Here is a 217264-nt window from a genome sequence, read left to right as displayed (position 1 = left end):
CCACTTACTACTTGCTTTTCACCAGGTGCTGAACTCAGATGATTTCACCTTGTTTGGAGCCCAACTTTTTACAGGCTCAAAAGAAACCCAAACCTCACTAAACAAGGGTAACAAGCAATGCAAAAACTCATTGTTCAGGTTAAGCTCACATGTCACCTTCATGACACAGACACTGACTATAAATATCTATAAAGCCACTTCTATCTGCCATACCTGTCCTTCTGTCATGGTTGCTCTCCTCTCACTCTGTCATTTATCCACAGTCTGCCTCCCTCTGCTCCGTCAGCTGACGTCCTCTGTACACCTACGTGCTGTGTTTTCATCCTGCAAAGCTCAAAACTCAGTACAAACACATTTAAGAAACATTGCACTGAGTAGAAGATGACAGCAATGAGCTAAATGGCTCTCCATCATATTAAAATAAAGCTTCTGTCTTTATTTATGTGAGGACGTCCGTCTTGCACTAACTGAGTGAAGAATTAAGATAAAACATTTCCTTCCAGTTTTGTGCTCGTGCTGTTAGTCTGAGATCTACTCGTAGATCAAAGCGACCTGCTAGTTTGAAATCAGCCTCAGGATCATAAAGAGTTTAACTTCAAATCGATTTGATGCGTGAGTAACTTACATACTTAAAAAAATCTAACTGTCTTTAGTATATTTTTCCTTTAATGGGAGACCCTGACAGAAAAGAAAACAGCAGCTGGGCAGTAACTGGTATAAAATACATTTAAAGGAGGTGGTGCTGAGTGCTTTGACTGGGGTCCCACCACTGACATCACAGGTGGAGGACATGTTGGAAAACTGCCAGCTGCCTCCTCCTCACCTCACCTCTCCTCACCTAGTTTTGGTACCTCTCATCATAGCCCCGTAGTTATCATAGAAACCTTAGTTTCATAGTCTCGTCACTGACTTTTCAGTTGTTTAGTTTTGCCCAGTTTATGTTTAGCTTACTTTCACCCCACATGCATCTTGCCTTGTATTTTTCCCCTCATGTTTCAGCCCAATAAAGGCTCCCTTTTTGTTCACGTTCAAGCCCTGTTCTCCTGTGTCTGCATTTGGATCCTCCACTCAGGCTCCAAAAGGTCTGCCCGCAGAAATAAAGAGAAGGTTGGTTAAAGCAAAGAGAGGCACTGGCAGCATTTAAGACACTAAACAAGAGACACAGGTCAGAGAACATCAGACTGAATAGGTGGAATAAAGTGAAACAGGAAGTTAGCTGTGTGTATTTCTACAGGACTTCATGCTCTTCTGCTTTAATGCTTCTTTTCATTAACGATATAATGAGTGTTATAAGTTCATTGATTTCTTCTTTATCACAAACGTTTGTTACACTGTGATAACTACTGAGCTGCTGTTATTACATTTGGTGTGGTATATCATTATCATCATGTTTGTTATTTTGATTCTGTGCTCAGGATAAAAACATGTTTATAAGTCAACGAAAAGACATTTTTAGTTTTACAAAGAAGAAGTTGATGATTGGATTGAAGATGAAGTAAAAGTCTTGAACTTGAACGTTACTTCTGTGTTCTGATGTTTATTGAAGCTGTCAGCTGTCTGTCAAAGTGGACAAAGGGACGCACAATAAGGACAGAACAGTAAAAAAAGCTCCTTCATGACGAGCAGAGACATTCAAGGAGAGAAATCTTGACTTTAGGGCTTCTCAACATCTCTGCTGCTGCTGACGTTTGGCTCACAGCAGCATCGAGAGATGGGCGACACAGAAATAACACAGCTGTCCGCTCTAGAGACCAGGTGAATGAACTCAACAGCATGTAGCGGATCATCGTGTTTAAGTAGAGGCAGCTCGTGCATTAGCTAATTATGCTACAATCGAGTCAGAGATGATAATGACGCCTGGAAAGGCTCACATAGAGTTCAAACTGAACACCTCCTGGTATGAAGGGGAGGAGGAGCAGCTGTGGATGAAGCCAGAGTCCTTGAAGTTGCATCAGGAGTTTAACCAGAACAGAAAACCAATTTTGAGGAGGGCGCTGAGTGGACGCACCAGTTTGTAGCACAGCAGTGATGCTTCTATCAGAAACATGCTGCTTCTCCTTCATCCTCCTCTCATTGATCTGAATCAGCTGTTTTCACAGAGAAACGCTGCACAAATCCTTCACTCCACTATTTCTGTCAGCAGAGGACTCGCTCTATCATGGCTGCTGCTCCTTTTTCACTCATTTGTGCTTTGAATCAAATCTGTTTTTCCATTATCACCAAGAACAGGCTGCTCATCAATCAGCACATAACCTGGAGATCACCTGCACACCTTTCCACTCCCATCCAGAAATTGTGGCTATCGTCACCTCCTGCATTAAGTAACGTGCAAGAATTGTCACGGTTCTGGGTCCGTTGGACCAAGTATTTTGAGTTTATTATGTTTTGGATTAATTTTGCATTCTGGGGCCCGTTCTTCGTACGTCGCTCACTACATCCAAGATCAAATGACACATCCAAGACCAAACCATCGAGCTAACCGTGAGCTCGCTAATCCGGTTCTCCGAACACACCTGCCGTTGACGATTAGTACAGCTGGACGCAGTAATGTGACATCACTGGGTGTCGTAAAAGGGGCTACGCATCGATAGTAGAAACATTGATCGGCAACCCGCTGATTGGTCGGCGAAAATGTCGAAGGAGCGTGCTCGGTATTTTCCGGCAGCAGAGCAAGAACTCATGAGTGAGGGATTTCAGGAGTTTCAGAGTTTAATTAAAACGCAAGGGAACACTGCAAAGGCTGCAAAAGCAAGGAGAGAGGGCTGGCAGAAAGTTGCTGACAAATCAAACTCGTAGGTAATTTAATAATAATAATAATAATGGATTGGGTTTATATAGCGCTTTCTAAGGCACCCAAAGCGCTTTACGATACCACTATTCATTCACTCCCACATTCACACACTGGTGGAGGCAAGCTACAGTTGTAGCCACAGCTGCCCTGGGGTAGACTGACAGAAGCGAGGCTGCCATATCGCGCCATCGGCCCCTCTGGCCAACACCAGTAGGCGGTAGGATAGATCTATCATATGACACTATATTGTCCAATATCATATGGCATTATATTATATTATATTATGTTATATTATATCCCCTTTCACATTAGAGCCACGACAGGACCCACTAGAACATGGGAACAAGTAAAAGTGAAATATAAGAATATTCTACAGAATGGTAATATTTATCACTTATATTGCTTTTCGTCTCTTGGAAAGAGACCCTGAAATAATCTGTTTGTTTGTTCATAACAGCAACCAAGAAAAGGGCAGAGGAAAAAAAGACAGGTGGTGGTCCTGCACCCCCTCGTCAACAAGTTGGTTAAGTGAATAATACCCTCACGGGAATATCGATATCTCTCTATGAGCACACTGTCGCGCTGAGCTAAAGGATCCTGTCTGTCCCGCAATATACGCTGAATTCTGAGGACTCTCCTTATCAATCTTGCACCTTCCGCAATGGGTTGCTCGCGTATACGGACAGGACATGGCTGCGACAGGCTTCCCAAATCCACCTTCGCTTTTATAGCCGTGGTCTCTCATCTTGATTACACGAAGTAATTTACAATTACTACTCTGAAATATGAATTACATCTGTAATAATCACATACATGTAATAGAATGTTAATAGTACATTTCCCTTTTTTAGGAAATGACCTGTATGTATCTGTGTGACATCAATAAAAGGATCAAGTGCTGCATTATCTTTAGTTACATTGATAATATTTATTTATGGTGAAACAGTGGTGGAATATCGCTGTTGCTTTCGTATAAATGAAGCAGACATACCTGCGTGGCCGCGATCTAATCCTGTTTACATAAAGTAAACCTGCTCCCGAGCAGGTTTACACTTACGGCTCTGTTGCTATGACGGCAAGTCCCGGATGAGCTTCGGGGAACCGAACGATCCAGGATCACGCGAAATCGTCAACAATCTAATCCAGCTAACTTACTTAGCGAGGTACGAAGAACGGGCCCCTGGATTGTTTTCTTGTTCTCTTGTTGTGGTTGTGATGATTATTATTAGAGTTTCATGTTTCTGTTATCCATGTTTTAGGAATTGTGGTTTCATGTATAGTTCAGTTCCATGTGTCATTTTCTGTCTCTCTGTGTTGAGTCCGTGTCTCTGAGTTGTGATTCATGTTTCCTGTTTTATTGTGAAAGTCTTTGTCTTATGTTAGTGTGTGCAGCTTTGTTCCCCCCTTGCAGACTTTATTACAGTCCATAGCCCAGTCAGTAGCGTAGTTAGTGGAGGAATCATTAGCTTTGTCATCTGCTAAGTCAGCCACTCATCTTCACCCTCAGTCAGGGGTCCCTATTGCCTCTGGCCCTGCATCTGCTCCAGCTGGAGGGCCTGAGGAGCCCGTTCAGCCTCCTGTCACGTCTGCTTGAGAAACTCATGAAAGTCTCATGGATGATGTGATGATGTGAACCCAGTTCATATTCTCTGAGCTTTTACAGTGACCTCTGACCTCTGACCTGTATCTACAGCACTGACCTATAACAGTGAGCACCACTTGTTTCTTCAGCAGGATCTTTTCCTCCCTGCTGTAGATGGTGCAGGTGTAGCTGTTTGTGTTCGTGGGGTATTTCAGGGTCAGGCTGAAGTCTCCAGTTTTCAACAGGCCTCATTCATCTTCGTTCGATCTGTGTAAAATTCGTCCTGTTGTTCAGGTTCATCAGGGCCATTCACATACACGTGGACCTTCCTGTCATTGTTGTCCATCCACTCCACTTTAGCATCTTTGGGGAGGTGAAGTGTGCCTTTGCAGGGCAGCTGGACAGACTCCACCCCTGAATCCACCACCACCTGGTAAACTGAGAGGACAACAAAGGACAACATGATGACTCAGCAGCAGCTGTGGTGGTCACATGACCTCCCTGTCCCTCCTTGTCTTCTAGTCTCAGTCAGATTGTGTCTCAGTTTGTTCCTGATGTGTTCCTGACTCGTTCTTTGGTAACTAGTCTGCAGCGTTCTGTAAAGTGCTGCAGACATGTTGGATGAAGAAGCACAGACAGCCTGAGCCTCCACAGTCGGCCATGTCTCACACACATCAGCACAGAAACCATGAAGATCTCATGTGTCTGAACATCTGAAGCTCTCCACCACATGACTGAGCACAACTCAAGGAGGAACATTTACTGAAGCTGCTGCAACATTTACTGTCAGCACATGTTTCCATGTCAGCTGCTGTTTACCACCACAGAAGAAGAACAGCTTGTCCACATGCAGCCTCTGTGTCAGATCAATGCAGTGAAGCACACACACTGTTTAGTAAAGTCATGTTGTGGAGCTGTTTCACTGATCAATGACTGAGTCTGAAGGAGGTTTTCTGACTTCTGGAACAAACCTGAAAGTTTCTCTTCAGCTCTCTGTATCAGCTGTTTGTAACTCTCAACTCTTTCAGCTTCTGACCCTGAACTACAAAAACAGTTCAACATGCCCAGAATATCTTTCTGTTACCTGGATACTTCGACATGGCAATAGAGACAGAAGGTCACATGAATCATCAGAGTTTCCCCTGCAAGGGTGCCGCCGGTGCGTCGAGCCACCTGGGGGGCTCTTCAACTGGTGGGGGAGATTGTCACATCTTGCAGGAGCTTTCCTCTCTTCAGGAACTCTCTCTGCAGGAGGGGGAGATACAGGAGAGGTGGAGGAAGATCTCAGCCTGGGCGTCTATTGTCTTATGTAGTCTGGAAGATGAGTGGATGGTGGGGTGGGTGCAGTTTTCTCTGTGGTGGGGTTGGGTGGACTGTCCCGGGCTGTGTGGGGCCGGGCGGCGCTGCTGCACTGGGCCCCGGTCTGGATGGGCCTGGGCCCCCTTTCCCTGGCGGGTCGCGGAGTATGGGGGTGCCTACTGGGGTCAGCGGGGGAGCTGGCCCCAGAGAGGGGTCACTTGCCCCTCCCTTCCTTCCCTCCCCATCTCCAGCTGCCTCCCTCTTCCCGCTCCACCACAACCACCCACACATGCAGGGCCTTGGAGTAGGGGTATGTCACCAGGGTGCAGAGGAGGCTACCCCCCCCCCCCCCCCCCCCCGTCCCCTTCTGGCTGCCTCTGCCTCAATTTTATCCCACAACTTAGACATTCACATTACTCACACTCTCATTACACATACATATAGGATCTTGGGGGTGGGCACGCTACACGGAATCCAAAGTACCATCAGGGTGTACACCTCACCCCTGGCGTCGTTGCCCGTAGACATGGAGGGCTAGCAGGAGGGACTATGCACTTACCTGCTGCTCTCTGGCAGGTAGCTCCATGCCCTCCTGGGTTTTAAATGCACCTTAGAACACGCATGCATCAACATTACAATGAGCTGGTGGAGGGAGGTTTGGAGTCTTCTCTCACCCCCGTTCTCTGCGGCCCGCTGGAGCGGGGGGCTAGGAGGAGGAGTTGGCCGTCCGACTGCGGTCTGGAGTGTGGGGCCTCCCTGCTGCTACGGAGTCGGGGCGGTCTGCCTCTCCCCACCGCAGGGAAAAGGGTAACACCACCTGGGTCTGGGTGCAGTTCCCCCTCCAGGGGCAAGGGTACCTAGACCCGGTTTGTAGAGTACGCTTGGGGAGTGTGATCGTGTATACAGCGTCTCTTTATGTCTGTCTCCACGTCGGTTGAGTGTGGAGTGAGTGCATATGAGAGCATGAGGGGGGGAATGGATGTTTGTATCTGTGTGTGCCTGTATGTCTGTGTCTATATGTCAGGTTGGGTATCAGGCGCCACCTCTCTGGGGACATCTCAGGCCCTCCAAGGTTTGGAGGCCTATCTCCCCCCACCACTTCCCCTGCCGGTGGCGGACTCCCTCAGACATCGGTGCGTTGGTGGTTCTTTGTGTCTGGGGGTGGGCGTCCAGGTACACACCGGCTCACTCCTTGGCGGCCGCTTGGCGGGGCCTGGAGCCTGGGGCTCGCTCGGGCCACTTCGGAGGTGGGGTGCCCCCGGCCTCTCGGCCTGGGGCTCGGTCACTCAGGCACAGCTGGCTGCCGGCGAAGCTCACGGGCGCGTCACTGCAACTCCCCCTGGCTTCTGCTCCGCGGCTGCTGAGTGAGCCCTCATCTGGGACTCTCCTCAGCTCTTTCTGGGACAGTGGCGCGGCTGCCCCTCTGTTGGTCTTCCTTGGTCTCTTGTGTTCTGGGGGCCTCTGGATGTCTGGAGTTTTGATCTCCTCCATACCTGCTTCATGCCCTGGAGGAAGGGGCTGTGGCCCCCCCACACCCTCTAGCATATCATTACATGAAGGAACCTTTTAAAAAAATAAGCGCGTCCATGCTCACAGGTGTACACACGGGTGATCACACACACAAACTACACCCTTTTTCAGCACATCTTATGTGCTGCACAATAATGTTTAATATTTAGTATTTACTGTCATATTCACATATATCATTGTGATGTTGTTTATTCTATTACTCTTGTTCTCTTCTGCTTGTTTTCCTTTTTCTTTCTCAACAGGTGATCCAGGTGATCGATATATGCATTTTCTTTTTCTTTTTCTTTTTTTCCTGCCCGTTCTGTTGGTTTTTGTTTTTTGCCCTTCTCCCCCGTCCCTCTTCTCAGCTGTTTCTCTTTCCCTCTTTCTTTCTCCCCTTCTTTCCCCCAGTCAAGTCTGTCCCGTATTCAGCAAGTGAAAATAAAATAAACAATAAAAGGTGAATCAAATGGACCATTATGGCAAGGCTGGGATGGTCAGTTTGGTAAAGTAAATCCGTTGGGCATCTTTCTTTGCCTTTAGACAACAATTCTGATGCAAAAGAGCCAAACGGGACAGGCAAAAAAAAAAAAAGTTTCCCCTGCAAGTTCACATGAAAGGGGCGGGGTTTATACATGTTTATACAAGTCCTCAACTTGTTGCACTGACATTCCTGTAACAATGCAACGCACAGTTTGCATGTCATTTAGGGGGTTTTAGTCAAATGTATTTCCCCAGCAGAGAAGTCACTTGGATGAGTGACGAAATGTTTCTCCCACAAAACACAACGTCCAGATGAACAGAATCAACTTTTGGAGATTCACAGCATATGTTACCATGGCGATTTTCCCTGTTAAAAAATGAACCACCTTCATAGCACAGAAAACCCAGGATTAACCCTGAAGCTACCTACATAACCAAAATCTGGAAGGATACCTGCTAAGCGTCAGTGTTATGGGTAATGTAGGAGGGACTCACCTGACATGAAATAAAATAACAGACCTCCAGAAACAACGAGAACCAGAATAATTGGGAGCGCTATGCCCCAGGATGGAAACCGCTCTATGTAGAAAACAATAAAAGAGCCTAATGTTAAAACATAATAATAATGATATCACAAGTATGGCTTACATATACAGAACCTTTGATACTGTCACATCATGAAGGAGACGTGGAAATCACTTTGTTACACAAATCAAAGTCAAATCAATTCTTTTGATGGAATATTGTGTGATCAATAGACTGATCAGTTTCTGTGGTGGGGGCAGCGTCATGGGCATCAGCAAAAGGTTGCTCATACTCATGCTGCCCCGACATGATTGGGAATGTCATAGGCACCGATCGGTTTTCTATCGCCTATTTCCTGGGAGTAAGGGCGCCCTCCGTTTGCGAGGCGCGCCTGCTGCTTGCGGCACGGGGAGGAGAAGAGGGCGGGGCAGTGGCTGGCTGGAGCGGCATCTAATAACCAACTCGCAAAATAAAAACAAACCAACAAACACGAAAACACCAGACATCATGATACAGACTTATAATTTGCACTGATGTTTTCGAAATTCTATACGCGAAAGGTGAGCGCGAGAGCCCTCGGTGCGCCTGCTCGCTGCTGAAGTCAAAGTAAACTTTATTGTCATTTCCGCTACAAACAGTCCAGCATATAGAGAGACGAGACGACGAGGCTCCAGTTACAGCAGTGCAAGTAAACAAACAATATATATAAGAAGAGTAAGAAAATAAATCTACACTTTAGGACTCGGGGTAAAGGATCAATAACAATTTAAAATGTATAATTTACAGTTTGATGATTTAAAGTCTCACAAACAACCCGTCGAAAGGGGAGGAGAGTCCTGCTGCTTCCAAACAGAGCACATTTCATTCATAATGTTGTAAATCCAAGACCATCATGTATTCATGATTTGAATCCTGGGTTGTGTGAAATCAGAGAAATTAGACAAAGTGAATCTGTGAACTAAGGTGTAGGTCTATTAGGTCATGTTGTGGTGATCCTCGAGTTTGGGGATTTGTGTTCATACTGGAGTGCAAAATGAAAACCAAGCTGTACAAGAAAAGTTCAAAGCCATCAGGTGCTCAGTTTAGAAAAAAGAGAAAAGAAGAGGAGGAGAAATGAGCAAAAGATGCAGGTAAGCAGATGTGTCATTGGATCATGGCAGCTCATCCTGAACCAATCAGAATCAGAATACTTTATTAATCCCTAAGGAAATTATGTGAGTTACAGTTGCTCCAAGAAGAAATGGTAAAAATACTAACAGTAACAGACTAAACTCCAAACAATACATTATGTTACAGATTTTACACATTTAAGAAATATCATTAATATATACAGATCACTCAATTATAAATATCAAGGATTAACAGAGTAGAAAAGAGCGTGTGTAAAAAGGGTGTAACTATTGCAGTGTTTACAGTGTGTTAGATGGATGAGTTGTACAGGGAGATGACCACAGGCAGAAAAGATTTCCTGTGTCGTTCTGTGCTGCTTTTTGGTCTCTCACTGAACGTGCTCCTGTGAATAGCTAGTACATCATGGAGTGGGTGGGAGGTGTTATCCATGATTGTCCTCATCTTGGAAAACATCTGCCTCTCAGACACCACCCTAACGGAGTCCAGCTCCATCCCCACAACATTACTGGCCTTGTGATCAGTTTAGGTCTGTTGCTATATGTGGCCTTCAACCTGCTGCTCCTGCATGCAACAGCATAGAGGATAGCACTTTCCTGGCCATCGGCTGGGTGTCCTGCCATCATGGAAGGCCTCCTGAACCGCATGGCCACTGCAGTTTTCTACATGGCATCTCTCCTCACAGCATCTCTCCTCACCTGTTAGCCTCCTGACAGCTCTGTCTTGGACTATGGGGCTGTTGAGCTCCAGGTCAGCCCCCTGAGTTACTGTTGTGCTGTCAACCATTGAGTCAGCCCTGAATTGCTTGCTTTCCCCTAAACTATGTGTGAACTGCTTCTGGGCCTTCAGGGCCTTTGTAGACGCTCTGTTTGGACTCTTGTTCCCTGATTTTGGCTCCTTGGTTTTTGTTTGTTTCTGCGTATTGGGCCCTCCAATCCCTCCTGCCACTCACAGTGCATGACACATAACCTGAGTAAAAAACCCCCACAAATATTCAGAACTATTTATCACCCAAATGATTAAAAAAAACAAACAGACAATTTTAACTAAAAAACAAACACATTTTCCCTGATGAGATACTTTGTTTAGCAGTCCTCTGAGAAGGGGTTAAGTGTGGGAAAGCGTTCAAGAGGTACTTTACAACAGGAAAGTGTGTTTTCTCATTAGCAGAAACGCCCCCCAAAAAACAAAAAACAGATGTCCAACATCTGTACAACGGTCAACCATCCACCCAGGTCCTTGATGGTGTGCCAGCTTATACTATAACTCAGATTATGGATGCCAGGTGCTGGGGTATGGGTTACTAATATTTGGTGGACTTAGAAGGGTAAAGTCCAGAAAAACGTTCTTGGAGGGAGAATTTTGCCATGGATACCCTGAAAATTTGGTAGTTTGCGGAAGGTGTTTACACTGTGAACAGCAAAAAGAGTGAAACGGAGTGAAATTCACTGTTTTTGTCGTGGTCCTGGGTCATGCGACCCAGTGGTTCTGAGTTTCATGTTATTTTGTTATTTCATCGGTATTGCAGTTTCTTTTCAGTTATCTAGTTATTCGGTCATGCCTAGTTTGCAGTTTAGTTCATGGTTTATCAGGTTCCCCTTGTGTCATGTCTACGTCGCCATGTTTCCTGTTTTATTTTGAAAGAGTACAGTATGTTCTTTGTTCATTGTAATCAGTTTTACTTCCCCTGTCCTGTCATTAGGTAGTGTCAGCTGTGCTCCCATGTGTGACCCCTTCTCTTATTTGCATTTAGTCAGTGTGTTTCTGTTCAGTGAGTGTTGGGTCGTCTGTTGTCACCTCCCATGTTATGTTAGTGTGTTTAATGATGGTGTGCAGGACATGTTCAAGTTTTGGGTTTATCCCTTCAGTTTTCCTCATGCTCCTGCTCACCATCATGTCCAGATCGGTATCTATGTCATCACAGTTTTGTTAGAGTCCCAGTAAACATAGTTTAGTTTCGCCCAGTTTAGGTTTAGTGTTAGTTCTTGTCATGTGTTGCTTTGTGTTATTGTGTGTCCCAGTGTTGTATCGGCCACAATAAAATGTTCGGTTTTAGTTCTTTAAAGTTCTGGCATCCTCTGTGTCCTGCTTCTGGGTCCAGTTACAAAACAAATCGGCCCAGCCCCGCCGTGACAGTTTTCTCTTGGAAGAGTTCTGCATTTGGGTCTGATTCCTACCTACACCATGACATTAACACCGGTTTCCATGTCCAGATAGATTTCACATACCGTTAAACTTCACATATTTCCTTGAGATATATATATATATATACACATATAATGATGCAGTGCCACACACATTCATATTTGAGTGTTATTGTTTTCAGAGAGACTGCTTTTTATTTCCTCATTGCTGTGCACTAAGGCCTGTTGTTTTATAACAGATTTGAAGGTAAAACTTGGAGTCAATGCTGTTGAACCTGTTTTCTGGAACAGAGTCTTGAAGAAACCAAAAGCAAACTCGCATTTATGTGTCAACATTTGGAGATAAATGTCTCACTGATTCTGATCCATCCGTGTTGGTTAATTCTGCCAGTTGGATTTTTGTTTACAGGGGGATGAAGATGCTGCTGGTGTTGCTGCTCCTCATCAACAGTAAGATACACACTTTAAATACTGTTTAAATGCCGATTGTGTGTAAAACTTATGGAGCTGTATTACAAACAAGTAACTTGAATAGTGAGGAAAGAAGCTTTGTTTGTAAAAATATGAAAGACTGTAGTCAAAGGTTGTGCTTTTCCATCATTGAGACGCTGAACAACATCTTAAAATAGTTTTACACTAAATCCCTTTGTCTGTACGGTGGTTCAGTCCTCGTCTTACAAACAGGCGTTCATCGCAGTCACCGTACAAGTCTGTAGGTACTGAGAGCCAAGGATGAACATTTCTGACATACCTCTGCAGGAGTGCCAACTACTCACTGTGTGTGTGTGTGCATGTGTATACATGGTGTAGACTTGTTTAAACTGATTCTACTACGGTGGTTATCCTCAGGCGGAAGGAGTGGCTGAGCAGCCTGCAGTTTATTCATATTGACTGTGATGTACAAGAAGGTACAGTGTTGTGTGTAACAGGAACAGGAAAACATCACAGTATAAAAGATGAAGATAAAGGCTGAACTGACAGCTGTTCCACTGCTGTCACATTAAGGACCTGCATCAGAATAATTTTTGTAATGTTGCTTTACTGGAACAGCAGTTATTAAACTTGTCACAAGATGGCGCTCCAACATATTCACAGGCACATTAAGTGGTGAAGGAAACACTTGTATGTACAATAAATGTATCTACAACATCTGTGTCAAACCAGCTTACTATTGTGTTGTCAAGAGTCAACGTTTCAATATTCAAACACATGTCTTGGGTTTCTTAAATTAATTTCTCACCTGAGGTATCTGAGACAAACCCACAGCATGCGGTTAATTTCTATGTCTGTTTATGTGTCTTCAGTTTCCCAGCATGCCCTGGCTGTGGTGGTGGAGGTGAATGAGGGGGAAAGATCTGTCCTGCTGCCCTGTCAGTACTCAGGTATTACACCCGAGGACCCCACAATGATGTGGACTCGCAATGATCTTGATCCCAACTCTGTCCACCTACAGCGAGAAGGAAGAGATGACCTTAGAGGACAAAACCAGCGTTACAGCAGGCGCACATCGATGAGGCGTGATGCTCTGCACACTTTAGACTTCAGCCTTACTCTGAGAAAACCACAACTGACCGACAGCGGCAACTACACCTGCTCCATCAGTTTTGGAAGAGAAGAGCTGACACTGACAGTTATACAGCTACAGGTCAAAGGTCAGCAAGAAATGCCAACACCTGCTCTTTATACAGCTCAGGAGTCAGTACTGTGGACAGATCAGACGTTAAACAGGTTAGATTGATTTGGTTAAAAGTTGCCATTGTTGTGTTTAAATTTGTCTTAAACACAACAATGACATGCAGTTTTCTTAAACTGCATGTTTAGATATTTTTCTGTTACTACCATACATGTACGATGGTGGAGGAGGTTTAGCTATTAGTGTTTAACTGCAGGCACATTCCATATAAGATTGTGGTTTCCTTATTTGATAAGGAATGTTTACTTCCTGCCATTTATAGGCTCACCTGCACTGGTATATGAGAGACCGTTAAAGGGGTTAAACCGTATACAGGAGGGGTGAGATGACTCGGATGCTCGGATGAGCATGCACACACACACACACAGTCCCTTTAACCTTTATGACACACCATATGGGTTTTACAATGGGGTTGTGTGTTGACTGAATAAAGGCTGCAAGAGGACGCTGGTTCTTTGGCGTTGTGTGGGATCAGGTGAGATCCCAGACAACTGATCCGACCGGCTTCCCTTGCAAGTTAAAACCCATCAATCTCTGGTTGTCTTGCTTCGTTCATGGGGATAAGTCTCTGACTCAGTGAGGCCTGTGAGCGCAGACCTAACAAAGAGTGTTTTGGCAATTCTGTTATAAACAAAGACCAACATTTTAGATCTAAGCTCCATGGAAGCCACAACTAAGGTACGATTTTAGCTTGAATAAAGCGATATTGATTCATTAAATCCTGAATTGATTTTTAAATATAAATGTATTTTGCCAGGAACATCTGAATCTCAGGTTAAAGCTCACAAAACTATTTTAACAACCACCAGACAGCTAAAACACCAAATGACAGCAGGTACATTGATTCCACACAAACACCTAAACACAAAGCACAGACCATTTCACTCGACGGCACATACACAGACACGCCATCAGGACTAAAAGGGGAGATCTCACTGATTCTGAAGCTGCAGGTTTTGTCACTCTCTGACCAAAATTTACTGAACCAGCAGCAAAAGTAGATCAAAACTAAGCTTCACATTTGATAAACATCGTCTTTAATTCCCTCTTACTTTTGCCGTTTTACTTCCACCACAATAGAATCACACTTCCTGGATGGCTCTCTCTGTCAGTCACTTAATATGTTGATTCATGGTTTTCTTTCATTTTTGTTCTACTGCAAAATATTATAAGGTAATATAAAAAGCTAGGCTAGAAAAAGGTTTTTCTGTGTTTTATTTTCACTTACTTTGACAAAAAGGCATCTGCTGTGATGCTCACACCTCTGATGAAGTCTCACAAGTGTCAGCTTTTTTTATATCTATATATCTATATCTATATATATAGATATAGATATATATAGATATAAAAATATGGAAATGTACTGATAAATGATCAGAATTATAAGATTTCTCACTGTCTAAGTCAAAATTGAACTGATCGAGACCTTATGAATCAGAATCTAAACGATTATAGAAATCGACACCCATCCCTAGCCACAACAGCAGAATGGACTGATTTTTATATAACGCTTTTCTACTCTCCCGGAGTACTCAAAGCGCTCTATACAACATGCCTCATTCACCCATTCATACAAGCACTTCTAAACTCAAGTGCAAACTAAACTACATTCACACACTTTCATACTCCGATGAATGCATCGGAGGGCAACTCTGGGTTAGTATCTTGCCCAAGGATGTTTGGGATGCAGACTGGGGAAGCCAAGGATCAAACCACCAACCTTCCGATCAGTAGCTGATCTGCTCTACCACCTGAGCCACAGCCACCCCCCCCCCCCCCCGAGGATACATAAATACATAATATTTTATATTTTCTGATGACCGTATTTAGTTGTCAAAACTGTGTAACACTCTTCAGAAATGTTGAGGTTTTTCACCACTTGCTGAAGCCTTTTCTAGTAAATACTGGCTCCCAGTGAAACTCAAGAATTCATTTAGTAAAGACAAGCTAACAAGTGCTGAGTTCTTTGGTACACTGTATTTAACCAGCTTTTGTTAAAACTTGTCTGGAATGTGGGATGCTTCCAAACAGCAGGTTACGGTTACACTGGGTCTGCTTGAGGATGTCCTGCTGTCATCAGCAATGTTAGCTTCCTTGGTGGGTGGAAGTCCCTTTGATTCCGTTGACTATAATATTTTATTTGATGCTTAAGATGCTGGCTGGTATCTCTGGTTCAGCACAGTAGGAGGAAGGTTCCTCCTACTCGTCTAGAAAGACTTTTTGTCTCAGGGTAATACAAACCCTCCTCTGACACTGCTGCTCTAATCTGTGGGGTAGTGCAAGGCTCAATTCTGGGTCCATTATTTTAATTTGATATCCTTTATTTAGCTGATGTCATTAAATGATATCAATTCTATGCTGATGACACCCAACTGTGTCTGTCTTTTAAGCCTCGACAGCTGGATAGACTATCCTCCACAGTCCACTCTGTGTCCCTGATAACTGCTCTCTACTAATAAACTTTTTTTTTTATATTCACACAAGACTCAGACTATGACTACAGCTTCTCCATAAATGCCTTTAAGAATCAGTCAAAGGATTTCTGTCCAGTGTTTGTAATCTTTCTGTATTTGATTCTTGACTTATATGTAAAATCTCTTTGACGTTCCTTTAAAAGAACATTTCTAAATTGTTATAGTCTCCTGTACGTAAATGCATAAAAGTATTCATGCATTTGTGTCATTGTGGTGGATTACTGTAATGTCTAGTTTACAAGCTTAGAAAAAAAAGCTTTATTTATATGTCTAAGTGATACAAAATGCTGCAGCCAGGCTCCCAATGCATTGTAGTAAGCAACCTTGAAGCGCTTTTTATTTATCTGCTTTACAGTTGATTTTATAATTAGATATAAAATTCTCATCCAGTGGAGCCCCGCCTTACGAAGACCCCATTTAACGAAGAATTCAAGTTAAGAAGGCTCTTAATGGCAGTATTTCTGCCCATGGTACGGCAAAATGCCCGCATAACGAAATCCGCTGGCAGAGACCAGAATTCCCACAATGCCTTCCGAATCATGTGATAACCCCTTGGCTTTTGTACTTGCGTTTTGCTGTTCCATATGAAAGACGTATCGTTGTTGCAGTGCGCTATTTCGTGTGCTTCTCATATGCAATTAGCCTACCGTTCATTCATAATGGGGCCGAAAAAACGTTGTGCAAGTGATTCGAGTGAAAAGAAGAAGCGTAAGGTGCTCTCGATGGAAACAAAGAGAGAAATTATTGACAAATATGAGCAAGGTCTGCCTCCACCAAGAACTTTGTCTTCAGCCAGCATCGCCTCACTCAAAAGGCGATGGAAAAAGGTGCTCCGACTTAACGAAAATTTTGACTTACGAAAGACACTCTGGAACGAATTTATTTCGTAAGTCGAGGTTCCACTGTACTTACATATAGACCACTAGATGGGCTAGATCAATTTAGTGCTTTGTATGTACATCTGCCTTGCTCTGTGGACTTTTTCTTTTCAGTAACAATTTCTTTTACAGGCTTTTGTTCCCTTATTCCAACGTTTTTTTGCGATATCCTGCTGTCATATCCTGCTGAAGGCTTAGAGTCCGTCATCCTGCCCTGCAAAACAAAATCTTACCTACCTAAGGACACCACAGTGGAGTGGACTCGCTCTGACCCAGAACTCATGATGGTTCATGTGTATGCAAACGAAGGCGACCAACTTAATGACCAGGACGGCCTTTACAGAGACCGAACAACAGTGAATGAAGACCTGCTGAGAACTGGAGACCTCAGTCTGACCCTGAAAAAACCCACAAAGAGAGACAGTGGAGGATACATCTGCACCATCTACAGGGACAAAGACATCCTGAGACAGAAAGTAGAGCTGCAGGTCAAAGGTCAGAGATGTAGATAAAGGTCAGTGGTGCTGTAGATGTTGTCATAATATTATTATGATGTTTTAATATTATGGTCTATTATTGTTTTCTACACAGAGCCATTCCCATCTTGGGCCATAGCTCTCCCAATTATCCTGGTTGTTCTTGGGGTTTCTGGAGATCTTTTATGAAATAAAAGACCCCCAGAGTTACAAACAGCTGATACAGAGAGCTGAAGAGAAACTTCCAGGTTTGTTCCAGAAGTCAGAAAACCTCCTTCAGACTCAGTCATTGATCAGTGAAACAGCTCCACAACATGACTTTACTAAACAGTGTGTGTGTACACCTGCACCGTCCACAGCAGGGAGGGAAAGATCCTGATGAAGAAACAAGTGCTGCTCTTTGTCAGTGGAGGTGAGTGCTGTAGATACAGGGCAGAGGTCAGAGGTCACTGTAAAAGCTCAGAGATGAACTGTGAGTGTCCACATCATCCATGAGGCTTTCATGAGTTTCTCATAATGTTTGTTTAGCATGTGGCTAGCATACTGCTAAAGCTCAGTCAGTCCCACATATATGTGTACGCTGTTAGCGCTCACGTCTCAGTCACAATCACTACATGCATGTTTTTTTATGAAAACTTTCTGATATTCCACATAAACACACGTGGAAATATCACAAGTCTGAGTCGATGAAACAAGGAGTGGAATTGGAGGTAATGTTACCATCAGTGTTGATGTTGCTGTCTGTATCACTTACACGTGCTTCACTGTCTTCTCAGTCCCCCAGAAGGAGGTGGATGCAGGAAAGGACTTTGTACAGCTGTCCTGTAAAACCACACTTGATTTACCTCATGATGCTGAAGTGGAGAGACGCTAACAGGAAGGTCCACATGTATCAGGATGGCTGTGATCAGCCAGATAGACAGGATCAGGATTACAGAGGCCGAACAGAGATGAATAAAGACCTGCTGAAATCTGGAGACCTCAGTCTGACCCTGAAACACCCCACAGAGAGAGACACACAAGTCTACACCTGCACCGTCTACAGCAAAGAGGGAAACATCGTGTTTAAGAAAGCAGTGGGCAATCTGAGAGTCAAAGGTCAGAGAGGATTTTATTGGTTCACACACTGTGTTCTCTCTGTGTTAGACCTACACTATCTTATACAGGCTGCATGCTTTAGCCTAACGACAGCTGGGATAGACTCAACTATGACCCTGCACTGAAGAAGAAAAATACTGGGGCACCACTATCAGTGATGGAAAATAGAAACGGAAAGTGTTATCTCACAGGATGAACCATTAATTGATTTATAATCAAATCATCCATAATGAGAAATCACGCTCCTGTTAGTGATCCTCCATCTGGATGGATGAGAACAACCTTCTGAACAATCTAGCAGGAGATGGCCCATATCTATGGGACTGATTTGTGCTAATAACGCCCATTGTATGGACTGATAACAGCCGAAGCGGGTGAATAAAGTCACCCAGTAGCTAGCTGTGCCATTACCCAGCATACATCACTCCCTCCATAAATGCAATAAACGATACAAAGGTAATAGCCTATAATTAATTTATCTGCTGTATCTGCTGTTTCTCAGGTAGTTGCTTACATTGTATAATTTATTGTGTTCTGTATACGTCACTACAATGTGATTTTGGAAATATATAAATATACGGACAACAGGCTCTTCCGCGGCAATCTCTTGTCGTCAATAAACAACGTTTAGGGAGCTCTATAGTATTCAATGAGATGACCCTGCACGTCAATTCTCGACGCGAGGGGGGTACCCTGCGTGTCTATAAATGAAGCAGAGGGAGTCTGACCATGCGTCACACGTTTGACGAGTTGGGAGTGAGAACGTGTTGGGTAAGAAAACAGACAGGGAATACTAACAGGCAAAACAAAACAAGTTAAACTGGCAAAGAAAAAGAACCACAACTAATTTGACTCATACAATCTGGAAGTTGTGTTCTCCCTATATTAAAGCTGCTGTACAGAATCTGCAAAACAAACTGGGCTGTCATATGGGCTCAAAATGTGGTCATAAATATTTTGTACTTGTAAAAAAGATTTGTATGTGTAAAAAAGATTTGTGTGTGGACTTAGCCCAAAAAAACCCCTGCAAGATGTATGAATTTTGACCCTATTTTTCTTCCTTTAAGCTGATTGGTCAATGTCATGTCAATCACAAATTAAACAATCCAATCAGAGAACAGATGGGTTTGGCTGTCGGAGGGGCACTTTTTTGAACTGCAGGTCCTTGAAGGGTAATCTCTATATAAATATCCGATAGCAGTTAGGTCCCCTTACTTTCAGCAGCTGTTGAAAGCAGGGGCGGAGCGTGGGGGTGGCTTACTGGGCTTAAGCCCGGGTTGTTTTGTCAGAAGCCCGGGGTCTTTTGGAGTGTAATTTTTCATAGTTAGATGCCTGGCTGACAACTGTATAAAACAAAAAGTACACACAATATTCGAAGCACATAGTGCACACTGTGGGAATTTACGACTGTGCGTGAATCCCCCCTGATATTGGTATGATCCGAGCTCAGGCACTAAGCGACTGAGCGAGGGGGTGGGGCAGCTGCTGCCAGCAGTGAGTGCGCTGTTGGAGAAACGGAGCCAGCCATACTAAGGAGAGCTTAAGTTTGACCAGGTACCAAAGAAAATCATTCATACCGTACAAATAATGTAAATATGACGGTGCATCACGAAAGATTGATATCAAACTGATCACTTGACCAATATTACGTTACTCGCTCTTCAAGTGAATCAACAAATGGCGAAATGAAAAGCCGAACAAATGCTATTTTATTTTAGAGTCTTAGCTTACGTGTGTTTATTTCATATTTTCAGTTCTTACCCTCCCCGACTAAATCGGTTTCAGTTATGTACTGAAATATAAGAATGGACATTAGAGGCTTCTTTCAAAGAAAAAACTCAGGTAAATGTTATTTTATATATCCCACATGCATACTACCCTTTAGGGCCAAGCCCCGGGTGTTTCAAATGTCTGGCTCCGCCTCTGGTTGAAAGGATAAAGTTGTGGTATGTCAGTGGTTAGAAATACCATTATTACTTTAGGATTAGTTTAACACAATGTCAGGGCTGACCTGGGACCATTGCTGTGAGTCACAGTGCGCAGCATAAAAGTCCTTTCACATCGGACGCAGGATGTGCTGCTAATGCTAACTGCTAACTAAAAGCAAAGCAAAGGATCCAGAATTTGTTGCTGGCTGCTGGGCTCTGTGGGTTTTTGCAGCAGCTCTACCTGTACTAGATGCACCTGCTCCTTGTCTTTTCTATCTCTGACTTTATGTCCTCTACAAGAGTTTGTTTTTTTTGCTAGTTCTTCAAATGTTCAATAAAAACATGTATGCTAATTCATAACGAAGAAAGCTTTGTAATGAAGACTGTCATTTCGAAAACACTGCCCCCCCCCCCCCTGCGTCCGCAGCGCTGTTGAAAAGGCTGTGGAAGTCCCTGTATTAAACACATAGACCTGTGACACAAAAATCACCAAACTCGGACGACCACAGACTGTTTTCCTTCGTGGTGATGAAGGAAAACGCTGGGTTGGCATGTAAAAGGGCATTTATTCCCTTCAAAGACCTGCAGTTCAAAAAAAGCACCCCTCCGACAGCCAAACCCATCTGTTCTCTGATTGGATTGTTACATTTGTGATTGACATGACATTCACCAATCAGATGAAAGGAAGAAAAATAGGGTCAAAATTCGTAGTTGTAACTTGCAGGGGTTGTTTGGCTAAGTCCACACACAAATCTTTTTTACACACACACAAATCTTTTTTACGCATACAAATCTTTTTTACACACACACAAATTTTTTTTACACGTACAAATCTTTTTTACAAGTACCAAAACCGATTTACAAGTACAAAATATTTATGACCACATTTTGAGCCCATACTGTCAGCCCTGGCACTGCATTACCATATTGAGCTTCAGTCAGAGGAAGTCACGGTTGCCAAAAATGTTTTGAAGCTCAAGAGTGAGGCTGGTGTCATCCCAGATATGTTAACATTGTACAATCTTCTGGATAATCAGATCTTCTCCACACTGAAAACTGCTATTCAGGTTGCCCTAATAAACCCAGTTAGCAGCTGTAGCTGTGAGAGGTCTTTTAGTGTCTTGAGTCAGCTCCATACCTGGCTGAGAAGGACCATGGGTCAAAGCAGACTCCAGCACCTGGCTGTGATGTCAGTTGAGAAAGAGATGCTTGAGAGAGTTGACCACCCAAAAGTGATTGACAGATTTACCAACCTCAAGGTGCGGCGACATAGGATAAAAGAAAAGAAAAAATCTGCAGGGCCATAGAAGTATCTGCAGTAAACATCTTTTCATACATTGTATACATTGTACCAGAGGCCAAGGTGTCTCAGTTTTTCTAATTTTTTAATAATATTTTGTACATTTCAAGAACTCTTCTATTTTTGGAGTGTATTTTTATGTATCTGTATTGTATTATACAGACACTTTAAAAGCGAATCTCTGTCCAAAAAATGCACTCAGTTTACTTTTTACTCACTATGAGCATCATTCATCATTCTCCTCCAGTAATTAAGGTTAGGATATGTATTGTTTTATTCCAATCCATTCTTCTTTAGCAGCATTTAAATAACCTTTATCAGATTTGATGGTTTTGTTACAGACTTTAAAAAAAGTGTTTTGCTTTTCTTTCACAAATGTGGGGATTCAATTGTGTTAAAATGTACAAAACATGGATGTCATGTTTTGTGACGAGGACCCAGGCACAGAGAGACTTGATGAATTTAAGAATCTTATGATTTAATAAAGAAATTTGCAGACTTGCACAGAGATGGTAAAATTATTATGACTGAAAATGGAGATGAAGACAACAGACGACGAGGAACAGAGGGAACTCGGGACAACTGGAGACATTTAAGGATGCAGGGATTGACAGAGACAGGGAAGAAGTCTCATTGTGGCGAGTAAAGTTTATCTTGCCTGGATGGGCAGCTCTCTGGGTGCTCAGCACCCCCAAAGCTCTGATCCTAGAATCGCCCCTGGCGTCCAGTGCTACATAGACTGCCGGGATTATTACAGTACTTAGCTCTGTAGGCAACACTAGTGCTGTTGTTACACCAACCTTTGTGCACGTAGATGTAGAGTCCCCCTCCTCTGTTCGGTTTCACTTCCCGTAAACAGAAAGTAAACTTTGTGCGTGGGCGTGTTTGGAGCTGCAGGTGTGTCCAGGTGTGGGTTCGTTGGATCAGCAGAGGATTTAACGGGACTTTGTGTCGGTTTGAGTTGTTTTTAAAGGAGGATGAAGACGCTGGTGGTGTTCCTGCTCCTCGTGAACGGTAAGAAAGTCTCTGTTTAACCTGCAGCAGCTCCACAGACAGTCCTCTGTGCTGCACTCAGGTGAAGCTCGCGCCTCTGCCGTGAGTGTTGGAAATACAGATTTAATGATGAGGCTTTAATAGTAAAAGTATGAGGGAAGGTTAGAAACAGACCAGACTAACAGACTGTGGACTTTGTAGCCACAGATTCCCGTATGGCAGAGCTAGTTAGCCATGCTAAAGTAGCCTCGTGTCTGCGCTGCTTCCAGTGTTCTGGAAAAACGTCCTACTTTGTCAAAACATTTTTTTTTTTTTTGCTATATTGCTCAACCGAGGATGTAACATAATCAGATTAATGACGGTGCCTTGTATGTTATACTGTTGTTTGTAAATAAAGTTTAAAAAAAATATATATATATATATAAAAAAATATATACTAAAAAAAAACTTTGTCAAAACATCCTGCCGTAGCGTAAATCTATCGTCACGTCTATCAATTGACGGAAGATTGGACTCCCCCCCCCGATCTCTTGGTTCTGACCTGGAACGAGAAATCACTCCAAGACGAACGCTTATTCAATTAGACAATTTTATTCACCATGTACATGGGAGATGTGTATAGCATAAAAGCCTCCTGCAGATCCGGTGTTGTGCCAAAAAGTGATTGTCTGCCAGAAACTGATTGCCGTCCGCGGGAGCGCGCGCAGCTGCTTAAAGCTGCAGCGCCCGGATTACTTGCGTTGCCAGCTACTTCCGTGCAACTGATATAACGTGGGGGGAAAAACCCAAACACATTTATGCCTTTGTTATTAGGCAAAGGTATGCATTTATGGAGCTTTAACGTTTCTTGTAACCGAATTATGACGCTATCAGAAGGTTGCTTTCAGTGTGTAGCGCAGTCACGAATGACTACACGCATCACGATGGAATAATTAATGCCTACAGGTTTAGTATGTCTACTCTCGTTGTTCATATTTGTTATAAGACTGTCGAATAGTAGTTAAAACAATAAAGACCTATTGTGACAGTATCACCATGACTCTTTCTTGTTTGTGCAGAATAACGACTGAGAACATGGCATTTTAGCGCTACCAAAAAGTGATTGTGGCCTATAACTTGTCACTGAAACAATATTTCTGCTTCAAACTTGTTGGATATATTCCAGAAGGGTTACATGTGATATATTGTATCCCAAAACCTCTCCAAGAACTGCTGAATAACTTGTACAGGAACAATAACACTGATAATATGCCATTTTCAGCCTGCCAAAAAGTGATTGTGGCCTATATCTTGTTAATGAAATACTATTTCTGCTTCAAACTTGCTGCATGTCATTCTGAAGGGTCCTATGTGACACATTATATCCCAAACAGTCCCTTAGAACTGCTGAATAACCATTAAGGGAACGATAAAACTGATAATATGCAATTTCCAACCTGCCAAAAAGTGATTGCCGCCTATATCTTGTCACTGAAACAATATTTCTGCTTCAAAATTGTTGGATATCCTCCAGAAGGGTTACATGTGATATATTATATCCCAAACAGTCTCCAAGAACTGCTGAATAACTTTTCAAATAACATTAATACGATAATATGTCATTTTTGACCTGCCAAAAAGTGATTGTGGACTATAACTTGTCACTGAAACAATATTTCTGCTTCAAACTTGGCGGATGTCATTTAGAAGGGTCATATGTCAAATATTACATCTCAAACAGTCCCTCAGAACTTCTAAATTACCATTAAGGGAACAATAAAACTGACAATATGCCATTTCAGCCTGCCAAAAAGTGATTGTGGCCTATATCTTGTCACTGAAACAATGTTTCTGCTTCAAACTTGGTGGATGTCATTCAGAAGGGTCCTATGTGACATATTATATATCAAACACTCTCCAAGAACTGCTGAAAAACTTTTAAAATAACATTAATACCGATAATATGTCATTTTCAACCTGCCAAAAAGTGATTGTGGCCTATATCTTGTCACTGAAATACTATTTCTGCTTCAAACTTGCTGCATGTCATTCTGAAGGGTCCTATGTGACACATTATATCCCAAACAGTCCCTTAGAACTGCTGAATAACCATTAAGGGAACGATAAAACTGATAATATGCAATTTCCAACCTGCCAAAAAAGTGATTGCCGCCTATATCTTGTCACTGAAACAATATTTCTGCTTCAAAATTGTTGGATATCCTCCAGAAGGGTTACATGTGACACATTATATCTCAAACAGTCTCTAAGGACTGTTGAATAACTATTAAAGGACCATTAATACCCGTAATATGCCATTTTCGACCTGCCAAAAAGTGATTGTGGACTATAACTTGTCACTGAGATACTATTTCTGCTTCAAACTTGGTGGATGTCATTCAGAAGGGTCATATGTCAAATATTACATCTCAAACAGTCCCTCAGAACTGCTAAATTACCATTAAGGGAACAATAAAACTGACAATATGCAATTTTCAACCTGCCAAAAAGTGATTGTGGCCTATATCTTGTCACTGAAACAATGTTTCTGCTTCAAACCTGTTGGGTATCATCCAAAAGGATGATATGTGGCACATCATATCCCAAACAGTCTCTAAGAAATGCTGAATAACTTTTAAAGGAACATTAACATTGATAATATGCCATTTTCAGCCTGCCAAAAAGTGATTGCCACCTATATCTTGTCACTGAAACAATGTTTCTGCTTCAAAATTTTTGGATATTATCCAGAAGGGTTACATGTGACATATTATATCCCAAACACTCTCCAAGAACTGCTGAATAACTTTTAAAGGAACATTAACATTGATAATATGCCATTTTCAGCCTGCCAAAAAGTGATTGCCGCCTATATCTTGTCACTGAAATACTATTTCTGCTTCAAACTTGCTGCATGTCATTCAGATGGGTCATATGTCAAATATTATATCTCAAAGAGTCCCTTAGAACTGCTGAATAACTTGTACAAGAACAATAACACTGATAATATGCAATATTCAAGCTGCCAAAAAGTGATTGTGGACTATAACTTGTCACTGAAACAATATTTCTGCTTCAAACTTGTTGGATATATTCCAGAAGGGTTACATGTGATATATTATATCTCAGCCCCGCAAGACCAAAAAAACCCCATTTGTTTGTGAAGCATGCTGGTCAGAGGGTCGCTGTCAATTTTTCAATGTTTTGGAAATGTTTCTTGTTTTGTATCGTTAGAATAGAATAGAATAGAATTCAACTTTATTGTCATTGCACATGCACAGGTACAGGGCAACGAAATGCAGTCTCCTATAATATTTATTGGTTGTTTATTTGTTTATTAATTCATTAATTTATGTTCGTGTTGCTGTGTGTGTTTCTGTGTTGTTCACAAGTTCAGCTTTGATTGCAATTTTTTTGTAGGATGATTCAATTATTTTGTGTTTCCTAACATGTTAGCATAGTTACTGTATGCAAAGAATTAATATATATGTTGTTCCATGGTTTACTGGTGTTGAGCTTCCGCTATACCCCCTGTTTCTGGTCTATTTGTTAGTTTATTTTAACTGGTGGTTTCTTCTTTAATTGGATGTAATTGTTATTTGTTTTTGGTTTTCATTTCAATTAATAAGTGCTGTATTGGAATGACATTTTTATTACCTGACATTTTGTTTTGTCTTTCCTATTACTTGGTGTTCCTAATGTGTTTAAGCAGATCTCCTCCCACCTGTTTCCATTTGGCCATTATCCTTTTTTTGTATTATTTTTGAATTACAATATTTTTGAAATTTGACGTTTTATGCACAGGTTGAAAATGACATATTATCGGTATTAATGTTCTTTTAAAAGTTATTCAGCAGCTCTTGGAGAGTGTTTGGGATATAATATATCACATGTAACCCTTCTGGAGGATATCCAACAATTTTGAAGCAGAAATATTGTTTCAGTGACAAGATATAGGCGGCAATCACTTTTTGGCAGGTTGGAAATTGCATATTATCAGTTTTATCGTTCCCTTAATGGTTATTCAGCAGTTCTAAGGGACTGTTTGGGATATAATGTGTCACATAGGACCCTTCAGAATGACATGCAGCAAGTTTGAAGCAGAAATAGTATTTCAGTGACAAGATATAGGCCACAATCACTTTTTGGCAGGTTGAAAATGACATATTATCGGTATTAATGTTATTTTAAAAGTTTTTCAGCAGTTCTTGGAGAGTGTTTGAGATGTAATATTTGACATATGACCCTTCTGAATGACATCCACCAAGTTTGAAGCAGAAATATTGTTTCAGTGACAAGTTATAGTCCACAATCACTTTTTGGCAGGCTGAAATGGCATATTATCGTATTAATGTTATTTGAAAAGTTATTCAGCAGTTCTTGGAGACTGTTTGGGATATAATATATCACATGTAACCCTTCTGGAGGATATCCAACAATTTTGAAGCAGAAATATTGTTTCAGTGACAAGATATAGGCGGCAATCACTTTTTGGCAGGTTGGAAATTGCATATTATCAGTTTTATCGTTCCCTTAATGGTTATTCAGCAGTTCTAAGGGACTGTTTGGGATATAATGTGTCACATAGGACCCTTCAGAATGACATGCAGCAAGTTTGAAGCAGAAATAGTATTTCATTAACAAGATATAGGCCACAATCACTTTTTGGCAGGCTGAAAATGGCATATTATCAGTGTTATTGTTCCTGTACAAGTTATTCAGCAGTTCTTGGAGAGGTTTTGGGATACAATATATCACATGTAACCCTTCTGGAATATATCCAACAAGTTTGAAGCAGAAATATTGTTTCAGTGACAAGTTATAGGCCACAATCACTTTTTGGTAGCGCTAAAATGCCATGTTCTCAGTCGTTATTCTGCACAAACAAGAAAGAGTCATGGTGATACTGTCACAATAGGTCTTTATTGTTTTAACTACTATTCGACAGTCTTATAACAAATATGAACAACGAGAGTAGACATACTAAACCTGTAGGCATTAATTATTCCATCGTGATGCGTGTAGTCATTCGTGACTGCGCTACACACTGAAAGCAACCTTCTGATAGCGTCATAATTCGGTTACAAGAAACGTTAAAGCTCCATAAATGCATACCTTTGCCTAATAACAAAGGCATAAATGTGTTTGGGTTTTTCCCCCCACGTTATATCAGTTGCACGGAAGTAGCTGGCAACGCAAGTAATCCGGGCGCTGCAGCTTTAAGCAGCTGCGCGCGCTCCCGCGGACGGCAATCAGTTTCTGGCAGACAATCACTTTTTGGCACAACACCGGCGGGCAGTCCCTGGATCCGTTACACTTATACTTTTTCAGAGTTCGTCATAACCCCCCCCATCATTACTGATGAGGAGGGGGGGGGGTTAACATATGGGGGTTATGTCTGTGAAGGTTCTCAGTCATCCAGGTCATCGTAGTCAAAGGAGCTTGCAACGAAAAGCGTCTGGACTTCTTTAAGTTGCTTGAAGACGTTTCACCTCTCATCCGAGAAGCTTCTTCAGTTCTAAGGTCAAATGGTGGAGAGTCCCAGATATAAACCTAGTGGGAGTTTCCCCCCACAGAGGGACAAAAGGACCCCCTGATGATCCTCTAATCGCCTGAGCCAAGGTGTGAAATTGGGTGTGGGTCCCAATCAGCCAGAGTTTCGGGTGAGCTCATTGTGAAACCTGGCCCCACCTTATCATGCGAATTCCTGAGATCAGATGGCCCAGGATGTGAGTGGGCGTTAAGGCGTCTGGGAAGGGAACTCAAAACTGGATTATAGATGGCAGAGAGTAATCCAGTTTTGAGATCCCTTCCCAGACGCCTTGGGCCATCTGATCTCAGGAATTCGCATGATAAGGTGGGACCAGGTTTCACAATTTTATATATATATATATATATATATATATATATATATATATATATATATATATATATATATATATATATATATATATATATATATATATATATGTATATGTATATACATATACATATACATATACATATATATATATATATATATATATATATATATGTATATATATATATATATATATATATGTATGATGTCATGACAAAAATGATTGACCAACAAAACATTTTTCTCCTTCATTTCTGTCAAACAATGCTGTAACGTGTCTCGCGGTTAGTATCATGGTTGCTAGGCAACCTGAACAGCACAACAAAGCGTATACCGTCCCATTTTACAAGCCTCTCACTTCTGCACTTCTCGTACTTATAGTACGCACCGTACGTAGTACGCGTAGTGCGCGTACTTCAAGCGTGCAGACTCTGAATTGGGACACAGCCACATCCACCCACTGGTGATGGCAGCTACATTGTAGCCACAGCCACCCTGGGGCGCACTGACAGAGGCGAGGCTGCTGGACACTGGCGCCACCGGGCCCTCTGACCACCACCAGTAGGCAACAGGTTAAGTGTCTTGCCCAAGGACACAACGACCGAGACTGTCCAAGCCGGGGCTCAAACTGGCAACCTTCCAATTACAAGGCGAACTCCCAACTCTTGAGCCACGATGGAAGGAAATGATCAGACATGCCCACTCTCTGTAAACCAGACAGCTAAACTGACCAACAGGTCAAGTGAAGACAACACAATAACAGCAAACAAAGTCATGCAACAGTGAATCAAGTTGGAACGCCAAACTGGCAACAAATGACCAACTGGTCAAAAAGAGATGTTCACTATGCCATCTTCATTTTCTATGCTTTGTTTCGGTGAGGGAAGTTCAAGCTTTTCTGGTCCTGGTGCTGAATTTAACTCTTGGTGGGAGGCACAACTTTTGTCAGCCATTTTTGGTGCATAATGAATAATAGAGGGTCAGATATCTTTGCTGGCACTGAGGGTTAACAGTATGACATGGGGGCATCTTCAGGTTTGTGCTGCTGTTCACTGGCTGACTGTGAGTTGGGCATTTGTCACTGTCACTGACATTTACAGGGTTGCTTCTTCTGTACGGCTTAATATGGTCAATGCTGTACTGATTTTTTAAAGTAGCTCCCTCGATGTTTTTTAATCTAACACATTTGCCAGAGATTTTATGAATAGTGTAGGGACCTGAAAAATCTGGATCTAGTCTTTCTATCTTCCTTCCACGTTTCCCCATGTTTGGGAGAAGAAGTTCATCTCCAACATTGTACAGAAGGGTTTTGTACGTCTTCCTTTTGTAATTTTTGTGACTTTGCTATATTTTCCTCTACAGTTTTTTTTTTTAAACTTTGTCTTGTGCGTCTCTTGTGGAAGATACACTGTAACTTGACTCCTCTGGGAGAATGATGGAGGACAGCTAAAATTTTCAAATTTTAATTAACAATTACAATCACAAAGGCAAATAAAGCATGTGAAACATGAACTGAAAAAACTATCAATAATAACTAATTTTTAAAACTAATTATACTACTATAAAGCTTTGAACTCATGTTGCCACAAAGATAGACTCCTATCATATTTTTTATTATTAACACTTGTTATTATAGTCACTTTTTACTCTTGATACACTTGCACAGGTGAACACATTATACTGAAAGGTGTGCTCGCCATTGATAACTTTGCATAAAGATACAAATATAAAGAAATAATAATTAGTCACTTACCTTATCTGTAAAATGTGTCTTGCATTTAGAAACTAAGCAGAAAAGATGCTGCAGCCAGTATCGATATGCACACTTTCTAATTAAGATTATATTTAATTCATGCACAATCAAGGATATGTTGCTTCTCTCCCATACATTAAACGGAATGGTGTGTATTTGGTTGTGGTGTGGACCTTAGACCTCAAAGAAAACAGTGTAGCATCCAGATAGACATTCCGTTGACTAATTTTTTGAGGGCTCTACATGTAGACAATAAAGCCCCCCCCCCCCCCAAAATATTGACAGTGTTTTAAAAGCTATTGAAATGTTACATGGCATCTTCGAAAACGTTAGAGCACTTTCGCAAATATGTGATGTCTTGCTAATCGAGCAGATATTTAAAGTTTACACAGCACCACTCTCGCATGAAAATATCTTAAAAGTTTATTTTGTGACCCAGAAAGAGTAATATTTCAAACTCCGCCCCTCTGTGTTCCTCCGCCACTGCCTCGTTTGAGTTTTGGACGAAATGCATTCTGGGATATTGCATTTTGTCATTTCGAGCTGATTGGAGACCAAAACCGCCAATCAGATTTTTTTTTTTGCATCCAAGTCTGTGATTGGTTGGTTTTGTGGCACAAATATAACGGTGTACAGAAAGAGTTGAACGCACACAGGCAGAAATGTTGAGCGTGCAAGCAACACATTGCGAGCGAGCGCAAATGCACAAACTGAGCGAGAGGGGCTGCTATTGTGTGTGTGTGTGTGTGTGTGGATAATAGCAAACACTGAAATACGTTTTTTGTACGTAGCAATGAATTTTGTTCACTCAAATTTAGCTTTTCTTCGCTCAAAATAAATTTCTCCTTAAAATGCAACACTTTGCAACACAAATTTTTTTTATATGCGCTCAATTTTTTTCTACGTGTGCTCAGAATAGAGGCACAAAAATAACGCATTAGTCCCATGGCTTCTTCTTTTGTTTTTATCACTTTTGTGGGGATCCAGAAATTCTTTTATTGCTGCCATATAACCTGCATTATTATAATTGCATTAATAACATTCTTTACAGTATTATTCCATTTATAATATTTTTACAGTATTAAGAAGAACTACTAAAAAACATAGAATTATAAAATCAGAAAGGCACCTAATGTAGCAGGGTTGAGACGACAAAATAGTTAATTAACACACTTTATTAACAACCGATGATTAAAATGACCAGACTCCCTACCACGATGCTACCCTAAAACAATCATAGCTTGATAAAAAAACAAACCAAAAAAACCCTAAACAAAATAGTGGAGACCGGCCACTTGAGGCGGCAACCTACAGGGAGGAGTACCCAAGGGTGCCACCAATTACTCACCCATGTAATTTACACTAAACTCTAAACTCTAATGCATCAGGGAGGGGACTCCACCTCACATACCCAGCCCCTCAACAAGCGGCCGCACCTCCGTTAAAGCAATAAAACAAAGCATAAAACGTTAAACAAATTAGTAAAAGAGATCTACATAAAACAAATACACCCCAAGTTACTGTTCTCTAGAAAAGCATCACATAACAAATAAAACAGCATAAGACAAGACAGCAGCAGTATAGCACAATCCTGCAACAAAAGAGGGAAACAGTCGTCAAGGTCCACCCTACTACATGCCACATTATGATAAACGCAAGAGTCCCACTTACCACTCTCTAAAGGGCAATACTTATACTGAGTAGCTTCCCTGGAGAGATCTACAGCGCTTAGCTGCCTAATGCTCTCGGCCACCTTGGATGGACAAGACTGCCAAATGCCGCCATCTGGTAGTGAATCGCAGCTTTCTTATAAGCCCAGTAATTGTTAACTGGGAAGGTGTGGATGTTAGTGGTGCGTTCGTGGACATCACGTAAGATCCTACCCCAGAATCTACTTGGACAAACTGCCCGAAATGCATTGAGAGAAACATTTCAGGGATTTTGAGTCATTCTGCACTCCAGATGGGTTAATTGGGTTACAAATTTTAATCAGATTAATCATGATGATGGATTAATCCGTGTTGACGCGTTAATTTAGACAGCACTAATAAAAATAGATCTCTATTTCCTCACTCTAAAAAATGTTTTGTTGGCTCAACTCTTTAAGTTACAAACGTTGCATATTATTAAGTAAATCCAGCAAGTAAATTTTAGGTTTGGCTAACACAACTGCTTTAACAAACCAGCATGATTTACTTTGACCTCCAAACACATAATTAAGTTTAAGCAACCTAACATTAATTTAGATTTTCCTAAAATATCAAGTTGACAAATTACATTAGTAATTAGTAAAAAATGACATTACTCTAACTCATTTTTTACATATATTTTACTCTATCCTATCCTGCAAATGGTGTCAAGTTTCTAAAGTAACTTTTCTAAAATCACACATAGCTATTTCATTTATTCCAACTGATTAAATAGTTTATTGCAAAAATTTTTCCAAGTAATGCAATTCCGTGTCATACAACATAAATCAAAGAGCAGCCCTTTAACTGTACTTCAGTAGAATCCCTCCACAAACGACCTCAGTAAGAAAGAAAATGTAGAATGTTTATTACCTGGACAAGGTCTGTTTAGTGAATCAGAAGCCAAAACATACCAATTCACTCCATTTTCTTTACTCCACAATGGTGTCTTCAAATTCCGATTGACTGAACACACCAGGCAATCAACATTGTGTAGAGTCTTGATAGCTGGGAAACAAGCAGAGCAATGGGGCCTGATGATCAACTTTGAGAACCACTATAAAGATTTGTAAATGTATATTAAATAAAACAGTCAATAAACTATGAAGTCTTCCAAATCACAATAATTTTAAATCATGCCCTTCTAAAATACCTCAGAAAACAAACATTACAACGTAAGGCAATTGGTTTTGCAAATCTGCTTATTATTAAGCATTAACTTTAACCTATCAACTTGGTAAATATCGCAGAATAATAAAAAAAAAAAAAAGACAAAACGTTTTAATGTTCAACAACGCAACAAAGGTAACGTATATAAGCCCCATCATTAAGGAACACGCTTTGGGCACACCAAGGTCTTCCAGGACAGTTGTTCCTTCAATCACAATTTTAGGGTGGAAGAAATGCTGCTGTATGTCTGGTGACTACATTCTTTACCACTTCTTCTGGGAACTGTTCCTCACTATCCTGCCAAGTAGGTTAAAAGGGCACATGTCAGGTTTTTTTTTTTTGTTGTACCATTTAAAAATAAAACAAAAAAGTGAGACTTACCTACCAGCTGAAGAGATCCTCCTCTTTTTTTTTTTTTTTCAGATACACCATCAGGCAACGGATTGCGACCTCTCTCTTTGTTTCCATCGAACTCTGTAGAATAAAAAAGAAAACAGTTTACTAGGCGAAAAGTCTAAAATTGTAAACTTATGGGACTTGCAGTGTGTCCACTGTGCAGTGTGTGCAGTCTGGTCCAGTTTTTAAGAAGGTTGTTTCCAAGTTAACAGTGGTGATCCTTTAGAATTCATTATTCAGCTGTGAAAAAAGAAGAAGAAGGACACAATTAAATAGTAAAAAATGTTAATATAATACACAATGTCACCTGAGCAATGGCGGTACATTAGCTAATATCCAATACACTGCTGTAATTTTTCGCTTTTTTTTCTTGAGGTGCCAAGCGGATTACACACTTCAAACTCATCCACATACAAAATGAGGGAAATGGCTGGACTCTCTCCTGATAACAATTTATTGTACCCTGACAAGTGACAAATTTTAATTATAAGTGGAAAAACTGACAATGTACTCTCTTATTTGTGAAGCACGTTTGCTAGCTAAAAGTAATGGCTAGCTAACCTTTTTTTAAAAAACAAAAACAAAAACAAAAAACAACAACTCTACTCTGCTAAATTATGATTAAAACTATCAAATTTTAGGTCTTTAAAGATGACCTTACCTGAAGCCAAGTGTACAAATATAACTTGTAATTCATCTATTTAGAATTCAGTGCTTTGTTATCTTACCCAACACAGTTTCGGGAAAACACACCTCAACTCCCACAAAGTGAGAAGAATGCTTCTTGTGCCCGTGATGATACAAACATATGCTACGGGGTTGCCCTGTGCTGCATGCATGGTCTCATACAAACCTATGGCTAACCAAAGTAAACACCAGAGTGACAGATGTAAGTAATTACAGAAAAAAATACATTGCCTTTTACTTTTGTAGAGTAACAACTCAAATAACAGGCTAAGTTTCAATGTGCATCATGTAGCTGCCATTGTCAGACTAAGCTTATACAGTAAACTTATATACTGTAGATGCTGACGTACTGCAACTTACAACACGTGCAGTTGTTCAGGTGTTGTGGCAAAAACAAAACCAAAAGAAACCCTTTAACCACTTTTAACCCCTGACTTTGACACGTCTTTTTATGTGATATCTCCTGGTGATTAATAAATTAACAGGATTTACTTTGATGAGTTTCTGTTCAGGCTCAAATCGGTTAAAGGGTCTCAGTGATGAAATACTAATAATAACTCCCCAAAAGTATCGAGTCTGTTTTGAAAATGTAAGGAGTAGAAAGTTCAGATATCTGTTTAAAATTGTAGGGAGTAAAAGTAAAAAGGAGTCACAAAAAAGTACTGAAATCCAGATACCAGAAAATTGTACTTAATTATTTACTGCCCGACTCTGGAGATGAGGAGAGGTTTTTATTAGTCGTTGATGTTAAAGTGTTAGAATTGTCATCAGTTACTATGAATCTATGTAATCAATATACACTAATAATGTAACATTACACAGTATTAACCTGAATGAATTTTGCCTCCTGAGGGTTACAGCTGTGAATGATGTCATCAATGGGCATTTTTTTGTGTTTTTATTTGTGTGTCCTCAGTTTCCCAGCATGCCCTGGGTGTGGTGGTGGAGGTGAATGAGGGGGAAAGATCTGTCCTGCTGCCCTGTCAGTACTTTGGGTTTATACCTGAGAATCCCACAGTGATGTGGACTCGCAGTGATCTCCATCCCAAATCTGTCCATGTGAGACAAGACGAAACAGACGATCTCAGAGGACAAAACCAGCGTTACAGCGGGCGCACATCAATGAGACCTGATGCTCTGGACACTGGAGACTTCAGCCTCACTCTGACAAAACCAACAAAGACTGACAGCAGCATCTACACCTGCTCCATCAGTGATGGGAGAGAAGAACGGAGACTGAGAGATATCCAGCTGCAGGTCAAAGGTCAGCCACAAACACCTTGTGTACAGGTCAAAGATCCTTCACAGATATTGAGCTTTAATCCTAGAAACTGAAGCAAAAATTGATCATTGAGATTTTTCATCCAGTTAGTCCTGATGTAAATATTACGCTCATGTTAGGAACCACTCGAATATGTGTGCGTATCAGTGTGATGTGTAAATCAGAGTGTAGCTAGTAACTGTAGTATCCTTAAGGGTAGGTTTTTTAAATTTAAGATTTAACACATTACATTTATCAAAGATTGTCTACGACAGCTGGTTGCTGACATGAATACCTCAAATATGTTATCCTACACCAGATCAGATGTTAGAAGTTATACACACTACAGAAGAGGACAAATTATTAGCCCGCCTATGAAAGTCAAAGGAGCTTGCAAAGAAAAGTGTCTGGACTTCTTTAAGTTGCTTGAAGACGTTTCACCTCTCATCCGAGAAGCTTCTTCAGTTCTAAGGTCAAATGGTGGAGAGTCCCAGATATAAACCTAGTGGGAGTGACCCCCCACAGAGGGACAAAAGGACCCCTGATGATCCTCTAATCGCCTGAGCCAAGGTGTGAAACTGGGCGTGGGCTCCAATCAGCCAGAGTTTCGGGTGTGTTCATTGTGAAACCTGGCCCCACCTTATCATGCGAATTCCTGAGGTCAGATGGCCCAGGATGTGAGTGGGCAAAAGAGTGACCTTTGACCTTTAGATGCAGATGGACTGCTGAGCAGCTCAGCTCCTCCTAGTGTTATCTACATCCATACTTTTTCGCGTATAGAGGCTGACACACACATAGACAGGATTCTTGGTCTGGACCTTGCGTCTCGGACCTCGCATCTGAGTTACACAGCACACTTCTTCATGGCATGGAACATTATGTGTAGTGTAGCAATACACTAAGACACATAATAAGACACAAATAAAGAAGCGCATGAAGAATAACATGGAATGATCTGTACCTTTTATGCAACTTAATAAAATTACACATTTTGTGCTTTTTAACTAAGTTGCTCTGTGAACACAAAGCTAGGCCTAACACACAATGTTGCGGGGCTGTGTATGTTTAATTAGAAAATTACATTTGGTCGGGGGTCCGGTGGGTTTTTTGGTCGGGAACTGTGCGCTCAGTCGGGGGGAATTCGTGAGATTATATAAAGACGTGATCTGACAGTTGCTCGTAGAAGCCGGATGTTGTATTGACAATGTACTCCTTGAATGCAGCTGTGCGAGCGCTAACCTTTGCGCTGTGTTTCTTGTGCCGGTCCTCTAGTCAAAGCGCAATTAAACAAAACAGCAGTTACAGAGAGCGCTGTGATCGGGTGAATGGCAGATGCTATCACATTACCAGGCATTTTAGACAGTCCGACATCTGTGTTTTACAAAGACAGACTGCGTATCTCACCCACCAACCATTTGTACAGTGTAACACCCGTGAGATCGGGGTACCAAGTTACTATCCGCTTCCTCAGCTGCAGTGACGAAGGGCAATACATGAGCTTTTCACAGTTTTCGCCAAACCTGAACACTTGAACACTGGGGTGTATATTATACCATAGTAACCCGTCTACGTGGCGTGTAATGGAGATATGGAATCACACGATGAGTCAAACAGAAATCCCGGCGGGTTGTTGTTCAAAAGTCCAAGCCGCCACAATGCCTGAAGGTCATGGAGCTGACAAATGTAGAATGTGTATATACAAACGAAGAGGGGCAGATGATCAGACATGCTCGCAAACGACGAGGTCTGTTCAATCGAACAGAAGTTCGTGAACATAGCTCAAGAGTCCGCGGATGTTTGTCGCTATTGTAAAAAAATGATAATGATATGTCATGTGCTCTACTCTATAGCCTTGCCTACTTTACAGTTCTTGGAACCCATCAACACCAGTGTTCACTTGATAGACATATCACCACACAGTAAGGGCACAACAATGTTAGCAGTTTTTTTTTTTCAAAGTGTGTTACATATGTCCTAACACTTTTGTTTTTCTTTTAATTTGCAGTTGACAGGCTGAAAAATGCGATGGAAGAGTACAAGAGTACGATAAAAGAGCTCAGTGGCTGTTCAAAAGCTACTGTCGCCGTTGGAGGGCTTATTGCGACGTTGATTGTGATCGTTCTAGGGTTTATGTATATATGATCGCCACTTGGCTTGTATGTGTTTATGTCAAGTGTGGAAATAAAAGAAAATATATCATTGCTTACATGGCTTTTATTAGTGCCACTTTATTAAAACTTTTATTAAATGTGGAGTTGTAATTATTTTTATACATAAATTTAAAATGCGCTCATAAAGAGTTGGCGCTCAGTCCTCTTAAGGTCCTAAGCTTCGTCTGGCGTGAATGTCCAGACGATATATTGTGTAAGGTGACTTAGAGCGCAAGAAGGCCAATGCAAGCACGCTTACAGACACAAATAAGTTCTAGGTCAGAAGTGAGAGATACATTTAGCTTGTAACTGCATTTGTGCTTGCATAGCAACTGTTGATGCAGGACGTGTTAAAGATAAGCATGAAAAGAACAAGTCAACGAGAAACATCTGGAGGGTGAGACGGTTGAAACAAACAGCCATGTATGGTAAAAAGGTTGCAGATAATGGAAACTTGTCTAACTGTCATTAACTGTAACTGATGCATATTATCTGCTTTGCTGACGCAAGAAGGGGCTAAACCCTGACATATCAAAACCATTTTGAAGCTTTTTAGCGGAGATCTACGCTGATGATGCTCCCCATGCGTGTGTTCAATAAAATCATTGTTTGACTGAACTCATCTGGACCAGTGTCAATGGAAAATTGTACTTCGTAGTCAGTATAATCTTTTAATGATATAAGTTTGCATATGGTAGAATACTGCATGTAATCATTTGTGTTTAGAAGTATATAGCTGGTGGCATATTGAAAGAATGTCTCATCCTAGGAGGTCTGTAACACTCCAGGGTGTTCTGGCATTCACCCCCACATCCTACGAGCATGGGAGAGGTCGTACCTTGTCTTATTGTTTTACGGTAGGATTAACGTAGCTATGTCAGTTTTAGTCTAAGTGCCTTTTTTACATATAGATGAACTGTTGGACTTTCCAGACCAGCAGGTTAAGGGAAGTCATTTATGGGGTCACACTCTGACACACACACACACACACACACACACACACACACACACACCAATGTAAGGAACAAACGCTCACTGGAGTTTATAAATAAAGACCAGGGCAGTCCTCAGTGCGAGTCTCAGTTCTGGAGGCTGCCCTTGCTAGCAAGAAATTCTGTGTTTCTCTTCTCTGATTCTCTACTGAAGAAGTATTTTAGAATATATCTCTTAACAACCAGTTTTTGTTTGTTTTCATCCTCAATATAAAAGAATCAGGACACAAGGCACACCTTACCGTTTTTTGTTGTGTGTGTCTTGCATTGTCTGTACGTATTACTATTTACTCCTGTGCATGTCCCTACCTGTATAACATATAAGCTGTGTCAATAAAAGAAGTCAACCACATGAGATAGAGTGATGAATCTGTTTTATTTGTCAACAACCCAAACCCATAATATATATGGGGGCATGATGAACATTAAAGGTACAAATGATTAGAATGTGAAAAAGGATCACACAGCATTTCACTTAGTGGATTTGATGCCAGCGTAATGTTTCACACAATCGATGGTATCTGGAGTCACATGGGAAATCCATATCCACTGGTTGTCATTCAATAACATGCGGGCAGTGAGTCTATCCTCGGGCTGCAGCTTCAGCAGTTTGAACACAATTCGGCTGACGTGTTCACACCACATCACATTGGGCATTACAGTTATAAGATTACGGTTGCAGTCATGATCATCAACTTCATCTGGATCTAGAACCCGTTTGATGAGTTCATCCGTAGCAATGTCCGGATCGAAAAAGCTTAGCGTCTGACATCAACATAACTCTGACATCACTGATCAATAATCAAAGAACACACAGATCAAACTGATTGATCAGCCATCAGAGGAGTCGGATCAATGGAGCTGCTTCTGTTCCTGATGTCCCCTGTTTGATCCTGGACCTGAACTCTCCCTGCAGAGACAAGACAGTCAGACAAGGACAAACAACAACAATAGACCAAAAACAAGAGTGGAGCTGCAAATAAGGCCGAGAGGAACGCTGCAGAAAACTGTTCATGTGTGAATTCATAACTTCATAGATTTCTTTGAGCACTAAAATCAGAGCTGCTTCTATTTCTAATATGACAGCTGTACATTAGAGCTGCAACACTTTAAATGTGAGCCATAAAAACATGATACTCTACAAGTGCATTCAGCTCTGACACTGTCACATCATGAAGGAGACGTGGAAATCACTTTGTTACACAAATCAAAGTCAAATCAGTTCCATGTACTAATGAGAAGTGAAAGGATTGAAGGGTGGAGCAGGAAAAGCTTGTAGAACTGGGGGATCATATATAGATAGGACCGTGGGGTGTGTTTGGAGGTGTGGGGCCGCTCCTGAAATTCAGATACTTTATCTCCAATAATACTGAGAGCCAGGAGAAAGGACAAGAAACGATTCATTCATCTGAGTCTTAATTGTCACATCTGAGAAGTGACAATTATTTCTGCATGTATGACCTGACACTAATTTGACCCCCTCACACCAGGTCAACGAACCACAGCTGTATACTCTTCTCTACTACATCTAACTAGAAGCAGCTATCTGTCTAATGTACAGCATGATACAGACAAACAAGAACATCTCATGTATTGCACTCATACACTGAAAAAAATATGTTGTTGGATTTACTTAATTCAATGGTGGACATTTGTTGCACACAGATGTTTTGCTTTGGCAGCAACTTAAACAATTGAGTTAAATTAACACAATTTATTCATGTTCAATAAACCTGTGCAATTTGTGTTGATAAAATGTGACTTAAACATGTTTTGATGAAGTAATTTGAGCTCTTGAAATATTTTAATCCTTCACAATTTTCTCACGTTATCCCAACACCATTCAATAACTTTTACCCAATACTACTTGGTCACTTAAATGCTACATGTTATCTTCAAATTACATTTTGCTATTATATTCTAGCATCAAATACACAATTTTCAAATGGAAGCCTTATAACAGATTGTATTGTTCTCTTCCAAGATGGTTGCTGGCATCCACCAGTAACCTTTCAAAACAAAATGTCTAATTTCACTGCATTGACAGTAGGTAAAGAATTAAACTGACATTACTCCTCCACTGAATCTATATAAATCAACAGTTAAATAATGTCAGTTCTTCCGTGTTCTCTGGAATCAATCACAGTAAAGAAATTAGACTGTTTCTTTTGAAAAATGTTGGGAAAGAACAAATCAAAACATTCTATTTAAGGCCTCTGACGTCAAGATTCAGTTAAACAACAATTATAACTAAACAATTTGAGGTAATGTTAGTTTCCATTAACATTAAATTAGGTTACTGAATTGGCAAACACCTTCCTATTAACATTACCCATTTTACCCCAATAACTAAAGAAATTAGCACTTGCAGGTCAAAACCTTTATTCAAGAGACGCAAAAATAACATTGATACAGTGACTGTCAAAAAATACAGCACTGATCATACTGTGACATCTTGGTTCAAAACAGCACACTTAGAAATATTCAACGTTCTTTACTTCAACTGAATGAAACTGAAAATACCATTTCACACGACCCATATGGGATATTTAGACTGTATAACTGTTCACGCTACATCTCTTCACTAGTAAAAGAAAGAAAAAATACAAAGAGAAATTTAAAAATGCTGCCAAAATGCTGTACAGAGCAAAAGGAAAAACAAACAACAACAAAAAACGGCTCGTCCTCATGGCAGTTGCAGAGTTTATAAAAATGAACCCTGCGATCCGTTTCTGGAATTGAGCTTCAAAATGCAGCAGAACAAGTGTGAGATTTAAATGTCCTCTCACCTAGAGCTGGTCACCTCACATGCATAACAGTGAGCTTTCCTTGCAGGAGCAGTTTTGTCTCAGTTGTGAGCTTTTCTTGAGAGCTGAGTTGCATCCAACTCCATTACCACCCTTTGAATCACCTCAAAAGTGTAGCAGAGTTGTGATGGGTAACTCATGTTGAAGGAATAAAAAAGGTCCAAACAGCATGGCTACTGCAAAGGTCACGTTATCCAGATCTTGAAGAACTACTATACCCTCGATGATGATGCCAACATCAGAAAAGTCATTGCCTGGTGCATCCTCTGGAGACAGATGTTCATTGTGGTTTTCTCAATCTGTGCAGTGGCCTCAGTCAAGTCCTGGTTAAACACAAAACATTTCTTTAAGATTCCTTTTTAAACTCATCTCTTTTTAATCTACCAGTTCTAATGTTAGAGTAATTTAAACCAATGCAAGCAACATAGTAAATAGCTATAGCCAAAGAGTTGCCTGCCATGCTGCCATTCATGGTCTAACAGAGTTTCTAAGACAGAGTGAAAAACATAATAATTTCAAATGCTTTACATTAGTTTTTGTTAGAAAGACACCGGCCCATCAGAAATCCAGGTTTTGTCACTCAGAAGATGTTAGAATTTAGACTTTCAGCCCCACAATTTGGTTAGCTGTTGGTCTTTTTTTTTTTTCAAACAAAAGCTAATGTAAATACTGGTGGGATTTTCCTTTGTTCACTAGAATGACAAATTTAAAGTTTTTTCACACTGATGTGACCCCTAATATAGGGGGGTGGGGCCTCAAGGGGGGGCGGCCGAGTTCACTACCAGGCCTCATGTGAACTTCAAATTATTAAAGAGGACTACTGGTCCTAACCAGTCCAATGAGGATCAAGTGGATAACTAAATGCATTTTTAAATGTTGCAAAGCCACAATCTACTCATAAAACACTCACCATGAACTCCTGCGTGGAGAAGCAGAGGTGTGGACTCGAGTCACATGACTTGGACTCGAGTCAGACTCGAGTCATTAATTTTATGACTTTAGACTTGACTTGAAAAAATGTTCTAAGACTTGTGACTTGACTTGGACTTTTACACCAATGACTTGGGACTTGAATTGGACTTGAACCGGTTTACTTGAAAAGACTTGATATTTTACCCCAAATATAAAATGGCCTGGATCGCAGCCATTCAAAGATCAAATATAACGTCCCAGAACACTCCAGCTCACAGGTTAGTCTGCTCCAAGCATTTACACGAAGGTCAGTGTTTTTTAGTAGTTAATACGTCATTTTCATAACATAATTAGTGATAGGTTACAAGCAAGTCTGGCGCTGAACAGAAATTGTCGCGCTATGCTCCTTTATTTATTGTGCATAAATAGTGAATTGTCCTGACACAATATTGCGTTTCGCTTCTGTTATTATGGTACATTGACAAAAACATATACTTTTATTCACAGGATAAAACAGGTTTTTTGTATCACTAATTGCCCAGTACGATTACAGCATACAATATTGTTGTCACTGCTACATTTCTGTGATGGGTACCAGAAATTATTTCCACTACTAATTAATTACCGTTGAGCTCAAAGGTCCTATTAATAAACGGTTAAGGAATGTGTATTTATGACGACGATTTGTGAGACTGGTAAACTTATGATACGTACGATGGTCTTTCGTTCTACACGGTGCATTTCAAGGTCCTGCACCCATCCGTCGGTAAACTGTACCTGGGCTTGTTGCAGTGACCGGAAGTTACTAAACTTCATGAGTGTATGCACTCACTCCAAGAACCGTATGATTATAAATATGCATATAAATATGCTAAGATGAGATAGCTGACTTCATCTAACTAGCAAATGTTGTCCAGGCTACGTTGGTGATACAGTTTTTTTTAATGTGTATGATATTTTTGTCATGCGATTTTAAAGCCGGTCCTACAACCGCATCCAAGAATAACATGCAGCTTATCTCAGAACTGTCGGTGAAAATTATTCTTGGAGCTAGGTTTAATTGAGCTGCATTTTAAAGAGGTGCAATTTCACAATTTGTGTATATTTTCTAAGTTCACTATTTTGTCATGTGTTGAGAAAAACACAGATTTTAAAATTACATGGTCTAATATTTACATTTAGCATATAACTGCAACATTTTTTTTCATTTTTTTTTTTTTAAAGACTCGAAAGGACTTGAAATTCAAAGTTTCAGACTTGTGACTTGACTCGGACTTTTACACCAGTGACTTGAGACTCGACTCTGACTTGCCTGACATTACTTGAGACTTGACTTGAGACTTGAGGATAAAGACTTGAGACTTACTTGAGACTTGCAAAACAATGACTTGGTCCCACCTCTGTGGAGAAGATGTTGCAATTGTCTTTCACACGGATGCGGAGCACTTTGATGAGACTCCCTTTGAGCATTAATGTCATCCTAAAGTATTATAACAAAGAAAACAGAGATTTGTGAACTTTTCAGTAGCACAGAAGAAAATGATCCCAGACAAAAACTTAAACCAGTCAACATGCAACACCAGCATCTACAAAGAAATATCAAAAGTTTCTGTTTGACATCAACTTTATGGATATATAGTTTCCAGAACATTTATTTTTTTAAAAAGATAAATTTTTCTCAGTGGGCCAGTAAATGCATGACGAAAATTATGGCATCCTTTCGGTGGAATCAGTACTCACGGGTAATAGTTGACTGTTTCAATGGATGCAGCATAAAAATCTTTTACTGACCTAATGCAATACATATACACTTTGTAGTTAAAGAATTTTAAAGTTCTTACTGTCATCATGGCAGCTACATCCTTTAGCTTTGTGCCCTGTTCCCCCGATCACTTTGCAAACACTTTCAGCAGACTGTCAGAGAGAAACTCAGCTCCGTCAGAAACCTTGACTGTAAAGGCATGGTTGGGATGCACTGGAATGCTGCATTTCATCTAAAATGACATAAAATTATTTTGAAATAACAGCAGGCACTGTGCTTGGTTAATCAGTAATGTTTTGTTGAATAAAAACTGTGTTTCCAGATCTTATGGGATTAAAAAAATCCAAAGATGTTTGTTTCTGATTTGCAACCCAAGAACCCACAAGTTACAACCTCATTTTAGTTCAAGTGTGCATTAATGTGAGTCCAGTAATCACCTTTCTGACAATACATACAGGTTAAACCTATGGCAGATTTTGGATTTCTCAGTTGTATTAATAGGGTGGTCTATTTGAGTATGCATGCACCTAATAATTATAAAAAACCTATTATAATTAAGTTACAGAAACCTTAAGCGAAAATAGAATATACTTTCTTACCATAACACCTTGAACCCACAATCCATCAGCTGACTCCTGGTGAAATGCAGAATAGAGGTCATCTCTCAATGTGCAGCAAAAAAAAACAAAAACAAAAGGACAGCAGGTGAGGGCAGGAGGGGTAGGGATGTAAGCTAGCATAATGCCACTGATGATATTAGCTAAAGCTGTTCAATGTCCAAAATCTCACTAACACCACGGTGCAGTAAATACACAATGTAACTGAAGAGTCAGTTGACAAATCTATTCACACAGAAAACCAAATTATGTTATGAGTGCCTCGTAATTAGGTTTAATGTGATATTACGGCTCTTGTGCCAAAGACAAATTCAAATGAAAAAGCGCCAATTCTTTGACAACAGATAAAACAGCAAATAAGCTAACGGCTCTTTTTTAGCATGTTACATGGCGACACTCTAGACGTTTAACTACATTTGGCTGAAATATGGTAAATATTAATTCAAAAAATCAAGACATACCAAAAAACGTAGAGTTGGCTGCTCGACTTGACTGAGATGGATGCCTTTTTTGAACCACGATCCAAAGCCCGCGAGATGAAATCACGCGTGGTTTCACGAGATTTAACGTTGCTATCTTATTGACTTACTTCACCTGAACATGATATGAACAATTTAATACACCCTTTCTGAATATCATGTAGTTTTTACACTATATAGTTACATTTAACTTTAAAACATGAGGCAATTGCGTTAAATACATGCAAGATGCTTACATAAATCCAAGAGATGGCCAGTCCCTTTTTTTCAGTGTACGCAGAACACGGGAGACTTAATGCAGTAAGTCAAAGAATATAGTTTAAATGTTTGCAAAGCAGGGAAACACAATTATATACATCACCAGTACATCAGTCACACGCTCACTTACACCACTGGAGCCGGAGATTAAATACATCATTACTTAAAGAACAAGACTTCATTAATTATTTCAAAAAAGGAATGGGCAACATATTTAGATAACAATGGCCCACCAGGAATATCACCGTGTGTTCTATGGGAAGCTGGAAAGGCTAACATAATATCTTATTGTTCACATAAGACAAAGGAGGGAAAAAGGCTTGTATTAGAACTGAACAAGACATTCGATCATTAGACTCTGCCTGTGATGCCTCACCAACAACAAGCTAAACCAACAAACTAAAACTAGAATGAAATAATTCACAAGCGAACAGTTTCTGATGCAAAAGCTGCGTTTGGAGAACCTTGAACATGGTAATAAATCTGGAAAATTTCCCCCCAAAACCACTTAAATCTAAATAAGGAAAAAACGCTTCCACTGGGAAGATTCCTCATGATCAACAATAAATACATAAAGATGTTAAAGATTGTTATGAAGCTTTATACTCATCACAGATTAATCCAACTAATGTACCATTTTCTGGATTCACCTCATTCAGTGTCTGAATTCTGAAACAGCCCCAGGTCCACATGGTTTTCCAGCCATTTTACATTTTGGCCTACACTGGCACCTTCTTTTTTCAAGATGGTAATTCAGATTTACAATAATCACACACTATCTCCAAACATGATCTCTGCCATCATTAGTCTGCTTCTTAAACCAGCCCAAGATCCTACGCTTCCATCCAGCTACTGCCCAACCTCACTCACAAATGTAAGCCTTAAAATACTTTGCACTTGCCCAAAGATTATAAAAAAATCTCTCCATTCATAATCCATCCTGACCGAAGATGTAGAGTTCCTCTGAGATAGACACCTGAGAATAACTTTAAAAACTCTACAAAAACCAAAACACAGTGGTGATCTACAACTACCACATTCTTTACACTACTTCTTATCCAACAAAGTGCTGTGTTTCAGAATGGATTAAACCTATTAGACTGGTCATGGCTGGACCAAGAACAAGCACTCTGTGGAAAAGTACAAATCTGTAATCTGCTTGTTAGGCATCATAACTGCTTTAACCCTCCTGCCATCCTTTAAAAAACTCACACCCATCACCCTAGGGACCATTGTCAGCCACGCCATAAAAAGACCATATATCCATATTTTATTCCACTTTAAATTAGCCAACCTTGTAAAACTACTTCTCCCTGAAATATTCATGTAAAGTTTTAATTATATTTTCGTTGTTTTAACCCTTCAAATCCCAGTGTTATTACATGAGCGCCCTGTGTTATAAGCCCCAAAAACCAAAAAACGAAACTAAATATTTCCACAAAAAACCAGTTGAAGTAATATGTGATTGTCATTATAAGTAGGCCTTTAGATGGACCAAAGATTGGCACCAACATACATTTTGACCTGCCATTATTTTTTTTGCATTTTTTTTGCAATTTAAAAATTAAAACTTCAAGGCCCTGAGTCTTCATTGACATCCAAGAAAAGAAGAAAAAATAAAATCATATGATGATAATTTGGGGTTGAAAAATAGCGTTTATAATGGAAGTCAATGGGCAGAAAATGGTCCCCAGGGTGATGGGTGTGGGGATTTCTGCTGCTCAGCCATTTTAGGCTGATTTAAGGAATTCACACTGGAATATTAACATTGACAGGTAAAAACTATCCTGTGGCAAGTTTGGTTATATTCCACTGAACACAGTGGAAATGGCAGCCATTTAACACATAGCAGTGGCACAAAAAGGTCCCAAGAAGGCAGGAAGGTTAAAAGCCTCAATATAAACACCCGGAGAGAATGATTAAAAGTAACAGTCTTCACGTATCCCATTTAAATTTTGAATAATCCAGTAATGTCAGAAAAATGAGCCTTACACACTCAAACACATGCACGTACTCCACAGACAACTCTGCTGATAACTATATACATGCTATTCAGATAAAACTGAGGTAATTGTACTCGGTCCTAAAACTCTTGGTTTGTAACCAGATACTTAGTCTGGAGGCGTCATGTTGGCCTCCAGTAACTCTGTGAGGAATTTCAGACTCATTTACTTACTTCTAGATTACATCAGTTTGAGGAGAATGTCTGCATAAAAACAACTGGATGAATTTGTTTCACTGATCACTGACCAGATCAGCCGACCACCATCAATGAACTACATGGTCACTGATGGTGGTCGGCTGGAGGCTTGTCTCCCTGTATGCCCTGCAGCTGGCTGTGGGGTTTTCTGTGACTGTGGTCATTTGGCGGCTTCCTGGGGGCTGGAGATCTGCAGGTGTCATTTTGGGGAATCTGTGTGAAGACCTTTGTTGTGATTTGGCGCTATATAAATAAAATTGAATTGAATTGAATTGAATTGTGTCTGCCTCGGTTGGTGGTGGGAGTGGTGGTGTTTTTTTAAGTAACGACCCCAATCCTGATGGCAACAAAGAAGGGAAATAGCTCCAACACGCACAAACATTTGATCACACAGCATGTACTTAACTAGATAAATAATTTATTGCTGCTTAGTGATGGTGGTCACGCTCACAGAGAGCCGATGAAAATCGACCAGAAACCAAATCAATATCTGATTGATAATGGAATCGGAATCACTAAATTCTTATCAATTCCAAATCCCTACTTTAAACTTAGTACACTCATGTGCCCTGCCTGGGACGGGGTCCGCTGGTCGCTTGCAGGCTCTTTCATATTGTTGTCTTCCAGATGCTCTGTGCTTTTATTTTCTACTTTTTCTGTTGCAGCTGTAGCAGTCGGAGATTCATTGCGTTTCTATTTGTTGTCTGTCTTTATTGTGTGATGAAAGATTTTTGAGTTTTGTGTTATGTTTATTTGTAGCTTCATTTAAAGGAAGAAGAGCTTGTGAATTGGAACCACCACAGAGAAAGGGAGTGAAAACATATGTGCAGAGGAATGCTGTGACATACGATACTTCCTCCTGTGTTAACAGACAAGTTAACGGTCTCTCTCCTTATAAGGAATGTTTTGTTTTCTATACATACCAAGCTATCTCCTTTTTCAACAGACAAGCTAAAGGTATCTCCTTTTAAGGAGATATTATCAGTTCCATACATGCCACTCCTACTGCTGTGGAAACTTACTTGAAGTATAAATAAAGAATGTGCTAAGAGCCCTGGGCGGTTTTCCTCTGTGTAACATCTGTTCTGCACACGTAGGCAGTAGCTGAATGGTGCAGAGCCGATCGGACCAGGGACGGGGGATCGTCCATGTATATGTACATGAAAAAGATATCTTGAGTCTGAGTTTCTTTGTCTTCTAACAATTTTCTCCTCACATTATGTTTTCTCCCTCCTGCCTGTGTCAGCTGGGACATTATTGCACATGTACTGTAACAACAGAACAACCAGGAGACAAACTGAATGCAGAGCTTGAGAGTCCACAAAACACAAAACTGGGTCAATGATCCAGGAACCATGACACTACTGTCTTTATATGATCTAATCCAAAGCTTGCTTAGATTTCTCATTATGGATGATTTGATTATAAATCAATTAATGGTTCATCCTGTGAGATAACACTTTCCGTTTCTATTTTCCATCACTGATAGTGGTGCCCCAGTATTTTTCTTCTTCAGTGCAGGGTCATAGTTGAGTCTATCCCAGCTGTCGTTAGGCTAAAGCATGCAGCCTGTATAAGATAGTGTAGGTCTAACACAGAGAGAACACAGTGTGTGAACCAATAAAATCCTCTCTGACCTTTGACTCTCAGATTGCCCACTGCTTTCTTAAACACGATGTTTCCCTCTTTGCTGTAGACGGTGCAGGTGTAGACTTGTGTGTCTCTCTCTCTGGGGTGTTTCAGGGTCAGACTGAGGTCTCCAGATTTCAGCAGGTCTTTATTCATCTCTGTTCGGCCTCTGTAATCCTGATCCTGTCTATCTGGCTGATCACAGCCATCCTGATACATGTGGACCTTCCTGTTAGCGTCTCTCCACTTCAGCATCATGAGGTAAATCAAGTGTGGTTTTACAGGACAGCTGTACAAAGTCCTTCCCTGCATCCACCTCCTTCTGGGGGACTGAGAAGACAGTGAAGCACGTGTAAGTGATACAGACAGCAACATCAACACTGATGGTAACATTACCTCCAATTCCACTCCTTGTTTCATCGACTCAGACTTGTGATATTTCCACGTGTGTTTATGTGGAATATCAGAAAGTTTTCATAAAAAAACATGCATGTAGTGATTGTGACTGAGACGTGAGCGCTAACAGCGTGCACATATATGTGGGACTGACTGAGCTTTAGCAGTATGCTAGCCACATGCTAAACAAACATTATGAGAAACTCATGAAAGTCTCATGGATGATGTGGACACTCACAGTTCATCTCTGAGCTTTTACAGTGACCTCTGACCTCTGCCCTGTATCTACAGCACTCACCTCCACTGACAAAGAGCAGCAGGATCTTTCCCTCCCTGCTGTGGACGGTGCAGGTGTACGTGTGTGTGATTGTGGGGTATTTCAGGGTCAGACTGAGGTCTCCAGGTTCCAGCAGGTTTCTCTTCATCTTTGTTCGGCCTTTATAATCCTTATGCTGTTCTTCAGGCTGGTCAGAGCCGTTCTGATACACATGGACCGTCCTGTAATCGTTGTCCTTCCACTCCACTTTAGCGTCTTCGGGCAGGTTAACTGTGGTTTTGCAGGGCAACTGGACAGACTCCACCCCCGATTTCACCTCCACCTGGTAAACTGAGAGAATAACAAAGGACAACATGATTAGGGCTGGGTATCGTCGCTGATTTTCAGAATTGATTTGATCGACAATTCGATTCATTTTGAATCAGGCAGTCAGAAATATTGTAATTCTGATCACGTATCAGTACATTTCCATTTTGTTTATATCTATAGAAAGCTGACTCTTGCGAGACTTTATGAAAGGTGTAAGCTGTTTAGTAAAGTCATGTTGTGGAGCTGTTTCACTGATCAATGACTGAGTCTGAAGGAGGTTTTCTGACTTCTGGAACAAACCTGGAAGTTTCTCTTCAGCTCTCTGTATCAGCTGTTTGTAACTCTCAACTCTTTCAGCTTCTGACACTAAACTACAAAAACAGTTCAACATGCCCAGAATATCTTTCTGTTACCTGGATTCACTTAGTCCATCATTGCGATTCTGATAGAAGGTCACATGAATCATTTAAGTTAACCCAGAGTTTATCCTGCAAGTTCACATGAAAGGGGCGGGGTTTATACATGTTTATACAAGTCCTCAACTTGTTGCACTGACATTCCTGTAACAATGCAACGCACAGTTTGCATGTCATTTAGGGGGTTTTAGTCAAATGTATTTCCCCAGCAGAGAAGTCACTTGGATGAGTGACGAAACGTTTCTCCCACAAAACACAACGTCCAGATGAACAGAATCAACTTTTGGAGATTCACAGCACATGTTACCATGGCGATTTTCCCTGTTAAAAAATGAACCACCTTCATAGCACAGAAAACCCAGGATTAACCCTGAAGCTACCTACATAACCAAAAATCTGGAAGGATACCTGCTAAGCGTCAGTGTTATGGGTAATGTAGGAGGGACTCACCTGACATGAAATAAAATAACAGACCTCCAGAAACAACGAGAACCAGAATAATTGGGAGCGCTATGCCCCAGGATGGAAACCGCTCTATGTAGAAAACAATAAAAGAGCCTAATGTTAAAACATAATAATAATGATATCACAAGTATGGCTTACATATACAGAACCTTTGATACTGTCACATCATGAAGGAGACGTGGAAATCACTTTGTTACACAAATCAAAGTCAAATCAATTCTTTTGATGGAATATTGTGTGATCAATAGACTGATCAGTTTCTGTGGTGGGGGCAGCGTCATGGGCATCAGCAAAAGGTTGCTCATACTCATGCTGCCCCGACATGATTGGGAATGTCATAGGCACCGATCGGTTTTCTATCGCCTATTTCCTGGGAGTAAGGGCGCCCTCCGTTTGCGAGGCGCGCCTGCTGCTTGCGGCACGGGGAGGAGAAGAGGGCGGGGCAGTGGCTGGCTGGAGCGGCATCTAATAACCAACTCGCAAAATAAAAACAAACCAACAAACACGAAAACACCAGACATCATGATACAGACTTATAATTTGCACTGATGTTTTCGAAATTCTATACGCGAAAGGTGAGCGCGAGAGCCCTCGGTGCGCCTGCTCGCTGCTGAAGTCAAAGTAAACTTTATTGTCATTTCCGCTACAAACAGTCCAGCATATAGAGAGACGAGACGACGAGGCTCCAGTTACAGCAGTGCAAGTAAACAAACAATATATATAAGAAGAGTAAGAAAATAAATCTACACTTTAGGACTCGGGGTAAAGGATCAATAACAATTTAAAATGTATAATTTACAGTTTGATGATTTAAAGTCTCACAAACAACCCGTCGAAAGGGGAGGAGAGTCCAGCTGCTTCCAAACAGAGCACATTTCATTCATAATGTTGTAAATCCAAGACCATCATGTATTCATGATTTGAATCCTGGGTTGTGTGAAATCAGAGAAATTAGACAAAGTGAATCTGTGAACTAAGGTGTAGGTCTATTAGGTCATGTTGTGGTGATCCTCGAGTTGGGGGATTTGTGTTCATACTGGAGTGCAAAATGAAAACCAAGCTGGACAAGAAAAGTTCAAAGCCATCAGGTGCTCAGTTTAGAAAAAAGAGAAAAGAAGAGGAGGAGAAACGAGCAAAAGATACAGGTAAGCAGATGTGTCATTGGATCATGGCAGCTCATCCTGAACCAATCAGAATCAGAATACTTTATTAATCCCTAAGGAAATTATGTGAGTTACAGTTGCTCCAAGAAGAAATGGTAAAAATACTAACAGTAACAGACTAAACTCCAAACAATACATTATGTTACAGATTTTACACATTTAAGAAATATCATTAATATATACAGATCACTCAATTATAAATATCAAGGATTAACAGAGTAGAAAAGAGCGTGTGTAAAAAGGGTGTAACTATTGCAGTGTTTACAGTGTGTTAGATGGATGAGTTGTACAGGGAGATGACCACAGGCAGAAAAGATTTCCTGTGTCGTTCTGTGCTGCTTTTTGGTCTCTCACTGAACGTGCTCCTGTGAATAGCTAGTACATCATGGAGTGGGTGGGAGGTGTTATCCATGATTGTCCTCATCTTGGAAAACATCTGCCTCTCAGACACCACCCTAACGGAGTCCAGCTCCATCCCCACAACATTACTGGCCTTGTGATCAGTTTAGGTCTGTTGCTATATGTGGCCTTCAACCTGCTGCTCCTGCATGCAACAGCATAGAGGATAGCACTTTCCTGGCCATCGGCTGGGTGTCCTGCCATCATGGAAGGCCTCCTGAACCGCATGGCCACTGCAGTTTTCTACATGGCATCTCTCCTCACAGCATCTCTCCTCACCTGTTAGCCTCCTGACAGCTCTGTCTTGGACTATGGGGCTGTTGAGCTCCAGGTCAGCCCCCTGAGTTACTGTTGTGCTGTCAACCATTGAGTCAGCCCTGAATTGCTTGCTTTCCCCTAAACTATGTGTGAACTGCTTCTGGGCCTTCAGGGCCTTTGTAGACGCTCTGTTTGGACTCTTGTTCCCTGATTTTGGCTCCTTGGTTTTTGTTTGTTTCTGCGTATTGGGCCCTCCAATCCCTCCTGCCACTCACAGTGCATGACACATAACCTGAGTAAAAAACCCCCACAAATATTCAGAACTATTTATCACCCAAATGATTAAAAAAAACAAACAGACAATTTTAACTAAAAAACAAACACATTTTCCCTGATGAGATACTTTGTTTAGCAGTCCTCTGAGAAGGGGTTAAGTGTGGGAAAGCGTTCAAGAGGTACTTTACAACAGGAAAGTGTGTTTTCTCATTAGCAGAAACGCCCCCCAAAAAACAAAAAACAGATGTCCAACATCTGTACAACGGTCAACCATCCACCCAGGTCCTTGATGGTGTGCCAGCTTATACTATAACTCAGATTATGGATGCCAGGTGCTGGGGTAGGGGTTACTAATATTTGGTGGACTTAGAAGGGTAAAGTCCAGAAAAACGTTCTTGGAGGGAGAATTTTGCCATGGATACCCTGAAAATTTGGTAGTTTGCGGAAGGTGTTTACACTGTGAACAGCAAAAAGAGTGAAACGGAGTGAAATTCACTGTTTTTGTCGTGGTCCTGGGTCATGCGACCCAGTGGTTCTGAGTTTCATGTTATTTTGTTATTTCATCGGTATTGCAGTTTCTTTTCAGTTATCTAGTTATTCGGTCATGCCTAGTTTGCAGTTTAGTTCATGGTTTATCAGGTTCCCCTTGTGTCATGTCTACGTCGCCATGTTTCCTGTTTTATTTTGAAAGAGTACAGTATGTTCTTTGTTCATTGTAATCAGTTTTACTTCCCCTGTCCTGTCATTAGGTAGTGTCAGCTGTGCTCCCATGTGTGACCCCTTCTCTTATTTGCATTTAGTCAGTGTGTTTCTGTTCAGTGAGTGTTGGGTCGTCTGTTGTCACCTCCCATGTTATGTTAGTGTGTTTAATGATGGTGTGCAGGACATGTTCAAGTTTTGGGTTTATCCCTTCAGTTTTCCTCATGCTCCTGCTCACCATCATGTCCAGATCGGTATCTATGTCATCACAGTTTTGTTAGAGTCCCAGTAAACATAGTTTAGTTTCGCCCAGTTTAGGTTTAGTGTTAGTTCTTGTCATGTGTTGCTTTGTGTTATTGTGTGTCCCAGTGTTGTATCGGCCACAATAAAATGCTCGGTTTTAGTTCTTTAAAGTTCTGGCATCCTCTGTGTCCTGCTTCTGGGTCCAGTTACAAAACAAATCGGCCCAGCCCCGCCGTGACAGTTTTCTCTTGGAAGAGTTCTGCATTTGGGTCTGATTCCTACCTACACCATGACATTAACACCGGTTTCCATGTCCAGATAGATTTCACATACCGTTAAACTTCACATATTTCCTTGAGATATATATATATATATACACATATAATGATGCAGTGCCACACACATTCATATTTGAGTGTTATTGTTTTCAGAGAGACTGCTTTTTATTTCCTCATTGCTGTGCACTAAGGCCTGTTGTTTTATAACAGATTTGAAGGTAAAACTTGGAGTCAATGCTGTTGAACCTGTTTTCTGGAACAGAGTCTTGAAGAAACCAAAAGCAAACTCGCATTTATGTGTCAACATTTGGAGATAAATGTCTCACTGATTCTGATCCATCCGTGTCGGTTAATTCTGCCAGTTGGATTTTTGTTTACAGGGGGATGAAGATGCTGCTGGTGTTGCTGCTCCTCATCAACAGTAAGATACACACTTTAAATACTGTTTAAATGCCGATTGTGTGTAAAACTTATGGAGCTGTATTACAAACAAGTAACTCGAATAGTGAGGAAAGAAGCTTTGTTTGTAAAAATATGAAAGACTGTAGTCAAAGGTTGTGCTTTTCCATCATTGAGACGCTGAACAACATCATAAAATAGTTTTACACTAAATCCCTTTGTTTGTACAGTGGTTCAGTCCTCGTCTTACAAACAGGCGTTCATCGCAGTCACCGTACAAGTCTGTAGGTACTGAGAGCCAAGGATGAACATTTCTGACATACCTCTGCAGGAGTGCCAACTACTCACTGTGTGTGTGTGTGTGCATGTGTATACATGGTGTAGACTTGTTTAAACTGATTCTACTACGGTGGTTATCCTCAGGCGGAGTGGCTGAGCAGCCTGCAGTTTATTCATATTGACTGTGATGTACAAGAAGGTACAGTGTTGTGTGTAACAGTAACAGGAAAACATCACAGTATAAAAGATGAAGATAAAGGCTGAACTGACAGCTGTTCCACTGCTGTCACATTAAGGACCTGCATCAGAATAATTTTTGTAATGTTGCTTTACTGGAACAGCAGTTATTAAACTTGTCACAAGATGGCGCTCCAACATATTCACAGGCACATTAAGTGGTGAAGGAAACACTTGTATGTACAATAAATGTATCTACAACATCTGTGTCAAACCAGCTTACTATTGTGTTGTCAAGAGTCAACGTTTCAATATTCAAACACATGTCTTGAGTTTCTTAAATTAATTTCTCACCTGAGGTATCTGAGACAGCATGCGGTTAATTTCTATGTCTGTTTATGTGTCTTCAGTTTCCCAGCATGCCCTGGCTGTGGTGGTGGAGGTGAATGATCTGTCCTGCTGCCCTGTCAGTACTCAGGTATTACACCCGAGGACCCCACAATGATGTGGACTCGCAATGATCTTGATCCCAACTCTGTCCACCTACAGCGAGAAGGAAGAGATGACCTTAGAGGACAAAACCAGCGTTACAGCAGGCGCACATCGATGAGGCGTGATGCTCTGCACACTTTAGACTTCAGCCTCACTCTGAGAAAACCACAACTGACCGACAGCGGCAACTACACCTGCTCCATCAGTTTTGGAAGAGAAGAGCTGACACTGACAGTTATACAGCTACAGGTCAAAGGTCAGCAAGAAATGCCAACACCTGCTCTTTATACAGCTCAGGAGTCAGTACTGTGGACAGATCAGACGTTAAACAGGTTAGATTGATTTGGTTAAAAGTTGCCATTGTTGTGTTTAAATTTGTCTTAAACACAACAATGACATGCAGTTTTCTTAAACTGCATGTTTAGATATTATTCTGTTTCTACCGTACATGCAAGATGGTGGAGGAGGTTTAGCCATTAGTGTTTAACTGCAGGCACATTCCATATAAGATTGTGGTTTCCTTATTTGATAAGGAATGTTTACTTCCTGCCATTTATAGGCTCACCTGCACTGGTATATGAGAGACCGTTAAAGGGGTTAAACCGTATACAGGAGGGGTGAGATGACTCGGACACACAGTCCCTTTAACCTTTATGACACACCATATGGGTTTTACAATGGGGTTGTGTGTTGACTGAATAAAGGCTGCAAGGGGACGCTGGTTCTTTGGCGTTGTGTGGGATCAGGTGAGATCCCAGACAACTGATCCGACCGGCTTCCCTTGCAAGTTAAAACCCATCAATCTCTGGTTGTCTTGCTTCGTTCATGGGGATAAGTCTCTGAATCAGTGAGGCCTGTGAGCGCAGGCCTAACAAAGAGTGTTTTGGCAATTCTGTTATAAACAAAGACCAACATTTTAGATCTAAGCTCCATGGAAGCCACAACTAAGGTATGATTTTAGCTTGAATAAAGCGATATTGATTCATTAAATCCTGAATTGATTTTTAAATATAAATGTATTTTGCCAGGAACACCTGAATCTCAGGTTAAAGCTCACAAAACTATTTTAACAACCACCAAACAGCTAAAACACCAAATGACAGCAGGTACACTGATTCCACACAAACACCTAAACACAAAGCACAGACCATTTCACTCGACGGCACATACACAGACACGCCATCAGGACTAAAAGGCGAGATCTCACTGATTCTGAAGCTGCAGGTTTTGTCACTCTCTGACCAAAATTTACTGAACCAGCAGGAAAAGTAGATCAAAACTAAGCTTGACATTTGATAAACATCGTCTTTAATTCCCTCTTACTTTTGCCGTTTTACTTCCACCACAATAGAATCACACTTCCTGGATGGCTCTCTGTCAGTCACTTAATATGTTGATTCATGGTTTTCTTTCATTTTTGTTCTACTGCAAAATATTATAAGGTAATATAAAAAGCTAGGCTAGAAAAAGGTTTTTCTGTGTTTTATTTTCACTTACTTTGACAAAAAGGCATCTGCTGTGATGCTCACACCTCTGATGAAGTCTCACAAGTGTCAGCTTTTTTTATATCTATATATCTATATCTATATATATAGATATATATAGATATAGATATAAAAATATGGAAATGTACTGATAAATGATCAGAATTATAAGATTTAACTGTCTAAGTCAAAATTGAACTGATCGAGACCTTATGAATCAGAATCTAAACGATTATAGAAATCGACACCCATCCCTAGCCACAACAGCAGAATGGACTGATTTTTATATAACGCTTTTCTACTCTCCCGGAGTACTCAAAGCGCTCTATACAACATGCCTCATTCACCTATTCAAACCCACTCATACAAGCACTTCTAAACTCAAGTGCAAACTAAACTACATTCACACACATTCATACTCCGATGAATGCATCGGAGGGCAACTCTGGGTTAGTATCTTGCCCAAGGATGTTTGGGATGCAGACTGGGGAAGCCAAGGATCAAACCACCAACCTTCCGATCAGTAGCTGATCTGCTCTACCACCTGAGCCACAGCCACCCCCCCGAGGATACATAAATACATAATATTTTATATTTTCTGATGACCGTATTTAGTTGTCAAAACTGTGTAACACTCTTCAGAAATGTTGAGGTTTTTACCACTTGCTGAAGCCTTTTCTAGTAAATACTGGCTCCCAGTGAAACTCAAGAATTCATTTAGTAAAGACAAGCTAACAAGCAAAGTAAAGTGCTGAGTTCTTCGGTACACTGTATTTAACCAGCTTTTGTTAAAACTTGTCTGGAATGTGGGATGCTTCCAAAGAGCAGGTTACGGTTACACTGGGTCTGCTTGAGGATGTCCTGCTGTCATCAGCAATGTTAGCTTCCTTGGTGGGTGGAAGTCCCTTTGATTCCGTTGACTATAATATTTTATTTGATGCTTAAGATGCTGGCTGGTATCTCTGGTTCAGCACAGTAGGAGGAAGGTTCCTCCTACTCGTCTAGAAAGACTTTTTGTCTCAGGGTAATACAAACCCTCCTCTGACACTGCTACTCTAATCTGTGGGGTAGTGCAAGGCTCAATTCTGGGTCCATTATTTTAATTTGATATCCTTTATTTAGCTGATGTCATTAAATGATATCAATTCTATGCTGATGACACCCAACTGTGTCTGTCTTTTAAGCCTCGACAGCTGGATAGACTATCCTCCACAGTCCACTCTGTGTCCCTGATAACTGCTCTCTACTAATAAACTTTTTTTTTATATTCACACAAGACTCAGACTATGACTACAGCTTCTCCATAAATGCCTTTAAGAATCAGTCAAAGGATTTCTGTCCAGTGTTTGTAATCTTTCTGTATTTGATTCTTGACTTATATGTAAAATCTCTTTGACGTTCCTTTAAAAGAACATTTCTAAATTGTTATAGTCTCCTGTACGTAAATGCATAAAAGTATTCATGCATTTGTGTCATTGTGGTGGATTACTGTAATGTCTAGTTTACAAGCTTAGAAAAAAAGCTTTATTTATATGTCTAAGTGATACAAAATGCTGCAGCCAGGCTCCCAATGCATTGTAGTAAGCAACCTTGAAGCGCTTTTTATTTATCTGCTTTACAGTTGATTTTATAATTAGATATAAAATTCTCATCCAGTGGAGCCCCGCCTTACGAAGACCCCATTTAACGAAGAATTCAATTTACGAAGGCTCTTAACGGCAGTATTTCTGCCCATGGTACGGCAAAATGCCCGCATAACGAAATCCGCTGGCAGAGACCAGAATTCCCACAATGCCTTCCGAATCATGTGATAACCCCTTGGCTTTTGTACTTGCGTTTTGCTGTTCCATATGAAAGACGTATCGTTGTTGCAGTGCGCTATTTCGTGTGCTTCTCATATGCAATTAGCCTACCGTTCATTCATAATGGGGCCGAAAAAACTTTCTGCAAGTGATTCGAGTGAAAAGAAGAAGCGTAAGGTGCTCTCGATGGAAACAAAGAGAGAAATTATTGACAAATATGAGCAAGGTCTGCCTCCACCAAGAACTTTGTCTTCAGCCAGCATCGCCTCACTCAAAAGGCGATGGAAAAAGGTGCTCCGACTTAACGAAAATTTTGACTTACGAAAGACGCTCTGGAACGAATTTATTTCGTAAGTCGAGGTTCCACTGTACTTACATATAGACCACTAGATGGGCTAGATCAATTTAGTGCTTTGTATGTACATCTGCCTTGCTCTGTGGACTTTTTCTTTTCAGTACAACTTTCTTTTACAGGCTTTTGTTCCCTTATTCCAACGTTTTTTTGCGATATCCTGCTGTCATCAAATTCAAAATGAGATTTCTGATCAGTCAAAAAATAAACAAACAGCAAAAAAAGAAAACATAGTTTAAAATACATTACATTTAAATTATAAAAACTTTTATAAGTGTCTAATATAAAGATTTTGTGTGCATTAAACAATGTTTCCATGGCATCAAGGCTTTTTTAATGCTGGAAATGATCAAACGATGATTAAATTGTTAACGTTAAAGATCCAGTTTAGCTTTCAATGGGAAAAAAGAGGCCAAATGATGATGTATTACCACAGAGACATAGATTAGCAACACTAATGCTCATATCCCAGATGACTATTTCATATTGTGATTTATTGTCCTCTCAGACCAGCAGGTGGAGATGAAGGTGACTGAAGGCTTAGAGTCCGTCATCCTGCCCTGCAAAACAAAATCTTACCTACCTGAGGACAGCACAGTGGAGTGGACTCGCTCTGACCCAGAACTCATGATGGTTCATGTGTATGCAAACGAAGGCGACCAACTTAATGACCAGGACGGCCTTTACAGAGACCGAACAACAGTGAATGAAGACCTGCTGAGAACTGGAGACCTCAGTCTGACCCTGAAAAAACCCACAAAGAGAGACAGTGGAGGATACATCTGCACCATCTACAGGGACAAAGACATCCTGAGACAGAAAGTAGAGCTGCAGGTCAAAGGTCAGAGATGTAGATAAAGGTCAGTGGTGCTGTAGATGTTGTCATAATATTATTATGATGTTTTAATATTATGGTCTATTATTGTTTTCTACACAGAGCCATTCCCATCTTGGGCCATAGCTCTCCCAATTATCCTGGTTGTTCTTGGGGTTTCTGGAGATCTTTTATGAAATAAAAGACCCCCAGAGTTACAAACAGCTGATACAGAGAGCTGAAGAGAAACTTCCAGGTTTGTTCCAGAAGTCAGAAAACCTCCTTCAGACTCAGTCATTGATCAGTGAAACAGCTCCACAACATGACTTTACTAAACAGTGTGTGTGTACACCTGCACCGTCCACAGCAGGGAGGGAAAGATCCTGCTGCTCTTTGTCAGTGGAGGTGAGTGCTGTAGATACAGGGCAGAGGTCAGAGGTCACTGTAAAAGCTCAGAGATGAACTGTGAGTGTCCACATCATCCATGAGGCTTTCATGAGTTTCTCATAATGTTTGTTTAGCATGTGGCTAGCATACTGCTAAAGCTCAGTCAGTCCCACATATATGTGCACGCTGTTAGCGCTCACGTCTCAGTCACAATCACTACATGCATGTTTTTTCATGAAAACTTTCTGATATTCCACATAAACACACGTGGAAATATCACAAGTCTGAGTCGATGAAACAAGGAGTGGAATTGGAGGTAATGTTACCATCAGTGTTGTTGTTGCTGTCTGTATCACTTACACGTGCTTCACTGTCTTCTCAGTCCCCCAGAAGGAGGTGGATGCAGGAAAGGACTTTGTACAGCTGTCCTGTAAAACCACACTTGATTTACCTCATGATGCTGAAGTGGAGAGACGCTAACAGGAAGGTCCACGTGTATCAGGATGGCTGTGATCATCCAGATAGACAGGATCAGGATTACAGAGGCCGAACAGAGATGAATAAAGACCTGCTGAAATCTGGAGACCTCAGTCTGACCCTGAAACACCCCACAGAGAGAGACACACAAGTCTACACCTGCACCGTCTACAGCCAAGAGGGAAACATCGTGTTTAAGAAAGCAGTGGGCAATCTGAGAGTCAAAGGTCAGAGAGGATTTTATTGGTTCACACACTGTGTTCTCTCTGTGTTAGACCTACACTATCTTATACAGGCTGCATGCTTTAGCCTAACGACAGCTGGGATAGACTCAACTATGACCCTGCACTGAAGAAGAAAAATACTGGGGCACCACTATCAGTGATGGAAAATAGAAACGGAAAGTGTTATCTCACAGGATGAACCATTAATTGATTTATAATCAAATCATCCATAATGAGAAATCACGCTCCTGTTAGTGATCCTCCATCTGGATGGATGAGAACAACCTTCTGAACAATCTAACAGGAGATGGCCCATATCTATGGGACTGATTTGTGCTAATAACGCCCATTGTATGGACTGATAACAGCCGAAGCGGGTGAATAAAGTCACCCAGTAGCTAGCTGTGCCATTACCCAGCATACATCACTCCCTCCATAAATGCAATAAACGATACAAAGGTAATAGCCTATAATTAATTTATCTGCTGTATCTGCTGTTTCTCAGGTAGTTGCTTACATTATATAATTTATTGTGTTCTGTATACGTCACTACAATGTGATTTTGGAAATATATAAATATACGGACAACAGGCTCTTCCGCGGCAATCTCTTGTCGTCAATAAACAACGTTTAGGGAGCTCTATAGTATTCAATGAGAGGACCCTGCACGTCAATTCTCGACGCGAGGGGGGTACCCTGCGTGTCTATAAATGAAGCAGAGGGAGTCTGACCATGCGTCACACGTTTGACGAGTTGGGAGTGAGAACGTGTTGGGTAAGAAAACAGACAGGGAATACTAACAGGCAAAACAAAACAAGTTAAACTGGCAAAGAAAAAGAACCACAACTAATTTGACTCATACAATCTGGAAGTTGTGTTCTCCCTATATTAAAGCTGCTGTACAGAATCTGCAAAACAAACTGGGCTGTCATATGGGCTCAAAATGTGGTCATAAATATTTTGTACTTGTAAAAAAGATTTGTATGTGTAAAAAAGATTTGTGTGTGGACTTAGCCCAAAAAAACCCCTGCAAGATGTATGAATTTTGACCCTATTTTTCTTCCTTTAAGCTGATTGGTCAATGTCATGTCAATCACAAATTAAACAATCCAATCAGAGAACAGATGGGTTTGGCTGTCGGAGGGGCACTTTTTTGAACTGCAGGTCCTTGAAGGGTAATCTCTATATAAATATCCGATAGCAGTTAGGTCCCCTTACTTTCAGCAGCTGTTGAAAGCAGGGGCGGAGCGTGGGGGTGGCTTACTGGGCTTAAGTCCGGGTTGTTTTGTCAGAAGCCCGGGGTATTTTGGAGTGTAATTTTTTCATAGTTAGATGCCTGGCTGACAACTGTATAAAACAAAAAGTACACACAATATTCGAAGCACATAGTGCACACTGTGGGAATTTACGACTGTGCGTGAATCCCCCCTGATATTGGTATGATCCGAGTTCAGGCACTAAGCGACTGAGCGAGGGGGCGGGGCAGCTGCTGCCAGCAGTGAGTGCGCTGTTGGAGAAACGGAGCCAGCCATACTAAGGAGAGCTTAAGTTTGACCAGGTACCAAAGAAAATCATTCATACCGTACAAATAATGTAAATATGACGGTGCATCATGAAAGATTGATATCAAACTGATCACTTGACCAATATTACGTTACTCGCTCTTCAAGTGAATCAACAAATGGCGAAATGAAAAGCCGAACAAATGCTATTTTATTTTAGAGTCTTAGCTTACGTGTGTTTATTTCATATTTTCAGTTCTTACCCTCCCCGACTAAATCGGTTTCAGTTATGTACTGAAATATAAGAATGGACATTAGAGGCTTCTTTCAAAGAAAAAACTCAGGTAAATGTTATTTTATATATCCCACATGCATACTACCCTTTAGGGCCAAGCCCCGGGTGTTTCAAATGTCTGGCTCCGCCTCTGGTTGAAAGGATAAAGTTGTGGTATGTCAGTGGTTAGAAATACCATTATTACTTTAGGATTAGTTTAACACAAAGTCAGGGCTGACCTGGGACCATTGCTGTGAGTCACAGTGCGCAGCATAAAAGTCCTTTCACATCGGACGCAGGATGTGCTGCTAATGCTAACTGCTAACTAAAAGCAAAGCAAAGGATCCAGAATTTGTTGCTGGCTGCTGGGCTCTGTGGGTTTTTGCAGCAGCTCTACCTGTACTAGATGCACCTGCTCCTTGTCTTTTCTATCTCTGACTTTATGTCCTCTACAAGAGTTTGTTTTTTTTTGCTAGTTCTTCAAATGTTCAATAAAAACATGTATGCTAATTCATAACGAAGAAAGCTTTGTAATGAAGACTGTCATTTCGAAAACACTGCCCCCCCCCCCTGCGTCCGCAGCGCTGTTGAAAAGGCTGTGGAAGTCCCTGTATTAAACACGTAGACCTGTGACACAAAAATCACCAAACTCGGACGACCACAGACTGTTTTCCTTCGTGGTGATGAAGGAAAACGCTGGGTTGGCATGTAAAAGGGCATTTATTCCCTTCAAGGACCTGCAGTTCAAAAAAGCGCCCCTCCGACAGCCAAACCCATCTGTTCTCTGATTGGATTGTTACATTTGTGATTGACATGACATTCACCAATCAGATGAAAGGAAGAAAAATAGGGTCAAAATTCGTAGTTGTAACTTGCAGGGGTTTTTTGGCTAAGTCCACACACAAATCTTTTTTACACACACACAAATTTTTTTTACACGTACAAATCTTTTTTACAAGTACCAAAACCGATTTACAAGTACAAAATATTTATGACCACATTTTGAGCCCATACTGTCAGCCCTGGCACTGCATTACCATATTGAGCTTCAGTCAGAGGAAGTCACGGTTGCCAAAAATGTTTTGAAGCTCAAGAGTGAGGCTGGTGCCATCCCAGATATGTTAACATTGTACAATCTTCTGGATAATCAGATCTTCTCCACACTGAAAACTGCTATTCAGGTTGCCCTAATAAACCCAGTTAGCAGCTGTAGCTGTGAGAGGTCTTTTAGTGTCTTGAGTCAGCTCCATACCTGGCTGAGAAGGACCATGGGTCAAAGCAGACTCCAGCACCTGGCTGTGATGTCAGTTGAGAAAGAGATGCTTGAGAGAGTTGACCACCCAAAAGTGATTGACAGATTTACCAACCTCAAGGTGCGGCGACATAGGATAAAAGAAAAGAAAAAATCTGCAGGGCCATAGAAGTATCTGCAGTAAACATCTTTTCATACATTGTATACATTGTACCAGAGGCCAAGGTGTCTCAGTTTTTCTAATTTTTTAATAATATTTTGTACATTTCAAGAACTCTTCTATTTTTGGAGTGTATTTTTATGTATCTGTATTGTATTATACAGACACTTTAAAAGCGAATCTCTGTCCAAAAAATGCACTCAGTTTACTTTTTACTCACTGTGAGCATCATTCATCATTCTCCTCCAGTAATTAAGGTTAGGATATGTATTGTTTTATTCCAATCCATTCTTCTTTAGCAGCATTTAAATAACCTTTATCAGATTTGATGGTTTTGTTACAGACTTTAAAAAAAGTGTTTTGCTTTTCTTTCACAAATGTGGGGATTCAATTGTGTTAAAATGTACAAAACATGGATGTCATGTTTTGTGACGAGGACCCAGGCACAGAGAGACTTGATGAATTTAAGAATCTTATGATTTAATAAAGAAATTTGCAGACTTGCACAGAGATGGTAAAATTATTATGACTGAAAATGGAGATGAAGACAACAGACGACGAGGAACAGAGGGAACTCGGGACAACTGGAGACATTTAAGGATGCAGGGATTGACAGAGACAGGGAAGAAGTCTCATTGTGGCGAGTAAAGTTTATCTTGCCTGGATGGGCAGCTCTCTGGGTGCTCAGCACCCCCAAAGCTCTGATCCTAGAATCGCCCCTGGCGTCCAGTGCTACATAGACTGCCGGGATTATTACAGTACTTAGCTCTGTAGGCAACACTAGTGCTGTTGTTACACCAACCTTTGTGCACGTAGATGTAGAGTCCCCCTCCTCTGTTCGGTTTCACTTCCCGTAAACAGAAAGTAAACTTTGTGCGTGGGCGTGTTTGGAGCTGCAGGTGTGTCCAGGTGTGGGTTCGTTGGATCAGCAGAGGATTTAACGGGACTTTGTGTCGGTTTGAGTTGTTTTTAAAGGAGGATGAAGACGCTGGTGGTGCTCCTGCTCCTCGTGAACGGTAAGAAAGTCTCTGTTTAACCTGCAGCAGCTCCACAGACAGTCCTCTGTGCTGCACTCAGGTGAAGCTCGCGCCTCTGCCGTGAGTGTTGGAAATACAGATTTAATGATGAGGCTTTAATAGTAAAAGTATGAGGGAAGGTTAGAAACAGACCAGACTAACAGACTGTGGACTTTGTAGCCACAGATTCCCGTATGGCAGAGCTAGTTAGCCATGCTAAAGTAGCCTCGTGTCTGCGCTGCTTCCAGTGTTCTGGAAAAACGTCCTACTTTGTCAAAACATTTTTTTTTTTTTTTGCTATATTGCTCAACCGAGGATGTAACATAATCAGATTAATGACGGTGCCTTGTATGTTATACTGTTGTTTGTAAATAAAGTTTAAAAAAATATATATATATATATAAAAAAATATATATTAAAAAAAAACTTTGTCAAAACATCCTGCCGTAGCGTAAATCTATCGTCACGTCTATCAATTGACGGAAGATTGGACTCCCCCCCCGATCTCTTGGTTCTGACCTGGAACGAGAAATCACTCCAAGACGAACGCTTATTCAATTAGACAATTTTATTCACCATGTACATGGGAGATGTGTATAGCATAAAAGCCTCCTGCAGATCCGGTGTTGTGCCAAAAAGTGATTGTCTGCCAGAAACTGATTGCCGTCCGCGGGAGCGCGCGCAGCTGCTTAAAGCTGCAGCGCCCGGATTACTTGCGTTGCCAGCTACTTCCGTGCAACTGATATAACGTGGGGGGAAAAACCCAAACACATTTATGCCTTTGTTATTAGGCAAAGGTATGCATTTATGGAGCTTTAACGTTTCTTGTAACCGAATTATGACGCTATCAGAAGGTTGCTTTCAGTGTGTAGCGCAGTCACGAATGACTACACGCATCACGATGGAATAATTAATGCCTACAGGTTTAGTATGTCTACTCTCGTTGTTCATATTTGTTATAAGACTGTCGAATAGTAGTTAAAACAATAAAGACCTATTGTGCCAGTATCACCATGACTCTTTCTTGTTTGTGCAGAATAACGACTGAGAACATGGCATTTTAGCGCTACCAAAAAGTGATTGTGGCCTATATCTTGTCACTGAAACAATGTTTCTGCTTCAAACTTGTTGGATATATTCCAGAAGGGTTACATGTGATATATTGTATCCCAAAACCTCTCCAAGAACTGCTGAATAACTTGTACAGGAACAATAACACTGATAATATGCCATTTTCAGCCTGCCAAAAAGTGATTGTGGCCTATATCTTGTTAATGAAATACTATTTCTGCTTCAAACTTGCTGCATGTCATTCTGAAGGGTCCTATGTGACACATTATATCCCAAACAGTCCCTTAGAACTGCTGAATAACCATTAAGGGAACGATAAAACTGATAATATGCAATTTCCAACCTGCCAAAAAGTGATTGCCGCCTATATCTTGTCACTGAAACAATATTTCTGCTTCAAAATTGTTGGATATCCTCCAGAAGGGTTACATGTGATATATTATATCCCAAACAGTCTCCAAGAACTGCTGAATAACTTTTCAAATAACATTAATACGATAATATGTCATTTTTGACCTGCCAAAAAGTGATTGTGGACTATAACTTGTCACTGAAACAATATTTCTGCTTCAAACTTGGCGGATGTCATTTAGAAGGGTCATATGTCAAATATTACATCTCAAACAGTCCCTCAGAACTTCTAAATTACCATTAAGGGAACAATAAAACTGACAATATGCCATTTCAGCCTGCCAAAAAGTGATTGTGGCCTATATCTTGTCACTGAAACAATGTTTCTGCTTCAAACTTGGTGGATGTCATTCAGAAGGGTCCTATGTGACATATTATATATCAAACACTCTCCAAGAACTGCTGAAAAACTTTTAAAATAACATTAATACCGATAATATGTCATTTTCAACCTGCCAAAAAGTGATTGTGGCCTATATCTTGTCACTGAAATACTATTTCTGCTTCAAACTTGCTGCATGTCATTCTGAAGGGTCCTATGTGACACATTATATCCCAAACAGTCCCTTAGAACTGCTGAATAACCATTAAGGGAACGATAAAACTGATAATATGCAATTTCCAACCTGCCAAAAAAGTGATTGCCGCCTATATCTTGTCACTGAAACAATATTTCTGCTTCAAAATTGTTGGATATCCTCCAGAAGGGTTACATGTGACACATTATATCTCAAACAGTCTCTAAGGACTGTTGAATAACTATTAAAGGACCATTAATACCCATAATATGCCATTTTCGACCTGCCAAAAAGTGATTGTGGACTATAACTTGTCACTGAGATACTATTTCTGCTTCAAACTTGGTGGATGTCATTCAGAAGGGTCATATGTCAAATATTACATCTCAAACAGTCCCTCAGAACTGCTAAATTACCATTAAGGGAACAATAAAACTGACAATATGCAATTTTCAACCTGCCAAAAAGTGATTGTGGCCTATATCTTGTCACTGAAACAATGTTTCTGCTTCAAACCTGTTGGGTATCATCCAAAAGGATGATATGTGGCACATCATATCCCAAACAGTCTCTAAGAAATGCTGAATAACTTTTAAAGGAACATTAACATTGATAATATGCCATTTTCAGCCTGCCAAAAAGTGATTGCCACCTATATCTTGTCACTGAAACAATGTTTCTGCTTCAAAATTTTTGGATATTATCCAGAAGGGTTACATGTGACATATTATATCCCAAACACTCTCCAAGAACTGCTGAATAACTTTTAAAGGAACATTAACATTGATAATATGCCATTTTCAGCCTGCCAAAAAGTGATTGCCGCCTATATCTTGTCACTGAAATACTATTTCTGCTTCAAACTTGCTGCATGTCATTCAGATGGGTCATATGTCAAATATTATATCTCAAAGAGTCCCTTAGAACTGCTGAATAACTTGTACAAGAACAATAACACTGATAATATGCAATATTCAAGCTGCCAAAAAGTGATTGTGGACTATAACTTGTCACTGAAACAATATTTCTGCTTCAAACTTGTTGGATATATTCCAGAAGGGTTACATGTGATATATTATATCTCAGCCCCGCAAGACCAAAAAAACCCCATTTGTTTGTGAAGCATGCTGGTCAGAGGGTCGCTGTCAATTTTTCAATGTTTTGGAAATGTTTCTTGTTTTGTATCGTTAGAATAGAATAGAATAGAATTCAACTTTATTGTCATTGCACATGCACAGGTACAGGGCAACAAAATGCAGTCTCCTATAATATTTATTGGTTGTTTATTTGTTTATTAATTCATTAATTTATGTTCGTGTTGCTGTGTGTGTTTCTGTGTTGTTCACAAGTTCAGCTTTGATTGCAATTTTTTTGTAGGATGATTCAATTATTTTGTGTTTCCTAACATGTTAGCATAGTTACTGTATGCAAAGAATTAATATATATGTTGTTCCATGGTTTACTGGTGTTGAGCTTCCGCTATACCCCCTGTTTCTGGTCTATTTGTTAGTTTATTTTAACTGGTGGTTTCTTCTTTAATTGGATGTAATTGTTATTTGTTTTTGGTTTTCATTTCAATTAATAAGTGCTGTATTGGAATGACATTTTTATTACCTGACATTTTGTTTTGTCTTTCCTATTACTTGGTGTTCCTAATGTGTTTAAGCAGATCTCCTCCCACCTGTTTCCATTTGGCCATTATCCTTTTTTTGTATTATTTTTGAATTACAATATTTTTTAAATTTGACGTTTTATGCACAGGTTGAAAATGACATATTATCGGTATTAATGTTCTTTTAAAAGTTATTCAGCAGCTCTTGGAGAGTGTTTGGGATATAATATATCACATGTAACCCTTCTGGAGGATATCCAACAATTTTGAAGCAGAAATATTGTTTCAGTGACAAGATATAGGCGGCAATCACTTTTTGGCAGGTTGGAAATTGCATATTATCAGTTTTATCGTTCCCTTAATGGTTATTCAGCAGTTCTAAGGGACTGTTTGGGATATAATGTGTCACATAGGACCCTTCAGAATGACATGCAGCAAGTTTGAAGCAGAAATAGTATTTCAGTGACAAGATATAGGCCACAATCACTTTTTGGCAGGTTGAAAATGACATATTATCGGTATTAATGTTATTTTAAAAGTTTTTCAGCAGTTCTTGGAGAGTGTTTGAGATGTAATATTTGACATATGACCCTTCTGAATGACATCCACCAAGTTTGAAGCAGAAATATTGTTTCAGTGACAAGTTATAGTCCACAATCACTTTTTGGCAGGCTGAAATGGCATATTATCGTATTAATGTTATTTGAAAAGTTATTCAGCAGTTCTTGGAGACTGTTTGGGATATAATATATCACATGTAACCCTTCTGGAGGATATCCAACAATTTTGAAGCAGAAATATTGTTTCAGTGACAAGATATAGGCGGCAATCACTTTTTGGCAGGTTGGAAATTGCATATTATCAGTTTTATCGTTCCCTTAATGGTTATTCAGCAGTTCTAAGGGACTGTTTGGGATATAATGTGTCACATAGGACCCTTCAGAATGACATGCAGCAAGTTTGAAGCAGAAATAGTATTTCATTAACAAGATATAGGCCACAATCACTTTTTGGCAGGCTGAAAATGGCATATTATCAGTGTTATTGTTCCTGTACAAGTTATTCAGCAGTTCTTGGAGAGGTTTTGGGATACAATATATCACATGTAACCCTTCTGGAATATATCCAACAAGTTTGAAGCAGAAATATTGTTTCAGTGACAAGTTATAGGCCACAATCACTTTTTGGTAGCGCTAAAATGCCATGTTCTCAGTCGTTATTCTGCACAAACAAGAAAGAGTCATGGTGATACTGGCACAATAGGTCTTTATTGTTTTAACTACTATTCGACAGTCTTATAACAAATATGAACAACGAGAGTAGACATACTAAACCTGTAGGCATTAATTATTCCATCGTGATGCGTGTAGTCATTCGTGACTGCGCTACACACTGAAAGCAACCTTCTGATAGCGTCATAATTCGGTTACAAGAAATGTTAAAGCTCCATAAATGCATACCTTTGCCTAATAACAAAGGCATAAATGTGTTTGGGTTTTTCCCCCCACGTTATATCAGTTGCACGGAAGTAGCTGGCAACGCAAGTAATCTGGGCGCTGCAGCTTTAAGCAGCTGCGCGCGCTCCCGCAGACGGCAATCAGTTTCTGGCAGACAATCACTTTTTGGCACAACACCGGCGGGCAGTCCCTGGATCCGTTACACTTATACTTTTTCAGAGTTCGTCATAACCCCCCCCCCCCCCCCCCCCCCCCATCATTACTGATGAGGAGGGGGGGGGGGGTCAACATATGGGGGTTATGTCTGTGAAGGTTCTCAGTCATCCAGGTCATCGTAGTCAAAGGAGCTTGCAACGAAAAGCGTCTGGACTTCTTTAAGTTGCTTGAAGACGTTTCACCTCTCATCCGAGAAGCTTCTTCAGTTCTAAGGTCAAATGGTGGAGAGTCCCAGATATAAACCTAGTGGGAGTTTCCCCCCACAGAGGGACAAAAGGACCCCCTGATGATCCTCTAATCGCCTGAGCCAAGGTGTGAAATTGGGTGTGGGTCCCAATCAGCCAGAGTTTCGGGTGAGCTCATTGTGAAACCTGGCCCCACCTTATCATGCGAATTCCTGAGATCAGATGGCCCAGGATGTGAGTGGGCGTTAAGGCGTCTGGGAAGGGATCTCAAAACTGGATTATAGATGGCAGAGAGTAATCCAGTTTTGAGATCCCTTCCCAGACGCCTTGGGCCATCTGATCTCAGGAATTCGCATGATAAGGTGGGACCAGGTTTCACAATTTTATATATATATATATATATATATATATATATATATATATATATATATATATATATATATATATATATATATATATATATATATATATGTATATATATATGTATATATATATATATATATATATATGTATGTATGTATATGTATGATGTCATGACAAAAATGATTGACCAACAAAACATTTTTCTCCTTCATTTCTGTCAAACAATGCTGTAACGTGTCTCGCGGTTAGTATCATGGTTGCTAGGCAACCTGAACAGCACAACAAAGCGTATACCGTCCCATTTTACAAGCCTCTCACTTCTGCACTTCTCGTACTTATAGTACGCACCGTACGTAGTACGCGTAGTGCGCGTAGTGCGCGTACTTCAAGCGTGCAGACTCTGAATTGGGACACAGCCACATCCACCCACTGGTGATGGCAGCTACATTGTAGCCACAGCCACCCTGGGGCGCACTGACAGAGGCGAGGCTGCCGGACACTGGCGCCACCGGGCCCTCTGACCACCACCAGTAGGCAACAGGTTAAGTGTCTTGCCCAAGGACACAACGACCGAGACTGTCCAAGCCGGGGCTCAAACTGGCAACCTTCCAATTACAAGGCGAACTCCCAACTCTTGAGCCACGATGGAAGGAAATGATCAGACATGCCCACTCTCTGTAAACCAGACAGCTAAACTGACCAACAGGTCAAGTGAAGACAACACAATAACAGCAAACAAAGTCATGCAACAGTGAATCAAGTTGGAACGCCAAACTGGCAACAAATGACCAACTGGTCAAAAAGAGATGTTCACTATGCCATCTTCATTTTCTATGCTTTGTTTCGGTGAGGGAAGTTCAAGCTTTTCTGGTCCTGGTGCTGAATTTAACTCTTGGTGGGAGGCACAACTTTTGTCAGCCATTTTTGGTGCATAATGAATAATAGAGGGTCAGATATCTTTGCTGGCACTGAGGGTTAACAGTATGACATGGGGGCATCTTCAGGTTTGTGCTGCTGTTCACTGGCTGACTGTGAGTTGGGCATTTGTCACTGTCACTGACATTTACAGGGTTGCTTCTTCTGTACGGCTTAATATGGTCAATGCTGTACTGATTTTTTAAAGTAGCTCCCTCGATGTTTTTTAATCTAACACATTTGCCAGAGATTTTATGAATAGTGTAGGGACCTGAAAAATCTGGATCTAGTCTTTCTATCTTCCTTCCACGTTTCCCCATGTTTGGGAGAAGAAGTTCATCTCCAACATTGTACAGAAGGGTTTTGTACGTCTTCCTTTTGTAATTTTTGTGACTTTGCTATATTTTCCTCTACAGTTTTTTTTTTTTTTTAACTTTGTCTTGTGCGTCTCTTGTGGAAGATACACTGTAAGTTGACTCCTCTGGGAGAATGATGGAGGACAGCTAAAATTTTCAAATTTTAATTAACAATTACAATCACAAAGGCAAATAAAGCATGTGAAACATGAACTGAAAAAACTATCAATAATAACTAATTTTTAAAACTAATTATACTACTATAAAGCTTTGAACTCATGTTGCCACAAAGATAGACTCCTATCATATTTTTTTATTATTAACACTTGTTATTATAGTCACTTTTTACTCTTGATACACTTGCACAGGTGAACACATTATACTGAAAGGTGTGCTCGCCATTGATAACTTTGCATAAAGATACAAATATAAAGAAATAATAATTAGTCACTTACCTTATCTGTAAAATGTGTCTTGCATTTAGAAACTAAGCAGAAAAGATGCTGCAGCCAGTATCGATATGCACACTTTCTAATTAAGATTATATTTAATTCATGCACAATCAAGGATATGTTGCTTCTCTCCCATACATTAAACGGAATGGTGTGTATTTGGTTGTGGTGTGGACCTTAGACCTCAAAGAAAACAGTGTAGCATCCAGATAGACATTCCGTTGACTAATTTTTTGAGGGCTCTACATGTAGACAATAAAGCCCCCCCCCCCAAAATATTGACAGTGTTTTAAAAGCTATTGAAATGTTACATGGCATCTTCGAAAACATTAGAGCACTTTCGCAAATATGTGATGTCTTGCTAATCGAGCAGATATTTAAAGTTTACACAGCACCACTCTCGCATGAAAATATCTTAAAAGTTTATTTTGTGACCCAGAAAGAGTAATATTTCAAACTCCGCCCCTCTGTGTTCCTCCGCCACTGCCTCGTTTGAGTTTTGGACGAAATGCATTCTGGGATATTGCATTTTGTCATTTCGAGCTGATTGGAGACCAAAACCGCCAATCAGATTTTTTTTTTTGCATCCAAGTCTGTGATTGGTTGGTTTTGTGGCACAAATATAACGGTGTACAGAAAGAGTTGAACGCACACAGGCAGAAATGTTGAGCGTGCAAGCAACACATTGCGAGCGAGCGCAAATGCACAAACTGAGCGAGAGGGGCTGCTATTGTGTGTGTGTGTGTGTGTGGATAATAGCAAACACTGAAATACGTTTTTTTGTACGTAGCAATGAATTTTGTTCACTCAAATTTAGCTTTTCTTCGCTCAAAATAAATTTCTCCTTAAAATGCAACACTTTGCAACACAAATTTTTTTTATATGCGCTCAATTCTTTTTCTACGTGTGCTCAGAATAGAGGCACAAAAATAACGCATTAGTCCCATGGCTTCTTCTTTTGTTTTTATCACTTTTGTGGGGATCCAGAAATTCTTTTATTGCTGCCATATAACCTGCATTATTATAATTGCATTAATAACATTCTTTACAGTATTATTCCATTTATAATATTTTTACAGTATTAAGAAGAACTACTAAAAAACATAGAATTATAAAATCAGAAAGGCACCTAATGTAGCAGGGTTGAGACGACAAAATAGTTAATTAACACACTTTATTAACAACCGATGATTAAAATGACCAGACTCCCTACCACGATGCTACCCTAAAACAATCATAGCTTGATAAAAAAACAAACCAAAAAAACCCTAAACAAAATAGTGGAGACCGGCCACTTGAGGCGGCAACCTACAGGGAGGAGTACCCAAGGGTGCCACCAATTACTCACCCATGTAATTTACACTAAACTCTAAACTCTAATGCATCAGGGAGGGGACTCCACCTCACATACCCAGCCCCTCAACAAGCGGCCGCACCTCCGTTAAAGCAATAAAACAAAGCATAAAACGTTAAACAAATTAGTAAAAGAGATCTACATAAAACAAATACACCCCAAGTTACTGTTCTCTAGAAAAGCATCACATAACAAATAAAACAGCATATGACAAGACAGCAGCAGTATAGCACAATCCTGCAACAAAAGAGGGAAACAGTCGTCAAGGTCCACCCTACTACATGCCACATTATGATAAACGCAAGAGTCCCACTTACCACTCTCTAAAGGGCAATACTTATACTGAGTAGCTTCCCTGGAGAGATCTACAGCGCTTAGCTGCCTAATGCTCTCGGCCACCTTGGATGGACAAGACTGCCAAATGCCGCCATCTGGTAGTGAATCGCAGCTTTCTTATAAGCCCAGTAATTGTTAACTGGGAAGGTGTGGATGTTAGTGGTGCGTTCGTGGACATCGCGTAAGATCCTACCCCAGAATCTACTTGGACAAACTGCCCGAAATGCATTGAGAGAAACATTTCAGGGATTTTGAGTCATTCTGCACTCCAGATGGGTTAATTGGGTTACAAATTTTAATCAGATTAATCATGATGATGGATTAATCCGTGTTGACGCGTTAATTTAGACAGCACTAATAAAAATAGATCTCTATTTCCTCACTCTAAAAATGTTTTGTTGGCTCAACTCTTTAAGTTACAAACGTTGCATATTATTAAGTAAATCCAGCAAGTAAATTTTAGGTTTGGCTAACACAACTGCTTTAACAAACCAGCATGATTTACTTTGACCTCCAAACACATAATTAAGTTTAAGCAACCTAACATTAATTTAGATTTTCCTAAAATATCAAGTTGACAAATTACATTAGTAATTAGTAAAAAATGACATTACTCTAACTCATTTTTTACATATATTTTACTCTATCCTATCCTGCAAATGGTGTCAAGTTTCTAAAGTAACTTTTCTAAAATCTCACATAGCTATTTCATTTATTCCAACTGATTAAATAGTTTATTGCAAAAATTTTTCCAAGTAATGCAATTCCGTGTCATACAACATAAATCAAAGAGCAGCCCTTTAACTGTACTTCAGTAGAATCCCTCCACAAACGACCTCAGTAAGAAAGAAAATGTAGAATGTTTATTACCTGGACAAGGTCTGTTTAGTGAATCAGAAGCCAAAACATACCAATTCACTCCATTTTCTTTACTCCACAATGGTGTCTTCAAATTCCGATTGACTGAACACACCAGGCAATCAACATTGTGTAGAGTCTTGATAGCTGGGAAACAAGCAGAGCAATGGGGCCTGATGATCAACTTTGAGAACCACTATAAAGATTTGTAAATGTATATTAAATAAAACAGTCAATAAACTATGAAGTCTTCCAAATCACAATAATTTTAAATCATGCCCTTCTAAAATACCTCAGAAAACAAACATTACAACGTAAGGCAATTGGTTTTGCAAATCTGCTTATTATTAAGCATTAACTTTAACCTATCAACTTGGTAAATATCGCAGAATAATAAAAAAAAAAAAAGACAAAACGTTTTAATGTTCAACAACGCAACAAAGGTAACGTATATAAGCCCCATCATTAAGGAACACGCTTTGGGCACACCAAGGTCTTCCAGGACAGTTGTTCCTTCAATCACAATTTTAGGGTGGAAGAAATGCTGCTGTATGTCTGGTGACTACATTCTTTACCACTTCTTCTGGGAACTGTTCCTCACTATCCTGCCAAGTAGGTTAAAAGGGCACATGTCGGGTTTTTTTTTTTTTGTACCATTTAAAAATAAAACAAAAAAGTGAGACTTACCTACCAGCTGTTCTCTGAAGAGATCCTCCTCTTTTTTTTTTTTTTTCAGATACACCATCAGGCAACGGATTGCGACCTCTCTCTTTGTTTCCATCGAACTCTGTAGAATAAAAAAGAAAACAGTTTACTAGGCGAAAAGTCTAAAATTGTAAACTTATGGGACTTGCAGTGTGTCCACTGTGCAGTGTGTGCAGTCTGGTCCAGTTTTTAAGAAGGTTGTTTCCAAGTTAACAGTGGTGATCCTTTAGAATTCATTATTCAGCTGTGAAAAAAGAAGAAGAAGGACACAATTAAATAGTAAAAAATGTTAATATAATACACAATGTCACCTGAGCAATGGCGGTACATTAGCTAATATCCAATACACTGCTGTAATTTTTCGCTTTTTTTTCTTGAGATGCCAAGCGGATTACACACTTCAAACTCATCCACATACAAAATGAGGGAAATGGCTGGACTCTCTCCTGATAACAATTTATTGTACCCTGACAAGTGACAAATTTTAATTATAAGTGGAAAAACTGACAATGTACTCTCTTATTTGTGAAGCACGTTTGCTAGCTAAAAGTAATGGCTAGCTAACCTTTTTTTAAAAAACAAAAACAAAAAACAACAACTCTACTCTGCTAAATTATGATTAAAACTATCAAATTTTAGGTCTTTAAAGATGACCTTACCTGAAGCCAAGTGTACAAATATAACTTGTAATTCATCTATTTAGAATTCAGTGCTTTGTTATCTTACCCAACACAGTTTCGGGAAAACACACCTCAACTCCCACAAAGTGAGAAGAATGCTTCTTGTGCCCGTGATGATACAAACATATGCTACGGGGTTGCCCTGTGCTGCATGCATGGTCTCATACAAACCTATGGCTAACCAAAGTAAACACCAGAGTGACAGATGTAAGTAATTACAGAAAAAAATACATTGCCTTTTACTTTTGTAGAGTAACAACTCAAATAACAGGCTAAGTTTCAATGTGCATCATGTAGCTGCCATTGTCAGACTAAGCTTACACAGTAAACTTATATACTGTAGATGCTGACGTACTGCAACTTACAACACGTGCAGTTGTTCAGGTGTTGTGGCAAAAACAAAACCAAAAGAAACCCTTTAACCACTTTTAACCCCTGACTTTGACACGTCTTTTTATGTGATATCTCCTGGTGATTAATAAATTAACAGGATTTACTTTGATGAGTTTCTGTTCAGGCTCAAATCGGTTAAAGGGTCTCAGTGATGAAATACTAATAATAACTCCCCAAAAGTATCGAGTCTGTTTTGAAAATGTAAGGAGTAGAAAGTTCAGATATCTGTTTAAAATTGTAGGGAGTAAAAGTAAAAAGGAGTCACAAAAAAGTACTGAAATCCAGATACCAGAAAATTGTACTTAATTATTTACTGCCCGACTCTGGAGATGAGGAGAGGTTTTTATTAGTCGTTGATGTTAAAGTGTTAGAATTGTCATCAGTTACTATGAATCTATGTAATCAATATACACTAATAATGTAACATTACACAGTATTAACCTGAATGAATTTTGCCTCCTGAGGGTTACAGCTGTGAATGATGTCATCAATGGGCATTTTTTTGTGTTTTTATTTGTGTGTCCTCAGTTTCCCAGCATGCCCTGGGTGTGGTGGTGGAGGTGAATGAGGGGGAAAGATCTGTCCTGCTGCCCTGTCAGTACTTTGGGTTTATACCTGAGAATCCCACAGTGATGTGGACTCGCAGTGATCTCCATCCCAAATCTGTCCATGTGAGACAAGACGAAACAGACGATCTCAGAGGACAAAACCAGCGTTACAGCGGGCGCACATCAATGAGACCTGATGCTCTGGACACTGGAGACTTCAGCCTCACTCTGACAAAACCAACAAAGACTGACAGCAGCATCTACACCTGCTCCATCAGTGATGGGAGAGAAGAACGGAGACTGAGAGATATCCAGCTGCAGGTCAAAGGTCAGCCACAAACACCTTGTGTACAGGTCAAAGATCCTTCACAGATATTGAGCTTTAATCCTAGAAACTGAAGCAAAAATTGATCATTGAGATTTTTCATCCAGTTAGTCCTGATGTAAATATTACGCTCATGTTAGGAACCACTCAAATATGTGTGCGTATCAGTGTGATGTGTAAATCAGAGTGTAGCTAGTAACTGTAGTATCCTTAAGGGTAGGTTTTTTAAATTTAAGATTTAACACATTACATTTATCAAAGATTGTCTACGACAGCTGGTTGCTGACATGAATACCTCAAATATGTTATCCTACACCAGATCAGATGTTAGAAGTTATACACACTACAGAAGAGGACAAATTATTAGCCCGCCTATGAAAGTCAAAGGAGCTTGCAAAGAAAAGTGTCTGGACTTCTTTAAGTTGCTTGAAGACGTTTCACCTCTCATCCGAGAAGCTTCTTCAGTTCTAAGGTCAAATGGTGGAGAGTCCCAGATATAAACCTAGTGGGAGTATCCCCCCACAGAGGGACAAAAGGACCCCCTGATGATCCTCTAATCGCCTGAGCCAAGGTGTGAAACTGGGCGTGGGCTCCAATCAGCCAGAGTTTCGGGTGTGTTAATTGTGAAACCTGGCCCCACCTTATCATGCGAATTCCTGAGATCAGATGGCCCAGGATGTGAGTGGGCGAAAGAGTGACCTTTGACCTTTAGATGCAGATGGACTGCTGAGCAGCTCAGCAGTCCATCTGCATCTTAAGGATAAAGGTCACTCTTTCGAGGATGCCAATGTTCACATTTTGGACAGAGAGGACAGATGGTTTGAAAGAGGAGTGAAAGAAGCCATCTATGTCCACTGTGAGCGACCATCTTTGAACAGAGGCGGGGTTTACGACACCAACTCTCTGCCATCTATAATCCAGTTTTGAGATCCCTTCCCAGACGCCTTAACGCCCACTCACATCCTGGGCCATCTGACCTCAGGAATTCGCATGATAAGGTGGGGCCAGGTTTCACAATTAACACACCCGAAACTCTGGCTGATTGGGACCCACCCCCAGTTTCACACCTTGGCTCAGGCTATTAGAGGATCATCAGGGGTCCTTTTGTCCCTCTGTGGGGGGTCACTCCCACTAGGTTTATATCTGGGACTCTCCACCATTTGACCTTAGAACTGAAGAAGCTTCTCAGATGAGAGGTGAAACATCTTCAAGCAACTTAAAGAAGTCCAGACGCTTTTCTTTGCAAGCTCCTTTGACTACGATGACCTGGATGACTGAGAACCTTCACAGACACCCGCCTATGAAAGTTCATTTTATAAAAACTTATTTACCAGGTGTCGTTAAAGACAGGAAGGCATTTTTAACAAAGCTGTTTCAAACCCTCTAGTTTTGTTTTTCATCATTATATGAGTTTACTTTGCACACAAAAAGTTATTAACCAAAAAATAAAAATTACCACATGAACAGATTTTTTCTCAAGTCCAGACTGATTTATTTTGTCTTTGGCCCGGTGTTTTCTGAGTGAAAACTCAAACCCTTGAGTATCAATACCTGGAGTTTTGATACTTGCCATCTTGATTTTCTCAAGATAGCGCCTGTGTGGATTTATTTGGATTCTGCTTGTAAATTTGTCCTCAATGTTGTTGCTCCTTTAAGTTTCAGACAGTGCATGCCCAAGGCTAGTCTTTGACTAACTGATTCTACCCGAGCCATTAGAAAAGAATGTAGAAGATGTGAAAGACGGTGGAAAAAGGAGACGCTGTATGTTTGTCTGGAAAGTTTATCAGAGAGCAGTAAAGGCCGCCAAGCACTCTTATTTTTCTCAACTTATTGCTGCTAGCTTGCATAACATGCATCATGTTTTGTATAACACTATAAATTCTGTACTTAATATTGAAGCCTATGTTCTTTTGCAGTCTTCTGATGTTACGTGCAATCACTTTATTAATTTTTCTGTGGACAAGGTTTCTAGCTTGAGACCTCCGACTCTATCTATTGCTCACCTGGCCATGCATGTTTCTTGCTCAAGTCTGTTTTCTGCTTTTCTACCAATTGCTCTACTTGATTTAGAGACAGTTGTGTTAAATGCGGTGGCACAATTTTTAATTGGTAGAAGGAAATTTGAGCACATCAGTCTTGGCCTCTCTACATTGGCTTCCCATCAAATTTAGGATCCGTTTTAAATCTGTTTTCTTTTATTGGGTTTTAAATCTTTAAATGGTCTGGCTCCTGTTTATTTGTCTGATCTGCTGTCCCCACTCGTTCGCTTTTGTCAACTTCGGTTGCTTTCAGTCCCTAAGTTGCGGCTGAAACTTAACCCTGATGGGGTTTAAGCTCTTGGGGGTGTCTGTGGTTCCCGAGCGCTGGGGCTACGAGAAAAGAAGGCCGGGGAAATGCAATAGGAGTACCCCCATCGCAGGGGGAAGCGTAATACCCCCAAGCGACAGGCTCATCGTAGTGGCGGCATTGTCGGAGGGAGAGGGACAAGGAACGCGAGAGGGGTAGTGGAGTACCCCAAACTGATAAGAGTGGAGATTGGCGGTACTAAGGCTGCGGCTTTTTTTGAGGGATTCTGCGGGCACTAGGCGCGTGACTTTCCCTACATGCGGTTATTTGCTAGCACGTAACAGAAAAGGGAGGCTATGTCATGCACTGGACCGTGGCAGTGGAAGTATAAGATCGAGGTAGGAGGTGCAGCGGCGACACCGAGGACACGGCCGCCACGACGGGCCACGTTTCACTATCAAGGATTGGAGAGCAGCAATGTCACTCAAGACCTTCCAGGTCTACTCGAGCACCTTGCGTTTCAACAACCGAGAGGCCAGATAAGCCAGGCGGTGTCGCGACCCCGAGGAGCGCGGCTACCACAAACTGGCCCCTATCAGAGCCATTTGGGACGAGTGGTGCGCGAGACTGCCTTGCATGTACCGGCCAAGCCCCGAGGTCACCGTAGACGTGCTGCTTCTCACCCCTTGCTCTTGGTACTTTTCTGGGTACCGGGATGACCAAAATGATTACGACGACGAGCTCAAAAGGTGAAGGCTCTTCCTTGAGCGGTTAGGCAAAGCCCTTGCGCTCCCCGCGATTGAGGCCAGGGCGATCGCCCCAGTGCTCGCCCAGCCCGCCGCCGCTGCAACCAGGTGCCCCGAGGGGTCACGTGACACCCCACCGACAAAGCGTGGCATGTGTATCGCAGGAGCAAGGACATCAAGGCCAAGACCCGGTGCCACCTGCACATGTGCTCCAGATACGCGATCACCAACTGCCCCAGCTGCGCTTTGCTTGGGGGTCCCCTCGGGCCGCGACGCCCGCACGCCATCAGCGCCACAGAAACCCCACGGAAGCACAAGGGTTAACATAAGTCCAATAAGTAGCCGAGATGCTGTTCGATCGGTGGCATTGTCTCAGACGTATCATGCTTGACACGCTTGTCGTGTATTACAGATGGCAGGTATGCAGTCGCTTGATTCGTCAGGGTCGTGTGGTTTGGCAATACAGAGAGTGGCTATAGTGAGTCTGCCGGTCAGTGGTGTTGTTTTCTTATGCAAAGTACCAAATGTTCCTTACGGCAATACGTCGAATCCCAGCTTGCGATGTTCAGACGTAAGCTCAGCGAACCAACTGGTAATCTGTTCCAGCAAGCTGGACGGATTTTTGCGTCCCGCGAAACACAGTTCGCCTATGTATATATGATATTCTTTTCCACCGATTTGTAGGATGTTTCTCGTCAGGATACTTGGCACTAATATGTCACATGGTCCGCGTGAACACATCTTTCCAAGACCCTCCTAGTGTTATCTACATCCATACTTTTTCGCGTATAGAGGCTGACACACACATAGACAGGATTCTTGGTCTGGACCTTGCGTCTCGGACCTCGCATCTGAGTTACACAGCACACTTCTTCATGGCATGGAACATTATGTGTAGTGTAGCAATACACTAAGACACATAATAAGACACAAATAAAGAAGCGCATGAAGAATAACATGGAATGATCTGTACCTTTTATGCAACTTAATAAAATTACACATTTTGTGCTTTTTAACTAAGTTGCTCTGTGAACACAAAGCTAGGCCTAACACACAATGTTGCGGGGCTGTGTATGTTTAATTAGAAAATTACATTTGGTCGGGGGTCCGGTGGGTTTTTTGGTCGGGAACTGTGCGCTCAGTCGGGGGGAATTCGTGAGATTATATAAAGACGTGATCTGACAGTTGCTCGTAGAAGCCGGATGTTGTATTGACAATGTACTCCTTGAATGCAGCTGTGCGAGCGCTAACCTTTGCGCTGTGTTTCTTGTGCCGGTCCTCTAGTCAAAGCGCAATTAAACAAAACAGCAGTTACAGAGAGCGCTGTGATCGGGTGAATGGCAGATGCTATCACATTACCAGGCATTTTAGACAGTCCGACATCTGTGTTTTACAAAGACAGACTGCGTATCTCACCCACCAACCATTTGTACAGTGTAACACCCGTGAGATCGGGGTACCAAGTTACTATCCGCTTCCTCAGCTGCAGTGACGAAGGGCAATACATGTTAGGGGGGGAGCTTTTCACAGTTTTCGCCAAACCTGAACACTTGAACACTGGGGTGTATATTATACCATAGTAACCCGTCTACGTGGCGTGTAATGGAGATATGGAATCACACGATGAGTCAAACAGAAATCCCGGCGGGTTGTTGTTCAAAAGTCCAAGCCGCCACAATGCCTGAAGGTCATGGAGCTGACAAATGTAGAATGTGTATATACAAACGAAGAGGGGCAGATGATCAGACATGCTCGCAAACGACGAGGTCTGTTCAATCGAACAGAAGCGAAACTTCTACCACCGAGTGTATGTACAGTAGTTCGTGAACATAGCTCAAGAGTCCGCGGATGTTTGTCGCTATTGTAAAAAAATTATAATGATATGTCATGTGCTCTACTCTATAGCCTTGCCTACTTTACAGTTCTTGGAACCCATCAACACCAGTGTTCACTTGATAGACATATCACCACACAGTAAGGGCACAACAATGTTAGCAGTTTTTTTTTTTTTTCAAAGTGTGTTACATATGTCCTAACACTTTTGTTTTTCTTTTAATTTGCAGTTGACAGGCTGAAAAATGCGATGGAAGAGTACAAGAGTACGATAAAAGAGCTCAGTGGCTGTTCAAAAGCTACTGTCGCCGTTGGAGGGCTTATTGCGACGTTGATTGTGATCGTTCTAGGGTTTATGTATATATGATCGCCACTTGGCTTGTATGTGTTTATGTCAAGTGTGGAAATAAAAGAAAATATATCATTGCTTACATGGCTTTTATTAGTGCCACTTTATTAAAACTTTTATTAAATGTGGAGTTGTAATTATTTTTATACATAAATTTAAAATGCGCTCATAAAGAGTTGGCGCTCAGTCCTCTTAAGGTCCTAAGCTTCGTCTGGCGTGAATGTCCAGACGATATATTGTGTAAGGTGACTTAGAGCGCAAGAAGGCCAATGCAAGCACGCTTACAGACACAAATAAGTTCTAGGTCAGAAGTGAGAGATACATTTAGCTTGTAACTGCATTTGTGCTTGCATAGCAACTGTTGATGCAGGACGTGTTAAAGATAAGCATGAAAAGAACAAGTCAACGAGAAACATCTGGAGGGTGAGACGGTTGAAACAAACAGCCATGTATGGTAAAAAGGTTGCAGATAATGGAAACTTGTCTAACTGTCATTAACTGTAACTGATGCATATTATCTGCTTTGCTGACGCAAGAAGGGGCTAAACCCTGACATATCAAAACCATTTTGAAGCTTTTTAGCGGAGATCTACGCTGATGATGCTCCCCATGCGTGTGTTCAATAAAATCATTGTTTGACTGAACTCATCTGGACCAGTGTCAATGGAAAATTGTACTTCGTAGTCAGTATAATCTTTTAATGATATAAGTTTGCATATGGTAGAATACTGCATGTAATCATTTGTGTTTAGAAGTATATAGCTGGTGGCATATTGAAAGAATGTCTCATCCTAGGAGGTCTGTAACATTCCAGGGTGTTCTGGCATTCACCCCCACATCCTACGAGCATGGGAGAGGTCGTACCTTGTCTTATTGTTTTACGGTAGGATTAACGTAGCTATGTCAGTTTTAGTCTAAGTGCCTTTTTACATATAGATGAACTGTTGGACTTTCCAGACCAGCAGGTTAAGGGAAGTCATTTATGGGGTCACACTCTGACACACACACACACACACACACCAATGTAAGGAACAAACGCTCACTGGAGTTTATAAATAAAGACCAGGGCAGTCCTCAGTGCGAGTCTCAGTTCTGGAGGCTGCCCTTGCTAGCAAGAAATTCTGTGTTTCTCTTCTCTGATTCTCTACTGAAGAAGTATTTTAGAATATATCTCTTAACAACCAGTTTTTGTTTGTTTTCATCCTCAATATAAAAGAATCAGGACACAAGTCACACCTTACCGTTTTTTGTTGTGTGTGTCTTGCATTGTCTGTACGTATTACTATTTACTCCTGTGCATGTCCCTACCTGTATAACATATAAGCTGTGTCAATAAAAGAAGTCAACCACATGAGATAGAGTGATGAATCTGTTTTATTTGTCAACAACCCAAACCCATAATATATATGGGGGCATGATGAACATTAAAGGTACAAATGATTAGAATGTGAAAAAGGATCACACAGCATTTCACTTAGTGGATTTGATGCCAGCGTAATGTTTCACACGATCGATGGTATCTGGAGTCACATGGGAAATCCATATCCACTGGTTGTCATTCAATAACATGTGAGTCTATCCTCGGGCTGCAGCTTCAGCAGTTTGAACACAATTCGGCTGACGTGTTCACACCACATCACATTGGGCATTACAGTTATAAGATTACGGTTGCAGTCATGATCATCAACTTCATCTGGATCTAGAACCCGTTTGATGAGTTCATCCGTAGCAATGTCCGGATCGAAAAAGCTTAGCGTCTGACATCAACATAACTCTGACATCACTGATCAATAATCAAAGAACACACAGATCAAACTGATTGATCAGCCATCAGAGGAGTCGGATCAATGGAGCTGCTTCTGTTCCTGATGTCCCCTGTTTGATCCTGGACCTGAACTCTCCCTGCAGAGACAAGACAGTCAGACAAGGACAAACAACAACAATAGACCAAAAACAAGAGTGGAGCTGCAAATAAGGCCGAGAGGAACGCTGCAGAAAACTGTTCATGTGTGAATTCATAACTTCATAGATTTCTTTGAGCACTAAAATCAGAGCTGCTTCTATTTCTAATATGACAGCTGTACATTAGAGCTGCAACACTTTAAATGTGAGCCATAAAAACATGATACTCTACAAGTGCATTCAGCTCTGACACTGTCACATCATGAAGGAGACGTGGAAATCACTTTGTTACACAAATCAAAGTCAAATCAATTCCATGTACTAATGAGAAGTGAAAGGATTGAAGGGTGGAGCAGGAAAAGCTTGTAGAACTGGGGGATCATATATAGATAGGACCGTGGGGTGTGTTTGGAGGCGTGGGGCCGCTCCTGAAATTCAGATACTTTATCTCCAATAATACTGAGAGCCAGGAGAAAGGACAAGAAACGATTCATTCATCTGAGTCTTAATTGTCACATCTGAGAAGTGACAATTATTTCTGCATGTATGACCTGACACTAATTTGACCCCCTCACACCAGGTCAACGAACCACAGCTGTATACTCTTCTCTACTACATCTAACTAGAAGCAGCTATCTGTCTAATGTACAGCATGATACAGACAAACAAGAACATCTCATGTATTGCACTCATACGCAGAACACGGGAGACTTAATGCAGTAAGTCAAAGAATATAGTTTAAATGTTTGCAAAGCAGGGAAACACAATTATATACATCACCAGTACATCAGTCACACGCTCACTTACACCACTGGAGCCGGAGATTAAATACATCATTACTTAAAGAACAAGACTTCATTAATTATTTCAAAAAAGGAATGGGCAACATATTTAGATAACAATGGCCCACCAGGAATATCACCGTGTGTTCTATGGGAAGCTGGAAAGGCTAACATAATATCTTATTGTTCACATAAGACAAAGGAGGGAAAAAGGCTTGTATTAGAACTGAACAAGAAATTCGATCATTAGACTCTGCCTGTGATGCCTCACCAACAACAAGCTAAACCAACAAACTAAAACTAGAATGAAATAATTCACAAGCGAACAGTTTCTGATGCAAAAGCTGCGTTTGGAGAACCTTGAACATGGTAATAAATCTGGAAAATTTCCCCCCAAAACCACTTAAATCTAAATAAGGAAAAAACGCTTCCACTGGGAAGATTCCTCATGATCAACAATAAATACATAAAGATGTTAAAGATTGTTATGAAGCTTTATACTCATCACAGATTAATCCAACTAATGTACCATTTTCTGGATTCACCTCATTCAGTGTCTGAATTCTGAAACAGCCCCAGGTCCACATGGTTTTCCAGCCATTTTACATTTTGGCCTACACTGGCACCTTCTTTTTTCAAGATGGTAATTCAGATTTACAATAATCACACACTATCTCCAAACATGATCTCTGCCATCATTAGTCTGCTTCTTAAACCAGCCCAAGATCCTACGCTTCCATCCAGCTACTGCCCAACCTCACTCACAAATGTAAGCCTTAAAATACTTTGCACTTGCCCAAAGATTATAAAAAAATCTCTCCATTCATAATCCATCCTGACCGAAGATGTAGAGTTCCTCTGAGATAGACACCTGAGAATAACTTTAAAAACTCTACAAAAACCAAAACACAGTGGTGATCTACAACTACCACATTCTTTACACTACTTCTTATCCAACAAAGTGCTGTGTTTCAGAATGGATTAAACCTATTAGACTGGTCATGGCTGGACCAAGAACAAGTACTCTGTGGAAAAGTACAAATCTGTAATCTGCTTGTTAGGCATCATAACTGCTTTAAAAGCCTCAATATAAACACCCGGAGAGAATGATTAAAAGTAACAGTCTTCACGTATCCCATTTAAATTTTGAATAATCCAGTAATGTCAGAAAAATGAGCCTTACACACTCAAACACATGCACGTACTCCACAGACAACTCTGCTGATAACTATATACATGCTATTCAGATAAAACTGAGGTAATTGTACTCGGTCCTAAAACTCTTGGTTTGTAACCAGATACTTAGTCTGGAGGCGTCATGTTGGCCTCCAGTAACTCTGTGAGGAATTTCAGACTCATTTACTTACTTCTAGATTACGTCAGTTTGAGGAGAATGTCTGCATAAAAACAACTGGATGAATTTGTTTCACTGATCACTGACCAGATCAGCCGACCACCATCAATGAACTACATGGTCACTGATGGTGGTCGGCTGGAGGCTTGTCTCCCTGTATGCCCTGCAGCTGGCTGTGGGGTTTTCTGTGACTGTGGTCGTTTGGCGGCTTCCTGGGGGCTGGAGATCTGCAGGTGTCATTTTGGGGAATCTGTGTGAAGACCTTTGTTGTGATTTGGCGCTATATAAATAAAATTGAATTGAATTGAATTGTGTCTGCCTCGGTTGGTGGTGGGAGTGGTGGTGTTTTTTTAAGTAACGACCCCAATCCTGATGGCAACAAAGAAGGGAAATAGCTCCAACACGCACAAACATTTGATCACACAGCATGTACTTAACTAGATAAATAATTTATTGCTGCTTAGTGATGGTGGTCACGCTCACAGAGAGCCGATGAAAATCGACCAGAAACCAAATCAATATCTGATTGATAATGGAATCGGAATCACTAAATTCTTATCAATTCCAAATCCCTACTTTAAACTTAGTACACTCATGTGCCCTGCCTGGGACGGGGTCCGCTGGTCGCTTGCAGGCTCTTTCATATTGTTGTCTTCCAGATGCTCTGTGCTTTTATTTTCTACTTTTTCTGTTGCAGCTGTAGCAGTCGGAGATTCATTGCGTTTCTATTTGTTGTCTGTCTTTATTATGTGATGAAAGATTTTTGAGTTTTGTGTTATGTTTATTTGTAGCTTCATTTAAAGGAAGAAGAGCTTGTGAATTGGAACCACCACAGAGAAAGGGAGTGAAAACATATGTGCAGAGGAATGCTGTGACATACGATACTTCCTCCTGTGTTAACAGACAAGTTAACGGTCTCTCTCCTTATAAGGAATGTTTTGTTTTCTATACATACCAAGCTATCTCCTTTTTCAACAGACAAGCTAAAGGTATCTCCTTTTAAGGAGATATTATCAGTTCCATACATGCCACTCCTACTGCTGTGGAAACTTACTTGAAGTATAAATAAAGAATGTGCTAAGAGCCCTGGGCGGTTTTCCTCTGTGTAACATCTGTTCTGCACACGTAGGCAGTAGCTGAATGGTGCAGAGCCGATCGGACCAGGGACGGGGGATCGTCCATGTATATGTACATGAAAAAGATATCTTGAGTCTGAGTTTCTTTGTCTTCTAACAATTTTCTCCTCACATTATGTTTTCTCCCTCCTGCCTGTGTCAGCTGGGACATTATTGCACATGTACTGTAACAACAGAACAACCAGGAGACAAACTGAATGCAGAGCTTGAGAGTCCACAAAACACAAAACTGGGTCAATGATCCAGGAACCATGACACTACTGTCTTTATATGATCTAATCCAAAGCTTGCTTAGATTTCTCATTATGGATGATTTGATTATAAATCAATTAATGGTTCATCCTGTGAGATAACGCTTTCCGTTTCTATTTTCCGTCACTGATAGTGGTGCCCCAGTATTTTTCTTCTTCAGTGCAGGGTCATAGTTGAGTCTATCCCAGCTGTCGTTAGGCTAAAGCATGCAGCCTGTATAAGATAGTGTAGGTCTAACACAGAGAGAACACAGTGTGTGAACCAATAAAATCCTCTCTGACCTTTGACTCTCAGATTGCTCACTGCTTTCTTAAACACGATGTTTCCCTCTTGGCTGTAGACGGTGCAGGTGTAGACTTGTGTGTCTCTCTCTGTGGGGTGTTTCAGGGTCAGACTGAGGTCTCCAGATTTCAGCAGGTCTTTATTCATCTCTGTTCGGCCTCTGTAATCCTGATCCTGTCTATCTGGCTGATCACAGCCATCCTGATACATGTGGACCTTCCTGTTAGCGTCTCTCCACTTCAGCATCATGAGGTAAATCAAGTGTGGTTTTACAGGACAGCTGTACAAAGTCCTTTCCTGCATCCACCTCCTTCTGGGGGACTGAGAAGACAGTGAAGCACGTGTAAGTGATACAGACAGCAACAACAACAATGACGGTAACATTACCTCCAATTCCACTCCTTGTTTCATCGACTCAGACTTGTGATATTTCCACGTGTGTTTATGTGGAATATCAGAAAGTTTTCATAAAAAAACATGCATGTAGTGATTGTGACTGAGACGTGAGCGCTAACAGCGTACACATATATGTGGGACTGACTGAGCTTTAGCAGTATGCTAGCCACATGCTAAACAAACATTATGAGAAACTCATGAAAGTCTCATGGATGATGTGGACACTCACAGTTCATCTCTGAGCTTTTACAGTGACCTCTGACCTCTGCCCTGTATCTACAGCACTCACCTCCACTGACAAAGAGCAGCAGGATCTTTCCCTCCCTGCTGTGGACGGTGCAGGTGTACGTGTGTGTGATTGTGGGGTATTTCAGGGTCAGACTGAGGTCTCCAGGTTCCAGCAGGTTTCTCTTCATCTTTGTTCGGCCTTTATAATCCTTGTGCTGTTCTTCAGGCTGGTCAGAGCCGTTCTGATACACATGGACCGTCCTGTAATCGTTGTCCTTCCACTCCACTTTAGCGTCTTCGGGCAGGTTAACTGTGGTTTTGCAGGGCAACTGGACAGACTCCACCCCCGATTTCACCTCCACCTGGTAAACTGAGAGAATAACAAAGGACAACATGATTAGGGCTGGGTATCGTCGCTGATTTTCAGAATTGATTTGATCGACAATTCGATTCATTTTGAATCAGGCAGTCAGAAATATTGTAATTCTGATCACGTATCAGTACATTTCCATTTTGTTTATATCTATAGAAAGCTGACTCTTGCGAGACTTTATGAAAGGTGTAAGCTGTTTAGTAAAGTCATGTTGTGGAGCTGTTTCACTGATCAATGACTGAGTCTGAAGGAGGTTTTCTGACTTCTGGAACAAACCTGGAAGTTTCTCTTCAGCTCTCTGTATCAGCTGTTTGTAACTCTCAACTCTTTCAGCTTCTGACACTAAACTACAAAAACAGTTCAACATGCCCAGAATATCTTTCTGTTACCTGGATTCACTTAGTCCATCATTGCGATTCTGATAGAAGGTCACATGAATCATTTAAGTTAACCCAGAGTTTATCCTGCAAGTTCACATGAAAGGGGCGGGGTTTATACATGTTTATACAAGTCCTCAACTTGTTGCACTGACATTCCTGTAACAATGCAACGCACAGTTTGCATGTCATTTAGGGGGTTTTAGTCAAATGTATTTCCCCAGCAGAGAAGTCACTTGGATGAGTGACGAAACGTTTCTCCCACAAAACACAACGTCCAGATGAACAGAATCAACTTTTGGAGATTCACAGCATATGTTACCATGGCGATTTTCCCTGTTAAAAAATGAACCACCTTCATAGCACAGAAAACCCAGGATTAACCCTGAAGCTACCTACATAACCAAAAATCTGGAAGGATACCTGCTAAGCGTCAGTGTTATGGGTAATGTAGGAGGGACTCACCTGACATGAAATAAAATAACAGACCTCCAGAAACAACGAGAACCAGAATAATTGGGAGCGCTATGCCCCAGGATGGAAACCGCTCTATGTAGAAAACAATAAAAGAGCCTAATGTTAAAACATAATAATAATGATATCACAAGTATGGCTTACATATACAGAACCTTTGATATATATCTCTGACCTTTGACCTGCAGCTCTACTTTCTGTCTCAGGATGTTTTTGTCCCTGTAGATGGTGCAGATGTATCCTCCACTGTCTCTCTCTGTGGGGTGTTTCAGGGTCAGACTGAGGTCTCCAGTTCTCAGCAGGTCTTCATTCATCTTTGTTCGGTCTCTGTAAAGGCCGTCCTGTTTCTTAAGGTGGTCACTTCTGTTTAAATACACATGGACTATCCAGAGTTCTGGGTCAGAGTGAGTCCACTCCACTGTGGTGTCATCAGGCAGGTCAGGTTTTGTTTTGCAGGGCAGGATGACGGAGTCTGAGCCTTCCTCCACCTTCACCTCCACCTGCTGGTCTGAGAGGACAATAAATCACAAAATCGACTAGACATCTGGGAGCTGAGCATTAATGTTGCTGACCTCTAACTCTGTTGTAATACATTTAGCGTTTCTTTTTGTCCAATGAAACTAAACTGGATCTTTAATGCTAATATTCCATTTAATCATAATTTGGTCATTTCCAACATTAAAAACCCTTGATGCCATGGAAACATTGCTTAATGCACACAAAGACCTTTTCTAAAAGACGCTTATAAAGGTTTTCAGCATGCAAATGTAGTGTAATTTAAACATAACTAAGCGGTACTGAAAAGAAACAGCTGGCTGAACATGTGTATGTAATTAGACTAACAGGTCAGTGACATGATTGGTATAAAGGCTAAGTAAGAAAATGAAAGTTAGTTGTAGAGTGCTCAAGCAATACAAAAACACACCTGACAGAAACGTTTTCAACTGCCTTTTGAAGGAGTCCACAGAACAAGGCTGGAGTGCTACACTGTTGTATGTAGGTAAGAGAATTTTATAACTAATTCTAAAATCAACTGGGAGTCGATGTAAAGCAAATAAATGAAGTGTGCTTCGAGCTTGTGTGGCACCTACAAGTGTATGGTCAACATTGTAATTTGGTTTAAACATTTATTCATGTAAAAGGCCTTATTTCATTGTGCTTTTGCTCTTTTCAGTTGAAGCTATGATGATGTAATTGCGCAGCATCGCCACAAGGGAGAAGTAGCTGTGAGTGTGATAGGCCGTTGCAACTCTCCTGTACCTCAGATGAGGAAGAGCCTGCAGAACAAACGCAGCTCGTGTCTCTTGTCTGTACTTTTCTATATAAAACAGACCCCATAGAGATTTTGCATCTGAGTCAAAGCTCAGAGAAGAATCAAATACAACAAGATTACCATTACTGGGCAGCCTATCCAGATGGCAAGGCTTAAAAGACAGACAGCTGGATGCCATCAGCATAGAATTGATAACATTTAATGACCTCAGCTAAATAAAGGATGTAAAATAAAAAATAATGGACTCAGAATTGAGCCTTGCAGAACCCCACAGATCAGATCAAAAGTGTCCGAGCAGAATTTGCTTGCCCTGAGTTAAACTAAGTTAAAAGCTGAAAACAAAAGTAACTGTGGCTATAAATGGCCAAATATAGGTCATGCTACTACTTTCAGTGAATGTGTAAATATCAGAGACATGGCAGGGCTACACAAAGGTCAGCTAAGGAACTGGACTCCTACCTGTCAGTGATGCTAACATTGCTGATGATAGCAGGACACCCTAAAGCAGGCCCTAGGTAACCTGCCCTTGGACAGTATCCCACATCCACATGATCCTTTGGGAGTCAGCAGACAAGTTTAACAACAGCTGGTTGAACTCAGCATTTTACTTTGCTTGTTAGCTTTTTTTAATGAGGTCTTGGGTTTCACTGGGAGCCAGCAAGTGGTGAAAAACCTCAGCATCCCTGAAGAGTGTTACACAGTTTTTACAACTAAAAACTTTCATCAGAAAAAAGAAAATATCATGAATGATCTCTGCAGTTTTTATACAAAGTGTTCTCCTCATTTTTCGTCTGCTTTGTGACGACCATGGAGCTTAGATCTAAAACGCTGTTGTTTGTTTTAAAGGATTGGCAGAAGACTTTGAGTTTAAGCTCTGATCCGTCTACAGTACTGACTCCTGACCTGCATGATAAGCAGGTGTTTGTTGCTGACCTTTGACCTGCAGCTGTATATCTGTCAGTGTCTGTTCCTCTCTCCCAGCACTGATGGAGCAGGTGTAGCTGCTACTGTCGATCAGTTGTGGTTTTTTCAGAGTGAGGCTGAAGTCTAAAGTGTGCAGAGCATCACGCCTCACCGATGTGCGTCTGCTGTAACGCTGGTTTTGTCCTCTGAGATCATCTCCTCCTCCTCGTCGTAGGTGGACGGATTTGGGATGAAGATCACTGCGATTCCACATCATTGTGGGGTCCACAGGTATGAAACCTGAGTACATACAGGGCAGCAGGACAGATCTTTCCCCCTCATTCACCTCCACCACCACAGCCAGGGCATGCTGGGAAACTGAGGAAACACAAACAGATGTAGAAATGAACTGCAAGCTGTGTGTTTGTCCCAGAGTCCTCACAGGTGACAAATTAGCTTCAGAAACCCAAGACAGGTGTTTGAACACTGAAACATGGACTCTTGACTGCACAATAGTAAGCTGTTATAGTAAGTGTTTCCTTCACCACTTAATGTGAACATTGTGTTGTGTGTCTGTGAGAGTTTTGTACCCTTGTAAACCAAAATTTTTGAAAATTTTATTTTTGTGCATCTACAGATGAGAATTTTGTTTGTAAAGATTTTTTACACAAGTTACAAGTTGATTTTGTTAAGGTCTGTTTACAGATACAAAGCAAACAACTATGTTTAAATCTCTGCACTCAGGTTCCCTGGCTGTGTGTGACTCTCAACCTACGAGTACGAATTTTGACCTGATTTTTCTTCCTTTCAGCTGATTGGTCAATGTCATGTCAATCACAAATGTAACAATCCAATCAGAGAGCAGATGGGTTCAGCTGTTGGGGGGTGCTTTATGTAGCTTCAGGTCCTTGAAGGGAATAAATGCCCTTTTAAATGCCAGCCGAGCGTTTTCCTTCATGACCACGAAGGAAAACAGTCTGTGGTGGTAGTAGCTGCTATCGGATATTTACATAGAGATCCTCTATGTAAATATCCTCTACTGTATTACCCTTCAAGGACCTGCAGTTCAAAAAAGCGACCCTCCGACAGCCAATCCCATCTATTCTTAAATTAGATCTGCCTCGCCCAGGATCTAACACTGAACCTTGGTGAGTCCTACCTCCAAAACAAGTCGTAGGGATGTGTACGGTTGTTTATATTCACTCTCATGTCATTTACTTCCTTAGAAACATAACTCTCATTGCATCTGTTCGTTTTATTATCAAGTATAAAAGTAACAGCCCTCTCACACTGCTTTTATCCTGTTTACGATTTCACTTTTTTCCTAATCCCAACTGACCTTTGACCTGCAGCATACTTTCTGTCTCAGGAAGTCTTTGTCCCTGTAGATGGTGCAGATGTATCCGTGTGTGTGTGTGTGTGTGTGTGTGTGTGTGTGTGTGTGTGTGTGGAGTTTCAGGGTCAGACTGAGGTCTCAAGTTCTCAGCAGGTCTTTGTTTATATTCGTGCAACCACAGTAGAGGTTGTCCTGTTTGTTTACTGTCATTTGGATGCACATGGACCATCATGAGTCCAAAGTCAGAGTGAGTCCACTCCACTGTGGTGTCCTCAGCTCAGACTTTGTTCTGCAGGCTAGGGTGACAAACTATGACCCCTCCTCCACCTTCACCTCCGCCTGTTGGTCTGAGAGGACAATAAACAGTAATATGAAGAACAGAAGCAGCACTAGTAATACTTATAGTATTTGAAGCAGTCACATAAGACTCATTTAGAATTCAAACAAAAAATCCTTCAATTTGTTTTGAAATTCAATGCAGAAACAGCTCTGGACTGCTTTCTAAATATCTTCTTCAGGACTGTGTTAAATAAAAGGAAGGTTATAAATATAATGATATTATCACAGCTCACTGCATAAAGTAAGAGCTTCTAGAAGTAGTTCTTTAATTGGAGGTGTGAAACAGCCTGTCAATAAAAATACATTTTAAATTGGATTTAAAATTTAAACATTAATTAATAATGAGATTTCTTTGAGCATCAGGGTCTCACAGGCATGTTGTTTTTTTTAAGAAAGTAATGACTGAACAGGAGAAAGTGAATCTAAATAAATAAATCTGCAGATGTTAAAGGTCCTGTACCTAATGATTTGTCTTATTCGTTGCTTTTTTCTCAGAGCAGCCTTTATGTCCATGATCTGCATGGAAACACATCTATGGAGAGGAAATCCAGCTGCTGAGGGTCACATCTGCATCATTGTAGCTTCAGTGGATGTTTCAGTGTCAGGACTGAAGGCGGAGCTTTGTGCGTGTCACTGTAAACAGACAGATTGTTTTACAGCTCTAGTCGATTCTGCACACTCTGCACAGCAAGCCCCAATCACCCAGTCATACGAGCACTTTTTCTACACATCACAGAGGAAGTGGGGGCTCAGGATCGTTTGGCATGCAGAGTGATTGAACTGCCAACCATCCACTTCGTAGATGACCTGCTCCACCTGCTGCAGCCACCCCGATTGTGTTTGGAGAACTCGGGCGTGAAACTAGGAGGAAAGCCGACGTCCTCCTCTTTCCTCAGAAGTGATCTGTGGCCGGCCGGACTTCATTCCACAGATGTGCTTTAACAAAGTGTGAAGCTGAACTCTGAGCTGTGACAGTGAAGCAGTGTGAGAGTGTCAGTAGATGATCAGCAGAGGAAAGTGAAGCTGCTGTGAGCTGATGTCCTGAAGGGCTTTTAAAGAGTCTCTGAGTTTGACAGGAACATGAAGATGTTTGTGGTGTTTGTGATCCTCCTGCACGGTAAGTACACCTTCCTCTCTCTGCTCTCATCATCAGCTTTTCTTTCATCTCTCTCTCTTTAATGTGTTGAAGTGCAGCAGGAGGAGATTTCCATCAAACACTGGATTCTGATTCAGATCAAACTAACAATCCAAAGCAGCAACTTTCAAATCACTGGATTCTTCTTGGTGCCTTTCAGATGAGCTCATGTTACAATCAGCTGCTGTGTGTGTTGTTGTGTAGCTGAAGCTCGGACTCACATTTCATATGTGACCAAAGGAAACTTGGTGCTGTGTGACACACTTTAGATTCTCTGCTGCTGCTTTGAACTCTTCAAACTAAAGAGCCAAACGGATGATTGACTGTGCAGCTCTGACATGGCACCAAATGTCCCTGTTATCAGCTGCTGGATGGACGTTATCAGAGCTTTTTAGTGCCACACGGATCACCAGGAGCTCCTCCTCTGTCTGCAAACAGGCTCAGCAGCTCTGATCATTCATTGGAGTCAGCACGGAGTGTGGAGACATCTTGTGGTGGTGGAGAGAAGTGCGATCAAAGCTCTGCTGGTGAATGTAGTTACTGTAAGGCAGAGGTGTCGAACTCCAGGCTCCGAGGGCCGGTGTCCTGCAGGTTTTAGATATCACCCTGGGTCAACACACCTGATTAAAATGATTTGTTCATTACCAGGCTTCTGGAGAACTTTGAGACATGTTGAGGAGGTATTTTAGACATTTAAATCAGCTGTGTTGGATCAAGGACACATCCACAACCTGCAGGACGCCGGCCCTCGAGGCCTGGAGTTCGACACCTGTGCTGTAAGGTCTCTGATGGAGCTCTGTGATTGGTGGATTGTCCAAACTAAATTAAGTGATAATGATCCAAATTTGACACTGAGCTTTGTTTTTAGCTACAAAGTTTATATCTTCATTCTTTTCCCTCTGCTTGAGGCCTGAAGCCATTCAAAGGTGGGAGATCACTCCACTGCACTGCAGACAGATTTCAGACCTTCATGAATTCTTTCTAAGGCCTGATGTGGCTTTGCTTCCATCTACATGACACATTTATTCACACCTTATGAACCAATCAGGAGCCTCCTGCCTGTCCCCACAGACGCCTCATTAATAAAAGGAAATCAGTGTTTCTATGAGCCGACGAGCTGAACTCAGACTTTAACTTAGAGCTGGATCTTCGACGTGAACGACGCGAGCCGTGGGTTGTTTTTTTCTTTCTCTCACCCTCTCTCAATCAAGCTGCCCATCATCGAGTGCTTTCATGCTGAAACTTCTACATCTGGTTCTAGTGCACAAACATGAACCTGAACTGAAATGTAACACCTCAAACTGTCCAGCAGCTTTGTGTCTCCACATCTCTGCTGGATGGACTCACCCACTGAAGCCAGGACTAAGTGTGGAGCTGTTTGTGGAAAACGTCCTGTATTGCCATCACATGACACAGAGGGGTCCACAGTGGGTGGCACCGGTGACACGGGTAAGCTCACAGTCACTGGGAGGCTGAGTGTGGAGTCAGTGTTGCTGTGGTTTGTGTGTGTGGAGATGAAACACACCTGTGTGTGCTGTTACCCATCACATCTGTTTGACCGCTGTCACAATGAGCTGACCTCTGCTCCTCCTGCTGTCTCTCACTGGACTAACTTTGTTAGCTGGAAAACAATCGTGTCCACAAAATGTTTCCTTACAAGGTGAAGAAAGTTTCATTTAAACCAAATCATGGATTTTATTGTGAAAAATCTTCAAACATGTCAGAGTGGTATAGACGTGTTGCTTTGTGAATTTTCCCACAGACGTTGCTCCTGTGCTTCCACAGCTGTCACGCAGACACATTACCGACTTCATGTCCAACAAAGGCTGCCAGATTTGTACTTTTCCACGTCCACATCCATAAATGTGACTTTTCAAATTAAAAGCAGCACTTCCTGTTTCCATGTAGAAAATGTAAAACCACGTGGAAGCTTTAAACATTGTTTGTGACGCTGTTGACGTCTCATTTTCAGTCTGACATGTTTTATACTCATGTATGTCTTGTTTGTGATGAAGCTTCATCCTGTTTTCTGTGTTTGATCTGATTGTTTATCAGCTGACTACAGCTCACGTGACCATCCACCATGTTTCCTCCAACCTGTGATCAGACTGGTGCTCCACCTGGTGCTGCAATAATGCCAAATAATTAGCAACTCTATAAATAGAAGGTAGTTATGCAAAATCACTCAGTAGGATGTTTGTTCTAATTTGCTATGAGCTCAGAGCGCATAGAAAATAAAACTAATAGGCTATAAAGAGTGATATGAACATAGTTAGAACTTACCGGAATGAAAATGTCTGGAGCACCAACAGATATTTGGAGATGGAAGAGAACTGCACGTCAGCTCGTCTCACAGCTGCTCTCCAGGCTAGCCGCCTCATGTTGCTTCCAGGTTGGGAAAGAATGAAAAGATAAACCATTTCCAACCTTATTCTCTTGCCGGTCGTGTGATCGAACATTGCAGCCGACCACACAGCAAATACAAACCGTGGCTGTTGTGTGTGACTTCGCTCCCTTTTCACTTGCGCTAGACCCCAAAAATGGCGGATCGGGCCAAAATCCTTTCCACGCCCACCCCCGTGACATCACGCTCCAAAGCCCTAAATTCAGGATGGTATCGACGATACTGATCCGATACGATACTTTGTACATAAACTTATTTTATTTATTGTATCTCAAATTATAGCATCATAATGATTACAGGGCATCAGATTACTTGTTCTTATCACTTAATAATCCAGAGTTCATCATATAGAAATAAAAAAACTGAAGTTGTGCTATTTGAACACGTTGCCTGCCTGCAGCACTAAAGGACTCTGTGAGAGACGTCTGTCTCGCCCTAGCAGCACCTGTCCCTGTCCTCCTCTTCAGTTCGCCTCAACATACGCTCGTCATATTCTGTGATATGATTTACTCTGAGGTGTTTGACACGGTTAGTGATGTTGCCACAACCATACATGCCAACCCTCCCGATTTTTCCGGGAGAATCCCGAATTTCAGTGCCCCTCCCGAAAACCTCCCGGAGCCACCATTCTCCTGAATTTCTCCCGATATTCCACCCGGACAACAAAATTGAAAAACCATATCGCAGAATTCATAGCGCGGCCAGCCAATTCCAGTTTCCACCAATGGCGGCAGCGACTTAGTTTTAATATCACTCTTGTTTCTCTTTCTTGTTTGCAAAAAACTTTTAACACGTTTTCAGGTGAGAATGTAGCTGTGTGAACTTCAAATATCTGAGCCGACCGACACATCGTCTTCAAAGCCCCGCGGTCTTTCACTACTCGGGTTAAACATGATATATAAGTCACTTTGATAACTTAAAAATGTTATTGTTTGGCTTTTTCAGTGTTTTATTTGTTCGTGAGTAAATCGGTTTGGCTGAGATTAAAGTTATTAGATTAGATTCAATTAAATTTAACTTTTTTAATCCATCAGGTCTGACGTCACTAGCCATGTCTGGGCCTAAACTCCGCTGCAGGTCCATATATCAATCTGTCTGTATATCAGTGATGTTGGAGACACAAAGCTGAGTGCAGAGTTTAAAAAGCTGTTCTCCATTGTAGAGACAAAAGGTCTCTAACTTGTCCTTTAACCTCATGTGTTCTCCCTGGTAGAAGCAAATACATAAAAAATAAGGCTTTTATGAAAACACTGCATAAAAATAGCCTCTGTTAAAAGTACTAAAGTTAGAGTTCAGAGTTGAATATTAGATTAAATAAATTTTATTCAAAGTTTGATTAGCAGAAATGTCAGCATGTAGCACAGAGCTACAGTTAAGAGTCTGAGTGAGTCGCACAGGTCTGAATGTACCTTAAAAGCTCTTTATAATTGTAGGAGCCATTCTTGGGTTAATACCTTATGTGGTCACTAGAGGTCACCTTTTTCTGTTTTGATTATGTAATGTAAAGGTATTTAAGGTAGACGCACGTAATCGGCGTCAGGTGTGTCATTGAGAAGGCAAACAGTTTGTGACCGTTGTGCTGTTATGCTATGTCGATACGGAATAAAGACCAAAAAGGACAAGATACATACTGCTGGATTTATTGGACTGTGAACTTAATTCATGCATACCAGTGACATCGCGTCACCCCCGTTAACGACCACCTCAGTGGCTTCAAGCGTAGGCTTAGCCTCTACAATAATAATTAGACATTACATTGGGGACGGCTGTAGCTCAGAGCGGGTCATCTACTGATTGGAAGGTTGGTGGTTCAATCCCTGGCTCCCCCTACTCTGCATGCCAAATATTCTTGGGCAAGATATTAACACCAAGTTTTCTCTGGTGCATCCATCGCAGTATGAATGTGTGTGAATGGTAGTTAGTAAGCACTTAAAGCATAGAAACAGTGCTTGTGTGAATGTGGCACGTGTTGAGAGTAGCAAGGTGATACATAAGAATCAGCCCGATTATAATTGATTATTTTAACTTGTTTGATCTGCTGCTCACAACAATCAAGCACAAGCAGACATTTTGAATTTTCATAGTTTTACAGCTTTTCTTGCAGATACAAACCTTACTTATTCATAGTACACAAAGTAATTTAGCAATAAACTTTTAAAGGCAGAAAACCTTCTTTTTTCACTTTATGCTATAGAAACTTCAGGTTTTTAAGACTAAAGATGAGCTATTTTTCTGTCATTTGATTTCTGACAGTTTAAAGAGTCGTGCTGACAGATTTCTGTCATTGTGACTTTTTCTTCATCATGTAGAAAAACAGTTAAATATGTGACTCCTTCACAGTGACAGGAAGTTCCACTGGTCCGGCCCATTAAGGTCAAAGGGGGCTGTCTGTCGCCCCCCATGTAAAGTCAGTGTGACGCCCCTGGTGTGAATCATGGATAACAGGAACTGTTAACGCTCTAGCATAGCATCAATATATAGAAGAGCAAGCATGCCCGGTCACTGACGACACATGCTAGCTGTGCCTTCATTAGCAGTTAGCATTAGCCATGCTAGCTTCCTGTTACTGTGTTCATGTGCTACGTGCTGATTGTCGCTGCAGTGATATTTGATGCTCCACAAGCTGACAGGCTAACAGTCCTCTTTACTCGTTAGTGTAGTAAAGTGTAATGTAGTAATTGGCTATTTTGCACACACACATGGGGCCTTGGAGGCCAGCTGCATCAATCAGAGCCTGGTGGGTTGGGCTGCTGCATTCATTCACCCCATTGCTGCTGCCTTCCTAAAGCCCCCCCACACACACATACACACAATTTTTACAACACTCCAGTTTGAGTGTCATTATATTTTAGCAGTTTCTGAGTTGAGGAGAATAACAAGACATTTAACATTCGATGTAGCCTCATTGTTGAGTATTAAGCACAGATGAAATAAAGACGTTTAAACTGAAGAATATCTGAGCGGATGGTGCAAACAGCAAACAGCTGCTGCTGAAGACGCTGCAGTCCACAGACAGTGACACACAGACAGGTCGGCTGCAGTAACACTTTAATACAGGACAGCATCAACAGTAAGTCCATCACATGGTGACAGAGTTATCACAGTACAGTCACAGGAACACGGTTACAACATGACAGCAGCTGCTGAGCCAGGCTCCCTGCATCATCCAGAGAAATAAAAGCAAACTATAAAGTGAGGCTGGAGCCGACAGCACTGATGCTTTTCTCTGTCACATGTCAGTCTCTTTGGATTTCACACTGCTGAGTTTAAAGACGTATGAAATGAGCCTCCACCCTCTGCTGCTCCCTGAGCTCAGCTCACGTCTGTCATTAGGCCAGTGCAGCAGCTGACTGCATGTTAGAGGCTGAAGGTGTTTTTCCTGTTAGTGATATTCAGTCACATTCCTGCTCTGTGTGTGCGTCTCTGTAACAGTGACATTCGTGTCCCTGCAGTGCTGATAAATCAGGATGTTTAAGGAGCTGAAGTCAGCAGAAACAGACTGAGCAGCTCAGTCTCACTGTTACATTCACTTTGTCACAATATTCAACTTTAAGGACACTTTCAGCAGACCTGAGGGAAATCCCAGAGATAACACTGTGTCAGGCTGCACACGAGCCGAAGGCAGCTTTTAAAAAGGCTTTTCTACATTAAAGAACAGACAATGACTTACACAGAGGGACATCATCATTAGGCCTGCTCAGTCTGAAAGTTTGCTCACAAACAAGTCAACGCTGTGAAACTTTCACCTGTTTTTTTTTCCTCGAGTTTTCTTTCTCTCTCCATTAAAACCAAACTGCCGTAAAATTAGAGACAGTTTATTTGCTAAAACATGAGTGATTATGTCCTGGTGTGTTATTTTCAGACTTGGGGAAAATTCTGAGAATTAGAGAAAAATAATAACAAAACGAGGCTAAGAGCATCCATTCATGCAGGGATTACCATGGCAACAGAGTCCTCTTCTTCAGACAACACTCACGTGTTAAGTATCAGCAGCTAGACGGACTGAAAGCATAAACACTTCAGTTTGAAAATAGATTCCTTTGGTTTGGTGTGTGTGTGTGTGTGTGTGTGTGTGTGTGTGTGTGTGTGTGTGTGTTTTAGAGAGTACATTTTAAAAGACTTACTGAAAACAAACACTGTGTTTCTTGAAAGTAGCGAAGCTGCACAGCAGAGAACGATTTGTAAAGTTAAACACAGACGGCTAAGTGTTTGAGTCTGTTTCGTACGGCGCTTGCTGTTTCACGGTGCATCACAGGATAATTGTCGTACAGTCACGACGCTACAGATAGAGACACAAAGCAAAGGAAACAAAGCAGCACTCGAGCTATGCTACAAAGAAATATCAGGCTCACTGCTGCTGAGTCAGCGTTGAAGCTGCCTGCTCTGGATCAGCTCTAATGGCACTTTGTTTCAGAGTCAGCATGTGGCCTGTTGGTTCATATTCTACATCATTGAGTCGCTGTGATTGTAAAGTGCATATGATACAACTGTCACAGATACTGTGCAAACCAAGCCAGCTGTTCAATTCTAAAGCTTTATTTGTCCTCATGGTGGACAGCACCTCCACCTCCTGCTGACTGTTACAGCCACGGAGCAGCTCCTTCATCCCCACAGTCACTCTGTGCAGTGCACACACACACATCGCTGCTCCCACCACACCAGTTCTTTTTCACACCAGAGAGTGAAATCGCCGTCACTCCCAGACTGCACGTGAGACGTTATCATCTGTGCAGCAAAAAGATTTAAGCAGCTGCTTTTCTATTGTTCATGTCGACAGACGCATCAAATAAATCAAATGTACACTCTGACGATCATGAGTGGGTTTGTTTCCTTTCTTTTTTCACAGAGAGTAGTGAGAAACAAGTCTGAGCATGACTCTGTTTGTGCCCGTTCAGCCATGACTCAGCAGCTAAAGCAGGGGTGTCCAACATACGGCCAGCGGGCCGCATCAGGCCCTGATACACGTTCATATGTCAGTTATTATTAATGATTAATGTGGAGCTGAATCTTTAGCCCTGCTGGTCTCCATGCAGACAGAGGTGGGACCATGCAGCCAATCACATGCTAAGACAGACTGGGTCACACCATTATGCTAAAGAAAGACAGCAAGTTTAGTCTTTTTAACAGAGGCTATTTTTTTAAAGTTAGAGTTCAGAGTTGAATATTAGATTAAATAAAGTTAATACAAAGTGTCTCTGAAATACAGAGATGCAGAAATGTGAGCATGTAGCACACCCATATGGAAAAACATTAGAAAAACTTATAAAAGACTTGCATCAGATTTGGCCTACTTCATATCATATAAGGCACGTTTCATTTATATAATTTTTCAAGGGATCTTATATTTGTTTTCACTCTTGTATGCTTTTCATACAAGTTTCACACAAGACAGATACAAACTTTATAAGATTTATATAGATCTTTTCCATATGGGCAGAGCCGCGGCTCAGAGTCTGACTGAGTATCAATGAGTCTCACAGGCTGAATGTGCGTTTAAAGCCATTTATAAATATAATTACTGCATGTGGTCTGACATGTAAAGTCAGTGTGACACCCCTGCTCTAAATCATGGACTACAGGAACCATTAACACTCCAGCATAGCATCAGTTTATAGCATAGCAAGCATGCCCAGTGACGACACACGCTAGCCATGCCTTCATTAGCATTAATGTTAGCCATGCTAGTTGCCTGTTACTGACTGTGTTCATGTGCAACACGCTGATAGTTGCTGCAGTGATATTTGATGCTCCACAAACACTGATTTGATTGGCTAACATTGGTCTGTACTGTTAGTGGAGTAAATTCAGTCTGTTCGTGAACGTGTGCAGAGTCTTTTGACAACAGTGTCATTTAGTTTTGGTGATAGTGGATGAGAAACAGTTTCACTGTTTGCTAAAAGAGCTGCACCGTTTGGTGGGGGCAGATCAAACGTGTGCTTTAAACTTACTGCACTTCTGATTGGATCTTGTTTACTGACAGAGGTGTTTAGTTATCGTCTTGTTTTCATCATAAAAGTCAGTGAAACTACTGTGAGTCCTGCCTGTGAGTACAAACATGCTAAACAAGTACCTCCCTTAAAACATGACCCATGAAAACTGTAGATATAAGAGGAAAACTGCAGTGAATCAAACACTGTGATTATCTTTAAAGACAAACCACTAAAAGAAAACAGTTTCCACCCTTTACATGTAATCTCAGCATAATCACTTATCCTCACAGCCACAGTGAGTGTTTGTGTATTTAGCTGTAAGTGAAAAATGTCACATCACACATTAAATGAAAGCTGTTATATGAAAAAAAAAAAATCCCAAAGCAAAATAAAAACCAAATGAATGAAAACATCAAATAAGTTTCTGTTTAAACTCAGAGGCAGGAGTTTCAGGTCAGAGGTCGGTGTTTACAGCATCATCAAGATTAAAGAGAGAAACAGAAACATGAGAGAAGACCCAAAATCAAAAATACCAGAAGAGACATAGGCGGAGCAAACCGCCTCTCGCCAGCATTCAGTGTTGGAGCTGCAGGTGAGAAACAGGAGACAGGTGTGAGACATGATCTGATCCCTGCTTTCTACAAAGTCTCATCACCAATATCTTCATAAAAGAAAATGTCAGAGGAAGGTTTCCAGCACCATGTTGCATTTATGCCTTGAAGGATTAAGACAGTTCTGAAGTTAAAAGTGGGCCAACCCAGTGCTAACAAGGTGTACCTAACAACACGAGCAGTGAGTGTAGATTGTTGAGAACAACTGTGTAATAATTGTAAGTCATTATTACACTAATTGTCCTATAACTCCTAGTACCTCAGCCTCATGTGTGCAGACGTTTTATCCAAGGGCCTTCATACTCCTTTAAATTCTCTTTAATATTAATTTCTTTCTTGATCAAATTAAATAATCAAGGGGCTGTAACTGAAAGAACAATGCTCCAAGTGTCCTGCAGTGCACCCCCTACCCCCCTTAAGCAAGCAGTTTGGTGACAGGAAAAGAACCACGCGCAGCCATCTGAGAGGCCGGCTGAGGTGAGGGGACGTGGACAGGACAAAAGACACGCTGGGGAAGAGAGCCAGGGAATAATAATTACTAATGATTCAATGCAGAGAGGTGTCTAAACACAGAGTGAGTGACGAAGAAACATTCAGTGCATCATGGGAATCCCCCAGCAGCCTAGACTGCAGCGTAACCAAGGTAACTGTAGTTGTGATTTGGCGCTGTATAAGGATCAGAGAGAAAGGATTGTGGACGACTCTACAAACTCACCCTCTGGATCAATTATCAGCTGGATGGTGTTGATGGTGTCAGCGTTCTCAGTGGGAGTCTTCCACTGGTGCATTTCTGTGTCGATGGCCAGACACTCATATATTCCACTCTCAGTCACATTCTGCAGAGCCGAGGACAAATTTCCATTGTTCATCCTTCTATCCATCAGATGCATGCGGCTCCTTGAAGGTGGATACTTGTTGGCTTGATGAGACGTCTTGCTCTGGTACAAAAGCACTTCTACTGGCTTCACGTCAATTCTCCTCCACACCACAGCCGCGATGGGATAATCTTTATGAACTTGACACGGCAGAACGACATCCTGTCCACGCACAGCTCTGATGATTGTCAGGTCTGCAGGAGACGAGACAAAACAGGACAGAGAGTGTTGGTATCACTGAGACTGGGAATCATTGTTTCAAGTACCTTTAATGACAAACAGTCCCACACACACACACACACACACACACAAGCATTTATGTTTTGTTGTGAATAAAATATTGGCTCATGTGATTTGAAAGTCTTTCAGTTTTCATCTGCTGGGCCTTGGATTGTAAACTGCAGAGTGGATTGATCACTGATCAGTGTTTGTGCGTCTAAAGGTTGATACATAAATAGTGCAGTCAGTGTTTGACTGTCCACAGAGTCTTAAGTTCAGGTAACTTAAATAGCAGATGGAATCTGAAGTGGATTACTCATCCGCCCGGCGATGCATCAAGTAGGGTCTAAAAGCTCCTTTTGCTGCTGAGTGATGTCTCCCAGGAAAAAAGTTATATGTAGACCTTGTTGTTCGAGAAGATAAAAGGAAAAAAAGTTGTTTTTAAAAAAATTATAGTTATTATTATTATCATTTAAATCTTGTGTGGCTGTTGTAGCAAGCACACTCATGGTCTGAATGCTTTGCTGTGCCAAACACAGGAGCCTTCAGCAGAGGAGACCTGCTGTACGCTCCTCTTGTGAAACTTTTTATTGTATTTTATGATTCACATCACTGTCACAGTGGGTAAAGGCCAAGTTAGTGAAAGACAGGAGGATGTCACATGATTAAATGTCAACAACTTGATTGGATCTCCAAGGGTGAGCAGGTATAAAAGTGAGGTGTAGAAGAGATTCGGGGTTCTTACATTTTGTCTTCTGACTTCCGGTGTTGCTGTCACTTGGTGTTTGCTCTCTTTGTGGTGGAGCATCACATTCTGTTCCTGTTACAACACACACAGTGGTAGTGAGGGCCAAATGAAACTTTCTGAAGCTCAAGTTGAAAAAGGGTTCATTACTCGAGGCTTTCCAACACCTTTTTGGTGACATCTGGTGGCCAAACTTATGAAAGGAGGATTGAATCTACAACTTCTTCATTATGACTGTACACTTAACAGAGCCGAGCTGACAGCTTCTGTTTAACGTTATGTTAAAGTTCTGTCACTGTACATTTCAGACCCGGGGGCAGAATTGCTGATGGCCTGGTTGTTATTTAGCAACAAGCAGAGCGTCCTCTTTTCCTCGCTGGCTCCATGACGACTCTCATTACCACACACACTGGTTCACTATCGCTCGCACAGAGACACCAAAGCTGAAGCAGAACTTGATGACTGATCACTAACTCTGTTCAGATGAACCAAGCCTCGGCACAGTGTTCCTGAAGCATTGCATGAATTATTTTGACACGTGCTCGAGCTTCAGTGGTGCTTTTGTGTAGCTTGCCTGCGTAGCCAATTCAGTAAAAAACTTATAGAAAAACTTCTTATTTCATAGTGTAATCTTGACGTGCTTCATCTGGAGCACACTCTCTGTGTATTCACTTGCTAATTATTGTCAGTAATCACTTATTGTGTCTTGAGGGTTTTGCTAGCTTGGCTCTTAGCCGACTCGCTAGCAGCATGGCCTCTTCACCTGTCCCTCCTGCACTGTCCTGCTCATTGTGTCAGATGTTTAGTTACTCCTCAGCCTTCTTAAGCAGTAATGACACTTGAAATAAATGTAGCCTGTTTGCAGCTCACTGAATTGGAGACTCGGCTTCACACCATTGAAAAACCTGCAGCTAGACAGCCGGGCAAACAGGGTGACTGTGTGATGGTGAGGAAGAAGCATAGTCATAAACAGATGCCTCAGAACACCACCAACCTGTTCATGTGTCTGACCATTCCCCCCCTCTGCAACACCCCCTGGGATCAAACTCTGGTAATTGGCAGTTCTTTTCTGAGACATGTAAATGGAGTTGTTCTTATATGCTGTTTTTCTACTCTGAGCACATTTAAGTTAGAAGCCGTAGTCAATTGTCTTCCAGGGGCCAGAGCAGGTGCCATTGTGCATGGAACTTTGCCGAAACAATGTTGGACTCGTCGTTTTCTCTGGTCCCCTCCCCAATCGTCCAGGAGTGACCCAAAAAGCCCTGCAATGTCTCCAGAATTATGTAGTGGATTGAGGTGAAACACATGTAGTGTGGATGTCAAAGAAGAGGAGTCTGTTGAGAAATTCACCTCAGCTATCACAGATTATTTTTCTTAAATGTTTAACATGACATTATCACATTCCTTTAAAGTTTTCAAGTTGATTTTAAGTTTAAGTGTAAAGTTTGTCTTTAATTTCTCGAGAGTATGAAAGCTGGTTGAGATGACACTCAGCACAGGTGTAGAGCAGGTGGAGCAGAGGAAGAAAGTGTCACGTCGACTCTCAGGGATGATTTTTAATGATTTTTTTAATATGATCCAATCAGGCTGCTTGTATGTGTGCGCGCGCCCCTATGTTTGGTATGTGAACGCGCGTCCACGTTTGTGATCAGCGCAGGAGAAAAGACTTGTGCGGCGGACGAGAGGCGGGTGTCTCCACCGCGGCTCACAATCACGGCTCACTGTCCCGCGGTCCCGTGAAGCCTGAAGAGACGAATTAATTTAGCGCTGGGACTGGAACTAGTGTTCTAGTTTGTGTTTATCACGGACTCTTTAGGGCGCTGCACACTCGCTCTCTCAGCACATTCGCGCTCAGAAAGAAGCGCGAATCGTTAAAGCAGACTAACGTGGAAACAGGTGAAGAGACGAAGGTAAGCGATACGGTTCGTCACTGTGAAATCCAGCTTCATGGCTTTAACACTGAACAAATCCGGTCCGCACAGGCTCAGAGACAGACTTCATCCTTTTACTTTAACTGTACATGAAACATGAAGCTGAGACAGGAGCTCAGTGTCACAGCTGGAACAACATCAGCTGACATTAAAGAAAAGCAGACATTTGTTCCCTGATAGCAAAGATGGAGATGGAGAGCGTGAGGGAACTACAGAGAGGAGGACACGGGCTGCCCTGTGATTACACTCCACACAGTATCATTAACACTAATGAAAAGATAAAGTAATAAGTTACTGTAGCTCTCAGTTACAGCCTCATGTTTACTCCACATCCGTCTCTTTTCAGACATCAGCAGGAGGGAGGACGACCCCCCAGTGTGAGGACGACCCCCACCACATGAATGGGGGACAGGAGGCGCAGCTTCCAGCCCAGCCGGTAGGAAAGTCCTCCTCAACTTCTCTGTAACTATGGACTCTGCCTGTTGCCATGCGTGCAGGCGTTTCGGTCCACAGTGATGTCAGTCAGTGCTTTTTAAAGATGTGCAGGGTGTGAAATCTCCTGTTTGATTGTTAAATGTTCGTTCACTTTGTTTGTGCTCCAAATAAATTCACTTCATAGATGAAACAGTTCAATGTTGCCTCTGGTTTTGGTTCTGTGCCCCCATGAAAAAACACCCAGAGCCCACCCTGGTAAATCTGGCGTGGAAACGCCACTGCTGTCAAAATGTGTCTTCATGTATCAAATGTTGTATATAAAAATGCTCTTTCCACTCATTTTCATGTCCTTTTTCTGCACACTGAAATCTCAGGCAATGCTTAAACATGAATATATCCAAAACTATAAAGATGAGAGCCTCAAATCACTGCTTTTACTTCTCATGCGCTTGAATCAGGATCTGTCATTTAGCACAGAGACTTCAAACAATCAAGCGGTCCTTCCAAATCTGATATTCGAGCACACGGTAATAAAAACACTTGACATGTGGAAGATAATTAGCGCCGATGTCTGAATCTTCACAGAAATGCAAAAATAAACACGTAGAATAGAAAAGAAAACAGCAGATTTTTGGTCACATAAGAGAAGAAAACGCTGTTTTCATTTTCTTTCCAACATCAGAAGAGTCTAAATGATGCACGCGTGTAGAAACAGACACATATACCTGTGCATGAACACTGCTGTGCAGACAAAACACAGGATTTCCATCTTTCTCATGCAAACACTCACCTACAGAAGTTGTAAACAGGCAGAGAAGAATCAAAGCCAGCAAAGCTTTAGTGGACATGTTGGTGTTCTCAGCAGTGGAGGTGACGCTGCTCAGAGCTCCTTCTTCCTCTTGGGTTTGGGTGATGTGAGCAGGACACAGGGGTACAGACCTTTATATACTTGTGCATGTGTGTGTTGACAGCAGTCACATGCTCATGATGCATCTATCCATCACTGTCACACTCACTGTTCCCACCAGCACATCCACCCAGCTGAGCAGCTGCATGCATGTGTGCACATTCACACATGCAGCTGCTCAGAGTGACGTCAGGCTGCAGGTCAGTAACCATGGTTACAGGCGACGCTCTGAAACTTATGATCAAAGATGTCAGGTTATTGTTTCCATGCAGAATCAAGACTGAAGTCAAACAAATCCACTGTATGTCTAGATAGTGTGTTAGTGTCGTTTCCATAGTAACACTGACTATAAAAACAAAGGCGATCCATCAGTCCAGATCAATAATGTGAGCTCATTTAAGCGCACATGTATGTATTCAGAGAGGTTGATGTACTCGGTCCACCGATGGCTACTGACATCTAGTGGACATTTGATGACATTACATCAACAGTTTGTGTGAAATGAATAAAATGCAGATGTACTCTAGAAATAAAATACTGCAGAACTAAATAGAACACATTAATTCACACAAGGGGAAGTCATGTGACTGTGATGACAGATCAGCGCCATCAGAACACTGACTGATCTGCAGTCTGTGGCATGAAACAGTCATTCATCACTTAGCTCTCTGTAACCTGATGGAGTCAGTGTGTAAAACAAGGTGATGCAAAGATCTGGATGGAGCAGAAGAAGAGCAGACGCAGAGTTTCAAAGGCGCCATCATGGCTCAATAATATCAAAATAATACAAATAATAACAAGTGGCAGGTTAGCCTTCTTAGACTGTGAGATTTCCATCAGTAATGGGGGACGTCTACAACCTGACGTGTACCGTAAACCTACGCATACGGATCAGTATTTAAGGTTTGACTCTCATCATCCACTGGAGCACAAACGGGGTGTCATCAGGATGCTACAACACAGAGAAGAAGAACAGCACATCATAAATCTGATTATGGAAATTTTGTGTGAAAACTCCAAGAAGTTTGAACTTTTCCATAGAAACTTTAGTAAATGAGGCCCACACAGGTGATGACTTCATGCCTGCTGATCGCTAATCTGGAAATAAAGAGGAAGAGTTAGACGGAGCCGTGGTGCAGCAGGGAGATGAGCGCTGTCATGAAGTGTGACTGCTTCCAGCCTGCAGTCAAACTCCACCTTCAGGATGTTTCAACAGACCCACACCTGTTGACCATCGCACCATGAAGCTGCCTCCATTTAGAGCAGTCACGTACTCTGAGCGCCTTCTCGTCGGGTCTCCTTCGCCTCATCGTGTTTCCCATAAAGGAGGAGGAGGCCTCTTTGTTGTTCTGGTTCTCTCCTTACATTTAACCTTGCACCATCCTCAGCGTCCTTGTCTCCTCCCTCCTCGTGTCTCAGGTGAAGCTGCCACAGAAACTTGCCGAGCTTGTGGGATTCATCTGAGCAGAGCCTTGAACTCAGACTCTCCTGTCTTCTTGTCACACAAGCCTAGTTAAATAAAGTTTTTTTGTCCTCATGTGAACAAACTGAGTGTGTGTGTTGAAAGCAGCTGCTGTGTGTGTGTGTTTCACTTCTTGTTGCATACTAAAACACACACACTCTCTTTCAGTTCAGTTTAGTGTGTGCAGCCAAACATCACGGCAGACTGCCACAGAGTTCAGCTTCCTCATAGTTTCACACGTCATAAGCCTTCGCATCACTTCCTGTCCTCACAGGAAGCTAAACACAGACGGAGGAGACACTCTGTCTCTCACAGTAAGGAACGCAGCGTTTGTCAGAGCAACACATGCTCTTAAAAAAACAAAATCAGTGTTTCCAACTGTTTCTCAGTGTTTCACAATAAAAGCCTTGTTAGTACAAAACTGTCCAGCAGCTATTAGGAGGGCCTTTAACTTGAAATGGATGGAAGAGGAAGCAGAAAAGGTCAGCCAGCTTCAGCGGTCCGAGGTCAAAGGTCATGTGAATGAAGAAATGTTGTTCATACTTATTTATATACTTATAGGTTATTTTTTTCTGTCTGAACTGGCAGGAAGTCCTCTGTGAGAAGCAGGAAGTCCCACTTTTGTTGTTTTTGGTGACTTTCAGAAATCTTCCAGCCGCTATAAAGTAAAGTGATGCAGGTAACATCGCTGTGGCAGATGGAGGGCTCCGCTTTCAAATTAACATGACATCAAATATGAAAAGACATCTGTGTAAAGAAGGATGTAAAACATGGACAAAGATCTGCAGGCACCTACTGTTATGTGATTATTATTAAGAGCAGCTAATATGGGATAAAGGTCCTCTTTCCTTATAGTCCCTGTTAAAAATCTGTTGATAAAAATTAATAATCTTTTAAATGGTTGAATGTTTTCAATAAAATAAAAACTATGAATCAGTTAAACAGCTAAGAGAGGTGGGTGAAATAAAGGCTTTTAGTCTGAGGCAGCATGAAAGTGATTTATTAGAGAAAGTTTTAAATCATGATTAAAGCACTGATGGACGGGGAGCTTTGTGTGAGCACACCTGCAGGGACGAGGCTGCTGGCTGGAAGTTATTACTGAGGCTGGTCATAGAGATCAATCAGAGAGACGATCTGGATAAATATCAGCACTTATTCATTCAGTTTTATTAACATAGCATCAAATCACAGCAACAGTTGCCTTCATGCACTTTACATTGTAAAGACTCTACAATTACACTGTTACAGTTAAAGCTGCTGTATCTAACGATCTGTCTGAGTTGTTGCTTTTTTGTGATCAGCATGGAAACACGTCTATGGAGAGGAAATCCAGCTGCTGACGGTCACATCTGCATCATTTTAGCTACAGTGTATGTTTCAGTGTCAGAACTGAAGGTGGAGCTTTGTGTGCGTCAGGGTGAGGCTGCAGCAGCCGCCTCCAACCGAGTAAAGAGATTCAGACTCAGCAGCTCTGATCATTCATTGGAGTCAGCACAGAGTGTGGAGACATCTAGTGGTGGTGGAGAGAAGTGCAATCAAAGCTCTGCTGGCAAATGTAGTTACTGTAAGATCACTGATGGAGCTCTGTGATTGGTGGATTGTCCAAACTGAACTCAGTGGTAACGTTTCCTCGTCCTCTGATGAACAATGGAAGGACGGATCAGCAGATCAGCAGTCAGGATGTCGTGACACGAGTACTGGATCCAAATTTGATGTTCTTTTCTCTGACCAATGAAATCTGACCTGGAATTTGGGAAAAGTCTTGGAAAGTTGTTTTCTTGCATTAAGGATTCTGCTCACAGACTGGGTGACCTTTGACCTTTAACCCCTGAGCTTTGTATTGAGCTACAAAGTTCATACCCTGCTTCTTTTTCCAGTTGAAAATATTGCAAAAGTTAATTTCCACAGCAGAGCCTGACACAGCGCTCCACACCTTCACCTTCATCACATTTGTGCTTCCTGAAGTCCAGCTGCTTCCTAAACTTCCAGACTTCTAACTCAAAGAGAGGAGATCACTCCACTGCACTGCAGACAGATTTCAGACCTTCATGAATTCCTTCTAAAGCCTGATGTGGCTTTGCTTCCAGCTACATGACACATTTATTCACACCTTATGAACCAATCAGGAGCCTCCTACCTGTTCCCACAGACGCCTCATTAATAAAAGGAAATCAGTGTTTCTATGAGCCGAGGAGCTGAACTCAGACTTTTCACTCATACCACGTCTTATTTCTTCCTTTTGTAACAAGTGTCACCTGGCAGTTTGTTGCTCTCTGCCAGGTGATTGGCTGAAGAGCTTTGAAAAGGTAGTAGGTGTGTGGGGTGAGGTCTGTGGAAAAAACCAGAGGCGATGAATTCACTCGAGTGCGAGTGGGTATATTGTGGTGTGACCACGAGTTTTAATAGAAGAATTGATCAAATCCTAGATCGACTGCAAATTGATCAGTATTGTAGGTATATTGACGTCTTGTTTTAGTTTTGTGATTTTGAATGGTTTAATAAAACTGATATTTTATTGGGTAACATTTCAATCGATAATGTTGTTTGTGTTTTTCAGCTGTCCTGTCTCTGCCTCTCAGTTTTCCGTTCTTTTGATTGATTTGTAACTTTGTGTTGGTTAGTCCGTCCAGCCGTAAGGGCGGTTGATGATTGAGTGAGTTGTGTAAGGGCGGACTAACCTCCCTTTTTGTTTTTTGCTTATTTGTTTGTGCCACTTCCCTTTATCTCCCAGATTGCAGGTCATGCATAGCGCTGATTCCCAGCTGTGCTGAGACTCAAATTGTTTGCAGTGCATACCCGCAGGTAAATCGATTGCAGTGTCTCTAAACAGGGTGTGACGGTTTGCAGTGTTGTGTTATTTTTCACCGTTTGTGTGGTAAGTGTCATGTGCAGCTGGGATATCAGCAGGATGTGTTGCAAGGCCTGTCTGGAAATAACTGGGAAATTGTATGTTTTACTAATGTAATAAATAAATGATCAATTTATTTCCTTGCCCCTCCTACCTCCTACCTTGTCCTCGGTTACACTTTATTGTATTTATTTATTTTACCTTCACACAGTTTATTCAGGTGTAACAGTGATTTTATTTCTTTATGTAGATATTTTATATTCTGTAACTGAAATTGTCCACGTTTGATCTTTACCTCAAAGTGACACATGGACTCTGTCTGTGTCCTCAGTTTCCCAGCATGCCTCAGCTGTGGAGCTGTATGAGGGAGAGTTGTTTGTCCTGCTGCCCTGTGAGTTTCCCACTTTTGAACTGGACAGCCCCACAGTGGTGTGGAGTCGCTCCGACCTCAGTCCTCCAACCGTCCACCAGCTTCAAGGAGACAAACTGAAAGATCCAAACCAGCGTTACAGCGGCCGAACATCCATGAAGACTGACGCTCTGGAAACTGGAGAGCTCAGCCTGAACCTGACCAACCTTCAACTGTCTGACAGCGCCACCTACACCTGCTCTGTCAGATCATTTAGACTGAGAATGGAGACTGAGAGATGTCCCACTGCAGGTCAAAGGTCAACATCAAACCAAAACTCTGCTGTAGACAATCACAAATTGAGAAATTGATCTATAATGTTGATGTAATGTTGGATCTAAGCTGGGTTTTCTGAGCTTTGGTTCCACAATGGCATGTTTAAAAACACTGGGAACACTCCAGTCTGAAGAAAAGCACTGAAAAGATTTACAACCCAAGGACCAATAGTGTCAAAGACTTTGCTACAAAGCTTTGAGGGGAGAATATCTGAGGGAACTGAAGACGGCTTCTTTTTATCTACCAGGGTCACCATATCATCAAATGTCACAGGTGTAAAAGTAGACCAGGAGTGAGATGCCAGAACAAGAAAGCTTTGGGGAGATTTGTCATTGATTGTTTTGATCTTATCAACAGAAAATCAGACTTTTGTTGCTGTCTGCTTTATAGGTGAGGCAGCTCGAGACACAACAGTCAAACAAAACTTTTCTGATATGAACTGTTAAATGGGTTCAAATATTGAGGGTGAGCACAAAAACAACAATTGGTCCAGAAGAGTTGGTCAAACAATGATTTAATGAATACACGCAGTGTGGGAGATGAACACTGTAAAACATTCAGCATCGATCTCGCCCCAAAATTACACATGCAACTGTCTTATAGCATCAGGGAATATTTTCTGACGCCTCCTCTTACGTCAAACAGATACAATACAGACGTAAGTTTCAAACCACAAATGTTCTGTTGACTTTTGACACATGGGAAAAGAACATTTTCTCCGTCTGTAGGCCAGGTGCATTCTGTTGACGTCTAACTTTTCGCTTATCTCCTGAAAACATGAAAAATTGTGTCTGCCACTCTTACCCAAAACATGAACTTAACTACTGTGTGTGTGTGTGTGTGTGTGTGTGTGTGTGTGTGTGTGTGTGTGTCGACCTCACTCGAACTCTGACTTATGAAAAGAGAGGCCAATTCTCATGTGGATAATAACCGAACTGAAAGTATGTATGTAATAGGTTGACTGCACCTGTAATACAAGTTTTAACGTAAGGCCAACAGCTTCAATAAATGCTTTGATGAAATGATAATTAATGTAATGGTAATGATGACGGTTATGAAATCATCAGTAAAATATTTCCCTGATCTCCACACTCCCGCTTTTGACCTCTTGACCACAAGAGGTCACCATACGTTGCGCTGTGTCACTCCTCGACCCACTCAGCTGCCTCCATGTCCATCAATGGCATCATGGGCCCGGGTCACCGTTCCCAGGTCCACTGCCCTCGCTCTGACCCTCTCTACCCGTCCTCTGGCCGAGGGACTGAGACAACACCCTCTGAGACATGAGACAAAAACAAACACCTTTCCCTACTACGCCTCCCTCACTTATTATGTTCCTCAATTGGTCTCTTAATTATTCAAACTTGGTTCAAGCTATCATGTTTGGGACTCTCTAATCAAAAGCGAGCCTGACTTATGGCCTTGGCTCCCTATTTCGTCTGCCTTCAACAACGGTGGGAGTGAAGCTCCCGTGGAATGTGCTCTCTGTCTCCTCTACTATCAGACAACAAGGTCCTGACTCTCTGAAAACAGTATTTCTTATAACTCAGCAGTATAATGCATCATAAACAATATCATTCATACACAATAAATCAGCAGTCTAATGTAATGCAAATCAGTTTAACAAATGTAATCGTTATCACCTTCTTCTAAGTCAGGAGAATAATGCAAACTAAGACTACATAATAATTTCACAATCATTAATCAGGGGTATAACGTGGCATAAGATAATATAATAATCTCACAGAACCTAGAAAAATCAGAGCAGCCATTTTCACCATTTCATTTAAGGAGAGCATGAGATCTCTGAGAGAGCCTGTGCACTTCCACTTTAGTTTTCTTCCATAGTCATTCAGCTTTGTGACACATTCTCCTTAAGTTTAAAATAGACGCGTTTATCCAACGGCGTGTCCTCAAGTGAATTTCAAAAAAGGCGCAGTTATGGTCTCTCAAACGGACATCCTCCTCAGACACGTTGCTAATGCTGAAGCCCAAAGTAAAGAGCCGTGTGAGGCATGGCCGACTGTGGAGGCTCAGTCTGTCTGTTCTTCTGCTCTTCATCCAACACGTCTGCAGCACTTTACAGGACGCTGCAGACTAGTTACCAAAGAACGAGTCAGGAACACATCAGGAACAAACTGAGACACAATCTGACTGAGACTAGAAGACAATGAGGGGACAGGGAGGTCATGTGACCACCACAGCTGATGGATCATGGTGTCTTTTGTTGTCCTCTCAGTTTACAAGGTGGAGGTGGATTCAGGGGTGGAGTCTGTCCTGCTGCCTTGTAAAGCCACACTTCAGCTGCTTAAAGACGTTAGAGTGGAGTGGAAGGACATGAAAGACAGGAAGGTCCACGTGTATGAGAACAGCTCTGACAAGAATAAAGAACAGGATGAAGTTTACAGAAATCGAACGAAGATGAATGAAGACCCGCTGACAACTGGAGACCTCAGTCTGAGCCTGAGAGAGAGAGAGACACAAACACCTACACCTGCACCATTAGCAGGGAGGGAAACATCCTGCTGAAGAAACAAGTGCTGCTTACTGTCAGAGGTCAGTGCTGTAGATACAGGTTAAAGGTCAAACTCATTGTGACGGTAGGATCATTATCTCCATCCATTTAATCCATAGATCCTGTTTGATGTCTGTTTGTAATAATGACAAACTGGAAACAGAACTTTACGATTGTTTCTTTAACCGCTATGGACCTGGCGTCCACATGTTTGGACATCACATTTTGGGACGTCTAGACCAAAATACAAAAATTTGCTCCACGAGGGCCTGATATCCACTAACGAGGACATTATACTGCTGCTGTTCTATCAAAAATTAAAACGAATGTCCTCTCATGTGGATCTCATTTTTCTCAGAGACAAAAATCAGGTAAAAAAAAAAATCTGGAAATTCTCGGTTTTTGCATTCTTCAGGTCCCAATCAGCCCAAATAGCAAAGAGAATTTAAAAATGCATGCCATGTAGGAGTTCGGGTCTTAGGAGGTTAAATATAATATTTATTGGAGCATTAAGACAGTTATTTGGAGCACCTTTGGCTGAATGATCATTTTTACATCCACGCAGCAGCTGACAGGAGAAACAATCCCATCAGACTGTGATCAGCTCAGCAGCTGCTTCTAATGTGCTGTGCTTTGTTACCTTCTGCTCTGCTTCAGCTTTCTCCGCAACTGTGACACCTGCTGCTGTTTGTACACCTCATGCTGTTTGCTGTTCTCTCAGAGTGTCGGGTGGAGGTGGAGGAGGGGGAGGGGGCGGAGTCTGTCCGGCTGCCCTTCAGAACCACAGCTCAGCTGCCTGAAGACACTCGGGTGGAGTGGTGGCACCGTCCTGAGAAGCCTGACAAACAGGAGCGGCATCACAGAGACCGAGTGAAAGAAAGACGAGCGTGTGAAAAGCGGACGGTTCAGCCTGACCCTTAAACGCCCCACAGAGAGCCAGATACAGCTGTGTGGCCTGGAGCCAGGAAACATCATCGGGGTCGTGCTGTTCACAGTTACAGGTGTTTGTTCACTGTCACTTGGTTCTCTCTGCTTTCACTTATTATTTTATGGTGTTTGTGTGAAGCTGCCTGCAGGGAGAGATCAGCACATCAGGAACAGAAGCAGCTCCGTTGACTCCTCTGATGGCTGAAGTTTGATCTGTGTGTTCTTTGGTTATTGATCAGTGATGTCAGAGTGGAGCCGGTGTGATGGTATCAATTATACTGGAAACGCTTCATTTTCTCCTACTGATCAGTTTGTGTCGTTACTCTGTACTCATGTCCTGTTTAAAGCTTTGTGAGTGTCAGGTGAGCAGTGAGCATGAGTGGGAGCCGTGGACGCTGCTGCAGGAAGGCTGCGTGTCATTTATTTGTGTGAGTTTAATCCAGTAAAGCTAATAAAGAGCCACTCAGACGTTGTTTGTGAGTCTTTCAGGTGATTCAGTTTTCACCTGCAGCTCAGCTGTTATTACGGCAACAGCATGACGATGATGAAAGGAGGATTAGACATCAGTCTGTAGTTAGCTAACACAGCTAACACACAAACTCCTGCAGCTTCCTCACCGGCTGGTACCAACGAGTCTCACCTGTGAGGTGGACCGTTACCTCCTCCTGGACCTCAGGGACACAGCAGGACTCCCCTCAGTTACTACGTTCACTCATGAAAACGTCTTTAGCTGATTCTACATTAGAAAATGATTTTAAGAATAAATGCAGTCGTGAGTATGTGTTTAAACCAGCTGGTAGACAAACAGCTTTTTGCAGCTACAGTATAATTACCTGTGTGGGTCCAGTGACAGGACATCCTCACCTGGAGGTGCGTGACAGAAACCACAGCAGAGACCTCTGTGTTTAAGAAGTGGACGGTTGGATATTTTGTGGCTTCCTCTCACTGAATGTGCCAAAAACTAAAGACAGGATTATGGATTTTAGGAAGTCTTCTTATAAGTCATCACCTACAATTATTAAAGCTGCTGGTCTCCAGTTGAAAGTTGAATGTGTTGTGTCTTTCTGCATCGCTGCCTTGTTTGGCAACACGACTGAAGAACAGCTTTTGGATTGCCAGCAAACTCTCAGGGTGATGGCAAGACAGACTTTTAGCCATTTATACCAAACATGCTGAGGAAGGCTCGTGTTAATTTCTTTAACCATCTACTTCACAGTCAGTTTGACTGAAACCTTTACACGTGCCTGCACAGCACACCTAAATATAGGAGGTCATTAGCCAGACTGACGGCATGCTTAGGTGCAAACCCCGGAGTCAAACACATGTAATTAAATGTAAGTGTTCAGAATACTGCGCTTCTATTGCACCATGTTCATTCACTCATCAGCTGTTAAATCATGACTCTAATGGCTGAACTACCACTTCAGCATGCAGTCAGTCCTTCTAATGACCTCATTTCAGGACGCCGACCCTCGAGTGCTGGAGTGACGAGTGGACACAGCAGAGTGAGACGTTCACTCTGAGGCTGTCAGCAGTCTAACACGGTGCACTACTTCCCTCTTGTGGCAAAGTTGCACAATTACACCTCCATTAAATATCTAAAAGCACCACTCTGTGTGGTGACTGAAAATCTTCTCATGAATGGATCTGTCTTTTGTTCAGAACTACAGCTCCCAGCATGCTTTTCTGCCCCTGTCATCTTAGTGTAACAGCTAACAATCCCAAAACTGACTGAATTTAAAGAGAAGCTGCTGAGATCCTGAAGCTGTTTCAGGCTGTGAGCGGCGCGTGAAGCAGGTTGAGGAGGAGCTCCCACAGGAACATCAAGTCTGCTGTGTTTGTAGTCCTGGTTCACGTCTGATCACCCGACCATCACTGGACACCTCATGTCTTCTTTGTGCACTGATTAGATCCGAGTTTCCTGATGTCTTCTTTAGATAAACCTGCTTGCTGCAGACCTCACATGGTGTCATGTTGGACTCCACCAGTGCTGTACACTGACTCTGTTCCTCTTCCTCTGAAGGATGTGTGCCATCCTTCTTAGAGTTGGAATGGGGAGCTTGATCCTTCAGGAAGGACCTGGAGTAGAGATGGTACTCCTCCTTGTTATGTTGTTGCAGCTTTCCACAGATCCTCTGAATTTCCAGGTCTCCATCTAACTGCTTATTAGCAGAGAGCATGAGAGAGACAATCTGAGGCAGGTTTAACAAATTTAATGCCAATTCAGGTCATACTGTGAGGAGTTCACAATATGTTGTACTTTTACACAGAAAACCTGAAAGACAAATGAGCAGCCTTAATTCAGGGATTTGGAGTCAGTAGCTTTATTTTGACAGGAAAAAAAAGCAGTGGAAGAAATATGAAAAACCACTTCCTGTTGGTATCCAGCGGCCAATAGAAACGCAGTTATTTCTTTGTGCTTTACTGTCATATTGATCTGATCAACAACCAGTATAATCCCAGCATCAGACACATGATATCACGTCTGTGTGGGGAAATCTCATTGAATGGAAAAATCATGTTACTGGTTTAGGTGGACATGGACACCTGTACTCAACCAATCACATCCACAGGAGTACTGCCATCCAATCAGGTTCCAGTTCTCTCTCTTCTGCTGTGCGACATCAGCAGTTTGTTCAGTCACAGTTTTAATGCTGTTTCCATAGAAACAGAAGGACGCCGAAGGCGTGAGCTCACTTCTTCTGCGCAGAGCCTTTATGGAACAGGTAGATGGGCCGCTGGTTACCTGGAAACACAAGCAGACAGCTCAGATCACACACACCTGTGCAGTCTAACAGTCTTCAGGTAAACGTCTGCAGTTATTCACCTGGCCTGCTGCTGTTAACTAACAAGGCATCACCGAGGTGTGAGCGGCAGGTGTGCTCAGTGAAACTGCAGGATTTTACTGGGATATCAATCATTAGCAGTAACGCTAACATACAGTCTATGGATACAGCTAGGCTGGGTAGCATTAGCTGGCTCACATACTTCAGCATCTGTGTCACTGTATTTACAGGTGTGGTCATCCATCCACTCACACAGGCACAGGTGTCCGGCTAATGTTTAACTTTTCTTTTTTCTGGGTTAGTGTACGGCAAACATGTTTAATGGTTTATTGTTTAACAGCAAGATGATTAAACTTTGAACACAACTCAGTGTTCCAACAAGACAATGATCACAAACACATCAGACCTGGTTTTGGGAGGGATAAAGCAGGCTAAAATTAAACGCCTGGAACGGCATTCCCAAAGCTCAGACCAACTTTATGAAAATTTTTGGAGAAGTCCATTCCCGGAAACTAACAAATTTAACTAACTCTACCGATCCTGCCAAGACGAGCGGTCAAATATGAGCCAGAATACACCGGAGCCCTGATGTATGTGCATGTTGTCACCTGCGTGTGTGATGAGTCTGTAGGAGCTGAAGCCCACGCTGTCCGTCAGGTAGGAGGTGAACTGTTCAGGCCTGAGCCTCAAACTCCTGCAGTGACTGAACGTTGTTTTCTGGAAAACCACAGAAATGAACTGTTTACTGGATACACGTGCTGCTGAATGTTCTTAGATGTATATACACAGAAGCACAGATATTTACAGACGCTCCCTGCATGCGTGTTTAGTGAACCAGTACCCATGAATAAATTCATTCTTCTGCCAAAATGCTCAAAGTGTTGCAAAAGAATACACAAGAACACTTTTACTAACAAAGTTAATGCAAAATATCAGATCATAGTTACTCCATAGTTACTCATACCCTTTGATCTTTTAGGAAACCATTACGACTCTAAAGGACCGGACTGTGATAGACACACAGTGTTGAGCACCGTCACTTCCTGTTGCTGTTATCTCTATATGTAAAATCTGGTCTTTATACGTGTGAATACTTCCTGCTGTCATCGATCACACTGTGTCAGAAGGATGAGCAAAGGACAGATGCTGTTTCTCTCTCACACACACACTAACTGCATATGATTATATTCATGTTGCTAGGCGTTACCGAGGCTCTCTTGCTGTGGCAGTAGCTGCTCCATGGTTGTGGCTCCAGGATAAATATTCCACCTGGCGACAGGCTCTGATAGGCTCGTTTGAATAGTCTACCCACACCTGCGTCACCCGACTGCAGCTGCACCCACTTGGTTACGTTGAGACACATGATGACATCATAATGGCCCCGCCCAGGCCAAGCTTCACGGTCTGAGACGTAGTCACCCTGTGGGAGGAGTCACAGTGGTGAGCGGTGGCTGGACACCAGCGAGGGGTCTGATGGAGAGTGAGACTCACCTGGATGAAGGTGATGTTACTGGGGAACCTGGAGGAGGAAGAGGATGAAGGAGAGAGAAGGGGAGGAGCTGAGAGAGGGCCCCGACTCACCCTGAAGGACAGAGGGAAGGAGAGGAGGGAGAGAGCCTGTTGGAACTCCTTCATCAACTCCTCCTGCCCCTCCTCCCCTTCCTGTTCGGGAGGAGGCGGGGCTACCGTGTCTTTCCTCTTCCCTCTGTCCTCCACCACCAGGTCATGTGACAGGAAGTGTCTAATGTTCTGTATGGCAGCACGGACGAGCTGCTTGTCTAGCTCCACCCCCAAGATGTGGGTGGGGTTAAATCTTCGGGCAACAGCCAGTGTCATGTGACCAGTGCCGCAGCCTACGTCCAGAACCGTCTTGTCTCTGAACCAATCAGCTTCAAAGACCCGGAGCCTTGGGTCTTCCTCTGGCCCAACCCGCCCCTCCCACTTGTCTCCATAAAAACCTTGGTAGCCATAGCAACGGCTGTGGTTCCCGTACTGGTAGCGGTGTTTGTCCTTCTTCTTCTCTCTGGGGTTAGTGGAACCAGTCTGAGGTCCTCCACACCTGCAGGAGGTGGTACAGATGTCATGTGATAAAGACACCCAATCAGATCACAGTGATTACTCAGTTTAGATGACACACTCACCTGGCAGCTTTAGCCCCTCCCACTAACGGTGTCTGGAATTTGCTTGGCTGAGCTACAGTCGTTGTGACAATGGTGCTTCCAGCACCATCTGCCAACCTTGTCGAGGTGGTGCGTCGCCGCTTTCGTTGCCGCCCGTCACCCTGGCTCCCAGGCTTGTGGGGGGGGCCAGGTGGAGGGTGGGTGTGCCTCCTGGGCAGGATGGGGGACGGGGCCACGTCGTCTCGGCAGGTGATGGCAGTGTTGAGCTCACAGGGGAGAGGAGATGGAGGAACGCTGCCCCCTTTGTTCAACAACGGTACTGCAGGCGACAAAACAGACGTCCATGCACAGACTTCACTCAGGTGGACTCTGCAGGTAGAACAGCTGCAGCCAGGTACGAGCGAGTGTAAGGACACAGGCCCACCGGTTGTTTTCTCAGTTTATGTGTACACACATGTGTAAGTTCAGAGCCGTTGTTACGGTTCATGTCTGATTTAAAGCTACAGACTCAAATCAGACATTCACAGGAAGGAGTACAAAAACGATCAGTGCGCCATGCAGATCAATTATTACAGTTATACAGAGGAGCCTCGGACTGCGAGGGACTACAGACGGGGCACATAACCCGCAAAACGAGCAAAAAACTGAAAAAAAAGTAACTAATAACCTGCTGCATCGCATTATTGCATTAAATATGAGAGCGCCTCCCTGATATCTTGATGAATATCTGAAAAAAACCTGTAGATTTACTGTGTGAGCTGCTGCAATTTCCTGCTCGTCCACCGGGTGTCAGTAAAGCTGCAGGTGTCTCACCTCTGAATCCACCTGTGTGGGGAAACAGCGGCGCTGCTGCCACCTCCTTGTCTCCTTCGCCGTCCCCTCCTCCTACTTTGTGGTGTCGGGTCCTGTGCTTCCTCTTGGACTTCAGTGGGGACAGCAGGACCCCTCGTCCATCCTCACCCCCCTTTCCCCCTCCCTTCAGGTTCAGAGGATCAGTGATGTCACGAGGCACCAGGATCTCTACGGGATCTTCGCCCCGTGACGGCAGGGGTGAGCACTTTGGCGTCTCCTGATTGGTTGTTCTGAAGAAAAGGGGAAGAGCATAAAGGTGGTGTCAGTGTTAAATCCTGCAGCAGTGACGTTATATTGATCTCTGAATGAATCCACCAATAACCTCCTCACCTGTTTACTTCCTCGTCCAACAGCGAGTTCAGGTTCAGCGGGTCAAAGATGTTCCCGCCCAACAGGAAGTGACTCGGTAACACAGACTCTGACAGACTGTCGCTGTTGGCGCGGCGTCGGCGCTTGGTCAGCCCCTTGAAGCCCACGCCCATGGAGTAACGCCTATTCCCGATTCGCTGAGTCGATGGAGGAGGAGGTGGCGCCGGAAGGGCCGGCTGGCTGTCATCAGGCGGCTGGAGGCCATTTTTAGCCCTGATGATGGGGAGGGGTTTAGCCAGCTGCGGCTGCTCTGATAGGCTGATGGCAGCGGGGAAGACGGGGCTGAGTCTGATGGGCGCCTCATGGGTGAGGACCGCCTCTTTGTCCACTGACATCATCTTCTGCCGTCTAGCCAATCACAATGACCTGCAAAAGAAGAAGGGGGTGGAGTCAGATTCAGCTACTTAAGATAAACCACGAGACACAAATGTATAATAATTACTGAATTATTGATCGTAACCTCATTAATGAAGCTCTATTAGAAGAGTGAATACAAACAGAAAAAACCCAGCTGAACCTGAACTCAGCACCAAAAGTTTTATTATCCGTTAATTGTGTTTTCATCCTCACTCAGGGTTTTATTTCTTTATCCGTTTCGTTTTTTGCTTTTCCCATTTTCAGATTCTTCTTTATTATTGAGGAAAAATTTTCATGTAAAGCTAAAAGAAAATTTAAAATGTACCCTTTTCAGATAGACTTCGCAGGGGAAACCCGACAACCATTGAGTTTAAAAACAGCAGCTGAGCAGATTATTGCAAAAACGTAAAAATCTAAATAAATTATGTTCTTGTGTAAAAGTGATGAATGTTATCAGTTACTATGAACACGCTGCACTGTAACAGAGAGTGTTTGATAGCTCAGCAAACTAACCACTCTGCTGCCCGCTTAGCTAACAGTGTTTGTCCCAGGTTTGCTCCTGTCAAACAAAGCGAACTTGTCTCTCTCCCTCCTAAAGTGGGATTCATTTTCATGGTTAAATCTGCGCTGTAGGCACATCGTAACATGACCTCCACCTCTAACTACACATCGACATCGACACAGCCTGGAACAACCGCGATTAGTCTGTTTGGGACCATCATTTCCCCCTGCACATTCCTGGATCAGCTGGAAGGGAGAAAGCCAAACTGCAGGGATAAACATTCACACACGTGTGAATGCTGGCAGCACCGCCCGTCAAACACCATCTGCAAACAGACCTTAAGCTCATTCTGCATTAACCTGAGCTCCACTCCTGAGGATCCACGGGATCAGATATTTACCCTGAAACAACGGAGGGACATCTAAACTCAAAAAGGTTTTCTAAAAAACTCATTTTAAAATGATCCTCAGTGCCAGAATAACACATAGAAGGAGCCCAAACTTCATCCCTAAAAGGACTTTAAGTATAAGCGCCATAAGGAAGAGCATCTTTCAATGAAAGCAGTTTTGAGGGAAATCTGAGCTGAAACTGGGATGAAGGACCCTCAGCACCGACTTAAGCTTGAACTTTCTTTTATACCCTGCCTCCATCACACAGCCAATCAGACATCCTGCCACCTCTCCTTTGCATCCTGATGGTTTCCAGAAATTTGTATGTAACCTGACAACTTTAGTTTTCTTTGGGCTGGCATCCTCCCAATCAGACTGCGATGTGTGCTAACATTAAAAGACTGAGCACCACACAGGAATCTCGGATCTGTATGACGATAAAAACTCATCGAGCAGCTTCTATTTCCCCTGAGGCTGTAATCAGTGAACAATATTGATCAATGAATGACTTGTGAAATATGTATACAATCCCACACACTGAGGGGACGAGTTCATGCCCCCTCTGAGGGAAACAAACGTTAAATTCAAACGTCTCTTGCTGAAACCTTATTAGATGGGTGTGTGTTAATGCCCCTCAACAGGCTTCCGGAGGGCAGCCAAACAGGGACAAAGTTGTCATATTATGGAGGGCGCTGAACAAGGCTTTAGTGATAAATGAGCAGAATAAGTAAACTTCAGAGGGGTGAACGAGATAAAAACTGTAACTGTGACCTCCTGAAGGAAGTTCAACATCCTGATGTTTCAAAGTAAAAGCACCTACATGAGTTCTTTCTGATTAGTGCGTCAAAGTGTCACTTTTATTTGTGACTCTTACTTTGAAGAATAATCGAAATAAAAATTCTTACAAATATCGTTAAATCAGCATTGATTTATTCTGATTACTTCAAAGTTCTTCACTCAAACAAATCAGGCAAACGTCGTCGATCAATAATCAATCACTGACTGATCGATTGTACTCACAGTGTCCTGCAGAGATCACCGTCCGCCGTCCAGACTTCACCCTCCGAGTCTTAGAAATATCCGATTTATGTTTTTGTCAGAGCGTGTGCGTGCGTGCGCCCCCAAAATCCCGAGGAAACCCCGTCCTAGCCCCGCCCCCGTCACTCACTCCGCCAATCCCTGCGAGCCCTCATGAATAATTCAATTGCACTACAAGAAACAAACACAGTTAGCTTCTGCAGCTAGCCGCCTAGCACGGAGCAAAAACACACGCCCCTCAAAGATAAAAAAAGTCCCGAAACACCACCGGAAACCCGCTGTGTGCATGAACACAAGCCCGCACCCAGCTCCCCGTGCATGTGCCTGTCAGTGTGCGTGTGCTCTGTAACGGCCCGTGACTTCAACTATAACAGTAGACTTCTGCTACGACTAGCTACTAACTACTAGCTGCCTTCATCGTGCTCAGATACTCGAGCTCGCGCTCTTATACGCGACGGCAGGGACCTCGCGCTCGACCGCAAAAGTGTCCAATCGGGTGCGAAGTTGAGGCCCAGCCATCACGGGATCTGCGATGTTGATTGGGCGCTATTCGGGGAGGGCGGGCGAATGGAGCGAGGAGAGAGGTGTCCTGAGCAGTGCCTGACTAGAAAGGCGAGCACAGCAGAAAACAAACGGCGTAACGGTGAAAATTAACGGTTCACCGGGCGGTGTCCGGCAGCTGCACGTGTTAACACAGATAGTTAATGAGTCTAATAAAGTTTCAGTAAGAGACGTTTGAATTGAACGCTTGTTTCCCTCAGAGGGAGCGTGAACTCGTCCCCTTAGTATATGGGATTTTATACCCTCAGTTTTGCTCTGAAGGAAATATAAACTCCCTATATCCGATCATATCCTCCAGGATGACAGATAAATCCAAATAAATCATTTAGGTGAATAGTGGGAAAGTTTTAGGATCAGTAGAGATGTGACGTTTGTTGGCCAATCAGAGCAGAAGAGATCCTGAGAGTTGAAACGAGATCAGTGGTGGCTCACATGTTTTCTCCCACATACATGTGGTTTTCATCATGTTATCACTGAGTTCAGACACCAGAAACAGTACTCTGCAAGAGCAGGTTGTCAGGTGTTATCGTGCTGCAGATCCATCAGAGGTTCTGTGCTTTTAAACTTTTAACTTTAAGTGCTTTTAAAGTTTCTCATCTCAAAGCTGAAGCTGACGTTCTCTGATGTTTGAGGCTTCTCCTAATTTGCAGTCAATTTTTTTTTTCTGTTATGACCATTTGTCTTTTTGATTGCGATTATTTTTTTTACTCTTTTAAGTTTTATTTCCTTCTTCTCTTGATTGCTGAATGAATCTGCCCTGCTTCAGCATGGGGATAGGAGCAGAACAATAACACCACACAACATCTTTCACGGATTAATTTTGGATGCACAGTTTGATTTATTGAGTAAATGAACTACATCTTTAATGCTGGGTCTCAGTTTTTCTTCACTATAAAGTAAAGCTGGTGTAGTAAATCACAGGAGCAGTATGCGATTTGATTGTTTGTCTTTAACTCTGTGTGTTGCAGACCAAAAGCGACGGCTTTATTGGTCAGAAAATTGAAACCTGTTGAAAATAAATTGAAAAGTTCAGATCCATGCCCCCGTTCCCGGTCATGTTATCTAAACCGACCGAGTGGGCCACATTGGCCTGTTTGGCCGGTCAGTTCTGGCCCATGTGCCATATGTTTGACACCTCTGCCTTTGTGAGGTGAACCATCATGGAGGCCACACTCCCTGAGGCTTCATATTTGCAGGTTTGTCTTTAACAGCGGAAGATTTTTATGGTGCTTCATGTTTCCCTGTTTCAGAAAGAGAAGCTGCCTGCACGTGATTGAGTTTACATTCATCTGTTTTATCCAGATTAAGACAGAGCAACAGACCCACTCATCCACTCATAAACATTTCACAGCACTGTGAGTCTTCAGCTGCACCACCTCACATTTTAGATTTTAGATTCAAGGACATGAAAAAGTTAAGATGTAATACATGTTCCACTAAGGCCAGAGTTTACTACAGTTTAGACAGACTGATAAGTACTTTTACTTTGAGTACAGTTTTGAGGTACTTTTACTATTGATGCTTTACATGAAAATTTAAATATATATGCTTGAATATTTCCATTTTATGTCTAAAAAAAAAAGAGAAATCTACTTTAAAAAAATCTTTTTAAGAAGCTTTATTCTCACTGCTGGTTTCCTTTCCTCAGTTTGTGTTTCCTTGTCTACTTCTGCCCACTGACGCTGTGCCAGACTCCATAATGAAGGAGGTCGAGCTCCTAAAATGCACCAGGAGGACCAAAGAGAGGAGGTACAGAAGAAAGGCAGCCACTGCAGGTAAATAACTACTAATTACTTTAGAAGTATGATTGAATAAAACTACTTTATGAGAATAAACATTTAAACTAAAAACGTTTTAAATCACAAGGATGAAGCTTCAAATAGCTGAACTCCTGGGATCAATAACTCATTGAAAAATTGATCACAACACCTAATCACATCAGAAAAGGTTAAAAAAAACCCAAACAAGCAGATTTTAATTGAAACCATCAGAGAAACATAAAATGTGTCATCAGCAGGGGTCAAAGTTCATGTGCAGTGATGCAGAGGAGGGATAAATAATAATTTGTAAATATCAATAATCTCTTTTGTGAGATACTTTAGTTTAAGGCTGTGATCAGCTGAAATGCTGCTGCTCTGTGTGGGTTAAACTGAGATCAAAGCAGGTGCTACCTGACCTCCCATACGGGCCTTATTATAACTGTCAGTATAAAGCTAGTGTAAAGGTGTCATCTGTGAATGCTGAGTGAAAATGAGACTCACCATCATCACTGTAAAATTTAAATGCCGTCCTTCATGTGACCATGAACAGCACAGCTGCTCAGCACTGTGTGCACACCTCTTTCAATTCAGCACAATAACCTGAATCCAAGAATGAACTGATTAGAGTTTAAAGGTCAAAGGTCACTGTGGCCTATCATTTCTTAAGGACACATCATCACATGAAGAGCAGCTCTGTGGTTGCAGAGCAGACACACTAATGAAGCTGTTATTGGGCGCGTGTAGAAAAAAGGAGGATGGGAGCAGAGACACAGCTGCTACAGATTACTCATTACTTTTAAAAAAGTAATCATTAGACTCGTCCTGTTAGCCCACAGCCGGTCACATGAAGAAATGTTAGGCTGTACTGACACAAACCCGGGTCAGCAGGTGACTAAAGAGAGGAAGGAAATAAAAATCAAAGACTCACCCTCAATGTTCCCTCTAATTTTTCATGTGTCTGAACACACAAACTCCCTGAGCGTCCCTTGGACCACTGTGAGCGACAGCAGACGTGTGCACTGTGGTCACGCCAGCATCGAATCATCCAAGTTACATGTTTTATTAAAATAATCAAATTACAGCATTTACATTTATGTTAGACTATCTTTAATTAACTGCTTTAGCCCACTTACAATGTTCATGACCTGTGTAGTATGTTAACACTATTGGAAGTAAAAATAACCTGGACTCCAATTTTGAAAACACAACTTTATTTATTTATTCATTTATTTTTTGCTCTGACTTGTATTATGAGTCTGTGGTCTGGGAGAGAGTCCTGTAACTCTCTGTCTGCAAAATACAGTAAATAAAGACCAATTCTGGGCAATTAATTATATAGTTACGTCTTAAAAAAACAGTTACTAAGTTTTGCAAACAACAAAGTTTTTTGCAGCTGTTTACCTAAAAATGCAGAGTGCTTTCCAGCGTTTTCCTTATAAAACAGTGTTTTACAGTTTCTTCCGCAGTAAAAATAATCAATAGGAAAAAAACAAACATTGCATACCGGTATATTTTTATCATAACTCTGGTTTTACGTGGCCTATCAACACAATTTAAAAACTGGTATAAACTACACAATTTTGCCGTCAGTTGTTCTGTCTGTCCTGCTCACATCTCCAATGGTTGTACACGTTGTCATTAACATGGCTTCACTCCACATCAGCAACGTCGCTTTGCTAGCTAAAACACGCTGTCATAGCCTGTCAACGACGTTGATTAGCTGCGTATATACGAATGTGAATAGCGTGATTGGCTGGACTATGGGATAAGGTGGCATCGTTCTAATCCCATACGGGAGCAGCCAGTCACTTACTGACTAACACTGCAAAACAGAATCGTTAAAATTTTAATTTTAATTTCAATTCAGGTTAGAATTTTTTTGTGCACAACACAGATTTCCTGTGTGCAGAGACCGTGCCAGCAGTGCGCAATTGCGCATGCACGCAACTTACAGGGAACATTGCTCACCCTCAACCTTTTCCTGTTTCTTCCTCCTTTATGAATCAACTGCACCTAAACTTCCAAAAAGGACGTCACAGTGTTTGAATTAAAGAAATAACTTTTAAAAATGCACGAATCAAGAGTGACACCATCTAAGAGAGTTGAGCCAAAAGAGCTGAATCTGAGAAACGAGCTGGACCTCCTTCACTAGCTGCTGGAGAACACCTGAGATCAGCTTTCACTCAGGTCAAACGATGTAGTGCTCAACAAATCTACCAGTTAAAAAATAAATATAGTTCTAAAAAACCTAACCATGTAAATAAAATACACTTTACATAAAAAACATTTACATAATCAGCTGATGTTAGATAAACGTGTGGTTTCAATAAATATTCTGCAGAAATTAAAACAACAACATAAAGATCAAGAACACGAAGTTGTCTGCAGTTATAAAACACTAGGGTGAACTAAAACTCCGTAACTGTGTGATTCTGATGGCTTTCAGTGTGAAACTGAAACTGCTTCAGACACATGTGCTCTAACTCCACCCTCACAAACACCCGTCCACAGTCACAGGCCGACCCTCCGCCTACATGTTCCTGTTTCTTTCAAATTCCAACACGAGTAATAAAAGGAAACTTTTCACACATGATCTGTTTTACACGACCTGCATAAAACAACAGCATTAAAACATGGAGTGAAGTGACATGAACATTTTGTAGTCCGCCTTCTGCAGATTGTAGTTTCTATTGTGTTACCAGTGTGACGCTGTAATGGAGTCTGAGTGTAGGTGCAGTTGGACCCTCAGTGCACGGCTTATCTCTTGTTCTAAGTCCTTATTGGTCCTCCTTCACACCTGTCCTTCACCTCGTACCATTTTCCACCAAGAACAAGGAAAAGTGGTTCGGAAAAGCAGATAAGAGTTCATTTTTTTGGACTCTTCAAACATAAAGCAGATTTATTTAGGAAACATCTTGTTGTCTGTTAGTGTTCATCATGTTCCTAATAATATGTCTTAACATCTGTAACAGGCATGAATGATCCTTAGAGATAGCAGTGTCTTCAGAGGAAGCTCTGAGTGAGAATTATGGTTTAAACACAGCCCCAACAAAGATGGCGCTGAAAGGGCTCATAAAGCTCTGTGAGACTTTTATTGGTCAGACTCTAAATGAAAGTGCTTTAGGTATCACCAGATAGTACCCAGAGTTGACTATATTGGGACAGCAGGGACATTGGTTAGACAGTCTGAATAAATGAGATGTTACTAATGTTGTTTCCCACAGGTGAGAGGAGAGAGGAAAGGAAGAGAGGAAGTCTTATTCTGAAAGTCTTGACTGTACTTTGTGGTTTGGTGACAGAGCAGGCCTAGAGCTGGTTCATACGGTGGCCCTGAGAGGCCAAACGGACTGCAACTTCAGAAAACACTTGCAAAAAGAAAAATGCTGCAAAAAGGAAAACGCTGCAAAAAGAAAGACGCTGCAAAAAGAAAAGCGCTGCAAAAAGAAAAGCGCTGCAAAAGCACACAAAGCACAACGGAAATAGGAAAAAAGACAACGGAAATGTTCCTGGGGAGACTCTCCTCCACTTCTTTGAAGCGTGTCCCAGTCCTAGCGCACTGGTAAATGTGTTGTAATCTCATGATTCTAATAATACTACAGATATCTGGAATATACATTCAAAGGTAATTCTAACAAAGATAATGTTTAATGTAGCCTTAGAAATGAAGCTTTCCGTTGTCTTTTTTCCTATTTCCGTTGTGCTTTGTGTGCTTTTGCAGCGCTTTTCTTTTTGCAGCGTTTTTCTTTTTGTAGTGTTTTTCTTTTTGCAGTGCAGCGTTTTTCTTTTTGCAGCGTTTTCCTTTTTGCAGCATTTTTTTTTTTGCAAATGTTTTCTGAAGTTGCAGTCCGTTTGGCCTCTCAGGGCCACCGTAGGGTTCAGCCTCTCAGAGCCTGATGATGTTTCAAACTCCTCCTGGAATTACAGAGATGTCGCCAGATCACTTCTGCAGTTCTCCATCCATCCACCAGGTGTCCCCAGTGTACCAGCAGTCCTGTGTGCGTTTGTATGAGTGTGTGTCTGCTGCTTGTGTGTGCCTGGTCACTGATGACATCATGTGGTCCCTGCTCTGCGATTGGCTGCTGTATGTGTTCGAGCTCACAGAGCTTCAGAACGTGTGAGAGTCACAGAGCTGCTGCTGCTGATGAAGATGAAGGTGTGGGTGCTGCTCCTCGTCCTGTCCTCAGTCCTCTGTGTCTCTGCTGATTGTGAGTCTCTGATTCACTCATGAACTCTTGTATTTTAGCCCTTTTATGCATGGTGAACTGATTTACTGATGTGAGACTGGTTAAGTATTCTCACAGTAGTTTATCTTTGGCAGCACAGAACAGATCGGACACCAGTAACCACACGTGTGGCACTGCTTTAGTTACTAACAGCATGAAAGCTGGGGTGGGTTGTAAAGGGGCTTGCTGTGTTTGTCTGATGTTACCCAAGTTGCCAGATGGTCTGTGTGTGATGTGTCCAGCGCTGGGCAGCCTGAGTAAAGAGCAAGACTTAAAAATCTGAAATAAATAAATAAAAGCTGTGCAACAGGAAGTTACAAACTTTGGTAAAATATGTAACATGTTCTCATGACACATTGTAAAAAGCCAAACAGCGTCACTTTTCAGCAACATTTAAACATATATGTTTGTTGTAGACTCATAAATCAAAGGCAATGATATTCAGCACTGAAGGGTGTCAGCAAAATACCAAGGTGTGCTGGTTTAAATGAAACAATTGTGCTTCTGGTTGAAGTTTGATGAACTGTCCTGCATGAAAGGATTTAAGCTCTGATAGGTGACTGGCTCCTATGAACCTGATGGACACTGACTCCACCCTCTGTTTCTCTCCTCCTAACACCATGAAGCTCTGCATGGGGACAACTGGATCAGCGGCTGTTCAGATACTGATGGCGAGGCTGTGATGATACTTGATGATGAGGCGGTCTGGTACGCCGACTTTAACAAACAGACAGGAATCTATCCTCTGCCCCCCTTTGTAGATCCCATTACCTTCCCAGGTCAATATGAACAAGCTGTGGCTGATCAACAGGTCTGCAGGCAAAACCTGAAGACGATTCGTCAGGCTATGAAGGACGTCCCCAAAGAACTGGGTAAACACGAATCACCAGTCCACATGTAAAGAGCAGAAACATTCAGAGAGTGGAGTTCAATGAAACATGCTGAAACATGAAGCATCAGTTTTATGCCAGATAAATGAAGATTTCAGAGGCTGATAGATTAGATCATTAAAGACACTTTAGGTAAACTGCAGTCAACATCAGACTTTTGATTTGTCGATTGTTTGAATTTCAGGATCAAATTCAACCATTTTAAGCTAGCAGTCATGATTGGCTTCATCATGTTCTCATACGTTTTGTTGTCATCATACCGACAGTGGACAACATACAGTAATGGTCTTAATTCTTTAAAAGCAGAGAAGCTTCAATATTCACCAGATTTACAGCTTTCAAATAAAATCACACAAAGATGATCTGAGCAGAAACATTTTCATCACATCTTTGGCAAACTAACAAACGCTGTGACCTTTATTGTCACTAAATTCCAAGTTTGTATTCATATCAGTACTTCTCTTTATTCAGTGTCCAGAATCTACCAGCACAAATCTGCAAATATTTTTCAGAAATGTTTAAATATCAGGAAACACTATCCAGCACCTGATCTCATCAAGATCATGCACACACACAGTGCTGCAGTCAGTGTTTAATAAATCTACTCAGGAAACAACAGGTTTTATCCTCAGTGACAACAACATCCATGAAGACCAGAACATCTGAACTCTAAGAGGTGAAACACACATACAGAACTTCAGCTCCATGTTACGAGCTGCTGAATCAACGACACAACAATAGAGACTAAAAACCTCAGACACACAGGAGTGAAACAGGAAACGCAGAGACCAAACTTCCTCTTTATCACATGACTCTGGGGATCTTCAAACATTCAGTTCTCTGTTTGTTTAAGTGAAAACACATCTAACTTTAGCAGACGCTCAGGTCCTCCCAGTGTTTCTGTGCTTTCTCTTCGTGTTTTTAGTTTTTAGCTCATAACAGAAATCGAACACTGCTCAAAGTCTTTAATCCTATGAGTTAAATTCATTTTAGAGAAAAAAACAACAACAACAGAGTCGGTGCAGGTCCTGTACATACTGACTCTTTGCTGCAATGCTGTTGCATATTCAGTGCAGTGGTGTAACCTGTACATGTTTGTGCACAGATCCTCCTTCGAGCATGATCATCTACACAGTACTAAATTTGGAGCTCAGAGTCCAAAACACTCTGATCTGTCACGTGACTGGTTTCTATCCTGCTCCTGTCAACATCACCTGGACCAAGAACGAGCAGAAGGTGACAGAAGGAGCGAGCACCAGTGTTCCCTTCCCCAACAAAGATGGTTCCTTCAAACAGACGTCCAGACTGGACTTCATCCCAAAGCAGGGAGACGTCTACAGCTGCACCGTGGAACATGTGGCCCTGATGCAACCAATGACCAAATTCTACGGTGAGAAAATTCTAATCAGTTTGTTTTACATTGTACAGTTTGACAAAAACAGTAATCTCAAGTTGCTTTATATTCTAAGGTAAATCAACAATATCAGAGAGAAAACCTTTAACAAAAACGAAAGTTTTAAGACTGATCTTAATCTACTAGTACTACTATTTGATATTCTACTTTTAAATACTCTAGGAACAACAAGTAGGCCTGCAGAGCGAGAGCAAAGTGCTCTAATAGGGTGATATGGTACTACAAGGTCATTAAGATAAGATGGGGCCTGATTATTTAAGACCTTGTATGTGAGGAGCAGGACTTTGAATTCTGGATTTAACAGGAAGCCAATGAAGGGAAGCCAAAACAGGAGAAATATGCTCTCTCTTTCTAGTCCCTGTCACGACTCTTGCTGCAGCATCTTGGATTAGCTGAAGGCTTTTCAGTGAGTTTTTAGGACATCCTGATAATAATGAATTACAGTCGTCCAGCCTGGAAGTAATAAATGCATGAACTAGTTTTTCAGCGTCACTCTGAGACAGGATATTTCTAATTTTAGAGATGTTGCTCAAATGGAAGAAAGCAGTCTTACATATTTGTTTAATATGTGCGTTGAAGGACATGTCCTGGTCAAAAATGACTCCAAGGTTCCTCACAGTGTTACTGGTAATGCCATACAGAGTAAGAATCTGCTTAGATACCATATTTCTAAGATTTTCAGGGCCGAGTACAATAACCTCAGTTTTATCTGAATTAAGAAGCAGAAAGTTAGCGGCCATCCAGGTCTTTATGTCTTTAAGATATTCCTGTTGTCTTGTCTTCTTTCACAGATAAATATAACTGAGCATCAGCTGCATAGTAACGAAAATGATGCAGTGTTTTCTAACAATATTGCCTGAAATAAAAAGTATAGTTTCCAGCACTGAAACCTGTGGGACTCCATGACTGTTTTCAGATGTGAAGGTTCACATTACTCTCTGTGTTTCTGTCTGCAGCTGTGGAGAACTCTGATCTCATTCTTGGACCTGCCATGTTTTGTGGAGTGGGTCTGACTGTCGGTGTCCTCGGTGTGGCAGCAGGAATCTTCTTACTCATCAGAGGAACCGAGTGACAATGAATGGCCGGGGCTGACGTTTGAATAAATCTGAGCAGTTTGTAATCTGATTACACAGATCCTGAAGTTTTACCTCTGCCAGCAGAGAGCATCTTCAGATTAACTGCTGCTCTTTATTGAATTTGTTTTACATCCCGATATTTTATATGCTTTATTACATATTAAACATCAGAGAACAGTGATGTGAACCAGAAGGCTTTTCTTTTCATTAAAGATTTATTGACAAAGATTTGAGTTCATCTCAGTTCCTTTCATTTTGTTATTGTCACGGGTCTGGGTCCGTTGGACCCAGTATGTGGAGTTTCATGTTTTTGTTATTCCATGTTTGAGGTTATTATGTTTTGGTTTTAGTTTGCATCAGGGATTGTTTTCTTGTTCTCTTGTTGTGTTTATGATGATGATTATGATGTTTATTATTTGAGTTTCATGTTTAAGGATTTGTTCTCGGTTGTATCTCACGTTTAGTTTAGTTCAGGTTCCATGTGTCACTCTGTCTGTCTCTCAGTGTCAGGTCTGCGTCTTGGTGTGGTGTTCTCACTTCCTGTTTTATTGTGAAGGTCTGGGTCTCATGTGAGTGTGTTCAGTTTTACCTAGGGATGGGTATCGAAAACCGGTTCTTGTTGAGAACCGGTTCCCACTGTTTCAATTCCTTGGAATTGTTTGCCATTTTTGCAAACGATTCCCTTATCGATTCCAGTCGCCCCGAATGACGTCACCACGTTGCGGAGCGTCATTTACCTGGCAGGAAACATGGCGGCTCAAACGCTAAAAAGTTTGGTTATACTTTACAAGAACGGATGACAACAGGGCAACTTGCAATACTTGCAAAGTAGATACTTCATTTAAGGGAGGAAACACTACGAATATGCAAAAGCATTTGCTCACAAAACACGCGATGACCTTAAATGAATGTCGTGTTTTTAATTCCGCTCCGGACTCGTGAATCTCAACCCAGCAGCAGCGGTAACGTTTGCACGTCCTCTCCCGTTAATGCGGCAGGTAAATAATCAACTAACAGTGCATATTATGTTAGCGCGATCTGCCTTATCTGCCATTACTGCGCGTTTAGATGGCCATGATGAGAGAGACAGAGTCTGGCTGGCGCTCGCTGGCAGTTCTCGCTGCAGTCTACCGGTAGCGTCTCCTTTCAGGCCAGGATAGACTAATGTTACCGAGCAGTGACTAAGTTTGTGGTAAAAGGCTTGCACCCATTTGCCACAGCAGATGCCCCCGATTTTCGGTAAGTGAATGTGTTTAATTGTGGGCAGGGACATTACTGGATATTCTTGTGTAATTGCTACAGAATAATTTATGTTATACTTTGTTATTGCTACAGAAGAATATTTATTTTATTATTTTACATTTACAATTTTTTTCCCCGGGGTCCCCGTGACACCCCATTGAAGAGCCATAGGCTGGATCTCTTAAGATCTCACTGCTGGGTTTGTAAGGCCATGTTACTCCTAAATTTCTATCTTGTTCAAAGAGAAGATATAAAACAAAGTTCTAAGCTAATCGACCTTAGTGTTCTCCTTTTTTAAAAAGAATCGATAAGAGAATCGATAAAGAATTGAATCGTTAAACAGAATCGAAAATGGAATCGGAATCGTGAAAATCTTATCAATACCCATCCCTAGTTTTACCTCTGTCTCGTCTTGTTGATCATTCCCAGCTGTGTCCACCACCTGTGTGTAATTCCCCTGTGTTTCTCTGGGTGTATTTAAGTCATGTCCTCCGTTATTGTAGTTGCTGGTCCGTCTGTGTATTCCACCCTGCCTCATCTGCGTTTCTACCATGTCTCACCCGTGTGTTCTCCCTGCTGTCCGCCGTTAGTCTCTTCTGGTCGTTCTCGTTAAGGTTTGTGCTCTGTAGTTTAGTTGATCCCAGTATAGTTTAGTTCTAGCTCCATTTGCCGTTTGTATTTACTTTCATGTTCAATAAACCACCTTTACACCTTCACAACTGCCTGCATTTGGATCCTCCTTCATTTCCTCCACACGGCTCACCTCACTCGCCGTGACAGTACGGACCAGCCAGATATGGATCCAGCGACATTCACCCCACCCACGGAGCTTCGGGACCTCATCACGGACTCCGCTTCAAAAATAATCAACCTGTGGCTAGAGCATGAGGGAGAAGCATTTCTCCACGTTCTGGAAGCCAGACTGCAACAGCTGCTCACGGATTATCCCTGGCTATTGGACTCACTACACCCACTCGTGCAAGACTTCATCCTTCACGAACTTCACCTACACCCACCAGCCGCTACCGCTTCCCAACCCAGCCGGACGCCGGAGGTTTTGCCCGGCTCGCCGGAGGTTTTGCCCGACCCGCCGGAGGTTTTGCCCGGCCCGCCGGAGGTTTTGCCCGGGAGGAAGCGACGATCGCGCCGTCGGCGCGTCGCCCCACAGCCGGAGATTAGGACTTCGGAACTGCCGGCTGTGGTGAGTGGAAAAGACGCTCCGTCTGTTTCACCAGTTCATATGACTGTTTATACCGGGGCTGTGTTCGTTGAGTCAGCTGCTCAGCTGGTAGCTCGGTTAGCTGCCCAGCAGTCGCTAACTCAGTCAGCCGCTCAATCATCACCTCCATTACAGTCACAGTCAGACCCAGTAGACACCATGTTACAGTCCATAGCCCAGTCAATAGCTCAGTTGGCAAGAGATTCATCAGCCTTATTATCAGTTCAGCCAGCCACTCCACCACCTGTTACTACTTCGCTACCTGTAGCTCAGTTGCCACCAGTCCAGCAGCCTGTCCACTCATTTACCCAGCCTTTATCCTCACAGCCTCATTACAAGCAGGGAACACACTCCACACAAACTTTTGCTGGTTCATTTAAGCTGGCCATCTCAGAGACAGTTGCTCCCTCTAGGGCCTCCCCAGAGGCTGGGTGTCAGTCACCAGCCAACTCTGGACCCCTAGAGGTCAAGACGCCAGCACCAGCAGCCTCACCGGAGAACTCACCAGAACAGTCTCGGCTCTCAGCACCCCCTGAGAGTTCAAGTGAGTTCACCCGTCCGCCTCAGTCCTCTGCTGAGTGTATTGGGGAACACTTTCAGCCCTCTGAGGACTGTATCCCACTGTTGCTGCCTGAGTCTAGCCACTGTGCTGCTCAGTCCCAGCCAGTGTCCACACTGGCAGAGGTCTCCGTACCTGCTGCTTCAGAGACTGGTTCCACTGGAGGGCCTGAGGAGCCCGTCCAGTCTCAAGTCATGTTAGCTGGGGGTTCAGGTGAACCCAGCCAGCGTCCTGCCTTGTCGGCTGGAGGGCCTGAGGAGCCCGTCCAGTCTCACGTCATGTTAGCTGGGGGTTCAGGTGAACCCAGCCAGCCTCAAGTGTCGTCTGCTGGGGGTTTAGGAGAACCCAGCCAGCCTCAAGTGTCGTCTGCTGGGGGTTTAGGAGAACCCAGCCAGCCTCAAGTGTCGTCTGCTGGGGGTTTAGGAGAACCCAGCCAGCCTCAAGTGTCGTCTGCTGGGGGGCCCGAGGAGCCCGTCCAGCCGCAAGCCACGTCCGCTGGAGGGCCCGAGGAGCCCGTCCAGCCGCAAGCCACGTCCGCTGGAGGGCCCGAGGAGCCCGTCCAGCCGCAAGCCACGTCCGCTAGAGGGCCCGAGGAGCCCGTCCAGCCGCAAGCCACGTCCGCTGGAGGGCCCGAGGAGCCCGTCCAGCCTCAAGCCACGTCCGCTGGAGGGCCCGAGGAGCCCGTCCAGCCTCAAGCCACGTCCGCTGGAGGGCCCGAGGAGCCCGTCCAGCCGCAAGCCACGTCCGCTGGAGGGCCCGAGGAGCCCGTCCAGCCTCAAGCCACGTCCGCTGGAGGGCCCGAGGAGCCCGTCCAGCCTCAAGCCACGTCCGCTGGAGGGCCCGAGGAGCCCACCCAACACCACGCCTCGTTAGCTGAGGGTCCTGGGGGACCCAGCCAGCACATCCTCACACCTGCTGATGGTCCGGGGAAAGTGGTTCAGCCGTCACCTGTTGAATCGTCCCCCGCGACTTTTACATCATCACCTGCAGCATTCACGCCACCGCCTGCTGCATTCACGCCACCGCCTACAGCATTCACATCATCGCCATTCGCAGCACCGCCTGCAGCGTCGCTGCCGTCAGGTTCCGCAGCCGTCCCGCTGCCGTCAGGTTCCGCAGCCGTCCCGCTGCCGTCATCCACGCCTGGTCCGGCCTCAGCTCCGCCCACGCCGCCGTCTGGTCCAGCCTCCGCTTCAGCCTCAGCTTCGTCTGGTCCAGCCTCCGCTTCAGTCTCGTCTGGTCCAGCCTCCGCTTCAGTCTCATCTAGTCCAGCCTCCGCTTCAGCCTCGGCTTCGTCTGGTCCAGCCTCCGCGCCTTCATCCACGCCTGGTCCAGCCTCCGTGCCTTCATCCACGCCTGGTCCAGCCTCCGTGCCTTCATCCACGCCTGGTCCAGCCTCGGCTCCGCCTTCATCTGGTCCCGCCTCATATGGTCCTGCGGTTGCCACACCGCCGTCGGAGCCAGCTCGACCCGTTCCGCCTCGCCTCTGCGGCCGTTTTCCGGGCCTCTAAGATGGCATCATGGCCTTCGGGGACGGCCTCCGGAAAAAGTTCGTCGCCGCCGCTGGCACCGCGGCCGTCCTCCGGACCTGTTCAGTGGCCACCACTACCTTCCAAGAGGTCGGCCTCCAGAACTGTTTGCCCGTCGCCGCCGTTGCCGTGTGCACGGTCGGTCCCCGGAACTGTTTGCCCGTCGCCGCCGTTGCTGTGCGCATGGTCGGCCCCCTGACTGTGTTATGGACTGGTGTACAGTCGTGTTTTGGTTCTGGACTCTCGTGCTCCTGGTTTTTTGTGTTTCAGGCCCTCCTTCCTGGGCCCCCTCCGCCCGCCTTGGCTTGGTGCTTGTGCTGGAACAGAAGGCAGTTTGGTCTGTCTGAGCTCAGATGAAGGAAATACTGAAAAGCCCTGTTTTTGAATTCTCACTGAGAGCTCAGAATAAGTTTTCTGCCTTCAAACTACACTTTATTTAACTGTGATCAATAATTATTGATTTATTTATTGATTTATAAATCCACCTTGTTAAAAAAGCCAAAAACAGATTCTGAGTGATTCATTTAAATACAAAATGAAACATTCGGGCTGACTGAAGATACATTTGAGCTCTGCTGGTGCTGGTGGATGTTTGAGTGCAGAGTTCATTTCACGTGTAAGTTACTGGTTGGGGAGTCTGGTGGAAGGTAATCCATTCGCCTTCTTTCTTTCTTTCAGACCAGTTTTATAAGATGTTCCTTAAAGGTGTTGTATGTAGAGAGCTCCTTTATTGTCATTGGTGAACTAGTCCAGTGTTATTGGGGTCTAACAACCCAAGGTTGGATCATGTGCAATGGTGGAGATGAGAAAACAGTCACTTAGAGATGAGTCAAATAAAAACCTGCATTTTGAGCTCCAGTAGATTTTTCTTCTTTATCAGCTGATCGGCAGATTAAACTGAATACAACAAGGCATAAGCTGATGCTTCACAAGTTACCCGACCAATTTTCAACCACTAGACTCTATAAAGCTAGCGCTGAAGGTCAAATTCAGTGAGAGAATTTACTCAGCATCATTACATCAAATATAAATATCTGCTGCCCTTCATGTAGCATCACACTGACCATGAACACCACAGCTGCTCTGTACCAGTCCAACATAGCTGATCACTGTAAACTTTACCAAATCACAGCAATTAAACCAACTATCTGATTAAAACTCTCAGTAATCACAATAATTTGAAATAGTTTCACACATTTAGGAGTTTCTGATTTATAACTAACAACATCTATCCATTCTCTTCAGCTTATCCAATTAGCATCGCAGAGTAGCTAGAGCCTATTTAAAGGCAGGGCACATCCTGAACTGCCAAAACAATATAACAAAATATTGTTTTTGGTTTTTTGCAGAATTTGATAAAAACCTAATGTAGGAATGTTTAGCTTATTTTAGAGTTTAGGAATGTGTTAGATAGGACATAGAATTGTGAGACACTGACACTGCCCTGGATATAAATAAAGGCCTGACTGTGTCATGAACTTAGGAGTAGATTGTTTGAGACCCTCCCCCAGTTGAACTGTAAAAGTAAGACAAAGAGGAGTTAATGCTGAGTGGAAATTCCCCAGAGGATACCTGGGTGGGGGTCTCAACATTTGTAACTGGATAACTGTGGTCTGGAAGGGAGATGGACTTTTATGACCGGCAGGGAGTCACGTGCACTCACACATACACACAGGTACGCGCATACACTCAGTCACTCACGTGCACTCACATAGGCATACGGATACGCGCACACATGTGCTCGTGCATACACACAGACACAGAGTTTGCAGCACACCATGGGGGTTTGATGATGGGGTCGCTTCTATAAAGCTGGCTGTAACTAACAAAGGGGTGAAGATTTTGCAGATGGACATCGGCCTCGTCTTCCCTTCTAGAAGTGCATGCTTAAATGAAGATGAATAAAGATGAATAAAGGTTTTGTGAAATAACTACTGAGTTCCGGTGCCGTCTCTGGAAGCTTCGAGGAATAAAAGAACCGGGGTGAAACTGATTTCACAACACTAATAAAATATTTGAGCAATTTCTTCCTGGTAACAGCTGATGCTGTGGTCACGTGACCCTGCACTCTGATTTTTACAGCAGCTCTCAGTCAGACTGTGTCAGAGCTTGCCAGGAGAACTCAGGAACATGGCTTCAATGTTTTTATGCTTCACGCTTCTCTTCATCAACATCTGCACAGCAGGTAAGATCAATACACTAATCAAACACATGATCAGTCACAGTTACAGAGTGTTCGCTGATTAAAGGAAAGTGAAGGATGAGACGTGATTTTTATTGTGGTTGATGCACAGCAGCATTTTTGTTTGTAACCATCACCTGTGATGATCCCCGTTTGCCTCTCAGGGCTGAAGTTCACTGTTTCAGCTATCATTAAGCTTTACAGCATCACAGCTGGATTAATGAATTCATCCATCAGTCTACTTATTAAACTGCTGAATAAAACAAATAATTTCAGAAAGACCATTTTGCTGCTTCATTTTACTTTGCTCGTATTAAATCAATTATAAAAGTAACGGTTAGACTCAGTCATGCATGCCATGTATTTAACATTTAAGCCTTTATTTATCTCACTGAGATTAAAATCTCATTTGTAAGAGAGGCCTGGAATCATGGTGGCAAAAGTAAAAACATATACAACACATAACAACAATTTAAAACACATACAATATTCTATACAAACAGGTGAAACTTTAACAATAGCACATCATTAAGAGTGACAATTGAAACCAGTCACACTGACTAAAAGAGTTATTCTCTTGTTCCTTTAAAACTGACTTAAACTCCTGCAGGGTAACCATTTCTCACAATTTCAGCTCCTTCTGCAGATTATTCCAGGAAACAAGGGCATCCTACAATTAGGAAAAAGACATTTTTCCCTAATTCTACTCTTATTTTCAGGACAATTAATTGTATGATTTTCAAGAACAAAGGCTGTATTGGTTGTGGTTCTTACCCATATACACATGCACAGATAAGAGGGAACCAGCCCAAGGAGAGATTTATAGATAAAAAAAACCAACCAATGTGAAAGTCTGCAGATATACAGAAGTGGACATTTATCAGCAGCATACAGAGAAAAGTGATGTAGTCAAGTTCCACAACCATTAATAAAATGTCAAACACAATTGTAAACAGTCTCCAACCTCTTCAAGTACTAAGCAGGTGCATTTGTAAAAGCAGAATCCAATAAAGGGAAAAAAGTTACAGAAATCAAGTTTTTCCTCACTTATAGAAAGAACGAAAAAAGAATGCCCAAAAAAGAAACAAGCCCTTGAACGTGAGTTTTAAATGACAAATTCTGATCTATAATGATACTTAGATACTTATTAGATGTAACCATTTTAATTTCAGTCCCTTGAATGGTTTTAATCTTATGAAACATAGCTAACAGTCTTTGCACTTTGAAAACAACATGAGCTTGTATTTGTCTGCATTTAACTCAAACTTCCATCCATCCATCCATCTTCATCCGCTTTATCCGAGGCCGGGTCGCGGGGGCAGCAGCCTAAGCAAAGAGGCCCAGGCCTCCCTCTCCCCAGCCACCTCCTCCAGCTTGTCCGGGGGAATACCAAGGCGTTCCCAGGCCAGCCGAGAGATATAATCTCTCCAGCGTGTCCTGGGTCTGCCCCGGGGCACCATAAAAAATGCTGGGTTAAAAATGACCAAATCTGTAACCCCACACTGGGTCAAATGTGGAGCTTCATTTCCTCAGCCTCATTTCAAATAATAACTTCAAAAAGATAATATTAAGCATTTTTAAGTAGAAATAACTTTCTTCATCCCAAGCTAGCTGGTGTTATCTGTTAAAATACCTTTAATGAGTAGGTAAAGTTCTAAAATAAACCAATAAATTGCATTATCAAAAATAACCCTATGATTTTCAAACTGTTATAATTCACTTTTTACTTACCATATTTTATATCATAGTAGTGGAGAAGTGGTCCAGTGATATGTGATCAAGTCACAGGCAGTTTGTGAAGACTTCTGAGGCTTATCTTCAACCCCAACAATTGGGTAAAATGTTGACCCAATATTTTATCAAAGCTGCCGAACCTATGACCCAACAGAATTAGTCAAGCTGTGGAGGGAATTGAAGAACCCAGCACATCACCAACCTAACTCCTGAGTCATGACTTTTGAACCAAGATTTGGTCACAATAACCCAACTTATGAACCTACGGCTTTTACCCAGAAGTGGAGTTATGAAAATAACCCAGCATTTTTTAGGGTGTATGGAGAGAAAAATGGAAGTGAACAACATCAAAGGCAGCTTAAGGAAATTAAAGAGTTTCTATTAATGAAGTATCTAAACAATAGATAATTGTGTTATCTGCACAAAGATGGAATATAGCATTTGTTAAATTTTCAAAAAGGTTATTTTTGTAGAGAGAAAAAAAAGCAATGGTCCTAATATGGAACACTGAGTGCATGTAGTTTATACAATGAGAGGGGAAGTAAAAATAAAGACAAGGCACTAGAACAAATGACTCATGAAATAAAGTGAGAAGTGGTTAACATCTCTTCTTCTTAACTGTACTTACACAAACAGTGAGACTGCACAGTTCTCTGTTTTTTAACTGTACATCTGATTTTTAACTGTACATCCTACACGAATGAAGGTAAATGTCAGTTTATATGCAGAAGATCTGTGTCCTTATTCTACATATTCCTATTCAGGGTCTCACTACAAACACTATTTAATATCCAGTCACACAGAGACTTTTCTGCAACATTGCATTTACACATTAGACCATCACGCGTTACTAACTAACCAAAATACATTGTTTTGAAATGTTGCTGCAACACACAGGTATGTATTAAAGACATAAACACGTGGATGTGTTGTCCTTTATTCAGACAAACTGAGGTCGTCATATTTGGACCTCACAAAAACTTCTGAAACATGGTGTCTAACGAAATACTGGACAGGGTTTTTCTCCAGTAACACTTCGAGGACTCTTGACATTTTTATATATCCTTCAATGCACACATTAATATTTATGTAACCCATACTGGTTTCTCCAAATTTTAAATGCTTCTCCTTGCATACATATTTGAATAATCAGGCCCACTATTGAGAATATTATTAGCACTTTCCTTTTTGCTAAAGTAAAAATTCGGGCTGGACCCTAGTGACCCTGAATCCTCCCTTAGTTACTGTATACTGCAATAGAACTTAGGCTACTGGGGGATTCCCATTTCTTTCACTTGTGCATTAAACTATCTCCTGTAGTTTGTGTTTTGTCTCATCTGTCTTGGTTCTCCTTTTTTGTTCTTCTTTACCATAACCAGCCATGGCAGTGCTTCTTCCTGATCCTGGTTCTGTTGGTTGTTTCTCTCTCTTCCACTGTTTCCAACTTTGCACATCTTAAGATTGCTGGGGTTACCTCTCTAATATTATAGGATCTTGGTGTTTTTGTGAATCATTTTTATGTATATGAAATTGAATTGATACCATGTTGGTAAGGTTAATGATCTAACTAAGGTGAAGATATGATGATGATATCATTTCAACAACCTGCTCTTAAAGGTTTCCCAGACTACTACAGGAGAGTGATTCTCTAATCTTTGTTTTTCAGATGGATATGAGTGTTACTCTTCAACTCGCTGCCTGTTTAACTCCACTGAGCTGCAGGACATCGAGTTCATCAGATCTTACTATTACAACAAGATAGAGCATGTCAGGTTCAGCAGCGATGTAGGGAGGTTTGTTGGATACACTGAGTTTGGTATAAAGGAGGCAGAATACTGGAACAAAGATCAGGCAATACTCGCTCAAATGAGAGCTCAGAAGGAGACGTACTGCCAACACAACATTGACCTCTGGTACGCAAATGTTCTTTCTAAATCAGGTGAGTCTGTATTTCTGTGACATCATCAGATTGTCATATAAACCTCATCACATGATGCCATCATTGACAACACAACTCCTGACTGAACTCTCTGTACATAGTTTAAAGTTAACACTGCTGAAGGTTTAATCTGATACATTCAGTTAAAAGTACATAATCTCTGTAGTTCTGTAGCCATTTCAGGCTTGTTATATTTACAAAGTCACTTCAGCTTTATTGTGTTGCAGTTTTAACTTTGAATGAAATAAAAACATTCCTCCTCCTCCTGATGTTCCAGTGAAACCATCAGTCAGACTTCACTCCACGATGGCTCCTGGTTGTCACCATCCTGCCATGTTGGTCTGCAGCGTCTATGACTTCTACCCCAAACAGATCAAAGTGAGCTGGTTGAGAAATGGACAGGAAACAACCTCTGATATCACTTCCACTGAAGAGTTTGCAAATGGTGATTGGCTCTACCAGGTCCACTCCCACTTGGAGTACATGCCCAGGTGAGTCCAGGTCAAACCTGGGACCAGGACTCTTTGTTTGCCTGGACAGTCTGACCACGTGTGCCCTCTCCTGGATAACTCCACTGTCAGCACCAAACTCCTTCAATGGTGATGTTTGAAGGGTCTGATCCTTCAGCTCAGGCTGTTAACTCTGATCTTTGTCCAAGTTTTCTTCTGTGGCTCCAGCTCACTGACTTTAGTTTGAATAACCACAACATCCCATATTCGCAGCTCAGCCTGTGAAAGCTGTTCCCTCTTCTTCTGCTAAAACTGAACCCATCCGAGGTTCCAGTTTCTGCAGAGCTGAGTGTTTCAGCAGGAACTGTCTGAAAATTGAGATCGAAAACAGGAAGTCCCCAAGATTGTGTTTAATATTGTTGAAAGTTGAAAACAGGATGATTGCTGATTCAGTTATGTGAACATTTCCATAACTTCTTTTTTCCACACCTTTATGAGTAGGGATGGGTATCGTTTAGGTTTTATCCGATACCGGTGCCAAACCGGTACTTTTGAAACGGTGCCGGTGCTTAAACGGTGCTCGAACCGGTGCTTAAAGAATGGAGAACACAAAATTGGTCCAAAAACCTCTCATGTTTAGCTGTTTTTTTTTTGTAAAAAGATAACAATGTTAGCCTTTTCTGCAGCTAGAGGGCACATATGGTATCACTCTTGGCTGGAAGCAGTGCTTAAACAATGGAAAAAACACAAACATCGTCCAAAAACCTCTCATGTTTAACTGTTTTCCACTTTTTCTTTTGTCATTTTAGCCTTTTTGGCCAGGATGAAGGGAGTATCTGCCATCAAACAAGAAGACAGCCGCATGTAGCTATGATGATGTTTGCTAGTTCACCTTACATGCATTAATGTAATAACGTGGTTAGCCTACTCAACGTAAATTACACACGGCCAACATTAAGCTACTCGCGCAGAGAAGAACGGCTGCTGCTGCATCATCATCCGTCATCATTTCTGCTACACTGGCAGGGCTAGGGGCCAGGACTCTCCTCTTCGGGTTTTTGGGGGATGTTGCTAACTCCGGGACCGATAACAGGCAACCCACCCGCAGTAGATGTGCTCGGTGTGAGGTCTCACAGCAAGCTATCAAATACGGCGCATTTTTCGGCTTTTAAAAAAACGCTATGCGTCGCCAGGTGTTTCATCAGATTTGAGGTGTTACCTCCTTTGCACAGTATCAGCTTAAAGCACTTGTTGCAGGCTGCTGAGTTTGCATATTTTGCTGTGTACAGCCAGACTTTTGACCGCTTTGCCTTGGGCATTGTTGAAATCTCCCAATTCTTTTAATCTTTGGGCTGAAGGAAGGACAATACTTGGTGTATAAATGCTCAGTCAACAATCATTTATTTCCATACAATTCAACACTTATGAGCATTAGAACCATCATGATGGGGAGACCTGCCTGCAGAGGGTCACAGCAAGTCTCAAAATGGTCACGGGTTGCTCAGCTTTTTATAGCCTCTAGTGGCCCCCACCTAGTCGCAAAAGCCTAAACATTACATTCTTTCTCTCTAAGTTATGACCTTGGCTCCCTGTCTTTCTGCTCTTCTAAAAAGGTGGGGGTCTGTCTCTTCTATTATCTGCACAAGGTCCTCTGCACACAACATTCTCTTCATGATTCAGCAGTATGACATGTCAAGAAACAGTGTAACACATTCAACAGTGTCGAGTAATACAGGTCAATCCAATAGATCTAATGATTTTCACACTCTTTCAAGTCAGAAGTATAATGCAAACTAAAACTACATACTGATCACACACTCTATATTATGGGTATAATATGATCTACAGCAGTATCGTACTTCAACTACTTTGATTACATATATAAGGTAACATATGATAACAGAATAATATCACAGCATTTTTAATCTGTAGCTCTGCTCTAAAAGAACGTGCGTACCTGGACCCGCCTACTATTCTCAGAAACGTAAAATGATTGGCTAGAATTCAAAGTGTATGACATCTCAGGAAAAAAAAGCACCGAAATGTGCGCTGCTTTTCGGTCTGGTTGCTACCGTTTATGTCAGAACCAGTGCCATCATGGCACCGGATACCGGTACCCATCCCTATTTGTGAGTCATGTCCATGATATAAAATGTGTTACAGGTGATCAGGTAACCATCAGCTGATCACACAAATCAGATAAATCAGATAAATATCAGTGATGTTGGTTTGTGTTTGTGTTGAAGGTCTGGAGAGAAGATCTCCTGTATGGTGGAGCACGCCAGCCTGGATGAACCACTGATTATTAACTGGGGTAAATACCTGTCTGTATCGACACACCTGTACACTGCCTGTGTGTCCGTTCACCTGTGTGACTCTCACCTGTGTGTCTTCAGTCCCGCCCATGCCTGAAACAGAGAGACTGATCATAGTTGGAGCCATAGGACTGATCCTGGGTCTGATCTTGTTTGTGGCTGGAGTCATCTACAGGAGGAAGAGTGGAGGTCAGACCAGCACTCACTGAAACACCAGTTTAAACCAGACTAAAACCAGTTTATCCCAGGCGAAAACCAGGTTAGATCAGACTAAAATTAATTAACACCAGACTATAGTTGCAACAAAGAAAAGAGAAGCTAATGGAGCTCCTGAAGGGCTTCAGTTAGTCCAAAGTAAGGATAACTTGGACTGATTGGATCAGTTGGATTGTTGGGTTTAAGTTTTAGGCAAAAAAACATTAGAACTGTGACGTGTCAGTTCAGCCTGAGCCATCACCTTTGACCTTTGACCCTCGTTCTCTGTGTTGCAGATACATCTTTGGCTCACAGGTTCGGTGAGAAACAGGCAGAGGACTGGAACAAAGATCCTGCAGCTCTGAGCTTGTGGAGACCTCAGAAGGAGATGTTCTTCAAACCCGACTCTGAGCTCTGCTTCACAAATGTTCTGCCTAAGTCAGGTGACTCACTGTTTGCTGCTGATGGTTTCATCTTTATGTAAAACTAGTGTCGTCTGCAGTTCTGCTCCTTTCACAGTAAAACCGGGTGTCTCACACACAGTCCACTGGAAAAAAATATTCATAATTCAACTTCATCAGTGAGACATTAAAACTGTGTGAGGGTACCAGGTGTTTCTAGATCTGAGTGAGATTTGGTCTCATGGAGAACAACGTGTTCGGGTGTACATGTGGAGGTTTTATAAAAGCACTTTTAGTGAAGACGTCTCAGCTTCTTCTTCATGTGTTCAGCTGCCAACAGCTGGCAGTTTATTATGTGTCAAAGTTTCCCTTCTGTGTTCAGACTGTTTTTATTTTTTATGTTCCAGTGATGCCATTGGCCAGGCTTCACTCCATGACGCCCCCTGGTGGTCGTCATCCTGCCTTGGCGCTCTGCAGAGTCTACGACTTCTTCCCCAATCAGTCCAAAACCAGGTGTTGCTCCAGGCTGCTTTGATTTATCCTCATGATTCATTTGAATAGATCATAAAAGATTTCTAGTCTTTGTGCCGGCACATCTGCTGCTACACACCAGCAGACTGTGGGGACCAGTTTGGAGCTGTTGGTTAAAGCAATACAGGTCCTGTTCTCATGATGAGCCGTCTCCTTGTTTTCTCTCTCTGTGCCCCAGGACTGATGCTGGTTCCCAGTAGTGGATCCTGATTGTAGACCTGGAGCTGGTTCTGCTTCTGTCTGATAGCTGGAAGCAAAAGCAGCAGCAGCTGGCAGCTCTGTGTTTGATCCAGGCTGTTTGAGTCAGGCTGAAACTGGACTGTGGTGGATCTACTGGAGCCTCAGTGGTGGAGTCATCATGTAGTGTGTGCAGAGTGTTCTCAGAGTCTTTACAGCTGTCTGACAGGAGGAACTGCTCAGGTGAGCTTCCTCCAGGATGGACCTGGTCTGTGCAGGCCGGAGGACAGCGAGGTGTGTGCTGGGAAACTGAGTGTCTGATTGCTTTGTTTGGATGTAAGGCTGGAGGGGGCGGAGCTCTGTGGGTGTTTGTGTGTGTGACTTTCCAGTGTCATCACACACACACACACACACACACACACACACACACACACACACACACACACAGATGGATGCAAAGATGAAACCACACTCTGAGCTGTCAGCTGTTTGTTGTATTTTCACTTCCTGATCCTTTCCTCAATAAAGCAGATTCCACAGTCATGTGATCGCTGTCTTCTTTCAAACACTGTAAAAGACGTAGGAAAGTAGTTTTCACTCTTCGTTGTGTGTCTGTGTTTAGTTAAGCTGCTCAAAAAGAGGCACAATGTGTATCCTCTTGACGGTGTTGCTCCTGGATCATCAAACTGATGCCGGTCCAAGTGACCAACCACATTGTGGTGATATTACAGTTTTGCAGCGTGTAAACACCATCACACAACACATCAAACTCTAATCCCAAAACCGTACTACAGCTCTGTAACCATAATAACGATCACATCCTAACCCCCAACCCTGACTATAAATCCCCCTTTTCCTGAGTGGACATCAGCAAGTTTTTTTCTTAATTGTAAATTAACTATTTTTTTAGTCATGATTAGTTACTTGCAATGCTGAACATAGACCAGCTTTAAGTAATTATGATGATCCAAAAAAAACCCAGTGTGGTACTTATGCTACATAGTCTTTGTGAAAGGTTAAAAATGTAGTTTTAAGACATAAATATGGATTAAAATAATAGTTAAAAAGTCAAGAGATATAAAAATGGTGCATAAGTTCTGGGGATTACAGTTCAGTTCATGTTTTAACGCAAGTTAAAAAAATGGACACCACAGTAATATTTTTTGTTCAGATTCAGTTTTTATCTAATTACTCTTGAAGTTTTATCAAACTGGATTCCCTAAAGATGCCACAATGCTCTCAGGAAGAAGCCTTATAGGGAAGCCTGCAGAATAAATCCTGTAGTTGATGCTTTAAACAAAGTATGATCCGTGCCTCTTTATTTTATTACCCAGGTGGAGTAATTGTCCTCAAAATGACTCCTATGTAAAACAGTAACAATGATAAGATTGTTGTAAACATGTTAAAGTAAAGCATAACTTTGGAAACTGATTAGAAGTAATCAAAGTTGGTAGCTACCCTTGTTGGTAGCAGGTAAAGTGAGCTTCAAGTACAGTAGCTTTGCTAATGATGCACAAATGGTATTTGGTTTTTTTTTTTTGGTTTTTTTTTTTTCTTTTTTAAATGACATCAGAAACAGCAGCATGCGACATCACGTGATGGCGGAGCTTCAGTTCATCCTTTGTCATCTTTTTTTTTTTTTTTTTTAATAGGACAGGGGGAATGAATGAAAGAGGGGGAGAGAAAGAAAGAAAACCAAAGGGGAGAAGAGACGGTGAGAAGGGGGGGGGGGGGGGAAGAGAGAAAAAAAAAACAAACAACAAAAAAAACTCCTGGGTCACCTGTATGGAGAAAACAAACAAAAAAACAAACAGAGGAGACAGCAAACAACAAAGAGCAACATAATAATAGAAAAAAAAAGCACCATCACAATAAACTAGCTAGTCATAGATATCAATAGTTACTAAATAATAGACGATATTGTTCAGCACGCAAGATAGACAGCGCACAGTGTGCTTTGAGGCAGCAGCCAAGAAAGCTTTAGTCCGCGTCTGTGAATACCCATGTGTACACCTGTGTGCATACCTGTGTGGATCAGCATGCTTGCATTCCAAAGGTTTCTCCATGTAATGATCTGCTAGGGAGTGTGGGGAGCCACAGCCCTGTCCTTTATGGTATCAAGCGGGTATGGAGGAGATCAAAACTCCAGACATCCAGAGGCCCCCAGAACACAAGAGACCAAGGAAGACCCACAGAGGGGCAGCCGCGCCACTGTCCCAGTAAGAGCTAAGGAGAGTCCCAGATGAGGGCTCATTCAGCAGCCGCGGAGCAGAAGCCAGGGGGAGTTGCAGTGATGCGCCCGTGGGCTCCGCCGGCAGCCAGCTGTGCCTGAGTGACCGAGCCCCAGGCTGAGAGGCCGGGGGCACCTCACCTCCGAAATGGCCCGAGCGAGCCCCAATAAGCGGCCGCCAAGGAGTGAGCCGGTGTGTACCCGGACGCCCACCCCCAGATACAAAGAACCACCAACGCACCGACACCTGAGGGAGTCCGCCACCGGCAGGAGAAGTGGTGGTGGGTGGAGATAGGCCTCCAAACCTTGGAAGGCCCGAGATGTCCCCAGAGAGGTGGCGTCTGATACCCAACCTGACATATAAATACAAACATACAGGCACACACAGACACAAACATCCATTCCCACCCTCATGCTCTCATATGCACTTCACACTCAACCGACGTGGAGACAAATATAAAGAGACACTGTATACGCGATCACACTCCCCAAGCGTACTCTACAAACCGGGTCTAGGTACCCCTGCCCCTGGAGGGGGGAACTGCACCCAGACCCAGGTGGTGTTACCCTTTTCCCTGCGGTGGTATTTGTAACAGTGAGGTTAATCAGGCTCATATATCTTTTCAATTTATGTTTTTTATGTGTGTTTTGAGGTGAGACGCAATTAAAATTACCAATGTACACATTGTTTAATAATGGCTTTATATGAACAGTTATTTACAAGTTACTTGATATGAGTTTGAGTTTATTGTATTCAGTGATAAAAGTGATATGTTTAAAGTAACCTGAGCAAATACTGGTTTACCATAATCAGTGTGAGCAAATGTTCAGATTAGAGTGATTACTTTAGTTCTCATGTAATCTAATAAGAACTACTTTTGTCTTATTAACAAACAATAATAAATATTCAAAACAGAATGAACTGTTCATTTGTTTCTATTTTTAATATTGCAGTTTTTAAAATTTAACTCCATACAACATTTGTCAAAAACAAACAAACAACTAAAACATTTTCTTGTTTATGTTTAAGTTTAACTTTTTAAAGAAAACATTTTCTTAAATGCAAAAATATATAAATAATCTCAAGTCAAAGGCCAAAGTCAAGTAAAAATACAGTGGGGCAAAAAAGTATTTAGTCAGCCACCGATTGTGCAAGTTCCCCCACTTAAAATGATGACAGAGGTCAGTAATTTGCACCAGAGGTACACTTCAACTGTGAGAGACAGAATGTGAAAAAAAATCCATGAATTCACATGGTAGGATTTGTAAAGAATTTATTCGTAAATCAGGGTGGAAAATAAGTATTTGGTCACCTCAAACATGGAAAATCTCTGGCTCTCACAGACCTGTAACGTCTTCTGTAAGACGCTTTTCTGTCCCCCACTCGTTACCTGTATGAATGGCACCTGTTTGAACTCATCATCTGTATAAATGACACCTGTCCACAGCCTCAAACAGTCAGACTCCAAACTCCGCCATGGCCAAGACCAAAGAGCTTTCGAAGGACACCAGGAAAAGTATTGTAGACCTGCACCAGACTGGGAAGAGTGAATCTACAATAGGCAAGCAGCTTGGTGTGAAAAAATCAACTGTGGGAGCAATCATCAGAAAATGGAAGACATACAAGACCACTGATAATCTCCCTCGATCTGGGGCTCCACGCAAGATCTCATCTCGTGGGGTCAAAATGATCATGAGAACGGTGAGCAAAGATCCCAGAACCACACGGGGGGACCTGGTGAATGACCTGCAGAGAGCTGGGACCAAAGTAACAAAGGTCACCATCAGTAACACACTACAACGGCAGGGAATCAAATCCCGCAGTGCCAGACGTGTTCCGCTGCTGAAGCCAGTGCATGTCCAGGCCCGTCTGAAGTTTGCCAGAGAGCACATGGATGATACAGCAGAGGATTGGGAGAATGTCATGTGGTCAGATGAAACCAAAGTAGAACTTTTTGGTATAAACTCAACTCGTCGTGTTTGGAGGACGAAGAATACTGAGTTGCATCCCAAGAACACCATACCTACTGTGAAGCATGGGGGTGGAAACATCATGCTATGGGGCTGTTTTTCTGCCAAGGGGACAGGACGACTGATCCGTGTTAAGGACAGAATGAATGGGGCCATGTATCGTGAGATTTTGAGCCAAAACCTCCTTCCATCAGTGAGAACTTTGAAGATGAAACGAGGCTGGGTCTTCCAACATGACAATGATCCAAAACACACCGCCCGGGCAACAAAGGAGTGGCTCCGTAAGAAGCATTTGAAAGTCCTGGAGTGGCCTAGCAGGTCTCCAGACCTCAACCCCATAGAAAATCTGTGGTGGGAGTTGAAAGTCCGTGTTGCTCGGCGACAGCCCCAAAACATCACTGCTCTCGAGAAGATCTGCATGGAGGAATGGGCCAAAGTGCCAGCTACTGTGTGTGCAAACCTGGTAAAGACCTATAGTAAACGTTTGACCTCTGTTATTGCCAACAAAGGTTATGTTACAAAGTATTGAGTTGTATTTTTGTTATTGACCAAATACTTATTTTCCACCCTGATTTACGAATAAATTCTTTACAAATCCTACCATGTGAATTCATGGATTTTTTTTTCACATTCTGTCTCTCACAGTTGAAGTGTACCTCTGGTGCAAATTACTGACCTCTGTCATCATTTTAGGTGGGGGAACTTGCACAATCGGTGGCTGACTAAATACTTTTTTGCCCCACTATAAACACAATCACCCCAACAAACAAGGAAATACTTTTTAGAAATTAGAATAAAACTTCCTGTTCCTGCTTGCTGGACAGTCCACAGTGAGGTGCTTTGTGTCTTTTTTCCATGAACAAGTCATAAGCCATACATACACTGTGTCTTTGTGTCAGAGGGAAATTTGTATCTTAATATTGAAATGCTGAGTACAAAGAGAGAGTGTGTTAGTACAGATGGTTATTTACTGCACAGCTGTCTGCATGAACACCAGAGAAGAACCAGATGTAAGTTTCAAACCTGCAGGCTCATTTCATGTTTGTGTACAGAGGTGCTGTGTGGACCACATTTGAACTGTTGCTTTTTTCTTCTTGGACAATTTTAAACAGATGATCATTTATTAAGAACAATCATATATTTCTTACAGCAGTGTGTGACAAACTAGATATCTGTGTTTAATATAAAGTGCTGCGTGTCCATCAAACACTGAAGAGCTGCTGGATTCATTGTTTCCTCCAAATGACAGAAAAGTCATTTTCATGTGACAGAGCGATGATGCAGTGGAGTCTGTTTCTGCTTCTGCTGATGGGTGAGTGATCATTTTACCAGGGCTCCTGATTGTTTCCACCTGAAATCCTTTAGTTTGATCAGGACTCATTAAACAAATGAACTCTTACTGAGACAATCAAGGATTGACCTGTAAACTGGACAGTTTGATGGGAACATGAGTTTCCTGCTTGTATCAGCAGATATTCAACAGTATTTCTTCTGTTTCAGGTCAGTGTGTCTTCATCACATGTCACCTGTATGAGTACCACTTTATTAAAGAAGAGATGAGCTGGGATGAAGCACGGGCATACTGCAGAGAGAAGTACACAGACCTGGCCAAAGTGTTTGACCTGACAGACATGAGAAGACTTCAAGACTCTGCACAGAATCAAACAGAAGCCTGGATTGGACTGTACAGCAAGCCAGGAGACAACAGGACGTGGCACTGGTCTCTGCCGGGGGAGGAATACACTGAAAATAAGACCTGTTGGGGAGATAAAGAGCCAAATGACAAAGCATACCCTGAGAACTGTGTGAAGACAGTAGACAAGTGGGCAGATGTTCAATGTACTCGCACATTTCAGTTCATCTGCTATGACGGTGAGAATATGTGGACAGTAATATGATAATACAATATTTAATAATGTTATAATCTAGTTTATAATCTGAGTTATATCACATGTTCCTGAAAGAGGCAGTTTTAAGAATGAGACAAATTAGCTGATAAAGATGTTCAGAGACAGCTGGAGGTGGTCAGATAGGAGTAATTTCTCTTTCAGATACTGGGACATGGACTCATTTAATGATGGACTAAACAACAGGACATGTGCTACGACTCTGTTAGAGAGATCAGGAAGATGGAGCTCTGCTGGATGTGACCACAGAAAGCCTTTCTTCTGCTATGATGGTGAGTTTACACAGATTTATCTCAGCTGTTTGTCCAACAGATGAACTGCTGGAGTCTCTGAGAGGATTTAGGTCAGTGTGTTTCTTCAGCCACTTATTTCTGCAGGTGAAGATGTTTAGCTGATGGTTGGAACAGAGATTTCTCTGTAGAGCGACTGATTCATCTGAAGAATCACCGAAATGTTTTTTCTTTGTTCTTTGTCTAAAACTGGACCTACCATACCGTATCATAGTCCTGGGTCTTTGTCCGGGTTTTGTGTTTATTATGGTTTTATGACTTGTTCTTTTGGATTTCGGGGATTTGCATATTCTAGCTTTGTATAAGTTCTTTAAATTGCTTTTGAGATTCCAGTATTTACATTTTTAGTACTATATTTCTTGTTTTTCATGTTTGTTCCCACCATTTCCAGTCGGTCCAATAACCTACCCAATGATTCTTTCAGTCCCTTTCTGTTCTCTTTGTGTTCTTTCTCTGTGGCTGTTTACGCTTTTAGTCCCATCCCTGTGTTTTCTGCCTGTGCTGACTTCAGTTTTGCTTCCTTTATCCACGGGGCCTGCCATCTTGCTTTGTATATCTGTTTTACCTTGGATCTTTCAAGTTTCCTAGTTTTTCCTTTGTTTGTTTAGTATTTTGTTTGACATATTTTGTTCCAACAAATAAAGCTGTTTCTTTCGAAGCTGCCACAGAGTGCACAATGGCATTCAGCTTTAACTCATTTTCATGTTTTCTGTGATTTTATGGCAGATAAGCTGATTCTGATCAGGGAAAACCAAACCTGGGAGGAAGCCTTGAATTACTGCAGACAGAAACACAATGACCTGGTTACAATCAGCAACCCTGAGGAGCAGCGATGGGTCCAGGAAAGAGCCAAAAACGCCTCGACTCCTTTCGTGTGGCTGGGACTGCAGTACAGCTGTGCTGCACGTTTGTGGCTTTGGGTCACTGATTATGTAGTGTGCTATGAGAGGTGGGCTTCAGGGGGAAGGACTGAAGCCTGTGGCATGTCTGCAGCCATGACCACAGGAGGGCAGCACGAGTGGGTCAGTCAGAGGAGAAATGAGACATTTAATTTTATTTGTATAAAACACTAAAGTTTAAACCTAAAGTCACTTCTTAGCTGCACATGTAGATTTTCTGGGGTGAACTCTGTGTTTCTGCTCAGTGTTTACAGTCTCTGGGTTTGAAAATGACCAACAGATTTTTACCTGCAGCTTAGACATTTGCAGAGAGCAGTCTGTGTTTCATGTCCTCTCCTTTACCAGAGTCAGGAGCATCTTGGTTTCTTCCTTCATTGTTGCTGGATTGGTTCATTATTAAACTGTAGCAGGATGTTTGTTGTATTTAGTTCAGATAAGGTGATGGTTTTAATGTTTCTGCTTCATGTGCTGTAAATCTTTGTATCACACCATTGTATCCTCAGCTTGAATTACAAAGCCTGTCACTAAAAGCAGGTAAAACCATGTTTGTGTCATGACTCCATATGAGCTCTATAATCTGATCATGTGTTCATGAAGACAAATAAACCTTCATTTAACCAAGTCTGTCACTGTTACAGCTTTCACATTAGCTAATGCAAACAGTGCCTCTTAATGATAAGACCAGTTAAGAGCAAAGTCAACATGATGCATTTTTACAGCTGGTTCCAAGCCAGTAAAAGCAAATGTACATCCAACACATGCAACACCACAACTACCTGGATTTACAGGTACAAACCACATACATCATAGTATGTTATATTAACTGCAGCTAATGCTTTCCATGTGGCATTACATAGTTAATGTAATGATGAAATGTATCTTCTGTGTTGAGCACAGGGGGCATGTCCAAATGAAGCCTGTGTTGAGGCCCAAAGAGACCCATAGACCAAAGACAAATGAGGCCTTGTTTCTTTGAAATGATGTCACCTGTATGTGGGCTCCTGGGCTAAAACAAAAGTGAGCAGCTACTCAGTGGATGTGGAGCAGAAACGTCTCCAGCTTCTCATAGACAGTTTGTAAAACATGAACATCCACAAAGACTGTTGAGGAGTTTATCAGAAATACTCAACAACAAGAACAGTGGTAGATGCATGATATTGTGGAAAATTTAAAGCAATTGTTGAACATGAATTGTTTTAGGCATTATGATTTTATACTGCCTAATATGCATGCATGAAATATACATTTTTTCATATCCTGAACACAATGATAATGAGCATGGTTTATGTGCATGGTGGGTGTTAAAGCAAACTTTTTTTTCTCGCTCTGTGTCTCTCTTTCTCTGTAATTCTTATTACTGGGTCCAGCAATCAGAATCAGTGTATTGAAGGCTGGTTAGCCTCTCTGAGACAACATCATGCTCAGCACTGGAAAAATCGTCTCCAGGAACTAAAAGACAATGACTGCTTTTCTGGATGTTTTTTGGACAAGCAGCTCATATTGTTTACGTGTCTGAATGGCATTGGGTTATGTGACCATGCTTATATTCTTTTAATCAGTCATTGTGTGTGTGCATGTGTGTTGATTTTGGCATCACTGTTTGTTGAATAGGCATGAAGCCAAATCAAAACTCTCAAAAAGCCATCAATGGCTCCATTTATACAGATTCCAAAAGGCTTCAGTTTGTTATAGGAGTCAACATGCTGCATGGAATTTGGTCCAGGACTTACATACGTGTGTTGCATTAGGTGATTTTTGCTTCGTTGCTGAAGCTCGTAAGGGTCAAAATATTTCAGAAAATTTTGGATGAGATTATGGTCGTGACAGACGGCGAGCCAACCACTTTGCGGAAATTCACCACAAAAAAGATACACACATCAGTCTGCAGCACTGACAATCATCTGCACTTCTTTACATTCCTCTGTTAGTCACTGCTGGATGAAGCTTTCCTCTCCTCTCCACCTCACAGTAACATGGCCCAGTCAGAGTGTCTCTGCACTGCTGCTTCAACCTCAATAGATCACCAGGACACAGCTCCTCCTCTCTCAGCACACACACCATCCTGTTTACCATGACCTCCACCTGCAGAGAGAAGAAGGAAGAGCAGAGGATATAAACAAGTGTTTAAGTTCATGAAAAGGTTTTTCACTCCTAGTCTTAGTTTGGACTTTCATTCATTAGAATAACCTCGGTCTGTCCACTCTGAGCTCTTTAGGAAACCCCCAAACAATCCCAACAATCCAGATGTAATGGTTCCTGCTATTCACTGAAGGAATTCCGTCCAAACAACTGGTCTAACTAAATTCTTCCTCACCTACAGATTGTGTTCGTCACTGCTTTAAACTTGGAAATGAATGCAGTCATTGGTCTGCATGCTGCTTTTTTCAGAGAGCTGATTGGCTGTTGACAGTGTTTGATCAGAGCATGTGAGCCGTTACTATAAAGTGACCATAGAGGTAGGAAGGTCAGGCAGAAACAGGAAGTGTTTGTGTCCAATCCTGAAGCTTGTCACCATTTTCCTCTCACAGCTTCACTGAGAAGCTGCAGCTTTACAGGAAACACTGGATCTTTGTTTCATGCTGACTGTTTAGTACAATACTGCAGAAGCACCACAAACTCAATTCAACACTCTACTGACCACAGCACCTCCAGTCTGCAGTCTGGACTCTCCTTAAGCTCACACAGCTGCTTCACATCTGGTTCCTGCAGGTTGTAGTTTCCACTCATGTCCAGCTCTCTCAGATGGGAAGAGTTGGACTTCAGCGCTGCTACCAGATAACCACAGCTGATCTCTGACAAACCACAGTCCTTCAATCTGTATAAAGAATGAAAGATGTACGCTTATTAGACAAAGTGCGTTCTTGGAATGATTCAATGTTTCATAATCTGTTTAGAGCTGAAGAACGTTCAGAATGTAGAAGCTTAGAAAATGGAAATTGCAAACAGCTGAAGCCAACAGGAAGCAGCTTCAAATAAATCATGAGAAAAAACTCGTAATTTTTCACATTCAAGTTGTGCATTTATCATAAAAAGACTTAAAAACAAGTAGTGTTTTTTATTCAAGGAATCACATGGCTTCGCTTTTAAAAGTTGTAAAGTTGGCTGAGAGTCCTCCGGAAGCACATCATGGCAGACAGGGAGAGGCTTTACAGAGTAGTCAAGACACCACAGAAGACCATTGGCTGTTCTCTTTCCTCCCTGTTGGACATCTATTCCTCCCACTTCCTCAGCAGAGCTACAAACATCATCTAGGAAAGCTCCCAACCTGGTTCTGACCTGTTCAACCTGGCTACAGATGCATGAGCACATAGACAGATTCAAAAATAGTTTCTTCCCAAAAGCCACAACCACTCTGAACTCTCACATGCACTCCATTAACAGACTACACAACACCACCACCACGGTGCAATACCTAATTTTATTCTATTATTTATTCTATTCTAAATTGTTGTGTGCCATGACTTTTGACCTGCTTAAGAGAGTAAACTGCGGAATATTCATTGTTGTGTCTGATACTTAGAACTGTGAGGAAGAACAGTACCCAGTTAACCCTTTAAGACCTACCATAGAACCAAGTCCGCCAGAGCTTACTTTATATTTTTACATGCTGTAGTGCCATTTTTGGGAGCATTTCAAGTTGCTATACATCAATACAACTGTTATAGCCCATATTTTAATAATATGTATGCATTAAGTCCATAGTAACTACATTAATTGCAAAAAAGTGCAATAAACTACAAAATAATTGAAAATCGTTTTTGGTGTTTTTACATATATTTCTACTTGGAGAAATTTAAGAGGCTTATCCCTCAAAACTTTAAATACAAAAAAGTTGCAAAAAATAGTTTACAACAACAGGAAATTTTTTTTTGAGTGTCTTCATAGTTTTATTTTTAAGATACACCATTTTTATATACTGCAGGAAAAACGAAAAACAATCCTATGATGCTAATTTGCAAAGAAAACAGCAAATAAACTATTTCCAGCAGTGCAATTCGAGTTCTAAGCATCCCAGATACTATTCAGAAAAGCATAAAGTCAAACATGACTTCTAAAAACACCAGTATATGCTCTTGAGGCCTACAAGTAAAAAACTACATTTTCCGCGAAAATGACGTCACTTCCGGTTTTGGGCAGGAAATGGTGGACATGCGATCGTTCACGCTTGTTTTTGTTCCTGCAAGCACTTTATATGCAATTTTTGCAAAGCTTTATGTGGAAGGAAACCGTGACTTAGGACAAGCTGATGGCATAAGATGTAAGTACAACTCCTCCGGTTTCATATGCAAAAAAAAATGATTGCGCTAGCTTGTGCGGTTGCAGTGCTACTGGGATTTAAAAATAGTTACACAAAAAAGAGCGTGCCCACTCGGTAGCCCAGTTGGGACCTTGTAGAGGTCCGCGGGCCATACATTGAGTATCACTGCTTGGAATGTGAACATGCTTCTGCTACAGTCAATGGACTAACCCAAAGAAGTAGAAAGCAGAAAAGAAGATCCTCATTGTGAATCAATATAATGTCAGCCTTATGTCTGCAGTCAGCAAAACTTTTATGTCATATTCATCTCAGAACAACTAAAACATGGTGACTGACCTCAGAGTTCCAAGTCCACATTCTAGACTCTCCAGAAAACCACACAGCTTCTTCACTCCTGAATCCTGCATGCTGTTGTTACTCAGGTCCAGCTCTCTCAGATAGGAGGGGTTGGACTTCAGCGATGCTGCCAGATAATCACAGCTGATCTCTGACAAACCACAGCGCCACAATCTGTATAAAGAATTAAAGATACCCATTTATTAGACAAGTGTGCTTGAAATCGTTCAGTGTTTCATAATCTGTTCAGAGCTGAGAAGGTTCAGAATGTAGAAGTTTAGAAAATGGAAACTCCAAAGAGCTGAAGCCAACATGAAGCCGGTTCAAACGGGAAACTGCAGAATTTTCAGACTAACTACATGCCCTGATGCAGCGAGTTTTATTTTGGAGATATTAATCTCTGTTCTGTGACTAAGTCCTTGAATCATTTCTTCCAGTTTGTTCAACATGACAAACTAAGTATTGGATGTGTTGTGGCTCCGTTAGTGGAGCTTTTAAATGTGATGGCCCCTCTGGATCTATCAGATCACAGTACTGAAGAGAGCTCAAACTGAGCACACGGGAAAAGTGAGGATTACTTTGAAAACAGGAACAGTTTTCCCCAGTGACTAGTAAAGCACTCAAACATGTTCTCAGTCAGAAGAAGCTTTCTTGTTATGAGGGAGATAAGAAAAAGACTGAGACATATAAACTTGTTCAAAGAGAGATAAAGTAAGCAGAGGAGGAGCTTATTAAAGGACACTCGAGGCTGGTTTGGAAAGGAGTGAAGTCCATGATGGGGATGCAGAACAAGGACAAAAGATGAATGTGATGGTGGCAGATGTGTGGTGAGTGTGAGAGGGGAACCAGACGCTGGCTTGGATGTGAGCGAGCTTTATTTACACTCTGGTGGCACAAACAGAAATACAGCAAGTAAAATAAAACCTAAAGGTGACCTAAACTCGGAATGACTAACAAAGCGAACCTGAACGGAAGACTCCGGTAGAAAGTGCAGGGAAGAAACACAGACGGACTAGTGACAAACATGAGAGAACACACACTAAAAATACACTGATGGGAACGAGGAAATGACACACAGGAGGGAGGCACAGCTGATTCTGATTGACAAGACGAGACAGAGGAAACGCAAACTGAACACCTTGACATAAGACACAGACTTTCACAATAAAACAGGAAACTCAAAACATACGTGAAGACGCAATCTCAGAGACGCTGACTTTACACAGAGACCTGACTACACTAGAAAGGATACACAGGCAAGGAAGACACAGAACAGAGGGAGCACAGAATTTACACTCAGAAACCAAATAACAAAACCTAAAAATCTGAACTCAGGAAGTACCACAAAACTAGGGAGCTAGAAAAACTAGGAAAGAAACCAAAACACAATAGTCACAATCCATGATGAAATCAAAAGTAAAAGTACAAAAAACAAAAACACTGGGTCACCGACCCAGGACCATAACACCTAGGAATTTCAAAGAAAGAAAAAAGAAGGCTGTAGGTTGGGAAAATGATCTCTGTCCACTTTTGTCCACTCATTCATTCATATAAGCTATCTAATGCAGCTTTGTTCTTCATAGTTTGGTTTATGAAAGTCATTCTAACCCTGAATATCAGAGTGTTACTCCTTTCCTTTACCCATGATTCATGCTGGCAGTGTTGGAGATTTGGATGTCGGACTGTGTTTTGTATGATGTGTGTATGTTTTATGTTGGACTGCTGTTTGTAAAGCAAATGGCCATTTGGTTTTTATTTCAGTGTCAGTGCCATTCCACCAAATATTAAGGTGGAATGGAGAGTAGTAGAGTTTTACAGCTAATTATCCAGTGGAAAAATTTTCTTCTTCTTTTAAGGGTTGTAATGTGAACATTTTTCTGCTACAGTCAATGGACTAAACCAGAGAAGTCTTTACCATGAAGATCCTCAGTGTGAATCAGCATAATATCAGCCTTATGTCTGCAGTTCAGTGTCAGCACAACTTTCACATCATATTCATCTTACCACAACTAAAACATGGAGACTGACCTCAGAGTTTCAAGTCCACATCCTGGACTCTCCAGAAAACTACAAAGCTGTTCCACTCCTGAATCTTGCAGGCTGTTGTTACTCAGGTCCAGCTCTCTCAGATGGGAGGGGTTGGACTTCAGTGCTGCTGCCAGATAATCACAGCTGATATTTGACAAACCACAACTCCCCAATCTGTATAAAGAATGAAGGCTGTAAGTTAATTAGAAAAAGTGATTGGAATCATTCAGTGTTTCATAATTCAGTTTATTCAATCGTATTTATTAAGTGCCACATCACAAAAACAGTCAGCTTAAAACACTTTATATTGTAAGGTAGACCCTAAAATAATACATAAACAGAAAAACAGTCGTATGACTATTCTTATTGTACTATTCTTAGTTAGTGTATTGTCTGTCTTGTCTTAATGTTGGTTTAAAATGGAGCACTGTAACAAAAAATAATTTCCCCCAGGGATCAATAAAGTATTCTGATTCTGATTCTGATTCTGATGACCCCCTATGAGCAAGTACTTTGATGCCAGCAAGAAGGAAAAACTCCCTTTTAACAGCTAGAAATCTCCAGCAGAACCAGGCTCAGGGAGGGGCGGCCATCTACCGTGACCAGCTGGTGTAAAAGAAGGAAGACAGGACAAAATACATGTGGTTGAAGAGAGCCACAGAAATAATAACAAGTGTGATTCCCTGCAGAGAGGTCTATTAACAAATCGTGAGAGAGAAAGGTGACTGAAGACGAAACAGCGCATCATGGGAATCTCCCTGCAGCCCACACCTAGTGCAGCATAACTAAGGGAAGATTAAGGGTCACCTAATCCAACCCTAATTTAAATGCTTTTGCAAAATGCCTAATCTTAAAAGTAGATATAATGTCCGTCTCCTGTATCAAACTGGAAGCTGATTCAATAGATGAGAGCTCTGAAAACTGGAGGCTCTGCCTCCCATTCTACTTTTACTCTAGGAAAAATAAGTAATAATAAGTGATTTGTTTATGCTATGATTCAGCACAGGAGGGAGGGGGTGAGTAGCTAAAATGTGCTGTGAGCATGTTAGCAGAGAAAGCAGCTATTGTCTTGATGTGTGCACAGGGTTTTTTCTTCCAGTTCAGGGCAGAAATGTTTTTGTTAAAAAACTGGCTGTTGGTATTTTCCCCACAATTTTAATTATAAGGTAGATATATTTCTACTAATGGAATTAGTTTGCTAACAGCAACAGGGATGAGTCAGTGAGTCAGTTGGGCTTGTCAATCATGATTCATGAGTCAGTAAAGTGATTCTCGAGCAGTGAACGATTCGTTCATGATTTGTGCATCACTATGTCACTCTGAGACAGGATATTTTGAATTTCAGAGATATTGTGCAAATGGAAGAAAGCAGTCTTACATATGTGTTTAATATGTGCATTGAAGGACATATCCTGTATAAAGATGACTCCAAGGTTCCTCACAATGTTACTAGAACACTTAGAACACAGCCCTGAGGCACTCCAGTGCTGAGTGAGATGGAGACTTGTTTTCCCACCTTCACTGATTGGGGTCTGTCTGTGAGGAAGTTGAGGATCCACTGACACAGTGATGAGCTGAGTCCTAGATCCGTCAACTTGGTGAAAAGCTTAGAGGGAATTATTGTGTTGAATGCTGAACTGTAGTCCACGAACAGCATCCTAACATATTTCCCTCTTCCAGTGTCCAGGTGACTCAGGGATGTGTGGAGCAGGTGAGATATGGCATCGTCTGTGGAACGATTAGTCCGGTAAGCAAACTGAAGTGAGTCGATGGTAGCAGGAAGTGAAGAAGTGATGTGATCTCTCATCAGTCTTTCAAAACACTTCATTACAATTGAAGTCAGTGCTACTGGACGGTAGTCATTGTGGCAAGCGGGCTGTTGTTTCTTTGGAACAATAATGGACTGTTTGAAGCACGTGGGAACCACAGCTTGGGCCAGGGACAGGTTGAAGATCTCCGTGAACACCGGTGCTAGCTGGTCAGTGCAGGCTCTCAGGACCCGGCCAGGGATTGAATCAGGTCCTGCTGCCTTCCTGGTGTTCACCCTCCTGAAGGTGTTCCTCATGGCATGCTCTGTGATGACGAATGCATTTTCTTCACTGGTGTACTCCGAGCGCGTGCAGCTGTTTGTAGTTTTAATTGCTGCCGCGTCAAAGCGAGCATAAAACGTGTTCAGCTCATCAGCCAGTGAAGCGTCAGCATTCATCATTGAAGAAGCTGGTCGTTTATAGTCCGTTATTGTCCGCAGTCCTTTCCACAGGCTCCTAGAGTCACACTGACATAGCTGTGACTCTAGTTTTTCCCCGTAGCTCCGCTTTGCTGACTGCACTGCGCACGTTGTAAGACTCAGCCTTGTATAGGTCCATATTACTGGAGACGAGCCCTTCATTGTAGGCAGCGGTGCGTGATCTCAGAGCGTCGCGGATGTTTTTATCCACCCACGGCTTCTGGTTGGGAAAAGTTCTGATGATAGATCTTTCTGGTGGTTTCCCGATGAATCCCATAACCGCTTCTGTAAACATGTTGATGTCATCAGAGCTGCGCCGAAACATGTCCCAGTCTGCGTCATCCAGTGCGTCCTGCAGCGCGGACACTGATTGGTCCGTCCAGCGAGCGACCTCCCTCATGATTGGTGGTTGCTGCTTTAACCTTTGTTTGTAAGCAGGCATGAGGAAGATGGCGGCATGGTCAGATTTTCCAAATGCCGGCAGGGGCTGAGCCTTGTAACAGTTCTTGAATGGGGTGCAGTGGTCTAATGTCCTAGTGCTCCGGGTGAGGCAGTTGATGTGCTGGTGAAGGTTGTGAAATGTCCGTTTGAGATTTAATCTGTTAAAATCTCCCATAACAATGAGTGTGGCATCTTGTTGAAGTGTTTGTTGATGTGAGAACCTCATGCAGCTCACATAAGGAAGTGTCTGAGTCCGCGTGAGGCGGAATGTAAACAGTGCAGGCAATGACCGCAGTGAATTCCCGAGGGAGATAGAAAGGGCGACATTTAACGATCAAAAGTTCCAGATTGGCGAGCAAGAGCATGTGTGTGGGGAGATGTTTGTGCTGTCGCACCATCTGTTGTTCACCATCAAACACACTCCACCACCTCTTTTCTTCCCCAACTGCATTGTCCTGTCCATGTGGTAAACCGAAAAGAACCCCGCCGGCTGCACGGCGTGGTCTGGTATTGCTGGGTTCAGCCAAGTCTCGGTGAAGCAGAGGAGGTTGCAGTCCCGAATGTCTCTCTGGAACTTAATTCTGGCTCTGAGGTCATCAAGCTTGTTCTCGATGGATTGAACATTGGCTAGCAGGATACTGGGCATGGGTGCGCGGTGTGCGCGAGCCCGTAGCCTGTTCCTGATGCCAGCTCGTTTCCCTCGAGGCCGTCGCTTAGGGTTGCGTCCTTTGTTCTCTCTCAGGATCTCCATGGTGAAATGTTTGTGTATTGTAGACCAATAGAAACCAGGGTGTCTCTACTGTAGCGAATTTGTGTGTTTTGCATGATGCCCATGCAAAATTATGGCAGATATAGGAAAAAGTGACGAAAAAAGAAAAAAAGTGAAAAAGTTGGGGCAGAGCATCCAGTACGGCAGCCGACCTCACCTGCGCCATCTTAAGGACTTTAATCAGCAAGATAATCCTGTTGTTTAAAGTCAACCATATTTGGATATCTAAAGTCAGAATATGATCCAGTCACATCTATATCAACACATATTAAAACATGGTTGAGTTTATGCTGCATGAGATTATTGCTGATCCTCAGAATTCCCCTGGCTCAGCTCCACACAGATTTCCAGTTTCTTTACGGTAAATGCAACATGTACAGCTGGTCCTGAGAAACATTAGCAGCATGACAGCTGAGTCTCAGCTTCTTCTCATTCTTCATCATTAATCACACTTTGTTTTCATTTATTTCCTCCTCACATTTACTTTTGAACACTATTACAGTTCAGTCACAGATTCACTCAAACACATGAAACAGCTGATAAGAATGTAGTCTGGGCACAGTGTGACTTTGAACAATCTTCACACCAACTTCGCAATCAGGGTTTTTGTTCGCTCATCTCCAGACTTCGTCTTTCCCTTCACTTTCCTTCTTGGACCTGTTTGACTCACAGCAGTATTTCCCATTGATTCAGAGACCCCAAATTTTCATGTCATCTTTAACCTGGATGTTAATTTCAGCAGTACTGAGATCAGGGCCAACCCACACTCCCTCTGTGCTGCTAATTTGGCCCTGATGGAATATATCTGAGGTATTACTGCTGTCAGTGATCTCTCTGTCCACAGTCTGTGTCACATCTGGAGACCCCTCATTACATAAGTTGATCCATAATTCAGTCTATAATATAGGAATTTAAATCATGTTTACTACTTTTTTCCTATCTTAAGGGAAGGCAAGGCAAGGTGACGCAAATTTTTTTTGTATAGCACACTTTCAGCACAAAGCAATTCAAGGTGCTTTACATGATTAAAATAAAACATAAAAGATAAAACAAAACACTATAAAAGTAAAATACAAGAAAACATTTACAAGAAAGCATTCGCAAATAGAGAGCCATAATAGGATCAGTTACTCATAAGCAAGTCTAAATAAGTAAGTTTTAATTTTAGACTTAAAAGAGTTCAGTGTCTCTGCAGCTTTGCATTCTCCTGATAGTGTATTCCAGATGTGAGGAGCATAGAAACTAAAAGCTGCATCTCCATGTTTAGTTCTGGTTCTAGGGACGGTTGATAGAGGAGATCTAGAGGACCTAACTGATCTGGATGGTTTGTACCATGATAGCAGAATCCTAATGCACTCTGGTGCTAACCCATTCAAGGATTTATAAACTAATAAAAGCACTATAAAGTCTATTCTCTGAGCTACAGGGAGCCAGTGTAGTGACTGTAAAACTAGAGTAATGTGCTCTATTTTCTTGGTTCTAGTGAGAACACGAGCAGCAGCGTTCTGAATCAGCTGCAGTTGTCTAATTGATTTTTTGGGTAAAACTGTGTTACAGTAATCAAGGCAGCTAGAGATAAATGCATGCATGAGTTTTTCTAGGTCTCCTTGTGTCATAAGTCCTTTAGTCCTAGAAATGTTCCTCAGGTGATAGAAGGCTGACTTTGTTATAACTTTTATGTGGCCCTGGAGGTTCAGGTCTGAGTCCATTATTACACCTAAATTTCTGGCCTGGTCGGTAGTTTCTAGTTGGACCAGTTTGAGCTGATTACTGATATTTAATCGATCTTTTTTGGGTCCAAAGATAAGTACTTCAGTTTTGTTATTGTTCAGTTGAAGGAAATTATGAGACATCCAGTAATTAATTTGCTCAATGCATTTATTAAGAGTTTGGATAGGTTCAACATGACCTGGTGACATTGAGATATAAAGTTAAGTATCGTCTACATAATTGTGCATAATATTATTGGTGGTTATAATCTGGCTTAACGGGAGCATGTAAATGCTAAATAAGAGGGGCCCTAGGATGGAACCCTGGGGGACCCCGCATGTGATTTCTATATTTTGTGATGAAAATTGGCTAATTGACACATAGACGTTCCTGTTCTTAAGGTAGGACTTGAACCAGTCGAGTGCTGTACCAGAGAGTCCGGCCCAGCTCTCTAGATGTTCCAGTAATACAGTATGTGGAAGGAAACTGTGACCTAGGACAAGCTGATGGCTTAAGATGCAAGTACAACTCCTCCGGTTTCATATGCAAAAAAAATGATTGCGCTAGCTTACGTGGTTGCAGTGATACCGGGATTTAAAAATAGTTACGCAAAATGGAGCGTGCCTGCTCCGACCGGCTTTAAAGGGTTAATGGGGATATGTAATTGGTGTGGTGTTATGTAAACAATTGAACATGTATTTATTAACTGCAGAAGGTATGGTAACCACCGGAGAATGATATGGGTGTGGGGGGGGGAGTCACGTTTGAAAAGGTGGTTGATTGGCTAAGTAACACCAGACGGTGGCAGTAATGCATCTTCGATGGATGCAAGCTGCTGTTAAACTGGAGGAAGAAGAAGAAGCAGCACTACTGGGACTGCTGCTCAGAAATGAACATGCAGTGTCCTCCTCTTCTGCCTTGCTTTTGAACTTTGTTTGCTAAACCTGTTTGCAGTTTTGGATTTTGTTTGTTAAACTCGGTATACTGTTGAACTTGGTTTTAGTAGAGCTTTGTGATGCCGGTCTGCCCAAGTTAACCCTTAGCTTTTAATCTTGACTTTTTTTTCCTTTTGTTAATTGTTTGCCCAATGGTCTGCTGAACAACCCTGTCGGGTTTCTGTTTAAAGTTTGCAATAAAACCTTTAACTTTACTCAGTTTTCCTGTGGGTCTTGTGTATGTTACTCTCCTCCTGTCGCCTAGCAGAGGGGGTCGTAACAATTCGGTGAATAACATACCAGCTAGAGGTAGTGGACTGTGATCACACAATTACCCTGAGACATGCTGAACCATCTGCTTAAGGTTAACCTGCTGATGTTGAACAACCTTGGAATCCAATGATAACTTTATTTATTTCACAGAGCAGTGGTGGCAGCTTCCTCAACACACTGAGGTGGATAGAAGGAAACCCAACTCCCGGACAAATTTTGATTGCACATTAATTAGCTCCTTATCTCCAATTTATAATGATCAACACAAACTTCAGCAGAGACAAGTCCCAGTTTAACATTACTATTGCCCAGCATGCCATGCAGCAGTGTGAGTTTGCAAATGTGCAATGATTCCTGCTCCAATCTCTTTCACTTTCACAGATTGCTGTGTGTCGTGACCTTTGACCTGCTAAAGAAAGTCCACTGTGGATTATTCATTGTTGTGTCTGATACCTAGAACTGTGAGGAAGAATGGTACACAGTTAGTCAGGGTCCCCTCATTTTGAATTAGGAAAGCTCTGCAGGCCGGTTGGCGCCCTGTGGAGGGCCACGGCCACGCATTGAGTATAAGTGCTTGAAATGTGAACATTTTTCTGCTATAGTCAATGGACTAACTCAGAAAAGAAGAAAACCGACTTTACCATGAAGCTCCTCAGTGTAGATCAGTATAATATCAGTCTTATGTCTGCAGTTTAGTGTAAGCACAACTTTCACATAATATTCATCTCACCACAACTAAAACATGGAGACTGACCTCAGAGTTTCAAGTCCACATCCTGGACTCTCCAGAAAACCACACAGCTGCTTCACTCTTGAATCTAGCAGCTTGTTGTTCAACCTCAGGTCCAGCTCTCTCAGATGGGAGGGGTTGGACTTTAGTGCTGCTGCCAGATAATCACAGCTGATCTCTGATAGACCACAGCTCACCAATCTGTATAAATAATTAAAGTTTTAAGTTTATTAGACAAAGTCTGTGCTTGAAGTCATTCAGTGTTTCATAATCAGTCCAGAGCTGAAGAACGTTCAAAATGTTATAGTTTAGAAAATGGAAACTCCAAACAACCAACAGGAAGCAGCTTGAAAATAACACAAGAGAAAATAATTTTTCATATTAAACTTGTACATTTCTAACAGGAGTATTTTAAAGACAGTGTCACTGATGATCAACTTCTCTTCACTACAAGTTTGAGTAATAGATGCATGATAGACTGGACCATGTACGCATGCTTTCCAGCAAACTTTTATTATTACAGTTGCTGCTACATACAAATGGCTGCAGCTTTGCAGCTCGCAAACGCACAGTAAAAGCAACAACAACAACACTCAGGACTCAGTATAGCCTTTAAATACTGATGTGGGGTGATTGCTTATACCGCTTAGGTATACTGGCTCATTTGACAAATTTCTGCTTGCAAAGACACTTTGAAACTCTAATCAGCATGTTTCCTGTCATACTAGAAGGGATCAAACTCTAGAGCAGGGGTCCCCAATCCCAGTCCACGAGGGCCGGTGTCCCTGCAGGTTTTAGATCTCACCCTGGGTCATCACACCTGAATCACATGATTAGTTCATTACCAGGCCTCTGGAGAATTTCAAGACATGTTGAGAAGGTAATTTATCCATTTAAATCAGCTGTGATGGATCAAGGACACCTAAAACCTGCAGGCCCTCGTGGACTGGGATTGGGGACCCCTGCTCTAGACCTTTGTTCATTTGGTCAGTGAAGGATGCTTTTCCACCTGAAGAAAGACCAGCACCTTATTCAAGGCAGGGACATTAGCACTTCCATGGGAGAGCAACACTGCACAAACAGACACAGCACAGCCACTGAAGTACAAGGACAAAGAGAAAGGCGAGGGAGAAGACTCTGGTGGTGTGGATGGACCCTTTAGGGGCTCCAAGACTGAGGAAGAAACCTCCATGCTAAGGATGCTGCAGTGATCTGGGGAACTCGGTCCATTCTGAGGCTGCATCATGACTTACAGATTTCAGCCAAATGAACATCTCGTGATCCAACAGTGCACAAGCTGTGAGCAATCAGCTGTTTAATCATATACACAGATTCTTTCATCAGCTGTAATGTGAATGTACTGATTGTCAAACATCTCCCTATCACCACTCCACTGTCAGCCTTTAAATAAACCCTGCTCAAGTCTGTGACTTCTTTTTGAAGTCGAAAGGAAAAACTGTTGTTCAGTCATTTGGAAAGACTTTAAGCACTCAAAATTCTTCACATATGTCTTCAGACATTTCCCGAACAATTATGAACTAAAGAATTCAATCAAAGATATGAAATATAAATAAAGATAAGAGCTGCAATTAGTGAAATCACCTTAGAGTTTCCAGTCGACAGTTTGGATTCTCCAGTCCAGCACACAGAAGCTTCACTGCTGAATCCTGCAGGGTGTTTCCGCTCATGTCCAGGTCTGTTAGATGGGAGGGGCTGGACAGAGATGGGGCGATAACTTCACAGTGAGTTTCTGAGAATTCCGAACTAGTCTGTCTTTGATTATAGAAAATAAAATGTGTTATTATAAAAGAAGAAAATCTGCATCATAAACACAGTATGAATGTATGAAGACAAAAAGAGTGACATCATAATCTGATGAACATCTACTCTTCGCGTCTGTGCTTCAGCTTCTTACTGTGTTTGACAAGACACAATGATTCATTCTCTCGCAGACCTGCAGACTTTTAATAACTATCTTTGTTTAGTTTTAATCTGCAGATAAGGAGGGAAGATGGTGTCACATTAAGGGTTCCATAATGTCCAGTCTGTCAGTGAGATCTGATCTAGACTATTATCCAGATTTATAAAATAAGTCTCCATGAGCACTTGTTTATCCACATTGTTCTCAGATGTAATAATTAAGTTTGCCTATGTAATATCATATCATATTTATTTGTATGGCACATTTAAAGACCAAAGTATACAAATGAGGCAGGGGAAATGTAAACGGAACACACTGACATAAGACGGAGACCTTCAAAGTAAAAATGGAAACACATACACGTAATGACACAGACTCAGAGACCTACTACACTAAGGGGATACACCAAACAGAGGGAACACAACTAAACCCTGGGAAACCCAAAACAACAGTCATAAAAAACTATCAAAAGTGAAAGTACAGAGGTAAGTGACGGGAAAAGTTAAGCGACCCATGTTGTAGGTGACGTCAGACGCCGGAGATTTGGCAAAAAAAAAAAGAGAATGGTAGCGTAGAATTATTTAAGCTTCAGTATTGCCAAATAAACTATACATATAACTAACAACATCTTTCCTAGGGCTGTGCGATATGACCAAAATCTCATATCCCGATATAAGACATTTATCGTCCTGACAACGATATAAATCATAAAAATGTAACATTTTCTGTAAATTCTGTGTATCTCGGGTAACTCACCTTGCGTGAAGTGTTTCCAGCTGAGTGTCCTTTACCTGGAGTCGAGTGTTTTCTCCGATGCATGAAACTATACATTTTTAGACATAAGTTGTAACGGCCACCATTTTCTTTCAAAGTTTGAGTCTAAGGTTTATTTTTTAGCACCTGACGGCTCTTTTTTGCTTCTCATCCATAAACACTGCATACTCTTTCCCGTGATTCAGTTTATTTTGAAAAGTCTCAACAGGATCTTGAGCTTTATTGTGAAAGGTTTACGTGGAAAACAAACAAGCGGACAGCGGAGCCATGTGATGGTTTTACCATCATTGCTGCTAACGACAACACGTAAAAACAGGTGCTTGTCCGTCCATAGTGTGGTTATATAAAATATAAGAGAAAGAGAGAACTTTAAAAAATTAATATAGCCACTACAGTGACCATCAAAATGATGAAAAAAATATTGCTGTAAACAGTTTATTTTACGACACCATGAAACAAACGATAGCGTGATAGGAAACGATAGACGTTTTTATATCGTCATCCGGTATATTTCGTTATATCGCACAGCCCTAATCTGTCCTATCATCTCTAACACCCTGCGGGACAACGGGGAGAGTGTAGACCAGGGGTAGGCAACCTTTCTGATGGCGAGTGCCATTTAAAATTTCCTCAGAGGTCAGTGTGCCATATGATTGCATTAGCAATAAATTTAATAACGCTCTATATTAACATTTACACACTATATAGAACCACTTTATAGAATCATATTTGTTCGCAGATGTTGGCAGCTCTCAGCGAATAGTTATCAGCTATTTTGAAACAAAAAAAGACACTTTTTATCCATAACAGAAAATGGACTGTACAACAAAAAATACAAATGCTATTTATGGTCTACTCACAAGAATGATACGAAAAATAAACTAAGCCAATATGGCATGTCTGTTAATACAGAGACACACATGTTAATATGATCTCTGGTCTCCCACTCAGACACACAGGTCTCCGAGTGTCCAGCATTCAGACGGCTACCTGAGGACACTCATGTGAGAGAAAATCTGTTCACACAGATATGTAGAGCCAAGTACTGTCAATAAGGCCTCTGCAATGTTCTGAACACAGTTAAACTTGTCAGGTAGTGATGTCCAGCAATTGAAAATGCAAGCTCCATGAACACGCACAGCTGTGGATTCCAGCTGCTCCGATGTTGCAACTGGCAACACTGGCATTAACTCAGCACATTAATGCGAGACAAATCTAGCTGCTCATTAAAGATTTCTGGTTTGATCAGAAAATAAAACATTGGTCCATACACCTGAAAGTCCCAAAAATGCATTGTGTTGTCTCGAGTCTACGGATGTATCCGTGTATTTCCGTGGTGCTGATGCTGTGCTGAGCAGAAAGCTCCTGAAGCTTTTGAAGTGTCAGAATGTGGAAAGCTAATAACGTCCCTCTTACCAGTAGGCTAAGTTATTTTTAGCCAATTACAAGTTGAATTTGGTAGTTGGGGTTGTTAGCTAAGATACCGTCATTAAGAAGCGGCACAACTAATGTGTCTATGCGAGCTGATTTGCGATGTGCACCGCTGGTGTGGCCATTTATTTTTTGATGCACCTTCTCAGATTAATTCACTGCATGTCGTGCCCAGGGCTGGACTGGGACAAAAAAACAGCCCGGGCATTTTGACTAAAGACCGGCCCACCAGATATTAAAGCCATAAAGCCTTTGAATGAAAACAAACGCTGTTGTGACAGTGATGTACAGTCTTGTTGGTATATATATGATTTCTATACATTTTACATCAGATAAAAGCTTTGGTTGTAAGCTTCCAGACATTTTAAATGAAAATAAGAAAGTATTTCTTTGTGCCCCCCTTTCCCTGTTAATGCCCCACCTGGCCCCCCTGGCAAAACTTAGCTAGACCCGCCCCTGCACAGTTACCAGCTGTCAGCTACTTAAAAAATGTTCTTGGTGTTATTTGTCTCTCAGAAACAGTTCATAACTTCCCTTCAACTCATTCATGTCACCTAAGAGGTAAACCTGTTTCTCCATCACCTGTTCAGCTCTGATGATTCAGTAAGGACATCTCCTGGTTTCATCTTCATGTTTCCCTCTCACCAGATATACAAACCAATATCATGACCAGCACTTTTTACAGCTGTGGCTCCAGCAAACATCAGCTGATACTAGAAATTAATATTAAATAAATTCTAACAACAGCTGATCAAGCTTAAAACTTGCTGCTGTTGTTTAGTGCGACATCTGCTGGTTTCCTCTTTCTGGCTCGAAGTAGGCGATAAACAAACAAGAGAGAAAAGCCAATCAGCTGATCATTGATCAGTTTCATGATTAAAGCAACAGGGGAAAGAATGAGAGAAGAAGAGGCAGCTGTGCAGCAAAGACGCAGAATAACTCCACCTTTGTGTCTTTTTCATTCTAGCTGAAGTCCGGGACAAACTGTGTCCCCTCTCAGCTCAACACAAAACACATAATAATTTCTCTGAATTCGGGAGGATTCCGTCTTATTACGGGACGGTTGGCAACTCTACTAGCTAACCTTATGAATTAAATAAAGTTCAACATCAGTAACATAAAAGCACCCACCCAGCTGCATAGAAACTCCATCATGCTAGCTAGCACGCGAGTTATTGTAACTGACTGTAAAAAGTCAGCACAACGAAAATAAACGACACCTAAATGTAGTTTATATCTGACCCAGATAGACTGCAGGTCATAACTTGTTACCTGAAGTTCAGTTCACCTGACGCTCGGACCGGCAGCTGCCTCGGGTCTCTCCTCATCCTGCCTCCTATCTCCCTCATCCACCTGCTGGGCTCCACCACTTGTTAATTTTACTGAATCTGTGGAAGCTCCGCGATGCCACCACCAAACAACTGAGTTATTTTTACACAACGGCCAAATAAATCATCGGGCCACCGAGCAAATGCCATCAGTTAACCCTGATGTCACGGCCAACTGTAGCATGCGTACCTAGGGTTGCCGGCCCCTGGTCTAAAAGGTAACTTTGAAACAAAATCCTGATATTGGTTGAATTTCCCATCTCATCAGTAAACCCGGCTTCATCCATTGTGTTAAAGTAGCTTCTCAAAAAGAATGTGTAAGCTCATAATGCTGAAGCACCACCAGATTTTAAAACTGACCAATTCAGAGCCTTATCTATAAATGCAGATTTTATTTTTGCTCTGTTATCAAAGTTTAACTCAAGCTGCTTTTTTGCTTCAACATAAGCTTCTGTGGACTCATGTGCATGCACCTTCTCACTAAAATCCTCAGTGGACTGTGGTAAATGGTTCTAAATAATAAAGCCCTGGAATCCAGACTCTGCTGATCCTGAACAGAAGTGAAAATTAGCATTTTTGCATCGACCATAACCAACTAAGTTCTTAAAGCCAATGCTGCTTTAAACTGAACTTCTTCCAGTTTGGGCGCATATGTTTCTTGCAATGCGTCCAACTTTGTCTTCAAAGTGATTCTTTCCACCTCAGCTTCAATTAGCACCATTAAAGCTGCTTGGGAGATTTTACTGGCTTAGACTATAGGCTTTACTAATATTACTGGGTGAACTTTGTGCATCCTCTTTCAGCCAATTCTGTGACGATCCAATCATCCAAGTCCAACCATCCAGTCTTCCAAGATCCCCCAACTTCCAAGGTGACATCCAATTCAAATGATTTTTTTAAATTAAATGTCATGGCCTTTTAAGTTCCAAAAAAGAAAATGGTCCAAGGAAAGGTTGTGGGTGGAAATGGATGGATTGTTTCAGAACTCACTTCTGAATTAAATCTTTGAAAAATATATGGTGTTTATTTTTTATCTTAAACATAAACAAAAATTAACCTAATCTGATTCCAAAACCTCAAAAAGTGATAAAAAAAAAAACCCCAAAAACATTCTAAACCTTCCTATTGCCCCCTTGACATTTGACAAACAAATAATAGTAATAAAAACCCCCAAACAAACAAACAAACAAAAAAATTCCACCACACCTCACAGCGTGCTCTGTAGGTGTGGTCCTTAATAAGTGGGATTGTCCAAATTTAACCAAACTAATCACAACTTTTCCAAAAGTAAATTTGATTAAAGATTTACATAGTTTTAAAGAAAAAACTTACTATGTTACTTTTGGTAATATAATATACAGTTGCACTGAATTTAATTTATTGATTTCCATGAACACCACCGTTTGCTCAGTGTTGTCCTGATGGAGGTTTCATTAACAGCATCTAGTATGATCCAGGCTTTAGCTTCTTAGAAATTACCCTGGGTCTCTTTGTGACCTCTCAGACTGTTTAACAGATCAAACACAAAGACATGAGAATCAGAGACCGAGCAGCTCTGTTCTTAAAAGACAAACATGGAACCCGCTCAGTACAGACTTTCCCCACAGATATACTGTTAACTCGGTGAGTTTAGTTCTCTGACCTCGTTGGTGTAGGTTCACCGCACTCTGCTCTGTTCTCCTCTTCCTCCATCATGATCCTCTTGTGGATGTCAGTCTAAAAGGTAAACCGCAAACAATCGGTGACGTCACATTGATGCAAATCTCAGTCCCACATCAGCTCTGCTGAATAATCTATGTTCCTATGACATCAGGAATCAAACGCTGTCATGAACACACCTCCATGTTTCTGTCATGTTTCCCTGACAGACTGAATTCAAACAGTTTGAGGAAAAAAGGATGAACTGAAAGCAGGCTGTCACTTTATTGGATATTAGGAGAACATATTTAATCATAAAATCATTAAATCATAAAGGCAGCTAGAGCTAAACAGCAGAATGAGATAACAGTCTTTATACACCATATCTACTATTTTATGTACTTTGCTGTTATATGTATGTATATGCAATACTATTGCATTGTATGACACACTTTTCTGATTTTTATTTGCTTAACATTTTGAAACCCATGTATCACTTTCATACCACTTCAATTATGTGCTACTTTGTGGTGGTTGACAGGAAATCTCAACAAAATCATTTAAGTTTGTGGTTGCAAGGAGACAAAATGTGTAAAGGTTCAAAGGGGTATGAATACTTTTGTCAAGGCACTGTGTATTCAATCTGTCACGGTCCCTGTGTCTGCCCGGTCAGCCCTGTGAGGCTGCATGTGTTTTTGATTTGGTTTCTCTCTCTCCTCCCTGCTCGCAACACTCTACCTAGGTGGAGCTCATCGCAGGCTCCCACTTTTGGTCGTGGCACCTGCAAGTAATAACTCATCTGTGAGTCATCATCCTGTCTGTAATCTTCTCTGGACTATTGTGTAACACGCGTCAGTGTAATCCTGGCCTTTGCAATATTTTGAGTTCTCTTTATGCTTTTCTCAGTATTAAAAACCTTGTCCTTGTATATAGACTCCCAGGCCCTTAGACAGTTTCCCAGAATCTGTAGAGTTTAGCAGCTTAAGTGTAGTACATAACACACTAGCAGTTGTGAAAATAAAGAACTGTTTCTTGTGATTTGCAGTCTGCGCTTGAGTCTGCCCTGCTCCGCCTAGACAAAAATAATTTCAGTACAGTGGTGCACAGTTCTTTCTTCCACCTTTTTAATTCATTCTAATAAAAACATTAGTAAAATGTTTATGTAATTTTCCTCTATTTCTCATTAATGCTCTTTTTTGTTGACAGAATTTTTCTTCTACATTTTTTTTTGTCAAAGTGCTCAAAAATCTATATTTTCTTTTAATAGCCTCCCCCTTGTGTCTTTAAGAGCTCTGCAGGTGTGATATTAATTACAGTGACAGTAAAGGAGGTAAAGGCGATAAAAACAATGCAGCTGAGCTGTGATGTCATCATGTACGCTGTGTCTCTGTGGACTCTGTGTGAACTATTGATGGAACTCACAGAGTACAAACTATAAGTACACAAACACGAACGTAGCTCAGAGCGGCTGACAAACTCGGCCTCTTTGGTCCAGCTGTGAGTCCGTTACCGTGAACTATGGAGCGGCAGATTTGTGCTGGAACTCAGCTGCACACAGCTGATGTTAGCCAGGAAAACATTACACACTGACTTTAAAGAGAGAGAGACCGGAAATAAAAAAGACAGTTTGTTGTGTGAAGAAATCAAACATGAGCTGAACAAACAGTAAAGTTCCTAAACACAAACTGTTAAAGGAGGAAACAAAGCAAACTTACAGTTTCTTTTCACAGAGACACGCAAACAACAAGATCCACTCCACACCTGGACACCAAACATGAACATTCAGGTGAGCTGCTTCCTGGAAGGAGGTGGGACTACACCTGAAGCAAGACAGGTGGGAGAGGCTGAGCAGAGCAGCACTCAGCTTCATTTCAAAAAACATCCTTAAAGTTGGTGAACAACAGATTTTTATGTCTGAAAGCTTCCCTCCCATCTCTTTTCCATTTCTATTCTTTTAATTTTTTTGATTTTGTTCAAAATTGTGCTTTTCCGTACATTTGTTCAAGTTCAATATTAAATATATTCATTGTTTCTCTCCCATCATTGAGTAGACGTAGCTTCAAATATGAGACTCATAAACTGAAATGAGAACTAAAATCAAGAAAATGAGAAAAGGGCTCATCTTCTTGTGTATAGAATGAAAACAGAACAAAGTCACCAAGCTCCAAACACTTGATCAATTTATTGCATTCAGGGACCTTCTGGCCTCCTGAGAGCTTTCTCTCTCCCTTTTTTCATTTTAACTGAGCCTTAAACACAAAGGTGCCAGGGCAGAGCTGTGTGATGGTGAAAGTGGGGTCCTTCACGAGACATTAGAGGGAAAAAGCTAAGAAATACACTGTGACAGGAATGTCAGAGCTGATTACTGCTTTCTTTGAACCCTGGCTGCAGCTTTTCAGCCAACAGGCAAACAGGACTCAGGGTTCAGCTGCTGATACTGCAGTGACGTGGAGGTGGAGAGATTCCACCGTAGTGATGTGAAAAAAAATCCATCCACTTCTTCAGCGATGTAGAAGAGATGAGAAAACACAAGGAAACCAAGACACATCAGGAAACACACAGCAACATGAGACAGCTCACCAATAGGCAGAAGACCAAATACACAGAGGATATGAGGGGGTGGGAAACAGGAGGGGAACACAGCTGGAACTAATCAGACGTAATCAGACATGGAGGAACCAAAACTAAATGCTCTGAACACAGGACAAGGGAAAACAGGACACATGAGACACACTAAGACATGGACTGAGGACAAGGAAACATGGGAGCAAGACAATGACTGAGAAACAGATGAATACAAATATAGACAGAACCTTAAAATTCTTCGGAGACATGACAGAGTACACATGGAATGTTGACTAAGGAGAGAACCATGAATAATACTAAATCACAGAATATATATTAAACCAGAAACCACAAACTCTGGGTCATAGATCCAGGACCATGACACAAAGGGCCTTACTAAAACTTCATAACAGCTCAAGCAGCCGTTGGCCAGTTTGATCTGTACTGTGTGCTGGTAAGTTTAGGTCTGTTCAGTCAGCATGTGCTCCTTACAAGTGCTGCATAAGAAGCTTCATGCTCTTGCTCATTTCACAAATTGCTAATGCTTGATTCATCAGCTCAATGGCAGGATTTCAAAAAATAAGAGTTGGTGCTGTACAAATAAAACTGAATTAAATTGAAAATTTAATTGGATTAAATTAAAAACATGAGGACATACATGTAACCTTTAAATCTAAGCTCTCTTCTTCCTCTCCCTGTCTTTCTTATCTTTCTCCATCTCTGAGTGAAGTTAGCTCTCTTTGTTTTTTCTCTCCTATCAAATACAGGACATTTGAGACAAACTGCACACAAACATTTTGTGTGTCTGTTGGTGTCTTTTGAGCTCATAGTAACGCTACATTTCAAATCACCTGATACTTAAAAAACATAAGTTCCTTTATGCTTGCTCCTCTTTAGCATCTCTGGTTAAAGGCTGAAGTACCGCTCCACAACTTATGGACACCTGTGCTGGAACTGACTTTCAAGTGTTTCTGTTTAGGATCAGAAACACGGATCTGTTTGATGTGTGAAGGCTTGCAGGGACATGAAATAACCACCCATCCTTAAATGTGTCAAACTAAACTTAACAAGCCTTTCTGAAAATGTAAGAAAGTACAGATATTTGTTTAAACATGTAGGGAGTAAAAGTAAAAAACTGTGAGAAACAAACATAGCTGACAGTAAAGATGAGTGGAGCTCATTCTCTAACTAACCACTGTGTTGGATACGGCAGTAAAATAATTTGTACCTGACTTTTAACAGGAGACGATGCGTGTGTAACTGACTAACACTGTTTCAGAGAGAATTCTTTAATATTTAATCTGTAAAGACATGGGGCAATTTAATCTGCATGTATATGAAACATCAGTCCAAACTGTCCCACAGCACAACTTTATTGTGCTGTGGGACATGAAGTGTCCCCACTCTTGGTTTCATAAAGCGTGGACACAAAGATGTGGCCAGCTTACAGGAAGAAAGCAGTGTGGAAATCACTTGATGTCAGGTTGCTGTTTATGCTGACAGCTTTTCATTGAACTGATGCTCTCACTGCTGTTCTGCTTTGTTAAGAAAACTGTGAGTCACTTGTATATATTTCGTCCTTTTCCCCGTACCAGCTCAAAGGCACTTTAGGATCTATTTCTTCATGTCCCCTAATTTTAGTTCTGACATGTTTTGGAATATAACAAATCAGAGTGAGCTGTGATGAAACTCCGACTCTGCCTGCTTGGTCCGTCTTCTCTTTTGGTTTTGTGTAGCAGGCAGAGTGTGACAGTCAGACACTAACAGGACACATTTCTGTTCCACTCAGCTAAAAAGGGCCTGCTAACATCGCCTCTCTTCAAATGTAATGGTTTTGGTTTCACTTCACAGATTCTTTTCTTTATCACAAGCATAAGAAAAAACAGAGGTCATCTATAATCTGTGTCATGATACAGAAACAAGCAGTATCCTGTTATGACTCATAATCAGTTTCTCCAACTTATAAAACAAGATTTATGGAAAGTAAAAACATTTCATCTTGACAAGTGAAAATAGTCTGACGGTTTTACTGGATCATGATCTTGTACAGATTTGTGTCTGTGTATAAACAGATCTTTGGTATCTTGTAATGTAAATTTTTTGACCCTCATCAGTCTGACTTCAGGCAAGATGATCCAGATTAAAGTTCACTTGTTAACATGAAACCTTGTTGTATCTGCTTGTGTGAGCAGACAACTAATACATCAAACACAGCCACACCCAGACTGGTGACTTTGTTTGGAATAAAAATATTTATACTGTAAACAGTGAGTTTCTCTGTTTACAGACTAAAGAGCCAGCCAGTCTTTCTATCTTTACCTGCGTTGTAAAGACTGAGAGCAGAGATGAAACCAACAATTCAACCAATGAGCAGGATCCACACCTGAACTTCATTTAAATGTGGTGACAGGGTGTGGTTATTTGCACAGCTGCAGGGGAGTGGTGGAGCAGCTGCTAGATGCCATGTAATTTTGTCCCTCATATTTCGCAGTGACATGCTGTTTAAAAACAGGCACCGTTGAAATGGGTAGAGTGATCAAAAATCAGGCAGCTGCTCTTTCAAGTTTGCATTCATTTTGTTTAAAGACAAGGCAGGGTATGTTGTATACCATTCTGGAGAATATAAGCAGAATGAGGTGTTGTGGAGGCAGTATTCACTTTCTTTGGGTGCCAGCTCATGTAGGAATCAGTGGAAATGAAAAGGTGAATAGGTTGGCTAAAGGAGCACTGACTAAAAATAAGACTGAGATGGAAATTAAAAGCAGCAAATCTGAAGCAAAAGGTATTGTTTGGGGGCAGGTTGTTAAGGAGTTATCAGGGCGATCGTGGCTCAAGAGTTGGGAGTTTGCCTTGTAATCGGAAGGTTGCAGTTTCGAGCCCCGGCTCGGTTGTTGTGTTCTTGGGCAAGACGCTTCACCCTTTGCCTATTGGTGGTGGTCAGAGGGCCCGGTGGCGCCTCTGTCAGTGCACCTCAGGGTGGCTGTGGCTACAATGTAGCTTGCCATCACCAGTGTGTGAATGGGTGGATGACTGAATGTATAAAGTCATCCTTTGGGGTCCTTAGGGACTAGTAAAGTGCTATACAAATACAGGAGGAGTTTGTGGAGTGTGCCAGGAGGAGGAGGAGATGGTAGAGCATCTAATACTGCCATGCAAGAGTTATGATGTGGAGAGGAGTACTGCAGAGTAGGGCACAGGTGAGGGAACTGGTGGGGTTTGAAGGATATGAAAGAGTGTAGGTTTGTTGTTTGTTTGTTTTTGTTTTGTGATACAGATTGTAAGCTCGCTTTCTGACCCATACTCTGGAACAGTAGGAGGCTGTAATGCTCTTTTATGTTGGTTGTCAACAGCTGTTAAACAAATAGAAGAAGAAGAAAAACAGGCACAATTATTACAGGATTTTGCAAATGCAGTACTTGTGATACAGAACTTATTCAGATGTCAAACTGTCAGATTTTAAAGAAACTGCTGCAGCCTTCTGGACCTTAGCTGTCTCCTTGTCTCTCCTAGGATTTTTAACATTTTTTTAAATTTAACACTGCTGTCATATTTTTTCACCAAACATTTCTTATTTATTTAATTTTGCAACAAATTCCATACTATTTTTCTCTTCTGTGATACTGAAAGACTGTATGTTACTAAAAATCGTGCAAACTAAGGAATCGTCGAGCTCCTTCTCCCTGTTCACCGGCAGAAAATAGAGAAACTTTGCAAGTTCCATGTTTGTTCTGTTATTTATGTTGTTAGTTAAAATTAACAAATATGAATACATTGCCCAAGTGTGTTGTTATAGTAATAACTTCACTTCTCCTCATTTTCATGCAGTTTGACATTTAGCCAAGATAGACGAGCTGATTTTCATTCATTCATTAAATCTCACAACTTACTGTATATTGTGACTGTATATCTGTGTCTGAGTAAATCTTTGTGTGTGTGTGTGTGTGTGTGTGTGTGTGTGTGTGTGTGTGTGTGTGTGTGTGTGTATCCAACTCCCGAGTGTCCTTTCAGGCAGTTAGGCAAAAGTCAACAATCCCGTAGTTGACGCAGGTGACCTTGAGGAAGTAGAAGGATAGGGCAGAGTCAAACCAGTCTTGTAATCTGGGGTAATTGTTCCAGCTTCATCCTTGGAGCTTCCATCTGGTGAGGGAAGGCCACGTGAAGATAGTGATTTTTTTTAGGTTATGTTTACGCCGAAGAAATGCATTCCCTTCTGCAGTTGCTCTAATGTCCATCACTGGTCCCAACTCTAGATCTCTGGGTGCAGAGCCGTGAGCTTCTCAATTATTTTATCCATACTGTGCTCAATAAACAAAGTCTGACTGCTCGTGGCTCTAGCCACTGTCAATCATGCCGGCCAGCCTTGTGAGATTTGGACTTATGTTGCCAGACAATAAACACTCTAGTATAAAATATGTGAAAAACACAATAGATTATATTACAAACATGAATAATGACATTGCTGAAGAGTTTTCATGTCTTGTTGCACAAGATCAGGTCAAAATGTTCCCATAGAGATTCATATCTCTATCACTATCAAATACACAAAGAAGCAACACTAACCCACGAGCTGTGAGGGGATGCACTCTACTGTATCTTTGTTCGTAAATCCCATCAAAATGGGAACTTTTTCCTAACAAACCTTCTTCCTAATATTCCTTCCCAAAAGCAAAGCTTTAAAGTGGAACCAACATCTTTCTTGAAGATGTTGTTTTGTGAATGAAATGAGTGAAATGATGTAAAGGTCATTGGTAGTGTTGTGGTTAAATTAAAGTCATTTTCCACTAAGTGTGCAGACTTTCTGTACATGTAGGAGAATAAGCAGGGAACAGGTGTGCTGATGGACTGGAAACAGGGTGAACACACTGGGGCCACCTACAGGGCAGGTGGGGAACAGCAAGGATCTGAAATCATACGAGATGTTACTAAGCAATGACTTTAAGAAGACATCAGAGTTGAAATGAGTTTTCGTAGTGATGGCCCGCTTGCTTCAGAAGCATCGTGTTGAAGCTTGATTCGTTTGGTCAGAGTCTTGTGATCAGTGACGTCATTTTCAGCTTCATTTAGAACCTAATTGCTTCGGTATCTGATTCAATGGTTTATAGCAGGGGTAGGCAACCTTTCTGATGGCGAGTGCCATTTAAAATTTCCTCAGAAGTCAGTGTGCCATATGATTGCATTACCAATAAACTTAATAACACTCTATATGAACAGTTACACTGTAGCATCCTCAAGGATTGACGTACGCACGATGTAGTTATAGAAGAGGGTTTATTCTGGTCTTGGCAACCCGTGAGAACTGCTCACAGACAAAACAATAAAACAAAAACATCACATCAAAATGCGCTCTTGTACGTAGTGTCAATCAATCAAAAATCCTTAATTACAGAAAATAAAACACACAAACCTCGTGAGCTGACATCCAGGAGGTGCTAAAAAGTCCTTTAGGGCCTTATTGCCTTATTCTCCATCTTCTTTCTCACTTATTTCTACTCTTTGAATGATATTTTCTCCATGTGTGGAGCTAACTGTGAGCTGCAGCATGCAGACACCATGTGTGCTAGCAAAAAAGGAGACTGGGAGGCAATGTTCCCTCTAAGCTGCGCACGTGCGCAATTGCGCACTGCTGGCAGGGTCTCTGCGCACAGAAAATCTGCGTTGCGCACATAAAAAACTAACCTGAATTGAAATTTAAAATTAATACTTTAACAATTCAGGATTTTAAAATTAATTGGACGATATGAAGACCAGTTACTCTTTAGGGAGACAAAGCTGGGATCAGGTTCAGCAGGCGTCCCACGGATCCTGTGAGAAGAAAAATGTGTTGTTCATTTGCAGCCACAGAAGCTGTTGAAGACTTTGAATACTTTTTGTGCTGGAGGTGTGGTCCATTCCTATAGTGAGGTCAGACATGAGAGGAGTGTGCAGTCAGATGGAAAGCTGGCTGGCATGTGTGCCGAACCAGAGAATTTGATACAACTGGTAAGTGGCCTGTATTTATATAGCGCTTTACTAGTCCCTAAGGACCCCAAAGCGCTTTACACATCCACTCATTCACCCATTCACACACACATTCACACACATATCCACACACTGGTGATGGCAGCTACATTGTAGCCACAGCTGGGACGCACTGACAGAGGCGAGGCTGCCGGACACTGGCGCCACCGGGCCCTCTGACCACCACCAGTAGGCAACGGGTGAAGTGTCTTGCACAAAGACACAACGACCGAGACTGTCCAAGCCAGGGAGCGAATAGGCAACCTTCCGATTACAAGGCGAACTCCCAACTCTTGAGCCATGATCGTCCACAACTGCACAATAAATTAAAACTGCTACACAATTATAAGAATAGTGTGTCAGTTCACTGTCCTTTAGGCCTTCCTTCATACCAAAAGAGAAACTGGTTTGCAGTGTGAGCTTTTGCAGAAGGAAATCCCAAACTAGTGTTGGCAGTGTAAATCAGTGTTTAAATCAGACACCAAACTAACATCAAAGAGTTGATGTTAGTAACATTTCACCTCTCTGCAGCAGATTCTTGCTGGGCTTTTTAATTTCATTTAATGGCTTCATCTTTAGATGCATCACTCTTTAAAGACACACAGCTGGGTGGAGGTCCATGTTGGTTCCTGTGAATAATGATGTGAGTGCTGAGCTGTGACATGGAGAAGAGTCATGGACAGTTAGAGATGGTCATCTCACCTCTGAGCTTTGGTCTGGCTCTCATGTTCCCCACACAGAGTGCTTTTAGAGGGAGGGGCTCCCTCCTCTCTGTCCTCACACTGATCCATGCTGCTGAATCCACATCAGCTCACACACACTTTCTACCTTCACCTGCAGAGGAAACACAAATCATTCATGTGCACATCAACTGAAATCCTCCTTTCCATCACTGTGCTGTACAAATATCAGCTGCTGCTTTCCTGCTTCATCTCAGTGTCAGCTGAATGCAGTCAGACAGCAGTGTGAGGCAGAGGAAGCCGCTCTACTTCAGCTGCTCTACTTCTACTATCAGTCCACTAGATGGAGCCGTGAAGCAAACATGATGCATTCACTGATACACACTGATTCACTGGCTGTATCCCAATTCAGGGTCTGCAGCCTTGAAGGCTGCATTTTAAGGGCGAATACGTCACAGCAACGCGACAAAGGCTGTCCCAATTCAAAGGCTGCTCGAAATGCGGCCCTCTAATGCGTCTTTCATTTCCCTGAATTTTAAGGATGTGGCGGTGTAGACTTCATGGACCCAACATATCCCAGACTTCATAGCGTGGCGGTGGGTGTGGATAATTTTGCCGAAAAAAAAAACGGCTGAAGTGGGGCGGCTGAAGAGTAAACTTTGAAAGTAAGTACTGAATATTATGGTTCTTATTTATGTGCAAATGTTTAATAATGAAGAACATTAAAACATTACTGTTGGACACATGTCGGCAAAGTTATGTGAAATTAGCGATTTTTGTACTTTCAGCGTTTACTTGGTTTTACAGCCTTTACTTTAACTACTTTTCCATCATGTGTGCTGTCCAAATATCAGCTGCTTCTTTCCTGCTTCATCTCACTGTCAGCTGTATGCAGTCAGACAGCAGTGTCCCTGACACACAGATTCACTGTGACTGGAAGCTTCGGTCATGTTGACAGTGTGAGTTCAGGTTTTGATCTCAGAGCTTATATTGAGCCATAATGGCTCCTTTAAACTCTCCTGTGTCTGCTGTGTCGCATGCTCACCTCTTCTCCACTGTCTTAATATGCTGCTCTCTTCAGCTCCTCTCTCAAACTCAAACTTGATAACGCCATCAGATATTTAACACGTTGTTAAAATTTTTATTGTATACATTGACTCAATTATCTGAACACATTAGCAAATATCAGACTGGAGAAAAGCAAAATAAATCATTTGATGCGATTGAAGGTCAAAGGTCACTGCTGGATACCAACACTGTTGCTGCAGATACAGGCTGATGTTTAATGTTCATCGTTTGCCTTCTGCTGCTGTTGTTTCTGCTGGACTCTGAGCTCTTAATGACACCAGTCTGCACAGTGACAACACTTCTCTTTATACATGTATTTTTTCTTTTTTCCAATAATTCTCTCCTTTTAAACTCATTTCTTTATTTGTTGACTTATTTGATTGACTGATTAAAAAAAAAAGAAAAAAAAGTAAACTAGTTACCATGAGTAGATTTCTGGTTAATGATGTGCCTTCCTGCAGTCTCTAGTTTTGCATTTCAACAGTTTGTTATTTAACCCTTTAAGACCTACCATAGAACCAAGTCCGCCAGAGCTTATATTATATTTTTACATGCTGTGGAGCCATTTTTTGGAGCATTTCAAGTTGCTATACATCAATACAACCATTATAGCCCAAATTTTAATAATATTAATAGCATTAAGTGCATAGTAATGCTGCGAGATCGATCAACTTTAGACCAGACAATCAAACTACGGAGGCTCCGGAAAAGTGCAATCAAACGATGAGTTTATTAACAGCCTGGAGAAAACATCAACATATGTCTTCTGACCAAAATACATGTTGTGGATACTTATAAAGCAGTGGGGTACACGCCCCCCCATGGCGTCAATGACAGATTAGAATATGTTCCAGACATTAGTCACAGTTACTCGTACATCTTTTAATAGCTATAAGCAGACATAGAACTTCTCTTTTCTATAACCCCTTCCATACAAGGTAATAATCTTAAGCCCTCAGGGTCTCTGAGGCTAATTATTGACTCTGATCATCTGTTACCAAGTAGAATAAAATGCAACAGGTTTGCAACAAGAAACTGGAAACATTGGGGCCTCTGCTCAGGCCTATTCCTAGATTAATATGTGTATTGTAAGCATGCATGCAATTAACCTGCTATGTTCTCATCTCCCCTCAGCATGTATCATCTGGACACTCTCACCAGTGAAGCTTAAAACCTTCTAGAATGGAACATCAACTCTTAACCAAGCACATTTATGCATTGTGTATACAATGAACTCAACCTATAGAAATAGAAAGGTCAATGTGATGACAGACATATTCAATGCAATATAAACCCTGTAGGAAATATTACTGATATATGATACTGTGAAACATGTTATTAATACATTCTTCATAAGGCAGATTATATGGTAGCAATAAAAGAATCTCTGAATCCCAACAATAGTAATTACATAAATTGCAAAAAAGTGCAATAAACTACAAAAAAATTGAAAATCGTTTTTGATTTTTTAACATATATTTCTAGTTAGAGAAATTTAAGAGGCTTATCCCTCAAAAGTGTAAATGCAAAAATGTTGCACAAACTAGTTTCCCACCAAAGGAAATTTATTTTAAGTGTCTTCATAGTTTTATTTTTGAGATACACCAATTTTCATATACTGCAGGAAAAACGAAAAAATATATTATAGTGCAAATTTGCAAAATAACAGCATGTGCATCAAAATAAACTATTTCCAGCAGTGCAATATGAGTCCTCAGCATCCCAGAAACGACACAGAAAGTCATGAAGTCAAACATAACTTTTAAAAACACCAGTATAGGCTCATAATGGTAAAAAACTACATTTCCGCAAAATAACGTCACTTCCGGTTCCGGGCAGGTCATGCGGTCATGTGATAGTTCGCGCTGATGGACGTAGGAAGTGTTACAAACAGCTGATCTGATCGGCAAAGCGTGTTTCTGGAATATTATGTTTTTGTTGCTGCAAGTGCTTTTTATGCAGTTTTTGCAAAGCTATATGTGGAAGGAAACTGTGACCAAGGACAAGCTGATGTCATCAGATCTAAGTACAACTCCTCCGGTTTCATATGCAAAAAAAATTATTGCGCTAGCTTACGTGGTTGCAGAGCTACCGGGATTTTAAAATAGTTACGCAAAATGGAGCGTGTCCGCTCCGACCGGCTTTAAAGGGTTAAACCAGCTGCTGCTGTTTTGGATTATACCTCATCCTTACAGTCACCCCTCAGGATCCCTGTCCCTGTATACTGCTAACAAATTTCTCAGTCATGTATTTTAAGAGAATAAAAGAAAGAAGGTTTAAACGGAAGGAACAAAATTTAGGTAAATACAAAATCAAAAGACAAAACCCCCCCAAAACAAAAAAATGGAGATGGCTCAATGTGAAAGCATCACTTCCTGTATGGGGATAGCCAACTGTTTACATGTCACATGTATAATTAAACAATAATTTACAGTCTCTTGATTTTTTTTTACCCATCTGACCATCAACTAATTCTGTGCTAACAATACGCACGGAGAAACACACAACAGAAGCTCTTTCCAGTAACACTTTCATGTGTCACTGTCAGCTTGTTTTGAACGGGATTTTCAGAAAAGTGTCGAGTGACTTTTTTTTGTAGAAGTTAGACAATAACAACCATTTTTTTTGAGTCATTTAAGATTTAATTTTATCTGCATTGTCACTTAAATTTATTTCCTGAATTAGACCTTTAACAGATAATTTTAAAAAACAAACAAACAAAATAATCAGTTTAATCCAAGAGGAAACTGAGAGCATTTTGTTTAAGTTTTCTTGTCCTTTACAGCTAAACAGCAGATTGAAATAAAAGCGTTCAGTACAAAAATGACTCATCTGATAGTGGGACTCTCAACCATTTGACCTTAGAACTGAAGAAGCTTCTCGGATGAGAGGTGAAACGTCTTCAAGCAACTTAAAGGAGTCCAGACACTTTTCTTTGCAAGCTCCTTTGACTACATCTCATTGGGATTCTAACCAGGTCCATAATAAATGGATTTGCTGAGCTCAGCATTTTCTGCTTTGATGAAAGATAAACATGAAGCTGGATTTCTTGTTGAAAATGCAAAGGAGCTGGTTGTGAACTAAGCTTCAGAGAAACACTACATACTGATATCCAATGTGAAGCTTTGAGTGGAAAAAGACATGAAAAGGGTTCTCTTTTGGAAAGAGCCATTTAAAGATGCAATACTCAAACAGAAGTTTGAACCTGTACTATTAGAGCCATAAAGGGAATTTCGACAATATAGACTTTAAATCCAAATGGAATATTTATTTAAGCAATGTTGCAGGAACAAAGAAAACCGCTTAATCAGATGATCTCAATTATACAGTCAGATTAATTTAAAAAAATTCCATAAACTTCCTAATCTACCCTATGGTGATTACAATTTCATCTACTGGTCTGTGGATGGTTGAGAGAGTAGGGAGAGAGTCAAGTCCTGGCCAGTAATGCATTCTTCTCCCAGTCTTGCTAGCGCAAACCCACATATGGAAGCAGTTACTCAGTTGAAAGTAATCCAAGTCTTCTCGGCTTCAAATCAACTCCACACAAGTGAGCAGAGAAAAACAACAATTACATTTCCAAATTTTAACTCCACAGTGATTTGGTTAAAATATAGATTCTCAAATATTATCTCTTATCACTGCACCAAACTACAAGAAATAAAAACTAAATATTCTCAGACAACATTTTTTACATCCTCTTGACAGGCTTGCACCACTCTGATTTCTCTTGAGAAAGTTGATAATGAGTTTCCACTTCTCTTGACACCAGACCAGTACAGGCTTTTCTATTTGATTCAGAATCAACACTAAGTCTAAAGAGCACGCTCTTTTCATCACACAGATTACATTATTTGATTACATTTAAAAAAAAAAAAAAAAAAGACTATTTTAACATCATTTGCAAAATCATATGTAAATATACTCATCTGTAGACCTTTGTATTACATTTACCATAATAAGACTGGGCGTTATTCTTTATTTACTATTCATAAACGGGGATAAGCTGAAGATTTCACTCCTACTGAAACAAAAAAACATCAATTTAACCACAGCAGCTTAGACTGAAATCTATTTAGGAACATCTTTCCATAAACCAACATGATTGTACTGTTATTGAACAATCCGGTCACAGAAATGATGTAGTAGAGTTGCTGTGCTAAATTTAGGTGTACCTCTGAAACTCCCAAATGTCTTCTCAAAAACTGTGTTCTTATCTTCTCTGTTCAGACCTTCCTTCCTGTCCTGCTTCCAAAAATGACTCAAATAACCACAGCATGAGCGACACTGTAAATTCCATGCTTTGAGTGAAAAAAGAAAGAAAAAAACATCTGGACCCTGGAATAATGGTAGCTTCCATTTTTTAAGGACTGAAGAGGAAGAAGTTTCCAAGGAATCGTTTAGAACAGTTTAAAAGAACTTTTTAAGAACTGATTGAATCCATGAATCTGAAAACGTGTTACTGAGTAAAAGAGACTGATATGTACAGATTGAACAACAGTCTGTTCAACAGTCAGACTGTTTCTCTAACAGGAGGATGCTCTTTACACTCAAACCGGCACAGAGTCACTGACGAACCAGACCAGACTGTAAACCCAGGATAAAGAGTTTCAGTGAATGTGGTGTTGAAGGTGTGGAGGTGGATCAGAGTGTCAGAGGAGACTCTGTAGAAGGATAGAGTGCCAGCAGGACAGTCCACATACACTGCTACTCTGTTAGAGACAGAGGAGGAGGAGGAGATGGATGTTTTTATGTTATTGTGCCAGACACAAAGAGGAATATAATTGGAGCACCACAAACTCCAGGACTGATCATTCCATCCAAACACACAGTCAGGACTCTCTCCTTTCCTTCTGGTTCTTCTATAACTCACAGACATGCGAACATTTCCTCTCCACTCAACCTCCCAGTAACAGCAACCAGTCAGACCATTTCTGCAAAGCAGCTGAGGGCAAATATCAAATCTGTCTGGATGATCAGGATACGACTGAACCTCCTCCACATATGTCACCTGGCTGTTGTTGTCAGATAGCTGGAGGTTTGTGTGAACTGTGTTTGTGTCGATTGTGAGTTGACAGGAATCTGATGGAGAGAACAAACACAATCCAGCTGCAGTTATTGATCCATCATCTGTTCATTGATTGACACTTTGATGATGACTCCTGACATCAGAGATGTGAATGAGTGATGTGACAGTTTGAAGATGGTTGAATGTGTGCTGCTTTGTTTTCATGAATCCCATTAAAAACACACTTACACTTCCTCAGACCTGGTGTCAGCCATCGTTCTCCAGCAGGCTCCACCCTGAAAGGAGGAGGGGGGTCAGAGCAGCACAGTCTCTTTCAGCATGCACATATGGACATTACATCACTCTCATATTTATCAGTGTCTACATACTGTTAGACACTGATAAAGAAACAGTCCAACATTTTCAGAAATACACTTCAATCCATACGTGGATCAAACTGCTGATGATTTGGTCTGATCCTGGATCTGTCAGTACACCACTGTATTGAATGAAATATGACTGACTCAAACTGTGAACTCATGTCTTTTCAATACAAATCCCCTGTACTTCCTGGATACCTGTTTGTTCCAGTGGTATGGAGTCTGGAGGAGCATGAGCATAAGTGGCTGAAGAGGAGCGAGAGTGTGGACTATTTTCCTGCGTTCCTTTCCCTGGAGACACCTTGTATATATGTTGCACTGTTGGATTGTAAATAAACTTGTGAACTCTCTTTTCCTAAAATCTGAGTCTGCACCAGAGTCCTTTCTGTCAGCATTGACAGATTTAATTTATGCCCTTTTCTTTTTTAACTTGTGATGCGTTTATATCCCATGAGTTACAGGGCTTCTAAACCCCTTTTCATCATTTAAAGCTATTGTTTATTATTGTCACATGGGGGTGTTGTGAGGCTGTCTTTCGTTTATGATGAAGATACGACTAGTACCCAGGAAGCATAATTTTTTCCTTGCCTGTGAGATCTCCCCTCTAATGTCAACCATATGGAAAAGATATATATAAATCTTATAAAGTTTTTATCTGTCTTGTATGAAACTTGTATGAAAAGCATACAGGAGTGAAAGCACATATAAGATCCCTTGAAAAATTATATAATGAAACTTGTATGTTTTATATACTTACTAAAAAAATATATGAAAGTAATGAGAAAGTGGCCACTTTCATGAGTAAATCATATATGTTTTTACTATTTCTTTTCCATATGGGCAGTCAAGTGTGTGTCGAAGTGCAACAGGAAAATATCTTTGTATGCAGTGCTGGAAACCAATTAATGACCAAATTCTTTTTATATATCAATCGTACTAATCATCAGCTCATGGTTTACCAGACAGCAAATTTTTTATAAAGTCATAAAAAGAATCACTCTGAGGCTAACAAATATATCAATGGGTGCAGGAAGCTGAGGATAAGGAATTTTTCGTAGCAAGTAATCCAAATTATGCCACAGTATATAAATGACTGACCTCGTGCTGAGAACGGATCGCTTCAGGTATTCTTCTGACTGAAGTTTGGCCTGTTTTCAGCATCTGTTCCTGCTATTAAATTGCATTTGTCTCTGACCATCAAAGACCCTCAAGTTCAGATTTATTGAGGCAAAAAAAGTTTGCGTTTATTCTCCAGCTTGTCTTTGCTGTGTTTACATCGTTAGATGCCAGCTAGCCCAACTTGAGTAACCCTATAAACATTCCTGAAGTAAGAAAAATTAGGTTTTCTTACTTCATTTATGTCAGAAGTGATAGAGCTGTACATTTTAAGTTTTGAGAAACAAACAGGAAGTGAGTGAAGGACACAGTAAATGTTCCAGTGAAAAGGCTTTCAGTTTTCACTGGAAATGTTTCCAGCTCTTCCTCCTCTATTAGACATTCTCCCCATACCTAAGAGTGTCCAGTCTCCAGCTTGGATCCTTTAGTCCAGCCAACAGCAGCTTCATTCCTGAGGGTCCTGGATGATTGTAGCTCAGGTCCAGCTCTCTCAGATGGGAGGGGTTGGAGCTCAGCGCTGAAGTTAGAGAAGTACAGCCTTCCTCTGTGATCAGACAGCCTGACAGCCTACAGAAATGTGCCATTAATACGTTACATTAATACATTAATTTATAAATAAATCAACTATTAATATAATAACCGATATGTAAAAAAACAAAAAAGATGCATTCTTAGATCCCAAACCTATGCCAGTGCATCTCAGGGTGGGGGGGCTTGTGAACAGCTCCTGGGTTGGCTGGGTCAGGAAAACTACAAGATTAAACCTGTGGATTGAGCTGCTGTGGACCCAGCTGCTCTGGATCCAGCTCAGGCACGTGCAGAGGGGAGCACCCGCCCCTTTCCTGATGGGTGCCCAAAGTGTCCTTTTGTTGAGGCAACTTTTTTTTTATTTGTGCCTCAACTGTCAGTCTTTTACCCAAGGTAATCTGCCATTTTTGAAGGGTTTAGGTCAAAGAACAAAGACCATGACAATAACTAACTAGACAGCTCTTTCTCTTTATATTTATCCTCATCGTATCTTCGTTGACCAAGTATATTGAGATTGATTCTGGACTTTTTGAAATTATTAAATATTGGTCTTAGTCTCTGTGTATATTATTCTCTTCTGCATCTGAAATCTGTTATGGTTCTTAATTTTTGCTCTGTTATGTTAGTTGCTTTGCATCTCTCTGTCTCTCTCTTTATACTGTCTCTCTCTCTGTCCCTTTCTTTCTGTCTCTCTTTTCCGCCCTCTCCCACACCTCACCTATATCTCTGTGTTTGTTTACCTTTTCAGTATGTTTAGTAGTGTCTCTTAAGTTTAGGTCTCTGCCTGGGTCTCTGTCCATTTTATTGTGATAGTCACTTGTCCTGTGTACATCGTGTTCAGTTTTGCTTCTCCTGTCTTAGTCAGATTTAGGTTATTTATCTTTCCTGGTGTGTTCCATCTTCCTGATTTCAATGATTTTAGCGCTCTGTCTCCTTCTGTCTGTTTTCACAATCTCCATCATGCTATGTCTCCTGTATTATATTCTCCCTCTTCAACTCAGAATCATGGCAAAACATGCAATAGACACGCAGGTTCACCATGTCCATTTCACGCTTTGCCTCTTAAAAACATGAAATGAAAGTTTAATTATCCATTCATCCCTCCATCCATCCATCTTCATCCGTTTTATACGGAGCCGGGTCGCGGGGGCAGTAGCCTAAGCAGAGAAGCCCAGACCTCCCTCTCCCCAGCCACCTCCTCCAGCTTATCCGGAGGAACACCAAGGCGTTCCCAGGCCAGCCGAGAGATATAATCTCTCCAGCGTGTCCTGGGTCTGCCCCGGGCCTCCTCCCGGTGGGACATGCCCGGAACACCTCACCCAGGAGGCGCTCAGGAGGCATCCTAGTCAGATGCCCGAACCACCTCAGCTGGCTCCTTTCGATGTGGAGGAGCAGCGGCTCTACTCTGAGCCCCTCCCGGATGGCCGAACTTCTCACCCTATCTCTAAGGGAGAGGCCAGCCACCCTTCGGAGGAAGCTCATTTCCGCCGCTTATATCCGCGATCTCGTTCTTTCGGTCACTACCCACAGCTCGTGGCCATAGGTGAGGGTAGAGACGTAGATCGACCGGTAAATTAAGAGCGTCGCTTCTACACTCAGGTCCCTCTTCACCATGACGGACCGGTGCAGCGTCCGCATTACTGCAGCTGCAGCCCCAATCCGTCTGTCGATCTCCAGCTCCCTTCTCCCATCACTCGCGAACAAGACCCTGAGATACTTGAACTCCTCCACTTGGAGCAGGAACTCATTCCTGACCCGGAGTGGGCACTCCACCTTTTTCCAGCTGAGAACCATGGCCTCAGATTTGGAGGTGCTGATCCTCATTCCCGCTGCTTCACACTCGGCTGCGAACCGTTCCAATGCGAGCTGGAGGCCTTCACCTGATGAAGCCAACAGAACCACATCATCCGCAAAAAGCAGAGATGAGATTCTGAGGCCACCAAAGTGAAAGCCCTCCACCACTTGGCTGCGCCTAGAAATCCTGTCCATAAAAATTATGAACAGAATTGGTGACAAAGGGCAGCCCTGGCAGAGTCCATCACCCACCGGGAATGAGTCCGACTCATTGCCGGCTATGTGAACCAAGCTCTTGCAACGGTTGTATAGGGATCGAATGGCCCATAGCAATGGGCCAGACACCCCATACTACCGCAGCACCTCCCACAGGACACCCCGAGGGACACTGTCAAATGCCTTCTGCGAGTCCACAAAACACGTGTAGACTGGTTGGGCAAACTCCCATGCACCCTCAAGTATCCTCGAGAGGATAAAGAGTTGGTCCAGTGTTCCACAACCAGGACGAAAGCCGCATTGTTCCTCCTGTATCCGAGGTTCGACTAGCGGACGAACTCTCCTTTCCAGCAACCTGGCATAGACTTTCCCAGGGAGGCTGAGGAGTGTGATCCCCCTGTAGTTGGAACACACCCTCCAGTCCCCCTTCTTAGAGCTGGGGACCAACACCCCGGTCTGCCAGTCCACAGGTACTGCCACTGATCTCCACGCAACATTGTAGAGGCGTGTCAACCAGGACAGCCCTACAACGTCCAGAGCCTTCAGGAACTCAGGGCGGACCTCATCAACACCAGGGGCTCTGCCACCAAGGAGTTGTTTAACTACCTCAGTGATCTCGCCTCCGGAAATTGGCGGGTCATTCCCCTCATCCACAGACTCTGCTTCCTCCTCGGAAGACGTGTCAGTGCGATTAAGGAGGTCCTCGAAGTATTCCTTCCACCGCCTGACAATTTTCTCAGTCGAAGTCAGCAGCGCTCCGCCAGCACTATACACAGTGCAGGTAGAGCACTGCTTTCCCCTCCTGAGATGCCTGACGGTTTGCCAGAATCTCTTCGAGGCAGTCCGGAAGTCTTTTTCCATGGCCCCTCCTAACTCCTCCCACACCCGAGTTTTTGCTTCAGCCACTGCCCGAGTCGCATTACGCTTGGCCTGTCGATAGCTGTCGGCTGCCTCTGGAGTCCCACAGGCTAACCAAGCCCAATAGGACTCCTTCTTCAGCCTGGTGGCTCCCTTCACCTCTGGTGTCAACCATTTGGTTCAGGGATTACCACCACGGCAGGCATCAACCACCTTGCGGCCACAGCTCAATGCAGCAGCTTCAGCAATGGAGACGCTGAACATGGTCCATTCGGACTCATTGTCCCCAGTCTCCCTCGGAATGCTGTTGAAGCTCTGCCGGAGGTGTGCGTTGAAGATCTCACGGACTGGGGCCTCTGCTCGACATTCCCAGCACACCCTTACTACGCGTTTAGGTGCGCCAGGTCTGTCCAGCGTCCTCCCCAGCCACCTGATCCAACTCACCACCAGGTGGTGATCAGTTGACAGCTCAGCCACTCTCTTTACCCGAGTGTCCAGAACATATGGTCGCAGGTCTGGTGATACGATTACAAAATCGATCATCGACCTGTGGCCTAGAGCGTCCTGGTGCCACATGCACTTATGGACACTCTTATGTTCGAACAACGTGTTTGTTATGGCTAACTGTGATTTGCACAGAAGTCCAATAACAAAACACCGCTCGGGTTCAGATCAGGGAGGCAGTTTCTCCCAATCACGCCCCTCCAGATCTCACTGTCATTACCCACGTGAGCATTGAAGTCTCCTAGCAGGACAACAGAGTCTCCAGGTGGCGCACCTTCCAGCACCCCACCCAGGGACTCTAAGAAGGCTGGGTACTCTGAACTGCCACTCGGCGCATAACCGCAGATGACAGTCAGGACCCGTTCCCCGACCATAAGGCGCAGGGAACAAACCCTCTCACCCACCGGGAAAAACCCCAACGTACCGGCAGCAAGCCGAGGGGATATTAAAATACCCAACCCAGTCCGCCGCCTCTCACCAGGGGCAACTCCAGACTGAGACAGAGTCCAGCCCCTCTCCAGGAGACTGGTTCCAGAGCCCAAGCCATGCGTATAGGTGAGCCCGACTATATCTAGCCAGTACCTCTCAACCTCACGCACTAACTCAGGCTCCTTCCCCACCAGAGAGGTGACATTCCATGTCCCAATTGCCAGTCTTGGCAGCTGGGGATCAGTCCGCCAGGGCCTCCTCTCCTGTCCGTCGCCCGACACACAATGCAGCCGACCCCTATGGCGCCTCCTGCGGGTGGTGGCCACCAGACGCTCGCCCTCGGGCACCCTCCCCAGGCCTGGCTCCAGGGCGGGGCCCCGGTAACCCTATCCCGGGCAGGGTAAACTGTTCCCTCGATGTTACCTTCATAAGGGTTTAATTACACGAATATAATTGATTTAATAATTTTTGGAAAAGTTTGGATCCTGACCTGAGAGCTTCCAGTGTACAGTGTGGACTCTTTAGTCCAACAGACAGAAGCTTAACGCCTGAATCCCGCAGGTTGTTGTTACTCAGGTCCACCATTCTCATTGAACTGAGAACTGAGGACAGCGCTTCACAGCTTCTCTCCAAAAGGTTACAGCCAGACAGTCTGAAAAACAAAGGTATTTAGGATCAAATGAAACCAATTTAAGTGTTCAACCCAAACAAGAAAGATAAAAAGTTTAATATGCACCTAATTAGGGATGGGTATCGAAAACCGGTTCTATTTGAGAACCGGTTCCCACTGTTTCAATTCCTTGGAATTGTTTGCCATTTTTGCAAACGATTCCCTTATCGATTCCAGTCGCCCTGAATGACGTCACTACGTTGCGGAGCGTAATTTACCTGGCAGGAAACACTACGAATATGCAAAAGCATTTGCTCACAAAACACGTGATAACCTTAAATGAATGTCGTGTTTTTAATTCCGCTCTGGACTCGTGAATCTCAACCCAGCAGCAGCGGTAACGTTTGCACGTCCTCTCCCGTTAATGCGGCAGGTAAATAATCAACTAACAGTGCATATTATGTTAGCGCGATCTGCCTTATCTGCCATTACTGCCATTACTGTGCGTTTAGGTGACCATGATGAGAGACACAGACAGAGTCTGGCTGGCGCTCGCTGGCAGTTCTTGCTGCAGTCTACCGGTAGCGTCTCCTTTCAAGCCAGGATAGACTAATGTTACCGAGCAGTGACTAAGCTTATGGTAAAAGGCTTGCACCCATTTGCCACAGCAGATGCCCCCGATTTTCGGTAAGTGAATGTGTTTAATTGTAGGCAGGGACATTACTGGATATTCTTGTGTAATTGCTACAGAATAATTTATGTTATACTTTGTTATTGCTACAGAAGAATATTTATTTTATTATTTTACATTTACAATTTTTTTCCCCGGGGTCCCTGTGACACCACATTGAAGAGCCGTAGGCTGGATCTCTTAAGATCTCACTGCTGGGTTTGTAAGGCCATGTTACTCCTAAATTTCTATCTTGTTCAAAGAGAAGATATAAAACAAAGTTCTAAGCTAATCGACCTTAGTGTTCTCCTTTTTTAAAAAGAATCGATAAGAGAATCGATAAAGAATCGAATCATTAAACAGAATCGAAAATGGAATCGGAATTGTGAAAATCTTATCAATACCCATCCCTACACCATAACAAAATAACTTAAAATACATATATATTACATTTCCTCATTAAAACACAGATATACCACATTATTTAAATGGAAACCAGTAAGGACTTGTTAGATTTAGCGATTCTAGTCTAGCACTCTGTCAGTGCGTCCCAGGGTGGCTGTGGCTACAATGTAGCTTGCCATCACCAGTGTGCGAATGTGTGCGTGAATGGGTGGATGACTGGATGTGTAAAGCGCTTTGGGGTCCTTAGGGACTAGTAAAGCGCTGTATAAATACAGGCGATTTACCATTTACCAATTTAGTTCAGTACCTGCAGGTACAGTCATATAGTACTGCTGATCACTTTCCTAATTTTAAAATCTGTGAGTATTGTTCCTTGATACAGTTCAAAATAATCTTTTTTTTTTTAATAATAACATACCGAACAATGCTATAGACAATCAGCTCATCTTTTATTTAAAATAAGCTGTTTAAGTATGGTTAAGGAAAGCCCTCAGTTCTTGTAAAATCCACTTTCCATGACTTATGGTTTAGAGGTTAGTAAAAACTGTAACCATACTAAAAGAAATCTGCCTTATTATTGGAAAGCTAATTTCTTCAGAAACAATTATATATATTTTAGAACATGATTTAAAAAATCCAGCCTCGGATAAAGCGGATGAAGATGGACGGATGGATGGATTTAAAAAATATGACAGGAGGGAGCGAAAACAAACACAAATATTGCACCAGGGCATTTGTTTGGGAAACAGTACGATAATATTTTGCTTAGTGTAGGATATAATTGCAGCCTGCAAACACTCCTTTCAATGTGAGAGAAACTAAAATGTTATGAATTAATTGTAAAACATTTGCTCTAAAATACCAAAAAAGCAATGAGTAAAATGTAATTCAGTGGGAACTCCAATTATGGAAGCCTTCAAGGAAGACATAATTTTTATTACTTTGCTGTAATTTTCTGATACCTAGCAGCCCACTTTTGAACACACTTGGAAAACCTTCAAAACTTAAATGACCAATAAGGTGAAGTCCAAGTTTTCCTTTAACTTGGATTTCATGATGATTGCCATATCAGAGATTTAAAAGAAATAAGAGAAAAAAAAAACTAACAGTAAGTTACAAACCAACTGACAGCCAGAAAAAAAATGAATATAAGAATTCTGTGTTAGAAACCTGAGGCTGGTAAACCTAAGTCCTATGTCCTATGTTCTTAATTTGGTAAAATGGATACGCTGACTGCTTGGTAATAAAAGCTGAATAATTATACAGGGTGGGCCATTGGTGTATATGGATACACCGTAATAAAATGGGAATGGTTGGTGATATTAAAGTTCTGTTTGTGGCATATCAGTATATGTGAGGGGGCAAACTCCTCAAGATAGTCCATCTTGGACACAACTTTTGTTTTTTCAATAGGAAGAGGGCCATGTGACACATCAAAACTTATTGGTAATGTCACAAGAAAAACAACCATTCCCATTTTATTACAGTGTATCCATATAAATGGCCCACCCTGTAGAGAGCGTAAACTGGTTAGGGTGGTAAGGCATAATACTTCTGCAATAAGAACACTGATTATGACATTTTTCAAACATCCGAGACAAACTGAATTGAAGAGAACATCGGATAAGTCTACATGCTTTTGATATGAAAAAAAATTGGTAAGGATTTTTTTTTCATGTTTGAAAAGTTATTGATTATCATAAGGTGGGCAATATTGGTCATTTGATAAGGGTCACACTAAAATGTTCTAGAAATTGTGACAATTTCTGCAGCTATGAAATAACTAAAAGAAAGTATCATATACTTGTTGAGTGCTGCCAATGTTTTGAGGGGCCTATAGAAATTACATTGTGTCGGTTTTAAATATTGTGTACCTGATTATCTTTTTTTTAATAAACAATTTTAAAAAAGAAAAATGGACTTATGTGTTATGTCTTATACACACAAGCTGTGGGCTAGACTTCCGGGTGAGCGTATGCTGGCGTGTCTGTCTGCCGCTGCTCTCCATGTGTGTGTTCTCCCTGTTTAGCTCCATTTTAATTTTTCGCTAAAGTTTCAGTAAAAAGGACTAGATGTTACAGTCCCTAATAATGCATTGCTTTCAATGAAGGAAGGCTGTTAAAAGGAAATCGTTATGTGCCTAAACTTTCAGTCTAATCTGCCATTTTTTCTTCCTTGGTTAGGTTTAAGGATTAGAGATCTGATCTAGATTATCATATTAAAATTAGTATTTAATTTTACTGTTTTAGCCTTAGAGCATGGCTTTTTTATTTGACCCTGGAAAAACTGAATCTTATCGTTTTTCCTGTGATTGACTCTCCTGGGGACCTGACTTACCAGCCTAACGCGAGCCCTTGCTGCCCTCTGCATGTACTACTGTTTGGCCTGTCACCGCTGTCAGGGTCTTGTGTGTGGATGAGAAGAAGAGGACCCAAACGCAGGACTCACGGTGCAGGATAATGGTGTTTATCGGAAAGGATGACACAACGAGAGCAGGAGATGAATGGCTGGCTGACTGGACTGGACTGGACTGGACTGGACTGGACTGAACTAAACTCAACTGAACTCAACTGGACTGACTGACTGACTGACTGAACTGAACTGAAAACAAACAACATCAATGACAAGACAGTGAGCGAGTGGAAACTGAGGACTTAAATGCACTGATGAGGATGATAATGAGAGACCGGTGAGTACACAGCTGAACTTAATCAAACTAACATCACACAGGAAAGGAACTGGCACAACAAGGCAGGAAATGTGAACGAACATGAACAAACTGAAAATACAACCCAGGAACCCTGACAACCGCATTCAAGTATCTGTCTTCTAAAGCTGTCGACGGTGTGCACAGTGCCAGGTAGGTAATCACAGCTACTTTTCTGGCACTGGACTGTAAATCGTGCCCCAGTGGCATGCTGGCTAACGCAGTTTAACTTGGCTTTGTGATCAAATGGAGAAACTATGATTCCCCTTTTAATGTATAGATATGTGCATATTTGCATGTACACATATATTTTTACAAAGATATATGGATGTCTCACAATGTTTTCTATAACGTTTTCATCTTATCTATTTTAATTCTTTTTATTTGTTTATATTATCCCTCTGTTCAGCACTTTGGCCGTCACTTGATGTCCTTTAAATGTGCTATATAAATAAAGTTGACTTGACTTGACTACTTACAGAGCTTTGTTGGAAGCTTTGACCACTGGCAACAACTTCAGAAGAGCCTCCCCTGAAGGAGAGTATTTCTTCAGGTCAAACACATCCAGATCTTTTTCTGATGACAGTAAGATGAAGACCAGAGCTGACCACTGAGCAGGAGAAAGTTCATCGGAGAGACTTCCTGATCTCAGGGACTGTTGGATTTCATCCACTAGAGAACAATCATTCAGTTCATTCAGACAGTGGAACAGATTGATGCTTTTCTCTGCAGACAGATTCTCACTGAGCTTCTCCTTGATGTAGTCAACTGTTTTCTGATTGGTCTGTGAGCTACTTCTTGCCAGTGTAAGCAGACCTTGTAGGAGAGTCTGATTGGTCTGCAGTGAAAGACCAAGGAGGAAGCGCAGGAACAAGTCCAGGTGTCCATTTGTACTCTGTAAGGCCTTGTCAACAGCACTCTGGTAGAAGTGTTTCTCTGCAGATTCTCTTGTTTCAGACTTCTGGGAGGTTGTTTGTTGTTCTTCCAGCAGATTGAGTCCAGAGTCGATGAAAGTCAGATGGACATGAAGAGCAGCCAGAAACTCCTGAACACTCAGATGGATGAAGCAGAACACCTTGTCCTGGTACAGTCCTCTCTCCTCTTTAAAGATCTGTGTGAACACTCCTGAGTACACTGAGGCTGCTCTGATATCGATGCCACACTCTGTCAGGTCTGATTCATAGAAGATCAGGTTTCCTTTCTGCAGCTGATCAAAGGCCAGTTTTCCCAGAGACTCAATCATCTTCCTGCTCTCTGGACTCCAGTGTGGATCTGTCTCAGCTCCTCTGTCATACTTGACCTTCTTCACTTTGGCCTGAACCACCAGGAAGTGGATGTACATCTCAGTCAGGGTCTTGGGCAGCTGTCCTCCCTCTCTGGTTTCCAGCACATCCTCCAGAACTGTAGCAGTGATCCAGCAGAAGACTGGGATGTGGCACATGATGTAGAGGCTTTGTGATGTCTTGATGTGGGAGATGATCCTGCTGGCCTGCCTCTTATTTCTGAATTTCTTCTTGAAGTACTCCTCCTTCTGTGGATCAGTGAACCCTCTGACCTCTGTCACCATGTCAACAGAGTAAGGAGGGATCTGATTGGCTGCTGCAGGTCGTGTGGTTATCCAGAGGTGAGCAGAGGGAAGCAGGTTCCCTATAATGAGATTTATCAGCAGCTCATCCACTGAGGTGGACTTTCTAGGGTCAGTTAGGATTGTAGTTTTGTGGAAGTCCAGCGGAAGTCGACACTCATCCAGACCATCAAAGATGAACACAACCTGGAAGTCTTCAAAGCTGCAGATTCCTGCTTCTTTAGTTTCAGGAAAGAAGTGATGAACAAGTTCCACCAAACTGAACCTTTGGTCTTTCAGCACATTCAGCTCTCTGAAAGTGAATGGAAATATGAACTGGATGTCCTGGTTGGCTTTGTCTTCAGCCCAGTCCAGGGTGTATTTCTGTGTTAAGACTGTTTTCCCAATGCCAGCCACTCCCTTTGTCAGCACTGTTCTGATTGGTTTATTTCTTTCAGGTGAGGCTTTAAAGATGTCTTCTTGTCTGATTGTTGTTTCTGGTTTGTCTGGTGTCCTGTTTGCTGTTTCAATCTGTCTGACCTCATGCACATCATTGACCTCTGCAGTCCCTCCCTCTGTGATGTAGAGCTCTGTGTAGATCTGATTCAGAAGGGTTGGATTTCCTGCTTTAGCGATCCCCTCAAACACACACTGGAACTTCTTCTTCAGGTTTGACTTAAGTTCATGCTGACTCCAATGCCAGTTCCTAATGGAAGTTCCTAAACAAAAAACAAACAAACCAAAAAAATCAGTGATAGAGTCAGTTGAAGGTATGACGTTTCAATTTCATGAAACGTTAGTACAATGTTTCCCAACATTTTTTAGCTATGGTACATATTTCACTTTAGAAAAATCCCACAGCACACCACCAAACCAAAATATCACACATTAATAATTTTTTCCTGCACACCAGGTATAGCGGAATTGTTCCCAGTATATCTTTTTTTTAATCTTTCTTCTGACCACTACTCATGCTAGGGCCTTCATCTGGGTCAGAACTTTCTCAGGGACCGGTTAACTACTTTTCAGATATTTATCTGTTGCAATTATACTCTGCGTTGTCTCAGCATGACCATGTAATTTCTATTTCGACTTCTTTTTACTGTCAGTTGACAACACCTTTAATTAGAGTATAACACACTTGATCACTTCTCACACCACACCTATGTGCTGTGGCACAGTGGTTGGAAAACACTGCATTAGTAAATGCCCAATTTATCAATGTGCTTATATCTTTAGAAGAGTAATTCCTAAAGTGTAGGCTGGGGCTCCATAGTGGGCCCCACTAAATGTTTTTGAACTACAACTGTTACTGTATTTTCACGACCATAAGGCGCACTTAAAAGTCTTAGATTTTCTTCAAAAAGTATGGCGCGCCCTATAGCGCAGTGCGCCCTGTGTGTTGTAATGAGGACGTAGTAGAGAACACCATGAGAATGCTAAAGGGTGAAGTGTGGACGTTGACTTTATCGCACATACCTGTATAAAAGAACAGGTATGTGCATTATGCAGGACATCATTGTTTTAACAACCCTGAAAATGGCAAAGAGACACGCTTACGAAGCACAGTTTAAACTGAAGGCCATCAGCTACGCGGAGGAACATGGAAAAAGAGCAGCGGCGAGAGAATTTAAGATTAACGAATCGATGGTTCGCAAATGGAGGAAGCTAGAAAACAAGCTCCGGCAGGTCAAGAAAACGCAGCTGAGTTTCCGCGGACATAAGGCGAGGTGGCCCGAGTTGGAGGAAAGACTCGAGCGGTGGATCATTGAGCAAAGAACGAGCGGGAGAAGCGTTTCGACGGTCACCATTTGGCTAAAAGCAGTTTCACTTTCACTTTTTATGAAACGGTGCCATTTTTCCATCCGGACCAGGACTACGGTAGCGCAGCAACTTCCAGCGGATTATAATGAAAAGCTGGCCATCTTCCGCTCCTACTGCAGCAAATACATTGGCGACAAAAACATCCAGCCCAGCCACATCACAAACATGGACGAGGTCCCGCTCACTTTCGACATCCCAGTGAGTCACACTGTGGAGAAGAAGGGGACCAGCACGGTAGCGATACGCACAACGGGGTATGAAAAGTCTTCTTTTACTGTTGTTCTTGGCTGCCATGCTAATGGACAGAAACTGCCGCCTATGGTGATTTTTAAGCGAAAGACTTTGCCTAAAGAGAAGTTTCCAACAGGAATCATCATTAAGGCAAATGAAAAGGGTTGGATGGATGAGGAAATGATGAAAGAGTGGCTGAGGGAGGTGTATGTAAGGAGACCAGGTGGTTTTTTCCACGCATCACTATCGCTCTTAATCTGTGACTCTATGCGTGCCCATCTCACAGCCGATGTGAAAAAACTAGTGAAACAAATGAACTGTGAGCTTGCTGTCATTCCGGGAGGCCTGACAAAGGAACTCCAACCGCTGGACATCGGTGTGAACCACCCGTTCAAAGTAAGGCTGCGAGCAGCCTGGGAGCGATGGATGACCGATGGAGACCACAGTTTCACCAAGAGTGGAAGGCAGCGCCGGGCAAGTTACGCCACAATTTGCCAATGGATTGTAGATGCTTGGGCTAACATGTCTGCTGGCACTGTTGTTCGAGCTTTTGCAAAAGCCGGCATCATTTCCGAGGAGCCGCACGGCACGGAAAGTGACTCTGACGGTGAAGAAAGTGAACCTGGAATGTTTGATGGAGATTTAGCGCAGCTGTTCAATTCAGACACAGAGGATGAGGACTTCGATGGGTTTGATTGATGATAAAAATGTGAGTACCAAACTTTGTTTTGCTCCTGCTTTATTTTTAAATACGCACACTTGTATGCTCCCTATAATCCAGTGCGCCTTATGTGTGTGTTAAATACAGTAATGGCACACATAACTGAGACTGCGCCTTTTAGTACAGTGCGTCTTATGGTCGTGAAAATACGGTAGTTCTATATACTAAATGTATATATCTAAATGTTTTTAGATGTATATATATATATATATATATATATATATATATATATATATATATATATATAAAGTGAGTTCAAACAATATTACTCTTGTCTAAATATACTGCTCTTGTATTTAACCTGTCCTAGCAGGAGGTGGGTCACACATTGGCTTAACACTTTGCAGAGTGCTGGGTTGCATTAGCAATTCATAGTCAATATCCTGTGTGGTTTATCATTTTTCTAAATGCAATTCCGAAGAAATACATCATTTTCTATTGTATTTTTATAATGGTGAAGATTTAAGATTGGGTAGTGCCGCTGGATTTTCTAGTTTTTAAGTTGGCCGCAGTTATCTTGACTTTGGAAATGCCTGCTTTTTTGGAAATATCCCCTTACTGGTCTTTAGATTGGCTGCCAGCTTCTCCTGCTTCATTCTCCTTAAGAAGTGCAGTGTGATCTTCACAAATGCCTCTTTGGTGCTCCTCCTCTGCTCTTCATCCTCATCTTCCAAAACATCCGCACAACCCCCTTGACATTGCAAGTATTCTGAGTTATCTGAGCTTAGAACCTTTTGTATCCTCTCCAGTTCGTTTCTCACAAAAGTGATGATGTTGTCCTGCAGGACCTTGAACAGAACAGAACACCATGTGAATGTCACAGTCACCCAATAATACTGACTCAATGGCTGGTGAAAGACAAGACAGGAAAACAGGGAGATCAAGAATGACAAACACAAAAAAAATAAAACGGGAAATGGAAGATGCACACAGTAAAGAGATATCTATCTCTCACTCTCTATCTACAGATATCTGTCTCTTTAGAGATAGACAGATAGACAGATCACCTGATCCATCCTTAAGTATTAGCTTTATCAAAAAGGAATGTTTGGAGCCTAATGCTAGACACTAGACCTAACGCTGGACAATCAGAATACAGCAAACAGTTTATGGGTAAAATGCAGCTGCTGAGGTCAAGATTGGTCAAATTAGTAAATGGTACATATAATAAGACATACTGTCAAATTGTTCGGGCATGCCCAGCTGCCAGAATGTATCATTTTCTTTAAATGGTGCAGAACTGGATTCCCAATTTGCCTCACTTTGCCTTGCCTTGGCTCATTTCCAGTACTACAGAATAAATAAAAACCAAAGGTTTTACCACCAACCTTGTGTTTGATGGAAAAGTGGCTCTACTTCCCGAGCCACAACATTAAAAAAGAAAAAAAAAAGTAGTTGTTGTACATACCATAAATATAGGGTTCAGATCTGTTTGATGCTGCTGGGAAGACTGACCGCTGGGAATCTTTGAGCTCTCCCGGTCAACTCTGGAGGAATAAGGAAGAATAAGATTAACATAATGAGGCATTATAACAACAAGACAAGACATTATTTTAATGTTATTATTATTAGAAAAATCAGTCAGAACTCAGTTACACTGAACATTTAATGCAGAATAGCGCAGAATCAAGTGGAAATGAAATCATAATCAAACTCTCATGAATGTGATGTGTGGCAGGCAAAGGTTGGGCACAAACACATGACTTGAACACACAGGAGGTAACTGAAAACGGCAGCTTTATTGATGCAGAAAACCCAAAACAAAACAAACAAGAAAATAAAATAAAATTTAAAATGGAAACTATGAACTAAGAGACAGCGAAGGAAACGAGTATCATGGGTGACACACACAACAGCAATAGTGTTGGCCATGTTTATTGTTGGAGAAATGTCCAGGTGGCTGCTCTGCTCTGTGTTGGACTTCATGATAACAGTGGGTGGATTATATTCTTTAACTTAGTTACAGCACTTTCAGAAAGACATCTACTGTGAAGAAGTCTACTCCCGACTGCTGTGTAATCGATTATTGTAAATTTAAATGTTATAAGGAAATGATCAGACAGAAGAGGGTTTTCAGGAAGCACTGTTAAATGTCCATATGTTAAAACAAGATCTAGAGTGTCGTTAAAGTGGTGGGTGGGTTCTTTTACATTTTGAGAAAAGCCAATTGAGTCTAATAACAGATTAAATGCCATGTTGAGGCTGTCATTTTTAGCATCTATGTAGATCCCCCTAGAAGGCTTCTGTTTAAGACTATGCTTCTGCCTCACTGTCCCCCAGCCATCCTGTTTCCCTGGTCACTTGGGGAGTGTATCCCTAGGGACAGCTAGTGGGGCCTATTCTATTTTCAGCTGTACCTACTACAGGGGCCTGGCTAGCTACAGGTTTTTCAGGGTGTGCAAAGCCGAGTGTCCAGTTCAGTGTTCCTGTCTCCAGAGCTGTAAATAGGCTACATTTATTACAAGTATCAATACTGCTAAAGAAGGCAGAGGAGTAACTAAATATCCGACACAATGAGCATGAAAGTGTAGGGGGACAGTTGAAGAGGCCATGCTGTTAGCAAGTCGGCTATGAGATAAACTAAGCTGGCGAAACCCTAAAGACACTTTGGATACGTAAGGAATACACAATGAAATAAGAAGTTATATAAACGCTGTTTATATAAATTTTTTTCAGATAAGCTACATAAAAACACCACAGTATGCAGGAACAGGACGTTGTACTCTGGGCACCACCCCAATTTCACAATGATTTGATTATTTTTAACTGATTGTGCTGTTTGCGTTGCCCTTGCTAAATTAAATTATAATGTATCCTCTCTGAAATTCAATGTAATTTATCAATCTTGTGCTCAGTTGTTGCTCCTACCATTAATGAAGATGGCTGTTGATTGTATCTTCCCCCTTACTTCAGGGGGAACCATTCAGGCGAGGTAGTATGTGTTGGGGAACCCTGCTTACCACTGGCTTAAATAAGTTTTCATTAACCTATCGTGATAATATCCTAAGGATCAGAGGCTCAGGGACTTCTGTACAGAGGTAACCAGGCTTTGTACAGTTTGATAATCCACAGTCAGTTGTTTTATTTATTTATTGTACATGAACTATTTATTGTACTATTTATTGAACTTAAAGAGCTCACCTCTCTGCAGCAGACGCTTGCTGGGCTTTAAAATCAACGTAGTGATATTTAGAGTCGCTGCTCTGTAAGGACACACAGCTAGGTGTAGGTCCAGGTTGGTTCCTGTGAATAATGATGGAGCAGTGATGTGAGTGCTGAGCTGTGACATGGAGAATGGTTAGAGATGGTCGTCTCACCTCTGAGCTTTGGTCTGGCTCTCATGTTCCCCACACAGAGTGCTTTTAGAGGGAGGGACTCCCTCCTCTCTGTCCTCACACTGATCCATGCTGCTCAATTCACATCCACATCAGCTTACACACACTTTCTACCTTCACCTGCAGAGAAAACACAAATCATTCATGTGCACATCAACTGAAATCATGAAGCACACAAGATGCATTCACTGACACACACTGATTATTCCTGTTGAATGTGCAGAGAACAACACACACTCCAATTTACTGCTAATGAGATAAATAAGAAGTGACATTTTGTCTATGTAAATTCAGGAATAATGTGTGCAGAAATTTTCAAAATAAGAAGACTTTGTTTTTATTTTGATAGAGTCTTTTTGGTGTTGGCTTCTGACCTTTAACCTGCCCCTTATCATATGAGCAGCCCAATTTCTCATTAATTTAAAAACTTTTAAAAACCTGCTCAATCTCATTGGTGTTCAGAATCAGAATCAGAATACTTTATTGCTCCCTGGGGGAAATTATTTTTTGTTACAGTGCTCCATTTTAAACCAACATTAAGACAAGACAGACAATACACTAACTAAGAATAGTACAATATATACATATATATACATACATACATACATAAGTACATAGCTCTAGTTTAACATAAAACCATTGCTTTTATTGTGCAAACACTCATTTAATTCTATTTTTGTTTGATGGTGTTTAATTTTGTAAATTTAGGTTGATGGCTTTATTACCTACTTGAGTGTATACTTATGTTCAATTACTGATTGCTAATTAAGCAGAAACAAATTCAAAAAGAGAAATAATTCTCTCTTTTGTTATTGGATGGCTCTGTTTGGGAAATATTGCAGCCATTCCCCTGAACCTTGTTGGTGAACTGAATCAGTACTTTTTCCATGGATGATACAGATACTAACATAAAAACATGTTCAGCAGCTCTCTGATCACATCTGGTGCAGATTTTGGATATTTGTTTTTCTTTTTATTAATTATATGAAGACTAACACATCAGTTTATTTCATTTACACATTAATTCAGATCATAAATCAGATTTACGTTATGTGAAGTAAACAGAAATGTCTCACTGCCTGTTGCACTACTAAAGACGAACTGTTTTACAGAGCAAACATAGCAAACTTACAGTTTCTTCAAACACACACATGAACAACAAGCTCCACTCCACACCTGGAAACTAAACACGGACACACAGGTGAGCTGCTTCCTGGAAGGAGGCGGGACTCAACCTGAAGCAGGAGAGGTGCAAGGAAGAGGAAGCAGATTTTAAGATAAATTTCTGATCATTTATGTCAGATTTAAATTTCTTCTCTCTAAGTGGCTTCATTTTATTAACATAAGGAAATGACTTTGTGTCTTTCTCCAAAATTATAATTATGAGTAAAGTTCTTTGAAAAATACATCATTGTTAAAATTAACATAGCTTGGTAGTGGTAAAACAACATACTTTTAATGGCTGTCTTTCAAAGTGATACAAACTAAAAACTTTCCAAGTCAGCATTATTTCCCTCCTTTGTTTTCCATATTTGTAAGAAACAAAACTACTTTTTATGATGTTTGGTGTTTTCAGCCAAGGTAATAATTTTCATTGAAGTTTAAACTAGAAAAACTGGTAACTGCACACAGCATAGTTTCAGTTTGCAGCACAGCTGATCTTTGTGAGGCACCAACAGTAACAACATGTTATTTAACAGGCCTGTTTGAACACTAACACATATTAGTATATTTGATTTATATATACATATATACATCAGATTGGTTTTATGTAGGTAAAGCAAATAAAAATGTCTCATGTCCTGTTCTGCTCTTTCTGTTCCAACAGTTTCTGTGACGCCTCAATCATCAGCTGCCAGCAGGGGATTGTTTACCTGAACATTTCCTCATGTCTGAGAGTGTCTGACTATTGATGAGGTTATTAAAATGATATTCCACTCTGTTCTTTCTGTTTTTTAATCCTTCCTTCTGTTTGTTATTAAAAAATCTGAGTCCTTGTTACATGAAAACATCAACAGGCTGCTTCCTGCTTTATAGGTCCTCAACTCTGCTGACCAGGAGACAACCAGGTCTCAGACCTGATCATCTGGACACATCCATCCGATTCTGTTAAAGTGGTTTAGGCCTTCACACCAGAACATTTCCAACTAAGTTACAAGAGACAGAGTTCACTGAGTCCCTGATATATAAGGACTCTGATAGCAGATAACAGCACTGAGTAATGTTCATTTGTGATTATTTGTGTTTCTCATTGTGTCCTGTGTGGTGATGTTAACCTTTACATATACCTACTCTAAAAATGTATTTTTTATAGAATAATGAAGTTGCTACAGAGCACAGACAAAGGGTTAAATGAATCTCCTCTTATCCGTGGAATAAATTTTCTTAAAGGGAACAAAAACAACCTTCTTTAAAAGTTAATGTGTATTTACCTTTCAACAAATTTAAATAGAATCAGGGTTCTGAACCATACACCTCACACAAGAATGTGTGAGGTGTATGGAGCTATAAATGTATTTCAGGCTGTGAAACTTTAACTTTAACTTTATGACTCACTAAGAGTACTTGATTACAACGAACTAAGTTTAACACGTATCAATTCATCTTGAGATACCATTATGGAACTTTGTAATTGTATTTAAGATAAGATTCAAGGCATTAGTTGGAAAAGGTTTGGAACCAAATCCAGGAGAACTGAGTACAAAGTGAGCATGAAAACAATGGAACACAATAAAAAGTTCAAACACGTTTTTTCTCAGAGAGTTTTCTGCACATTATGCATGTAAACCTCCACATGCAGACATTATCAGTAGGATAGTAGGATTTTAAACATGCCTAAATACTCATTGTGGGGTTTTTTATGTCACTTCAGTAAAACGTAAATATCAACTTCTTAAGAACAAAATTATTTTATTTAAAGGAAGGTCAATGTTACATCAGATTACAGATCAGTGTTCCACACAGACTGATGATTAAAATTGTTGTTCACAGTAACAAATGTTTCAGTACAGAGTTACTGAATATCAATAATCCATAATCATGTGGATTTGTCTTCAAACACAAGAGTGATTAAAGTTTATCCTGAAAGAAGAGCTGAACATCTGGTCCAAACATCACAGAGCAGAAACAAACATTCAAACTGTTAAAGGAGGAAACAAAGCAAACTTACAGTTTCTTCACACAGAGACACGAACAACAAGCTCCACTCCACACCTGGACACTAAACACAGACAAACAGGTGAGCTGCTTCCTGGAAGGAGGCGGGACTCTACCTGAAAAGTGTGAGAGAGCCACACCTTCATGTGCTGGGCTCAAAATATGTTGTCTGACTGCTCGGACTGGCTCAGGGTGACGCTGAGTAAAGTAAAGTAAAAAGTAAAATTTAATTCATATAGCACCTTTCAAGAGAAAATCACAAAGTGCTTTACAGAGGCAGAAAACAGACATTAAAATCTCAAACAAAACAAAATCAACCAAAAGCAAATTTAAACAGATTCGTTTTTAACTGCTTTTTAAAAGACATGACTGAGGCCACAGATCTCAAACTCAGAGGGAGCGAGTTCCAGAGTCTGGGAGCCACTGATACAAACGCTCTGTCACCTTTTGTTTTTTGACCTTGTATGCTGGACAACCAGCAACCCCTGGTCACAAGACCTCAGGGACCTGCTGGGGTGATAAGGAAGAAGAAGATCACTTATGTAAGTTGGAGCTACACCGTGCAGGGCCCTATAAGTCATGATTATGATCTTAAAATGGGCCCTGAACTTGACAGGGAGCCAGTGCAGCTGAATCAGCAGGGGAGTGGCATGGGAGTGTTTGTGATGCTTTGTCAGAAGCCTAGCAGCAACATTCTGAACACCCTGCAGTCGTAACAGTAGTAACAGTAGTATTCATAGCGCATTGGTGCAGTAACTTTTGAATTTACTTTACTAACACAACAAGTAAAAGTATAAAGCAGAAAACAGCTGACTGACTTTAAGTCATTTCATTCATTAAGATGGAAATCTGGGATTTCTTTGTTTTGACTTTCAAGCTAAATTTGACTCTGTGAACCTAAAAAAGTGAAACGTATAAAAAGCTCTTTAATTCTGCTCATTGTAATCAAATGTTCAGAATATTTATTGATAAATGTCTTTTTATGCTTCTGGCTTTTATTGATAATGTGGATAAACATGAATCTGAGGAATGATTGGTTCTTCCTTTCTGCTGATAATCAACATAATAAATGTTGCTCTCCTCATTGGGATTCTAACCAGGTCAATAATAAATGGATTTGCTGAGCTCAGCACTTCCTGCTTTGATGAAATATAAACATGAAGCTGGATTTCATGTTGAGGAGCCTCTAAATGGGCCTTAGGATCTATAAATGTCCTCAGTTTCTTTCAGACACTCATGAATATCATACATCTATACTCTGCTGCAGCCTACAGCTCACTGATGACAGAGACAGCTGGCTTTAAACACACATCCAGAAACAATGCTAGCAGTGAGAGCAGAGCTGAAAGCATCCGTCCAATTATTGATCGGCACGGCCGCCTGAAGGAGGATATAAAGCGCAGAGCTCATTGGCTGTGAGCTGTTTGTGACACTGCAGGATCTTTTCCAGTTTCCCTGCTCACTTCAAACGTCTCATTGGCATCACATTTTACACACAACAGCAGGAGTGTGAAACTCTAGGCCTCGAGAGCTGGTATCCTGCAAGTTTTATATCTCACCCTGGGTCAACACACCTGAATAAAATGATTAGCTCATTACCAGGCCTCTGGATAAGGTCAAGACATGTTGAGGAGGTAATTTAACCATTTAAATCAGCTGTGTTGGATCAAGGACACAGCTAAAACCTGCAGGACACAGGACATTGAGGCCTGGAGTGGCCCACACCTGGTTTAGTCACATCTGGGACCGTCTCCTTCAAACGACTGACAGACGACTGACACTCTGTGACAAATTAAAGGAAAAAGCAGAATCTTTCA

The 217264-nt window shown here is 41.8% G+C and overlaps 9 protein-coding genes, 1 long non-coding RNA gene and 3 pseudogenes across 15 annotated transcripts; 8 read left to right on the top strand and 5 right to left on the bottom strand.

Annotated features, from left to right (window-relative positions):
- Positions 1-4390: 4390 nt before the first annotated feature.
- Positions 4391-109951, bottom strand: LOC146578140 (uncharacterized; annotated as a pseudogene).
- LOC146578145 (myelin-oligodendrocyte glycoprotein-like) lies at positions 11788-18657 on the top strand. The gene is made up of 5 exons (XM_085268611.1): positions 11788-11911; positions 12766-13113; positions 16639-17001; positions 17098-17394; positions 17759-18657. Exons 1-4 carry the CDS (start codon positions 11875-11877, stop codon positions 17169-17171), a joined length of 822 nt encoding a protein of 273 aa, XP_085124737.1. The 5' UTR covers positions 11788-11874; the 3' UTR covers positions 17172-17394; positions 17759-18657.
- Positions 33885-38592, top strand: LOC146578144 (uncharacterized). The gene is made up of 4 exons (XM_085268621.1): positions 33885-34036; positions 34751-35098; positions 36946-37014; positions 37101-38592. Exons 1-4 carry the CDS (start codon positions 33925-33927, stop codon positions 37235-37237), a joined length of 666 nt encoding a protein of 221 aa, XP_085124747.1. The 5' UTR covers positions 33885-33924; the 3' UTR covers positions 37238-38592.
- Positions 43332-44951, bottom strand: LOC146578143 (uncharacterized). Of its 2 annotated transcripts, XR_014891464.1 has the most exons (4): positions 44797-44951; positions 44318-44353; positions 43798-43950; positions 43332-43436 (listed from the first exon to the last, which is right to left on the bottom strand). It is a non-coding gene; the product is annotated as an uncharacterized LOC146578143 (long non-coding RNA). The 2 variants fall into 2 exon arrangements; XR_014891463.1 differs by lacking the exon at positions 44797-44951 and having other exon boundaries at positions 44318-44790.
- LOC146578142 (myelin-oligodendrocyte glycoprotein-like) lies at positions 54465-60695 on the top strand. The gene is made up of 6 exons (XM_085268639.1): positions 54465-54501; positions 55346-55413; positions 55485-55683; positions 59574-59906; positions 60003-60284; positions 60649-60695. Exons 1-5 carry the CDS (start codon positions 54465-54467, stop codon positions 60074-60076), a joined length of 711 nt encoding a protein of 236 aa, XP_085124765.1. The 3' UTR covers positions 60077-60284; positions 60649-60695.
- Positions 64865-84494, top strand: LOC146578141 (uncharacterized). 3 transcript variants are annotated; one of them, XM_085268624.1, is made up of 4 exons: positions 64865-65171; positions 77582-77929; positions 82864-82932; positions 83022-84494. In XM_085268624.1, exons 1-4 carry the CDS (start codon positions 65135-65137, stop codon positions 83156-83158), a joined length of 591 nt encoding a protein of 196 aa, XP_085124750.1. In that variant the 5' UTR covers positions 64865-65134; the 3' UTR covers positions 83159-84494. The 3 variants fall into 3 exon arrangements, with proteins under 3 accessions (XP_085124750.1, XP_085124749.1, XP_085124748.1); XM_085268622.1 differs by lacking the exon at positions 64865-65171 and adding an exon at positions 76700-76867; XM_085268623.1 differs by lacking the exons at positions 64865-65171; positions 82864-82932 and adding an exon at positions 76671-76867.
- Positions 109952-116675: 6724 nt separating the features above from the next.
- On the top strand, positions 116676-119191 carry LOC146578139 (uncharacterized; annotated as a pseudogene). Its single transcript, XR_014891327.1, has 3 exons — positions 116676-116730; positions 116974-117290; positions 117971-119191. The product of XR_014891327.1 is annotated as an uncharacterized LOC146578139 (transcript).
- Positions 119192-120484: 1293 nt separating this feature from the next.
- LOC146578138 (7SK snRNA methylphosphate capping enzyme-like) lies at positions 120485-127045 on the bottom strand. The gene is made up of 8 exons (XM_085268524.1): positions 126572-127045; positions 124265-124669; positions 123896-124164; positions 123104-123401; positions 122454-123021; positions 122170-122382; positions 121571-121679; positions 120485-120922 (listed from the first exon to the last, which is right to left on the bottom strand). The coding sequence occupies exons 2-8, from the start codon at positions 124639-124641 to the stop codon at positions 120870-120872; spliced, it is 1887 nt and encodes a 628-aa protein (XP_085124650.1). The 5' UTR covers positions 124642-124669; positions 126572-127045; the 3' UTR covers positions 120485-120869.
- A 5963-nt stretch (positions 127046-133008) lies between these two features.
- On the top strand, positions 133009-138082 carry LOC146578137 (HLA class II histocompatibility antigen, DP alpha 1 chain-like). Its single transcript, XM_085268619.1, has 4 exons — positions 133009-133115; positions 133760-134005; positions 135129-135413; positions 136394-138082. Exons 1-4 carry the CDS (start codon positions 133052-133054, stop codon positions 136507-136509), a joined length of 711 nt encoding a protein of 236 aa, XP_085124745.1. The 5' UTR covers positions 133009-133051; the 3' UTR covers positions 136510-138082.
- Positions 138083-143155: 5073 nt separating this feature from the next.
- Positions 143156-151528, top strand: LOC146578136 (H-2 class II histocompatibility antigen, E-S beta chain-like). The gene is made up of 8 exons (XM_085268596.1): positions 143156-143247; positions 146645-146917; positions 147195-147408; positions 149613-149680; positions 149763-149870; positions 150173-150319; positions 150685-150790; positions 150987-151528. The coding sequence occupies exons 1-8, from the start codon at positions 143193-143195 to the stop codon at positions 151006-151008; spliced, it is 993 nt and encodes a 330-aa protein (XP_085124722.1). The 5' UTR covers positions 143156-143192; the 3' UTR covers positions 151009-151528.
- A 4936-nt stretch (positions 151529-156464) lies between these two features.
- On the top strand, positions 156465-158797 carry LOC146578135 (macrophage mannose receptor 1-like; annotated as a pseudogene).
- Positions 158798-160067: 1270 nt separating this feature from the next.
- LOC146578134 (ribonuclease inhibitor-like) lies at positions 160068-179151 on the bottom strand. The gene is made up of 7 exons (XM_085268638.1): positions 179086-179151; positions 173592-173762; positions 172014-172190; positions 164905-165078; positions 162877-163050; positions 160929-161097; positions 160068-160364 (listed from the first exon to the last, which is right to left on the bottom strand). The coding sequence occupies exons 1-7, from the start codon at positions 179136-179138 to the stop codon at positions 160194-160196; spliced, it is 1089 nt and encodes a 362-aa protein (XP_085124764.1). The 5' UTR covers positions 179139-179151; the 3' UTR covers positions 160068-160193.
- A 13925-nt stretch (positions 179152-193076) lies between these two features.
- On the bottom strand, positions 193077-215529 carry LOC146578133 (protein NLRC3-like). 2 transcript variants are annotated; one of them, XM_085257647.1, is made up of 11 exons: positions 215461-215529; positions 213424-213526; positions 212274-212411; positions 212098-212199; positions 210365-210443; positions 209516-209744; positions 205096-206899; positions 200715-200876; positions 196289-196462; positions 194649-194695; positions 193077-194473 (listed from the first exon to the last, which is right to left on the bottom strand). In XM_085257647.1, exons 3-11 carry the CDS (start codon positions 212360-212362, stop codon positions 193905-193907), a joined length of 3255 nt encoding a protein of 1084 aa, XP_085113773.1. In that variant the 5' UTR covers positions 212363-212411; positions 213424-213526; positions 215461-215529; the 3' UTR covers positions 193077-193904. The 2 variants fall into 2 exon arrangements, with proteins under 2 accessions (XP_085113773.1, XP_085113783.1); XM_085257657.1 differs by lacking the exon at positions 213424-213526 and having other exon boundaries at positions 215461-215494.
- Between the last annotated feature and the right edge of the window lie 1735 nt (positions 215530-217264).

This window comes from Mchenga conophoros, linkage group LG3, assembly GCF_057382185.1.
Source record: "Mchenga conophoros isolate Kocher_MC1m ecotype Shallow Benthic linkage group LG3, M_conophoros_male_GT1.1, whole genome shotgun sequence".
NCBI lineage: Eukaryota > Metazoa > Chordata > Actinopteri > Cichliformes > Cichlidae > Mchenga > Mchenga conophoros.
This window is presented reverse-complemented; position numbering and strand designations above follow the sequence as displayed.

What these genes read in the sequence shown, in the direction of transcription:
- LOC146578134 (XM_085268638.1), bottom strand. Translation starts at nt 179,138, where the DNA reads ATGATGGAGGAAGAGGAGAACAGAGCAGAGTGCGGTGAACCTACACCA. An exon ending in GGTGAACCTACACCAACGAG is followed by an intron (nt 173,763 to 179,085) that starts GTCAGAGAACTA and finishes CTATAATCAAAG; the next exon opens with ACAGACTAGTTCGGAATTCT. An exon ending in TGTGGACTTGAAACTCTGAG is followed by an intron (nt 165,079 to 172,013) that starts GTCAGTCTCCAT and finishes TTCTTTATACAG; the next exon opens with ATTGGGGAGTTGTGGTTTGT.
- LOC146578138 (XM_085268524.1), bottom strand. Translation starts at nt 124,641, where the DNA reads ATGATGTCAGTGGACAAAGAGGCGGTCCTCACCCATGAGGCGCCCATC. An exon ending in TTGGACGAGGAAGTAAACAG is followed by an intron (nt 124,165 to 124,264) that starts GTGAGGAGGTTA and finishes CCTTTTCTTCAG; the next exon opens with AACAACCAATCAGGAGACGC. An exon ending in CCACACAGGTGGATTCAGAG is followed by an intron (nt 123,402 to 123,895) that starts GTGAGACACCTG and finishes TGTCGCCTGCAG; the next exon opens with TACCGTTGTTGAACAAAGGG.
- LOC146578133 (XM_085257647.1), bottom strand. Translation starts at nt 212,362, where the DNA reads ATGGATCAGTGTGAGGACAGAGAGGAGGGAGTCCCTCCCTCTAAAAGC. An exon ending in CAAGCGTCTGCTGCAGAGAG is followed by an intron (nt 210,444 to 212,097) that starts GTGAGCTCTTTA and finishes TTATTCCTCCAG; the next exon opens with AGTTGACCGGGAGAGCTCAA. An exon ending in ATCTGAACCCTATATTTATG is followed by an intron (nt 209,745 to 210,364) that starts GTATGTACAACA and finishes GTTCTGTTCAAG; the next exon opens with GTCCTGCAGGACAACATCAT.
- LOC146578142 (XM_085268639.1), top strand. Translation starts at nt 54,465, where the DNA reads ATGAAGATGCTGCTGGTGTTGCTGCTCCTCATCAACA. An exon ending in GCTGCCCTGTCAGTACTCAG is followed by an intron (nt 55,414 to 55,484) that starts GTATTACACCCG and finishes GTCCACCTACAG; the next exon opens with CGAGAAGGAAGAGATGACCT. An exon ending in AGTAGAGCTGCAGGTCAAAG is followed by an intron (nt 59,907 to 60,002) that starts GTCAGAGATGTA and finishes TTTTCTACACAG; the next exon opens with AGCCATTCCCATCTTGGGCC.
- LOC146578136 (XM_085268596.1), top strand. Translation starts at nt 143,193, where the DNA reads ATGGCTTCAATGTTTTTATGCTTCACGCTTCTCTTCATCAACATCTGC. An exon ending in AAATGTTCTGCCTAAGTCAG is followed by an intron (nt 150,320 to 150,684) that starts GTGACTCACTGT and finishes TTTATGTTCCAG; the next exon opens with TGATGCCATTGGCCAGGCTT. An exon ending in CCCAATCAGTCCAAAACCAG is followed by an intron (nt 150,791 to 150,986) that starts GTGTTGCTCCAG and finishes TCTGTGCCCCAG; the next exon opens with GACTGATGCTGGTTCCCAGT.
- LOC146578145 (XM_085268611.1), top strand. Translation starts at nt 11,875, where the DNA reads ATGAAGATGCTGCTGGTGTTGCTGCTCCTCATCAACA. An exon ending in GTTGCTGCTCCTCATCAACA is followed by an intron (nt 11,912 to 12,765) that starts GTAAGATACACA and finishes ATGTGTCTTCAG; the next exon opens with TTTCCCAGCATGCCCTGGCT. An exon ending in AGTAGAGCTGCAGGTCAAAG is followed by an intron (nt 17,002 to 17,097) that starts GTCAGAGATGTA and finishes TTTTCTACACAG; the next exon opens with AGCCATTCCCATCTTGGGCC.
- LOC146578144 (XM_085268621.1), top strand. Translation starts at nt 33,925, where the DNA reads ATGCTTCTTGTGCCCGTGATGATACAAACATATGCTACGGGGTTGCCC. An exon ending in TAAACACCAGAGTGACAGAT is followed by an intron (nt 34,037 to 34,750) that starts GTAAGTAATTAC and finishes GTGTGTCCTCAG; the next exon opens with TTTCCCAGCATGCCCTGGGT. An exon ending in TATCCAGCTGCAGGTCAAAG is followed by an intron (nt 35,099 to 36,945) that starts GTCAGCCACAAA and finishes TCTACTCTATAG; the next exon opens with CCTTGCCTACTTTACAGTTC.
- LOC146578137 (XM_085268619.1), top strand. Translation starts at nt 133,052, where the DNA reads ATGAAGATGAAGGTGTGGGTGCTGCTCCTCGTCCTGTCCTCAGTCCTC. An exon ending in GGACGTCCCCAAAGAACTGG is followed by an intron (nt 134,006 to 135,128) that starts GTAAACACGAAT and finishes GTTTGTGCACAG; the next exon opens with ATCCTCCTTCGAGCATGATC. An exon ending in ACCAATGACCAAATTCTACG is followed by an intron (nt 135,414 to 136,393) that starts GTGAGAAAATTC and finishes TTCTGTCTGCAG; the next exon opens with CTGTGGAGAACTCTGATCTC.
- LOC146578141 (XM_085268622.1), top strand. Translation starts at nt 76,756, where the DNA reads ATGCTTCTTGTGCCCGTGATGATACAAACATATGCTACGGGGTTGCCC. An exon ending in TATCCAGCTGCAGGTCAAAG is followed by an intron (nt 77,930 to 82,863) that starts GTCAGCCACAAA and finishes TCTACTCTATAG; the next exon opens with CCTTGCCTACTTTACAGTTC. An exon ending in GATAGACATATCACCACACA is followed by an intron (nt 82,933 to 83,021) that starts GTAAGGGCACAA and finishes TTTAATTTGCAG; the next exon opens with TTGACAGGCTGAAAAATGCG.